This window comes from Geotrypetes seraphini, chromosome 2 (genome assembly GCF_902459505.1).
Source record: "Geotrypetes seraphini chromosome 2, aGeoSer1.1, whole genome shotgun sequence".
Classification (NCBI taxonomy): domain Eukaryota; kingdom Metazoa; phylum Chordata; class Amphibia; order Gymnophiona; family Dermophiidae; genus Geotrypetes; species Geotrypetes seraphini.
In genome coordinates this window covers 260,007,471-260,295,828 of record NC_047085.1, presented here as the reverse complement: position 1 = coordinate 260,295,828, position 288,358 = coordinate 260,007,471, and the positions used below count along the sequence as shown (strand labels likewise).

The 288,358-nt window shown below is 43.4% G+C and overlaps 1 protein-coding gene across 5 annotated transcripts; it reads right to left on the bottom strand.

The window, feature by feature from the left end:
* Positions 1-72,786: 72,786 nt before the first annotated feature.
* Positions 72,787-268,210, bottom strand: TAB1 (TGF-beta activated kinase 1 (MAP3K7) binding protein 1). Of its 5 annotated transcripts, XR_004537960.1 has the most exons (13): positions 268,057-268,210; positions 252,398-252,466; positions 240,054-240,190; positions 235,082-235,238; positions 215,888-215,974; positions 200,203-200,341; positions 184,673-184,786; positions 156,265-156,376; positions 120,294-120,438; positions 107,803-108,025; positions 107,452-107,605; positions 98,058-98,209; positions 73,532-73,645 (listed from the first exon to the last, which is right to left on the bottom strand). XR_004537960.1 is itself a non-coding variant. In XM_033929483.1 (12 exons), the coding sequence occupies exons 1-12, from the start codon at positions 268,174-268,176 to the stop codon at positions 73,435-73,437; spliced, it is 1,668 nt and encodes a 555-aa protein (XP_033785374.1). In that variant the 5' UTR covers positions 268,177-268,208; the 3' UTR covers positions 72,787-73,434. The 5 variants fall into 5 exon arrangements, 4 of the variants coding, with proteins under 4 accessions (XP_033785374.1, XP_033785376.1, XP_033785377.1 ...); XM_033929483.1 differs by lacking the exon at positions 98,058-98,209 and having other exon boundaries at positions 72,787-73,645; positions 268,057-268,208; XM_033929485.1 differs by lacking the exon at positions 98,058-98,209 and having other exon boundaries at positions 72,787-73,645; positions 235,082-235,235; positions 268,057-268,207.
* Between the last annotated feature and the right edge of the window lie 20,148 nt (positions 268,211-288,358).

Below are 288,358 nucleotides of genomic sequence, written 5' to 3'. Positions count from 1 at the left end.
TACAGATTAATATTAAGGAAAAGTATAATAACATTCTCTTTATGTATTTTGCTGGATTAAGCCAGATCGGGAACTATGTAGAATCGGACTCCGATAAAGCCAAACTTTTAAATGAATACTTCTGTTCAGTCTTCACATATAAAGAATTGGACTGAAAACAGTCTATTGTCTTTAAACCTGTGAGCCAAGAACACCGCAGACAAGCTGAAATAGCAAAAAAATGCTGGGTATAGAAGAAAAAAGAAGTATCAAATATGAATGAAAATATGTTGTGTGATTTATGAATGTTTGGGGCCCCGAATGCGTGTGAGAGAATGTGTTTGATTATGTATGTGAATGTATGTTTAAACATGAGAATTGGTTTTGAAAGTTGTAGTTTTATATATTTTAAACCCAAAGAAATCCTGAGAAGTAACACATCTGCAGTTTGACCTTTAAGCTAGGCAACTCTCTCTACTCTGTGACATTAGGGGGTGAGTAGCCCCTCCTTCTTCTGTTCTGACAGGGAACAAAGACTTTTCAGCACATGTTGATAGCAGAGATGCAGGCTAACTTAATCAGAAAGGGTTTAAAGCTGTGTGTATGGATTATCTTTTGTGAGTATATTCCAATATTTGTTTTTGTATTTTTATTTATAAAACATGTAAGCTTAGTATAAGAATATAATTTTTTCAGTATAAGAATGTAATTTTTAGGAATGCTTTTGTGACATGCCCCCATATGAAGGTATAGAAGCAAGACTTATATGGAATCAAATATTTTTGACCAGTTAGATGTTAGTGAAGGGATGTCATCATGTAAGGTATATATGAATGCATAAACTAGTATAGAGTTGAGTTCGTTGACAGAAACACCATATTTAAGTGTCTGTAAGATGAACTTCTGGTACAAATTACCTTCTGAAAGTTGAATACCGATAATGTTAATAAAAAATAACCGATTGGAAAAGATTTGTACCATTGTCATTATTCCCAGGCAACTAAAGGCAGGGTTTGGTAAGTTACCCTATTCACTAACCAGTATCTCTTTTAGCTGGCCTCTGTCTCATGCCTTCCCAAGCAGCACTCACACTTTACACAGCATTAGCTTTTTGACCATACAGGGTCAGTCTCACGGCATTTACTGCAAGATCTATGCAAACCCAAATGTTCAGGAACCTTATGTTCTATGCAGGCTGCACAGGGGAAGAGGCATGTTCATTCACCTTATCTACCTGCTGCCTACCTGCACATTTCTCTGAGATTCATCTCTGGGCCCAGACTGACACTCTGCTAAAAATGGAAATGACAAGCCATTTTTTTGGGGAGTGGGGGGTGGCACTTGCCTCCTCATGCCACTTATAACATTAGCTATGGATTTCTTTCTCAAGAAAGACCTCCAAACTCTGTTAGCATATTCTTGCATGCAAAGTACATGAAACATTTCAAAATGGAGAAGAAAGGAACATGCTTAATGTTGTTCCTATTGTATAATTCCAGTTATGAGAGATTATCTTTCAGCTCATGTGCACCATGTGAAAGCATTCCAAGCTGGGACTGCTATGCATTGTGCTCCTGCTCTGCATTGTGGCCAAGCAAGAGAGACAACAGAGGGGAAGAGATCTTTGTGCTCCTGTCTGCTTTGGATTCTGTTCAGTTGCACCAGCTGCACATACTATGAGATGGCCCTGTCCATGTTACCTATTTCTGACTGACAGATAGTTCCAGTGAGGCAAAAGGAGGGTCTTTCTTACCTTAGCAGATAATAACTGAACTTGAATGGATCCAATAGTTCAGTCAGCATCAGGGGAATGTCTTCCCAAATGGTTAGCCAAGTCATTAATTCAGACAGGAGCACAGCTGCCATTAAACCCACTAAGCCTAACCAGCAAATTTTGGCTAACAGGAGAATAAGATAAAGCGAGGTACTTAGAGCAGTGAAAACACAAAGGGGCTAATAATCGAAATGGGAATACATCTAAAAACCGGCCTAAATCGGCACTTAGACGATCAGTGAGACAGGTCGTCCAAGTGCCAATAATCAAACCAGGTTTTAGACGCATTTAAAAACAACCTAGGTCTTCACAGTGCTGTTGAACAACCAGAGCTAAAAGGGGCATGTCAGAAGGAGTGTCAAGGATGGGATTTGGGTAGGACATGGGCCTTCCTAGACTTAGTCGCACTGCATGTATAACCGAAAGTTTTACAACACTGCCTAGACAGAACCTGGACGTTGTGACTTAGGCCATCTAAAACCAGGTCTAAATCATAAGAAGGTATCCAAAGTGACCAGATAAGCACTGCAGACACAAAGTACAGACCCCCACACACTGCCTCAGTGATCACTGACCCCCCCAATAAAAATCATAATAACAACTTTATATATCTGCCTCCAGAACATCAGCACCTGGCAGCATGGCATAGGAAAGCCTAGTTGAGATGTACAGAGGTGGCTTAAGTTGTCTTGGGGGTGGGTTAGTGAACCATGAAGAGGATAACCCAGGCCCATAAGCCACTCTAATCACTGCATTCATGTGCACCCCCCAAAACCCCAAAACCCTTTTGTACTGTCATATAAGTGGCTCCTGCAACCATAAGGGCTATTGGGTTGGTAGATAGGTGGGTCTAGTAGATTCTGGGGGTGTTTTGGGGGCTCACCATAACCTATAAGGGAGCTGTAGTGAGAAGTTTATGTGGGACCCTTTTTGTGAAGTTCACAGCAGTGCCCTGTAAGGTACCCCCTACTCTGGTGCCATGTCTGTGTGGCCAGTCCATCACTTTTCTTGACCCTCCCACGTCCAAAAGGTATTTTTCTAGGCATTTGTGACTTGGATGAATTTTTGGCCGAAAATGGGGTATAAAGATGGGCGACTTAGCAGTCTGGGCAATCAGAAGGCTGGACATACAGTTGGACGATTTAAAAAAAATGTATGTTGGATTTTTCGAAAATGGACCTCTTCCCGTGTCCAACTTTGGGTGACTTGCGACTTAGGCCCAAAATGGACTTAGACGTTTCTTTTGATTATGCCCCTTAAGAGTGATTGCTCTTAGGAGACATATAAAATGATAGAGATTTGAGGATTTTTTCTTTAAAGTTCAAGGTACTTGGACACTGATGGTATTTATCCAAAGTCCTGATCCATGAGCTTTTGAGGTGGAGAGGAGTGTTCTTTTGAGTGTATCTTAGAGTCCAAGAAGCAGCTTGGGATCCTGAAGATTAGAGGGGTTTACCAAGAGTGATACCCATTTACATCTAAAGATTTTAATATGTTTTATCTTTCAGATTGTGATTAATGTTTGCTGTTTATTCCCCTCCAGCTGTTTTGCTTACGTTTTTACCCTATGTATACTTACATTCTGGGGGTCACTAATAAAGGTGGTGCAATTCTTGACCCCCCTCCCCAATTTATCATATAAATTTTGGCTATATTTATTGGGATTTATTTATCACCTTTTCATGAAGAGATTCACCCAAAGTGGTTTATAATACATTAAATTGTAATTAGGTACTCTTAAGTATCTTCCCTATCTGTTCTGGTAGGCTCATAATCTAACTGTGGTACCTGGGCCAATGGAGGGATTAAATGACTTGCCCAGGGTCACAAGGAGCAGGCTGGGATTAAACCTGCAACCTCAGGGTACTGAGGCAACAGCTCTAACAACCTTCCCCTGCACACCAATTCCATCAGCCCCTTTCTCTCCTTCCACCACCTTTCCATACCACCCTGCCCCCTTTCTCTTCCTCCACCACCCTTCCATACCATCCTTCTCACAACCCTTACATACCACCCTGCCCCCTTTCTCTCCCTCCACCACCCTTCCATGCTCCTTTCTCTCTCCCCCTCCAAACATTGCAGCTGCCGGCTCTGCCCGCTGAGCTCCTTTGCCCGAAAGCAGCATTAGAACAGCTGACAGCAACGGGTTAACACCCATCCCCCCGACATCACTTCTTCCGGAGCAAGTAAGTGACGTCGGAGGGGGATGGACTGGCAGAAGCAGTAATCGCGGGACTTTCCCGTAACAGATCCGGCCGCGTTGCCGTTGCTGCGGGGGGACCGTTGCCGTTGCTGTGTGTGTGTGGGGGGGGGGGGGGGCGCATTGCTGCTGCCGGGAGGGGGCCGTTGCTATTTAAATAAATGGCAAGTTGAGTCGTCCTTCTTCAGCGGGCCCCCCTATTGATTAATCCGGCCCTGCTAACAACTGGGCCACACCTCCCTTATATAGCCAAAATGCATGTGTTTAGAGAGGCAGGGATTTGAAAGCAAAGGGCTTAACCTGCATAACTTGCATAACTTAAAAAATGACATGAGTATGTCCTTTTGAACACTGATTTCCCCCTGTGGTTCTGAAGCCTCAGTTCAGAATTGTTGAGTGTTTCCCCTCTGTAACAGGCTAGGCAAACTCAATACAGTACCACTAACCTTTCAGTCTTACTAGAGTGGTCATGTGGGTCTCCTTCCTCTCTTCATGGCTGGCAGGACCAACCTCACAACCTACTACTGGCTTCTTTATTTCTTTGGTGGCTGGCAGAATGAACTGTGCCACCCTCTCTTCACCTTCCACAACTGCAAGCATTTGTAAACTCACAGACTGGTACATTTTTGCTGCTGATCTTATGATGCTCAAGAAAAGCAGTATGTTGATGGTGGCCTTAGAGTTCTGAAAGTTCCTGTGGTGTCTGAAATTTTTCCAGAGTACCAAAAAGTTCTAGCAATGTGAAACACTTTGATCTGTCAGAAAATCACCTTCGACGTTCGAAGAAATCAGTCTCAGGCCAGGATTAGGCACGTGCCATGCTGGAAACTGCCTCTGGTGCTAAATTTCCGTAGGTGCCAAAGTGGCCCTTCTGCAGCTGTGCCTCCATTCAGGCCTGCTGCCACACTGCTTATTATGTCATCTGTTTCTTGGGTTGTCATGGTAACAGGAAGTCAATGCACAAGGGAACAAGGAACCACAGGGCCTATCAGCATTATTTGAATAGTGTTTGACTGGTGCCCTTTGACAGAGCAAGTGCAGAGGGACACCCAAAGCTTCCTCCATTTGCCACAGAGGAACATTCAGGAGTCACTACTGCTGAACTCACCCCATGTACAGTAAGGTAATGGAGGTTGGGTTTGCTTGTCCATCACTGGCTAGACTATAGACCAGTAGGGGTAGGGAACTCCGGTCCTCGAGAGCCGTATTCCAGTCGGGTTTTCAGGATTTTACCAATGAATATGCATGAGATCTATTTGCATGCACTGCTTTCAATGCATATTCATTGGGGAAATCCTGAAAACCCAACTGGAATATGGCTCTCGAGGACCGGAGTTCCCTACCCCTGCTATAGACCATAAGTGGCCAGTGAGTCAGTTGTTTGGGGAGTGTACAGAGGGGTATAGGGTGGGATGGATGCAGAAAGTTAAGATCCTGGGGTGGTGAGCGGTTTGTTCCTTGGCCTAAGCCCATAAATATCTGACATTATGCAGAAATAAAGGTCACAGAGTTCCCTAATGCCCCCTTCCTCTTGCTGACAAACATGATGCCCTCCCCCCCCGAGTCCCTCCCCCCTAACATACCACTAGATGCACCCTCTGGTTCCCCTTCCCCCTGAGAACCACCTTCCTCTTTCCTCCCTCCCCTTGACCACCATAATCTTTGCCAATTAATATTTTGGCCCTTACCTTCCCCCCCCCCCTCCTGTACATTATTTCTGAGGGATTCTCCCCCAAAAGCCTACAACTGCCCTTATTTTAAATTCAGTTTTGAATTATCTTACAATGACTCAGAATAGTCAACAGCTGTCATTCCAATTCAAAACAGTTTACTCATGCAGAAGCAGAAAAAAATAGCTATGTAAAAAAAAACCAACTATATACAAGCGTAAATATTTCTTCAGAATTACAAATCCAGCAAAAATACAAAAACAGTAGAGAATATTCCCGGTATCCCTCTCAGTTGCTTCCAAGACTCCCTGGTACCTGTAAGTATCTGTAGTTTCATAATATCTTCACTCCCCTCTTCTTAGGAAGTTGCAGTAGAGAGGGTGGAACATGGTAGAAGGAAAACCACAGAGCTGACCTCTGTGAATTGCTGCCAGCCACAGGAAAATGTAAGCTACAAACTGCAGTTTGAAAGAGCAGGGAGGAAAGACCTACAGGAAGGAGAACCAGAAGGAAAGAAACAAGTGGACCTTTTTTTTTTTCACAGAAATAGCACACAACTGGCAAGCTTCAGAGTTCTAGTAAGTAGAAGCTGACTGAAACTGCTACAGAAACACATTCAGCCAAAGCCAAAACCAAACGGCAGCCAAAATTTACTACCTGGTTTCAGCCAAAACAGAAAATTAAAGATGGGGGGGATGGGGGTCATGTGATGCAGCCTGCCTGAGCAGACGTGTGAGAGAGGAGCTCAATTAAATCAGCATTTTTTTACCTGATTTTTCTGCTTCTCCCCCGGGATTTCTAATGGGCGCACCGGGGCCGGGTTTTGCCCTTGCCTGGAGCTGTTTTTGGAGTGCGCATTTGAGCCGGGTATGCCTACAAAACCGGCAAGAAGCTCCAGAGACAAGCAGCCCCTGACACCTCTCAAGATGGCAGCGGAGCCAGCAACTTTTACTATCCCTGCTGGGGATTGGATCCAGGCCATCACCAAATAGGTATTGGCAGCCCTGGTGGACCAGCTTTACAAAATGAAAAAAAAATTGACACCCACAATTGACAGATAGCTGAAGTGGAGCAGTGGCTGTCTAACCATGAGGACACGTGCTCCAGCCTGATAACACAGGTACATGAGTGCGACGGCAAACTGTGGAGCTTACTGACAAGCTGGAAGAATACGAGAATCACAGTCGGCGAAATAACCTCTGACTAGTGGGTTTGCCAGAAATAGTGACAGACGCTGACCTGTACCGATTCTTTAGCCAATGGTTGCTAGAAAAACTTGGCCAGGCCAATGCTACAGCATGCTTTGACTGTGAGAGGGCCCACTGCATTGGCGCTAAACCAATGGAACAGGGGGAGAGCACGCACGGCCATCGCACAATACACTAACTGGAGAGAGAAAGAACTTCTCCTCTGAGCTTTCCAGAAGGCGGGAACTTTTGGATTATGAGGTGAAGTAAATGGTGCTTAGTTTACCTCATTGGAATGACTACGAGACGGCATTGTATTTTCCAAAACAGACAATATTTTTATTGTTAGTATAAAGACTTACAAAATTACAGCAGCAAAGGCATAGCAGAAAGAAATATATTGTCAGTTCAGAATAGGCAATGGAAAGTAGAACTTATACCCATATGCCAAACAGGGGGCTAGCACACCCACTGGCATAAGCAAGTAAATCTCTCTGGCTCTACCTGTGATGCATGGATTGTTATATAGAGAAATTCTTCCTTTGTTCCAAAAAGCACATCCCTGAACTCTAGTCATGTACTTCCCTATTGGTACAAAAATGTATACCTAACTATTCCTCTCTACGCCTCTCTCACTTCTCCCCCCCCCCCACCCAAGGAGGGGGGCCCGAGCAGAAACAGAGAATTCTTCATGAACTTTCTTCCTCCAGCTCTGAGATCCTTATCACCTTGCAGATGCTAATTTGTGGTTTTACAACTCTGTACATCGAAGTTTAGTAAAAGGGGGAGATTGTTATGTTATATTATATTAGAAAATAATTTGAGAACTGTATTGCTCTTCAAGGTTTCAAGGTTTATTTAAATTTGATGGTTCGCTTAATATTTCTAAGCGAATTACATAAATATATAATTGGGATAAAACATTAAATTTAGATTAACATTAATACATTAGATAAGTAAACAGGGGAATATTAAACTGACAATACAGACATTAAGGACAAAACTGGAATACATTGGTAAAAACGTAAGGGAAAAAAGTTACAATATTTTATATCTTAAAAGAAGAAAAGAGAACGTAGGTAGGGGAGGGGTAAAACACTAGGGTTGGGTTAAAATACTGACGTTGTAAGTGATCTTGAAGAAGGAAAAATTTTAGAGGCTAAATGAAGCTTTAAAGAGGAATGTTTTTAAGTTGGTTTTGAATAGGTTAAGATCTTTAATGTTTCTAATATATAAAGGAAGGGTATTCCATATAAGTGGAGCCTTAACTGAGAAGATATCATGGCGTCTGGTCCCTATTATTTTTAAAGATGGGACCATTAATAATTCTTGAGCATTAGACCGGAGAGAACGATTTGAAGTAAGTGGAATTAGAAGACGATTAATAAATTGTGGTTCATTAGAAATAATTGTTTTAAATACAAGTAAGGCTATTTTGTAAGTTATTCTTTGATTGATAGGTAGCCAGTGTGAGTCTATAAGATAAGGCGTTACGTGATCGTATTTCTTTCCGTGATGAATTAATTTAATAGCAATGTTTTGTATTATTTGTAGTCGTCTTTGTTCCTTGCATGTAATATTTAATAATAGTGAGTTAATTTTTCAGAGCATATAGTCATCTCCTTCAGTAACATCAATGTCCTTTTTTATCCTAGATTGTGCATCAGGCCTGTATAATATCCACAGTGTAGATCAGTGTCTGACCTCCAACCCTATTATAGTGAGACTCTCTATATCAGGGGTGCCCAAAAGGTCGATCGTGATCAACCAATAGATCATAAAGGCAACATGAGTCAATCACGGAGCTCATCTCGGGCTCCGCAATAGACTCACATTGCCTTGGCGTTTTGTTCTCCCTGCTTTCCCGATGCCAGGCATGTACAAGCGCCGGGCCCACAGCCTTACCCCCGTCCCCCCCCCCCCCAAGTCAATTCTGACATCGGAGAGGAAGTTCCAGGCCAGCCAATCACTGCCTGGCTGGCCTGGAACTTCCTCTCCAATGTCAGAATTGACGTCAGGAGGGAAGGCTTGTGGACCCAGCGCTTGAACACGCCTGGCCTGGCATCAGGGAAGAATGGAAAAATCAGCGGCGGTGGCTTTGGGGAGGAGGAGGAGGGGAAGAGAGAAGTACGCCTTCCGTATTGCCCCCTCCAGGTATCCTCTCTTTCGGATACATTCTTGGAGCTCATTAGCTATTTTCTTAAATTCTTGAATGGTAGAACAAATCCTCCTCACTCTTAAGAATTGGCTGATGGGTAGTTAGTTAATATACCTTCAGTGCGAGATACTATTTGAGTATTTTTCTTTAATAAAACACCAAATACCCCTTTGGTTTACAGTTCTCCGCTGACGTAATGACGTCAGTGACGACGTTGCTTTACCAGAGGTTTATTTAAATGGGTTTTAAAAGTGCAGCGGCCATGTTAATACACACTGTGGTTGAGTGGAGTAGCGCTGAGCTCACCCTAAAGTAAATTAAAAGAATCCTGGGCAATAGAATGTAGATGATTCTAGGAGGTCAGGGAAATGTTTGGTGGGTCTTTAATCTAAGATAAATGGAAGAGGGAAATATGGTAAATGGGATTCTTATTTTTTTGTAGGGATGAATGGCCTTGAGAAAACTTTGTTGTGAAGCATGTTGGCTAAGTTATCCCATTAAGGAAGACCACATTTGAGATAAGTTATATTATTAACCAAAGCTAAACTATTTATTTATACATATTAAATTGAAGTATTATGAAATTATTATGATCCAGTGAGGATTTAACACTTAAAGCCTAGGACTATGAATTATAGGAGTCCGAGGTGGTGTTTCTGAAGATCAATTAAACTGCTAATGAACCTATTTATATGAGAGTCAAAGGTGAATCAAAAAGTGATTGTTCCACCAATTAAAGTAAATATTCAGAGCATAGATATTACAGAACAGAAGCTTCAGCCCCCAAGCTCCTCCATAACTATAATGAACCTTCCCCTTTCTATCCTGGATTTGTTTATGCAGGGTAAATGGCAATCTATTATGCATCAAGATTGCAACACCCCATTGCCTCCCACTAAAGGTAGAAGAATAGACTTCCCCCACCCAACCCCACCACAACTAGGTATGCTCAAGTTGAGATAGATGGGTCTCTTGTAAGTAAGCTACATTGGTGCCCAACTTCCTGAGATGGGCCAATATCCGTGATCGCTTAATGGGGGACTTAACCCCATCTACATTAAGCGTAGTCACTTTCAAGTCAGCCATACCCACAAGCCATCCAGAAATCAGCCCAGCACAGGAGAACAGAAAGGGCAGACGCCCTCAGGAAAAGCAAGCACAAGTCACCCATACTCCCCAAACGCATAGAGCCAAATACAGAGAACACTAAAGTACAGCACCGCAATTGGAGCTTCCCAGCTGAGCTCCGCTGCAGTGTGAGTGTGCTCGACCATCCCCAGTACCTCTGGAACCTCGGCCCACCCCTTCTCCCACCCCCTCCACATCACTCCCCTCATAGACAAACCCACACTCGCCATACACCCCACAGCCATGCCTCTAACCCCCCACCCTCCTCACCCCAAGGGAGACCCGGGGAACTACAGGCCGGTGAGCTTGACCTCGGTCCCGGGAAAGATGATGGAAGCACTGGTAAAGGACACAATTTGCGAGCACATAGAAAAAAATGGACAATTGAAGATGAACCAGCACGGCTTCTGCAAGGGTAGGTCATGCCTCACGAACTTGCTGTACTTCTTTGAGGGAATAAACAGCCAGATGGATAGAGGGGAAGCCATGGACATCATTTACCTCGACTTCCAAAAGGCCTTTGACAAGGTACCCCACGAACGGCTGCTTAAGAAGCTGTGGAATCATGGGGTACAAGGAGATGTCCACCGATGGATCAGACACTGGCTAGCAGGCAGAAAACAGAGGGTTGGAGTAAAAGGTCATTACTCAGACTGGCAATTTGTCACGAGCGGAGTTCCACAAGGATCAGTGTTGGGACCGCTCCTGTTCAATATATTTATCAATGACCTGGAGACGGGGACAAAATGTGAAGTCATTAAATTTGCAGATGACACCAAACTCTGCAGCAGGGTCAAAACCACGGAAGACTGTGAGGACCTGCAAAGGGACCTGACGAGGCTGGAAGAGTGGGCAAAAAAGTGGCAAATGAGTTTTAACATAGAGAAATGCAAGGTCATGCATGTAGGGAAAAAGAACCCGAGGTTCAGCTACAAAATGGGGGGAATATTGCTAGGGGTGAGCAACCTTGAAAGAGACCTGGGGGTGATGGTGGACACAACACTAAAACCATCAGCGCAGTGTGCGACAGCCTCAAAGAAAGCAAACAGAATGCTGGGCATCATCAAAAAGGGTATCACAACCAGGTCGAAGGAAGTCATCATGCCACTGTATCGTGCAATGGTGCGGCCGCACCTGGAGTACTGTGTCCAGTACTGGTCGCCGTACCTCAAGAAAGACATGGCAGTACTCGAGGGAGTCCAGAGAAGAGCAACTAAACTGATAAGAGGTATGGAAAACCTTTCATACGCTGATAGGTTAAAAATTCTGGGGCTTTTCTCCCTGGAGAAGAGGAGACTTAGAGGGGACATGATAGAAACCTTCAAAATCCTGAAGGGCATTGAGAAAGTGGATAAGGACAGATTCTTCAAACTGTGGGGAACCACAAGCACTAGGGGTCACTCGGAGAAATTGAAAGGGGACAGGTTTAGAACAAATGCTAGGAAGTACTTTTTTACCCAGAGGGTGGTAGACACATGGAATACTCTTCCAGAGGTTGTGATAGGCCAGAGCACAGTACAGGGGTTCAAGGAAGGTTTGGATAGGTTCCTAAAAGATAAAGGGATTGAGGGGTACAGATAGAACCAGAGGTAGGTTAGAAGAATGGTCAGGAACCACTTCACAGGTCATGGACCTGGTGGGCCGCCGCGGGAGCGGACCGCTGGGCGCGATGGACCTCTGGTCTGACCCAGTGGAGGCAACTTCTTATGTTCTTATGCCACCCCCAGCATAAAATCCCATAATCACTTCCCCAGGCCACCCAGAGAAGAACTCCCCCCCAACAAAAAGCACAAATCTGCAGTCCCCCCCAAAACACAGGAGCAGAAACAAAAACAGTAAAACTAAACAGTCACCCAGGCAAATCGGGCCAAACCCAAAGGTCCAGAAATACAGAAAACTCTCAAGTCCCAGGCAGGGCCACCCTCTTGGTCAGCTGCATACAAACCACATTGGCCCAGACAGACTCAAATCAGCAAGGTCCAGGACAGGAGGGTCCCATGTAGATCTCAGTGATCAAGGAGTCCAGGCAGAAAGAAAACAGCCAAAGTGTAGACCCCGGAAACCAAGCCCGACTCCAACAAAGAGTCCCTGTCAGGCCCACGCAGTCCTCCATAGGAAACAGCAGTCATCCATCAGGCTGCACAGGAACAGGTTGAGACAGCAGGTCAAGCAGGAAGCTGCTCCACAAATACCCGGAAGGCTGCATAGGAACAGGTTGAGACAGCAGGTCAAGCAGAAAGCTGCTCCACAAATACCCGGGCTTCCTTCACCATGGAAAGAATGACCACCTTGCCATCCTGCAACACACGCAGTTTCGCCGGGAACACCAGCGCAAAATGTTGTGCAGATCTGTACAGAATGGTGACATGAGCTTACGCTAGGTGGCTACTTGCATGGAGTAATCATTAAACACCAACACTTTGGAGCCCTCTGAGATGGATAACCTGGACATACAGATGGATAAACTGGACATACTGGCCTCACTTGTGTATGCTGGACACTACAGACATTTTTAACCTATATTTTCCCATAGCCTAAACCAGCTTTCCTTTCAGATGGAACAGCCTGTACCTTGCTGTCTATGAACACATGTATCCTTTGAAATGCTAACCCAGCTGGCCTTTGCTGCAAAGTTCCTGTCTCCATTCCCTGCTGGGAGGATATTTCTCCAAGGTTCTGCTGAGCTGTTATCAGTGCTGTATGACTTCACATACGCCAGGCATCCTGGAAAGCCATAAAACATTTATAATGAGCAAAGATCCCTGCAGGACGATGTGGGTGTATCGAGATGAGAGAACTTGATACCAAAACATTTGCTCCCTGTCTCTGAACTGAGTTACGGGAACCAAGCAGCTGGATTGTTGAAAGGTCACCTTTGTCAACTTTCAGCATACAAGGACGCCATCTTGAAGATGCACAGAATTGTAAAACCACTAATTAGCATCTGCAAGGTGATAAGGATCTCAGCGCTGGAGGAAGAAAGTTCATGAAGAATTCTTTGTTTCTGCAAGGGCTCCTCTCATGGGGGGAGGGGGGAAATGAGAGAGGCATGGACTGAGAGGAGGAATAGATAGGTATACATTTTTTTTGTACCAATAGGGAGTCACATGACCAGAATTCGGGGATGGGATTTTTGGAACAAAGGAAGGATTTCTCTGTATAAAAAAACATGTGCATCACAGATAGGGCCAGAGAGATTCACTTACTTATGCTACAGGGAACTGCTAGCCCCCTGCTAAGCATATGGGTGCAAGTTCTTCTCTCCATTGCATATTCTGAACTGACAATATATTTTTCTGCTATGCCTTTGCTGCTGTAATTCTGTAAGTTTTTATACTAACAATAAACAAATATTGTCTGTTTTTGGAACATACAATGCTGTCTTGTAGTCATTCCAATGAGGTAAACAAAGCAGCCTTTACTTCACGTTGTTCAATATATATGCCCCGAATTCGAGTCAAATGGAGTTTTTTTAATAAGCTTCAGAAGTTGGTATTATCATCATCTGCTTCCAATTTAATATTGGCAGGAGACTTTAATGCGGTTATGGATCCAATATTGGATAAAAAACCTAGTAAACTTATAAAATCTTTAGGTTTAGATAATTTGGTAAAATCTTGTGGATTAAAAGATATTTGGAGGATTCTCCAGTTTAATGATCGGGAATTTTCATTTTGCTCTCAGGTACATAAATCATTTTCAAGAATTGATTATATATTTGTATCAGATAATTTAGTTCACAAGATAACAAGGGCATCCATAGATCCGATTATTTTATCGGACCATGGAGGTGTTTGGATTGATTGTAGTCTAGGTGGACAAGAGAATAGACCTGTATGGAGATTCAATAATACATTGCTGGCAGACTCTAAATTTAAAGAAGAATTTCAGTTGAAAGTAATTGAATTTTTTCAAATTAATGATTCAGAAGGAATAAATACAGAAACATTGTGGGATGCCTAAGGCTACCATGAGAGGGCATATAATCTCATATTCTTCACATATTAAAAAACAATTAAATAAAGAATTTCTTATATTGGAACAAAATATTGCTAAATTGGAGGTACAATTGAAGTTAAATTGGGATCCAAATATTTTTCAGGCTCTTTTGAAATCCAAGTTTAGGTATAATGAAATTTCTTCTCAGTTGGCTAGGAAACAGTTGTTGTCTGTTAAGGCTTTGTATTATGGAAAATCAAATAAGGCGTGAAGATTACTGGCTAATTATTTTAAAGCAAAAAAGAGGAGAGTAAATATTACAGCAATTAAAGATGATAACATGGTATCTCATTTTCAAAATACCAATATAGTAAAACAGTTTTTGAAATTTTACACAAGCTTGTATTCTTCTGAGCATTATTTAACTAAAAAAGAAGAAGGGTTGGAGAATTTAAAGTTGATTGAGGGCCCTGAAATTCCCGAACATGTGAAAAGAAAATTAGAAGCTCCCATATCACAAAAAGAAATACAATCTGCATTGAAGTCCCTTAGAGTTGGATCCGCTCCAAGTGGTGATGGTTATACGGTTGAGTTTTATGCAGCATTTCAAAACATATTGTTACCCCATTTGTTCAATTTATATCAGGTTCAACTGAATAATGGTTGTATAAAAGGTACTATGGCGGAATCATTAACTATTGTTTTGCCGAAGCCAAATAAAGATCCTTTGTTGGTTGCTAATTACAGGCCAATTTCATTGATTAATGTAGATGGGAAAATATTAGCGAAATTATTAGCTTTACGCTTGGCCAAGGCTCTTCCATATATTATTGGTGTACACCAAACAGGGTTTGTTGCTCAAAGACATTCTTCAAATAATACTGGATTGGCCTTGCATATGTTAAATTTGGCAAAAAAAATGGATGATCCGGCCTTTTCTGTTTCTTTGGATGCAGAGAAGGCTTTTGATCGAGTAGAATGGTCTTTTATGTATCAAGCTATGGGATGGTTTGATATTGGTTCTGGATTTATACAAATGATTCAAACCTTGTATAGCTCCCCTTTTGCTAGACTATATATTAATAATAATTTTTCAGAGCGGTTTCGATTGGATAGGGGAGTGAGACAGGGATGTCCGTTATCTCCTTTGTTGTTTGATATTGTTTTGGAATCTTTATTGTTGGCTATTAAATAAGCAGAGGAGATTTGTGGTATTCCTTATGCAGGACGGGAATACAAAGTTTCTGCATATGCAGATGAAGTTTTGCTTCATTTGAGAAATCCAGAAACAATTATCCCATGCTTACTTGATCTAATTAATAAATTTGGGAAATTCTCTGGTTACAAAATAAACTGGAGTAAATCAGAAGTTCTTCCATTGAATGTACATTGTACGAAAGGATTATTTGATAAGTTTCCTTTTATTTGGAAAGATGATGGTATTAAATATTTAGGTATTTGGATTAAAAGTACTTGGGAAGAAACAATGAAAATAAATGAAAAATCATTATTATTAAAGATCACGAAGATGTGTGAGCAATGGAACCCTTTACATTTATCTTGGTGGGGGAGAGTTCATACGGTCAAAATGATGATTTTGCCGGTAATTTGTTACCAACTGGGTATGTTACCAATTTATTTTACAGGGTCCTTTTATAAAAAGTTAAATAATATATTGACAAAATTTATTTGGCTTGGGAAAAAAGCAAGTATTGCTTTAGTATCTCTACAAAAAACAATTGTGGAGGGAGGGGTAAATTTTCCCAATTTTTATAGGTATCATCAAGCCTATATAATGCGTCAAGGTGTGTATTGGATCCTTCCTGAGCTCATAGAACATTACCCAGATTGGCTATATCTTGAGTGGAAAATCCCATCTCCGATGAGACTGTCTCATTATTAAGTATTAAATTATCTTAGTACGCTAAGGATATTGTGATTTTATTGGACATATGGAAAACAATTAAATTTATTGATAAGTTAACAGATGTTCCCATAATAAAGTCTACTTTACAGTCCTTATGGCTAAACTTCAAGATGCAAATAGGCGGTGCTGGGATCGCTTGGAAGAATTGGATGCAGGCAAATATTCGGATATTAGATGATGTTTTGTCGAATGGAAATCTGCTTAGTTTTTCACAACTGCAACAGTCATTTGGACTTTTAAAATCTCAGCAATATAGGTGGTTGCAGTTGAAGCAGGCTATTCAGAGTGGGTTCCCTGAATGGAAAAATTTTAAAACTTATTTTAGCCTGCAAATCCTTTGCTACCAAACTGATTTAATAGGACATCAGGCTGCTCAGTGGTACAAATTGATTTCTGGATTAATAAATAAAAAGCCAAAAAATAGTCTTAGAGACATTTGGAGCTTCGAGATCAAACAGTATATTTCTGTGTCTCGTTGACCACGAATTTGGAATTGGAGATTAAGATGTACAGCGTCAGCATCTATGAGACAAACATGGTTATTTTTGTTACATAGAATTTTCTGGACCTCAGTTAGATTACATAAAATAGATAGTTCTAAGTCTAATAGATGCTGGCATTGTCATATTGGCATAGGGACTCTGGATCATCTGTTGTATTTTTGTCCATTTATATTAATATTTTGGAAATCCATATGGGGACAAATTAATCTAGTTTTAGATTCAAATATTCCATTAACATATGAGGCTATAATTTGTGGAACAATTTTACATGTTAAACCCACTTTAGATAAGCATAAAAGTCGTCTATTTTTAATTCTTACAGGTATAGCCATTCAATTGATTACAAGTAATTGGAAGAATCATGATAGAATAAATTATACTTTCTGGTGGGTGAATGTGTGTACTATATACAAATATGAACGAATTAATGCGGAGTGTAAGGGACTTAGTGGAATATTCAACAAAATTTGGTGCCCATTGACTATATTTGTACAAATATAATACTGTATTTTGTCTTACTTTTTCTTGGTTTATTTATCTTTACACATCCAGAGAGGGTGGGTGGTTGGGAGGAATTATTGATAATGAGATTTTAGGTAACTTGGTTTCATTTTATATTATTTACTTGGTTCTTATGTTATTACTATTTGCAAAATAATGTAATTATTGAAAGATAGTTCTGTTATCTATATAGATATTAGTGTTATGACTGAATGCAATAATATATTGTTCTTTTATTTATATAACATTGTTCTTGTTTAAAAATCAATAAAGAATTATAAAAAAAAAAATAGTAGATTGCTCTCATGATGCCATGACAGTTGGAAATCCAAAAGCAGTTAAAATCAGTTGCATCACCAATCAATAATATTAACCAAATAAAATTAATTAAGTAGCCCAAAACCACAAAAATCAACCATGTTTCTCCAAAATTCAAAATAAAATAACAAGTAGAGACTCCTAAGTCCATATATTCTTATTTTAGTGTTTCCTTCACAGCTGATAGGATCACCAACTCAGTCCATCTGTGTCTCTTGTTGAGAAAAAAACTCCATCAGCTTTTCAGGGTCTTCAAACTGAAAGATGGCAAATGGCTAGAGAACAGAATGCAGAGGGTAAGCATAAATGGGAAATTCTCGGACTTGGAGAAGGTGACTAGCGGAGTCCCCCAGGGCTCGGTTCTTGGGCCCATCTTGTTCAATATTTTTATAAATGACCTGGAAGAGGAAACAACATGCAATATCATCAAGTTTGCAGATGATACAAAACTATGTCGGGCGGTTGGCTCTCAAAGGGACTGCGAGGATCTTCAGAAGGATCTGAACCAGCTGGAAAAGTGGGCGATAAAGTGGCAGATGAATTTTAACATAGACAAATGCAAGGTGATGTATCTGGGAAAGAAAAACAAAGAACATGAATATAGGATATTGGGGGTGACATTAGCCAAATGCGAACAAGAAAGGGATTTGGGGGTACTGATAGACAGAACCCTAAAGCCATCGGCTCAATGTGCGGCGGCGGCGAAGAAAGCAAACAGGATGTTGGGCATGATTAAGAAGGGGATCACGAGTAGATCGGAGGATGTCATAATGCCACTTTACAGAGCAATGGTCAGACCACACTTAGAATACTGTGTCCAACACTGGTCTCCATACCTTAAGAAGGATATAACTCTGCTGGAGAGGGTGCAGAGGCGAGCCACGAAACTAGTCAAAGGTATGGAGAATTTGAGCTACAAAGAACACCTCAGAAAACTGGGACTGTTCACCCTCGAAAAGAGAAGACTGCGAGGGGATTTGATAGAGACTTTTAAAATATTAAAAGGATTTGACAAAATAGACCAGGAAGCAGCATTACTGACATTTTCAGATGTGACACAGAGACAAGAGGTCATAGCCTGAAACTGAGTGGCAGCAGGTTCGGGACAAATGTCAGGAGGTTCTGTTTCACACAGCGAGTGGTGGGCGCTTGGAATGCTCTCCCGGAGAAGGTTGTGGCGGAGACTACTGTTCTGGGTTTCAAGCGCAAGTTGGATGCACACCTTCTTGCAAATCATATCGAGGGATACAGGAAATCCAGGTCTCCTACAGGGAGTACCTAACTGGGCCTCCGTGTGTGCGTATCGCCGGACTAGATGGACCTAGGTCTGATCCGGTGAAGGCGTTTCTTATGTTCTTATGTTCTTATAAGTAACCCTTATTAACGCAGGATAATAAAGGCCATATTTTGCTCCAATCTGTTTTAATTGTTGTCTCATTTGTAAAAATTGTTTGCGCTGGTTCACTGTTGATCTTGCAAAATCCGAGACAAAATATTTTTTGGGAGTCTTTATAAGTCAGGTTTTTGGTCTCCTTTGCCACGCTTAAGATTTCCATGACCTGTTGAAAAAGTAATAGACGAAATATTAATGGTGTAGGTCCCGTCTGACTATTAGACATTCTTCCTTGGATTCTGTGTGCCCTTTCAATTTCTATTGGCACCTTAAAATTAAGGTGGAGTATCTTCGGTATGATTTCTTCCAGGAAGGCTACATTTCCCCCTCCCCATTCGCGGTTTCGGCAATCGCGATTTCACATATTCGTGATTTTGGGGGGAGGGGGAAAAAGAAAGTCTTCCCCCCGGCGTCCCGGCCTTACCTGGTGGTTTAGCGGGCTTTCGTGGCAGGAGCGATCTTCCTACATTCCTGTCCCGTGTAGATTGCCAATAGGAAATGGCTGTGGGGAGTTCCCATCGTAGTCTCGAGAGACTATGGGAACTCACGGCAGCTATTTCCTATTGGTGATCTTCACGGGGCAGGAGCATAGGAAGATCGCTCCTGCCCCGAAAGCCCGCTAGACCACCAGGTAAGGCTGGGATGCCGGGGGAAAGGCAGGAGGGAGGCGGGGGTGGGTCAGAGCCGGACCAGAAGATATTTGCGGTATTTCACCATTCGCGGTCCGGCTCTGCCCCTATCCCCCGCGAATCTGGAGGGAGAAGTGTATATTCTTTCCCTCCACTTCTTCTGATAACCCCAGGATCCTCACATTATTCCTCCTAGAGCGATTCTCAAATTCCTCCATCCGCCTTTCTATGTCCTGAATAACTTTGTGGTCTTTTTTACACTGTAGCTGCTCCATTTCCACTTTCTCCACTCGAGCTTCTTTCTGTCCCATTCTGGTGTTTAGAATCTCCAACTTTTGTGCCAAATTTGCAACTTCTTCCTTCACTGCTGCCAATTGATCTGTGTTATCTTTCATCACAGATCTGATATTTCTCAGCTCTTCAATTAGCTCTATCATATCAAGAGCATCCAGAGGCAAAGGAGCCTTGGAAGGTGTGGGTGGATCTGCTTTTGGTCTTTTAGCCTTCCTACCTGTACTGAAAGCTGCTTCAAACTTTCTACCTCTGAGGAAATAAATTTAAAAGCTGAAAATAGCCAAAAATATGCCTGGGACTGGGAGCTTCACAGCTACACGTCCATTCAGTTGTGGCTCCAAGTTCCGGAATCATTTTTCCTACCTTTTGTTGTCTGGTCATTTTTTAAATCATGTTGGTCCCAGGCTCTGGTTGTCTTCTGATCAGGCTCTCCTTCTTTCTTCTTTCTCTGTGCTAACTATCCATCTTCCATCTCTGTCCTTCCCTTCTGTTTCCCTTTCCTCCCCCGGAGGTCTGGCATCGTTCTTTTTTTTCATCTCCTTCCCCCCGCAGCTGCAGCAATGGACCCCACCATCCACAGATCCACCATCTCTCCTTTTCTCAACCAACCTTTCATCCAGCATCTCTCTTCTGTGTCCCTGTCCCTATTCTCCCCTCCAGTAGTGTCCCCATTGTGTCCCTTTTCCTATGCTCCCTCCATGCCCAGCATCTTATCTCTGTTTCATTTCTCTCCCCATATCCAGCTTCTTCTTTCTCTCTTCCTTACCTCCTGTATTCCCTTCCCCAGGGACAGGCTTTCTCCTACTATCTCTCCTGCCATCCTGCACCCTGCCCACCTACTTTGGAGAAGTATCTGTCCCTCTTGTACCCTTCCCCTTGTAGTCTTGCATTTCTTTCTCCCTCTCTCCATTAGTCCAGCACCTCTCCTCTGCTTTCCTCCCCCTCTTTTTGGTTTGGTCTCTCTCTTCCCTTCACTTCACCCCAGGTCTGGCATCTCCTCTCCCCTCTCTTACTCCTTCCTCCTCCTCCTCCCTCTGCACAGGCCTGTCTCCCCGCCGCAAAGGCACTTTTTCCTCCTCCTCCCTCTGCACAGGCCTGCCTCCCTGCTATGAAGGCCTTCCCTCTCACAGTGAAGGCCTGCCCCCCTCACGAAGGCCTGTTCCCCCCACAAGCTTGCATGTTCCCCCAGCTTCCCCGCTCTTACCTTAAGCTAATATGGCAGCCTGCAGTATCGCTGATGCTATAGTGGCACATTCTCTCTGCTATGGTCCCGCCCCTCTTCTGACATCAGGGTCAGGATTGTGGCAGAGGAAGCATGCTACTGAGGATGATGGCAGCTGCAGGGATCGCTATAGCACCAGCAATCCTGCAGGCCACCATATTAGCTTAAGGTAAGAGCAGGGAAGCTGGGGAACTTGTAGGCCTTACCGACTGACCCTCTCCCCTCAAGCAGGAGCGGCAGCGGATGGCCAGCAAGAGGCAGCACTTCTGCTCCTGCTTTAGGAAGGCACAGGGGAAGGGTTGGTCATCGAATTGGGAAGCCGATTTTTTAAAAAATTGAATCGATTTGAATAGATTGAATCGGTGAATCAATTCGAATCATGAATTGGGCAGCACTAGTCTTTAGTTTACCATAGAAAGGGAGAGTGTTGAGGAAGGTACTACAAAAGGAATGAGGAATTGATAAGAGAAGCAGGGAAAGGAAAGAGTAGACTCAGGCACTGATAGGTTGTGAGAGGAAAAAATGCTGAGGGAAGAGATATGGACTATGAAAGGGAGAACAGAGCAGAAGTGAATACAGGATGGGGAAAGGGGATGAGGTTGTGGATCCTTGTTCCCCTCTTTGCTCTTGGTAAAACTCTTGCATCTATTTCCCAGATCTCAACTGGGCTTCTTGAGCTGGATGCTTGTTCCTTGGCCATTGGAGCAATATTCTGTAGGCCAGTGTTCTTCAACTGCTGGTCCACAGACCAGTGCTGCTCTACAGAAATTTCCTGCCAGACCACAGGGTCGGCATGTGCATCAGGCCCAAGAGAATGTTCTTCAGCTGCCGGACCGCGGTGCAATCGATGCGGCGTTATCTTCAGGCCAGCTCCCTCTTCCTCAGTGCTGCAGTGCACAAAGCCACGGGCAGCAGTTTCTATGTGTGTCCTACATCTGATCTGGAATGTCAGAGGGAATGCAATGTCAGAGGGAAGGCTTCTGGATGAGGCTGCCCGCGCCTCTATGTACTGTGTCAGTGAGGAAGAGGGAGCCGGCCCGAGGATAACACCAGGGGTGGCATAAAATGGCCAGAAGTTAGGGCACAGCATGGAGGGAGGGCGACAAAAAGGTAGGAGGGAATGGTTTTATTTTTTAAATTAGTGATTGAATTGTGTCAATTTTGAGAATTTACATCTGCTGTCTGTATTTTGCATTGTTCAGGAAGAAATGCTTTTGTTTCTTTTTCTCTGGGGTTCTACTGCATGCAGGGTCTTGAATCTTAGGGTTTCGTTTGTATATATTAGTAGTTTTAGTTTTTGTTCCCATATTTGCATAGGGTTTAGCTATGTTCTGGTAGGAATGAATGTTGAGAAACATACAGTGTGCTTTGTGTATTTTAATTTTGTGGTTAACCATTATGTGTTGTTAATAAGATTATATTGTGTGTGTGTATATATGAAAAATGAATGGAAAAAATGGTATTACAATTAGTACTATTATGGGGGCAGGGTTTGGCCCACGATTTAGCCCAGTGTTCTTAAACTGCTGGTCCATGGAGTGGTGCCGGTCCACAAAATAATTCTTTTATTTCTGCCAGTCCTTAGGTGTCAAAAGGTTGAAGAACACTGCTGTAGGTAGCCCAGAACACAATGGCATGCTCCTATGACCTCGTTATACTACATTTGCATGGCAGAATCGGAGGCTGCTAGGAAGCTCGGAAAAGACCACAGTGAGCTTTAATTGGAACTAGTTTTATGACCATTGATAAGGTAAATTTTAAGAATCTGGCCCTAAATGGCTAAATTTGGCTTAGTATCAGGAAGCTAAAACGACTGGCAAATTTAAGTACTCATGATTTTATAAAAATTTCCCCCAAAACTATGAAGGTAGTCCAGTAAAAATAAATCACCTGAAGTTTGTTCATTTACCTTAATTTCACATAGTAAATGATGGCATTGGCCACCATGATCTACTGTGTCGGCTCAGGAAGAGTGTTAGTGTTGTAACTGCTGTACAGTGCAGGTTAATTTCCCTATGCTTGACTGCTTGTATCACTGGGTTTATTGAAGCTTCAAATGCAGATAACTTTTCCCCATGTTTGTTTTGTTGGGGTTGTAGCTGCCACACAGTACAGGTTACTTTCCCCACAGTGGCAGAAAAATTGAGATGGGTTTCCTTTAACACTCTGTCCTAGGATAGTGTGTGTGTGTGTGTGTGTTGGCGGGGGGTGAGGGAGGGGAAGACATTTACCAAAGCTGATATATTACAATTAGCAAAAATAAAATATAAACTTTTTTCCTACCTTAATTGTCTGAACATTGCTTTGGTCCTAGTCTCTCTCCTGCTTTTCTCAGCTCTCTCTAGGGACTCCTGTCCGTTTGACATTTCTTCTCTATGTCCACCATCTTTCTTTCCTATATGTCCCTATTCATCCTGTCAAGAATCTTTCCTCTTTGTCCCTCTTTTTTCCTCTGCCCATGTTCACGCTCTCTCCTATATGTCCCTAACTTACTCTATCCAGCATGGCCCTTTGTGTTCAATATTGCCCCTCAGCATCCCTTTGATCCTATCCCTCCACATGCCAAATTCTCTTTTCTCTCTTCCTTTCTTCCTGCCCACACATCCCTGACCACTCTACCCTCCCTGGTCTGGAATCGATTTTTCCCTCCCTCTGTTGGTTTAGCGTTTCACTCTCACTCTTCCCTCTACTCCCCCCAGTCCAGTATCTGCCCCCTCTCTTCCCCCTTCCTTTTGGTACAGATAACTCTCCCTTTGCTCCCCCCCCCAAGGTCCACTATCACTCCCTCTCTCTTCTCCCTCTTTTTGGTTCAGGTCTCTCTCCTTCTTTCTCCCCTTTGCTCCTCCCCATCCCCCCAAGGTCTACTATTCTCCACTTCTTTACCCCCTCTGCATTGCCCAGATCTTTTTCCATCTCTCTTCCCAAGTCCAACATCTCTACCTCTTCCCCACTAGGTCCAGCATCTTTCCATCCTCCCCATGCCCAGGTCTGCCATCTGTCTAGCTCCCTCCACTTGTCCTCCAAATGCTGTAGTGCAGGGCTGCCCAATTCCGGTTCTTGAGATCTACTGGCAGGCCAAGTTTTCAGGATATCCACAATGAATATGCATGAGAGAGATTTGCCTGCACTGCCTTCTTAGTATGCAAATCTCTCTCATGCATGTTCATTGTGGATATCCTGAAAACCTGGCCTGCCAGTAGATCTCGAGGACTGGAATTGGGCAGCCCTGCTGTAGTGCATCACCGGCAGAATCAGTGATGAAAACTGCCTCTCTCTGGATGACTTTTCTATGCATGTCCTGCCTCTCTGGTAGGACGTACAGAGGAAGGGCTCCACCGGCCAGAGAGAGGAGCCTAGCAGCCTCTGCTGGCAACACAACGCAGCATTTGGAGGACTAGCGGGGAGGGGGGAGTCCAGACAAATGTAGGTCCCGAGCATGAGGAGGAGGTTTGAGAAAAAGGAAAAATACAACTTCAGGTGGCCCCAATATTTTACTGGGCTCGCTCAATGGTAGCTAAGCCACTGGTTTCATCATGAATTTTTATGTAATTATCCTCAAAAGCCTAGTCAGTTCCTGGATTCAGGACTATACCAACTTAGTATAGAAATGAGGTATATATCATTCATCTACATACTGTCCCCTTTGGGTCTAGGATGATTCATCACAGCCAGTTCAGCATAGCCATTTCAACGCAATGAACTGGTTGCAATGAATCGTCTAGTTTCAGCATTTGGGGGGGTGGGACAATGCCCCCATTTACCACAAATTTTCAGAATTTGGGAAGTGATGCTCCCCACATCCCCCCAAAAATGCCAGTGTTCGGGGGGAGCAATGCCCCTCCCTCCATACTGCTTCCAAAATTATACCCTCCCGCTCTCCTCCCTGTTCGTAATCTGGCACCTCTGTGGTGGCTAGCGGGGAGCCCAGGCCCTGGGGGGAGAAGCTGCCGCATCGCCATGCTCGCCCTCTGGAAAGGAACAACACAGTGGATTTCTAAAAGATTTTTTAAAAAGTCTACCACGAATGGAGAACTCCAGCTATGCAACTACTTTGTCACTTCTAAGTAAACGGGAAATGTCCCAGTTGTGGGGTGATCCATCAACAGATTTGCACCCCAGAGCCCAGTGAGTGTTTACTTTTCCCAGGCCTCTCCCCTCTTCACTCATAAGGCACACTCTTATCCAAAGGAGTTTTCTTGAAACAATCAGAGACAGATAGAGGTGCTCTGACTCACTTTACTGATACTACATACAAAACAAACACTGCTTTGAGGTAAGGGTAATGGATTTTGATATCTACTTTGAGGTTCTGTTTTGAGGCTGTTCAGTATTGAACAAACACTGTAAACCACATTCTTCCCTTATCTGTGTCTGTGATTCATTTCAACAAATGTCAGTCTTTTTGGAAAGTAGGAGTTTCCTTGTTGCTAGACAAACCTATTCTCTTCTGTACAAAATTTCACTGTCTCTCCCTTCAGGGATTCTCTTCCACAAAGATTCTCTCAAAAGGGAATCTTTCCCCACAATCTCTTCTGTAGTTTAGCCCTTGATTGGTGCTTCTTCTCATTTGGCTTGTGAATCAAGCTCTTATGATAAACTCTTTGCTTTAGCATTCAGGTAGTGGGTGGGTAAAATAACAAGCCCCATAGGTTGAGCCTTAAACATGCATGCACACAGAGGAGATTTTAGATTTTGTCCATACATGCTTTAATAGCCTCAATCCACTGTGATACCATGGTTGTTGCGAGTGGAAAAGGCTTGTTTAATACAAGAATTCTTTTCACTTATTTAAAAGTTTATATCTTATCCTCTCTCTCCCTCCTGTCATTTTAGGACTCCCCAATCTCTTTTTATGTCTTCTGATGGATACCTCTTACTGTTTTACTCATTTTCCTGTGTACCAAGTCCTGTCTCTTTATGTCCTTAGCGAGGTCAGGCCTCCAAAACTAAACACAGAATCCAAGTAAGGCCTCGCCAATGTCCTGTACAAGGGCACTGTGACTGCTCGCCTTTCTGCTCAATATGCCTCTTATTAAGTGGTCTAGCTCTGTGCAGGTAGTAAAGCACATGGTAAGGGTTACTGCAGTAATTACCACGGTAATGGGGAGTGTTAAGGCCCGATTATGGCTGTACACACTCTGTCATTTGACAAGCAGATGCATCCGGGGACAATATCTAAGAGAAAACAGACACCTATTGTCTCTCAAACATGTCCACTTTATTGAATGTTCTATACCTCAATTTATATCATCTTACATGGGTAAGGGTCGTCAGCATATGACGTAAATGCAAACCATATCAGATCACATGCAACTTTAAAAGAAATAACAAAATCCTTTACTTATCTAAAGCCAAAGTCTAAAGGTGCTTTGGCTAACAAAGCCTTATCTAAATTTTCATACAAATACAGCTAAGAAAACAATTAGATTCACTTTACTACAGAATAAGAAAACACATCTCTCAAATATACAATGGCCTTGTAGTATATCAGCAGGAGAAGGCAAACAATCTGGATTTACAACTTCAAACACAACTTAAGGAAAACTACATAATAGAATAGCCTTATAATATTTGGCAAGAGAAGGCAAACAATATCTGGATTAAACATAGCATAAGGACACACATCTTTTCAAACATGGATGTCCTTGCATTATTACAGAGAAGGAAAAACAAACAGGGCCTGGGTTTCTTACTGCTCCAAAACACATTCTATGGAAAACTACAAGACGTGTCCCTTCAAATCCCCTCTTACGTCATGTAAATGACGTCATGAATGTACAGCATGAGCTTGGAGGGAGAGATATTCCAAATATGTCTCTCGAGGAGGAGTTTTAGGAGCTGTAATACGAATAACACAGCGCATGAGCAGTCGAAAACTTACATAAGAGACAAGAATGCAGATAATAATAGTGATTAAGACAATAAGAAGGTCTTTTACCCAGCCCTGCATCCAACTAAAATACTGGTCCCAAGGATGAGATAAACCAGAGTTATGTTTGAGCTCAGCAGAGAGGTCTGCTAATTTCTGAATGGCCATAGTAACTTTTCCTGTAGGACCTGTATTATCAGGAATAAATGTACAACACGATAAAGTACTGGGAAGAATTTTACAAACACCCCCCTTCTCAGCTAAAATCATATCTAGGGCCATACGATTTTGAAAAGCCATCTGAGAAGTGGGGCCTAACTGATCAGCAATACCTTGCAAGGCATCTCTAGAGTAATTCACAAAGCGTTGCTGATTATAATAAATGTAATTAATCCAATCAACATTCTTATTGATAGTAATAAGGGGAATAAGGGATTCAAACCCAGCCTTAACCTGGTCTCGGGCCTTGAATTCATCTGGGACCCCTCTTGGGACCCCTATAGCATCTATATATACATGCGGATCAAAACTACCAAGGAGATCACGTCTATGTCGAGACAGAGGAGAGGAAGAAAGTGAATAAGAGGAAGAGTGCCCTTCAGAAAGGATATGCAGAGGCATAATAACCTTAGCTAAAGCACACTGGCCTATCCACTGGCTGGGTAGCTTAACACGGAGCCTAAAGTCTCCACAGAGCCAGTAAATATCACCTAGAGTGAAAATCTGATGCTGTAACAATGGGGCATACCTATAATCCAAGACAGAACAATAACCTGGGGGAAAGTTGCCCACAAAACTTCCCTGTGTCAAATTAGAAACATGACATGTGTAATTACCCTTATAGATAGTAACGGCTATGTCAAGTGTTTTCTGTCCTGGCAGCAAAGGGTATTTAGAACGCCACAGCGCACAAAGGGGATCAGTAAAATTAGAGGAGATATTGGTAAATAACCCAAAAAAGCATGGTTGGATACCAGGAGGGAGGTCCAGAGGTACGGTTCCTAGATGGGGCCTAGCTTGAGCACATATGTAACAATTACTCTTATTATGTTGATCAGCAGTGAATTTCATCCATTCTAACCAAAGGTTACGTTCTGAAAACCCTACCTCAACAGCCATAGTATCTTCAAAAGTGGGATTGGCAATAGCCATCATGTCAGTAAGTTTATTGAATGTAGGGGCCAGTGGGTTAGTATTTTTGGGGCCCCCACAAAATGGCGGGAGAGGATGAGTGGAGGTAGATAGATCCCGTAAGAAAAACTGATGGGTCGGATAGCTAGACCCACCCTTAAACCATATGCCCATAACGTACATACCTTCATCAGTAGGTCTAGGGTTGTCAATAGTAAGAGAAAGCTTAATAATTTGTTCAGGAGCCCTTCTCCTATAACAGTTTCCAGTCTTACGAAGGGTCATACGAGTAAGCAGAGATTTACCATTTTGATCCACTTTTTTTAGAGCACTTTCTGGTCTATAAGCCCAGTCAGTGCCAGTATTCCACCCTACTGCTCCCCAGGATGCACACTTATCCCCCCAACGTAAGTCAGTAACACATATATATATATCTTTAGTTTTAGGAATCTCTGAGGACCAATGGCATAGCCTTGGGATATCAATTGATGAGCAGTCCATAATGTCACAATACTCAAAGGAGAAGGTGGCAACTTGCACACTACTGGAATTATACCAAAAGGTAGTATACTGTCTATCTTTCTGAATTCCAATTGAAGGACAGCCTTTGCGAGGGAGTAGTCCAGCTTGACGTCTCAGTCGCAAAGAGGCGCCGGGGGTGCTGTTTGCAGATGAGTACATTGTTGGAGTGTCATTTACAGATGGGTATGGGCAGAAAGTGTCGTGAACCCAGGACACATCATCCCTGTAGACACAGTTAGAAATGATCCATACAGGAAAGAAAACTAGCAGCAGCGCTGCCAGGAGGAGAAAAATAAAGTTGGTGGAATGCTGTGATGAGATCATCATGTTGTTCCTCTGAAGGGGGTGAAATCTGCGCAGAGACGGCTTGCTTCTGGGGTTTTAGGTTAACCCTCTTCAAGCGACTTGCGTGGATCCAAACAGGAGACTCCTCAGTGAGTACAGCGGTCCTGGTCACAGCGATCACAGTAGTGGGAGGGCCAAAGGGGAAATCCGTCTGCTTCCGATCCTTGAAAAGCTTCTGGATGATGACTTCATCACCAGGCTGGAAGGAATGGGTAGGAGTCTGTGGAGAGAAAGGAGAAGTGCAAGACACAGTTCTTTCAACATGCCCTAATGTTTCAATGAGCTTCCGAACATATTCTTCTTGTATCAAAGGAAGATCACTACTCTCAACTATGGAGGGTCTGTCTACCCATGGGGCGGGGAAAGGTCGTCCCATGAGAATCTCAAAGGGAGAGTAGCCAGTGGTGCAGTGAGGCTGCATCCTGATTTCAGCTAAAACAATAGGGAGGAATTTTTTCCAATTCACAAACGTGCCAGCTGTGGCTTTCCTGATTTTGTCTTTAATAGTCCTATTCATGCGTTCGACAATACCAGAACTCTGTGGGTGATATGGAAGATGAAATTTCCACTCAATACGGAGTGCGGTAGCTAAAGCTTTGCATACTCTGGCAGTGAAAGCAGGACCATTATCTGAATTGATGTGTATGGGACATCCCCACCTAGGGATGATTTCACGAAGTAAAATGTTCACTACAGTCTGAGCAGTTTCATTTGTAGTGGGAAAGACTTCAGGCCATCGGGAAAACATGTCAACAATAACAAGAGCATAATCCTGGCGGGTCCCAGTGGCATGAGGTATATGAGTAAAATCAATCTGTAAGTGTGAAAAAGGAGAAGTGGGGTAAGTAAGATGCTGGTGTGGTGCTTTATGGGGTATGTTGGGGTTAGCACGGAGACAAGTTAGACATCGAGCTATATATGTCTGTATCAGGGAGCGAAGATCAAGAATGAAAAAATCACTGGCAAGGAGCTGGAGTGTCGAGCGAGCACTACGATGACCAATGCCATGATATTGAGCAATGAATAAGGGAGAACTAGCGGCTGGTATACAGGGTTTCCCCTCTTTGCACCAAAGTCCGTCCGAAGGGCGGCTTTGGGCACCAGCAATTTGCCAGGCATCAAGTTCAGAGGGGGTAACAAAGGATTGAAGCTGGGAAAAAAGAGAAGAAGGGGGAAAAGCAGGAGGAGAAAGAAGAGGAAAGAGAACAGAAGAAGGAGGGGGGTCCAAAGCAGCTTGTTTAGCAATGCGGTCAGCCAGAGCATTACCTCTGGCAACTTCAGTCTGAAGGCCAGTGTGTGCACGACAATGAAGAATAGCAACTGCAGCAGGCAGGAGTAAAGCAGAGAGAAGATCCGAAACAAGGGAAGAATGAGAAATAGGCTTACCATCAGCGGCCACAAAGCCGCGACGCTGCCAGATAACACCATGGTCGTGTACAACACCAAAGGCATATTTAGAGTCAGTATAAATATTAACGCGTTTACCAGAGAAAAGGTGACAGGCGCGAGTAAGAGCAATGAGTTCAGCAGCCTGTGCCGATGGATAGGGGAGGGAAAAGGCCTCATGGATGATATCAGGGAGTTCAACCACAGCATATCCTGTGTGGAAGGTGTTGTCACTAGGACGTGAGCAAGAACCATCAACAAAAATGGAGGAAGCATCAGGGAGAGGAGTAGAGGACAAATCAGGGCGAGGGGAAGTGTCTTGATATATCAAGGAGACACAGGAATGATCAGGAGGAAGCGCATCCTGTTCACCCTTAAGACCCAAAAGACCATTTAAAAGTAGAGCAGGGCCATATGTCGGGGCAGAATATCTGATGGTGAGATTGGGATTAGAAAGGAGGATGACCTCATAACCACTAAGGCGCTGAGCTGACATATGCTGGGTATGAATATTGCGAAGGAGGGCTTGGACATCGTGAGAAGTATGAAGGGTAGTGGGGTGACCAAGGGTTAGAGGAGTAGCCATCTCTACCACCATAGCACATGCAGCTAGGGCCCTTAAACAGGCAGGCATGCCTTGAACTTGAACAGGGGTAACTTTAGAAAAAAAAAGCAACAGGGCGTAACTTACCGCCATGATCCTGAGCCAGGACGCCCGCCATAGTTTTACAATTGTCACGAGCAAAGAGATGAAACATTTGGTCATAATCAGGAAGACCCAAGCCGGGGCTAGAAACCAAAGCACATTTCAAATGTCCAAAAGCGTCCAACATTTCTTTAGTCCATCTGATAAGATCAGTCATTTCAGTACCTAGGGTCTGTCTCAAAATCTGGTCATAGAAGGAACAATCAGGGATCCATTGGCGGCAGTAACCAATCATACCAAGAAAAGTAAGCATGTCTTTTTGAGTAGCTGGGCGAGGCAAACTCAGAACAGCAGCAATGCGAGAAGTGCTAATTTTCCTCTGACCATGAGTCAGGACAAAACCCAGGTATTCCACTTCAGTTTTACACCATTGTAGTTTCTTTCGTGACACCTTGTGACCACACAGAGACAACCATTGTAAAAGGTGCAGACTATCAGCTTGACAGGTCTCCTGAGTTATGGAACACAAAAGAAGGTCATCCACATATTGAATGAGAATAGAACCATGGGGGGCAGTCCATGACTGTAAAGTAGCCCGCAGGACAATGGAGAAAACCACAGGGGAATCAACATATCCTTGAGGCATTCTACACCAGGTATACTGCTGTTGCTTAAAAGTGAATGCAAAAAGGGGCTGAGTGTCCTCATCAACAGGGACAGAAAAAAAAGCATTCTTCAAATCAATGACTGAAAAAACATGAGCTGCAGGTGGAATGGAGGAGAGTAGAGAAGGGACATCCGGGACAATGGGTGCAATGGGAATCACCAGAGCATTAACAGCCCTAAGGTCTTGAACAAAACGGGGGGTGCCATCAGCTTTGACAACAGGATTGATGGGCGTATTGTAGGAAGAGATGGTGGTTTTAATAATACCAGAGGAAAGAAATGAAGCAATTAGTGAAATCATGACTTTCTCCTTTTCTTGGGAGATTGGGTACTGCTTAATGAAAACAGGAATGAGTGATTTCAGAGAAGCACGATAGGGGGTACATGAAATAAAGCCTACATCAGTGTCAGTAGAAGCCCAGACCGGAGAGTCTGGGGGAAGGGGCAAAAGTGTGTCAGGGCAAGTAGAAAGGTAAAGGGTGGACGGAGGGCGAATGGGAATAACGGAGGAAAAGACATGCAAACCTCCTGTATCATCTGTAGTGAGCTGAATGAGAAGAGGAAAAAAAAGATCTCGACCAAGAAGGCTGACAGGGCAATGGGGAATAATAAGAAAGGAGTGCTGAAAAAGAGTAAAGCCTGTATCAGGATGAGCTACAGACAGGGGTGTGGTACGATAGGATTTAGTCAAAACCCCATTAATTCCCATAGAAGGTTCAGCATTCATGCGTGGGCCCCGATAGTAATCCTCACTGATGGTGCTACAAGTGGCACCCGAATCTACAAGAAAAGGCACTGGACTCCCTTGTACAATAAGAGATATCATAGGAGAATCCTTAGCAAAGGCAGAGACCAAAGTGAATGCTGGGGTGTAAACCTCCGGGCCCCTTCATTGGGGAGTAGGGGGGCTGTGCCAGGAGATAGGAAAACGAGGAGAAGTGGCAGATGGTCTCACAGTAGAGGGAGGGGTAGGCACCACCGGTGGGGCGGGCTGAACTGGTAATGCGGGGGGTCTGGGATGAGGGCATTGATTAAGCCAGTGACTAAGGTCCCCACAATTAAAACATCCAGTACTTCTGGATGGATTATTACCACCTCGACCGGAGACTGGAGCCCTCCCCCTGCGAAACCCGCGACCCCTTCTTCCACGAGTAGTAGTCAGGCGCGGTCCCCAGGTGGGTAGCTGGCCCTGATGCAGGATTTCCCGAGGTTTAGAGATCTCAAAACAACCTGCTGCCTCTTTTTCCATTAATTTATTTTGAAATTCAGCACGAGAACTAGTGGGCCATTCTGAAATCATTTGTTTGACCAGAATTTGCAAGGGAGAACGGAGGTTAGAAAGGAAAGTCTGAATAAGTAGGGAATCCATATTAGCATGAGAACTGAGACCCGCCTCTTGGGTCCAGGTTTCATTAAACCTCTTCCAGAAATCCACAACAGTTTCACCTGATTTCTGTTTGCAGGCTACTGCAATAGGAAGGGAAGATCGAGACTTAAAACACCGATCAAGCTCTGCCTGTAATTCATTCCACATAACAGCATTTCCTGCTTCAGTATTCAGTCTATAAGCAGTAGCTGTGACAGTAGCAGGCTCTAAAACACTAATACTAGGGACGTTAGACCAGTCCCAAGGGGAACTGTGTCCAACAATGCCATCTATAATAAGGCGCATATCTTCCTGCGTATAATTTCGACCCTTGCATGCTCGTTTTAAATAGTGAAAAGTCGCACTAGCAGAGACAAGAGGCTTGGGGCAGTGTTTAATGATCTTGTTAATGTCTTCTAACTCAATGGGTTTCTTCAAAAGAGTATCCCCCACTGTGAGAAAGGGCATCTGTTCTTGCATCAGCTCCTGTACTTCCGCAACCCTTTGAGTACCGCTACGAGTGTGGAGGGGTGAAAAAGAGATTATCGGCCCCCGAACAGTGGGGCTGGTCGTGGATACAGTGGGAAATGTAATGTCTTGGGACAAAGTGTCAGCAACCTGTCCTGATGCAACTGCACCGGACAGGACGGGAGGTGGAGGAGGAGGGGGAATAAGAGTACTACCGATAAGGAGGTCAATATCATCCTTAGATAAAGAGGGATAAAGTTTAAGAGGAGCACCGGGTGAAGGAATTTGTAAATGATAAGGAGGAGGGCTAGCAGCACAGATAGATTGTTCTGCAGCATGTAATTGAGCAGGGGAAAGAATGGACAGCTTGGATGTTTTATCTTTATCAGTAGCTGACCAATAAGGAGCATATGTAAGCCAATTAATGCCTCCCCTTCTCATATATTCTTTGTCCCAGTGCGGATCCCCTAAATAATATGGCCATGCCTCATGATCCCCCAAACACAATCCCTTTATCATATCCATATGAAACGTATCATTTGCCCCATCTCGGGGAAACGGACTCGAACTATGAAGTCCTTCAGTCCAGCCAGCCATATTATCTATCCAAGGATCAATAAGATAATATCCCGTGTCACATACACGGGCAACGTAAGCCTTACAGGTCTCAGCTTTCTTAGGGGGGGGGGGAACCTTACTACCGTTCTGACCCATTACAAAAACAATATAGCAATGCAGGAATCCCGCTTATCTTACCTTATAAGCGAGATACAGAACAGTAATATACAATATAGTCTTATACTCTATAAAATCTTATCTCTAAGCAATAGAAAAGAATAGCAATAGAAGAGAGAAAGCACATACAAAAAGTGTTAACCCCACAAATGACAGAGTGCGCAGGCAGCTCTATAAGTAATATAGTTCTTCCCAAAAGAACAATAGGAGTTTCTTTATTGTTATAAACTCCGCTATAGACTTCCCAAAAATCTATATTTAACAAATAAAGGGTGGGAACAGGGCACCTAATACCCGTGAGTATTAAAGAACAGAATTCAAAATTCAGAAATACTCACAAAATACCGGTGATATCAACGTCCCTCCCGGAGGAGCCCCCACTGTTAAGGCCCGATTATGGCTGTACACACTCTGTCATTTGACAAGCAGATGCATCCGGGGACAATATCTAAGAGAAAACAGACACCTATTGTCTCTCAAACATGTCCACTTTATTGAATGTTCTATACCTCAATTTATATCATCTTACATGGGTAAGGGTCGTCAGCATATGACGTAAATGCAAACCATATCAGATCACATGCAACTTTAAAAGAAATAACAAAATCCTTTACTTATCTAAAGCCAAAGTCTAAAGGTGCTTTGGCTAACAAAGCCTTATCTAAATTTTCATACAAATACAGCTAAGAAAACAATTAGATTCACTTTACTACAGAATAAGAAAACACATCTCTCAAATATACAATGGCCTTGTAGTATATCAGCAGGAGAAGGCAAACAATCTGGATTTACAACTTCAAACACAACTTAAGGAAAACTACATAATAGAATAGCCTTATAATATTTGGCAAGAGAAGGCAAACAATATCTGGATTAAACATAGCATAAGGACACACATCTTTTCAAACATGGATGTCCTTGCATTATTACAGAGAAGGAAAAACAAACAGGGCCTGGGTTTCTTACTGCTCCAAAACACATTCTATGGAAAACTACAAGACGTGTCCCTTCAGGGAGAATTTAGAAAAATGATCCAGGAATATCACTAATGGTAGACCATTCTGCGGTAGTATCATGAGAACAGGGACCAATGTCACAGTAGGAATAACAGGCTAGCCTCTCCGTCTCACCCCCTTGCGATTCTATCTTGACAGTCTCACAAGGCTGCTGCATGAAGTCTCAGCAGTCATTTTGAAGAAGCGGCAGCAGTGGGGATTGTTTTGGGGGTTCTGGCAGGAGGGAGTGGGCATCCCTCCTGCTGGGGGTTGTTTTGGGGGTTCTGGCAGGAAGGATTGGGTATCTCTCCTGCCGTGGACTAATTAGATAGGGCTTCCTATCACTTAAGGAGAAAAGACCTCAGTTCTTTCCGGGGATTCTTATCACTTGGAAAAACTCTATGACCACTATGCAGCGGTCATAGGAAAAACATCCTTGGTCCACAAAAACTCCGTTTTAATACTTTAAATTTCCCTGTCCATTTTTCAAAAACTTATTGCTTTTCTTTCAAGAGCACTTCATAACAGTTTGTTACAGTATATGGATCCTAGATTGGAAACGGATCAGCTTGTCTGTGTTGTACGATACTTGCAACAAGCAAGAGTTTTGGGGGAAAATTTTAAAAAAGCACTGGAATTGTTTATCTATCCACCCTTGCTTTAGAGAGATACAGATAACAACGGCGTTATCATGTCGACATCCATGCATGCGCAGAGGCCCTCCAGAAAGGGCCCTAAGCTTGTTAATTCTGAAATTACTATGCCGGTAGGAAGATGCTGAGAGTAAGAGAGAGGCACCATGAGAAGGAGAGGCGTCAGCTGACTCGCCTACATGATTTGCCTCTCAAGGCACACCTGGAATCTCCCTACAATACACTACTGTGCCGTGGCACACATTTTTTGATACGCTGCTCTAGGTAGTACCGTACTTTCCTCTCCTTCCAAGTTCCATGCCATTCAGTTTAGGGTTGTAATTATACTCCATGTAGGTTCCTCCCTATTCTCCATGCCTTTCTAGAAGCATAATATTCAGTAGTTATGCTACTGCAGTTTCAGGCTGAGCTGTTATTTCATGTAGGTTTCCCATTGGATTAACACATCAACCACACTGCTCTCCAGCTCAGAAATCCATTGCAGTTCAGCCCTTTCCCATAGGTGAGTCTGGCACCCTGTCTCATTCCCCTCCACCCTCTCGATAAAATCTGTGTGAGCCTGGTCTCCTTGCCTGGCTGAGCAAGAAAGCAAGGTCCTGAATTATAAAAGTATTGCAACTACCAAAGTCCAAGAAAAAAACAGCTTTACACTTCAGATTGTTGTGATTAAGGTTTTGGTTTTATGGCCATTTTGTTTTATAGTCTGGGCAGATTAGTTATTTTAATTGGTCCTTATCTACCTTTACTAACTAGTTATATTAGTTCATAGTTTCATAGTTTATTAAAATTTGATAAAACGCTTCTCCTGGAATACAAAGCATTGTACATTAAAAATTTAAATATAAATAGGGAACAAACAACAAATAATAAACATAGACCGTCCAAGACAGACATACTTGATTGGGTTGCAACATGAGAACTATAGGAAAAAAAGGGAGGAGCTACAATTTATTAAGAAAAAGCACATGAAAGGAAAGTACAGTAGGGAAGATGTGACAGGCTGAGTAATAATAATGTAAATGTTTATGAAAGATAAATCAATTGTAGGCATCTTTAAAAAGAAAGCATTTTAAAATACTTTTGAATTTATCCAAGTTTTGTTCAGCTCTGAGGTATAAGGGGAGAGAGTTCCAAATTGAGAAAGGTTAGGAACAGCCCATCCCACTTTTTAATAGACAAAACAAAAGCTGATAACTTAGGTATTCTTGTAATATTGGGCATGTTGGATCAAGCGTGCTATCTGTGTTCTTAATTTACTCTGAGCAGGGCAAGAACCCGAAGCCAACTGTAAAGAGAGAATAGATCTACACACTGCCCTCAAGTTCAAAAAAGCCAGGAAAATGAGATCAACCCTTTCAGTTGCTTTAGGGAGTTTTTACCATTCAATTAAGGGGGCTGGGAGGAAAGGGGGGTTACATCAACAAACAAATGCTTAGTGCAGTGGTCTTCGCTAATTTTTAAGGGAGGGGGCCAAAAGGGGTGAAGGAGAACTGACATCTGCATCCCTGACTGACCTTTACGTCGGACCACCGGACCAAAAACCCACCACACTTCAATGACGCACAAACCTACAAAGCTATTTTACCTATGTTAGACTATGTCCATACGGAAAATGATGTAATTTAAACCACCATAGACTATGGGCTCCTTTTATCAAGCCGCACTAGCGGTTTAACGCATGTAATAGCGTGCGTTAAACTGCCGGCCGCGCTAGCCGCTACCGCCTCCTCTTGAGCAGGCAGTAGTTTTTGGCTAGTGTGGGGGTTAGCGCTTGATGAAACATCGCACGCGTTAACCCCCACTAGCTCGGCTTGATAAAAGGAGCCATATGTCTTCTCGGAACATACTGCAATTTTTAAAACACCCTATGTCCACTGTCTATATCTCCACATCTGTAAGTCATGATTATACTGTAAAAGCTGAAATTTATACCTCTATGTACACCAAGTTTGGTTTTCACACCAAAGTTTGTCTTACTTATACTATGAATTTAATCTTGTAACCCGTTCTGGGCTCCTTTGGGAGGATGGGCTAAATAAATAAATAAATATGTTCCTACTTTGGGCCTTGACACCACTAATGCTTCTCAGCATTCATTCCTACCAGAATACCTGGCCTTGATCACACATGCATAACATAGATAAACCCTTAGCAAATACAAGGCCACAAACTAAAAGTCTTAATATACACAAACGAAACCCTAAGATGCCAGACTCTGCTCCAGTAACAACACCAGAGAAATAAAAACAAATACATTTCTTCCCAAAAAGTGCAAAATATAGACAGCAGATTTAAATTCTCAAAACTGACACATTTCAATCACTAAATTGAAAATAAAATAATTTTTCCTATCTTTCTTGTCTGGTAATTTTATTTTTCTAATCATCTTCTCAGTCTCTGGTTGCACTTCCTTCTGTCTGTGCTCTTAACTGTGTTTCCAGGGCCTTCTTATCCATTTGCTGTTTTTCTCTCTTTCTTCATTTTCTGCCCTACATTGATCTTTGTTATTAACTTTTAATATTCAACTTTCTTCAATTTTTCTGCTTCCTTCTCAAATATATCTACTTTTCCATGTCTTCTCATCTATCCACATGCACCATCTCCTCCCTGTCTCTGCCATTCGTCTCTCCTCCCTCTTTCTTCTTCCATATTCCCATCTTTTCTTGAACAACATTTTTCCATCTCTCTTCCCTTCTCTACCCTTCCCATCCCTGTGCAGCATCTCCTCCTTCTCTCTCCCCTTCTCATGGTCTGGCATCTTTCTCCCCTCCTTCCCTTCCCTCTTCCCCCTTTGTGGTCTGCAATCTCTCTCTCCTCCTTCCTTTGTCTAGCTTCTTTCTCTCCTCCTTTCTTAGTCTAGCTTCTCTCTCTCATTCCCTCCCCTCACAACTAATCTGACATCTCTCTCCTTTCCTTTTCCCTTCTTGTGGTCTGGTATCTCTCTCTTCCTCCCTTCCATAGTGTGGCTTCTCTCTCTCCTTCCCCCCCACCCTCCAGTAGTCTCCTTATCTCATGGTCTAGCTCTCTCATTTCTAAGTTCACTCCTTCCCTAGCCTCCTGTTCCCTGCTACCTTTCATCTACTTTCATTATATTTCTACCTCTGTACTCACTATCCTCCTCACTTTCATCTCTTTGCAATCCCTCCTCTTGACCTCTCCCACAAGATTCTACCATTTCCAGTATCTCTCATCCTTCCACTCTTGTTGCTCAGCATCTTGCCTTCCCTTCAAGGCTTAATATCTCTCTGTCTCTATCCCTCCACTATCTTCCTGACCCATCTCTCTTCCCTCCTGTCTCCTCCTCCCACAATAGCTCATCTCTCCTCCCATGGATCAGTATCTCTCCTCTTCCCCCTCTCCCATCCAACATTTCTCCTTCTCTTTCCTGCTCTTCTTCCCTACTCTGGCCCTTTATCCTCCCCTAGGTCCAACATTTCTCTCTCTTTCTTCTTTCCCTTTCATTGTCCATCATTTTTAACTCTCTCCTTCCCATCCCCAGAGTCAACATCTCTTTTGCTTCCTGACTGCGTTCCCATCCCTCCCAGCCACACATCCAATATCTCTTTTTTTCTCTTCCCTCCCTCCCTCCCATTATTCACCATCTATATCTCTCTCTCTCTCATCTCCCCCCTACAGTTTCTGGGCCCCTCATTTTTCCCTCCAGTCCCCTCCTCCACCTCCGGCAAAGCATTTTCCCTCCTCTCTCAACTAATTTAAAACAGCTACAGGCGACCCTATAGTTTAGCATCTCTTTCCCTTCTCTTCAGCATGGCCAATTTCCCTTCCCCCTTACTTTCCAGTCTATGACAAAATACATTTCCTGCAACAGCGTTGTTGAATGGCTGTCTGGCTCGACATTCTCTCTGTTGTGTTTTGACCCCCCCTCTGATGCCATTTCCTTTTTTCTGTCTGGGTGGAACATGGTAGAGAAAAAGCTTCTGAGCACAAATTCAGTGTTGCTGTTACAGAAAATGTTTGTTTTTTTTGTTCCCCAAGACCAAAAGGTAAGGGAGAAGGGAGAGAAATATTGGTCCATGCTGAGGAAAAGGTGGGAGATGCTAGGCCACCATGGAGCCCCTGGAACTGAGGAATCCAGAGCAGTTGCTCTGTTTGCCCCTCCTAACGTCAGCCCTGTCTATAAGAACAGGACAGTGAAAGTACAGTGCCTCAGGCTGTGTCCTTGTCCTCTGGTGCTGGGACTACTGCATTTTTAACTACACAGCACTATGGTGTCCTGTATAATCCAAAATACAGCACTAGCCCTGTGGTACTGTTCTGTCACTGCCTTCTTCTTACAGGCAAGCAGGACAGGAGTGTGAGGGAAGGGATCAAATGGAGACAGGATGAGCGAGATGAATGAATGAAGGAGGAGAGGAAGAAGTGAGGAGTAATTTCAACTATAGATAACTGTAACGCCCTTTATCAAGGTATAACCCAGAAAGAAATCCGTCGCCTACAACTATTGCAAAATACTGCTGTTAAACTAATCTATCATGCAAAAAAATTTGACCATGTCACTCCTCTCTTCCGCAAAGCACATTGGCTACCTATTACTCATCGTCTCGCCTATAAAATACTCCTCCTCACTTTTTTAAAAAATTCTTAATTCATTTTTAAAACTTACAAGTGTAATCAGAAATAACATTTAAACTTACAAACATCACTTGAATTTCTGTTACAATCATCTTAAATTAATGAAATTTATCCCCCCCACCCTTACCATATCATATGTAATCATGTATATCATATAATATATTCTTTTCTACTCATCCAAGCAATTAATGTAAGATCAGAAACCGTCCCACCCCCACCCTCTCAGTTACAATTATGTAAATAAGGGAAAAAGTGTTATTTACTCATTACAATAATCTGTTAATGGTCCCCAAACATCTTTTAATTTATTAAAATGTCCTTTCTGTATGGCTAATATTCTTTCCATCTTATATATATGGCATAAAGAATTCCACCAGAAATTAAAGTTTAATCTACTTCAGTTCTTCCAATTAAAAGTAATTTGTTGAATGGCAACTCCAGTCATAATTAGCAAGAGCTTATAATTTTTTGAGGATATTTGACTCTTTGCCCTCATTGACATGCCAAATAAAATAGTATCATATGACAGGGCCACTAGATTTTTCAATAAACTATTTGGCCCCATACTGATTTCCAAAAATCCAAAATAAATGGACAATAGAATAATAGATGATCTAAAGTCCCAGCTTCGAGATTGCAGTGCCAACATCTGTCAGACTTAGAGCTATCTAATTTATGTAAACGAACAGGGGTCCAAAATGTTCTATGTAACAGAAAAAAACAAGTTTGTCTCATAGATGCAGACATTGCACTTCTCATCCTCCAAGACCAAATTCATGGCCATTGAGACGCCGTAATTTGATACTAGATCTCAATGCTCCAAATGTCCCGAAGACCAGTTTTTCTTTTTTTATTTATAAATCCAGATATTAATTTGTACCACTGTGTGGCCTAGTGTCCCAGGAAGTCCACCTGAAAGCATAAGAACTCTAAACTATATTGATTAGTGAGATTTTTCCATTCAGGGAACCCCGCCTGAATAGCCTGCTTCAGTTGCAACCATCTATAACTGTGAATTATTAAGACCATATTTATGTTGCAACTGTGAAAACTCAAGCAGTTTACCATTAGAAATAACATCTTCTAATACACGTATTCCTGCAATCATCCAATGCTTCCAGATGACTTTATATCCGCCTATTTGAATCTTGGAGTTCAACCATATAGTTTGATTTGTTGATTTATTAATTGGAATAGGTGTTAGATTGCTCACATATTTTATTGTTTTCCATGTGTCTACAAGTAATCTATTTTCCTTATATACTCTAGGCATTTTGATACTAAGTACATGGCATAATCGCAGAGGACAAAAAGAAATCTAGTTTGAAACGTATTGTAAATTATGTTTAGTAGGAGGGTTTCATTCATACCACATAAAGAAATGTTAACATAACACAAATTGTGTATGAAATAATAGTTACATAAAAACGGAGAAAAACAAACCTCAATTGCAAGCAGCCGGGACTACACAAGTACCCTAAGCTGCTTGCATCATCACTGATTTGTAAAAAAACTCCGTACAAATATATATACTTTGCTTTCATTCATATGCAACCAAATTTATATTTTCAGCATTCAGTTAGCTTTATGTATATCAAAAGTGGTGAAAGAGAACCCAAACTATCTAAAATATTAACGAGGGCAACAGCTCAGCTTCAAAAATTCAAACGGTTCTAACAAACCATATCTCAGGAGACAAAATATGACATATTGGAAAATTTAAAATATGTAATATTCTTGAGTGGATATGGTTTTCTAGACACTCCAATTATGTTGCATCCACTCTGGAGTCTATATGGTTTATTTTATTTATTTTTTAGTATTTACATACCAAGCCTAAGTTGTCCCTGGAAGGCAAGATTACCAGACAGAAACTTACCTATTTTGGACATGTGATAAGGGTGAATTCACTAGAAAAGGATGTGCTACTCGGAATGGTTAATGGTAGAAAGAAGCAGGGGAAACCAAAGGCCCATTGGCTGGATACCATCAAGTCTTTGTAATTTCTTATGGATAAAAAAAAAAAAAAAATCTATCCACTTGTACCCGTTCTACACAACTCAAGATTTTGTAGACTTCAGTCATATCTCTCCTCGGCTGTCTCTTTTCCAAGCCTTAACCTTTTTAGTCCATCACCTTTATCTTGATCGCTCTTCTTTGAACCTTTTCTAGTTCTGCTATATCTTTCTTGAGATAGGGAAACCAGAATTGAACGCATTACTCAGAGAGGTCGCACCATGGAGCAATACAGAGGCATTACAACATTCTAACCCCCTCTTTTACAAATGCATAGCATGGGTTTTAGTGCCTGCATCAGAGCATTTACTGCCGCTGCCGGCCCTAAAACCCACGCTATGCATTTGTGAAAGAGGGGGTTAATCTTGTTTACAATACATTTTCTAATAATTTCTAGCATCTTGTTTGCTTTTTTGGCTGCTGCCGCACATTGGGCAGGTTTGTATATTGTCTACAATGCCAAACAGATCTTTTTCTTGAGTGCTGACCCCAAAGTGGACCCTAGCATCTGGTAACTATGACTTGGGTTCTTCTTCCCAATGTGCATCACTTTGCACTTGTCCACATTAAATTTCATCTGCTGACGTATCCCCAGGCAATCCTTCGGCAGAGGTTCCACCACATAACATTGGTGCAGCACTCTTTCTGTCCTCTTCCTCTCCTCCACCACTTCATCCATTGTTATCCCCAACTCCTAACTAAATGGGCCATGCCCGCCTGACCCGTCACCCCTGCCAAAAAACCCCAACCACCCGCTTCTTCACTATTTTCACTCCCCCAACCAGTCTTTCTAAAACACTGTACCCCAAGTCCAAACACTTGCCACCCATGCCACCCTTTCCTGCCATCCTGAAGATCTCACTACCAAAGCCCTGCACACGCTGACTCCAAAAACCATGCAATGTATTACCCAAAAGCAGACAATATTTTATTTAAACAAAGTATAAAAATGCAACAGCAAAAGCAGGAGACTGAGAGGGGACATGATCGAAACATTCAAGATACTGAAAGGAATAGACTTACTAGATAAAGACAGATTGTTCACCCTCTCCAAGGTAGGGAGAACGAGAGGGCACTCTCTGAAGTTAAAAGTAAGAAAGTTCTTCTTCACCCAGAGAGTGGTAGAAAATTGGAACGCTCTTCCGGAAAACACCCTCCAGGGATTCAAGACAAAGTTAGACAAGTTCCTGCTGAAGCAGAACATACGCAGTTAGGGCTGGTCTCAGTTAGGGCACTGGTCTTTGACCTAGGGGCTGCCGCGGGAGCGGACTGCTGGGCATGATTGACCACTGGTCTGACCTAGCAGCGGCAATTCTTATGTTCTTAAGAAAATATATTATCTCAATTGTAATACATTGGAGAGATCATTAGGAAAATCATACAGATAGATGCCAAGGCAAAAATATCTAGCAGTAAATACATCTCTAGTTAAACAAAGGCATGCATCGATTTTTATAACCTTCCCTTTTACTCTTATGCCAATCAAAACTTGTGTCGTCATATTGCAAATTTGCTCCTACCATATCCTATCATTTCCCAGTAACCATCATTCCATCCTACTCATATGCCGTCCTCTACCTTTTCTTTTCTCCTCACTTCAAATGCTTATTTTCTTCCTATATTCCTATATTTGATTAATTCTTAAAATTATTTTCTATTTAATTATTTTCTTTCCATTACTTTATTACTTTGATATGTACGCTTTGTTTTTAACAGTATGATATTGAGAGTTTTATGTATTCTTGTTAGAAGCTTTATATCTCATTTCCGCTATCTTTATTTTCCTATCTACTACTTGCTAATTTGTTTGTCCTTGGTACTTTAGTTAGATTGTGAGCCTTCGGGACAGTAAGGGAATTTCAAAGTACCCATTCTTTATTTATTTATCTTATTTTATTGTATCCTTTATTGTATATTTAATGTATATTTCTCTGTAAACTGCTTAGAACTTAACGGATTTAGCGGTATATAAGAAATAAATAACATAACATAACATAGCTGTGCTTATCTATAAATGACCAATCCGTACACAATTCCAGTTTTTTCTATAGTTCTGTCTTTTCCTTATTTGGCAAATTACAGTTGTTTTTTGTGTTAGTTGGTGTCAGGTAAAAAGTTCAGTACATTCCTAAGATCTGACACCTATATCTTTACATATAGGCTTGTTTTGCTTGTGCTTCTCTGTAATAGGAACCATATATTTTCTTGCTCACATGATTGTTTAATACAGTGATTCCCAACCCTGTCCTGGAGGAACACCAGGCCAATTGGGTTTTCAGGCTAGCCCTAATGAATATGCATGAGAGAGATTTGCATATGATGGAAGTGATAGGCATGCAAATTTGCTTCATGCATATTCATTAGGGCTAGCCTGAAAACCCGATTGGCCTGGTGTTCCTCCAGGACAGGGTTGGGAACCACTGGTTTAATAAATGAAACTTAAGCAGGTTGAAAATGAAATGCAGGGCAGGCCTGCATATCGAGTCTTGACATCAGTTAGTTAATAAGAGTTCCACTTCATGTGGGACAGAGGGCCCTTGGGGAACAGAGGGCCCTTCCTCAGTCTCCTCACCAAACCCCCCCCCCCATCCCAATGGAACTGGAGAAAAAGGGAGGAGAAAAAAAGAATGGGGTTCATTATCCCCAAGCCCCCTTGTTCTTTTGTCAAATACATTACCCCCCTCTTTACTGGATTTAAGCGGTTACCCAAGAGGCACTGAAAAAAAAGACTGTACATCGTAGCATGCAATCCCTGCAGAAGCAGACATATGTAACTAAGGAATAGGAACAAAGGAACCAAATATACTTTCATTAGATGCACCCTTTCCTGAAATGTCAGTTTCCACTACTTCCAGGCTTCTACCTTCTGCTGCCCTTCCTGGATTTTTGTCTCCCAATTTTCCATTTGATATGCCTCATCTCCACTGAAGACAACCCCCAGCACCCTCCCCCTTCCCTCTGGAGGCAAGAACCCACTCGTACTCTCCACTTCCCATGCCCAGATCCTCGAGTTTCAACAAATGACTCTTCTGATTAATGCACGTCCCTGTGGCTCCTGATTACTCCCCCAGTTTTTCCTCCATCCACCCAAACTCTCTTTGAAGACACAAACACAGAGATGTCATTGGCATATGCCACTACCCATGTGGGATCCCTTAGAGGATTAAGCCAAAGGAACCTGTCACTAGGAGTGGGATCCCTAGAATAGACTTGGGGGTGGGTCAGTAGAGCGGGCAGACCTGATAGGCTATGGCCCTTATCTGCCATCATCTTCTATGTTTCTACCCTGACCTTTGTGCCTTCCCCCATATCTATCCCTGTTAAAACCCCATCCTTCTCCAGCCGCTGCAGCAATGGATCGATGGCAAACACGTATAGCAACGGACATCCCTGACTCGTCCCTTTCCCAATGGAGAAACTCTCCCCCCTCCACCAAGGGAAAGGTTGCTGCCTCCCTATACAGAGTCTTCAACCCCTCTACAAACTGCACAGGAACCCCATACTTTGTAAGAACACCCTGTCAAAGGCTGTGGCTTGGTCCAAACTAACACCCCCCCCCCCCTGGATCCACAAACTCCTCTCAACTGCCTCTCCTACTGTTACTGCTGCTTTTATCACCACCCTCCCTTGCACACCACACATCTGTGCCGGTGCCAGTACTGCTGCCACCACCCCTCCCAATATTGCACACATCATCTTTGCAAAAATTTTCCTATCCATATTAAACAAAGAAATCGGCCTCCAGTTTCCCACCCTTGACCCTTCCTTCCCTGGCTTCGCAATCAAAATCAATACCACCTTCCTCATGGACCTCGGCAGGACAGGCTGACAGCTAAGCTCTGTAAACAGCCGCACCAAGAAAGGTATCATCTGCTCACAAATTGTCTTTAAAAACTTGGCTGTCAACCCATCTGGACCGGGCGATTTCCCTCTGGTCAGGCCAGCTATTGCCAGCCTTACCTCCTCCAACGTCCATAGGCCATTCAGCGCTTCTGCCTCCTCCTCTGTTAACCTTCCCCCACCCCCAGGGTCCCCTCTATATTTTCCTCCCACCCCTCCCTTCCCTATTGCCCAATTGCATAGAGCCTCCCCAAATGCTCTCCCATCCACCCTCAACATCCCTTCTTGTGACTCCTGCTCTATCTCCTCATTGTCCCACAAATTCCCCACCTTCTGCTGCCTGACCCTCTCTTTGCATGCCCTGAAAGGATCTAGCGAAATGAAATGCCTTTCCCACACTAAGGACCTATAACTATCATACTGTAGTGCTTCAACTTTTCCCTTGAGTACCTGAATCCCCTCTCCCTTTTCATCCTGTCACCCTCCAATTTAATTCTTTCCTCAGAGCTATCAGCCTCCCCTCCCTGTTTTGTGATGCCCTCCCACTTATTTTCTTGAAAAAACCTTCGATCCTACCCTTCACAACCTCCCACCATCTCCCCAATGACCCGTACGCACTCACAGTAGATAGCTGACAGTAGACAGAACTCCCCAAAAGACCTCCTGTACAGTCTCCTCATGGAGCCACGCATTATTGAGCCTCCACAGACCCCTCTCCATAACCAGGTTCTTCCCTTCCCCAGGGCAGGATTAACCAATAGGCCAAGTAGGCACGTGCCTAGGGCCCAAAATGGTCAGGGGGGCCTGATGAAGGAGGGCATCAACACTGTTTTTTCCAAACGGCGATGGGCCCCTCCAGCATCGATTGGTAACGCGGGCCCCCCTCGATCGGCAACGTGGGCCCCACCATGATCAGCAACGCGGCTCCCCATTGACGGAAAGTAAGACAAGCAAGCAATGTGGGTAAGAAAGGCAACAGGAACTGTAATTGTGCAAGCAGTGCTGCTTGCCCAAAGCTTCCTTGACGCAGCTTCCTGTTTCTGCCTGGGCGCAAGGTGGGGTGGGGCAGGGGGCCCAGTGTACTTGTGTGCCTAGGGGCCCTCGATGAATTAATCCTGCCCTGCCTCCCCCCACCTGTATGCTCACCAAAGCATGAACCATAAATTCAACATGCTGTACTTGGGGAGAGGCCTGACAGTCTTCCCTTCTTACGAAAAACCTGTCGATACAACTGTGGCATTTCCCCCTGCCATACATACCCCCCTGCTTCCCAAAAACTGTATAGAAATCAACCAGCCCTGCCTCCTCCCCCACCTGCTTCAAAAATAATTCATCATATCCTAAAGAAAATCCTGCCTCACCACTGCATTGAAGTTCCCCCACACCACCCTCCTAGCCTTGTATAAATATGGCCTTACTATGGAAATGAGAGTTTTACACTCTCACTTCCTCTGTGGACCATAGATATTCACCAATTGTAACTCCTCCCCTTCTACCCAATATCTGACCCCTTCCCCCCCCTAATTTTACCACACTACAAACTTCCACCACCCTGGAGTTAAACAGCATTGCCTCCCATATGCCTCCTGGGCCAACACCCAGTACGACGGCCCCCATTTCTAGTCCATTTTAGCTTTCCACAATAAATTTGGGTGGTCAACCCTTGTCTCTTGCAACATGATAACATCCAGTTTTTTTGGAAGCCAAGAACTCATAAACCAGAAACCAATTTCTCTCCATCCGGACACTAGCAACATTCAAAGTTGCAATATTCAAACCGGAACCCCCCATCATAACACTAATTTAGATTTCTTCCCCCCTTCTCTCCATTCCCCTCAACACCACACCTGGCGGGACCACCTCACCCTCCACCAGAATCAACTCTTCCCCAATTCCTTCCCTTATCTTCTTCCTTAATCACATCCCTCCCCCACCATCAAAATGTCCCCATCTACTTCCATACCCTCCCTACCACCCCTTCTCTGTATTTAGAAAAGCACCCTCTTTCCTAACCTGCAACCCCTCTAGAACTACCACTGGGTATTCCTGCTGCCCTCCCTCCCAGCCTTTTTTCCCCTTTCCTCTCCAGGGACACCCCACCTACCATCCTCTTCCTCCAGTGCCAATACACTAAACCTATTAGTATCCTCAACCCTATCCCCCCTTCTTTTCCTCTGGTGTTTCCTCGCCTTCTTACTACATACCATTTCCCATATTCCCTCATCTCCACCCCCACCCTCTCCCCCCCCCTCCCATCTCCCCCCTGTTTCCCACACCAGCCTCACCCTTTCCTGTATATCTTCCTGATCACTCTCCTGATCCCGTTCCTCCTCCTGGGCCCGCTCCTGAGGTTCCTCCCCTCCCCATCATCTTCCTCCCTCCCCCCATTATGTGCAGCCCTCGGATACTTGCTGAACGGGTGCTCCAGACATCTACACAAGTTGCAACGAATGAGGTCACACTCTTCCCCAATATGCCCCTTCCCTCCACATTTTACACACATCAGGGTAGGACATACCATACTTAGATTCCTAAATGATCCACATCGAAAACATACCCTGGGCTGCCCCTTGTAAAAACATTGGATGCGCTCTCTCCCAGTGTATGCCACCGGTGGAACATGCTGTATCACACTATCCACTTGATTTAGCTTCATGCTGGCCATCTATCCACCAGCCCAGACCCTACTCGGGTCCATGATCTTCACTAATTGAGTCCGAAGCACACCATACCGATTCAACCAGTATGTCAGTTCTGAACTTGGGATGGACTTATTCCTCATCAATACTGTTACTTGCACAAGGTCAGGTTTACTCACAGGTATGGCTTTAAATTCTAGCCACTGCTCCCTCCCCCTCACCCCCTCATATTTTTCCCAAAATAACTCCAAACCCCTCTGTCTCTGGAAACTGATGTCATATTCCGGAACCATTATCGGGTGGATACAGGCATACAGGTCCTCAGGAATGAAGCCCACCCCACCCCCTGCCCCAAACCCCAGCCACCACATCTGCAAAAGACATACCCCTTTTACCCCCTTGCTGAACACTATGCCCACCACCACCAAATCCCCCATCCCCCTCCCCCTCTTTCAAGTTTATTTAAAATTTCTTATACCGCCCAATCAACCTTCTAGGTGGTGTACAAAGTCATATAAACATACTTTGACTAAAATACATATTTAAGATGACAAAACAGCATTAAAAGTAACGATAATTTTAAAAAAAACCCACATTTAAAACAAAGACAAACGGGAACAAAAGGTAAAAGGGCAAGAACTACAATAATCAAGTTGAAAGGAACCATATAGGGAACAAAACAAAAGGAAGGGTAGCTAAATATAAAATCAAGCTATGTTGCCCTGAATAGGACATTTAGGTCTTGAAGGCATCAAGAAAGAGGAATGTTTCTAACTTCATTTTAAAATTATTAAGAATTGATTCTTCCCGTAAATAAGACAGAATATTATTCCAAAGAGAGGGAGTGCTAACCGAGAAGATTTCCCTCATTCACATCCTTAGGAACCTTCTGTTCTGCCTCAAATGCCACAAGTTCAAGTCTTTTAAATGAGTCACCACTTGCAGTTTCTGCTGTTGCTTCTGCTGCAGCACTGCTCCATGCTGTATAACTCCTTGTTGCTTCGCTGGTTTCTGCTCCGGACTCCACTCCATACTTTCCACCACAGTAGAGACTAGTGCCAAAGGTGCACAAATCTATGACCAATCTCCCTGGAAGACCTATAGCATCTGCCAATGGATCTGTTTTAGAATCTTTCCATCTTTGTGGATCATTTTCTGGCACCATATATACAAAAGATGGAATGTTACGTTAGAGATTCAAGTCATATGATCTTTTTTTCTTACACTTTCGAAGGAGATCTTAATGACATTATTTTTGTAACTTTAGACTGTACACATTGTATATTAACATACCACAGATTTCCGCTTTATCAATTATTGAGAAAACATTACATAATAGAGATTTTGATAGAAGGATACCAAACCATTTCACTCTAATACTAGCCACGATTGCACTTAGAGAACTATTTTGAATTTCAAAACCAATTTATCAACATCACTGGCACAACCATGAGTGCCACCATGGCCCCAGATGTAGCCAATTTATATGTAGCTGATTTTGAGGCCAGCCTCTTCATAAATACTGAAAATGAAGATTTAAATAAATATTAAATAAATGATTTATAAAAGTGTATGTTAAATATATAATTTATATAAATAATGAAAAGTGCTCAGTGTCATATCTCTTACATGCGAGCCACATAGAGATCATCAAGGGACCATCATTTCACTTTTCATTCCCTATTCACTAATTTGTTATATGTTATACAAAAGATGAATTTAGTTTTCCACTTTGGGAGTGGGATATACTCCCAGTTTTGCACTGCTGCACTGTTTTGCACCAATTTAGAAATTATCACAATATACCACCTGACAAGATTATCTGCAGAGCCACAGAAGCAGATTACTTCACAAGATAAGTGCAATATTTTTTCATCTTTTGTATCTATATATATAAAATCGGAGGTATGTATGTGTGTATGTGAGTATGTGCCACGATCACACAAAAACGGCTTGACCGATTTGAACGAAACTTGGTATGCAGATCCCTCACTACCTGGGATGATATGTTCTGGGGGTCTCGCGGCCCACCTGCATACGTGGGCGGAGCTACAAACATAAAATCAGATTTCACCCATTCATGTCAATGGAAAAAATGTAAAAAGCTGCCATTCTCACAGTAATTCAAAAACGGCTTGACCGATTTGAACGAAACTTGGTATACAGATCCCTCACTACCTGGGGTGATATGTTCTGGGGGTCTCGCGGCCCACCTGCTCACGTGGGCGGAGCTACAAACAGAAAATCAGATTTCACCCATTCATGTCAATGGAAAAAATGTAAAAAGCTGCCATTCTCACAGTAATTCACAAACGGCTTGACCGATTTGAACGAAACTTGGTATGCAGATACCTCACTACCTGGGGTGATATGTTCTGGGGGTCTCGCGGCCCACCTGCACACGTGGGCGGAGCTACAAACAGAAAATCAGATTTCACCCATTCATGTCAATGGAAAAAATGTAAAAAGCTGCCATTCTCACAGTAATTCAAAAACGGCTTGACCGATTTGAACGAACCTTGGTATGCAGATCCCTCACTACCTGGGGTGATATGTTCTGGGGGTCTCGCAGCCCACCTGCACACGTGGGCGGAGCTACAAACATAACATCAGAGTTCACCCATTCATGTCAATGGAAAAAATGTAAAAAGCTGCCATTCTCACAGTAATTCCAACTACCTGGGGTGATATGTTCTGGGGGTCTCGCGGCCCACCTGCACACGTGGGCGGAGCTACAAACAGAACATCAGATTTCACCCATTCATGTCAATGGAAAAAATGTAAAAAGCTGCCATTCTCACAGTAATTCCAACTACCTGGGGTGATATGTTCTGGGGGTCTCGCGGCCCACCTGCACACGTGGGCGGAGCTACAAACAGAACATCAGATTTCACCCATTCATGTCAATGGAAAAAATGTAAAAAGCTGCCATTCTCACAGTAATTCACAAACGGCTTGACCGATGTGAACGAAACTTGGTATGCAGATCCCTCACTACCTGGGGTGATATGTTCTGGGGGTCTCGCGGCCCACCTGCACATGTGGGCGGAGCTACAAACAGAACATCAGATTTCACCCATTCATGTCAATGGAAAAAATGTAAAAAGCTGCCATTCTCACAGTAATTCCAACTACCTGGGGTGATATGTTCTGGGGGTCTCGCGGCCCACCTGCACACGTGGGCGGAGCTACAAACAGAACATCAGATTTCACCCATTCATGTCAATGGAAAAAATGTAAAAAGCTGCCATTCTCACAGTAATTCACAAACGGCTTGACCGATGTGAACGAAACTTGGTATGCAGATCCCTCACTACCTGGGGTGATATGTTCTGGGGGTCTCGCGGCCCACCTGCACACGTGGGCGGAGCTACAAACAGAACATCAGATTTCACCCATTCATGTCAATGGAAAAAATGTAAAAAGCTGCCATTCTCACAGTAATTCACAAACGGCTTGACCGATGTTAACGAAACTTGGTATGCAGATCCCTCACTACCTGGGGTGATATGTTCTGGGGGTCTCGCGGCCCACCTGCACACGTGGGCGGAGCTTCAACCTGAACATCAGATTTCACCCATTCATGTCAATGGAAAAAATGTAAAAAGCTGCCATTCTCACAGTAATTCAAAAACGGCTTGACCGATTTGAACGAACCTTGGTATGCAGATCCCTCACTACCTGGGGTGATATGTTCTGGGGGTCTCGCAGCCCACCTGCACACGTGGGCGGAGCTACAAACATAACATCAGAGTTCACCCATTCATGTCAATGGAAAAAATGTAAAAAGCTGCCATTCTCACAGTAATTCCAACTACCTGGGGTGATATGTTCTGGGGGTCTCGCGGCCCACCTGCACATGTGGGCGGAGCTACAAACAGAACATCAGATTTCACCCATTCATGTCAATGGAAAAAATGTAAAAAGCTGCCATTCTCACAGTAATTCCAACTACCTGGGGTGATATGTTCTGGGGGTCTCACGGCCCACCTGCACACGTGGGCGGAGCTACAAACAGAACATCAGATTTCACCCATTCATGTCAATGGAAAAAAAGTAAAAAGCTGCCATTCTCACAGTAATTCAAAAACGGCTTGACCGATTTGAACGAAACTTGGTATGCAGATCCCTCACTACCTGGGGTGATATGTTCTGGGGGTCTCGCGGCCCACCTGCACACATGGGCGGAGCTACAAACAGAAAATCAGATTTCACCCATTCATGTCAATGGAAAAAATGTAAACAGCTGCCATTCTCATAGTACATCAAAAACGGCTTGACCGATTTGAACAAAACTTGGTATGCAGATCCCTCACTACCTGGTGTGATATGTTCTGGGGGTCTCTTGGCCCACAGCTCTATGTTGCTTGCTCAAGGGTGGGTTCACCCAACAATTTATATGTTCTTGCTCCTGGAGGTGAAACTAAAAATGTTGTTTATAATCACGTTTTGCGTTAGTTGTATTGTATTCATTTTGTCAAATATTTCACATTATAATTTGAATATTGTACTTTTTATTAAGCTGTAAAAAAATAATTTCATTCACCACTATAAAGTATCTTTATTTGAATCCATTTACTGTTTTATTGCTATAATTAAATACCCGTGCAACGCCGGGGCATCAGCTATATATATATAAAATCGGATGTATGTATGTATGTTCCAGCATAACTCCGAAACGCATGGACAGATTTCAACCAAACTTGGTATACATATCAATTGCTATCTGGGAAAAAAATACTGTGGGGGTGGGAAGGGGATGACATGTAAAGACTCATCGAAAAAGACAGATATTGCTTTGACCAATGGTGTGAAGCTTGGGGAATGATGTCACACAGTCAGAATGATGTCACAGTCAACAGTATATAAGGAAGTGCCGCTGTGGTGTGGTGTGGTTAAGCCGAAACTGAAAATTTGTGTGATGTTAATCCTCAAGTGAATGTTCCTGAAGGGAATTTATATCCGGGCAACGCCGGGTGATCAGCTAGTAACATATAACAAATTAGTGAATAGGGATTGAAAAGTGAAATGATGGTCCGTTGATGATCTTTATGTGGCTCACATGTAAGAGATATGACACTGAGCACTTTTCATTATTTATATAAATTATATATTTAACATACACTTTTATATATAACTAGTTTTTTAGCCCGTTACATTAACGGGTGCTAGAATAGATGTGTAGACTTAGGCATTTCTTTCTCTCTTTCTGTATATGTCTTTCTTTCTTTCTCCCTGCCCCCCTTTCTTTCTGTCTCTCCCCCCTGTCCAGCAGTAGCCCTTCTCCCTTCCTTTTACCTCACCTCTGTCCAGCAGCACCCCTTTCCTGCTCCCCCTGTCCAGCAGTAGCCCTTTTCTCTTCCGTTTACCTCCCCCTGTCCAGCAGTACATTAACGGGTGCTAGAATATATATGAGTGTGTCTGTCTTTATTTCTTTCTCTCTCTCTCCTTAGCCGCTTTCTTTCTTTGTCTTTCTTTTTCCTTGGCTGTCCATCACCACCCCTTGCCTGCTCCCCCGTCCATTCTCCCTTCCTTTTACCTCCCCTGTGTCCACCACCACCCCTTCGCTGCTCTCCTTATGCTGCAGCAGCCCTTCTCCCTTTGTTTTACCTCCCCCCTGTCCAGCAGCACCTCTTTCCTTCTCCACCTGTCCAACATTAGGCCTCCGTTCCTTTTTCTTCAGCCCCCCTGTCCATCAGCACCTCTTTCCTTCTCCCCCTGTCCAGCAGTAGGCGACCCTTCCTTTTTCTCCCCCCCTCCTTCTTATCCCTATGATACACTTACCTTGCTCTGCCCCTGATCAGAGGTTCCCGACAGCCGCCCAGTTGCACCCATTGGAAAAGTTCCCTCTGCCGCATCCCGCACCCCTCCTGACACGACTCCCGCTGTCTTTCTTTCTGTCTGTCTCTGTCCCTGGTCCCCTTTGTCTTTCTGTGTATCTCCCTGCCCCTGTGTCTTTCTTCTTTTCTTTCTAACTCCCTTCCTCCCTCTGTCTGTCTGTCGAAGCAGCATTCCCTCCCCCTCCATTTCCCACCCCCCACACCAGTTCCCTGTGCAGCAGCATTAGTGTTTCCTCTACCCCCCTTTCCCTTCCCGTGGTCCCGACTACAAAGCTGGTGATTCCAGCAGCGTGTGCAGCAGTCTTCACACGCTGCTTCGGGTCCTTCTACTGGCCTGATTTACTCTGGCACATCTCTGATGACATCATCAGAGACGCGGCAGAGCAAATTAGGGCAGTAGAAGGCCCCGAAGCAGCGTGTGAAGACTGCTGCACACGCTGCTTGAATCGCCGGGTAGGTAGTCGGACCCGCGGGAAGGGAAGGGGGGGCGGCAAAGGACTCGGGTGAGTTTAAGAGCCGGTGCGGAAAGTTGCTAGGCTCCTCGGTGGGGGGTGCTGAGCGGCGGCGGTGATCCCTCTCCTCCGAGACAACCCCCCCGCCTGCCTGCCTGACCGCTTGCTCGCCCGCCCGCCCGCTGGAGGAACAGAGATCGGCGGCTGGCTGCGGTCCCAACTTGTTGGAGAGCAGGGAAGGGTGCGCGTGAGGCCAGACCGTAAGCCGCGCATGCGCACTTCCCAGCTGCAGCTCACGCAAAACGGACGCACGCATAGGAAGTGCGCATGCGCGGCTTACCGTTTTATTATATTAGATTTATTTAATATTTATTTTCAGTATTTATGAAGAGGCTGGGAATTTTTGTTTTGGTTGTATAGAGCTACCAGCAATTCAGTAATTATAAACTCATTTTATTATTTTTTAGGCTGATTTTGAGGCAACATATCTAAAGGAACACATGTTCAAAGAAAATATCCGTATGCACAAACGCTACATAGATGATATATTCATTTTCTGGCATGGCGATCAATTACAATTAGATGTTTTCTTTGCGTGGTTAAACACCAGGGACCCTAATTTGACATTTCCAGATGAATTCCAGCTCAAAAGAGATTAATTTTTTGGATCTGCTCATTTGGAAGGACGATTATCATCTTATCACAAGCCTATAGCTCGAAATGCATATTTACATTATTCCAGTTAGCACAATCCTCTCAAAAAGAACTTAACTTTTTTGCAGTTTTTAAGACTTAAGAAAATCTGCACTTATAATTCAGATTTTGAGAACGCACATCGAATGGCAATGAGAATCATAGAACGTGGCTACCCAGCTGCCACCATCAAGGATAGATACAAAAAGGAACTTCTACTACCCACAGACTGCATAACTCCTGACATCGAGTGTACTTTATGATACACGCATCTCTCTACATTCAGAAAATTATCAGAGCGAATTGGAAGATCCTTGAAAGAAATCAATGCTTTAGAAACAAAAACCTAGTAATAGTCTATTCCAGGGACAAAAATTTAAAGGAGAAACTTATTCCCTCAAGGCTACCACTAACTGAACAATTGATATCATGCTCCACACATTCCAGCATTAACTTTGGACATACAAAGTGTGGCAAATGTTCAGTGTGGACACATTATCTTGAAATCAAAGAATTTATAAATCTTAGGAATAATTTTACACATACTCTATATCATTCCTCTGATTGCAACTTTTCTGGAGTCATTTATGCCATTCAGTGCCCATGCCATTTACTCTACGTAGGGAAAAAAAAAAAGAGATTGATGAGGACCTGGATAATAGAATATCATAGCAGCATTAGAAGAGGCATTATGTCCACACTTCTGGTTACACACTGGGAAATCAACAATCATACAATGATTTAAAAATTTTTGTTTACAGAATCATTAAACCCAACCCAAGAGGAGGAAATATCGATATTGTCTTATTGCAAACAGAACACATCATTCATGACTTGAATACTTTACATCTCTAAGGCCTCAATACCAAGGTTGACTACAGAGTATTCCTTGAAGATACTACATCTACATCACTTTTTTCATGGTTATCCCTATTTATGTTCCATCTCTAAGATATTTAAACTTGTATCCATATCCACCCTATTTGATAGAGTATAATAATGCATTATTTTATCTGTACAATTGTACATCTATATTTGTTTTTATGATGGGCATTATATCGTTTATGGTTTTACTATGGACAATTTATCTTTTGTGTAATACAGGTGCTTTTCTCTAGGTGTTTATCACACATAGCATATATTCTTCTGCTCCTATTTATGCTATTCTGTGTTTCATAACAAAGCCTTCACACATCTCTTTCTTTCTATAACCAGATATGTACACCATGTCCTCATTTTACCTCTGTTTTTTCTGTCCTGTATAATCCTCATCAATCACCCCCCTCCCCCCACATACACTTTTTTTGGTTTACATTCATATTTCCATTGAATGGCGCCAATATCTTTTTCTGTTTTCCTTTTTTTGCCTTTTCAATGCCATTTTCATATTTCCTGCTCTTCTTCTGGCTTTTTAGCTTAGTATCTCATAACAGTATGCCAGTAACTAAAATATGTCACACAGAGGCATCTGGTTTCATCTGTCTGGATTTTTAGTTTTCCTTATTTTCTATTATTTATAATCTGTGCTTGTCTCATGCTGCTACAGCACAAAATCTTGCAAGAATATACAGCAACAGAAATTAAATTATTTACAAATTTTGGATTTTTATTAATTATCGGAGTTTATGTGGGTAAGTGGGTAAGGGAAGAGGTATCTACATGCTGGTCTCAATAATTCAAATCCAAAAACTTCTTTCAAAAATTCTTAAAACAGCCTATAGAGATCCCCCCCCCCCTACTTCCATTAAAAAAACAACAGAACAGAAAGACATCTCATGACAATCAGACAAGAACACAGGTCAACGCCAGGAAGAGGTGTGATGTCAATGCAGTGCTTTCTCTGCTCTCTGGGGATTATGTAAGATTAAATGTCTTCCCAACCCCCAATCTGCTTCAGTGTATAGAATGAAAGATTTAAATTCTCCAAGTGCAGCTTAAACACAGAAAATTCCTTGGAAGGTTTTGGCCTGAAGCCAGTGGAAAAACATTTCAGGAAGTGGGCTCTGAACGGGAGGCTGAGATGTGTGCAGGGTAGTGGGGGAGGGTCACCTTTGGAGACAGCCAGCACAATCCCTTGTACAAATCAAACAGCAGGGAATCAGGCAGGAAGAAAGGACAGCTATTTCCTGGGAGGTAGTTCAAGGACACTTCTCACCTCAGAGAATTTAGAACAGACGATTTAAGTCAAAAAGATGGCATGGTTCAAATTCTGATGAATAGGGACAGAAATAAAGAGTAAGAATTGGTACAACAGCAAAAGCTGAGCCTCTGTCACTATCACAATGTAATAGCGTGAGTGTGTGCATGCTTCATGCAGGGGTTTTAGCTAGCAGACATTATAGATGAGATCATACTCCAGGTGCAGTGTATATAATTTGGACTTTCACTCCAGATTATATGTAGGTATATACATGTACTAGAAAATAAAATGTTCTTTAAAATGTTGCCAAAACTATTTGGTCTTTCAGTCCTTTCTGCCTGACCCCCTGCTCTTGATTTGTACAAGGGGTTGTACTAGCTCTCTCCAGAGATGACCCTCCTCCACTACCCTGCACACATTTCAGTTGCCCGTTCAGACTCAGAGCCAACTTCCAAGGGTGCTGAACTTAGGGAAATTCTTGTTGCTCCGCTGACTGACCTTTTCAATGCTTCTCTACAGTTGGTAGTGGTTCCGGAGGACTGTAGAAGGGCAGATGTGGTCCCTCTACACAAAAGTGGAAGTAAGGAATTACAGGCCAGTAAGTCTGACTTCTGTGGTAAGCAAATTAATGGAAATGCTTTTAAAACAGAGAATGGTGAAGTTTCTGGAATCTGGTGAATTACAGGACCAGAGACAACACGGATTGACTAGAAGTAGGCCTTTTCAGACAAATCTGATCAATTTCTTTGATTGGGTGACCAGAGAATTGGATAGAGGGAGTGCGCTAGATGTGTTGTATTTAGATTTTAGCAAAGCTTTTGACAGTGTATCACACATATGCCTAATAAATAGAGTGCTCTTGGGATGGGTCCCAAAATGATGGGCTGGGTCAGGCACTGGTTAAGCGGAAGATGACAGAAGGTAGTAGTCAATGGAGATCGCTCTAAGGAAAGGGATGTTACCAGTGGTGTGCCTCAAGGTTCTGTTCTTGGGCCTGTTCTTTTTAACATTTTTATAAGCAATATTGTAGGGTCATGAAATAGTTAACTGATGTTTAAAATATTGCTCTGGCCTACATAGCTGAAAAGAGTGTATAATCTATTGACTGCATCTGCCTAAAATGTATGTCCCTACCTTACCACATTGTAAGCTGAATAGATAAGAGTTTGAGCCATGATGTACCCTGCCCTTCTGTACATTTATTGTAAGAGTTAGATAAGTGTCCTGTTAGTGACCTGCTAGTGTGAGCTTAAAACCAATGAGTGTTAAGAAAAGTAACACGTGAAAAGCTTTTTCTAGAATTCAGTTGTATAGCCAGAAAAATGAATAAATATCTCTGTAACTTCCTGGTTTCGGCACTTCTGAGCCAGCTTGGAGCTCAGGGGTCCAGCATGCATGCTGTGAATAAAACTTGTACTTCTTCACGCCTCTGACTTTGTGTGTCCAAGTGACCTTTCATTTGGCGCCTGAACAGGGACTTGAAGGTCTCTTGACCACTGGTTACTCGATTGGTCACTTGTTTCTGGTCCTACGGCTGATATGTCTGCTTAGCCGGCTGCCTTCCTTTTGGGGGGTTGGCAGACCTCAGGACGTTGGACCGCTTCAACTGACTTATCTAGTCTCAGTTTAAAGTACAAGAATCTGTATCTGTATCTGTATCTGTACCTGGAGTGGCCACTATCTGGTAAGTGGGGATTGATCATCCCTATCCTGTCTCTCGTCTCCTGCCTAGTAAGCCACGTGATCTGTCGCTGAAAAGTTGTGGGAAAGGGATTCTAGGAACTGTTATTTTCTGGTTGAGTAACTGAACTGAAATCTGTTGTGTTTTGTGTGTTTGAGAGTGTCTGAGACGTCCTTGAGGACGAAGCGAGTGTGGACCTGTTAGTACTGCGTTTCCCTAGCCCGGAGACGGGCGGGGCCAGGAATACAGGGAAGTGTTTTTGTCCTCCATTGCACAATGGGGGGATGTCTGTCTACCTGTGGGGATCCCTTGATATGTTAGCTAATTTTAAAAAAAAGGAATTTGTCTTTGATTATACTTAACAAATCAACCCTTATTTGTCTGTGCCAGTTAGAATGGCCGATATTTGGTGTGGGCTGGCCCCCTCTGGCTCCCTGGAAGAGGACATAACCCGTCAAGTTTTTATGCATTCGTTTGCTGTCGGTTCCTCTTCCAGTCAGCCTATTTTGCATTCCAATTGGAAAATCCTTCACCGTCCTTGCTTCAGACCTTGCCAAATTCTTCCCTTCATCTGATTCCCAAGTCCTGCAGTATCCCGGGTTTTTTATGAGTTCTGTCTGTCCAAATGTATTAGTGAAGTTTAAACTGTCAGTTGTTCACAGCATGAGAGGAGAGTACTTTTCCTTTTGTGCTGATAAGGGCCATGAAGTGTTTAGCACTTCAAATGCGGTTTCTCCTGAAACAGATAAGTAGTTTTAGATTTAAAGTTTTTGGCTATGTTATAAAATGTTTATATATATTTAGAAATGTATGTAAACGAAAAATATGATTTCTGGAACTTATATTCCATGCTAAAAAGAAGTTCTTTGTCTAAATTTAGACGTTATTTGTCTAAATTTAAAAATTCTGAAAAGGACTACATCTGTAATTTGATCTCTTTGATCTTTATGCACTTCTCTCTCTCCTTTGTGAAATTCTGTAGGAAGGGGGAGTAAGTCTCTACTGAGACCCATGTTGATTGTAACAAAAAAAGAAAAAAATGAACAGTGTTTAAACTTGTGAGTACAGTAAAACCTTGGTTTGGGAGCATAATTTGTTCCAGAAGCATGCTTGTATTCCAGGGCACTAGTGTACAAAAATATACATACTTGTATTGTAAGCCCTTGCTCGTTTGGAACAGTTACTGCATTCCTGCAGCGTCATATAGAGAGGAACCATTGGCTCAGTTGTGAAAATGTGATGCTTCTATACTGTATGTACGTGTATTGCAAGACGTTGCTGGTATAGCAAGTTAAAATTTAATCATTGCTTGTCTTATAGAACACTTGCAAACCAAGTTATTTGCAATCCAAAGTTTTACTGTATATTCCAATCTTTGTTTTGTATTTCTGTATATAAAAAATGTAAGTTTAGGTATAACAATGTAATTTTTAGGAATGCTTTTGTATTGAAGTAAATATTTTTGCCAGTCAGCTGATAGTGAAGGGACTGCTGCTTTAGAGAGCGCTTGTGTCAGACTACCCTGCTTAGTGGGTGGATCCAGAACTGCATTTTACTTAATTTTTACAAGTCAGCTCTTTGGGATAGGAACCTGATATAGAATAGGGATTGAGAACAATTCTTATGTGTTAGTACACATCTTAAGTTCAATTATTTTGTACCTTCTCTAATCTTTTGTAAACCACATCGCTCTTCACGGTATTGCGGTATATAAACTGTTATTATTATTATTTATCTGAGTCTTTCAGATAGTGGGTCTGCCTTTTAAATTTTCCTGTGGCCATATTTACATTGATTTCAAGTATGCCTTCCTCGTGTCACCTACCTTGGCTTTCAAATCTCCAAGGGTACCAGGTCCCTTCCTACACCCGTGTCCAGGCTGTCTGTAGTCTCCCTGTCCCTGATAACTGCAAGGCTCTGAGCACCTTTCTCAGTATTGCAGGATACTGTCCCATCTGGATCCCTGATTTCTCTACTATTGCTCGTCCTCTGTATGATTCCACCAAAGGCGCTGACTCAGCCCCTTTTGTCTGGACCCAACTTCAGGAGCGGTCTTTTCGCTGCCTCCAAAAACTTCTGACTCAGGCCCCTGCCTTCTGGCCCTTCTGCCCAAGAAGCTGAGCTTTATGCCCTGCGCCACTCTGCCTCTCAGTCTTGCAATATATATATACTGACTCCAAATATGCTTTCTTTACCTTGCATTCCCATAGGGCCATCTGGAAATATTGAGGTTTCATTACAGCCTCCGGCCGCCTGATCCATCATGCTCCCCTCATTCTTGACCTTCTTGAGGCCGTACAACTACCCTCACGTGTTTCTGTTATGCACTGCCATGCTTACAGATGCGTGACGGACCTTGTCTCTCGTGGCAATGCCCTTGCCGACCGCACAGCCCGAGCTGCCAGTCTCTGCCCCCTCTTTCGGCTCCTCTGTATACAAACATTCCTTTTCTGGATTCCCTTACACCCCAGTACGCTTCTCAGGAACAGACTTGGGCATGCATTATTTTGGGCCAGTCTGTCCTGAAAGGGGGGTGGATACAAAATGCGCCAATTCAAGTGCCAATCCAGACCCACACACTGATACTTCAAACGCAAGCACAGCGGGTACCCTCATAGTTATTCCTCAACACCTGGCCCTCATGATTGTCAAAAGATGCCATGATCTGGCACACTCTGGAGAACCCGCTATGAAAATTGACTCTCAAGAGACATTTCTTTATCAATCACCTTGATCAGCTAGTCCGGAATATGGTCTGACAGTGTGTTGTCAGTTCTAGAATAAAATTCCCAATCAGATGACTGCCACCTCTTGGATACCAACCTATTGGAACATATCCGATGCAGGTTCTGTCTGTAGATTTTACCCACATGCCCATTTCCCGTTCCCTCAGTCACTTCCTAGTCTTCACAGACACCCTGACTAGATGGGTCAAAGCCTTCCTTACTTGCACTGAACGCGCCAGAGACGTAACCAAGCACCTCCTGAATAATTCCGTGCCTTGATCTCCTTGTTTTTATAGGCAGTGACAATGGCCCTGCTTTCATTGCCGATGTTGTCCAACAAATTGCTCAGGCCCTCCAAATTGATTAGAAATTATATGCTGCTTACAATCCTGAGAGCTCTGGTCAGGTCGAAAGAATAAACAGAACTCTTAAGACCCTTCTCACAAAATGAATTGAAGAAACTAATCTGTCCTGGCCTGTCCTGCTGCCTTCTGTTCTTTTTCAGATTAGATGCATCCCATCTAAGCCCCATTTGAGCTCATGTCTGGCCGGCCACCACCCATTGTGAACCCAGATCCTGGTTCCTTTGCTACTCTGGGATCAGATATCCTCCAGAGTCAGGTCCAGTCTTTAGCTAAAGCCCTTTAAGAGCTCCACAAATGGGTCCTGGAAAGGGCCCCACTATCGATAGCTACACAAGTCCATGGGTATGTCCCTGTAAATACAGTATGGCTAAAACTTGGAAGTCAGACCCCCTGAAACTTAGGTGGATAGGTCCTTTTACTGTAATAATTTCTTCTCTTACAGTTGTCAAAGGTGTCCGGACATGAAACTTGGTTCCACTACAATACGGATCTTCAGCTGAAGCTTTCTAAGACCTCAAAAGTTCTGAATATTTACCACTGTACTTAGCAGGTGTTCTGAATATAATTCTTTATAAGTGTTTGAGTTTAATTGACTGCCTTTGGTTCACCACTGCCTTTAGCAAGTGTCTTGAGTATAACTGTTTGAAGTTTTCTAAGTTGTGCCTGAAAGAAAAATGAGTTTCCTATGTTAGTATATATATATCTGATATTTGTGTTGCCCTTACTTATGTTTCTTTCTTCTGTATTTTGTACTTAACAAGTGCAGCCCCTTTGCCTGATGTTTGTTTGCATGAAGGAGTTAAGTACAGAAAGTGTCAAACATCAGAGAGTATTTTCTGTTTCCAACCTACTGGTGATGAAGTTTAAAAGTGGACGGAAATCTGCATTTATAATGTTGAGGGTCCACTTATCAACTAGACTCTTATTGTAGACCCCACTCGCCTGGTGTCTTTGTATTGTGATACATGTGTGCTATTTGATGTTTCTCAAGGTCATGGTACTACCCCTAATTCAGTTTTGTGTGGCTCCCTAGATTGACAGCGTTATTATACCAAATGTGCTAAGTATATAGGTCTGTATAACCTGATGCCTTTAAGAACTGCCCCTATGAGGAAACCTTCACTAATGGTGGAGCCTGTCCTTTATGAGAAAGAATACCCCGTCTGCCTCCCTTACTATAGGTCCTAGCTCCGGCCCCTTGTGTACTACAGGCTACTGTAATCCCATGGTTTTCACTATCACTGAAACTATCACTATCACTATCACTGAGGTACTCGGTTCCCAGATTTTGAAGCAGTTTGACCTCTGTTTGCCGGTTTCAGTGTCCCTCCCCGACGAAGGAAACGAAACTCGAGTCGGGGGGACGGGAAAGATATTTGAAATCATGGTTGTGGATTTTAACACTGCACGTTAACACTTTAATTTGATCACTGATGAGGTTTAACAAAGACAAGTTCATCTACACTAAGCCTCCCCATTCAGATAAGTACTATCTTAGTGTTATAAAAGGCTAAGAATATTGAGGGAGGGCGGGGACAGGTGGTTGCAATGATGGTCCCCTTGTTAAACCCATTATAGTGACTGCACTATTTATTGGGTAAAAGGTCTGAGCACATCACCTTATGATATATATTCATATTATCTTATTAGTTTTAAGAAATAATATATTTAGAAGATATAACTGTGATTAACTGGAGTGCATTATTAACGTGAAAAGTCACAGTATAAAACATAATATCTCCCCATTTATTTCACTATCACTGACCCATATAACTGGAATGCCAATGTCCAAGTCCAGAAGGCCAGAGACTGCATGGCATTGTATATTGATGGTAAAAGGTGAGACCCAGGTACTGATGTATATGTCTGAATTGTATCCCACTCATGTGCTCCTGTCTATCACTCTGTGGTGTTTCCCCAGTTTTATGAAATTATGAAAGTAGATACTAATATCCTGTAATCACTAGAAATCTGTTTATATAGTTTGCTGAAACTATAGGTCAGACTCTTAATGTTAGCAATTATTTTGTATGAGGAGGGACTGGTATGGGAGAACAGTGGCTATGGGAGGCAAAGCATCTGGACATGTTAAACCTGACTTCACAGACCCTCACTTTTACGTCAGGTCCACGACCTTCACGATGGGCCTTGTGAACCTCCATTGTTGCTTCCCACTGTCTTCAGCCCTTCAGACACTGCTTAATGGAACTTCCTATGAATGATGGTCAGCTCCTGATAGTTGATATTGGCTCTGTGATCCGTTTGCCTACTCTTGATTGCCTGCTAACTAGACTGGTACATGTGTGCTTTGCATGATCCGTCCCAGCTTCTTCCTATTACCGCTGGCCGATGGTGAACACCTGGGAGCCCCTGTATTCAACACCAGAGGTCGCCAAAAGCGGTCTACTTCCACCAATTCCCTTAAAATAGGTGAATGGGGTGATGACTGGCCTGCAGAACGAATCATTGCTGCTTATGAACCTGCCACATGGACCGAGGATGACATCTGGGGCTATCGGACCCCAATCTATATGCTGAACTGCATTATTTGTCTATAAGCTGTACTTGAACTGATAACCAATGAGACCTCCCGAGCTTTGAGTACCATTGGCAGAGAGAATGCTAAAATGTGCACTGCTATTTATCAGAATCGTCTAGCTTTGGACTATTTACTAGCTGCTGTGCCTGTGATAAATTCAACCTCTCCAACTGCTGCCTTGAACTTGAGTAAAATGATCGAGGACATTGTGGATCGTATCACCAAACTGGCTCATGTTCCTGACCAGACCTGGCGTGACCTTACTGCAGACTGGATCTCTGGTACCTTCAGCTCCTGGTTGCCCTCTGGTTCAGCACTGAATATCATCTTGCTGGTTGCTGCCCTGTCTTCTCTGCTCCTTTGCTGCCTGCCCTGTATGGTCCCCATAGCCATAAAGCTGCTCCACTGAACTATGGACTCTGCTGTCAAACGTTCCACTGCTGCATTGGCCCTTGCCCTCTCCCACTTACCTACTGGGAACTCCGACTTTCCTGACCCCTAACTTTATTTTGTCAGGCTTGGCTCCTTAGGTACGCCAGCCTGAAAGGGGGGAATGTAGGGTCATGAAATAGTTAACTGATGTTTAAAATATTGCTCTGGCCTACATAGCTGAAAAGAGTGTATAATCTATTGACTGCATCTGCCTAAAATGTATGTCCCTACCTTACCACATTGTAAGCTGAATAGATAAGAGTTTGAGCCATGATGTACCCTGCCCTTCTGTACATTTATTGTAAGAGTTAGATAAGTGTCCTGCTAGTGACCTGCTAGTGTGAGCTTAAAACCAATGAGTGTTAAGAAAAGTAACACGTGAAAAGCTTTTTCTAGAATTCAGTTGTATAGCCAGAAAAATGAATAAATATCTCTGTAACTTCCTGGTTTCGGCACTTCTGAGCCAGCTTGGAGCTCAGGGGTCCAGCATGCATGCTGTGAATAAAACTTGTACTTCTTCACGCCTCTGACTTTGTGTGTCCAAGTGACCTTTCAATATAGCTGAAGGACTGTCAGGTAAGATTTGCCTCTTTGCGGATGATACTAAAATCTGCAATAGACACCCAGGATGGTGTGAATGACATAATGGTATGCTAAGAAATGCAAGGTCCTGCATTTGGGCTGCAAAAACCTGAAGGAATGGTACAGTTTAGGGGGTGTAGAACTTTTGTGCATGACAGAACAGCGGAACTTGGGTGTGATTGCATGGGCTTGATCTTAAGGTGGCCAAACAGGTTGAAAAGGTGACAGCAAAAATTAAAAGGATACTAGGGTGCATAGGAAAAGATATGGCCATTAGGAAAAAGGAGGTATTGATGCCCCTGTATAAGACTCTGGTGAGACCTCATCTAGAATATTGTGTACAATTCTGGAGAAGGCACCTTCAAAAATATATAAAAAGGATGGAGTCGGTCCAGAGGAAGGCTACTAAAATGGTATGTGGTCTTCGTGATAAGTGCTCTCAAACTCAAACCCTTTGCAGGGCCACATTTTGGATTTGTAGGTACTTGGAGGGCTCAGAAAAAAATAGTTAATGTCTTATTAAAGAAATGACAATTTTGCATGAGGTGAAACTCTTTATAGTTTATAGATCTTTCCTTTTGGCTAAGTCTTAATAATAATATTGTCATTTATGGTTAAAAAGACATATGATTAAAAAAACTGTTTTATTTTACTTTTGTGATTATGATAAACATACCGAGGGCCTCAAAATAGTACCTAGCGGGCCGCATGTGGCCCCCGGGCCGCGTGTTTGAGACCACTGGTGTATGGGGACAGACTTAAAGATTTCAATCTGTATACTTTAGAGGAAAGGCAGCAGAGGGGAGATATGATAGAGACGTGTAAATACCTACGTGGCGTAAATGCGCATGAGTCGAGTCTCTTTCAATTGAGAGGAAGCTTTGGAATGAGAGGGCATAGGATGAAGTTAAGAGGTGATAGACTCCAGAATAATCATAGGAAATACTTTTTTACAGAAGGGTGGTAGATGCATGGAACAGTGTCCCAGAAGATGTGGTGGAGACAGAGACTATGTCTGAATTCTTCACAGAGAGGGGGTAGATACCTGGAATGCCCTCCCGAGGGAAGTGGTGGAGAGAAAAACGGTGATGGAATTCAAAAAAAGCGTAGGATAAAAATAGAAAATGAAGGATGTAAATTATTAGAAATTGAAGGATGTAAATTAAAGAACTAAGGCCGGTATTGGGCAGACCTCCATGCTCTGTGTTCCATATATGGTGATTCGGTGTAGGATGGGCTGTGGTGGGCATCAATGGAAACACTACTAATATGGAACATGAGGATGTTACTGGCCAGACTTTACAGTAGATATCCTGCAAAAAAACAGGATGGTTGAATAGGCTGGAGTGAGCTTGGACGGCAACTTCAGTATTTGGAACCTAAGATAATACTAGACCTTACAGTCTACGGCCCAGAAATATCAAAGAAGAGACAAGTTAATCTAATCATGTATTTTTTAATGGCTATAACTTATGGGCAGACTGGATGAACTGTTTAGGTCTTTATCTTCTGTCATTTACTATGTTACTAAGAAGGTGTGGAATCTCTCAAGAGAAAGAGATAATGGTTACTGTGGATGGACAGATTAGATCAGTGTTTTTCAACCGCTGTTCCGCGGCACACTAGTGTGCCGCGAGATGTTGCCTGGTGTGCCGTACTGTCGGGGCCGCCATCAGGGCAGTACCACCAGTCTAGGGAGAGGGGCGGTCCGCCCCACGTGGACAGGAGAGAGCTGGACGGGGGACCCGCGGAGTTCAATACATCTCGAGCCGCGAGGCTCGTCTTCTGTTCCTGCCTGCCCTGCAGCTAACATATAGCCGATCGCAAGCGTTCCCCGATGTCAGCGCTGACGTTGGAGGGAGGGCTTAAGCAAAGCCTGCCCTCCGACGTCAGCGCTGACGTCGGAGAATACTTCCGTTCGGCTATTTGTGCGCGGCAGGGCAGGCAGGAAGCAGAAGACAAGCCTCGCGGCTTGAGCTTCGTTTTGCTGAGAAAGTTGCAAAGATGGGCTGGGAGGCAAACACGGAACACAAAAGGGGGGAGGGAGTGCGTTTTGGACACAAGGCATGAACTTGGGAGAGAAGAAGGGAGGGAAAGAGATGCTGAGGTGGGGGAGGGAATGGGTTTTTGGACACAGAAGGCATGGACTTGGGAGAGAGGAAGGGAGGGAAAGAGATGCTGAGGTGGGGGAGGGAATGCGTTTTTGGACACAGAAGAAATGGACTTGGGAGAGAGGAAGGGAGGGAAAGAGATGCTGAGGTGGGGGAGGGAATGCGTTTTTGGACACAGAAGAAATGGACTTGGGAAAGAGATGCTGAGGTGGGGGAGGGAATGCGTTTTTGGACACAGAAGAAATGGACTTGGGAGAGAGGAAGGGAGGGAAAGAGATGCTGAGGTGGGGGAGGGAATGAGTGTTTGGACACAGAAGGCATGGACTTTGGAGAGAGGAAGGGAGGGAAAGAGATGGTTGTGTACACGGGGAATAGAAGAAAGGAGAACTTTTGGTCATAGGGAGGGAGTGAGGTACAGATAGTGGCATACCAGGGTGAGGGGGGGGGCGGTCTGCCCCACCCCGGGTTTACGTCCCAAGGGGGTGCACAGCTGGCCACCCTCCAGTGTTGTCCCTAGGCCGGCAAACTGCGGCTCTTTAGCCATTGAGTGACACCGCCGCCAACGGTGTTGATGGCGGTGGCAGCATTATAAAATACTTTCTTTGTGTTTATTTGATTCCTATTCAAGATAATTACTTTATATATAGTCAATATAGGCACAGAGTTAAATTTTTTAACATTTTCTAATGGTGGTGTGCCTCGTGATTTTTTTCATGAAACAAGTGTGCCTTTGCCCAAAAAAGGTTGAAAAACACTGGATTAGATGATCCATTTAGCCTTTATTTGCCATCAAGTTTCTATCCCTCCCCTCACCCCGTACTTCTGTGGATCTTCACTAGCATGAGCAACTTCTGCATATTGCTTGCACCAGACTGGTTCCTCTATGAATCACTTCTGAGTCATGGAGCCAGGAAGTGACATCAGAGGGAAATCCAACACTAGCATGAGGGGCATGCTGCATAAGTCACTCACGCTGGCGAAGATTGAGAGGTATAGGGGAGAGAGCGCGTGAGTGTGGAGTGGGGGCGCGCCACCTACCCTTACTACGCCACTGGATGGAGGACTGGCTGTAATGCAGAAAGAAATCAGAGGCACCAGCAGAATAGAAGCCAGTGCCTTGAGAAAAAGTGGTCAGAAGGAACTACTAGTGTGACCCTTCCACATAATACATTTAAAAATAAGAGTTTGACATGTTCTGTAGACCAGTGTTTCCTTAGTCGGTCCTGGATTACCCCCTTGCCTGTCAGGTTTTCACAATATCCAGAATGAATATGGATGAGATTGATTTGCATATGCTGCCTCCATTGTATGCAAATCTGTTCCATGCATATTCATTGTGGATACGAAACAAAGAGAAATCCAAGTCTGCAGTAGAAGTCAAACAGCAAAACCAAAAAAAAAGATCCTGGTTTCTAAACAATGTAAACCATTCTTTGGAAAACAACAGATGGGAAAGGGAAAGAGGATAGTATTTGATATTACTGTTTTCTATGGTTACAATCAAAGTAGTTTTACATATAATAAACAGGTACTTATTGTATACCTTGGGCAATGCAGGGTTAAGTGACTTGCCCAGAGTCACAAGGAGCTGCAGTGGGAACTGAATCTGGTTCTCACCACTGCACTAAGGAGTGCTGAATGTAGCATTATAAGGGAAAGCCAGAAGAATTGATACTGAGTCCCAAGAGACACAAAGGCTGATAGAGAGATTTAATGCTGCTATGTGAAACCTTCCTCACTTAGGGTCCTAGAGGATTGCTCCCAAAGACAAGAAATAGGAGAAAAGCTTTTATAACTGTAAACTGTTTTGGTTTAATGTTAATAATTGCTGTATATAAAATAAAATGATTGTAATTATAAAGTAGTGCTGCCCGATTTACAGAAAAGTTTTGATTTGATTTGGCCTATTGAATTGATTTTTCGATTCGATTCGATTCACTTTTCCCACCCAATAGGGTGTTTTTTTTTTTTTTTCAAAATGTCTTGGCGGGTTTATTTTGTAGACTCTTCACTCACCCCAGTCCCTTTTGCCCTCTCCAGCCCCATGCCGGACTTTCCCTCTCTCTGTTAGGTCCTAGCTCACACTTGCTGTCTAACACCAGCTCTGGGAGGACACACATTTCAAATCTGGTTCAAAACAAATGCAAGGAAGTTTTTTTTTCACCCAAAGGGTCGTGGACACTTGGAATGCGATACCGGAGGAAGTGATCAGGCAGAGTACGGTACAGGGATTCAAACAGGGATTGGACGGATTCCTGAGGGATAAAGGGATCGTGGGATACTGAGGGAGGAGCTGGGATGTAACACAAGTATAGAAAGCTAACCAGGTAATAAGTATAGAAACCCAACCAGGTCGTGCATGTGCAAGACTGGAGGGTTAGGACTTCGATGGGAAGATAGGACTTCAATGAGAAACCAAGGTGGCAAGGGAGCCCCTTCTGGTGATTCAGACAGGTCGTGACCTGTTTGGGCCGCCGCGGGAGCGGACTGCCGGGCAGGATGGACCTATGGTCTGACCCGGCGGAGGCACTGCTTATGTTCTTATGTTCTTAAAATAGAAAATAAAATCATTTTTTCTACCTTTTGTTGTCTGGTCGCTTTATTATTCAAATCATGTTGGTCCCAGGCTCTGGTTTCTGTTTGTCTTCTATTAATTCACTCACCAGGATCTCCTGCCCATTTGACATTTTCTTCTTTCTCTGTGCTCACCATACATCTTCCATCTCCATACCTTCCCTTCCATTGCCTTATCCAACATTTGTTTCTTTCCCACTGTCTACCATCTCTCTCTCCCTGCCTTGTGCCCTGGGTCAAACCTCTCTATTCCCCTCTATGCACCACTGCTCCCTGCTCTCTACCCTATGTCCAACATTTATCCTTCTCTCTTTTCCATGCATGTCTCCCTCCCCTCCACCATATGCAGGATATTGCCCTCTCACCCCTTTCTCTCTCTTTTTCTCCATCCTATCTCTACCAATTCTTCCTCTCTCCCCCCCATGTGCAGCAGCTTTCCATCCCTATCCCCCAATGAAGCAGCTTTTCACCTTCCCTCATCCCCCTGTGCGGCAGCCTTCCATTCCTCCTATTCCCTTGTGCAGCACCTCCCGAACCCCCCCCCCCCCCAATATCCCTTCAGCAGTACAGTGAACAGACTGCTTGTGGCCTGCTCGCCAAGGCTGCCCTCTGCCACATCAGTCACACGGCAGACGGAAGTCCTGGTGGGGCAGGCCAGGAGAATCCTGTCTACCCCACTGCTTCTGCCAAATCGGTCACTGCCACTGCTGTTGCTACTTTAGGATGCCTGGAGGTATGTCAGGACTCAATCAGTGGAGTCTGATTTTTTTTAGAAAGTGATTCGATTCAAATTGGTGAATCAAGCAGCAGTACTGTAAAGCAGACCCTAAAGCTCTTTTAGACTGTAATTGCTGTTTTGTATGAGAACCTGTGTGGGGTGCCCCTGAGGAGTCAGTGTACGATAAGGTAGGAAGTGCAGCCTTTATAATGTAACAAAAGAACAGAGTAGCACAAGCAGTGCTCTGAGTGTAGAGGAAAGAGCACGGACACACCCAGACAGGTGCAACTTGGGTTATATATCAGGGCATCAAGAAATAGAAGGCAGCATGCTGATTGCAGCATTTAAAAAGTTTAGAAACTTTTTTTTCTTAACTGTGAAAAATGAAAATACTAATATATTTTCTAATAATGTTAATTGTTGCAAGATGATGCAAAGGTGTGAACACATTAAAGAATGTAATACTTGCATATATTACATCAAATCAAGTGTGATAATCATCCGTGGAGATGATGTGGTATATAAACTTAAGGTTTAGTTTAGTTTAGTTTAGAACAAGGAAAGTACAAGAATTAAAGATACTAATGGAGGTTATAACACATGAATTCCAGCAGAGGGAATTTGTCTAACACTGTGTGCATATACAAGTAAGAAACATTTGCTGAATAAGGATAGGGAAGGGGGAAGTATTCCTGGAAACAAAATATTGTTATTGACTACAATGCCCTTAGGCAAGTTAACATGTAGAAAGACGAGTCAGCAGAACTAGCCATAAGGGCAATTGTTCAGATCATGAGCTTAAGTATGAGGAGGGGACAGTGCTCAAATAAGGGCCACTGTAAATATGATCAGAGGTCGAGAGAAAAAGGGGAATGGGAGAAAGTAAATAGGGGCGGAGAGACAGGAAGTAGGTGTGAAAGAATCTGATAGGTTGTGAACTGTCTTTGCTCTATCCAATGAGAGACAGGCAGGAGGGATTAATAAAGATAAGAACTAACTATATACTGTATGATCATGAAAACTTCTGTATGATCATGAAAACTACCAATTTTTTGTGCAGACTGGATACCCTTTTTGGCCAAAAAGCAAATAAACTAAATTGCATCACTTCACCCAAAGTTTCTGCAGAGTCTTTCTCTGCCATGGGCAGCGCTTTTCTCACATGAACTCTACAACAGAAAAAAATAATCTTGCCCTTTGCAACTTTTGCAAAAGGTAAGGAGTACATAAGTGAAGTTTAATCAGATGGTGTTCCTCTTTAATCAAACCTCTAGCTGCTGGTTTTGAACAAACTGTTCCTGAGACATTGTCATAAATTAAAGCCGTGAAATTAGTTTCACAACAAAAATATGCAGTTGAGTAGTAACTTCAGTGGCTTTGACAACATCCAAGCTCCTGTCAGACACATTAAAATGAACAGCACTGAAAACGAGAGAAGGCGAGTGTGTATGAGAGGGAACATTCTTTCACAAAGCATGTGCCAAATGAGGTAAACACATTTTGATTTCAGCAACACTACAAAGAAAACTAAAATACATTTGTAAACCAAAGTGATTTTCCAAAATAAAAACTAAACATTGATTTAACATTCTTTTTAATTTATACATTTGTGCTATTATGTTTTGGTTTTTTTTTTTAACATTTGCTTAATTGAAAAAGCGATTTAATTAATAAATGAACACATCCATTTTGCTGCAATTTTGATTTGCATAAATAAATAACGGACACAAAACAGAAGTTGTCTGTATCCTTGGTGAAGTGCAGCTCATGATCTTTTGGTGCCCTCAGACCAGCTTTCAAATGTCCCTGTCGCACACTGGCATTTTTCTTCCCCAATGGTTGGAAACTTCTCCTGCAGCTTCTTGCACTTTTCACTGTTGTCTCCACTCTCACTGTGCTGCTAAGAGAGACCCTTGCTCCCCATGATCCATATTCCAGAGTCGGTAAAACTCAGAGAAGTCCACATAGGGTTCCACGCGCCCATCCTCGTCAGGCTGGAGAGAGTGTGAAGGGCGAGACCGGAAGAGTCCACCATCGGAGCTGGAGCTGCTGCTTTGGGTGTGCGTGTTTGTAGACTGTAGTGTCACTGTGGGACTCTGACTGAAAGAAATAATAAATTATATAATCATATGAAAAGCCAATAAAGATGGAAGTTTAATCTGCAGAGTGGAATGGGTAAATGCAGACTGGTTGTTTTTGCTTTAAGAAGTGCAAAGACTGAGGGACAGGACATGAACTTACCAAAGAATACATATTTAAAACAAATTGGAGAAAATATTTTCACTAAGTACGTAATTCAGCTCTGGAATATGTTGCCAGAGGACAGTAAAAGCTGTTAATGTTATTTCTTTCTTTTCTTGATTTTTTTAGCCCATCCAACCAAAGGAGCTCAGAATGTGTTACATATCAGGTACTCAAGCTTTTTCCCTATCTATCCTGGTGAGCTCACAATGGAGCAATGGAGGATTAAGTGACTTACCGAGGGTCACAAGGAGCAGTATGGGGTTTGAACTAGAGAGTTGCGCGGGGACAGAAATCCCACCCGTCCCCGCCAAAATCCCACCCGTCCCCACCCGTCCCCGTGAGGAATCCCTCCGTCCCCACCCGTCCCCGCGAGGAATCCCCTCCGTCCCCACCCGTCCCCGTGAGGAATCCCCTCCGTCACCATCCTTCCCTATAAACTTCAGAAATAGTTATTTTATTTAATTATGCTACTGAATTAAAGGCTCTGGTAGAGACCCATTTACAAATAAGCAAAGAGACTTTATTAATTTGGAAATATTAATTGGGAAGAATACATACTTTGTAAATGGGTTTCTACCAGAACCTCTAATGTAAATATAAAATATAAATACTCAGCTGATGAGAGCCCACAAACTGTCAGCTGAGGACTTCCTTTGCAGTTGGCCTGAGGTCCCTTTTGCCAAGCTTGACAGGCAGCAGTAGCGTCCCTGAGTCACAGATGCTGGCACCTCAGTGGCTCATGGATGCTGCCAGCGACTGCTGCGCTTGGTGGAGGGGAGTTCTGATCATCTCTAGAGGAGGTCCTCTGCTGGCGGTGCTTGGGGATCCCCACCAGTCACAGCAAGGGCCAACAAGTACTTCAACACTGTAGAAATAAAACCAGAAATGCATTTCCTTTTCTTTTGAACACAAAACAAAGATATCTGCCATATACATTTCCCAAGGCAGATGACTCTATGCAATGTCACCTCAGTAACAAAATACAAAAATAGATAAATACACCCCCTCCCTTTTTACTAAACCATAATAGTAGGTTTTAGCACAGGGAGTTACGCTGAATGCCTCGCGCTGCTCTCAATGCTCATAGGCTCCCTGCGCTAAAAAACGATATTGCGGTTTAGTAAAAGGGAGCCATAGTGCAAAATATAGACAGCAGATATAAATTCTCAAAACAGACACATTTTGATCACTAAATTGAAAATAAAATCATTTTTCCTACCTTTGCTGTTTGGTGATTTCATGAGTCTCTGGTTGCACTTTCTTCTTCTGACTTGCATCCAATTTTTCTTCCTTTCTTTCAGCCTCCTGTATGTTTCCTCTCCTCCAGACCTCATTCTCTCCCCCAACTTTTTCTTTCTGTCTCCCTGTTTCCCCTTCTTTCTGTCTCTGTCTGCCCCCTTTCTTTCTTTCTCCGTGCCCTCCCCCAAGCCACTCGGTTTGCTGCCACCGCCATCGGGGAATAGCCCCCAAGCCACCGCTGTCCCAAGCTTTCCCTGCAGAAGCGTCGTGCTGACCAGCATTCCGCTCCCTGACGTCAATTCTGATGTAGGAGAGGAAGTTCCGGGCCAACAAGGCATTTCTCCTCATTCCATCCAGCCTGAGCCCCATCTCTCCTTGATCCAGCATTTCCCTTCTGTGTTTGCCAGAATTACCATTCCACCTATTTTCCAGCATCACCCTTCTTTGTGTCCATCTCACCTATATCCCTATCTCACCACTTTTTCAGAATCTTCATTTGTCTCTGTCCTTGTCTTTACCCCATGTTCACCATTTGCCCTTTCAATGTCTTTATCTCCCTCCCACCCACACACTTTTTCAGCATTACTTCTATGTCTCTATTTCACCTCCTCTTCATGTCCCCTCTGTATCTCTATCCTTATTCAGTAGGTCCTGCTTACCCTTTCTCTTCTTTGTGTCACTATCTACATTTTCAGCTTTCCCCCCTTTTCCTTTGTTACTGCACCCGGTAGCCAGAATCTTTCCACCCTCCCTCCACTCCGGCCCAGCCCAGATTGAAATATTTCCTTTTGTTTCCCTCCCCTCTCTCTTTCTCTCTCTCTTCTCCTCCCTCACCCACGAGTCCTGCATCTGGCCCTCTCCCTTCTACCTGCACCTGGCAACACCCCCCTGCTCTGCGGCTCTCTTAAGCAACTCGTCAGCAGCAGTGATCAAGACAAGCTGCCGACATCGAGGCCTTCCCTCTACGAGTCCCGCCTTTGTGGAAAAAGGAAGTTGAAACAAGCGGGACTTGCAGAGGGTAGGCCCCGACGTCAGAAGCTTGTGTCGATCGCTGCTGCTGAGTTGCCGAAGAGAGCCGCGGAGCAGGGGGTGTGGCTGGAAGCAGGCCGGAAGGGAGAGGGCTGCTGGAAGAGGTAGAAGTTCCGGAGTATGATACCGACCCGGGCCAGGATGATTTCTTTTTCAGGCTGCTGCTGCTGCTGCCGCTGCCACCCCCCACCCGAAATGACAAAAACAGCCTAATGCCCGCGTCGGGAATTAGCCATGCTGAGCAGTGAGCTCAGCACGTACACAGATGAAAGCCTTGCTTGCTGATTGGTCCGGCGGCACGGTGGGGCGGGGCCGCCGGACCAATCAGCAAGCAAGGCTTTCATCTGTGTACGTGCTGAGCTCACTGCTCAGCATGGCTATTTCCTGCCGCGACGCCGGACTTGTAAGCTGCATGCCTGCATCGCCAGAATTTAGGTAGGCTGATTTCATCCCCGTGGGAGTCCCGTGGGCCAGGGGGGGAACCCGCGGGATCCCCGCGATCCCCGTTCCCATGCAGACCTCTAGTTTGAACCCACAACCTCAGTCCATAAACTGTTAAAGGTAGAATCTAAAGGTAGACTTTGGATGAGCAGCATAGAATCTACAGTAGCTGCCTTTTGAGATTCTGCCTGCTATTTGTGATCTGGATTGGCCACTGATGATGGTTCTTTGGTCTGACTCAGTATAGCAGGGGTGCCCACAAATTTTAAGGCTTGTGAGCTACTTTTAAAATAACAAAGTCAAAATGATCTACCAACAATATAATTTTTATAAAACACAAATTATTCCTTACCATGACAGGAGTTGCAATGCAACTTATCACGAAAAATTGGAAGAATTGGGATAGGCTAAATTACAATTTCTGGTGGGAATCTTTATGCCAAGTTTATAAATTTGAACATACACATGCAACACAATTGGGACACTACAGTAATTTAAAAAAAATTTGGGACCCATTAACAAAATTTTGTTTGATTTGATCATTAGTATTACCCTTTAATTTCTCTATGAGTGTTGAACACATCCAGGAAGGGGGGGAGGGAAGGAGGTGGTAATATATACTTATTATTATATTTGAATGTAATGAGTGCTGTTTATTGAAATATTTGTTCATTATCTGTTGTACTTTATGTTGGCTTGAAAAGGAATAAAGAATATTAAAAAAACAAACACAAAGCACACTGTACGCAGAGAAAATGTTAATTATCATTTATATTCCGCGGGTTTTCAAAGAGGTCAAAGCAGATGACTTTATGCAATGTCACCTCAGTAACAACTATACAAAAATAGACAAATATATCCCCTCCCTATTTACTAAACCGCAATAGCGTTTTTTAGCGCAGGGAGCTGCGCTGAATGCCCTGCGCTGCTCTCAATGCTCATAGGCTTCTGCGCTAAAAACCGCTATTGCAGTTTAGTAAAAGGGGGCCATAGCGCAAAATATAGACAGCAAATATAAATTCTCAAAACGGACACATTTTGATCACTAAATTGAAAATAAAATAATTTTTCCTACCTTTGTTGTCTGCTGATTTCATGAATCTCTGGTTCCACTCTTTTCTTCTGACTGTTCATCCAATATTTCTTACCTTCTTTCAGCCTCCTGTATGCTTCCTCTCCTCCAGATCTCATTCCCTCCCCCAACTTTTTCTTCCTCTTTCCCTGGCCCCCTTTCTTTCTGTATTTCTGGCTTTCTCTCTCCATGCCCACTTTTTTTTCTCTCTCCATGTCCCTTTCTTTCTGTCTACCTGTTTTTCTCTCTCCATGCCCCCTTTCTGTCTGTCTCCCTGTCTTTCTTTCTTTCTTTCTTTCTCCATACCCTCCCCAAGCCACCGTCGCCGCCATTGGAGAACAGGCCACCGCCGAAAAGAGGACACTGAAGCGCCGGGCCAACCAACCTTCCCCACCCAACGTCAATTCTAATCTCCGAGAGGAAGTTCCGGGTCAGCCAGGCAGCGATTGGCAGCACGGAACTTCCTCTCCAATGTCAGAATTGGCGTCGGGTGAGGAAGGTTGGTTGACCTGGCGCTTCTGCGTCCTCTTTACAAGGTCGGGAAGCAGGTAGAACGGAAGGCAATGTGAGTCTATCATGGAGCCCGGGGGATGGGCTCCGTGATCGACTTGCGTTGCCTTCGCAATCTACTGGTAGATCGTGATCGACCTTTTGGGCACCCCTGCAGTATAGCAATAGTTCTGTCAACCTGAACATTTTTCTGCATGTGCTGTTCTCTACTGTGTAATGTGTAATCAGGCTAAAACAGAACTGATATCAATTTAGAAAACATTTTTAGCAATACTTTGGAGTCAGTTAGCAAGGTGTTAACACCCATATCGTACTGGTTCTCAATTACAGCCAAGAGGAGATCATCCTCAGCTCATAACCCTAATCTTCATCAAAATGTGAAGGTGAATCAACATGTAATTTGCTTAAAACATTTCTGAGACCAAGTACCTCTGCTGCAAAATGACCTACACAATAAGCAGTGATGGTTGCAAATACTACGGAGTCCATGACTGCAAGCTACAATGCCACATATTACTGGCTGAATTTTTAATAATAATAATAATAATAATAACTTTATTTTTCTATACCGCCATAGTCAGACGACTTCTAGGCGGTTTACATAGTAAGAAGGCTGGACATTCAGCGAATATTAAAGGTTTTAAAACAATACAAAACAAAACAATAGATCCACATACAATACGATACTATACAATACCGTGAGACTGAATAACAATACTATACATTAAGTCTAAATACAATACTATACATTAAGTCTAAATACAATATCGTACAAAGAGTCTAAATGCAATACAATAGTTTAGATGCGAAAGTTACGTATTAATTGATTGGAGATCTAAGGGTAATGAGTGTCTGAGGGATTTAGAACAACCATGAGTTGGAGTTCTGGGTTCGAGGAGATCAAGGTATGAGGGGTTTGTAGAGAGAGAGAAAATGCTCATGATCAGAAGAAAAAAATGATCATACATTTTTTTTTTTTTTTTTTACAAAGGTCTCCACTATAATCTGTGACTTTGTAATATTCCAAGCTTTTTATTTTTCCCACCTGTTATAGTATGTTGGAAAAAATTATTTATTTAATATAGCTTTGATGAGGGATAAGCAATTGTGGATAGGGATGATAGCCTTCTACATTTTCTTTAATTTTCTAGTTGTGTTCCTTTCCTATTAAATGATAATGGTTTCTCTTTCTTTTATGGGAAGATTAGGTACTTACATCAATAATCTTCTTTCTAGTAGACAGGTAGTCAATCTATTCTCACCAGAATTTGTGTAGAGAGCCTCATTAGAATTTTTTGCTCCACCTCTCGTCTCTCTGGCCTGTGCTCCAAGTCCTCAGTTTGTATCAAAGCAGATGGTCAGCCCTAGAGAGGAAAAAACAAGCAAAGAGTACTTGCCTCATAAGAGTACAGCAAACAGAAAAAAAAACATAGGCAAGGGAGATATCTTAAACAACCAAAGCAGGATATTGGTAAAAAAAAGTCCCAAGATGTTTTATTAAAATGTCATAACAAGGATCCAAGTTTCGGCATCGACAGATGCCTTCATCAGGGGGACATGGATGTTGGTCAACAAAGTATATAGAATGTTAGGTGAAGGAGCACTTGGAGCCTGGTGAGCAAGCCACAAAACTGAAGTGAAAAAACACTAAAGAGGAAACATAAGAGGGAGGGTACAAGGATACTCCCTGAGAGACATGTCTGTTCTGCTCATATCACAAAAATATATAACAATTGAAACTGAAAAAAAACCCTCCATGATCCCATTATAACACATAACCAGGTGAAAACAAATGAGTCACCTACTTCAATGCAACCTGCACTAACCGTTTTGAAGTAAAAGGAATACTCCCTGGATTCATTGCAATAGCAGTGGCATTCCCCATTCATGTCCTTAATGGATAAAGGGGAGAAATAAGATATCCAATCATCCTGGCATGTCTGAGGCAGAAAGCAAGCTAATGAACATCTAACAGGGTGGGCTTCAGAAATGATGTACCTGTCTACTAGAAAGATTATCAAGGTAAGTACCTAATCTTCTCTTCTAGTGCAACAGACACATCATTCCTGAACCCAAAATCTAGGGCGGGACAGATGAGCCTGCTGAAAGTATGGATGATCCAAAAGCGGAATCCAATCCAGATGCTACATCAACCCTGTAAAACTTTGTGAATGTATGGAGGGAGGACCAAGTGGCTGCTCTACAAATTTCTTCAGGAAACACTGTTCTTGATTCTGCCCCTGAGGAAGCCAACCTGTAGTAGAATACACTTTTCGAGGATACCGGCAGATGCTGCCCACTTCCGATATAGGCTGAAAAAAATGGCCATACGGATCCATCTGGAAATGGTCACCTTTGAAGCTGGGTAGCCCTTAAGGGCCAAATCTGCTGGCACAAAACTGTTAGGTGATTTGACAGGCGAAACTCATTTGTCATCTTCCAGATAATGTAGCAATTCTCTGCGAACATCTAGCAATCTCAGGACCTTGTCACTCTTATTGGACCCTGAGGGTGTGAAGGCAGGCAACCGTACTTCCTGACTGATGTGAAAGGACAAGACTACCTTAGGCAAGAAAGAAGGTACTGTACGCAGTATTACTCCTGACTCTGAAATTCTGAGAAAGGGTTCTCTCTATGATAATGTCTGGAGTTCAGACACATGCTGAGCTGAAGTGATCGCCATTGAAAATACCATTTTGACTGTGAGATCCATCACTGATGCTTGCTCTAGAAAAGGAATCTCAAAGTCCCTCCTTGAGGGCCATAATCCAGTCGGGTTTTCAGGATTTCCCCAATGAATATGCATGAGATCTATGTGCATGTACTGCTTTCAATGCATATTCATTAGGGAAATCCTGAAAACCCGACTGAATTGTGGCCCTCAAGGAGGGACTTTGAGATCCCTGCTCTAGAGGCTCATATGGAGCTCTGGTGAGCTTCCGCAGGACCAGGTTAACATTCCATGTAGGAAAAGGCTGCCCAACTGGCGGATGCAGGCGTAATGCTCCTTTTATGAATCTAGCCACATCTGGATGTGCAGCCAGAGCATATTTGTTAATCTTGGGTCAGAAACACAAAATACCCACTAACTGAACTATCAAGAAGCCAACTGCTAAGCCTTTTTCTAGCCTTTCTTGCAGGAATACTGGTATTACAGAGATTGGGGCCATGACTGGATCCGAGCTCCTCCGTGCACACCTGACCTGGTAACACTGTAGTGCCATAGAAATAATAAATTGTTGTTGCTGTTGTCTTTGCATAGGTGGCTAAGGTTGACTGTTTCTTGGATCTTAAAAGAGTGGCGATCACAAGGTCTGAATAGCCTTTATGTGTTAAGGCTGCACGCTTCAAGAGCCATGCCCTTAAGACCAAAGCAGTCTGGATCCTCTAGGGCAGGGGTGTCAAAGTCCCACCTCGAGGGCCGCAATCCAGTCGGGTTTTCAGGATTTCCCCAATGAATATGCATGAGATCTATTTGCATGTACTGCTCTCATTGTATGCTAATAGATCTCATGTATATTCATTGGGGAAATCCTGAAAACCCAACTGGATTGCAGCCCTCGAGGAGGGCCTTTGACACCCCTGCTCTAGGGCAATCGGGCCTTGCATGAGCAACCTCGGGAGACTTGGAAGTCTGAAGTAGAGAATGACACGGGGAAAAAATCTGTCCCCGTCACTGCACCGTCCCCGGCCCACCATCCTCTGCACCGCCCCGTCACCGCCGTTCTCGTCACCGCCACTGCCATCCCATTCACCGCCCCGTCCCCGTCTAGCACCCATCATCTTCCCTCCGCTCCCCCATAGTCTAGCATCTGTCTTCTTCCCTTCCAGCGTCTTCTCCCCACTCTGCCTTCCACATTTCCTTTCAGGGTCTGTTCCATTCCTTTCCACCACCACCCTTCCCTCCCTCCTTTACCATCTGTTCCTTTCTACCACCCTTCTTTCATATCTTCTATCAGTCCCTCCACCATCACTAGCAGTCTCTCTTCTCCATTACCATGAGCAAATAGAACTTCTGAAAATTGTATTGCTGAGGCATTATTTCTAGTACGCCTTTTTTTCCAGATGGATAATGACATCAATTTTATAATTCTTACTGTCTGCTCTGATTTCATTCACAATTTGGTTTGTGTTTTGTACCTGAGGATTCCATGAGGCATTTAACCTTTTCTTGTCTCTTCTGTGATTTCAAGTTGATTCCTTCAATAATGGAGTCTCAAGGCAGTAGCAGTTTTCTATTTTGGGCTCTTTTGACATTGTTTAAGGGATTTCTTGTACATTTGGTGCTGGTCTTCTTTGATGAGGTCACTTCAGAATCTATTTCCAAGGAAGAAAAACTTTTTCCCTTTCACCCCCTCCTTCCTTGTGTGAGCCGGAACACGCGGTCCCCGCAAGCAAGTAATTTTATATCATTTTCATTCTATTCATTCATAGAAATTAAAGTCTAGATAATGCCAGTCACATAACAAAACATGATTTTACAAAAATAATTCCCTGCACAGTCAAGCCTGCAAGGATTACTAGATGTCTTTCAGCATCTCCCCTCCCTCCCTCCCCCTTACCTTTGTGGCCAAGTCAAAATGATCTACCAACAATAAAATTTTAAAAACACAAAGCACGCTGTACGCAGAGAAAATGTTAATTATCATTTATATTCTGCAGGTTTTCAAAGAGGTCAAGGCAGATGACTTTATGCAATGTCACCTCAGTAACATTTGCGGCTTTCTCCTCCCTCTGCCGCATCACTGATGACGTCATCAGTGATGCGGCAGATGGAGGAGAAAGCCGACGCTACTGGAGGGAGGTTTGCTGCTTTTGCTGGGAGGGTCGGAAAGGTTCACTTGGGGGGGAGAGATAGGAGGGTCAGCGGGAGTTCGGCTGGGAGGGGAGAGAAGCGGTCTGCCTCGGTGCTCCAAGGCCTGGCGCCATTACCTTTTTCACCCCTCCCGCCCCCCCCTTGGTACGCTACTGCTCTCCAGCTCTCCTTAGTTTGCTGGTTTTCTTTTTCGGCGACCGACACGCTTTCAAAGAGCCGCGCATGCGCGGCTGCTCAAAGTTCAATCTTCTGCTCTGCTGCAACTTCCTGTTTCCGGTTGGGTCAGAGCAGAAGATTGAATACTGAGCAGCCGCGCGTGCGCGGCTCTTTTGAAAGCGTTCCGGTCGCCGAAAAAGAAAGCCGGCAAACTAAGGTGAGGTGGAGAGAGGAAGCTGGTTAAACGATCGAACCGGCGTGCGGGTGGGCAGGTGGGGGCTGCGGGGACCGCACAATCCTTTACGCCTCACTGCGGTGACAAGATCATTCACCGCTCCACGCGGCGGTGATGGCCTTGTCCCCGTCCCCGCAGAGGCTGCTAATTTTCATTCCCTGTTTTTGGCGGGTTACCCGCGGCTAAACACAGTAGCCGCGGGTAAACCGCCACCGTGTCATTCTCTAGTCTGAAGCCTTGCACTCTCTGTAGATGGACGTGTTCTGCATACTATGGACATCTCAGTCAGTCAGACTAGAACTACCAGCCCTGGGTGCGACATTATTCTCATTAGGACCCTGCCTATCATGGGCCAAGAAGGGAACACACATGGAGGTCTGCCATTGACCACGGCTGCTGCACCAGGGTACCCAAGCCTTTGCTTCCTGACTTACATCTTCAACTGAAGAATCAAGCCACCTTCTTGTTGGTTGCTGAAGTCATCAAATTGAATGTGGGGTGTCCCCGCCAGCTCACAATGCAGCTGAACGCCTCGTGAGACAGTGCCCATTCTCCAGGATCTAAAGTCTTCCAAATGAGAAAATCTGCTTGCACATTGTCCACTCCTGCTACATGTGTTGCCAAGAGTGTCCTGAGGTGAGTTTCTGCTCACTGAAACATTTGAGCTTCCAGGTGAAGAGAAGCACTCTTGGTGCCCCCTTGCAAATTGACATAGGCCACCACCATTGCACTGTGAGAAAACTCACACTGCTCTGCCCTGTAGTGCGCCTCCGAACATCTACAATGCAAGGTGGATGGCTATCAGCTTCAATCGGTTATTCGATCACTTTCTCTGGGAGGGGGACAAGCATCCATGAGCCAGACGCCCTTCACAGCGTGCTCCCCATCTGTAATGGCTGGTGTCCATAGTCAGAATCACTCATGTGGAGATGCAGAGTGGGACTCCTCTGGCTAGAGATTGCGGTTGCAGCATTTGCAATGCATCCCATTGTGGGCATTATTGGGATAGGACTGCATCCTGGAGAGGACATAGATGCGCCCTTACCCAGGGAACCACATCTATAGTCACTACCATTGACTCCAGCACCTGGAAATAATGCCAAGCTGTGGGGGCTAGACTATTCCAAATATCCACGATCTGAGGATCTCTGGCAGATAGACCATGTTCTTCTTTGTGTTGAACAGAATGACGAGATACTACAGACACTGCATCGGCTCTAGGTGACTTTTCCAAGAGTTGACAACCCAGCCCAGATTCTGCAGGAGCTGAATCACTCTTTGCACTGATGCCCTGCCCTCGGATTCAGATAGGGCTCTTATCAGACAATCGGCCAGATATGGATGCACCTGAATCCCCGCCTTGTGGAGGCATGCCGCTACTACCACCACCACCACCCTTGTTGAAGGTGCGAGGCGCCATGACTAACCCAAACAGCAAGGCCGTAAACTGGAAATGCTGCTCTAGAACATGGAAATGCAAGAATTTCCAGTGCTCTGGAAATATGGGAACATGAAGATAGGCCTCTTGTCAAATCCAATGAGGCAAGAAATTCCCCTCGCAATGATCAACTGCACTATCTCCATGGGGAAACGGAGTATCTTAAGGGCCACGCTGACCACCTTGAGGTCTAGAATTGGCCTCCAGTCTTCTAAGCCTCTTTTAGTCACTATGAAGTATATGGAGTATCTGCCTGAGCCCGATTCTTCATCCGGTATGGCTTCTATGGTCACTAGATCTAGTAGCCTCTGTACAGTGGCTCTGATTCTGACCGCTTTCTCTGGTTTTCCTGCTGAAGAATCCACAAAAAGGTCCTGAAGTAATCCCCACCCACTCTTCCCAATAAGCCATTAACCTCCCTCCAATTCTTGGAGGTCCAGCTCCTGTCTTGGCGTCATAACTTGGGAGCAGTTGTGGGGCAGGAACCTAAAGATTGGGGGTGTTTTAGGCAGTTACAGGCTTTTATTTCCAAATCAGGAAATCCAAGATGGCTATTATGACAGTGATTTTAGCACTAAAAACAGTCTGTGGGAGCTACACTAAGGGTCAAATTATAGGGGTAGGGGACCCTGGCTCTTATACCCCAGAACCCCCAAAAAACACTTTTACAGACATACTCCTTCCTCAGGGGTCCTATTAAAAAAATTAATTAAGGTAAGCAAGGTGTGACATGTGGTGGCTGTAGAGTGTGGGCCACCTGTGAATAGTGAACTGACAGTGAAAATGTTCAGTGGTGTAAGAGAGATTTGTGCAAAATGCCAAATGTTGTGAGGACCAAAATGATGTGCGAAAAAACTTAAGCAAAATATACATTTGGCATTTTGCACTAATATCTCTTACACCAGGAGTGCCCAAAGGTCGATCGCGATTGACCAGTAGATCACTAAGGCAACGCGAGTCGATCGCGTTGCCTTTGCGATCTTTTTTTCCCTGCTGCTTCCCCAAGCCAGGCCTGGCGTGTACAAGCGCCGGACTTACAAAACTTCACCTCCGACGTCGGAGAGGAAGTTCTGGACCAGCTAATCGCTGCCTGGCTGGCATGGAATTTCCTCCCCAACATTAGAATTGACTTCGGAAGTGAAGTCTTGTGGGCCCTGCACTTGTACGTACCAGGCATGGCTAGGGGAAGCAGCAGGGAGAAATCATGTTGTGGCTTGGGGATGGGGGTAGGGAAAGAATCGGGGAAGTAGAGAAATCTGAACGATGGCTTGGGGGGGACAGGGGGAGAGAGAAAGAAAGGCAGAAAGAAAGGAGGAGGCAGGAGGAGAGAGAAAGAAAGGCAGAAAGAAAGAAATATTGGCTTTACAGAAGAAGGAAGTGCAACCAGAGACTCATGAAATCACCAGACAAAAAGGTAGGAAAAATGATTTTATCAATTTAGTGATCAAAACGTGTCCGTTTTGAGAATTTATATCTGCTGTTTATATTTTGCACTATGGCCCTCTTTTACTAAACTGCAATAGCGGTTTTTAGCGCAGGGAGCCTATGAGCATCGAGAGCAGCGTAGAGCATTCAGCGCAGCTTCCTGCGCTAAAAAACGCTATCGCGGTTTAGTAAAAGGGAAGGGGGTATATTTGTCTATTTTTGTATAGTTGTTACTGAGGTGACATTGCATATTTTAAAGTCATCTGCCTTGACCTCTGATAAAACCCCCGAATACAAATGATAATTAACATTTTCTCTGCGTACAGTGTGCTTTGTGTTTTTAAAATTTTATTGTTGGTAGATCATTTTGACTTGGTCATTTTAAAAGTAGCTCGCAAGCCAAAAAAGTGTGGGCACCCCTGCCTTAAACCATTGGGCATTTTCACTTTCAGTTCAATCAAAAACACCCCAAATAGAAAGCCACCCACATTAGAAGCTCTAATGGTTTAGTAGTATAACTGGGGCACGAGGGATCCATGGTATTTTCTGCTGTCAAAATGGCTGATTCACTATAACATTGTGATTAAGGAATTGCACCTTTCAAACTGCCATCCCCTAAATTCCTCTCCTGATGATCATAGTAACATAGTAAATGAAGGCAGATAAAAACCCGAATAGTCCATCCAGTCTGCCCAACCCTACATGCTCCATAAAAATCAATCATTTAATTAAAATTGTCCTTTTTTATAGATATTTCTGGTTCAGAGACCCAGAACCCTGCCCGGTAGTGTGCTTAGGTTCTATCTACTGGAGTTTCCATCAAAGCTCACCCCAGCCCATCTTAACCATTTCAGCCATCAAAGTCCTCCCCAGTCCGTCCTCAACTGAATATCTGATACTAGACTGCACAGTACCAACCCTAGTTCCTTTGATATATCCATTATTTTCTGATTAGAGATCCTCTGTGTTCATCCTACGCTCGTTTGAACTCTGTCACCGTCTAGGGCTGCCAACTAATTACTGGTTTTCAGCTGGCCTAGCTATTTTTTTCAATGGCCAGGCAAGCTGCCATCAGATTCTTAAAGAGGCCTTCCTTTTTTTTACTGATGGTTTGGAGTTCCCAGATAGTGTCAGGCTCAGGCAGGAAAAGGATGGAGGTGCTGGACGTGGTAAGACTGTACTAATGTTTCAGGACCCATTGCAGTATTTATGGCCTTGCCTTTCAGGTAGAGTCCTTGTGGCAAGAGTTTTGTTCATTACAGCTGGCATGATAGACTTCTATTCTGATTTATTATCCATATGGTTCTCAGTAGTGATTCAAAGAGGATTATAATAAAAGAAAGTCTACAAGTTAGGCTAATTACATGCGTCACTAGAAATAGAGCAACATACATACAATTCCAATTGTGTCCAATAGAATGAGTTCTTACTAAAACCTATCCTGAATAGAAACAAACTCATTTAAGGAAAAGAAAAATGATTTTAATAATTTTGTAAATTCAAAGTGATGTTGAACTATTCTAACCTTAACTGGTAGACTATTCCAAATCTTTGTTCCTTGCTACGGAAAGGAATTATCTAATATGATTTTTTATTTTAAATTCTTAACAAGAATTAAATTTTGTAAAGAATGGTGGTATTACTAAGATTATGTATTAAATTTGCAATTTGTTCTAGGATCTGAGTGATTTTTTTTTTGTAGAGGTTTGTACTACTTCACAATATGCTTGATACAGAGAGTTTATCTGTCTATTGTATGTTAAAACGTACAGCGCTGCTTACGCCTTTCGGTGCTATAGAAATAATAAATAGTAGTAGTATTAGTAGTTTATGATGATGTTTTAGAGATGGCACTAGAATTACAAATATTTTTGTATGGCAAGTTCTTTGGGGAAGTGTTCCAATTCTTTTCCATCCATTGTTGAGGGAGAGGCCACAGAGTTCCGTGGATGTAGATTATATGTTTGGACTTATCACCATTTGGGGCAATACATGTGTATTAGGAGACTATGGCTCAATAATACAGTAGTTGAAGAATGTAACTTCTTATACTCTCCTTACTTGATGTGGCCTGCAGGCACGACACTTATTGTAGCATATTTTTTCTTTCAAAAAGTTGATAACCCTATTAGAGCACACAGGGCTAGATTCACTAAGGACACCGATTGTGTCCTGACCACTTTGCAACCTGATTTTCCTCCAACCCGATTCACTGACCTCGTGGCCAATTATCCTCCAATCCGATCTGATCATGCAAATGAGGGGAAACGGCATGTAAAGTAGGCAGGCAGCGATTCTCTAACAAAACACTGGAACACTGACTGGGCTGGCTGATCAAGAAACAAGCAACTTCTGGGGACCAATCGCTCATGTCATTTCCGACTGCATCTCCTGCTCTGTGCCCTGACTCGCCGCCCTGCTTAAGCACCCCCAATATTGAGCAAACATCTATGTCTAGGGAGAAGTGATTTCCTTTGGATTCAGCACCCGAATACTTTTGAAAAGTTGATTTCTATGGATGTTAGTGTTGATTTTCAGATCCTGATGAAAAAACAAATGCATACTACAGCTTGGCCATTCTGTCTTTCAGTCACCAGATAAAGCATGCATGCCCCTGAAACCACATTTATGGCTCTCTGCCCCGATCGCCGCCCTGCTTCTGCCCCGACTCACCTTGCCTTTAAAACCACGGGCTCATAAAAAAGTAAAAAAACAAAAGTTTTCTTTCCAGCTCTGCCAGGCATGGAAAGCTAGCGCATGCGCAGACCATCTACAGATGTTCTGCGCATGCGTCTGGATCGCTGGAGAGTGATCCATGCGGTTGGTTGGGGACGGGATTCCAGTCGCACTCATTTGTATGAGGGCGATTCGTTAATTAGCCCTCCGGCCATGGATCAGATCGGATTGCTCATGGATCAGATCCGATCCGTGGCCTTAGTGAATCTAGCCCATAATGAATAAAATATTAGCATCTCATACTTTCAGCCATCTCTAGCTAGGCAGTGGTTCTTTTTTGGATCCAAAACTTCTTTTAAAATCTGATGAAAGTTATGGGCCTCTTCCCCAGAAAAAAAGCATATGAACACATACAAACCTGGAGCCTGTTATCAAGTAGGAGCTCACACAGCATCAACAGTAGACCTTCTGCTTCTTCCAGCATGGTTTTCTTGTTACCAAGATTACCGTGTTATTTTCGGGGAATGTCTTATTTTTTTCATGTACAACAATCATCTCCCCCTTCTACTCTTTCACCCAATTCTTCCTCTTTCCATTCTCTCCCCGAACTCCATGTGCAGCATCTTTCCTCGCCTCTCACCCATCCCCTTGTGCAGCAGCTCCCGAGGGTTCCTAAAACAGCAGCAGCTTCTGAACGGGCGGCTTCGAAGCCTTCCCTGGCAGGGCTGGGCCTTCCCCTCTGCAGCGTCTTTCTATGCCTCCCTCCCATCCCTCTATGCAGCTGAAACCCACCGTGAGCCTGACATACCTTCAATCCAAAAGAATCCAAAATAGCAGCGGAGGCAGCACTCTGAACAGGCTACTTCGCTGCCTTTCCTGCCAGGGCCTTCCCTCTGCTGTGTGGCTTTCCTTTGCTGTATCACTGATGATGTCTGATGGCTCTCAATGTCCCTTAAGATCATCACATACAATCACACCCAAGTCCAGTTATTCTGTTGTGCATAAAAGTTCTTCACCCCCTAAACTGTACCGTTCCTTTGGGTTTTTGCAGCCCAAATGTATAACCTTGTATAATTTTAGCTGCCAAATTTCAGACCATTCTTTAAGCTTCGTTAGGTCTTTCTTCATGTTATTCACACTATCTAGGGTGTCTACTCTTTTGCAGATTTTGGCATCATCTGCAAAGAGGCAAATCTTACCTGGCAGCCCTTCAGTAATATCGCTTATAAAAATGTTAAAAAGAACAGGCTCAAGAACAAAACCTTGAGACACATCACTGGTAACATTCCTTTCCTCAAAGCGATTTCCATTAACCACTACTTTCTTTCGTCTTCCACTCAACCAGTTTTTGACCCAGCCTGTCACTTTGGGGCCCATCCCAAGGGCACTTGGTTTATTTATTAGGCGTCTGTATGGAACACTGTCAAAGGCTTTGCTAAAATGTAAATATACCACATCTAGCGCACACCCCTCTATCCATTTCTCTGGTCACCCAGTCAAAGAAATTGATCAGATTTGTCTGACAAGACATACCTCTAGTGAATCCATGTTGCCTCTGGTCCTGTAATCCACCAGATTCCAGAAACCACCATTCTCTGTTTTAAAAGCATTTCCATTAATTTGCTTACCACAGAAGTCAGACTTACTGGCTTGTAATTCCCTACTTCTTCCTTACTTCCACTTTTGTGTAGAGACCACATCTGCCCTTTTCCAGTCCTTTGGTACCACTCCCAACTCTAGAAAAGCATTGAAAAGGTCAGTCAGTGGAGCCACCAGAACTTCCCTAAGTTCCTTCAGCACCCTCAGATGTACACCATCCGGCCCTATCGTTTTGTCTACCTTTAATTTAGCTAGTTCCTCATGAACACAACCCTCTGAAAATTGATCAGGGTCTACCACTCCTCCATCACCACTATCCAGGAGGCAATCAACAGCGGCATTCACTTGTAGAGTGACTACAGGAGGAGCCACCCATCGATGCTGGCCCGAGCACCCAGAGTCCAAGGAAGACAGGTCTGTAAAGCATCTCTGTGCAGAACCCAGTGAGAGATCAATGCATGCTGGAGAGGACGCATGTGCCCAAGGAACCATGTATCCCATAGACCCCAGGACCTGAAGATAGTCCCAAGCCGAAGGAGCTGGTTATTTCAGAAAATAAGAAATCTAGCCACACAGATAGATGTGGCCTGCAGCCATATCAAAGAACGCACAGATTCCAGCAACTGCGTGGACATCAGAGTGCTCTTTCTGTAGTTCACAATCCAGCCCAGGTCCTCTAGCACCTGGATCATCTGATCCACTGTGTGCTGACCCTCGGTCAATGAGGGAGACTTGATCAGCCAGTCATCCAAGTAAGGGTGTACCTGCAGACTCATTTTCCATAAGTAAGCTGCCACAACAAGCCATCACCTTGGTGAAGGTATGAGGAGCTGAGAACTGGTAATGATTTTCCAACACATGAAACCGCAAGTATTTGTGGTGGGTCGGAAATATTGGAATGTGCAAGTAAGGTTCCGTGAGATCCAGAGAGGCAAGGAACTCTCCCGTGGCCACCACTGCAATGACCGATTACACTGTCTCCATGCAAAAGCATGGGACATTGAGAGCCGCATTCACGTACTTAAGATCCAGAATAAGTCTCCAATCTTCAGAGCCTTTCTTTGGCATAATAAAGTATATAGAGTATCTGCCTGAGCCTGAGAAGTCAGAGGCACCAGCTCTATAGCTTGAATATCAAGCAAGCGCTGAATTGTGGCCTGAACTTTGAGTGCTTTGTCTGGTAAACCTGCGGGAGAGTCCACAAACCAATATGACAAAGGCCAGGCAAATTTCAGCTTGTAGCCCGACTGAATAATGTCGAAGACCCACTAGTTGGATGAAATGTGAACCCAGGCAGGCAGAAATGCTGAGAGTCTGCCCCCCAATCTGAAGAAGGGCATTTCTTGGCCTGGAGTTTGTGTCTTTTTGGCAGATGGCGCTGAATGGGAGGCAGAGGGCTGGGATCACCTCTAGCCATCTTATTGTTGCCAGGAACCCTGGGAAAATCTCTGTGAAGTGGCACTCACATACGGGCAGGATTGCCAGGAGCCACAAAAATTAGAGCGACCAGAACCATAAGAGGTCCTGGGTCTGCTATCTGGCAGGATTTTAGGGCGATGGTCCACCAAAGAATTCATGAGGTCATTCAGGCTCTTGCCAAATAGTACCTGCCTCTTTAAAGGGAAGTCTAGCCAAAGTAGCCTTGGAAGTGGAATCACCAGCCCATTGTTTGATCCAGAGCATCCTGTGGGCAGAAATGGAGTATGCTGACACTTTTGCCAAAACCCGCATAAGATCATACAATGTGTCAGCAACATAAATTCTACTTTACGGAGAGGGTGGTGGATGCCTGGAATGCGCTCCTGAGAGAGGTGGTGAAGAGGAAAACGGTGACAGATTTCAAAGAAGCGTGGGATGAACATAGAGGATCTAGAATCAGAAAATAATAGTAAATATTGAACTAAGGCCAGTACTGGGTAGACTTGCATGGTCTGTGTCTGTATATGGCCGTTTGGGGGAGGATGGGCTAGGGAGGGCTTCAATGACTGGGAGGGTGTAGATGGGCTGGAGTGAGTTTTGATGGAGATTTTGGCAGTTGGAACCCAAGCACGGTACCGGGTAGAGGGTTTGGATTCTTGCCCAGAAATAGCTAAGAAGAAAAAATTAAAAAAATTTAAATTGAATCAGGTTGGGCAGACTGGATGGACCATTTGGGTCTTTATCTGCCGTCATCTACTATGTTACTAAAAACGTAAATTGGGAGGGGAAAGTGTAATATACCTGAGGCAGTAGAGGATTAAGTGACTTGCTCAGGGTCACAAGAAGCAGCACAGGGTTTGAATCCACAACCTCAGGGTGCCGAGGCTGTAGCTCTAACCACTGCGCCAAACTCGACGCTTAGAGAATCCGGGTCATAGTTTAGACAATTACAACACATATTACAACATATTATAATTCATAAGTCAGTATTAAATGATTATATATTAAATGGCATAATATACCATAAGCAAAATTGAAACTGACCTATAAAATCTATTACAAACCAATAGAATAACTTACAATACATTAAAAAAAAGCATTCCCTGCAGAATCCAATATGACTGAAAAATATGACTTGATGGTCAATGATTCACTCCAAAATGCTGTTGAAATAGAATGGACAATCATTTTTTGAAAAACTGGATAAGAGTGATCACTGTGAAGGTTATTAAACAACTGATTCCAAAGGCCAGGGCCGCCAGCATATGAAAAAGTCCTGGCTCTTTTTATGCAGTCATTTAGTATTAAGTCTAATCAATACTGCAGTGCTGTAAAATCTAAGAAGGAAGATGGCAAAGATGATATTTTAGTCAACAAAAGAATATCGGCATAAAAATGCAAACTCATCTCTGCATTCTGAAAAATAGTGGCTAATAGACTCAGAAAAATATTGAATAGAATGGGTAATAAAGCGGAATCTTGCGGGATATCAGTCTAGTGAGTAAGAAATAGACTTAGATATCTGTAGAAACCAGAAAAGAATGTTCAGTTAGAAATGATCTAAACCTATATAAGATTGTATCCCTAAGTCCTACCAACTGCAATCTTGTCCATAATAATTGATGACTAAATCAAAGGCTAAGGTTAGATCCTGGGATACTGCCAGAATTACTTGCCCTTATCTAAGTACTATAAATCTCACTTAAGAAAGCAAATGATAAAGTTTTAGTACTATGACCATTGCAAAAATCCAGTTGTCATGGGTGCAGTACATGACTGATTCAAAAAGGTCAAAATTTTTTGAAATAGGCTTATAATTAGAATGATCTAGCAAATCAAGAGGAGAGGCTTTAATTACCCATCAGCAGCACAATCATAAACCTTTAGTGCTTAAATTAAGCCTTTTGGATGGAAAAGGGTCCAACTCACAATAATTTGCATTCAGAGAAGAAGAAAAGAATTTAGATAAGGTCAAATATAACTGAAAAGACTTCCATTTGATGCTACTAACAAATACTGTATCTGGTCCTTCCCTTAAGGAGTCTCCTCCATGCATATCAGAAATTGAATTTATAAGTGAAGCTTTCAAGTTGTATGTTTTAGTAAAATGAGTATGGCATTGAATTAATGCCTTTTTAAATCAATGTGCCATTTAAAAATTCACAAGCTATCGAAAAAAAAATTTAAGCCAGATTTACAGCATTATAAATATCAGTGGGGCAGTCTTTGCTAATTTTACTTGGGCATTATAGAATCTCTGCAGTTGCCCACAACAAAGCCTTCATTCTGAGATGCAATGTTTCTGCCAGAGTTGCTTGGCTGGCCTTACTTGCCTTTTCAATAATTTAAAGTCATCATGATATGAAAGACTGTGTATACTATCTGCAGTGCAATTTTTCTACAATGGCACCTTTTTAAATATCTTTTCTAACTTAGTATTCCAAACACTGGCCTGAGTATGAACAAAATCTTCTGGAAGAGAGGTAAAACTGTTGGTGTATCTACATTAATGGCTAGTTTGACTAAAGGATGCACTAAAGTTAACTTCTGATTGGCCATGTTAAACTTGCCATGTGGTATATTGCTAGGAAATTCCTAAGGAGCTCATCCATCTGGCTAAGGCTTAGGATGAGTCCACTTTATAAAGCTGACATGTTGCAGCATAGTTCTGGATGGAGTGGGCTCTGGAGTGGTGGTGGGGACTGATTTGAAATCTGGAGTACCACCTCCAAGCTAGGAAATTGTTTTGTCCTCTTGTTCTGTTTGTAAAATCTAAGATGTTTTTCAATTTTGTTTTGTCAGTAGACTACGGGCAAGTTTCAGTACCGCACTACTCCCTATACAGATGATGTCACTGAAAGCTGTTGTTTCTCTGCCTCTATCTGTTGGTTGAAGAGTATAACATATGCATCTAGCATGACTCAAGAAAGGAAATTAGCAGGAAAGTCCAAATTTCAGAGTATAATTTCTTTCCAGCATCACTGTTGGATACAGTAAAAAGTGATTCGTGAACTGTTTTCTGAATCTTCTTCTTGATGTGTATGTATGTTGTCTGTGTTGACTATGTATGTGTCTTTGACCTGGAGAGGAGAGAGGTGGAGTGAATAAACAGATACCCAAACATACCACTGATCTGAAAATAATAAATGAAACAAAGTATGATAAAATATCAAAACATTAGATGTCAATGTATTATTAGAAATGATATATTTTACAATTACCACAGGGCATCACTATCCCAAGGCAACAGGTATTGCAGAGCTTCTCCACCACTGTACACATACTAATGACTAGCAAGCTACATGGTTCAGTCACTAGATCAGTGTCTCACAAACTTTTTCAAGCCCCCGGCATGTGCAGACATCGACACAATGACATCATCACGTGTTTATGTGACGTCATCATGTCAACATCTATGCATATGCAGAGGCCCTCCAGATGGAGCCCCGAGCTTGCTAACCCTGAAATTACGCCAGTGTGTGTGTGCGTGGTGGGGGGGCCTGAGAAGATGTGCCAGCTGACAGCACACCCAGAATCTTGCCATAGCAGACAGTTTGCAATACACAGCACTAGATGTTAAAATACATTTAAACCTAAGAAAGCCATATGGTTCAGTCACTAAGTTTCCAAGTAGGGTTTAGAACAAACAAAACGAAATATGCATCTGAATCACTAAGATCCAATCCAGCAGGGATAGCAGTGTGACAGCAGTGAAGGAAGGGTAGGAAAAGCATGGTAGGAAAAGCATGTGCATGTGTTATAGAATTATTTCCAATTCATCAAAAAGAATCTTTAACAGAGTCCAACTAAACCTGCCATCCACAAAACACCTCCACTACAAATGAGTTTTCCACTCTAAGCTAACCTACCTGGGGGTAAAAATCTGGAATGACCTACCAGAAGCTATCAGGAAAGAGACAAACTACACTACATTCAGAAAAAACCTTTTTGACAACTATCTATCTCAGTTTCTGTATAGCATCCCTTACGTCTAAGTCCCTCCTCTTATCTCTCCATGTCCTCTTCCCCGCCTTCTTTCCCCTAACTCTTTGATCTGTCACCTTGAGCCTGTATAGGTATGTGCGACTCACAAATGGAAGATTAGATTAGATCTTTGTGTGTGCATGCATGAGTATGTATGTTTTGTTTACGTGATTGGGTATATCTATTTTGTGCAAGTATGTGTGCACACAGGTACTAGCTCATTCAGTGCTATGTGTGCTTTAGCACCCCCAATATTGAGCAGACTTCTTCACTGCATCCAGGAAGAAGCAATTCGATATTCAGATTAGCACTCCCCCCATGTGTGTACAGTATACTTTTGCAAATTTGCGGTTCCGCATTCACAAATTCAGTAATTTGCAGGGGGGGGGGGGTTTGGAGGTCCCTTTAAAACATTCCTCCCTGCGCCTGTCTATTAGACGCTCATCTCCAGCTGCTCCGCCTTCCATGACGCAGGCTGCTATGGGGGTTCGCGCAGTTTACCAGCGAGTCCTGGTGGAAGGATTGGGTATTCTGCTGTAAAGAGGTTACTTGGGAAAGAAAGAACTTGGGGAGGCTTCAGACAGGAGGACATGGCAGGAGAGGGGGCTGGGACAAAACAGCTATTGCTGCTGTGACCTGAGGGAGCTGTTGAGTCTTTGTGCCGGTGAGAGGGCGGGGCCAGAGCAAGAGAGGAGGAGGAGGGGGAGTGCCGATTATAGTACTGTCCGATATTCATGGTTTTTCTACATTCGCGGTCACTCCAAGAACATAACCCCTGCAAATTTGGGGGGAGTACTGTATTAGCTTTCGATGTGTGGCCAAGAGAAGGGAGAGGCAGTTTGAAAGGAGCAATTCCTTGCTATGTTTCTGCTATACATACATTGTATTTCCTCCCCTTCTTCCTTTCCTTCTCACATGTAATGTTATATTTCTTATGTAATTATGTTTCTTATTACTACTTTATTATTTTCCTTTTAGATTTTACTAGTGTTTAAGCCCGTTACATTAATGGGTGCTAGAATATATGACTGTCTGTCTCTCTCCCTGCCCCTGTCTCTTTCTTCCTTTCTTTCTGTCTCTCTCCTTCCCGCTATCTATCTTTCTTTCTTTTTCTCTCTCCCTTCTTCTGTCTGTCTTTCTTTCTTTCTGTCTCTCTCCCTGGCTCCCTGTCTATCTGTCTCTCTCCCTGATCCCCTTTGTCTGTCTTTCTTGCTTTCTTTTTTTCTCTCTCCCTGCCTACTGTCTTTCTGTGTGTCTCTCTTTCATTCTCGTGTGCTGCCTGCCTGTCTTTCTGTCTCTCTCTGTGGCCTCTGCCTGCCTTTCTTCATCTCTCCGTGGCTCCCTTCTGTCTCCCCCAAAGCAAACCAAGTTTACTCCCTGCCCTCAGCACATCCCTCCCCCCAACGCAAAGCAAGTTTGCTCCCAGGCCCCCTTTCCCTCTCCCCCCACTTCCTTGTGCAGCAGCAGCATTTCCCTCCCACCCTTCCCTGTGCAGCAGCAGCAGCATTCCCTCCCACTCCACTTCCCTGTGCAGCAGCATTTTCCTCTCCCTCCCTGTGCAGCAGTAGCATTTCCCTCCCCCTCCACTTCCCTGTGCTGCAGCAGCAACGGTATTTCCCTCCCCCCACTTCCCTGTGAAGCAGAGCAGCAGCATTTGTCTTTATCATTTCTGACCGGTTCTCTTGCTGAAGTTATTTTTGAGTTCAAAGCCACCGCGGCTCCTCTCACGATCCGCGCCAGCATCGGAAGCCTTCTCTCTGACGTGACGTTAGAGAGGCTTGCGACGCAGGTGCAGCTTGTGAGAGGAGCCGCGGTGGCTTTGAACTCAAAAATAACTTTGGCAAGGGACTGAAGAATAACTTCAGTAAGGGAGCCGGCCAGACCGCGGTCCGCAGAATAGTACCTGGGGGGGCTGCGAGTTTGAGACCACTGTGTTAGACGGAGTGAGGGCGGGAGGGAAGAGTTGCCGCCACCTCCCTGCATCCATGCTTAAGGTGCCTCTGCATGTGCAGTAGAAGGAGCCAGCATCACAGAGGGAGGGCGATGGAGAAACCACCGCTGGCTCGCGCATGTGTGGCATGCGCGCTAAGGGTTTTATTATAGTAGATTGTACACCACCTAGATTTTCTTAGATAAGAAGTTTATCGAAACCTTAATAAACTTGAAACTTCAGTGTATCAGAAGGAAAAAGTATTTCTAATTTGACAATTTTCTTTCCTTTAGTCTTACCAGATCAGTGTGTTGTTTCCTTCTACCAGTGGATAAAACAAATGAAAATGTAGTTCCAAGCAATTCAACCCTTATGAGTATCATGTTGCCTGGAATGCTCAGTTTGTTGAATAGATAAACAATGGTGCTCGTATCTCATTGGGGAGTCCACCCTAAAAAGGTCAAGAAGAAAGGCATCACAGAATGCATAACCTATGCAACTGTTGAGGCAGATACCACACTAATATTTAGCATTTGGACAATCTTGTAGATTGTATTATGGACTTTTTAATGTACATTTATGCACATATTTTTTAAAATAGGTTGATATGTCTTTGAAGTCTGTTTTAATTATGTATGTTTGGTTTTAACAAGCTTTGGATAAAGGCGGGCTAAAAAATTTAATAAATGCTAATATGCAATAATTCCTTCAAGTCAGGAGGCATGGAACTCTATAGGTTAGGGATAGCTGAAAAGTAAGTGACAGCCTTTGAAACATAGCACAGAATATCCAATCAAACTTAATCCATCAGGGAGGGCTCTGAACTGGTCTGGTAGGACTAAAGGAAATAAAATGATCAGGTAAGGCATGATCAGGACAGTCCAGATAAGTGGGATGTAGCAAAATAGTGTCCCCAAATGAGTGTGGGACCAAAATGTGAGAACAATAAAGGAGGTGAAGTTCAGAAGTAACCAATAATTACTTCCAGCCTAAAAATGCCTAAGGATTAAAGAAAGGTCAAGGGTGAATGGTATCCTAACCTGAGAAAACCAAACAGAGCCAGAACATGAGGCCTGAGAGAACAGGTCTTAACAAAGACCAAGTAAATCCCATGAAGGGAGTCTACCAGCAACAAAGGAAGAGTACAAGAAATGGATTTGAGACCATGAAAAAGAAGCAATCATATCTGTATACACAAGATACAAAAAGAAAAGCTGAGAGAAGAGGCACACACCCAGGATAAGCCAACTATGAACAGAAAGAAAAATAAGTTCCAGCAACCACAGCTACCTCTGCAAAGAGCAAACTATAGTTAGCTAAAGCTTCTGCATTAGCAAGCAAACTGATCCAAAATCCATTGCTTATTTCTAGGATAAGCAGTATAAAATCTGTTTTACTCTTTTGGGATTTTGCCAGGTACTTGTGTCCTGGATTGGCCACTATTAGAAAAAGGATACTGGACCTGATGGACCTTTGTTCTGTTCCAGTATAGCAACCCTTATGTTCTTCTGAGGCTGCCAAAAGGTCCAAGCAACTGGACTGAACAGTGGTATGTGTGATGACATAAAAGAGGCCAGGAATCACGATAACCTCCTGAATTATATGGAAACCACCTGAAGCAGTTGCCCAGCAGCAGAGGCAGGAATAGGAGCTTCACTGTCTAAAAACAGATATGTTGAGAAACAGACTGGCCTGCGGCAATATCCCATAGGCGATAGTGGTAACCGAGAACCACTGTATGCAAAATGGAAGCCATATTGATCACTGCTGTTGACTATGGCAATTGTTGATGTCTGCAGAGATAGGAGCCAGATAGGAGGCCATTGCCAGTCCGGTGCATGCAGTAGTTGACGACCAACACACGGCTATAGGAGGAGATGCCATACAGCCATAGGTGAGACAGGTGGTACATACAGTATAAGAGACTACTGTATATGATTCATTCATGGATACTGCCTCTGAAAGCAGGCCCATAAATGCAGCAGCAAGATCATATATGCTGATACTGTCTCAGAACTTCTGTATCATCTCAATGCCTTCTGCACCTGAAGCCATAAATGGTGGCTCTGCTGTCATGGAAGCAGCTGCTAAACCCAAAATATACGTAGAGGAGACATCTGTGTTGTAGCTTCTCTAGGTACCATTCTGGTGAGAGAGTCAGCATCTCTCCTCCCTCCCACCTCTTCAAATCATCAGCATCTCTTACCTGCACTTGTGCCAGCCTCAGCTCTCCTGACATCACTTCCCTTTTGTTTCCTGTAAGTCATGTATTAGATATTCTTGACTAGTTACGCCATTTGGTTAATGTTGTTTTTTACTCTTTTTAATTGTTTGTTATTGGCGCTCTTTTGTTTTTATCTGTTTTCCTCATATTTTAATCTGTATCTCACTTAGAAGCTGGATAAGCAACATTATCAAATTTTAATAAAAACTTGAAACTTTACCCACCATATTTGGAGGCAGGGTAAGCCAATAGGGAATGCCCACAAGGCACTGGGAGCACAGCACATGTGCTCAGGAAGAGCCAATGACAGAAAACTACAAAATTATAGGGACTTGTAGTACATAATACAAAGTGTCTAATACAGTGGTATTCAACCCAGTCCTCAGGGACCACCAGGCCAGTCGGGTTTTCAGGATATCCACAATGAATATAGATGACAAATTTTGAAAACCTGACTGGCCAGGTGGTCCCTGATTACTGGGTTGAATACCACTAGTCTAATATACTCATATATAATATAAACTGTGTTCATACAAATGGGAATAGAACAATAATAATCTGATCAAGATATACGATCTTCCTAGAGACAGAGAAAATACTGAGCATTCCAACAGCATGATACCCTTAAGGGGTGAACTGCCTGGAACTACTTTTTTTCTGTCTCCATCTCTAGTAGCGGCAACAATTCACAATCCACTTGTATGGACTTGTCTCATATGGATGAAAAGGAAGCTGGAAATGCTTCTTCATACAGTTAATTTTTTGTAGACTTTATTTCTTTGGAAGTACCTAATCTGGTCTTGCAGAAAGTTCCAGTTGCCCATGTAATATGGGACATCTGGCCCATAATCATCATTTTTTTCAGAACTTTATTTTTGAAATTTTCACAACAGAACACAATCAAAGGCAATACAAAATGCAACAATCAAAACAGTAAGAGATACAGAGCTTCCCTTCCCCCCAATACCTCTCCTCCCATCCAAAACCCCTATAAGACCATTTCACAAAGCAAAACTAGGTAGAGTATTGCCTCCATTGGAGATATGGGTCCCAAATCTTACGATAAGCTAAGAGTGTATTATGCTTCAATGCAGTAAGGTGAGACATTAAATGTAAATAATCCAAACAAGAGTAAACCATTTGAAGTGGAGGCATCCTGGGAGTACGCCAACACTGTGCCAAAGCAAGTATGGCAGCTGTAACAGCATAGGCTGCCAATTTCTGTTCAGGAGGTGACTAACTAGAAACTCTCATATTAAGCAAATAACATTCTAGCAACAGGCAACAATACTTATGAAAGATCTGAATTAAAAAACAATCTACACGCTACCAATAAGTTTTCACTCCAGGACAGGTCCACCACATATGTAAAAAATCTCCCCGCTCCCCACAGTTTCGCCAACAACGATTGGAACCCACATGAAAAATGGAAAAAAAGACACTCAGGGTATAATACCACCTATAACACATTTTAAAATCATTTTCTATATAGTTAAGGGACAATGTTGATTTAAATAACCTCTTATATATATGATCTCAATGAGGTAGCCCTCTCCCCCCTGAAACATCCCTCTCCCTTTGTGCTTTGTAGGGATCTAGAGGTGATTCTTTTTTTAATAAAGCCCGGTAGACTCTAGAAACTCTCCCTCTCCCCACTCCTGCCCGAAAAGCCTGTTCAAGCCAAGTCTCCCTCAAAGATAACTCCCAAAAAGCCTACTGAGATAGGAAGATACGGAGGCGCGTATAGAGAAAAGAATCTCTATTCTTCAAGCCAAATTCCTCTTGTAATTCCTGAAAGGGACACATCTGCATACCTTCCCAAAGTTGACCCAAGGTCTGGAGGCCCGCAGGAATCCACTGACTGCGAATCACCCTCTCCCTACCTGGCAAGGCAGCTGGTAACGTCACAATTACCATTTGGGAGAAAAACATACGTTCCTGGAATATACGCCTGCGAAGGACATACCAATTCCGAAGAACCACCTGCAGAAAAGGATTAGATGTTTTTAACGCTGCGCGCAAACAGTCTCCTGGAACCCAAGGTAACATCCAAAGAGACACCTAGGGGCTAAAACGTTGTTCAATATGAATCCACGGGCGGTCTTCATAGGTAATCAACTTCACTATTTCCTGTAAGAGGGCAGCTTGATAATACAAATGAAAATTGGGAATCCCCATACCCCCTTCCAGCTTAGATCTATATAAAATATTCCAGCGAACCTGCAGTGGTTTCTTTCGCAAGATAAAGGCAAAAACCTTACAAGATAGAAGACGGAAAAAAACATCTGGCAAATCTATAGGAAGAGCCAGAAAAACATACAATAATTTAGGTAGTATCATAATTTTGACAGCCGAAATCTAGCCTATTCAACTAAGCTGCAAACCCTTCCAACGTTCCAACTCAAGAAATAAGACTCGCAAGTGCTCGGGGAAATTAAATTTGTATAATTGCTTATAATCTGCTACTAAGTTAACACCCAGGTAAGTGATAAAATTAGAAGCCCAAGCAAAAGGGAGAGCAGAACGCAGGCTATGGACCATACGATCCTCCAAAATAAGATTTAAGATCTCTGATTTAATCATGTTTACTTCGTGCACAACTGGACAACGTTCTGGAGGAAGAGCAAGCTATTCAGGAAGGACAGACTCCACCTCAGCAGAGACGGGATGAGGCTACTTGAAAGCAACATCAAGAGATAAGTTGAGAAGTTTTTAAACTAGGAAGAAGGGGAAATCCGACAGTCGACCAAGAGAGAGAGTCGATGGTTCGGGAACCGGTATACCTGGATGATACCGTGCAGGAAGATGGAGGGGAAGACTTACCAGATCACAGACAAGATGACCAAAAGGGACACAAGCGGGAAGGACACGCAAGAAGAGAACAGGTTGCAAACTCAAGTGTATGTACACAAACGCAAGGAGCCTTAGCAATAAGATGGGTAAATGGGAGGCACAAAAGGATAACGTTGACATCATCGGCATCACAGAAACATGGTGGACTGATGAAAATGTCTGGGACATGGTACTACCGGGATACAAACTATACCGCAGAGACAGAGTGACTCAAAAAGGAAAAGGCATTGCCATATACGTCAAAGAGGGAATTGAATCTACTGGAGAGAACATGCCACAACAGATAGATAAGTTAGAGTCTCTATGGGTCAAAATTCCGGGAACAAATGGAATGGAAACGAGGATAGGCATCTACTACCGACCCCCAGGGCAATCCGAAGAAATTGATGGAGAAATTACGGAAGAGATTAAATGCAACTGCAAAGGAGGCAACACATGGAGTTATCATGGGCAACTTCAACTATCCGGGGATAGAATGGAACCTAGGCACCTCCAGCTGTGCTAGAGAGACCAAGTTCCTGGAAACTGTAGATGATTGTTTCCTGGAACAACTTGTCAAGGGAAATACAAGAGGAAACGCAATTCTGAACCTAATTGTAAATGGACTGCGAGGACCGGCACAAGATGTAAAAGTAGAAGGGACGCTGTGAAACAGCAATCACAATACGATCCGCTTCAACCTGGAAACAGGGGTGAAACATCGGTCCAGAATGACGGCCATGGTGTTAAACTCCCGAAAAGGGAATTATGAAGGGATGAGATGCATGGTGGGGAAGAAGATTAAGAAGAGGATAAACACTGTAAAGACGCTAGAGCAAGCTTGGTCTCTTTTTAAGGATACGGTCACCAAGGCACAAAATCTATATCTACCGCATATCAACAAGGGATCAAAGAGAAAAAATAACCAGCATGGCTCACTGTACAAATAAAGGAAGCGATCAGAGACAAAAAAGCCTTGTTTAAGGAATGGAAAAGATAAAAAAACAGACGAAAACTGTAACAAGCACAAACAACATCAATGCAGATGCCATAAGGCGGTAAAAGGGGCCAAAAGAGACTACGAGGAAAAAATAGCCAAGGAGGTGAAAAACTTCAAGCTGTTCTTTTAATATATTAAAGGTAAAAGACCCGCGAAGGAAGTGGTGGGACCGTTGGATGACCAAGGAATAAAGGGAGTGCTAAAGAAGGACAAAGCAATCGCCAACAAAATGAACACATTTTTTGCGTCTGTTTTTACCGAAGAGTACAGATTTAGTTTAATGTACATGGAGAGATGAGAAAGAGAGAGGATGAATCTGGAAACTGTTGGCACAGTTGCTTAATGAAAACTACTATACTTAACACAATCAGTCCATACTTTAGGTTGCTTTTGAGCCTGGAAGTTTTTTCCTGCTTCTTTGAATGTCCATTGTCTAACTCAGTGGAAGCTAGTGCTGTTATCTGTATTATTAGCTACGTAGGGATTCCCCCCTCCCCCATTCTTGTTTTGCATCCACTTCCAAATCACATAGCCCAACCATTAAAATGATGATTATTGGGGGGGAAGTGACGTCACCGGGCTGCATGGACGGGTGACTACTCAGCTCTGTGTGCCTCGAGCCTAATTTGTATTGATTTCCCTTCCTAATTAGCGATCCCAACCCTGCAAACTGCAGATCTTCGAGCAGATTTCTTCTGGAGAGTGCCTGTGTTTTTATGGCACAATCGGTCCATCGGACGCTGAAGGATTTTGCCTTCAGCCCTTTGCAGACTGACGCAGCTAAGATGTCGCCAAAGGGTGAGGAGGAGCCTCCACCACCACTCGCGGTAGGGCCTGCACCACCACTCACTGAATAACCTGTGGGTGGAGATCTCTCTGACTTGCTGCCATCGGACCCGCTGGCTGAAGTGTGGTCCCTGTTCCGGGAAATTCGGAACGCAATGAAAGGGCTCCAGGGTGAATTTACAACACTGGCAGCAGATCTCCGTTCAGAACTGTCTGCAAGTGATCTTTAGTACCTCTGGTGTAAAGACCATCTATGAAATGGATTAAATATATCTAGTTGGTCACATCTTGTTCTTGTGCCTTCCCTTGTTTTAGATTTGCTCCTGGTAGCTAGGTTTATATTCAAGCCTTGGAGCTATGCAGCTTTCTGCTCTCCAAGGACATCCCAACCAGCCACATTCTCTCATTCTACAAAGTCACCTAAAGTTAAGCGCCAACTATGCACTTGATTATAGAATACCAGCACCTACACATGTGATCAAACCGTAGACTCAGTGGCATTCTACAACTTACATGCACAATTGCCTTAGCATGTAAATACAAGGCAGCAATCACAAGGGGAGCAGCATGGATAGAGCATGAGTATGTCTAACATTCACTTGCTTAACATACTGTATCCATGACATCCTGTTTGTCTGTTTAGATTGTAAGCTCTTTCGAGCAGGGACTGTCTTCTTTGTGACTCTGTACAGTGCTGTGTATGTCTGGAAGCGCCATAGAAATAATTAATGGTAGTAGTAATATGGTAAGTTATGCATTAAAAAGCCATATTTACACTTGACATAATAATAATAAACAGTTTATATACTGCAGGACCATGAAGTTCTATGCGGTTCACAATGATTAAAAATGCTACAAATTGAGTAGAACTGGCAGGTTAGAACTAGTGAATAGCGGTTCTAGAGATCAGTTATTGTGGGAAAGATTGTTCAAATCAACTGCCTAAGTACTTCAGGAACAGATATGTTTTTAGGTGTCTCCTGAATTCCCCATAAGTATTAGCAAGCATAAGTAATTTTTCCAGGTTTTTACCCCATAATGCTGCTTGATATGAGAGAAGATGTTGATGATGACTTTTGAATTTACATCCTCTAGCCGGTGGAGATACAAAGTTCAGGTGTGAGTTTCTCTTATGTCTGTTGGTTGGGAAGGAGGAAAGGTCAGTTATATATTTAGGGGCTAAACTGAACAGTACTTTAAAACAGAAACATTTGAACTTAAACTTCACACGTGCCTCCATCGGCAGCCAATGTAGGAGTCAGAAGGAAGGAGTCATATGGTCAAACTTCTTCAACCCAAAGATCACTTTGACTGTTGCATTTTGCACCAGTTGTAATTGCTGCATATTCTTTTGGGTAATTGCCAGATAGGCGAAATTACAGTAGTCAAATTGGCTCAGTATAAGGGATTGAACTAGAATTCTGAATGATGAAGCACCAAAATATGCTCTGATGGACCGAAACTTCCAGAGAGTAAAGAAACCCTTTCTAACCAAAGAGTCTACCTGGTCTTTCATGGTTAGGCCCTGATCCAGTATTACACCCTGGTCCAGTATTACACCCAAAACCTTCATAGTCGGTTGAATAGGGTAGCTAAGATTATTGATGCACAGTGATGTTTTTGTATCAAGCGGGTGAGATGAAGCTACAAAGAATTTTGTTTTTTCTGAGTTAAGCTTCAGTCTGAATTCAGTCATCCATTGTTCCATCAAGTCTAGTACTTCTGTTGCCATTGGAGTAACTTCAGAGAGAGAGGTAGCGAATGGGAAAATGATCGTAAAGTCGTCTGCGTAGCTAAATACTTTTATCCCCAGCTGGGTCAGCTGCGCACCTAATGATGACATGTAAATGTTGAAAAGCAATGGGGATAGTGGTGACCCCTGCAGAATGCCAGATGGATTACGCCAGGTGTTGGAGAGATTGTAGTTAAAACGTACTTGATATGTGCGGGACATAAGGAAACCTCGGAACCAGTCTAGCACCTCTTCTCTGATACCAATTGCATCTAAGCATCGTAACAATTTCCCATGGTCCACTAGATCAAAAGTAGAGCTCATGTCAAATTGCATAATCAGTGAATTAAGGCCTCTACTAAACAAGAAACGTAAATTATCTAAGATGGCCGCAATTACTGTCTCAGTGCTAAACATAGGTCTGAATCCGGATTGGGTTTCATATAAAAGAGAGAACTGGTCAAGATATTCCATCAGTTGGTTATGTACCAAGCCTTCCATGATTTTTACAAAAAATGGAATGGATGCTACTGATCTATAGTTGGTTACCAATGCTAATGAATCTCTACAATTTTTGGGAATTGGGGTTATTATAATGTGACCATTATTAGTAAGAAATTTTCAAATTTTTAACTTATCGGTCAAGTAATTTAATAAAGTTAGTTTAAATTCTAATGGAGCTGTTTTCATAATTTCTGGGGGACAGGAGTCCAAAATGCAGTATGATTTAGTGTACAATGTTGCCAACTTATGCTAGAATTGTGCACAAGTGCTCTTACAGAATAGGCTAATAGCTCATGTAATTTTGGCCTCTAAATTAAAACATTCAGTTATGGAATTGTCCCCATAGTCTTCTGAGGTCAGAATAAAATGGCCTCTATTGACTTTTTTTAATAATTCTGCACCTTGAATTTACAAATGAGTTTGATTAAAAGCAAGACACCAAGAGATGGCTTCATTCGTCTTGTGCTAGCTTTATGTTTATTCTTCACAAACTAACTCTATTCCTGATCCTTCGCTGTAACAGTAGAAGTTGTAGCTCTCCTGGGACTCTGAATACTGTCAGTTCAGTCACATTTCCAATAAAGAATATCACTATTAAAACACAGCAGTGCTTACTTGGTGAGGGTGGGTGTGACTTCATCTGCAGTGGAGCTACCGTGGCTTCCATTGACCATCTGACCCTGCGAAGGCATTACAAGGGAGAGGGTGACACTGGTTTTACTGGTGCTTTGTGTGGAGTATGGAACAGAGACTGGGTAAATGCGTCCTCCTGAAAACAGAACCAAAAAGATAAAACACATGAAGGCTGGGATACCATTAAATCAGAAAAAGTACTAGTGAAGACCAGTTGGTTCACACACACACATTCAGATGTGATAGCATGCCAAGGATGACATTAGCCAACAGCTTAAAGCCACACCTAGGCAAAATGTCAGCACACATTGGCTTGCCAATACAAACTCATACCGGAAGTAGGGGTTAGGTTGGGCTGGCTCATCTCTCCTAGTGGATACCCAAAATTCCTGATGAGCAGTGTCATATCCTCATGCTTAAGGCAGAACTGGGAGCGCTCCCCTCCACTAGCATATGTGTCCCGGTGGATCCGTTTCACGCGGTCTACAACAGCCTGAGCCACTGCATCCAGCGCCATCTGCTTTGCAAATTCTGTGGCAATCATGGCAGCAATCTCCTGAAGTGAAAAAGGAGAGAGGGACAGAGCCAAGATGTTATATGTCTGAAAGACTCCAGGGTTTCTGAATATTATAGAGCAATTGATCAGCTGGTAGAGATAACAGTTATGAAATTACCAATACCTAATTAAGAAATAATACATAAGGACAATGTTCATGCATGATTTGTATTCCTACAGCTTGGAATGAAATTTGTTCTGGATTATGTGTCATCTATGCAGGCACAGACCCAATAAATGCTTACACTCAAAGCGTAAAGATTTATGTTGTTTAATTGTATTTGATATGCAGTATAACATGCACAGATCAAGGCAGTTTACAATCAATTATACTAATTTTATCATATCATAAAATAAACTACACATTAATAAGCCAAAATAAAAGAGGAACTCCATTCTTAAAGGATAGTCTAATACAGTCACTCAAGATCAAACATGCTCTCCATTTATTCGTGGAGGGGCTTAACCAAGAACATAAGAACATAAGAATTGCTGCTGCTGGGTCAGACCAATGGTCCATCTTGCCCATCAGTCTGCTCACGCGGCAGCCCCAAGGTCAAGACCAGTGCTCCAAATGAGTCCAGTCTCACCAGTTTAACATGAACTTGTCCAACTTTGTCTTCAAACCCTGGAGGATGTTTTCCCCTATAACAGACTCCAGAAGAGCGTTCCAGTTTTCTACCACTGTCTGGGTGAAGAAGAATTTCCTTACATTTGTACGGAATCTATCCCCTTTCAACTTTAGAGAGTGTCCTCTCGTTCTCCCTACCTTGGAGAGGGTGAACAGTCTGTATTTCTCTACTAAGTCTATTCCCTTCAGTATTTTGAATGCTTCGATCATGTCCCCTCGCAGTCTCCTCTTTTCAAAGGAGAAGAGGCCCAGTTTCTATAATCTCTCGCTGTATGGCAACTTCTCCAGCTCCTTAACCATTTTAGTCGCTCTTCTCTGGACCCTTTCGAGTAGTAACCGTATCCTTCTTCATGTATGGCGACCAGTGCTGGACGCAGTACTCCAGGTGAGGGTGCACCATGGCCCGGTACAGTGGTATGATAACCTTCTCGAATCTGTTCATGATCCCCTTCTTGATTATTCCTAGCATTCTGTTCGCCCTTTTCGCCGCCGTAGCACATTGTGCAGATGGCTTCATGGACTTGTCGATCAGAACTCCCAAGTTCCTTTCCTGGGAGGTCTCTGCAAGTACCGTCCTGGACATCCTGTATTTGTGCATGAGATTTTTATTACCGACATGCATCACTTTACACTTATCCACGTTGAACCTCATTTGCCATGTCGATGCCCATTTCTCGAGTTTGATTATGTTGCAGATCTTTGCAATCCCCCTGTGTCTTCACTACTCTGAAAAACTTCGTATCGTCCGCAAATTTAATCACCTCGCTCGTCATACCAATATCCAGATCGCTTATAAAGATGTTGAAGAGCACAGGTCCAAGCACTGAGCTCTACGGCACCCCGCTAGTGACGCTCTTCCAGTCTGATAATTGTCCATTTACCCCCACTCTTTGTTTCCTATGCTTCAGTCAGTTTTTAATCCACGTGAGTATTTCACCCTCGATTCCATGGCATGCAATTTTCCGAAGTAGTTGTTCATGTGGAACTTTGTTGAACGCCTTCTGAAAATCCAGATGTATAATGTCAACTGGGTCGCCCTTGTCTATCTGCCTGTTTACTCCCTCGAAGAAGTGCAGTAAGTTCGTCAGGCAAGATCTGCCTTTACTGAAACCGTGCTGGCTGGTCCTCATCAGATCGTGTTCGTCAAGGTGATCAATGATGCGGTCCTTTACCAGCGCCTCTACCATCTCTCCCGGTACCGAGGTCAGACTCAACGGTCTGTTGTTTCCTTGATCTCCCCTCAAACCTTTTTTGAAGATCGGTGTAACATTCGCCACCTTCTAGTCTTCCGGAATCTTTCCCGATTTGATTGACAGATTGACTATTAGCTGAAGCAGTTCAGCTATAGTCCCTTTCAGTTCCTTGATGACCCTCAGATGGATGCCATCCAGTCATGGTGATATGTCGCTCTTACGCCTATCAATCTGCTTGCATATCTCTTCTAGACTGACCGTCAACCGTGTCAGTTTCCCATCTTCTTTTCCAGCATGTAGCCTGCTGTGTATATCCTCTTTGGCACATACAGATGCAAAAAATGTGTTCAGTTTGTCGGCGATTTCTTTGTCCTCCTTTAGCACTCCCTTTATTCCACGGTCATCCAATGGCCCCACTGCTTCCCTCGCGGGTCGTTTCCCCTTAATATATCGAAAGAACGGCTTGAAGTTTTTCACCTCCTTGGCTATTTTTTCCTCGTAATCTCTTTTGGCCCCTTTTACCGCCTTATGGCATTTGCGTTGATGTTGTTTGTGCTTATTCCAGTTTTCATCCATTTTTGACATTTTCCATTCCTTAAACGAAGTTTTCTTGTCTTTGTTCGCTTCCTTCACCTCTACAGTGAGCCATGCCGGTTCTTTGTTCTTTTTCCTCTTGGATCCTTTGTTGATACGCAGTATATATAGATTTTGTGCCTCAGTGACTGTGTCCTTAAAAAGGGACCAAGCTTGCGCTAGCGTTTTTACAGTGCTTATCCTCTTCTTAATCTTCTTCCCCCCCCAATGCGTCTCATCCCTTCGTAATTCCTTTTTCAGAAGTTCAACGCTGTGGCTGTTGTTTTGGACCTATGTTTCTCACCTGCATCTAGGTTGAAGTGGATCATATTGTGATCGCTGCTTCCCAGCATCCCTTCCACTTCTACATGTTGCGCCGGTCCTCGTAGTCCATTTAGAATTAAGTCCAGAATTGCATTTCCTCTTGTATTTTCCTTAACGAGTTGTTCCAAGAAGCAATCACCTACAGTATCCAGGAACTTGGTCTCCCTAGCGCAGCCGGAGGTGCCTAGGTTCCAGTCTATCCCTGAAGTCACCCATGATAACTATGTTGCCTCCCTTGCAGTTGCGCTTAATCTCGTCTTGTCATTTCCCCATCATTTTCTTCGGACTGCCCTGGGGGTCGGTAGTAGATGCCAATATTTGTTTCCAGTCCATTTGTTCCTGGAATTTTGATCCATAGAGACTCTAACTTATCCGTCAGTTGTGTTGTGTTCTCTCCAGTAGATTCAATTCCCTCTTTGACATATATGGCAATGCCCCCACCTTTTTGATCCACTCTGTCTCTGCGGTATAGTTTGTATCTTGGTAGCACAGTGTCCCAGACAGTTTCCTCAGTCCACCATCTTTCTGTAATGCCGATGATGTCAACATTATCTTTTTGTGCCATAGCTTCTAATTCACCCATTTTATTCCTTAGGCTCCTTGCGTTCATGTACATACACTTGAGTTTACGACCCGTTCCTTTCTTGCATTTCCTTCCCTCTTGTGTCCCTTTCAATCTGTCTTACTTGTGGTCTAGTGGGCCTTCCCCTATATCTTCCTGCACGGTATCTTCTGGTGAATCTTCCCCTCTATCTTCCTGCATGGTATCCTCCGGGAATACCGGTTCCCGAACCATCGACTCTCTCTCTCGGTCGACTGTCGGCTTTCCCCTTCTTCCTAGTTTAAAAACTTCTCAACTTCTCTCTTGATGTTGCTTGCAAGTAGCCTCATTTCATCTCTGCTGAGGTGGAGTCCATCCTTCCTGTATAGCTTGCTCTTCCCCCAGAACGCCATCCAGTTGTGCACGAAGTGAAATCCTTCTTCCTCACACCAGCGCCACATTCACGCGTTGATTGCTTGCAGCTCCATTTGTCTCTTCTCATCTGCCCTGTGTACCAGCAGGATCTCCAAGAATGCTATCCTCTGTGTTCTGGTCTTCAGCTTCCTTCCTAGCATCCGGAGCTGGTCCTTCAGTACTTCCCTCTTGTAGTTTCTGTTGCTCATATTGTTCATCCCCACATGGATCACCACCCTCATATCTTCTTCTTCCATACTGTGGATGATCCAGTTGATGCGGCTCATTATGTCTTCTACCTTGGCTCCCAGTAGGCAGGTCACCAGCCAATCCAGTCTTCCTCCCACTATGTGGCTGTCAACTTATCTGATGATGGAGTCCCCCACGACAATTGCTGTCCTCTCTAGCTTCTCCAGACGCAGGTCCTTGTCCCTGGTGTATGTCCATCTCTCCTGTCGCTGCTGTGTCACCCATTTCTTCGTGGTGGTTGTCTGTCAGATGGTCCACACTCTCTGTAGGTATCTTTCGGCAGTTCCACTGTTGCTGGTGATTTTCCATGGCCTCCTCTATGAACTTCTCCAGCTCTCTGACTTTTTCCTCGATGGTGTCCTCTGTCTTGATGTTCGTTGTGTCCTCGGTCTCGATGTTTGCTGTGTCTCTGTCTTCCTCCTCCATTGCTTGAAGTGCCTCCAGTTCCAGTATTCTACCCTCCAGGAGTCTGACTTGTTTCTTCAGGCTCTCCAGTTCTCCGCATCGAGCGCATACGTAAGACCGCCTCCCAGAGGGGAGGTAGTCATACATATGGTAGATAGTGCAGAAAACTGGATAGCTCAACATCTTGCTTCTGTCTGCTGCTTCCATTGCTGCCTGCTTGCTGGTCTGCTGTGGATGTTCTCTGTGTCTGCCTGGCTGTGTCCTCTGCGCATGCTGTGGTGTCCTTCTGCCCTCCTTTAGTGTCCCTTCTCAGTGAGCTTCGGTGCTCAATGTCGGGGGTGGGCGGAGCTAACTCACGCTGATTCCCCCCTGTAGTCTCCTGCTTCTTCTTCCCCTCGTGCGCTTTTCTGTTCTTGCTTTGCTTCCCTCTAACTTTCTCTCTCTCCTGCTGTTTCTTTCTCTTGCTTGCCTGCCCAAGCTGTAAGTTAACTTCGCTCGTTGGCTCCGCCCCTTTTAAGGAGGAGCTTCAGTAGTCCGTTTTGGGCCTAAGTCACAAGTTATCCAAAGTTGGTCATGGGAAAAGGTCCATTTTCAACAAAATACGTCCAACATATTTTTTTTCCAAAAATCGTATAACTGTACGTCCAGCCGTCTGATCATCAAGACCACTAAGTCATCCATCTTTATACCCCATTTTCGTCCATAAATTCATCCAAGTCACAAACGGATAGAAAAAGACCTTTTGGGCGCAGCAGACATGGCACCACCAGAGTAGTGGGGTACCTTACAGGGCACTGCTGCAAACTTCACAAAAAGGATCCCACATAAACATCTCACTACAGCTCCCTTATAGGTCATGGTGAGCCCCCAAAACACCCCCAGAATCTACTAGACCCACTTATCTACGACCCCAATAGCCCTTATGGCTGCAGGAGCCACTTATATGGCAGTACAAAAGAGTTACGGGGGGTGCACATTTATCACCATGAATGCAGTGATTAGAAGGCTTATGGGCCTAAGGCTTATGGGCCTGGGTCCTCCTCTCTATGGTTCACTAACCCACTCCCAAGACCAAAGTCATCTCTATGCAGCTCTACTAGGCTTTCCTATGTCAGGCTGCCAGGTGCTGATGTCCTGGAGCAGATATATAAAGTTGTTATTACGATTTTTAAGGGAGTGGGGGGGGGGGGAATCTGCAGTGCTTATCTGGTCACTTTGAACACCTTCTTATGACTTAGACCTGGTTTTAGATGGTCTAAGTTACAATGTCCAGGTTCCGTCTAGGCAGTGTTGTAAAACTTTCGGTTATACATGCAGTATGACTAAGTCTAGGATAGAATATCAAATATAAATAGCAAACTCCACTCAATAGGAGAAGTGCACTATACAGGAAAAGGCCTCAGAGATAGAGCCTACGTACAGTCATAGACTGGGAAATTCAGCTTAGCTTATCATCTCCTAGCTCCAATCATTGGCCTAAAAACCTGTTTTTTATTTTTATTTATACTTTAAGAACATAAGAACATAAGAAATGCCGCTGCTGGGTCAGACCAGTGGTCCATCATGCCCAGCAGTCCGCTCATGCGGTGGCCCCCAGGTCAAAGACCAGTGCTCTAAATGAGTCCAGCCTCACCTGCATACGTTCCAGTTTAGCAGGAACTTGTCCAACTTTGTCTTGAATCCCTGGAGGGTGTTTTCCCCCGATAACAGACTCTGGAAGAGCGTTTCAGTTTTCTATCACTCTGGGTGAAGAAGAACTTCCTTACATTTGTACGGAATCTATCCCCTTTAGTAATCCTATACTTATTACTTATTATTTAAAACATTTTTTTTTTATTTTTTAAGTTTTTTGATTTACCTAACAACACCATTTAAGGTTCAGTCTTAAAACAAGAAAAATCTTATATGTGTTCTAACACCATTGAAGGTTCACTCTTAAAACAAAAAAAGTCTTATATGTGTTCTATCATGCTGTATCAGTGCACTCATCCATGAAACTGAGAAAGTTGTTTTAAAGTTGAAATTTCAAAAAAGTGCCACTTATCTGAAGATGATAGTAGCTTGAAAACATGCCAGGGCAACAATAACTCAAGAGAGTGCCTCAAGAGAGTGCCGACGCGGCCAGCGTTTCGCAGGTCAATATTTTCATCCTCTACGTCAGGGCCAGTGTCATGGCATTATAGGCTTTTACTGACGATGTCGTTAGTAAAAGCCTATAATGCCATGACACTGGCCCTGACGCAGCAGACACTGGCCCTGACGCAGCAGATGAAAATACTGACCCACGAAACGCTGGCCGCGTCGGCACTCTCTTGAGGCACTCTCTTGAGTTATTGTTGCCCTGGCATGTTTTCAAGCTACTATCATCTTCAGATAAGTGGCGCTTTTTTGAAATTTCAACTTTAAAACAACTTTTCTCAGTTTCATGGATGAGTGCACTGAAACAGCATGATAGAACACATATAAGACTTTTTCTTGTTTTAAGACTGAACCTTAAATGGTGTTGTTAGGTAAATCCAAAAACTTAAAAATTCCTAAAAAAATGTTTTAAATAATAAGTAATAAGTATAGGATTACTAAAGTATAAATAAAAATAAAAAACAGGTTTTTAGGCCAATGATTGGAGCTAGGAGATGATAAGCTACGCTGAATTTCCCAGTCTATGACTGTGCGTAGGCTCCATCTCTGAGGCCTTTTCCTGTATAGTGCACTTCTCCTATTGAGTGGAGTTTGCTATTTATATTTGATATTGTATTCTATACCACTCGGGATTATATATATATAGTGTACATAAGTCTAGGATAGCCCACATCCCGCCCAAATCCCGCCCTCAACACTCCTCCTGACACGCCCCTTTTAGTTCTGGTCGTTCAGCAGCAATGTGAAGGCCTAGGTCATTTTTAAATATGTCTAAAACCCGGTTCAATTATTGGCACTTGGACGACTTGTCTTTTAGATCGTTCAAGTGCCGATTTAGGCTGGTTTTTAGACTTTTTATGTTTCGATCATGAGCCCCATAGTGTCTGGCCAATCGGAAGAAATCGACCGGGACCTGGAGACGGAACTGCGGCAGGTATGCAAGAATGGAATTGTGTTGGTGATGGGAGACTTCAACTACCCTGGGATAGACTGGAGTATCGGGCACTCAAGTTGCGAGAGAGAGACCAAATTCCTGGAAGCCACGAGGGACTGCTTCCTGGAACAGCTGGTCATGGAACCTACACGAGGAGAAGCTACTCTTGATCTAATCTTCAGTGGACTGGGGGGACCTGCAAAGGAAGTAGCGGTATTAGACCCACTGGGAAACAGCGATCACAACATGATCCAGTGCAGACTAGAACTGGGATCATCCAGGGTGAAAAGAACCACAACAACAGCGCTCAACTTCAGAAAAGGAAATTATGATGCAATGAGGAAAATGGTGGGGAAGAAACTCAACGGCAGCACAAGGAAGGTAGAGTCCGTAGAAAGCGCCTGGACCCTGCTCAAGCGTACGGTGCACGAAGCACAGAACCTGTACGTCCCCAGGTTCAGAAAAGAGTGCAAGAAAAATCGAATAAAGAACCCAGCATGGATAACGGCAGCTGTAAAAAAGGCGATCAGTAACAAGAACCCAATGTTCACTTACAAAATGGGGGGATCAATGCTAGGGGTCAGTAATCTGGAAAGAGACTTGGGAGTGATGGTAGACACGACATTGAAGGCGTCGGCACAATGCGCCACAGCCTCGAGGAAAGCAAACCAAATGTTAGGTATCATTAAGAAGGGTATCTCGACCAGAACGAAGGAAGTCATCCTGCCACTGTACCGGGCTATGGTGCGCCCGCATCTGGAATACTGTGTACAGTACTGGTCACCGTACCTCAAAAAGGACATGGCAATGCTTGAGGGAGTCCAGAGAAGAGCAACTAAACTGATTAAGGGTATGGAAAACCTTACATACACTGACAGACTGAAGAAGCTGGGGTTGTTCTCCCTGGAAAAGCGGAGACTCAGAGGAGATATGATAGAGACCTTCAAGATCCTGAGGGGCATCGAAAAGGTTGACAAAGACAGATTTTTCAATTTGAAAGAAACCACAAGAACAAGGGGTCACTCGATGAAATTGAAGGGGGACAGGTTTAAAACAAACGCAAGGAAGTACTTTTTCACACAGAGGGTGGTGGACACATGGAACACCCTTCCGGAGGCCGTGATAGGAAATAGCACAGTACAGGGTTTCAAGGAAGACCTGGATAGGTTCCTGGAAGACAAAGGGATTGAGGGGTACAGATAAGAGCAGTGGAAGGTTTAGAGATAACTGTAGAGGTAGGCAATAAATTTAGACAGGGACCGCTGACCAGGCAATATGCCTGATGGGCCGCCGCGTGAGCGGACCGCTGGGCTGGATGGACCTCTGGTCTGCCCCGGCGGAGGCGACTACTTATGTACTTATGTACTTATGTACTTATCTGTCCCTTTGGTTTTATACACCAAATTTAAAAGTCAAGTTTTGAAAATGATTGGGAGTTCAGAACTCCTAACACACACAAAAAAATTCCCTTACCTAGCAAAGGAAAAGGAAAACAAAAGTACATTTTTGACCAGTCTGTATCTAAATGTCATGAGCAGGGCACATAATGTAGACACGGAGAAGATTCATGTGGTCAAATCAAAAGCTAGGGTCCTGCCAGTCTCCCTCATCCCACCCTTTGCTGCTATCAGCATCAAAATCACTCTCTTCCCCCAATTCAGAACATCCATTGCATTTTCCCCCAACCCTCTCTTTTCTCAGCCTATCTACACCACACTCTTTTTCCCCATTTTTGTTCACATTCCTCTGATTTTTTTCCTTTCATCTCCTTGCTTTTTATCCCTCTGTACTTTTTACATTTTTCTCCCCCTGCACAGGCATATTTGATGTTTTATATTTGGGGGCTAGGACCTTAACAGCTCTCTGCCTACTCCACTCCTTACATCTCTTTAGTTTGCTGTGCTTCTCATTTCTACTTGGCCTAACCTTCTATTTCCCTCTGCTTCCTATCAAGTTCTAAAGCACGTTTCCCTAGCCAGTTCCCATTTCATGCAGGTTTAGCTCAACCATCCCTTCCCTGTTTCGCACATCTCTCTCCCCTACAGGTGAGACTTCCTTTCATTGATATATTTAATTAACTTAAATTTATGACTCCCCATTGACTACAGATATGGATCATTTCACTGATCTGCTTTGACTCCACGCACATTCCTGGTTCCCCATCCCCTTTTGCATTGCAGCACTTCTGCTGGTACTCACAGATTCCAGACCAATGACCACCCTTTATTTGCAGAGTCCACAAGGGATTATTTGCCTCATGCCCACCCTGTGCCTCGGAAGCTCAGCAAGAATCACAGTTTGAAACCAATGCTGAGTGAGAGAACATGTTCCAGCAGCCAGGACATAGGAGGATACAGTCATACTAAGCCACCATGTTCTGGGCTACCTGCAGAATATTGCTCCAGTGGACAAGGAACAAGCTTCCAGCTTAGAGAGCTGTTGAGACCTGGGAGGTGGCTACAGTGATTTATTAAAAGCAAAGAAGGGCGCAAAGATTCAGCAGTTAAGCAGGGGAAAGTCAGGGAGCCAAAACAAGAAACATACAGAGTTTGTGAGACAATAAGGTGCATTTTCAATATGATGTCTAAATCCAAATTTGGATGGTTTGGGAAAAATGTAAAAAAAAAATGCAGAAAAGAAAATGGCCATTTTTAAACCAGAAAAATGTCTTCCTTTTTGTTTCAAGAATGGCCATTTCCTTTATGTGTTTGTCTTCCGTGCATCTATCTTTTTAAACCATTAAAAATAAATAAATAAATAAAAGAAGTCCAAATGAAAATGCACAAAAAACAGCCTGCCATTGGGATGTAGTAGGAGTCAGTATTCTTAGCAGACTGGCCACACAGATGTCCCAGCAGCACAGCAGGGCATCCTAGGGAAACTACCATGAATTTCACATCCCCTTATATTGTAAGATGAGCCCTCCAAAATGCATCCCAAATCTACTGTACCCATCAGTCTACTGTCACAGACTTACATTACTGAATGCCTCAGCCAATCAGAGCCTTAGGCCCCTCCCCGCGCATCAGATGATGCATTGGGGCATGACCTAAGGCCGCACTCGTTGGCGGAGGAGGCATTGAGCAGGAGGGACTGAGAACCCCTCCTGCTCCCAACAATATTAAGGTACAGGGAGGGGGGTGGGCCTTGCCCGGTCATCCTGCCGGCTTCGAAGGAGGCCTGGAGCAGGAAGGAATGAGCACCCCTCTTGCTCCCAACGATTCTTAAAGATAGGGGGGAAGCGGGTGGGCCCGGCTCAGGTTGAGCTACAGACAGGCAGGCAGGCAGGGAGGGAGGGAGATAGACCAGGATGCAGTTTCACATGGCAGGAGGGAATTGCAACCCTCCTGCCTTTTGTGGGGCATCGGCGGGGCTGTGTTTGGGGGGGGGGGCATTTTGTAGGAGTTTGGGGGCGGATTGTTCTGATTCGGGCAGGTTGGACCTTTGCTTATCTCCCTTCTCTGCTCTCTCATAGCACCTCTACATCTCACCTATTCAGAGACACAAAGGAAAAACTGTATGTTCTCTCTCATTCACAAAAGCATAGAAGCAACTCTAAATTCAACTGTATACTCTGTATTTGTAAAAGCATAAATAGATAGATAAAATATACCTTTTTGCAACAACTTAGCTATCATTGTTATTAATTTTCCCTCTCACTGTTCCTCTTGTTCCTCACTGTTCCAGGACCTCTAGCACACCCACAAAAGGCTAGCCAAACATAAACACTAAAGATTACATATACCACCCCAAGAGATAGAGAGAGAGGGGGGGGGACTGCGCTGGGGAAGGAAGTTTAGAGGTGAGACTAGCAGGAGGCAGGGCATTGTGGGTGGGCCGGGTCAGGTGTCAAGTGTCCTATTTTTGATTTAACAAATATGGTAACCCAAGGTGGGACGAACCAATGGACAGCAACAGCTTGAAGAATTTGCAGAAGAAAGGAAAGCAGAAAAAAAGAGAAACTGGAACCAACTTGATGAAAAAATAAAATCTCAGACAACAAAGGTAAAAAAAAATGAATTTATTGACTGAAATACTTTGATGTTGGGGGCGGGATGTGGGTGGGGTCATGTGTCCTCTTTCTTCTCTTCACAAATTTGGAAATCATACCCCAGACCCTTATAGTAATATTTCCTAGCCAGCTCTCTGTTAACAGCTAGCCTACGCTCTCCTAGCTCCTCTGCCAGCAGCTCTCACACCACTCGCAGGTCCTCTGTTCCTTTCTATCACATTCTAATTAATTACCCTTCCCTATTGCTCAATAGGTTCAGCACTTTTCCCCTTCTTTATGACTAACCAAAGGCAGCAAGCCTGTCTGTCCTATCCTGCTGCTCTTCTCTGCTCCCTGTATTCACCTGCAGTCCATTGGTCAGATATTCTTTAACTGGCCAACAGGCTGCAGAGGGAGGCAGAAGCAGTAGTTGAGGAGACACAGCCTTTCTTCCTGCTTTCCCCTGCAGCTCTGTATCCTGAAGTTTTCAGCTCCGGTGCTAGTGTACTACTGGAAAGAATATGGGTGTGCCCCAATACCCACAAAGCTGGCACCTATGCACCAAATATATATTAGCTCAAGAACAGAAGTTATTTTCCTACAGCTACACAAATGACATGCACCTCTCTATATGGCTCCCCTCCAGAGGCTAGAAAAAGCTACCTTTCAAATGGTCAGGAGGTGCCACTAATGGAGTGTTGTCCAAGACTCAACCCTCTCCTGTCCTAGGGGGAAAGAGGGCTGCTTTAATAACACTCACAGGAGCCACAGCCAAACTACAAATGAAGAAATCAACTTGGTTTGTGTGCTCGGCTGCATCCAGTGCTAATACCTAGCAATTAGGTCCATCATCAAAACATTAAAGAATTCTTACTTGATTTGCCTGCCCAGGGCCATGGGCACACTCTAAAGCCTTGTACAGTCCTTCTGACATCAGTACCAAGAATCCAATCACCCCATCCAATGGCTGCACACCGTGGATCTCTGGCTCTGCTATGATTGGCTTAGATTTAGCAGCACTAATTGGGAATAAGCAGTTAAAAGAAGCTGGTTACCTATAGAGCCTTCATTAAAATGCTAGAATAAAAGCATCTTAGAAAAAGATACATCAATGACCAATGTCTTTCAACATCATATTAGGCAGGAAATCATTCAAAATTCATCTTTGAATCTCATGATGAAAATGGGCATTTCCCCCCCCCCAAATAAGCATAACATATTTCTGAAAAAAATGAAGAAGCTAGAAAACACTGGGAAAAAAAAATCAATAATTCCATTTTTTAAATTCCTATATACAATGCACAGATCCTTCAGCATAACTAGAAGATGATTAAATAAAGAAAAGTTAACACCAGATACTGGAATCTGAGCTTTTCTCCTACTGAATTTTAGAATGCATTGTTGCTTAATCACTTTCAAGAAAGATATTAGGTTCTTATCTTGCTAACATAATGGCCACTAGGAAAATGACCTTGAGGGTAAGATCCAACAGGGACACCTCTTGAATAGGAAAAGAGCCTGACTGAGGCCATGCAAAACCATATCAAGGTTCCATGACGGAAACGGCTGCTTTACCTGTGCTCTGAGCCCGAGTGCCCCCTTTAGGAATCTGGCTATGTCTGGATGAGAAGCCAGGGGAGCTTTACATCCACGGACTCTGAAGCATAAGAGGCCCGCCACTTAGACTCTGAGTGATGCTACTGCGAGGCCTTTGTCGAGACCCGCTTGGAGGAATGCTAGCACTACCACGATTGGAGCACTAAATGATTCTACATTCTCTTTCATGCACCAGTGTTGAAATATTTCCAATGCCTTAGCGTAAGCAAAGATTGATGTAGGATTCTTGGCTCTGAGGAGAGTAGCAATGACTACCTTAGAGTATCCTTTGCGCACTAACAACTGACACTCAAGAGCTATGCCATAAAACCAAAGCGATCCAGATCTTCTATGACCACTGGACCCCGAAACAGAAGATCAAGTTGTACCTGTGGTCTGAGACCCTGGACTCTCTGAAGATGCACTAGGTCCGTGTACCACTGCCTACATGGTCAATCCAGTACTATGAGGATCACTCTCCCTGGGTGGCTTGCTATTCTGTGAAATATTCGGCCTATCATGGGCTAAGGAGGAAACATGAAGAGCTTGTTCTCTGTCCACAGCTTCCAGGCTCAGATATTTGATTGAAGAACTGGACCTCCTTCTTGTTTCTTACTGTAGTCATCAGATTAAAAGTTGGCTGACCCCCATCGAAGAACGATGGACTGGAATGCTGCTGCAGGTAATGTCCATTCTCCCAGGTCTAAGGTCTGTCTACTGAGGTAATCGGACTGGACATTGTTGACTCCAACTACATGCACCGCAGAAATTGCTTGCAGGTGTAGCTCTAACCACTGCTGGCCAATCAGATCCCCAAGAGATTAAGCTGCCAGTTGCAAACTCAGGTCTGCATAGTGGGGAGCTCTGGTGCACTGATAGCCGTAAAAACCACCAGAAATAATAAAGAAATATATATAGAAAATCAGAAAGACACCTTCCAGCTGAAGGGGGTTGCAGAGCCCTCTGGAGGAGGAGGAATGAAAAACTTAGAATGGATTCCTTCTGCATGGCTTGCAAGCATGGGTAGAATAACATACTATCCAGAATGACAAAACAATTGCACTAGAAAACACTTTATAGACAGACAGTCAAGAAACACAGGGCCTACTAAATAAAACTTAGTGTGCAATGAATGGCATTTGACATACTTGCTAACTTATACTCTATCTGCAAAGAGGTATGGGTACAGAATAATAGATTAAGTTAGTGGTGCACCAGAAAATCTGTGGCTATCATATGGCTCATAAACAAATTACTCCAAAGACCAAAAACAAGGAAACAAACCCCCAAGGTAAAAATGCAATAGAAAAGAAGTGGAGAAGGAACTGTACACATCAACCAGAGATAAAGTCAAATTTATTTAATTCAAGCAAACTGTATAAAATACAAGTATTCTATGTTATCTTGAAATAGTGTATTAAAACCAATCTATCTTGCAGACCCGACATGATCCGTGTTTCAGCTTTAAAAGCCTGCTTCAGGGCTGCAATGAACATCCGATAGATGGTGATCAAGCAATATGAACAAATAATCATCTGATAACACAATGGATTAAGGATCTATATGTTAAAATGTGAGATCACTGTCTCTCGTGGGAGAAATATACAGTGTTTCACGGAGGAACTGCATAGCTATGCTCTCTCCCGTAATCAGGAACAAAATGTTATCATTCAAAAAGTTCTAAAAAGAAAAGCAAAAAATCAAAAAGAAAAGACAAAATGCAACCACTTATCTGAGAGGAAACATCCAATGCTTCGGTTGCAGCCCTTCTCGTCATATGTTTGACTATCATATGCAAATAAGTCATGGGGAATAATTCCGTCAGTTTTCACATCTTATGCACCAATTCCAGGCTGACAGAGTATTTAACAGCTGCTGCACTGCCCTTAACTGCAGCATAGTTCCAAATGATGTTGAAAAGGAACAGTGAACCTCACTGCCCCTAAAGACGCCTTCAGACCCAGCATTTAGCTACCACCGATATTATTCACTCACAACTGGAAGGCAGGTACTTCCTCTATAGTTCTCGTGCACAGTACCAATTAATACTCACAGATCAAAATGACCTTTTCTTTATCAATTGCAGGTTCCCAATCCTTTTCTTTTCTAAAATTTCAATTTTGACAAGGGCCTTGTTTTGCACTAGTATCCCGCTACATCAGGAGATAAATGTTTGAGAACAAGTTCTAAGCGAATTGGCTCCAAAATTTAAACCGAAGTAACAGCTCTCAACCAATCAAAATCAAATAAATTTTTAAAGAGCCTAAAGTCCTTTTCTTTCCATAAAAGGTTTGCCCTTCAATCTTCCCTTTCAAACCATATAGTTTACTTGCGTTGCTTTAAAAATCCATTGCTGCTCAATTCTTCTTTATATTGCCCCCTCTCATAAATCTAGGCTGAGCTATTACTGTACATCGAAGCTCTTCAAATTTATGTCCAAATTGGATATTGTTGAACCATAGGAGCTTCCTCTTTTTGTTTAGTAATACAATAATTATGTTCACTCATGTGAATCTTGAAGGGGCAAAAAGTTTGACTTATATAAGTTAACCCACAAGGGCACCTCACACAATAAATCACCCCCTCTGACTCACATGTAATGGTACAGTCAATGTTAAATGGTTGCGAGTTCGGAAAGTGTTGCGGGTTGGCAGGCCCTGATGTTCCAGTGGTCAGTGTGTTCAGGAGGTGTTGTGAGCCGGCTGGCCCTGATGTGCCGGTGGTCGGCGAGTTCGGGAGGTGTCATGGGCCAGGGCATTGACGCCTTGTGCGCCACTGGCCTCCTTTCCACTCCCTCCATGGCTTCTGCAAATTGAGATGAACAGCAAAAGGGACTGGGGAACTGAACTTCACAGGCCGAACAGGGGCCTTTCTCCCTCGCCATTAGCACATTTTGGAATAGCCGGCAGCTAGATGGCTATCAAATAACAGGTTTTTAAAAAGTGCTTTGAAGTTTTTAACTTTTAAATTAAAGGGTAACATTAATGCTTTTACTGGTGCCAGCGGTTACTGCTGCTGGCTACAGCCTCTGGAAATTGTATATCTTACCTGGCCTGACTTCCTTTCTGCTAATAGGGTTGGCACACAGTGGAAGTGTTTGGCTGCAGGGCCCTGTGCAAAATGCTGGAAGATGTGTATTTTAAATAGATTTCAGTTAGCAAAATGATGTAGAGGGGAGGGAAGACAGGGTGCAGAGCCTGGCAGGGAGTGAGGGGGGTTGGGTACAGAGCCTAGTATATATTAGTATACAATTTGGTTCAGAATGTTTTTTTCCTTGTTTTTCTACTCTAAATCTAGGGTGCGTCTTAAGGAGCGAAAAATATGGTATGTCCTGAGAGTTAGTGCTGTATTAAAGAGATTTACTTTGCTCCATAGATTCTGAGTAACTTAAATGCCACAAAGTATGTGGCAGTAGAGGTAATAACAAAATTTGAATACGTTCTTTTACATGACAAGCTGTAAAGTAAAGCATTCTATCCCTCTGCTCTGAACACATCCTAGAATGGGTACAAATTTATTGACACTAAATTTGTGTTGTATGAATTTGTGATGTATCGCATCACAGAGATGCTGGATAGGAAGTAGGAAGAAGAGATATTGGAACTAGTGGTGGAGGAAGTGAAAGATGCTGGACAGTCGGAGGGAGAAAGAGATATGTTGAATTGGGGGTAGAGGAGATTAAGGTAGTGAGAGAACTGTTGGATCTGCCAGTGAAAGGGAAGGAGGGAAAGATGGTGAAAAATAGAACAGCAAGGAAGAAAAAAAGAGGGACAGAAGGGGGTGAGGGAAGAAAGAAGATGAGGTATTAGACCACAGGGACAGGAAGGGAGGAAGAAAAAAGAGATACTGGACCACTGAGGGGAAGGAGAGATGCTGGATCATATGGGAGGGTAAGGACAGCATGGGCTTTGAAAGTATGCTGGATCACAGGGGGGGGGAGGGTGCATGCAAGAGAGATAGTGAATACAGAGGGTAGAAATGTAATCATAGGTAGTAGAAGAAAGATAAAAAGGAAACGGAGGCTGGGAAAAGTAAAAAAGGAGTAGAGTGAGAGAATATGAAATTTGAGTAAACAGAGGCACAGAACAGAAAGAAAAAGAGAAAGGAGCTAAAAGGGAAAGATCAATATGTCAGAAACAGGTATAGTGAGGGAATAAAACAAGCCAGGAAAAGAGATGAGAAATGATAAATGGACAGCAGCTGTCACTGGAAAGAGAATTAGTAGAAGACAGACAACAAAGCAAAAAAGCTACTTGGTTCAGAGTCTAGTGACCCACAGCACACCTGAGTGATTCACACACTGAAGAGCTGTGATAAATATAAAATTCTAAAAAGAATTATTGAGTTAACAACCTTTAAAGTAGCAGAGAAACTCACTCTAAAGTATTGTGAGTCCTAAGCATAAATGTGATCAAAAGTCACAAAAAAAATCATTGTAGTGAGAAGACAATGTTGTAAGATAGATCTATGAATTATTATTTTTTTTATTTATTACAATTTTTATATACCACCTACTTGTTTAGATTATTATACCCTACTCTTTTGGCAGGGTAGATGAAAATACTTTAAGAACCTGACCTGGATGCAGATTTTACTGACATCATCAAAATGTCATAAATCAGAATCCAGAGAATAGAGAAAACTCTTTGCTAGAAAGCAACACACTGAAAAGTACACAAACAAACAGAAGAATAACAGAAAATGAGACAGATCCACAGGGAGACCATGTCATCATATAAAATAAAGGCCAAATGTGAGGCTGCTGAAATTACTATAAATAACAATTAGCGGGGGATAGCCAATTTGGAACTGAATCCAAAATAAAAATGATACTAGCCTCAGAGCATTTATTCTTTCGTAAACCTCTAAATATATGTTTCTTTAGTCATGTGTTTGGATTGTATGAGCTGCATTTTATGTTTTGGAATAAGTGTTGAGGAACTACCTCATTTTTTTGGAAACTGGGTTGAACAGATATTATTTTGGAACAGTGACATAGGTACAGTTTGCCTGCTTTGTTTGGAGAGGGGGTATCAAGCTATGCAGAGCTCAGATTAGTAGCAGGCGTGGGACTTTCTCACCCTTCCCTCAAATGTGTATGTGATAGAGTGGGGCCGCTTGTCCAGGAGAAGAGTTGCACAAACAGACCACACTCTGGGCATTCAAGGGAAAAAACCTCTTAATTTCACAGTAGTGCAGAGCCTGTTTCTTCACAGGCTCCTCTAACTTTGTGCTCTTCAAAAGAAAACAGTAGGCTTTACCCCAGTATTTTCCCAAACACAAGTCCCGTTCTCCAAAGGGTGTGACATGCCCCAAACAGTCTTTATTCTATGTGAAGGAAACAGTTAGGCAACAGTTGGTCCCAGGTCTTAGCAGGCACTAGAACAAAGTTAGTTTTTTTTTAAAGCAGTAGAGTCTTACCTCTTACAAACTCTATCTGTGCCAGGCCCTTCAACCAGCTTATCTAGCTCCTAGGTTCCCTCTAGCACAGTGTTTCCCAACCCTGTCCTGGAGGACCACCAGCCAGTCGGGTTTTTGGGATAATCCTAATGAATATGCATAAGAGAGATTTGCATATAATGGAGGTGAAAGGCATGCAAATCTCCTCCATGCATATTCATTAGGGCTATCCTTAAAACCTGACTGGCTGGTGGTCCTCCAGGACAGGGTTGGGAACCACTGCTCTAGCACACCTCTCCTCCTGGGTCTGGCTCAGCCTTTTAAGTTCCCCTGAGTCACTTCCTGGTTTCCTACTTTTCTCCCCTCCCCCCTCCCTGGAAGAAACTCTATCTCATAGCTGCTGTGGTTGTGAGCCAATTTAGCCAGGAGGGGGAGTGCTGGGTTTTCCTGAGGTTTATTCTGAGTTCGAGCAGCAATGCCCAGCCGGGGAAGTGGCAGGGTTTCATACATTCTGTCACAGTGCACTTAGGCCCAGATTCTCAAAAATTTAACGCAGTTGTTAAAGTGATTTCCGACAGTTTAGCCTGCATGCTTTTTAGCAGCAGATTATCAAAACAGATTATCTCAGCCTTTAGCTAGTTTTCTAGCCATCTCCAACGTTTAAATATCTCCATGGAATTAATGTACAGGAGGTGAGTCTTTTTCAAATGAAGAAAAATTCCAGAATGAGAGGGTATAGGATGAAGTGAAGAGGTGATAAGGCTTAGGAGTAATCTAAGGAAATTTTTTTATAGAAAGGGTGGTAGATTTCTGGAATAGTCTCCTAGTATAGGTGGTGGAGGCATAGAGGGGCATTTTCGATAGGATGTCTGTTCAACTTTGGATGTTTCCCAAAAGATTTCCAAAAGTTGGGGTGGGGAAATATCCATTTTTGAAACTGCTAGACATCCCCAAAAATTTTTTTGAAAAATCCTGGCTGTCAGGACATCCAACTTTAAGACGCCTAACTTTTTTCATCATAAATGTCCAAGTTCAAAACGTCCAGTTCCAGACCTCTTGGAGATTGGGAGGGGGTAGCATAGTAATGGACTAGCCAAACAGACATGACAACAGAGCAGCAGGGCAGCTTACAAGGCATTGCTGTAAACTTCACATAAAGGGTGCCAGATGTACATCTCATCAAACCCCCTTATAATTTATGAAAGGCCCTCAAGAGCTCCCCACAAATCCTACTATACCTACCTGTCTACTACCCCAATAGCCCTTATGGCTGTAGGTGGTACCTATATGGCAGTATAGTAGGGTTTTGGTGGTCTCACATTTTCCACCATAAATGTAGTGGTTAGAGTGGCTTATGGGCTTGGGCCCTCCTCTCTATGGTTCACTAGTGCACCCACCAGGCTACTTAAGACACCTGTGTGTTGCTCTACTAGACTTTCCCATACCAAGTGCTGCTGTTCTAGAGACAGGAATGTACTGTTTTATTCAGATCTTTGTGGGGTGGAAGGAGGTCAGTGACCACTGGGAGAGTGCGTATATGGGAATTCATTACTTAATCCCTCCAGTGGTCATCTGGTCAGTTTGAGTTTTTGGTACTTAGATTCTTTTAAATAGGTCTAGCTCTGAACGTCTAAGTTCTGTCCTGGACATCATGGGAAATGTTTATCACCGCAAGTCGTCCAAATGCTAAGTATGCCCATAACACACCTCTAACACCCCCCCCCCCCCCCCACCTCTCTAACTTTGGAAGCACAGCAGCTAAGAAGCCTAGCAAGAGATCCAGAAAGTTAACTTCAAAAATTGGCACTTGGACATTTTGGAGATGATTTATGCCATTTTTTGGACATCTTAGTGTTTTGAAAATGCCCCTAAAAGACTGTCTGAATTCAAGAAAGCCTGGGATCTCTAGGGAGAGGAAGAGATAGTGGATGCTTTGGATGAATAGACTGGATGGGTCAGTTGGCCTTTATTTGCCATCATATTTCTAAGAATCACTCTTTTCAGTTACAGACAGAAAACACAAATTGTCACCTAGTAAAGAACAAGGTACTGCAAATTAGAAACAGATATACAGACAAATGGGAAACTCAGACTCTGAGCAGTGAAACACTGAACAAACAAATGTATTTTTACCATATAAGATGAAATGCAAGGAATTGAAGATGACATTTCATTTTCTAAAACATTTTGTACTTTTTGTATAATCATTTTACTACTTCTTATTGTTGGCTTTCTTCTAAGTCATTTTTCAGGATTTTATTTCCATTTTCTGTTTCCTTATTCCCTGTCTTCTTTCCTTCATCTCTACATCTGCCTCTGAAACTGATTTTTGTTTCATCTTTTTTTCTTCAGGTCTCTTTTCTACCCTTTGCATTACACTATAGCCAGATTTTATTCCTCTTTCATCCTCTTCATGCTCTACCTTCTATGCTTGCCTCTCTAGACCTCCCATTTTTACTTCTCTCATTCATTTGTCAGCCTCCTATTCCCTTGTCTTTGACCTACTTTCTAGTCTCCTATTTTAATAACTGCACTAAAAACGGTAAAGCATTTGACAGAGAGACTCGAGAAGGGTGCAAATTGGTTCCTGATTGCTGCCTGTAGTGTGCATTAATTGTGGTGCATTTCTATCTATTTTAATTAATCTTTTCTTTTTGCTTGTTATACTGTCCTACATGTACAATTGGAGTTCTTTTCTGTCTCCTGTTATTGTATTAATATGGTTAAGGGCAGGGACAGGTCCCCTGGAAAGACAGATTGAGATATTAATTCTATTTGTTTTTAGAGACATTTTAAAAAGATTGAATAAGTGTGTGTGTTATCTCTGGAACATTTCTTTTGATATTGGCGTCCCTTTCCTTTCTGTGGTTTGTTTTTAGTAATTATGTTTACCGCTTAGGTCCTTAATTTGTAAAGGCAGTAAATCAAATCAATAAATAATAATATTGTATTACTGGATACCACTCTGCTATTTGCTAGTTGTTTTTGAAGGGTGGTATATTAAAATTTAATAAAACATAGGCCATCTTTTGTATTATGGAGACCAGCTAACACTTCTCACCCAACCCCAAGGGGTTTAGGCACTTTGAGAGCTGGGGGATGGAATTATCAAACAGGCTCCTAGGATGTCATCATATACTGACCTACCCCTCATGCAGTTGCAACGCTTTCTCAATCCCATGGACGTCAAATCTGTTTTAAGTGTTCCTGCAGATTTCACTAACCTCTAAAGTTCTTCAGAAGACCATCAGGGACTAAGCTCTGCTGATTCTCATAGCACCTGGTTGATCAGACAGAGTTTGTATCCCATTCTTCTGGTCCTTCTAGATGCTTCCAAAATCTCATTAGGGAATCATCCATCTCTTCCAACAGAACAATCACCTGTTCCAACCCAATCTTCGCACCCTCCATTTCACAGCATGGGAATTGAACGGTCAATCCTTGTGGATGTCCCAGTTTCTTCATCAGTAAAACTGATGCTTCTTGAGCAAGGATGCCAGCTACAAGACAACCATGTCATCTAGAAGGATAAGTTTTGTCCATATGGGCATGTTAAGCAGCTCAAGATCCATTCAGCTGCCCTATTAATCATGTTTTTACTTTACTTGCTGTACTTCTCAGATTCAGGCCTTAGGAAAACCTCTGTACGCTTTCATTTTGCAGCCATCTCTGCATATCATCTTCTTGGAGGAAACACCAATTTGCCAAACCCGCTAGTATCTTGGTTTGTGAGAGGTTTCAACAATCTTCGACCCCACTTCAACTCTAACCTGGACCTCAACATTGTTTTGGACCAGTTGCTCATCAATCCTTGGGATCTGCTATACTTCAGTTCTTAACATAAGGACAATAAAATAAAATTGATGACTACTTTATTGGCCAGAAGCGTTAGCAAATTGCAAGAACTAGTCATCTGACCCATGTCTTCACTTTTTACCCGATAAAGTGCTTCTGCGTGCTCATCCACAGTTTTCTTTCACATCAATCAGTCCATTACGGTGCCATGATTCTTCAGCGGAGGAAACTCTACACACATTGGATTGCAGAAGAACGACACTTTCCTACCTAGATGGGACTAACACTATCCGTCCCTCCGGTCAACTTTTTGTTTCCTTCAGTACAGCTTTCAAGGGACTGCAATTTCTAAACCTACTATATCTTCCTGGATTGCCCATTGCATTTTCTTTTTGTTATGACAAAGCTTCCAGGTCTCCTCCTAATCACAGTGGAGCACATCAAGTATGAGTAACACCTTCATTAGTTGCAAATTTGAGAGCAGTCCCCATACAAGATATCTGCAAAGCAGCAACTTGGTCTTCAGTTCATACATTCACTTAGCATTCTCATTTAGACAAGAGCTCACCATAAGACGTTTAGTTTGAACAATCTGACCTTAGTACTTTAATGTTTTGGGGTTTGTTTTTTTTTTTTTTTTAAAAAGGAAGAATTGGTTTGCCTTCTCCCATTTTCTTCAAGCTAGTGACTCACCAACAAGTGGAGAAAGCAATGTTGCTTACCTATAACAGGTGTTCTCTGTAGACAGCAGAGGAATGGGATCAGATGATATGCGGGGACCAAGCTCGCGGAGATGGGGCGGAAATGGGGTTTTCTAATTTTAGTTCTAGTAGTTTGCCGGTCCACAAAATAATTCTTTTATTTCTGCCGGTCCACGGGTGTAAAAAGGTTGAAAAATACTGCACTAGAGCCTTACCTACTAAGGGTTTGCTCTGGAACAGGTGACTTGGCTCCCGCTGCGAGACTGAGTAGAGAAGGCTCACTCTCGCTGGGACAGGAGACCTCGCTCTCACCTGCACCGGATGTCCCACCTCCCTATCCGGCTGAGGCAAGTGCCCTGGAAGTGGAAGGAAGAGGAGCCGAGAGTGCACCCGATCCAACCATGGAGAAAGGATTCACGGCAGATGAGCTTCTGCCGATGCAGACCAGCATTGGGTAGTTTTCCCCTGTCAGAGAGGACACTTTAGCTGTAATCTTTAGCTCCAGAAATTGGATATTGCTACGATGAAGACAACTGAAGAGGTAAAGGCTCTTGGAGCCAAATTGGAAAATATAACTAAAACTTTTGAACAGTCAAATAGCGAAACTATAAATTTAATTGGAAAACTACAAAGTGAGGTCTAATCAATACAAGCTTACAAAACAGCTGCAATAAACGATAGCGAATTGTTACATCAGAAAACAGAGAATATTGAAAACTACAATCGTAGGCTGAATGTGAGAATTCTGAACTTCCCTAAGTCTCCAGGGATTTCTCCTTATGAAATGTTTAAAAAATATGCGTTAGAAGTTTTGAAATATTCCTCAGAATTTATTCCCCCATTAAACAAGATTTATTATCTCCCATTGTCCGCAAAAAAGTCCCAGGAGGTTATGGAAGGGAAAATATGCAATCTTCACAAATAGATATTAAAAATATATCCACTATCCTAGAGGAATCCATTTCTGATTCAACATTTAGAACAATGTTATTGATAACCTTCATATTTCAACAAGACTTGGACTCATTAATGAAGTTATACTTTTAAGTTTTCTAAAAATTTGTTTTATGGCAAGAGAATATGGGCATACTTAGATGTAACAAAGGTAACCCAGGAAAGAAGGAAATAGTTTCTCTCTCTAAGATAAGAATTAATATCCCTGGGAGCATCTTTCCTATTAGCTTATCCTTGTAAGTGTATTGTGAAATATGCCCAAATTAAGTACATATTTTTTTCTTCCTAACCATTTAAAATCCTTTCTGGAGCTGAAAGTTGACACAGTGAATTATAAGAAAGCAAACTTGTTATAGCCTTTCCTTTAATAATTTGCCTTATTGTTTAAGGAATTTACTTCTTATATATTCTGGCCTTAAACTCCCCTCTGTTATGTTGTGGTCTAAGGAAGGATATACAATTATTCCTTTTCATTTTTGTTTAAAATGATAAATTGGTACATTTTATTTTTGCTGTATTTCTTTCACAAGAAGTTTTATTTTCTTGTACTCGTTGTTTAAAATTATAAATAAATTTTTTTTTAAAAATCTAACTTACCAATTCGTTGGCCCCCTTGCTAGAGACCCATTTGGGCTTTCCCTCTGCCACTGGAGTCCTTCCATCTAATGTAACTTCCGATTTTGCGAAACCGGAACTTACATCAAAAGCAAGGACTCCAGTGGCAGAGGGAAAGCCCGAACAGACCTCTGTGTTCAGATTGTCAGCAGCAAGGCTCTCTCCTTCCCAGCCAGAAGTATTTCTCCTTTCTTCCCTGGCCAGGCAAAAGCGTCGGCAGTGAATGCGATTCACTACCCTGACGCTACTCCAGGCATCTTCTCTTCATTTGGCCGCCTAAGCGGAAACAGGAAGTTTTCACTGAGGGCGGCCGCAGTGGAGAGAAGACGCAAGGAGTGGCGGCAGGAGTGGATTACTAAATCACTACCGCCATGGCAACATGTTATAAAGGTAGATGGAGGAGGGGGGAGAGGGAAGATGGACTTGGGGGAGTTGGTGGACTGGAGGAGAGATGGGGAGAAGACAGATGGAAGAGATGAACTTGGTGGAGGGGAACATGGATGGTGGAGGGGGGAGAAGGACTTGGGGGAGATCATGAAGAGGGGAGATGGGGGGAGGGATAGAAGAAATAATGGATCTAAAAACAGGAGGGAGAGATGGTGGACAATGGGATTTAGGGAGGGAAGGAACAGAAAGGGAGAGAAGTTGGACACAAAGGATGGTGTAGGGGGGACAGAGATACTAGATAGGAGGGTAGTTAGAAAGATAAAGGGAGAGATGCTGGATGAAAGGGTAACTGAGAAAAGGAGAGATGTTGGATCGGAGAAAGAAGAAAACGACAAATGGACATGAGACCCTGGCAAACGAGTTATCAGAAGACGTTTGTCGCAGAGCCTGGGACCAACATGATTTGAATGATGACTAGACAACAAAAGGTAGAAAAAATAATTTTATTTTCTGCTTTGTGATTACAATGTGTCAGATTTGAAATTTGTATCCTGCCAGAGCTGGTATTAAAGCGCAAACTTGAGCTAGGATTTAACAGAGAGATGAAAAGTCTTGTTTGTTTATACACCACAGCGCCAGTGTGGGTAGGAGAGGACAAAGGGGGTGAAGAGGCTATAAAATAAACTCCACCAGGATGTTTGGAAAAAAAACCACCCAATTGGTCAGGAAAATCGAATCGAATAATCTATTCAATAGGCTGAATTGAATCAAAATATTTTTTTCTGACTCAGGCAGCAGTAACTAAGAATACCTTTATATCAATGCTGAACAAAATACACACCACCTTCAACAATGAGAAAATTGGCCAGAAGTCTTCTTTGATCTACTGGCGGCAACTGACATAGTTGATCATTCATTGTTGCTTTCTTGTATACTACCAGCCTTACACCCAAGTACTTCATGACAAGGTGTTGCTCAGAACCCACTCGCATTTTCTGCCTAAGGTGGTATCCAAATTTCACCTCAATCAATCCATCATTTTGCCTGCATTCTTTCCTCCACTTCACTCTTCTGACATGGAGAGCAATCTGCATTTGTTGGACTGTAAATGAGCCTTAACGATATACCTTGACTGCACCAGCTGACCAGACAGACCATCTCAATTTTTCCTATCTCTTGTGGGTGTGACTCCCACAAAACCAGTCACTAAAGGAACTTTGTCCAGATGGATTTCCAGTCTGATCCGATTCTGCTACTCATCTCAACCTTCAGCTTCTGATGGGTCTTCTTGATTTGGCTTAGTACATCTTCCAGATTCATGGAGATTTCTTTCAGTTCCTCCGCATCATCACCCTTGAAAACCATTTCCGGTTCAGGTAGATCTCTTACATCAGGGGTGCCCAAAAGGTTGATCGCAAAGGCAACGCGAATTGATCGCGGAGCCCATCCCGGGCTCTGCAATAGACTCGCATTGCCTTTGCGTTCTCCCTGTTCCCTGACACCACAACAGGCCAGCAACGACTACAGAAGCGCCGGGCGAGCCAGCTCCCCCCCCCCCCCCACAACGTCAATTCTGACATCAGAGAGGAAGTTCTGGGCCAGCCAATCACTGCCGGAACTTCCTCTCCAATGTCAGAATTGACATTGATTGAAGGCTGCTGGCCTGTTGCGGCACTGGGAAACAGGGAGAACTCGGTGGCAACGGCAGCGGTGGTTTGGGGGGCCTGTTCCCAGATGTTGACAGTGGCTTGGGGAGACAGAAAGACAGGGAGGCAGAATGGGGAGACAGACAGATAGGGAGGCAGAAAGAATGAAAGGGGGGCATGGAGACAGAAGGAATGGAAGGGGGGCATGGAAACAAAGAAAGGGGGGCATGGAGACAGAAAGAAAGGGGGGCATGGAGACAGAAAGAAAGAAAGGGTAGGGGGCAGGGAAAGAGGAAGAAAAAGGGAGGGAATGGAGTGTGTTGGGTGGCAGGGGGCAGGCAGGGAGAGAGGAAGAAAAAATTGGACTCATGGAAGGACAGAGATGTTGGTTGGAGACGAAGCATGCAGGACTCAGAAAGGAAGGAAGAAATATTGGATGCACAGTCAGAAGAAGAAAGTGCAACCAGAGACTCATGAAATCACCAGACAATAAAGGTAGGAAAAATGATTTTATTTGAAATTTAGTGATCAAAATGTGTCCATTTTGAAAATTTATATCTGCTGTCAATATTTTGCATTATGGCCCCTTTTTACTAAACCGCAATAGCGGATTTTAGCGCAGGGAGCCTATGAGCGTCAAGAGCAGCAAGGGGCATTTAACGGAGCTCCCTGAGCTAAAAACTGCTATTGTGGTTTAGTAAAAAGGGAGGGGGTATATTTGTCTATTTTTGTATAGTTGTTACTGAGGTGACATTGCATATTTTATAATCATATGCCTTGACCTCTTTGAACCCCCACCCCCCAAATATAAATGATAATTAACATTTTCTCTGCGTAGAGTGTGCTTTGTGTTTTTTAAATTTTTATTGTTGGTAGATCATTTTGACTTGGTCATTTTAAAAGTAGCTTGCAAGCCAAAAAAGTGTGGGTACCCCTGGCTTATATCTTCTTCCGTAAAGACCGAATCAAAGAATTCATTCAGTCTCTCCGCTATGGCCTTATCTTCCTTGAGCACCCCTTTTGCTCCTTGATCATCCAGCGGTCCCACAGATTCCATCACAGGTTTTCTGCTTCTAATGTACCTAAAAAATTGTTATGAGGTTTTGCCACTTTGGCAAGTTTCTCTTCATATTCTCTCTTAGCTTTCTTTATCAATGCTTTGCATCTAACTTGCCAGTGCTTGTGTCTCTTCTTATTTTCTTCATTCAGATCCTTTTATCATTCTTTAACAGATTTTTTTTTTTACTCTAATAACCTCTTTCACTTCACCTTATAAACATGCCGGCTCTTGTTTCCACCTTTGTTAATACATGGAATACATCTGGTATGAGCTTCCACGATAGTATTTTTAAATAACATCCATGCCTGATTTACAGTCCTACCCTTTGCAACTGATCCATTACTTGTAACACCCTTCTGTTGACAAGATTTCACAAGCAACATTCCCCAGGTAGTTCTTCCAATAATCAGCCCTTTAAAATCACAAGGACTGAAGATGCCCTGGAAGGGAAGAAAGACAGGGTTTGTGTCACAGCTCAACACTGACACCTACTGCCTTGCTGCAGAATCTGGGCTCCTTCCAATTATTCCGAAAGCATCTGGAAACTTGGCTATACTCAAAAATGTAAATTTCACTACCCTCCTTATAATCTCTAATTCTTAGTATGTTTTTCCTTCTTTATATTAAAAAGTTTCTGTAAACCGTGCCGAGCTCTATCTTTATGGAGAGGATGGGATATATAGACTTAAGGTTTAGTTCAGTTTACTGATTAGACTGGGAAAAGCTCAGAGCAGTTGTCAATAAAGTTTCACAGCACCACCTCCAAAAGGAGGCCAGATCCAACCGAAAAGGAACTCCCCTCCCTTCACCCCCCCCCAAACAAACACAGGATGAAACTGTTGAGCCATAACAATCAAACCTCACAACGACTTAACCCACTGGGACTCAAGGGAACCTTACAGAGGAATTTATTTCACCTGTTATGAAAAATAAAATTCTGTGATAGGCTGTGAAAGCACAGGAGTCTGAATCCTGAATCTTAAAGACATGAGATATCACTATTAAAATTTTTGCTCCCATTGCAATTTAATATTTATGGATTTACTTTGAAATTTAGAAATGTTTTATTGGCACATTGTAATGGTGATGAAAAAGTGCTGGATTAAAACTACTACAGGACAGATAATTTACAGGCAGTAGCAATGATGAATGCTCCAAAATTTACATCCCCCCTCCCACTCCATCTTATACGGAGCCGCTTTAATGAGAGAAGTAGTCAGATTCCAGGCCTGAATAATCTTTGGCATCTGCTAATAATGGTATCAGTAAATGCCAAATTTCACTTGTGGTCTTCAGCAATATGGACAGAGTTCACTAGCTCACTTCAGATATGTCACAGACTAACCCTGCAGAAGATAATGACAATCTGTCGTTGTGAAACAGTTGAATTTGAAATTGTGAGTCACAGGTGAACCTTGTAGACTGTCAATGCAGTTTGAACAAGTTATTGAATATTGGTGCAGGTTTCAAGTTTATTTATAATTTTTTGTTCCACCCATCAGACGGGCTATTTGGATGTTTTATAATCTAAAATAATAATACAAGGACACTAACAACCAAGATAGAGGGAAGAAGGAGAGAACTACAATTCTTAAGATAGGATGGGGAGGAAACATATGAGATTGCAGGTTATGCCTGCTAGGGACTCATAGCCAGCACTCGCAGAGACAATGATTGACAGATCAGTAGAAAACACCCTCGAAGATAAACATCTTTAAAATGAAATAGGAAACAGTTTTCTGACATCCCGACAAAAAGAGATTAGGTTCTTACCTCGCTAATATTTTTTTCAAGTTGATAGGTGTGTCACACTCTGGATGGGTAATCTCCCTGTGCTCGCGAGCCATGCAGAAGGAATCCACTCCAGCTTCTGAATCCCTCCTTCACCAGAGAGCTCTGCTGCCCCTTCTGTTGTGCGCTTCAGAGGTCCACATTGTGCATCAAGCCAGATTATATCATAAATATTTTATTTCTGCCTCTACAGCCTCCTGAGGCAGGCTATAGAGGCCGAAACACATGCGTGTAGAGACATCGAACAAGACCTTATGATTTGTTGAATAAAATTGCACATCAATCAAATTTTAAGCATATCTTATATTAAGTTCTAATAAAATTTATATTTAATTTATGCTCAAATCTGTTTTTATTAATAGTGAAGACAAAAAAAAAAGAACCAAGTATGTAGATTTGGCAGCCTGAAAGGAATAAAAAGAATTCAAATACAGCACCCCACGGGTTTAAAATTATGATAACACTTACTTATGCTGGAGCGAACTTTCCTATGACTCCGTCGGCTTTCGCAACGCTGCCAATTGTAATCAGCTGACCATCTCGACAACTGCAAAATATGAAACGATCTGTACAAGCACCCTAAGAGGCTATCCAAGCCTCTATTTCATTTTAACATGATAGGTGGCCTTTTTAAACCCGTGGGCTGCTGTTTTGGAATTCTTTTTATCCCTTTCAGGCTGCCAAATCTATATATAGACGCCATTGGTATCAGGGATGAGGTGCTGAACTGGTTCCGTGGTTTCCTTAGATCCCGCACTTATCAGGTACGTTTTAATTATGAGCTTTCAGACATCTGGAGCAATCCATCCGGTGTGCCACAAGGGTCTCCACTATCTCCATTGCTCTTTAACGTCTATATGTCCTCACTGGGCACACAGCTAACCCAGCTGGGGATAAAACTATTTAGTTATGCAGATGACTTTACGATTATCATCCCATTCGCTAATTCTGTCTCTGAAACTATTCCCAAAGCTTCAGAAGCCATAAACGTGATGGAGCACTGGATGACAAACTTTAGGCTCAAACTTAATTCAGAAAAGACAACTTTCTTTGTTGCTTCGCCACATCCGCTTGACACCAAATCACCACTATGTATCAATAAACTTAGTTACCCTATCCAGCCCACTATAAAGATACTAGGAGTAACTTTGGATCAATGCCTAACCATGAAAGACCAGGTAGACTCCTTAATCAGAAAGGGATTCTTTACTCTCTGGAAGCTCAGATCCATTAAAGCTTATTTCGATACATCGGCATTCAGAACCCTAGTCCAATCCCTCATACTAAGTCTACTTGACTACTGTAACATCGCCTATTTAGCAATTTCCCAAAAGAATATGCAACGTTTACAATTGATGCAAAATGCAGCAGTCAGACTGATCTTTGGGCTAAAGAAATTTGACCACGTGACACCCTACTACCGGCAGCTGCATTGGCTGCCAATGGAGGCACGCGTAAAGTTTAAATTTGCCTGCTTCTGCTTCAAAGCACTACATGGACTTGTCCCTAAATACATAACTGACCTTTTCTTCTTCTCAGCCAACAGACACAAGAGAAGCTCACATTCCAATTTCGTTTCCCCCCCCAGTGAGAGATTGTAAATTGAAAAAACATCATGAACACCTTCTCTCACACCAAGCAGCATCATGGAATAAAGACCTAGAACAATTGCTTTCACCCACTACTTATGAGGAATTTAGGAAACGTCTAAAAACACACTTGTTCCTAAAGCATCTAGACAACTGATCCTCTCTTTTCTCTCCCCTCTATAGCGATTAACTTATCCTATTGATCACTCTCTCCTCAACAATGAATTTCCTGTCCTATTAATTCTCTTTCTTCCTCCCCTCTTAAAGTCAATCAATTTGTTACCTTTGCTTAATCTTCTGTAAACCGCATAGAACTTCACGGTATTGCGGTATATAAAAGCTGTTGTTATTATTATTATACTTGAAAAATGAATTATAATAAATATTGGAATAATGGTTTAAATATTGTGGGAGGTAATTAATGATAGTATTCTTTTGCCACGCTATTTGTTAATTTGGTGCGATTTTATTTTTATTTGTACTTATCAGTTCACACTTCTCCCGAGGAAGCCGTTTTTGGTGAAACTCAGGTCTGAGTAAGGGAGCAACTAAATTTTAACATTCAGGAAGCACCATGTCACAGCAATGAAAAAAGAAAAAAATAGTTCCTGCTGGGCCAGGCCTTTTGAGTTGAGATAAGTAGTCTTAAACACTATTCGATTTTTGTAGTATTAACAGCTACTACATAGTAACAACTGATAGGAGATTGAAAATATTGAGAGAATAAACTCCAGGGACTGGGAAGAAAAGTGATATGATGGTCCCGATCTTGTTTTCCTAGTGGCTCGAGCTTGCAGGAAACATTCAGACACTTTTCACAATATAAATTAAACATAAAATTTATTAGAACTTAATATAAGATATGCTTTAAATTTGATTGATATATATTAACTTGAGCATATCAGACAATGTTTGATCTCCTTAATATATATTTCCAGTTGAATAAAATTGCACATCAACATTTTCTCCACTTTGTTGGTTTGTATTGTGGAGTTTTTCTCCTGGTCTTTTTTTGCTGATATTATAACAAACATGTTAAACATTGCCACTGAACAATCAAAACATCAAAATAATCATACCAAACAAACATTTATGGAGCTCAAATATTACCTCAATGTGTTATAGCAATAGATTTTTCTTCATATCCTTAAGGTCTGACTGACATCCAAATTTCAGTTTGAAGTCCAACTTTCTGATTGAGACAGTAGGCAGGAGATAACTGACAGGGTGGGACTCTAGAACTACACACCTATCTACTAGAAAAGATATTAGCAAGGTAAGAACCTAATCTCTTTATTTCTAGTATAATAGCTATGTCATTCTGGATGGACGGGACATACAAAAGCAGTCCCAGAAATCTAGGGAGGGACCACTGTGCTGGCGCATAACACTGAGGAACCAAAGGTGGAGTCCTCCCTTGCTGCTACATCCATTCTGTAAAATTTGGAAAATGTATGTACAGTGGACCAGATCACTGCCCTACAAATATCCTTGAGGGAGACCACACAAGCTTCTGCCCACAAAGAAGCCATGCTTCAAGTTGAATGCACCCTTACGGAGACTGGTGACTGTTTTGCCACAGGCAACAGCAGTAGCAAATTGCCTGGACTGGATGGTATACATCCCAGAGTGCTGATAGAATTGAAAATGAACTTGCAGAGCTATTGTTAGTAATTTGTAATTTTTCATTAAAATCCAGCATAGTATTGGAAAACTGGAGGATGGCCAACGTGACGCCAATTTTTAAAAAGGGTTCAAGAGGTGATTTGGGAAATTATAAACCAGTAAAGTCTGATATTGGTGCTGGGCAAAATGGTAAAGACTATTATAAAGAACAAAATGACAGAATATATATATAAGCATGGATTAATGAGAGAAAGCCAACATGGTTTTAGTCAAGGGAAATCTTGCCTCACCAATCTACTGCATTTCTTTGAAGGGGTAAATGAACATGTGGACAAAGGTGAGCCAGTTGATATTGCATATTTGGATTTTCACAGCACTTGAGCACCTTAGTTTCACTCTTCACTATAGTGATAGAGAGATTTTATTCTGTTTTTTATTATTCTTAATTTGCTTTACTATTTAGCTGACTGTTTGTCCTGCTCCTTGATGCGCTCCTTTGTGCGCGGCCTTGGTGCACTTCCACAATTAGATCTCTACCCATTAAACTTTTCTACTTCCTGCTTATTTTAAATCTCCTTCGTCTACTTCCAAGTCAAGATCCTATGGAGGATTCATTGCATCGGATACCAGCTTTCTGGGGTTATAGACCAACTAAAAGGGGTGAGTCCTCAACGTCTCGACTTCCTCAATACCTTGAAATTCCAATAGCTAACCCAATTGCTACCTATTCCAACAGTACAAATATAGGTTTGATAAATATAAGATCAATTAAAAGTAAATTTCACATTATCAAAGACACAATACAACAATATAATTTAGATATCCTTTGTTTAACAGAAACATGGCTAACTACGGGAGAGGAAGCTTATCTCTCTTACGCTTGTCCATTAGGATTCTCATACATTTACAATCATCGTGTAGGAAAGAAAGGAGGAGGCCTAGCAGTATTATTTAACCACGCTTCACTACTTAAGGTAGACCAATCCCCAACAGGTGCTTTGATTGAATTTATACATTTTAAAATAAATACTTCCCCACAAACTGATTTATTACTTTTATATACTCCCCCCCCAATCGGAAGAAAGACTTTTGACTCATTACAGTCGCTATTATTTGATTTTAACTCTCTAGCTACAAACACGATAATATTAGGAGATTTCAACATTCATATGGATAATATAGATAATTATTTCACAATTGAATTCTCCGAACTAATCTCTAACTTAAATCTTTCTACTTTAATCAAAGATTCTACACACACTGCAGGGCATACTTTAGATATTATTCTTACCTCTACTTACCACAAAGATACTTTTACAAAACCTACCATAACCTCGGTCCCTTGGTCAGACCATTATTTAATAACCACAAATTACAATCTTCAACCTAATAAGAATATTGCCACTTCAAAAATGATTTCATATCGAGATTATAACAAAATAGAAACTTTATCGATTGCCGCATCCTTTAATATTAAAATTGAAGAGTTCAGCCTTCTTCCAATAAATGAACAAATCAAATCCTGGCACAACACAACAGAACAACTAATAGAAACATTAGCCCCAATATGCAAGAAAACTATCAACAACAAAAAAATGAAAAATCCCTGGTTTACTGATGAACTTTTATTAATCAAGAAACAACTTAAATCTCAAGAATGGAAATGGAGACATACTAAATCTAGACAACATTTAATCAAATATAAACAACAGATGCATTACTATAAAAATAAAATAAATGTGGCCAAAACAACATACTATTCAAACAAAATACCAAGTGCAAAAAACTCATCTGTTCTCTATAGTATCTTAAAACATCTCACAGTGCCTAAAATTATTGAAGACCCATCTTTACAAACTAGACCTAGTGCACAAAATCTTGCGGATCACTTTGTTAATAAAATAAATAAAATTAGAGATAGCATTAACCCAAATACTAATTTTTGCCAAGATGAAATACAAATACAAACAATACCCACTTCAAAATGTGCCAACTTCATTATTCCCACTTTTGAAGATCTTAAAACTCTTCTACGAAGTATTAACGCAAAGGGTACAGACATCTATACTATCTCCCCATTTCTATTAAAACGACATTTTTCCTTCTTTGGCCCTTTTATCCAGAGTATGATAGTATCTAGTTTAATTACAGGATATATACCAAAAGAATGGAAAGAAGCTACTATTCGACCAATAATAAAAAATCCAAAAGATACAACCTTAATCGAATCGAATTACCGACCAATAGCCAATCTTCCATTCCTTGTCAAATTAATAGAAAAAGTAGTTTTTTATCAGGTAACTAACTTTGTAGAAAAAACTCACACACTACGTCCAAATCAGACTGGCTTTAGACCAAATCACTCAACTGAACACTCTATGATAGTACTTACAACTAATATACAATACCATTTAGATCATCATAAGTCAGTTCTTTTGCTTTCACTTGATTTATCCACAGCTTTTGACACCATAGACCATCATCTACTCATTAAAAGACTGTCTTCAATTGACATCTCTGGCCAAGTGCTAAATTGGTTTAAAGCATACTTTCAAGATCGCTCAGCCAAAGTTATTTTCAATAATTCAACATCTAATAACTTCACTAATTCCTTTGGAATTCCACAAGGTTCAATCCTTTCTCCGCTTCTATTTAATATTTTTTTGGCACCTCTACTAACTCTTAGTCAATCCATTGGATTTTCCGCGTTTGCATACACAGACGATATCCAATTACTTTACCCCCTAAATCTAGCAGATCCAAAAGAGATAATATCTATTAATAATAAGCTAACACAAATAAGCCAATGGCTTAAGGGCAACATGTTGGCGTTGAATGCAACAAAATCATCAGTGATGCTCTTCCCATGGAAAAGAGAATTAAAAGAACAATTTTCATTTCAGATACTACTAAACAATATCCCCCTCCAACAAGTGAATACAACAAAAATATTGGGAGTAACCCTGGATCAAGAATTCAGTTATCATAACCAAATTAGTTCAGTAGTTAAAAATTGTTTCAGCAAGTTACGTCTCATCAGATCATTAACTAAAGTTCTTAAACTGGAAGCTCTCAACATTCTTATTCATTCACTAATCATTTCTAGGCTAGATTATTGTAACACTTTATACCATGATATAGCCAATAAAGAAATAAGAAGATTACAGATAATACAAAATACAGCAATAAAAATTATTACAAATTCAAAAAAGTATGATCACGTCACACCACTCTTACAAGCTGCACACTGGTTACCTGTTACACACAGAATAACGTTTAAAATCATATTACTAACATTTAAAATTCAACAATTGCACGAGCCGATATTCTTGGATCGACTCTTAATACCTTATTCTCCATTCAGGACACTCAGATCAACACAACAAAACTTACTAACTATTCCTTCTTTGAAAATAATTGGGACCAGAAGAGCAACCATTTTTTCAGTACTAGCTCCCCAACAGTGGAATAATTTTCCAACTTACTTACGCGGCAAACCATCATTAGACAAATTTAAGCGTGCCTTAAAAGGATTTCTTTATAAAGATGCATTCAATATGTAGATAGAACATTCAAGTAAACACAATATCTTGACCCCAATGAACTAAACGAATAGGTCATAAAATTGAAACTGTAAGCGCTTTTTAAAACCTTTTTTCCTTTAAAAAAGGCTGTTAATATATAGACTGTTCAATTAATCTAAACAATATCCTCATTTTCTGACTGAATTTATTACAAATGATTAAAGCATCTTCAATCAATTCATTCTATACTTTTTCTTAAATAATCCCATCCTTTGTGTTCAAACCTTAAATGTTTCTTTTTTTTTGTATAAATTGTAGTTCTTCCCATTACCCATTTGTACCAGTTTGTACTAATTTGTAATAGAACAAAATGATTTGTATGTAATGTCTTATCTTATTTTATTTTGTCCACCCTGCTCTCTTTTTATGTATTGGAAACATGTAATACGCATTGAAATATATGATATTGCGTAAAAATCAAAATCTATTAAACTTGAAACTTGACAAACTACCTCATGAAAGACTTCTGAGGAAATTAGAAAGTCATGGAATAAGGAGGTAATGATGTCTTATTATGGATTAAGAACTAGTTGAAAGACAGAAAATAAAGATTAAGTTTAAATAGTCAAAATTCTCAATGAAGAAGGATAAATAGAAAAATGAAAACATGAAATTCAAACAACATATATCACAATCTCAATAAATGTCACCGAATTAAATAGGCATACGTGACTATCCGTTAATCGCTCTTATTCTAAACAAAGGAAAAAGCCTCAGGGCACAGTCTGGGACACATTTGTTCTCACAAACCGCTGTTGTACCTCCTCATTGGTATAAAAAAACCTTTGTTATATATTTTTTAATTCAAGTGCAAATAACTTATTTATATAAACATTTTTATGAATTTTAACTTAGTTTAAAAAAATGATGCAATCGTGAATCCTCAAAAACTCTTCAGTGCTTAATATATATTGATGTTCAGATATGCATAAAGTTCCAGTACTGATGGGGCCAGTGTTTTGCATCAAAGCTGCTTCAGGGCAATCACGGGATTTGTATCGGCGTCTGAATCAAATGCCGCCAGGGAGTCCACAAACCAGCCCGTTAAAGGCTGGGCGAATTTGCGCTTGTAACCGCTCTGAATGATCTCCAGCACCCAACGGTTTGACAAGATTTGTGCCCAGGCCTCTGCATACTCCAAGAGCCATCCCCCTATCTCCAAGGGAATGGCTCCAGACTAGAGGTCTGCACGGGAACGGGGATCGTGGGAATCCCACGGGTCCCGCAGGAATCCCCCCTAACCCACGTGACTTCCACGGGGACCCCCCTCTGGCCCATGGGACTCCCACAGGGACCCCCTTCTAGCCACGGGACTCCCACGGGGATGGAAGGCTTAGTAAAAGAGGGGGTTTATAAGTTAATTACTTGAACAGAAAACAAAAAAAGAGTTCCACCACAGAGATTCCACAAGGAAAACAGCAAAAGAAATTGTGGAATTGATGATCCTGTCAGAAGTAATTGCTGCTTTTTATGGGGACAGGCGGGGATGGAGGTAATTATTTGTGGGGATGGGTGGGAATGGAGAAGATCCTGACGGGGACGGGTGGGGACAGAGAGGATGCTGGCGGGGATGGGTGGGATTTCTGTCCCCGCGCAACTCTCTACTCCAGACCTGGTATCATTGTGATTTTTTTTAGAGGTTGAAGCGGGACGAGAACTGAAGGCTTGGCTCTGCCTGGGAACCGAGAATCTCTGTCTGGATCCCTGGAAGGATCTCTGAGAGGAGGCTCCTCCTGAGTACTGATAAAAGCACCTGGAGCCATGAAATTTAGACCACCCAAGAGTCTCTACAGCTTCATGGTCTGCTGTCAGGTAGAGATTTTGACCGAGAATCCGCCATGCTGGCCATGAGATCGTCCAGTCCCTTTCCAAACAATATTTGTCCCTAGAAAGGAAGTCTGCTGAGGGTAGCCTTGGAGGTGGAATCTCCCGCCCATTGCCTGATCCAGAGCATTCTGCAAGCTGAGATAGAATATGCTGAGACTTGTTCATGACTCTGATGATGTCATAGAGAGAATTGGCCATGTAATCCACTCCTGCTAATAGGAGCTAGGGCAAAGGCTCACCCTCCACCAGCTCAAACTCCCCACAACTTTGTATGACAGGCAGGCGTCACAAAGGAAGCTGCTGCAGCTGCTTTGATTCCCAAGGCTAGCACTTCAAATTGTCTTTATAAGAATCACATCAAGTCCGTGATCTTGCATATCCTTTAATGCCACGACTCCCTTACTTGGTAGGGACGTGTGTTTGGTTAACTGTGCTACCAAGGAATCTACACTGGCCTGAGAGAACATCTGCTGATACTCCTGTGCCATCGGACACAGCCGATTGTCTTGGCTACCTTCAGGAGTATCTCAATGCTGTGTCTAAAATGCTCATATCAGGATGCCAGGTAAACAAAGAAGACTGGGCTCTCACACTGCTCAGTATAGAGCAGGGAGCAGAGTCCACAATAAGCTCTAACAGAGCTGAGGCTATGAAAAGCAGACGGACCGTGGGGGGTGAACCCTTGATCGAGGCACACTTGCACCTGCCTGTGACCCTGCATTTCCCAGCAGGGAGGGCTTGCTCTGTGACGGTAAAGGTATACAGATAGACCCTTCATCCTCAGTCTCCATTGGAACCCACTAGATCCTGGACAGCCTCTGATACTGAGGCAGACATGCCCTGAAAGTCAAAGCCTCCTCGTGCAACCTCTTGGTGAGCTCCCAGACTTCCTCTAGGAATCTCATCCATCCAGATAAGCTCTCCATATCAGATTGACAAATTCCAGAGAAAATGTCATATTAGGCAGCATGGAGTCTCCTTTAGATGACTCCAGCTTGTGCCTCTTGGGCTCAGTGGCCTCCAAGCTCCAGCGCTTAGGAGACTAAAATTACGGGACCCTGTAAGGGATTTACTCCCAACTGATAGACCACCAATTGTTTCTCAGTCCAAAAGCAAATGGGAGGCTAAGCCAACCATTCCTCCCCCCTTTCATGTGAGGCATGACACAAGAGCGCTTTTGGGCACCCATCCAGCACAAACCTGGCATGAATTAAGGGTAAAGGAGCCCAAAGACTCCATCCCTGTCAGTTCTGAGGTAAAATGAGGTGATTTGAAAGTTCTGGAGAACTTTAAAAAAAGGGGAAATCTATGATGGCCACCACAGCAGCATTTTGGCACAAAAAACAGTTCCAAAACGCCTTAATTAAAACTAAAACCCAGCAACAATGATTTTGTAGGTTAGGAGCCGTAAGGGAAGGGGCAGAAACTTGAAAAAAGGCTTTTAAAGAGTCTTCCCCGATTTTCCACATAGCCTTATGCTGACCTGTGCTGGATATGTGCTGCAGGCTGCCTCAACTCCTAAATTAGTTGAATCAGGGAGAAGACATCACTGCTTCAACTAGACTCCTCCTCCAATGCTGAATCCTCAGGCTGCCAGTTGGATTGAAGTTTGACTGAGCTTCTAACCCCCACAGACTCGCACACATGAAAGGGGAGAGGAAAAATGCAGCCGACATTCTGCAGAGCACTGCTGAGCTTCTTATGGATGCCTGACAGCCTGCTGTCAAGTCCCTGTGACCCAGTAGGCAAGCAAAGCTACTAGTTTCTGCAGGCTGGCTAACAGGTACCACAGAGGGATTGGCCTGCCAGCTGCAAACCTCTGTCTGATTCGCCTCCACACAGGCAGAGCTTTACTCTCAATGGTGATGAGCTCTGAGCATGGAAAAGTACAAAAACCATGAAAAAGACTGAAAAAAAAAATAAAGAAATATACATAACAGATCAGAAAGACTCCTTCTGACACATGCGCAGAAGGAAAACTGAGAGGGGTAGCAGAGCCCTCTGGTAAAGGAGGAGGGATTCAAAAGCTGGAATAGATTCCTTCCGCATGGCTTGAGAGCATGGGGAGATTACCTGTCCATTTAGAATGATATACCTATTGCACTAGAAAAAAAAGCAATATTAGTGACTTACTGTAGATCAGGGGTAGGGAACTCCGGTCCTCGAGAGCTGTATTCCAGTCAGGTTTTCAGGATTTCCCCAATGAATATGCATTGAAAGCAGTGCATGCAAATAGATCTCATGCATATTCATTGGGGAAATCCTGAAAACCTGACTGGAATACGGCTCTCAAGGACCGGAGTTCCCTACCCCTGCTGTAGATCCTGGATCGGTGGTATAGAATGCTGTTACTTGAGTTTTTGTCAGGTACTTGTGACTTGGACTGGCCTCTGTGAAGACAGGATACTGGGTTAGATGGACCATTGCTCTGACCCAGTAAGTCTATTCTTATGTTCTTTCTTAAATAACCTACATGTGTAGTAAGCAAATGATCACTTTCTCTGACCAGTCAGGCCAGATATGGAGTCCTTTTTAAAATTTAATAAGCCAAGAAAGAGTACATTTAATTGAGAAAGCAAGACTCTGGGAAGAGGTAGAAAATCCTGCCACTAATACTGTAATTGCATTAAAGAATGATTCCAGCAGGCACTTCTCCCTTGTGGTATGCACAAGGGATGTAAGAATGAATGTGTAGGCAGGAACAAGTCGCTAATGAAATCCCAGGATGACAGAGGAGAACTATTGCTCAGTTTTATTAAGTGAAAACTGCACCCGTAGGGAGTGGTGCTGACATTCCTATGGCAATTACAGTCCCATTGTAATAACAGGGCCTCAGAAAATGAAGGAATTGGTGAAGGAACACACTTCACATATGCAGCTTTATTTGTGAATCTGCCATTTAGTGACTGATAACTGACATCAAGAACTACAAAGTTGTAGGAAATAGCAAATCACGCTAATTGATAAAGGTTACTCTTATCTTCTAACACTCTAGAAATTCCTACATGGTCAATGGTGTGACTTCACTGTACTGCTGTGATGGTAAATCTGAATTCAGTCTTCTGCTGTAAAATCTGTGGAATGCCCTGTTTCCTGGTAACTGCCATGGATGAGAAGAGGAAACTGGAGTGTCAACAGTGGGTGTGATGGCTGAGTATACCTCTCGCCCTGCTTCCCTGTCAGTGTGATCCTAGCTTCTTCTGAGCATAGTGGCAGTGCTGTACGTCCCAAAGCTTGAACCACAAAGTACAAAGTGTAACACCAGCCCTTGGCAGTAAAAGAGGAAGTGACAGCCTGAGGTGCCTCACTTGCCAGTGCATGTATCTCTTCTTATTGTCTTCATTCAGATCCTTTTACCATTCTTTAAATGTTTTTTTTTTTTTGCTCTAATAGCCTTTCACTTCACCTTTAAACCATGCCAGCTCCTACAGACAAGCCAAACACGATAGATGTACGAGTCAGGAGAAAGGCAAAGGGGAAGATTCTCAAAACTAAAATGTGTCTTTAACGTGCTTGCTAAACCAATTCCAGCCAGTTTAGCGTGCATCTAATTTAGCAGTGGATTATCAAAACGGCTTACCGTGGTCTTTTCTGAGCTTCCTAGCAATCTCTGATACTGCCATGCAAATGTAGTACAACGAGGTCATTAGTATTAAAATGGTCACTCTAAGAAGGGTATAGATAGAGGATTACTATACAGGTCCTGGACCTGATGGGCCGCCGTGTGAGCAGACTGCTGGGCGTGATGGACCTCTGGTCTGACCTAGCAGAGGCACTGTTTATGTTCTTAAGAGATTCTCTATCATTGCCAAGTGATTCCCTAACCTCCCTGTGCCACATTTGCAGCCAAAATTTGCCAACAGTTCTGAGCTGTCATAGCCTTACTTTCTGATTAGTGACTGATTGGCTCAGGCACTGACAGGAAAGTAAGATTTGACAGCACAGACCAAACCCCAAATCAAACATTGGCAGGAGAGATGCCCAACACTATTACCCACCTGTCCCCCACCTCGCAGGAGAGATGCCCACTCCCTCCCGCCGCACAATCCTGACCCTCTGACCCGCAGAAGGAGAAATGCCCATTTCCTACCGCCGTTGCCCAGCCCTCCCAACTTCCCCCATGCCCTCAACAACCCCCCCACTTCCCTACCTTATTCACAAAGTCTGGCCAGAAGAATGTCTACCCGCTCTAGCTGGCAGGCCTCCCTCTTACAAAATGGTGGGCTTTCCCCTTCCCAGTGCATCTTGAGATGTGCTGGGAAGGGGCTTAAGGCTTTGATTGGCTCATGTACTTAAGACCCCACTGAGGGTCCTATCTACTAAGGATTTTTCCAATATACACAAAATGGGAGAAAACGTCTACTAAATAGATCCCTCAGAATGCTATTCTCTTGTGCAGAACTACCTACTGTGCCTGATTACAATTTACCTTGAGTCTGGAATTGAAAATAATGAATAATTAACTCTAAAACACAAATATAAATGCCACAGAAGGGCAATGTCTGGAGCTATAAGGAGCAGCACTCAAATGATGAACCTTAAGAAAACTATCCAATCCTGTGAGTCAGCCTCTTGTTCTAGGGAGGATGTAGGAGAAATTAAAAGACTAAAAGACAAATCATAGCATTCTCTTGAAATTTAAAAAGGAATACTTCTGCTATTCATGGAGGGTGGCAAATTTGCTTTATAGGAATACAAATTTGTCCATTTATGCATACAACAGGCAAAGATGAACTCCCTCATACATGCCTCCAAGACCATCAGTGTCAATCTATCAGCTGTTTTCTTTGTGGCATGCAATGGATTGAGATCATCAGGTCTTTTCATAAAGGTCATGTATCAAACCATGGTTGTTACCTTCTGATTCGATTAGAGATCTCAACAAACCTAGAAATAACCTAGAGGTAAAAAAACCTAGAAATAAAACCTAGAAGTAAAAAAACCTAGAAGTTAACCTAGAAGTAAACCTAGAAGTAAAAAAAACTTGATATTATCCTACCCCAGCCCACTCACCCATCCCAATGCTTTTTCAGATCAGCTTATAAGTACAGTGGTGCCTCGCATAACGAACGCCTCGCACAACGAACGCTGCACACAACGAACTTCATGTCTTGATTCACACAACGAACTTCGTTTCACACAACGAACTTCACACAACGAACTTCGTTTCACACAACGAACTTCGTTTCACACAACGAAGTCGCCCGAGCTGCCGATGTATTGCATCCTTCCGCGCAGGCACTGCAGGCAGTCGTTAGTCACTGCGCTTAACTGCCCTCTCTCACTGTATACAGTCGTCCTTTTAAGATAAACTCAATATTTTTTATATATCATGGCTTCTAAAAAAAGCAGGAAGGTGATTTCTGTTGAAATGAAACGGGAAATAATTAGGAGTGAATGTGGGGTAAAACAGTGTGACCTCGTCAAAGAGTTTGGCCTCAGCAAGACCACCATTTTCACCATTTTGACAAATTTATCTTTTTTTATGTCATCTTAGCATATTTTATGCTGCAGAACGAATTATTTTTTTTAACATGTATTGTTATGGGAAAACGCGTTTCACATAACGAACTTTTCGCATAACAAACTTGCTCCTGGAACGAATTAAGTTTGTTGTGTGAGGCACCACTGTATCACATTTACTGTATATGTAAGTATGCACTGCTTAGCCTTTCCAATATGGCATTCCTCAGGGAATCCTTATACCATATTTCTTGTTCCCTCTTACAAACAGTTTGAGCAGAGCAGCAACTTTCAGCTTCTCCTATGCTGCTCTTTTAATATGTGAGCTAGATACCACTGAAAATGTGATACTTGACTCAGTCCAACTTCTACGGACTCCGAGGTCGCCCCAACAAGAGTGGTGTTGAGAATTTGAGAATCAAAGCCACATCTCCTGCTGGCTGCATAAGGTACAAACCAAATGGGCATCAGGTTTGTTCAGGGATATTTTGGGACTGAATATACAAAGAAGTGGAGATAGCATGACTCAAAGCTCCAAACAGGCAAAGTGCCAGAAAGAGAAGCCTCTCCCCATGGGGAAAGAATTCAAGTTCCACACAGCTTCTCGCATGAAACAAGCAATATTTTTTTTATTGTGCTGTACTAAGAAAAACAAAGCATTCCTAGCTAATGGAAGCCACAAGGTAAGCATGGGGATAAAGTTTCCATCAAGATACACAGGATGTATTCTCATGCAAGATATTTAGCACTGTAAATGCTACATCCCGGCTAATCAATTTTTCAACCCAAAATGGTGGTGTGTAAAGGAGGAACAGACAAAAGAAAAAAATCCTGGAGATTACACCCTGTAGCTAGCAGTAGGGATATATTCTTAACACTGTGGACAGCATAACTGGATAGGTATTATCTGTTATCATTGCCTATGCAACCGGCAGAGTGGAGTTACTGAACTGGCAAGTCCAGGGTTTATTAAAAATGAAAAATAGAACATACAATTATAAATATCACTGGTTCAATAAAAGTGGCAAATATGGCTCACAATAGTAACTGGCACTGGTCTTTAAAAGGCAGCAGATAATTCCAGAAGTGTGCCAATATGGCTGAAGAGATTAACTCCAAAGTAGCACCATCCACTGACAAATGGTATGACAGTGTGATGGGCTTCAATTGATGAGTTGGAGCAAAGGACCCTAGAATTCGCAGTCAGGAAGCCACTCAGCACCAAGCTGAAGAAACCCGATCTCGCAGCAGCCACCTCCAACCGAGTTATCAACAGGGCAAGAGCGCAGAAAGCTTGCTCCTGCCCGCTGCACCTCTGGACCACCAGGGATCAGCAGAGGAGGTACGAGGATAGGGCAGGGAGGAGGGCCAGGGTGCAGAGCCTGGGAGGGAAGGGGGCTGGGTGCAGTGCTTTGCAGGGGAGGGAGAGAAGGGGGCTGGCTGCAGTGCCTGACAGGGAGGGGCCTGGGTGCAGAGCCTGGCAGGGAGGGGGATGGGTGCAGAGCTGAGCCTGGCACTTGAATATTAAGCCTCCCGACATATTCGAGTCAACCATTTTCCTCCTTTTGGGGGGGGGGAAATGGGGGTCTTGACTTACATTTGAGTATATACGGTAATCACAATTAAAATGTTTAATCTTCCTTCAGCCCTAGTAAAGATACATTCATGTTTATATCTACATATAATGTACAGCAGATTATAAAGCTTTAGGAGGAGTCTCTGTTTGGTTATTGACTGCAAAAGTTAATAATAATGGCACGGTCCGGGTCCAAAATACTAAAACCTCCTTAAAAAGAGAATTGTAACACTGGTCAACAAAAAAAAAGTTTTTCTTTGCTACTGAGAACTTAGAAGTGTTCTTAGTTAATTTATGACGCTGATTTCAGATTTGTAATTGAAATTCTGCTAGAACATCAGGTTTCTGAGATACATGTTACTGATTTTTTAGGCAGTTTGTCATATCAGCACAATACTGTGAGTATGAACTGTGTCCCACCAAACTTGTGTTAAGGAGTTCACTCTGAAAACAAACACGAAGACAATAAGGAGACATGTTGCAGCATATATTTACGCCTCTCTTAACTCATACAAAAGTGATGTCAGCATATTCAGAAATGTTTGAGACTCTTGCTTTTACCCTTGTACTTTACATTTGTCTCTCTTTGCAAGAACCAATAGTCTCCCATCATACTGGGATTGAGCCTTCCCTGACATCTGCTTTCCATCATCTTAAGATCTTGATGAAATCTTTCCCCATGCTCATTGCTGACATCACCTAGATTGGGTGGGAAGAAGTCAAGGTGAGAGTGTAAGAAGCAGTGTTCCCGCTAAGCTGCGCTGGCGTGCGCTGGCGCACAAAATATTACATCGCAGCGCACAAGTTTCACGTCACAGCGCACACTCGAGCGGAGGTGAGAGGAAGCGGCGGCGGTCTGCCCTGATCGCCTAAGATGCAGCAGCGGCGGCTCCTTTCATGATCCCCGTAAATTACGGGGATGCCGCCGCTGCTGCATCTTAGGCGATCAGGGCAGACCGCCGCCGCTTCCTCTCACCTCCGCTCGAGTGTGCGCTGTGACGTGAAACTTGTGCGCTGCGATGTAATATTTTGTGCGCCAGCGCACGCCAGCGCAGCTTAGCGGGAACACTGGTAAGAAGAGCATTTTAAATTACATTCTGGCACCCATTAGCTGATATGCTGTCAGAATGTTCTCCAAAAGCTCAGCATAATTCTCTGATCTGTGATTACCAAGAAATTTCTGAACAACCAGGACGAATGCTTCCCATGCTGCTGATTCAGCTGGGTTCGTGTTCTGTTTGAACGCATCATTAAGGATCAGTTCACAGATTTCGGATCCAACAAAAACACCTTCTTTGATTTTGGCTTCATTTTTCTTGAAACCATTACGTACTTCTTAGGTGCTGAAACGCATTACCATTTCTGTCCATCACCTTGACAAAAGTGTTCAGCAGATCCAGTTTTATGTGAAGTGCTGGAAGATAGATTTTCTCATAATATACTAACAGCAGGTGCTTCACATTGTATCTGCCAGGTACGGATTCATCTTGGTTTGGCCATGGTTTCTGCCTGTAGTGGTTGGCATCATCATGACTGTTCCAAAGACACAAGAAGCACATGTATTTGGTGTACACCAGTTGCAGACCCAGAAGGAGAGACACAACTTTGAGATCCCCACAGAGGTTCCACTTGTGATCTGCATTGCATGTGAGTTTTAAAAGTGTCTCCATCGACTCGTATGTTTCTTTCAACCCAACTGCATGAGCAACAGGAACAGATGGCTTCTGGTTTCCATTGTGTAACAGTACCGCTTTAAGGCTTGCTTTGCTTGAATCAATGAATAATTTCCATCTGTCAGAAATATGTTCATATCCCAGTTCACACACGAGATCATTAATATCAGTACAGAAACAAATGTTTCCTTCCATTTGGTAATAGGAAGCCAGGATGGTGTGACGAACACGGAAAAAAAGATATTTTGGTGTCCTGCCTTAAAAGATTCCATTGCTTCGGCCTTGAACCCAACAACTCTGCTTTCTGTTTTGACAGTGACAAGTCTCTAACCAGATCATTAAGATCTTGAGTTAGCAGGTGAGGTTGGTCTTCATCCACTTCAGGTTCATACAACTACTCCACAGCAGCAGAGGCAGATTCTTCATCTGAACGTTCGGCACATTGTGCTGCAGATGTGGAGGGAGGAATTGGAACTGGATTCTCCGAGTCATGAGGAACAGGTTTTTAATTGCTGACAGGCAATCAGGATACACAATTTTTGATTTATTCCTCTTTGTGAATCCAGCAATTTTTGTCATGCAAAAATAACAGTCTGAGTGATGATTTGTTGGTTCACGCCACACTGTTTCCCATTCAGCCACTGTGTTAAATCCAGAAAAGTAGAAAGTGCAGCACACGAAGTGCCCACACTTTATTTTGGTTGCCAACTTTACAGCCAAAATAATGCTTGTATGCACTTTGAAGTCTGCTGGACAGATTCTTTCACAGATCTTGTGCAGTAAATTGTCCGCAGACATAACAGAAATCATCAAAATGGTGAACACAACTTCGTCTGTTCATAATTATAATATCTTAGACAAAAGCAAACAAAATATAAAAATTCACAGGTAGAAAAAGCAGCACAATTACTTTTTAGTATAAATTTTCAAATTATTGGTATATGTGATCGATGAGCTGTCCTAAAATACAATATTGTGTTACAGAAACAGCAAAATACCAACGCTTTCATGGTAGCGTTATTGACAAAAATGATATAAACACAAACTGATGCATAACTTAAAAACAGGATGTGATATACGAAAACTGTTTTCAGATTTAGAGTTAGCATGTGGCCCTTGTTAATATACAGGTGACAGAACTCCAGTAGCAAAATGCTTACTGACCTGTGATAATCTCTCCTTACTTGAAATGTGTGCCAGCATTCAGCCCCAATGCTTCAGTGCACCCAAGATATACTGACTAACAATGCTGCACTGGTTCTTTAATGCAGATTGGACTCAGTATCTTGAAAAACAGAGCTGTTCTCACTAGCTTATAACAGGACAGTAAAACAACGTGCTGTAAGAAGAGGCTGAGAAACAGATAACACTGTGCTCTGAAACTTCACTCATTTTCTGCGCTCGCCACTGCCCTTCTGTGAATAAAGCTGGCCTTTGCAACCAGTGCTCAAATTTGGTTTCCATTACTTCCTCCAAATTATGTTAAAGGCACATGGATATAACACATTTAGCATCCATGAGAGGGAAAGAATAAAGACAAGACATATGATTTCCTCTCTGACCTCAGCAGCTCTACATCGCTGAAGCTGTACTTGACTTTGTAGTCCCCAATTCGTCTCGTACTCTCCTGGCCACCAATCACACCCACTTGCTTGATTTTTCCGGTGTCCAAACCTGTATCGAGGAGAAAGAAAAGGAAATGGGGCATTAGGAAACAAGTATGTTTGCGTCATTAAGACTTAATGTAAAGGATGCTTGTGACCTTTGTTGCTAAAGGGAATTTTAAGAGGTTTATAACAATAAATTGCATAAAGCACTTTTGCAGCTTCCTTCGGTTTCTTTTAAGTGCCATTTTCCTTTAGTATCACTTGTTCTATTCACTGGTAGAAAGCATATGTCAGATCTCATCACATCATGTACGAGTGCACAAATATTTTAGGTTCACACATTGATTACAGCTCTTACAATGGTTTATGTGCTTCAGAATGGTATTTATATGCAGATTTCTTCAAGTTTTGGCTTCAGCAAGACTCTTTCATTACCATGCTATTTGAGAAAATCTCCCCCTACCCCTTCCCAAAAGAGTCAAGACACCAAAGCTTGACTAAATATCATAGAAAATGCATATGTTATCTATATTTAGATGCTGACAATGGCAATCTGAACTGCTCCTGCTCCGAAGAGCAACACCCCCCCTACAACTGTACCACTACTGTTCTTACTCACCAAACACCCCCCCCCCACACACACACCATAATTGTATGCAAAAAGCCATCCCCAAACTACAGCAGATATGCTCAAACCTGATCCTAGAGGGGCTGGTTTTCTGAGTGTTCAAGTAAATGCAAATAAAGCTGAGGAATATTCATTGTGGATCTCAACAAAACCAGGTCTATCTGAAGCCAAGAACCAAAGTTGTTCACCTATGCATTAAACATTTGTAGTCCAGAATTCTATTTTCAGTGCATCTATTTAGTTTCAATAGAAAATTCAGTCAAGAGGTGACTTTTGACTTATATCAAGCTGGCTTAATGACATGTACAGTTCTCACTAGGGTTTCCAGGTCTCATAGTACCAACTGGTATCTTTGGCTGTATACTTATGGATCATAACTTGTAGGGTAGGGCTTGTTCACCTTCACTCTTTACTCGAACAATGTCCCTTTAAAATCATTATGTGGCATTCCCAGATAAGTTATAGACTCAAACCCGGTGCCCAAGGGCAGTGTCTTACAAACTTTGTCAAACATAGTGGCCATGTCTCGAGGCATCCAGAAGTGCACAGACGCTGATGATCACGTCGACATCCATGCATGCGCGAAGGACCTCCACACGGGCTCCAAGCCGCCACTGGGGGATGCCGGAGGGAAAGACAAGCAGAGAGGAGAGGCGCTGGCTGATTGCCTACAGAACGTGCCTCTCGCCGCAAGAACACATCCTGTAGGCAGTCAGCTGGCGCCGGCGCCTCGCTTTCTTCCCAGCGTCTCACAGTGCACCTAAAATCTCAGGAGGCACACTAGTATGCTGCGGCACCCAGTTTATAATACTCTGCCCAAGGAGATGCCGCATGGGATTCCATTTTCAAAATGGCTACAATATTTTTTAACTGCAAAATCCAAACATAAGTCTGTTTCTGATTCTTCTATCCCAGGAAGCCAATGTAAATAGTGAGAAAACCCCAACTTGTTTATTTTGAGTTCTCTGAATAGTGCGATATATAAAGCTTCATACTTTTTAATCAGCCTGCATTAAATTTCATCACTCCAGGCTCAAACCCATCTTTCAAGGAAAAAATATGCAGGGGTGATCCCCTTGTTACACCCAGCTGTTAAGCAGGGATCCTTACAAGTTACTTATATTTGTGGGCTAGAAGCCGGGACCAAACATCTCTGGCAGGCTGCAGAAAGCTCTCTTTTCACTCTCTTCTGAATAATGCCAGACCACACAAGCGGTTATGAACTGAACTCCAACTTTATTCCTTCCCGCCAAATGGGTTAAACAACAAATTATGCACAGAGTCCATTTCAGTAGGTAATAAATGTTGTAAATACCATATTTTTTGCTCCATAAGATGCACTTTTTCCACCCCCAAAAAGGGGGTGGAAAGTAAGTGTGTCTTATGAAGCGAAGATACAAATTTAAGCCTGCTGCTGCCGCCGCTGTATATTTTAACTCCTTCTCCCTGCCGCCGCATATTTTTAAGCTACCACTCCTGCCGCTGCATATTTTAAACCCCTCTGCCGCCGCATACTTTAACCCCCCCTGCTGCCCCCACCGCATATTTTTAACCCCGGCCCCGCTGCCGCATATTTAAGAAAAAACACCACTGCTACAACTTTAATCCCACCTGCTCGCCCGCCCACCGTCATACCTGGTAGTCTAGCGAATTTCCCAGCCAGAAGCGCAGAGAGATCAGGAGCAAGTCCTCCGCGCTCCTGCCTGGGCTTGCGCCGATCTCCGAATGGCTGCAGTTAGCTCTCGCGTGACTCGCGAGAACTGACTGAAGCCATTCAGAGATCGGCGCAGGTCCAGGCAGGAGCGCGGAGGACTTGCTCCTGATCTCTCTGCGCTTCTGGCTGGGAAATTTGCTAGATCACCAGGTACTATGGCGGGCGGTTGGGATTAAAGTTGTAGCAGTGGTGGGGTTTTTCTTTAAAATATGCGACGCTTCTGGCCTGTGCACCGCTGGCTGGGAAAGATGGGAGGAAATAAAAAAGGTACCGAGGAGGGATGATTAAAGGTATGGGGGGGATGACTAAAAAAGGTACTTGGGGGGTACGTGGGGGATTATTTATGGTACTGGGGAGGCATGTGGTATAGGGGGATGATTTAAGGTACTGGGGATATGGGGGATGATTTAAGGTACTGGGGGGCATGTGGTTGTTTGGGGGGATGATTTAAGGTACTGGGGGCACATGGGGGTATGATTTAAGGTACATAGGGGGTATGGGGGATGATTTAAGGTACTGGGGGTGTGTGGGGCCCGACTGCCTGCTTGCCACTAGGTCTGCCTACCTGCCACTAGGCCACTAGCCCTGCCTGTCACTAGGCCACTAGGCTTGCCTGCCTGTCACTAGGCCTGCCTACTCTGTGCCCTGCCCCGGCCTACCACTAGACCACCAGAGGGGGAGAACAGGATGCAGAGCCTGGCAGGGAGAATTTGGTTCAGAATGTTTTTTTTTTTCAGGTGCTTCTTATGGAGCGAAAAATACAGTATCTCCTAATTGTAAGATCTCCCATATAGGTAGGATCCTGATCTTATGGTGGAAATAGCCCATAAGATATTCTCCCGCTCAAGGCAGGAGCTTAAGAAACCTCTGATGATGTCACTCATATATTAATATGAATCCACCAGTCAGAGAGATCCAAGCCCTGCCTGGGATCTCTTGCACTGCACATCTCTAGAAGCTGCTGGAAACCCATGGGTTTCCAACTGCCTTTTTACAAGATGTTTACTGTTCATAACAGCACATATCATAAACCTGCACTAACAGGCAGCAACTCTAATTCAGAGCTGCTGGTATCCAGTCCACATTACATAAGAACATAAGACTAGCCTTACTGGGTCAGACCAAAAGTCCATCAAGCCCAGTAGCCTGTTCTCACAGTGGCCAATCCAGGTCACTAGTATCTGGCCAAAATCCAAAGAATAGCAACATTCCATGCTACCAATCCAGGCCAAGCAGTGGCTTCCACCATGTCTTTCTTAATAACAGACTTTTCCTCCAGGAAACCACCTTTAACACATAGGCTGCTCCAAAATACAGACTGCTAATGTTCTTTGCCTAGGCTGGGGAAATTCATGCACCAAATCTCACATTCCCTGGTGCATGAAATTACCCCCAGGCTACAAATATAATTGTTGAAGCAGAAAATTATTCCTCCTCATACACTGAGGAACTCACAAAAGACTTCAACCACAAGGTTCTATATCAAATAGGCTTCAGAGGGGCAATCAGACACTGAATAAAATTGAAGAGGCAAAAAGTTCCTAAAAAAAGCTGAAGAAAATACAACTTTCTGTTTTGGAATATAAATATGGGGACCCATTCAGCTCATAATTGCCTCTGTATATGCACCACATGCTGATGCTTTATAAGCCAAGATTAGTTACCAGCCTCATAAGTTGATTCAGTCTTTTTTTTGGCATGCAAAATCTAATAGCAGCTGCTGCTCTTTGAGGGGTTCGTCAGAGCCATCATCCTTTTTTAGTTAGTATTCAAGCACATGGCATATTCTGGAGATCCTTGTGGCAGTCTTGAGCAACCTGCACCCTGATGTACTGTGTGCGCTCAGTAGAACTCTAGCATGTACATTTATATTCGCACTGGGAGCATTTAACCAATCAGTTAAATAAAACTCACTAGTTACAGAGCAAAAGAAATCAGCAGAGCTACAGTATGCTGTGAGGAGCTGTTCTCAGGCACTATCTACAGTATTAGCCGTCATTTAAGTCCTGCTCAGTACAGATGGAAAGATAGGGATGGAATAAGTGCCACCCCCTGTAATTCCTCACAGAAAAGATTACTCCTGGTATTTATTCAATTTGTTCTGATTGACAGGTGACCATCTGGTTAAGCTTTTAATTAAAAAAAAATCAGTATACAACTGCGCTTAGCATGACCTAAAAGAGCCTTCACTTAAGGAAATCTGAAAGCAATCTAGAGGGATAAAAATAAGTATCAATACTAGGCAATACCTTAATTGGAAAGATCACAGGCTGCAAGTTGGTAAAAACCATCCACATGTACATAAGGAAAAATTCTGTAGCACTCAAAAACAGTAATAGACACACTATTTCAGCTGGATGCGGAACAACATATGCTTTGATACGCCTAGCTTTGGTTAGGTTTTGCAACACAGTGAGTGTGCCAGACTGTCCTATGCTGTTCGATTTTGGACTGTTTACTTTCTTGCCAAATGAACTGCCTCATGGCATGACAGGTTAGGGATGGATCTTTTTGCCACTGCTGGTAACCTTTTGAGCGGTGAGTGAGTGCCCACTGTTGAGTGGTTCCATGGGAGCCCATATTGTATTTTTATTTTTTTTGCTTCTTCATAAGCATGGCACTTGTTGGGAAGGTATATTGGTGCATAGATGGCTTGTACTTTTTACCAAAAGAGTGTGTGAGTGAGAGAGTGAGAGAGTGAGTGAGAGAGTGTGTGTGTGAGTGAGTGAGTGAGAGAGTGTGTGTGTGTGTGAGTGAGTGTGTGTGTGTGTAATATATAAATGCATAAAAAGTGGATGGCAGTGCCTGCACACTCTCCACTCCACTGTTTTTTCTGCCAGCAGCTAGCTTACCAGGGAATAAATATACCTTGGGAACCATTGAATTAGCACATTTGAGAAGGCCCCTCCTAAACATGTGGGTCCTAGGTATGTGCCTATGCCATAATCATATCCTAATTCATAATTTGTACGCAAACTGGTCCTGCTTCGGTTTTCTGGGAACAGACCTCTAACCATTGCTCATTGGGATGCCTACTAACATCACAAGTTCTGGAAGAAAATGTGGCTTGAAGCTTCCAGCTACAGGCTGTTGCTGTAGAGAATGACACGGGGACAAATTTTTCCCATCCCCCCAGGACCTCAATTTCCCCGTCCTGTCCCCGTCCCATTCCTATAAGCTCTGCCTTAACCATACAAGCCTCGAACACTTATGATTTTAAAATGTTTTAGACTTGTGCAGATGAAGACAGAGCTTGCAGGAATGGGGCAGGGACAGGAAAATAACTCATGGGACGGGAAAATGAGTTCCCGTGGGGATGGGGAAAAATTTGTCCCCGTGTCATTCTCTAATTTGGCCTTTATCTGCCATCATGCTTCTAAGAAGATGAAGATTCCTGGGCCACTAATATAAAGAGTTCATTATACAAGGCAGTGGGCTCATATGGCTAGAGAACTAAATTTTATAAACTTTTGAAAGCCAATATCATTATACCTCTCAGTGATGTTTGACAGGATTGTGGTGATCGATGAATGCTGATATCTCTTAGGTTGGTGCAGATAACATTTTTTTCCATACTTGAGAAAGATCCTTCTTTGCCAACATCATATCAACCTATTTCTTTGCTTTGTTATGAATCAAAATTATTAGCTACGGTGTTACTGAATAGGCTGACTCACTCCTTATAACAAAATCCCAGGTGGGTTTTGCACGTAATTGCCACGCTGTCAAAAATATCAAGCAGATTTCGGCAACATTAGAAGTTATTCACTTGGGTGAAGAACAATCTTTACTTATTAGTTTTGATGCTGAAAAAGCATTTGATAGAATGAACTGGGAATTTTTTGAGGCCATAGATTTTCACAATTTAGTTAAGATATCCACCTATAAATAATTAGAAGCTCAAAGTCTTCAAGAAAATTCTCTGGAATATAGATGGCTTAAAATAAATAAAAGCCTGGTTCTAACTAAGCTTGTACTAAAAGGAGAAGGAAAACAGCCTGGCCAAAATGAAAAATAAAATCCAGCCAATAAACCCCCCAACAAAACACATGTTGCGTGTGGAGGACTATCAGAGGTGCATTCAATATTACTCATTCATTTTAAGAACTAGCATCAATTCCTAGAAGCAGCAAAAGTGACAAGGAATAAAAATGAATGAAATAATAAGGGCCATATTCTATATATCAGTGTATCGCAAACTGTGTGCCGCATGAGATTTCAGGTGTGCCGCCAGCACTGGCTGACTGCCTATAGGACATGCCTCTCACAGAGAGAAACATCCTGTTGGCCAGTCAGCTACCACCAGCGCCTCTCCTCCTCCTCCCTGGCATCTCTCTTCTTCTCCACACCTCTTCTTTTTCTGTACCCTCCCACTGGCGGCTCAAGGCATGCATGTGATGTCATTGTATCAACGTCCATGCCCTCGAGCCATGGTTTGCAAAGCTTGCGAGACACTGCTATATATGATGCCTAAAATATCGAATTGAAGAGGATGGTGCTTAATGTGATTCTATAAAATGCCTACAAATTAGGCAGTTTATAGAATCCTTTTAAAGATGTTCTACATGTTTTTCAGACCGGTGTTATTGTCGACTTTTAAAAACTTTTCCAATGTAGTGAGCAAAAGCACAACAGACAAAAATTCAATGGCAGACGATATGATGCATGACCTACTTCTACTGGAGCGCTGGTCTAGGTCCTGGCAACTCAGTTTCAATGCCAAAAAATGCAAAGTCATGCACCTGGGAAGCCAAAATCCATGCAAGATTTACACCCTAAATGGCGAGATCCTGACAAGAACTGAAGCAGAAAGAGACTTAGGGTGATTGTCAGGGAAGACATGAAGTCTGCAAATCAAGTGGAGCAAGCTTCATCCAAAGCAAGGCAAATCATAGGTTGCATACGCAGGAGTTTCGTCAGCCGTAAACCTGAAGTCATTATGCCACTGAATAGATCCATGGTGAGACCGCACCTGGAGTACTGTGTGCAATTCTGGAGGCTGCATTACCGCAAGGATGTGCTGTGACTGGAATCGGTCCAGAGAATGGCCACCAGGATGGTCTCGAGACTCAAGGAGCTCCCATACGAGGAGCGGTTAGGGAAGTTGCAGCTCTACTCACTCGAGAAACGTAGAGAGAGGGGAGATATGATCGAGACATTCAAGTATCTCACGGGCCGTATCGAGGTGGAAGAAGATATCTTCTTTTTCAAGGGTCCTGCGGCAACAAGGGGGCATCCGTGGAAAATCAGGGGCGGGAAACTCCACGGTGACACTAGGAAGTTCTTCTTCACTGAAAGGGTGGTTGATCGCTGGAATAGTCTTCCACTTCAGGTTATTGAGGCCAGCAGCATGCCAGATTTTAAGGCCAGATGGGATAGACATGTGGGATCTATCCGCAAAGATAGATAGGGAGGGTCATTGGATTGGGCAGACTTGATGGGCCGTGGCCCTTATCTGCCGTCTATTTCTATGTTTCTAATGTCCTACCTCCCCTTTTTTTTCCTCTTTTCTATTTGAATAATGTAGTTCTTCCCCTATTTCCCTTATGTCTCTGTTTCTCTCTTTGTTTTGATTAGTATTTCATGATTTATAACCTTTAGCATAAACCTCTGAATTCTAATTGTTAATCTTCCCTAATGCCTTTGTACATTATAATGTGATTATATTTCTTTCATGTACACTTCATACCTTGCGAATGTTTTATTTATGCACAATGAGATTTTCTTCTGTTATCACTGTTCCAAATATTTGTGTACTTTATTAAAAACCAATAAAATTATTTTGAACAAAAAAAACCTGTGATTTTGTTTGTTTTGTTTTTACATTTTATGTAGTTCCCTTTGTTTTAATTATGTAAACTGCCTTGAAGTTTCAAGTTCAAGTTTATTTAACTCTTGATGGATCGCCTATTACAAATTTTCTAAGCGATGTACATAATATAATAAAACAACTTTAAACATGATAACATAAAAATCCAATAATAACTAACATGAAGAGAAGGAAAGGCGGTGTAGTTACAATAAGGGCATGGAAAAAAGGAAAAAACAAAAGGTAGGGTAAAAATTTACAGAGCACTTTTGTGAATATTAATTAAAACAGGATGGATAGTTTAGAATTATTAAAGCCTGATTGGGCGGGATACCAAACTTTTAATAAACTTGAATCATGCACATGACTAACATTTAAACACAATGATTTATGCCAATTAAAAACAGGCCTAAATACCTGTGCGGATCAGGCATATTCTATAATGGTGACCTAACTTTTAAAACGCCCACAATCCATCTATGCTCCTCCCCTGGCCACGCTCCCTTTTGAGATCTGCAAACTAGAATTTATGTGCATCACTTTATAAAATATGCTTAGAAAGTTGTGCACGTAAATTCTAATTAATGTCAATTACTTGTTAATTGCCAATTATCGGTGTTGATTGGCTTGTTAAACGTGCACAAATTGGCAATGCACACAGAATTGCACATGCTACTTTGGTTGCAGTATACAGATCTGGCCCTAAGTCAATAATGTTTCTATAAGGGGTCCCTTTACTACAGTGTGTTTGTTTTAGGTTTAATGTGATGAAATTAACATTGCATCAAAAAGAGGCATTCCCACTATTTTTATACTGCAAGCTGTATGTTAACATTCAGATTAACACATGGTAACTGCTTCTCTTGAAATTCTATTTACAAACAGATTCTGAACCCATAGTCTGACTGGCAGAGAAGTCTTAGCTATGGAGAGGACCATGAAGCATAAGGCATAAACAGGAACATCAGAAATTATCAGGCAGTGCAATTCAGCATACCATTCCTATCTATTGGAAAATTTATTATCAAGGTAAGAACCTAATCTCTGTTTCCAGTGCAATAAGAATAGTATGCAGAACCTTAGGGACATACCTAAGCAGTCCTCAAAGTACCAGGTGGGAAAGATAAGCCTGCTTTCAGTACTGAGGATCCAAAAGCGGAACCCTCGTGTGCTGCCATATCATTACATTACATTACATTAGAGATTTCTATTCCGCCTGTGCCTTGCGGTTCTAAGCGGATTACAAAATTGGGTGAAAACTGGACATTTCCAGGGAATTTACATATCAGATATATAACATATACATATCAAGTTTACATATCAATAGCAATACATACAAATTAGGAAGATTATTACATAACGTTGAGGGAAGGAATATTCTGGTTACAGATGGAGGTTGCTTACATAGCGTTAAGGGAAGCAATATTCTGATCCCGGATGGAGGTTGTATTTTTAGGTTTCTGAATATGATTTTGGGGAAGGTTTGAAGAATTTGGCTAGGAGATACTATAGGGGTGGTGTTTATGAAGGGGTATGTGTGGGCGTGTAGGTTAGAATGATGGAAGGTGTTTTTTGAATAGAAGAGTTTTGATTTCTTTTCGGAAAACTTTGATGTCTGTTGTTTTGGTCAGCAGTTTGGAGACAGTTGGGTCAATTTTCGCAGCCTGTGTCGCTAGAAGGTTGTCGTAAAGTTTCTTGCGTCGAGTACCATTGAGAGGTGGGTGTATGAATAGGCTTTGAGTTTTCCTTGTTCTGTGTGTGAGGTTGCGGTATAGACGGTTGTTAAGGTAACTTGGTGCATCTCCATGGGTTACTTTGAATAGTAGACAGTAGAATTTGAATTGTGATCTTGCTTTTATCGGAAGCCAGTGAGAGTCTAAGTATGCATTAGTGATGTGGTCAAATTTGCTAAGAGAGTAGATGAGTCTGAGGCTGTGTTCTGAACGGCCTGAAGTTGTTTTATCATGTTGTTTGGGCATGATAAGTAGAGGCTGTTGCAGTAGTCTATAATGCTAAGCACCAGGGATTGGACAATGATTCTGTATTGATCTTTGTTGAAGAATTTTCTGATTTTTCTTAGGTTTCGCATGGTGAAGAAAGCTTTTTGGATGATTTTGTGGATTTGTGTCTGCATGGTGCAGCGTCTGTCTAGTTGTATTCCCAGAATTTTGAGGGTGCTCTATCACCCTATAGAATTTAGTGAAAGTGTGGAAGGAAGACCATGTCACAGATCTACTATCACCTTCAGAGGTATCACCCTCAATTCCGCCAAAGAGGAGGCTTCTCCTTTGGTTGAATGTACTTTCAATAACAGCGGCAGTTGTTTGCTGCAGACAATGTAAGTAGAGGAGATCGCTGTCTGAATCCACCAGGAAATGGTGGCCTTGGAGGCTGGTCTGCTTTTGATTCTTTGGTTAGGACAAAGATGGTCTGATAGACAAAACTCATTAGTCACTTCCAGGTAACACAAGACAGCTCTGCGAACATCCAGCAGCTTTAAAGCCTTGTCTTTTTTCTTAGAATCCCTGCTGGTTGACATAGGCCACTACTGTGGCACTGTGAGGATACTCTAACAGTTCTGCCTTCTAGCACTGACTGTAGGTTTCACAGAGCCAGGCTCTCAGTTCTAGCCTGTTTATCAATCACTTCTGATGGTATGGTGTCCATTTCCCTTGAACCAAGTGACCACTGCAGTCTGCCCCCGAGCCAAATAGGCTGGCATTTGTTGTCAGTGTGACCCAGGAATCAACCTGAAGTGGAATCCCTTTTGCTAGAGACTCTGAGCAATGAGTAAGAAAGGGTTCCCATATGCACTCCCATTTAGCCAGGGTCTTGTTACGCTGTACCATGATTTTTTCCATATCAGCTATGAACTAAAGTTTTGTAATACATTTATAAGCAGGCGAAACAGTCTCCAATTTCCAGGCAGCAACCAGAGTGAGGTGTGCTGCATTAAGGCAGTATTTGGATAAAAGATGTTTTCTTAAGCATGCTCCCAGAACCAATCTATTAACCAAGTAGATCCATGAGTCCCACGGCATCTCAAGTCCCAAACAAGATTGCAGCTTACATTGCACTGTCTTCCAATAATCATACACCTTGAGACAGGTCTGCCAAATGTGTCCTATAGTTCCTCTCTCAACATATTTCTCCAACAGCAGGGGTTTAAAAAAGGTTTGGATAATTTCCTAAAAGAGACGTCCTTAGGCCATTATTGAGATGGCTTGGGGAAATCCACTGCTTATTCCTAGGATAAGCAGCATAAAATCTGTTTTATTATTTGGGATCTAGATAGGTGCTAATAGCCAATCTGTCAATCAAAACGAGAAAGATTCCAGAGGACTGGAAGGTGGCGAATGTTACGCCGATCTTCAAAAAAGGTTCGAGGGGAGATCCAGGAAACTACAGACCAGTGAGTCTGACCTCGGTACCGGGAAAGATGGTAGAGGCGCTGATAAAGGACATCATTGATCACCTTGACAGACACGGTCTGATGAGGACCAGCCAGCACGGTTTCAGCAAAGGCAGATCTTGTCTGACAAACTTGCTGCACTTCTTCGTGGGAGTGAACAGGCAGATAGACAAGGATGACCCGGTCGACATTGTATATCTGGACTTTCAGAAGGCAAGGTTCCACATGAACGACTACTTCGGAAAATTGTGAATCATGGAATCGAGGGTGAAATACTCACGTGGATTAAAAACTGGCTGGAGCATAGGAAACAGAGAGTGGGGGTAAATAGATATCTGCCTTGACCTTTTTGGGAAAACCCCCCCCAAATATAAATGATTAACATTTTCTGTGCATACAACATGCTTTGTTTTTTTAATTTTTGTGGTTACCATTATGTATTAATAAGATTATATTGTGTGTATATGTAAAATGGATGGAAGAAATTACAATTAGTACTATTATTATGGGGGTGGAGTCTGTGCAGGTCTGGAGTGGAACTTGGGTGGGGGTATTCAGTTGATATTTGTTAGAGTTAGGGGGTACTTGGCTTGAAGAAGATGAGAAACACTGCTTTAAGGAATATCACCTCCATTTAAATTTATTTAGCTACACTATAATTACCTTTATTTAGCTACACTATAGTACCTTGCACGCTTCCATTTTCTGTAATAATGGAGGATCCTTTTCGGATTTATTAATTCTGTGTGAAGTTGTAAAAGTCATTTTTATTTTGCATGATTTGTCACGTTTCAGGATAAAGATTTGGAAGAGACAGCAATTTTACTTGCAGGGCTTACAGATTTTTTATTTCTTCCTTTGAAAGCAGATCTCTCAATTTCCACTCATCAGTAAGCTCTTAAACACATACCAGAAAGTAAATGGATGACTTCATATTTCTTTCAATGCTGTCCAAGGTAGGCTATCTTCTCTAGCACAAAGCTTTTTAGCTACACTGTCAAACTACTGCAAGACAACTGGTCAATATGCCATATTTTCTCTATTTACAAAACCAATCTAACAAACTAATAATAATAATAATAACTTTATTCTTATATACCGCCAACAATCTTGCGACTTCTAGGCGGTTTACAATGAAGAGAAACTGAGCGAATTACAGAGTATAGCATTGAACATCTAGTGATAGTAACAGGAGAGTTACAGGGTCTGTGTATTACACGGTTTCACAATGAGTAGCATTAGACAGTCGACGATATTCAGAGCATAAGTAGGAGAAGAGAAAGGAGATTGCGCTTTGAGTTACAAAGGTGCAAGACTGCGAAGGTGAAAAAGATAACATAAGATGTTGATGAGAAACTACCAACACAAACATGACAAGCATTCTAATCCATGGCAAATGTTTGATATTCTGTCTGGGATTATTGTCTGACTTGCGCTGATTCAAACTTGACGCAGAGTCTGGAAATCTAAATTCAGCTCCAGCACTCCTCCCCCCCCTCCCCCATGCAAACACCCTTAAACAAGTCACATGCTCTAACTGGTTTTAAAACAGAAGAATCTTTGAGGTGCAATTCATGCAATTACACAATCTACCTTGTAAAAATTATTAAAAAGCTACGGCTAGGGTTACAGACTAGCTCCACAAAGATCTCTGCAGGCTTGGCCAAACAGGCTCCCGAGGAATTAACCTGCAAACCCAAGTCTGATTCTCCACGCAGGTAGAATTCTCCCCCGAACTGGGGGGCTCTGGTGCACCGATAGCCACAAAAACTGCAAAAAATACTAAACATAGCAACACAGTAGATGACGGCAGATAAAGACCCGAATGGTCCATCCAATCTGCCCAACCTGATTCAATCTAAAAATCTATTGGGAGGGGGTTCTTCTTCTTCTTCTTAGCTATTTCTGGGCAAGAATCCAAAGCTCTGCCCGGTATTGTTTTTAGGTTCCAACTATTGAAGTCTCTGTCAAAGCTCACTCCAGTCCATCTACAAAACCCCAGCCCATCCTCCACCAAACGGCCATATACAGACACAGATCATGCAAGTCTGCTCAGTACTGGTCTTAGTTCTTCAATATTTACTATTATTTTCTGATTCTAGATCCTCTGTTCCTCCCACGCTTGTTTGAACTCCGTCACCATTTTCATCTCTACCACCTCTCTTGAGAGCGCATTCCAGGCATCCACTACCCTCTCCGTAAAGAAAAATTTCCTTACATTGCTCTTGAGTCTAGCACCACTCAACCTCAAATTATGTCCTCTAGTTTTACCATTTTCCTTTCTCTGGAAAATTTTGTTCTAATACTTTTAAAGTATTTGAACGTCTGAATCATATCTCCCCTGTGTCTCCTTTCCTCTAAGGCAGGGGTGCCCACATTTTTTTGGCTTGCGAGCTACTTTTAAAATAACCAAGTCAAAATAATCTACCAACAATAAAAATACTAAACATATACCCCTTCTTTTACTACGGTGCGCTAGCCAATTTAGCTAAGTGCTAATGCGCCCATTTTATTCTAAGGATGCGTTAGCATTTAGCGCGCACTAAATCAGCTAGTGCGCCTTAGTAAAAGACCCCCATATTTATTTATATATATACCGAGTGCACCTCTTCTATCCTCCAGACCTTGTTCCATTCCCCAACCAACATCTCTCTCTGTCCTTCCAGGAGTCCAGCTTTCTTCCTCTCTCTTCCACCCCTATTGGCAACATGTCTCCCTCCTCTGTTCTGATCTTGAATCTCTCTGTTCTTCCTTAGGATCTCTTCCCCTCTGTCTCTTCTGTCTGTACCTCCCATAGTCCAACATCTGCCCACCTCTCTTCTGCCTCCCCTTTGTTTCAGGTTTCTCCCTCTCTCTATATTCCTTCTGCTAACATTTTGAGTCCTCCCACCTTTGGTCCAGGTCTTTATCTCTCTCACTCTCTTTGTCTTCCCCCTCCCCAGGGCCTGGCATCTCTCTCCTCAGTTCAGAGTGTTTCCCCTCTCTAACCCCTCTAGTAGTCCAGGATAATAGTCCTTGTATTTAAAACTACTGTATAGTCTTTGTATTGTACAAATGCACTACACTGTGAATGTTTGCTTGTAGACCGTTCTGAGCTACTGGGAGGACGGGATAAAAATCTAAATAAATAAATATGCCTTATCTGCCTTGTCTTCCCCCTCCCTTTTGGTTCAAGGCTGCTTTCCCACCCTCCTCAAGGTCCTTATGTCCCTCCCCCCTCCCCCGATCCAGCATCTCTAGGGGCATTCCCCCCTCCCACTGGGGTCCTCATGACAGGCAGAGCCTTCCCTCCACTGCTTCCCTACACACAGTGACTGTCAGGTCAGTTCTCACCTCCATTCTTCCCTCTGGGCCTACCACAGTTGAAAGTTAATTAGGGCAGCCTGCAGAGCGAACATAGCAGGCTGCCGTCGGCTTCTGTAGCACGTTCCCTCTGCCGCGGTCCCACACCTCCTCTGATGTCGGGGCGGGACCGCGGCAAACAGAACGTGCTACAGAGTGATGGCAGCTTGATACGATCACTCTGCAAGCTGCCGTAATTACAGTACAGTACTTTTAAAAGATGAGAAAAACACTGGCTCTGCAATCTACCGGCAATGCTTTTGCGATCGACCGGTAGATCGTGATCGACGTTTTGGACACCCCTGCTCTAAGGTATACATATTCAGGGCTTCCAGTCTCTCCTCATACGTCTTTTGGTGCATTCCTCCTATCATTTTCGTCACCCTCCTCTGGACCACTTCAAGCCTTGTGTCCTTCACCAGATATGGTTTCTAAAACTGAACACAATACTCCAAGTGGGGCCTCACCAACGACCTGTACAGGGGCATCAACACCTTTGTTCTTCTACTGGTTATGCCTCTCTTTATACAGCCCAGCATCCTTCTGGCAGCAGCCACTGTCTTGTCGCACTGTTTTATTTGTGCATATCAGCCTCTCCCCTCCCAGCATATATGGCTCCTTCCGATTATTAATCCCCAAATGCATTACTTTGCATTTCTTTGCATTGAATTTTAGTTGCCAGATATTAGACCATTCCTCTAACTTTTGTAGATAATTTTTCATGTTTTCCACTCCCTCCTCAATGTCTACTCTGTTACAAATCTTGGTATCATCAGCAAAAAGGCAAACTTTTCCTTCTAACCCTTCAGCAATGTCACTCACAAACATATTGAACAGAATAGGCCCCAGCAACGAACCCTGAGGGACTCCACTACTCACCTTTCCTTCCTCCGAGCGACTTCCATTAACCACCACCCTCTGGTGTCAACCAGTTTCTAATCCAGTTCACCACTTTGGGTCCTAACTTCAGCCCTTCAAATTTGTTCAAGAGCCTCCTATGAGGAACCGTGTCAAAGGCTTTGCTGAAATCTAAGTAAATTACATCTAGCATATGTCCTCGATCCAATCAAAAAATTCAATCAGGTTCGTTTGACAAGATTTACCTTTAGTAAAGCCATGTTGCCTCGGATCCTATATCTCATTAGATTCCAGGAAGTTCATTATCCTTTCTTTCAGCAATACTTCCATTATTTTTCCAACAACCGAAGTGAGGCTTACCGGCCTGTAGTTTCCTGCTTCATCTCTGTGACCACTTTTGTGAATAGGGACCACATCCTTTCTTCTCCAATCTCCAGGAACCATAAGAACATAAGCAATGCCTCTGCTGGGTCAGACATGAGGTCCATCGTGCCCAGCAGTCCGCTCAAGTGGCGGCCCAACAGGTCCAGGACCTGTGCAGTAATCCTCTATTTATACCCTTCTATCCTCTTTTCCAGGAGGAAATTGTCCAATCCTTTCTTAAACCCCAGTACCGTACTCTGCCCTCTGGAAGCGCTTTCCAGGTGTCCAACACACTGGGGGTAAAGAACTTCCTAGCATTTATTTTGAACCTGTCCCCTTTTAACTTTTCCGAATGCCCTCTTGTTCTTTTATTTTTCGAAAGTTTGAAGAATCTGTCCCTCATGATCTTATAAGTCTCTATCATATCTCGTCTAAGTCTCCTCTTCTCCAGGGAAAAGAGACCAAGTTTCTCCAATCTCTCAGCGTATGAAAGGTTTTCCATCCTTTTTATCAGACGTGTCACTCTCCTCTGAACCCTCTCGAGTAACGCCATGTCCTTCTTTAGGTATGGCGACCAATATTGAACGCAGTATTCTAGATGCGGGCACACCATCGCCCGATACAGCGGCAGGATAACTTCTTTCGTCCTAGTTGTAATACCCTTCTTGATTATACCTAGCATTCTATTCGCTCTCTTAGCGGCCACTGCACATTGTGCCGTCGGCTTCATTGTCATGTCCACCATTACCCCCAAGTCCCTTTCTTGGGTACTCTCATTCAATAACATCCCTCCCATCGTATAGTTGTACCTCAGGTTTCTGCTTCCCACATGGAATACTTTACATTTCTCAACGTTGAACTTCATCTGCCTATTCCCCTAGTTTGTTCAAGTCCCTTTGCAATTCTTCGCAGTCCTCTTTAGTCCGTGCTCCACTAAATAGTTTGGTGTCGTCCGCAAATTTTATTATCTTACACTTTGTCCCTGTTTCTAGATCATTTATAAATATATTAAATAGCAGCGGCCCGAGCATCAAGCCCTGCAGATCACCACTTGTGACCCTTCTCCAGTCCGAGTAGTGGCCCTTCATCCCTATCCTCTGTTTCCTACCCGCCAACCAGTTTCTGGTCCATATATGTACGTCTCCGTCCACCCCATGGTTCCTCAGTTTCTGGAGTAGATGCTCGTGAGGCACCTTGTCAAAGGCTTTTTGGAAATCAAGCTATATGATGGCTATGGGGTCTCCTTTGTCCATCCGTTTGTTAATTCCTTCAAAGAAGTGAAATAAATTAGTTAGGCACGATCTCCCCCTGCAGAAACCATGTTGGCTTGTTTTCAGAAGTTTGTTTCTTTCCAAATGTTCATCGATGTATTCTTTTATCAGTGCTTCCGCCATATTCCCCGGAACCGAGGTCAGACTCACCGGTCTGTAGTTTCCCGGGTCACCTCTTGATCCCTTTTTAAAGATGGGCGTGACATTGGCTAACTTTCAATCCTCCGGGATCACGCCTGTTTTCAGGGATAGGTTGCAAATTTGCTGCAGTAGTTCCGCTATCTCTTCCTTTAATTCTTTCAGAACCCTTGGATGGATTCCGTCCGGACCCGTGGATTTGTCAGTTTTTAGTTTTCTATCTGCCTGCGCACATCTTCAAGGCTCACTTCCATGGATGTTAATTTTTCTGCTAGATTTTCATTGAAGAATTGCTCAGGTTCCGGTATATTGGTTGTGTCTTCCTTCGTAAATACAGACGAAAAGAACATGTTAAGTCTTTCCGCGATTTCTTTCTCCTCCTTTACTACTCCCTTCCTGTCTCCGTCGTCCAGCGGTCCCACCTCCTCCCTAGCCGGCTGTTTCCCTTTAACATATCTGAAGAACGGTTTGAAATTTTGTGCCTCCCTGGCTAGCCTCTCTTCATACTCTCTTTTGGCTTTTCGAACCACACGGTGACATTCTTTTTGATACTTCCTGTGCTCTTTCCAGTTCTCCTCAGTTTTGTCCTTTTTCCATTTCCTGAATGAATTTTTCTTATTGCCTATCGCTTCCTTCACTATTTTAGTGATCCATATCGGGTCTTTTGTTCGACTCTTTTTGCACCCCTTTCTGAATCTGGGGATGTACAGATTTTGCGCCTTACTCACCGTGTCCTTGAAAAAAGACCAGGCATGTTCTACCGTATGCCATTTCTTGGAAGTGTTCCTAAGTTTCTTCCTTACCATTTCCCTCATTGCTTCGTAGTTTCCTTTCCTGAAGTTGAAAGTTGTCGCTATGGTTCTCTTTCCTTTCGGTATTCCTACTTCAAACTTGAACTTGATCATATTATGATCGCTGTTTCCCAATGGTCCCACTACTTCCACTTCCTTAGCAGGTCCTGTTAACCCATTTAGGATTAGATCCAGAGTGGCATTTCCTCTCGTCGGTTCTCTAACAAGCTGCTCCATGAAGCAATCTTGTGGTAGCCTCCAGGAATTATGTCTCCCTAGCGCATCTTGAGCTTCCAAGACTCCAGTCTATCCCGGGGTAGTTGAAGTCTCCCATAATAACCGTGTAACCGCTTTTGCATTCTCGCTTCATCTCGGCTTTCAATTTTTTATCGATATCTCCGGTTTGCCCGGGTGGATGATAGTATAGGCCCATCTTTATTTCATGTCCTTTCCTACCCGGTATTTTAACCCATAGCGATTCCAGCTTGTTGGTCGTCTCCGCTGTATCCATTCTTGTCGATTGTATGCTTTCCTTTATGTATAGGGCTATTCCACCTCCTTTCTGTCCTGAACTGTCTTGGCGATAGAGCTTGTACCCCAGCAGTGCTGTATCCCATTTGTTTTCCTCATTCCACCATGTTTCAGAGATTCCAATGATGTCTACGTCCTCTGCATTAGCCACGGCTTCTAGTTCCCCCATTTTGTTTCTTAGGCTCCCTGCATTAGTATATATGCAATTTAGATCCTGGCATTTTGTTGTCTTCATTTCCTTTCCCTGTGCTTTGGTCTTTAGTGTCTTCTCTTTTGCTACAATCTTTCTAACCTCCTCTTCTGGGTTAGTTGAGTCCTATAGTCCCTTATTTCTTCCCAGCCTTATTTCCCCTTAGTATCTTCACGGGATACCTTCTTCCGAATTGTCAACACTAGGTCGACTGTCGGCTTTCCCCTTCCTCCTAGTTTAAAGCCTGTTCTATTCCTCTCTTGACGTTGTTTGCTAGAAGTCTTGTTCCCGCCACGCTCAGGTGCAGTCCATCTTTCCTGTAGAGCTTGCTCTTGCCCCAAAACGTTGTCCAGTTCCTCACGAAGTGGAATCCTTCTTCCTCACACCATTTCCTTATCCACGCATTTATTGATTGTAGTTCCTCCTGCCTTTTCACATCTGCCCTTGGTACCGGTAGGATCTCTGAGAATGCTATCTTCTGGGTCCTCATCTTCAGCTTCCTTCCCAGAATCCTGAATTATTCTATCAGTGTGCTTCTTCTGTAGTCTCTCCTGTTAACATCATTTGTCCCGATATGGATCATTACTGCGGTCTCTTCCGTCTCTGCTCCTTCCAGGATCTTCCCAATTTTGTCCACGATGTCCTTGGTTCTCGCTCCTGGGAGGCGGGTCACCAGTCGATCCTATCTTCCTCCTGCTACGTGGCTGTCCACATGCCTCAGGATTGAGTCTCCCACTAGGATCGCTGACTTTCCGTTCTTCAATTTTCGCTTCGGTCTCAGGTCGATGTCCTCGGTGTGCTTCGCTCTCTCTTCTTTTGGGCATCGACTAGCCAATTCCTCCCCCTCGTGCGGTATTCCTCTGTGGGTGTCTTCTTTGAGTCATCTGTTTCTTGTTCTCCCTTCCATGTTGGTGTTGTTGCAACTTCATCTTTCATCTGGAGTTCATTCTCTTCCACCCTCCTCCTGTATGCTTCCTCAATGAATTCCTCAAGTTCCCCGACTTCCTTCTCGATGTGTTTCTCAACTCATGAAGTCTTCAATTGTCCTGATAGGGTCCTCCATGGTATAAAGTCCTTCTAGCTCCTGTATCTTGTCCTCAAGTCGCTTGACTTCCTTCTTCAAGCTTTTCAGCTCCTGATACCGACTGCATACATATGACTATCTCCCCGAGGGGAGGTAGTCATACATATGACAGTCTGTGCAGAACATTGGAAAGCTCATCTTCTGGTTTCCCTCTGCTTCCATCTTCGTTCCTACCTTAAGATAATAGTTTAAGATTACGTGTTCCTTCTGTGCCTGCTTCTTGTCTTGCTGCCTTCTTCTTGTGTGTGCTGCCTACGCTCTACCTTACCTTACTTTTGCCTGTGTGTTTATTCCTTCTGCGCCTGCTTCCTTCTGATCCTGCTTCTTGTCTTACTGCCCTCTTCTTATGTGTGCTGCCTATGCTCCACTTTTCCTTTCTTTTTGCTTATGTGTGGTTGTTCCTTCTGTGCCTGCTTTTTGCCTTGCTGCCTTGTGTGTGCTCTTCCTTACCTTACTGCTGCTTGTGTGTGTTTGTTCCTTCTGCGCCTGCTTCTTCCTTACTTTCTGTGCTTTCCGCTTCCTTACCTTTCAGTCCTTCCCTGTGCTCTTGGGTGTAGTGACTTGGCCCTTCGCAAAGGCGCTCTCGCTAAAGCGAGCGCCTTTGCCGCTCGGCTACGCGCTGTTGGCTCCTCCCTTTTTATGGGGGAGTTCGGTTGCTGACTCTTCCGACGTGGTGGGGGTGGGCGGAGCTTACTCTTGCCCTGCCCCTAGCCTCCTGCTCTTCTGTCTCCCTCCTCTGCTCATTTTTACTTTAAAACTACTTTTCTCCCTGCTCCTCTCTACTCCTCTTGCTTTTCTCCTTGCTCCTCTTGCCTGATGCCACTCCCGTCTCCAGAGATTTGTTGAACAAGTCTTTAATAGGACCCACCAGAACCTCTCTGAGCTCCCTCAGTATCCTGGGATGGATCCTGTCCAGTCCCATCACTTTGTCTACCTTCAGTTTTTCAAGTTGTTCATAAACACTTTCCTCCGTAAACGAAGCAGAATCTACTCCATTTTCCCATGTAACTTTTCCAGACAACCTCGGTTCTTCTCTAGGATTTTCTTCCGTGAACACAGAGCAGAAGTATTTGTTTAGCACGTTTGCTTTTTCCTCAACATTCTCCACATATCGGTTCCTAGCATCTTTTAGTTTAGCAATTCCATTTTTCATCTTCCTCCTTTCACTGATATATCTGAAAAAAATTTTGTCACCCTTTCTTACATTTTTAGCCATTTGCTCTTCCGCCAGACGTATCTCTCTCTTGGCTTCTTCAGTTTCAGCCGGTAGTTCTTTCTGCACTCCTCTTTTTGTTTTTTTTTTAATATTTCAGGAATGCCAATTCTTTTGCCTTTATTTTCTCCGCCACGAATATGAAGAATCATGTCGGTTTCCTTTTTCTCTTGTTTTTATTTATTTTCTTCACATAAAGTTCCGTAGCCATTTTTATTGCTCCTTTCAGCTTAGGCCAGTATTCTTTAACCGCCAGTCTGTAGAAATTCATGCTGTTCCATGCAGGGCCGGTGACATCGGTATACAAAAATTTCCTGCCAGTCTGTGCAGAGCCAGCGAGATCAGGGGAGACCCAATTCAGTACTTGCCTGCAGCATCGCAGTGATTCACTTAGGCAGCCTTGGGGCTTTTGCCGAGTTGTGGCCCGCCTCTGATGATGCAACTTTCTCTTTCCTCAGAGGCGGCGTGACCCATCAAAGGACCCAAGGCTGCCTAAGTGAATTGCTGCACTGCAGCAGCAAGTACTGAGAGCTGCCGGGAGGGGAGTGGAGGGAAGGGGAGGAAGCCACTGTTGGAGCTGAGAAGCTGCTGGATAAGGGAAAATAAAGGGAGAGCTGCTGCTGGACCTGGAAGGAGGGAGAAGGAGAGATGCTGCTGGGAGGGGAGGAGGGGAAGAGAAGAAGGTTACTATTGGACAGGGAAGGAGGAAAAAAGGAAGGAAACAGCAGGGAGATTAGAGGAGGGGTAGGAGTCAGGGTGGAATGGAGAGATCAGATGAGGGAAAGGGGAGAGACTGAGAAATGAGAAAGTAGAGAGAGATTGATGCTGGGAAGGGGGTCAGCAGAGAAATAAGGAGAGAGGGAAAAGATGCTAGATCCGGTGTAGGAGAGATAGAAATGAAGATAGCAGTGAAGCTGGAATGAATCATGTAAAAAGGAGAGATGAGGTGCAGGCTGGATGGAAAAGGGAGAGGGGCATAGAAAGAAGACAGATACCATATGGAAGGAGGAGAGGGCAGTGGATGGAAGGGGCAAATGCTGGATTGAAGAGACAGAGGGCAGATGCTAGAAGGAAGAGAGAGAAAAGAAGATGAAAGCAGAAACCAGAGACAACAAAAGGTAGAAAAAATAATTTTATTTCTATTTTGTGATTAGAATATATCATATTTAAAATATGTATCCTGCTAGAGCTGGTGTTAGACATAACTGGGGACTGCCTTGTTATGTCTAACACCTGCTAGAGCTGGTGTTAGACATAACATGGCAGTGCTTCTTTAGCTTCCAGCTGGCTTAGGGCTCTCTCTGACCAGGGGGTAGTTGCCCTAGTTGCACTCCCCTAACACTATTCCCATTATGTGTGACTGCGGTATTCTGTTAGCATGATATTTCTGTGTAGCATTCTGTATTAATTTGGCTTATTCAGTTTTCTTGATAATAGAGGAGATATATGTGAAGGGGAGGGAAGACAGAGGTTTTGTTGATCCTTGCTCTGTATTATTTGCTCTATATTATTTGTATTTATAAAATGACAATTGTACAGAACATTCTCTACCTCCCCTGCCCAGCAACAATTATAAAACAACTACAAACAATCCAAAACACAGCACTTAGACTTATCTATTTATTGAGGAAACATGACCACATCACAGAAGCATACCTCAACTCACACTGGCTTCCAATTCCAGCAAGAATACTATTCAAATTCTACTGTCTACTATTTAAAACCATAAATGGTGACAGCCCAACCTACCTGAACAACTGTCTCATCCAAACTACATCAGCTAGACATAGGAAAACCCACACTCCATTCACGTACCCTCCAATCAAAGAAGTCAAACGGAAAAAACTATATGATGGCCTCCTAGCCACACAAGCAGCAAAACTTGACGACCAAATCTCCAATCTACTAATTATGACCCCAGACTACAAAACATTCAGAAAAGAAATACTCTACTCTTCAAGAAATTCCTGCAAACGACTTAATACCACTAGCTCCTTATCCCAATTCCCAAAATCACTCCCTAATACCTTCCCGATTCCCCAAAGCAACCTCATCTACTCCTTATCTCCGCTAGAAATTAGCAGATACCTTCTTCATGTAATACCTTTCTTGTAATTCTTTGGTAATCCACCTTGAACCGCAAGGCAATGGCGGAATAGAAATCTCTAATTTTATACTTTAATAAAATATGTTCAATATAAAATCATAACTATTTGAGGCTTGTGCGGATGGGATCAGATGGTTTGCGGGGACCAAGCTCACAGGAACAGGACGGAGATGGGATTTTATATTTCAGATTAGTAGTTTGCTGGTCCACAAAATAATTATTTTATTTCCGCCGGTCCATAGGTGTAAAAAGGTTGAAGAACACTGGCTTAGACCACTGTTTTTCCACTTCTCTTATGTCTTCCCATCCTAACAGCTCTTTCTTCAGGTACTCTCCCATTTTATTAAAGTTTGTACGTTTGAAATCTAGGACTTTTAGTATTGTGTGGCCGTCTTCCACTTTAGCTGTTATATCAAACCAAACCGTTTGATGATCGCTACTTCCAAGGTGAGCACCCACTCGTACATTAGATATACTCTTCCCATTTGTGAGGACCAGATCCAGTATCACTTTTCCCCTCATGGGTTCCATCACCATTTGTCTGAACAGAGCCTCTTGAAAGGTATCCACAATCTTCCTTTCCGATTCCGCAGCTGGAACTTTCCAGTCCGCATCCGGCAGGTTGAAATCTCTCAACAGCAGCACTTCCTCTTTCTTTCCAAACTTTTGGATATCCACAATCATATCTTTATCAATTTGCTGTGATTGAGTTGGAGGTCTGTAGACTACACCCACATAGACAGACGTTCCATCTTCTCTTTTCAGAGCGATCCATATTGCTTCTTTCTCTCCCCAGGTCTCTTGCATTTCCGTCACTTGGATATCGATCTTTACATAGACAGCTACTCCTCCACCTTTTTGACCATCTCTGTCCTTTCTAACAAGATTATAACCCGGTATGTTTGCATCCCATCCATGGGATTCACTGAACAATGTCTCTGTGATATTAACATTATCCAGGTCTGCCTCTAACATCAGGGCTTGCAGATCATGAACTTTGTTGCTTAGACTGCAAGCATTTGTGGTCATTGCTTTCCAGCTATTTTTCAGCAGTAATCTCCTTTTTTGTATAGTTTTTTGTTTTGTTTTACTTCCTGTTGCAATGCTAAGAAGTGAGTTTCTAATATTGTTTGTGTTGCAATCTTTACTACCATCACATCTTTGCAGGGGGTGGTCTTTATTATTGTCCACACAAAGCAAAATGGATGATGAACATCAACTGTGGACCCGTTCATTCGTCCATTTTGAAATAAACAAGATCGTTTTTACAGTTCATTCTTGGGAGTGTTCACTGTCCAATCCCACTTTGCTTTGTGTGCTCTTGGACCCATGGGTTTTTGTCTAGTTGGACTTTTGGTATTTCTCTATAATTGTCCTTCATACATACACGCCACTCCCACATTTTAGTTTAAATGCCTAGAAACATATTGTCTAAAGCACAGTTCTTCAACCGCCGGTCCGCAGGAAATTTTTGCCAGTCCGCGCAGGACCGGCAAGATTGACTCCCTTCAATTTCCTGCCGGTCCATGCAGGGCCGGCAAGATCAACAGCTGAAGTCTGCGCTGGGCCAGAGAGATCTTGGGGAGCCTTCGACAGTGGCTTTCTCCCCTCTCTGCAGCTCTCCTTTACTTCCCAGCGCAGCGATTCACGCAAGGCAGCCTCAGGGCTTTTGCTGAGTCGCGGCTGCCTCTGATGATGCAACTTCCTCTTTCCTCAGAGGTGGCGCGACCCAACAAAGGACCCGAGGCTGCCTTCCTGAATCGCTGCGCTGAGAAGTAAGGAGAGCTGCTGGGAGGGGAGAAAGCTACTATTGGAGTATGAGAAGCTGCTGAGCAAGGGGAAACAGGGACAGCTGCTACTGGAGAGGGAGAAGGAAAGATGCTGCTAGGAGGGGAGGAGGGAAAGGAATCTGGGAAGCTGCTGGGTAAGGGAAAAAAGGGACAGCTGCTACTGGACCTGGAGGGAAGGAGAAGGAGAGATGCTGCTGGGAGGGGAGGAGGGAAAGGAGTCTGGGAAGCTGCTGGGCAAGGGAAAAAAGGGGACAGCTGCTACTGGAGAGGGAGAAGGAGAGATGCTGCTGGGAGGGGAGGAGGGAAAGGAGTCTGGGAAGCTGCTGGGCAAGGGAAAAAAAGGGACAGCTGCTACTGGAGAGGGAGAAGGAGAGTTGCTGCTGGGAGGGGAGGAGGGAAAGGAGTCTGGGAAGCTGATGGGCAAGGGAAAAAAAGGGACAGCTGCTACTGGAGAGGGAGAAGGAGAGATGCTGCTGGGAGGGGAGGAAGGGAAGAGAGTTACTGCTGGACAGGAGGAGGAGGGAAGGGAGAATGAAACAAGGAAGGAAACTGCTGGCAGAGAGATTAGAGGAGGGGAAGGGGAGACACAGGCATGAGAAAGTAGAGAGATTGATGAGAGGAAGGGGTCAGCAGAAAAAATAAGCAGAGAGGGACAACGATGATAGATCTGGTGTAGGAGAGATAAAAATGAAGAGAGCAGTGCAGCTGGAATGAATCATGTAAAAAGGAGAGAGGGGGCACAAACTGGATGGCAAGGGGAGAGGGGCATAGAAAGAAGACAGACACCATATGGAAGGGGGAGAGGACAGACAGTGGATGGAAGGGGCAGATGCTGGATTGAAGAGACAGAGAGGGCAGACGCTGGAAGGAAGAGAGTGAAAAGAAGATTGAAAGCAGAAACCAGAGCCGACAAAAGGTAGAAAAAAATAATTTTATTTCTATTTTGTGATTAGAATATATCAGATTTGAAATATATATCCTGCTAGAGCTGGTGTTAGACATAACTGGGGACTTCAAAACCCAGGCAGTGCTTCTTTAGCTTCCAGCTGGCTTAGGGCGCTCTCTGACCAGGGGGCAGTTGCCCTAGTTGCACTCCCCTAAAACTATTCCTGTCATGTGTGACTGCAGTATTCTGTTAGCATGATATTTCTGTGTAGCATTCTGTAATAATTTGGCTTGTTCAGTTTTCTTGATAGTAGAGGGGATATATGTGAAGGGGAGGGGAGACAGGGGTTTTGTTGATCCTTGCTCTGAATTATTTGTATTTATAAAATGACAATTGTACAGAATATTGTTTCTTTTTATACTTTAATAAAATACATTCAATATAAAATCATAACTGAGGCTTGTGTGGATGGGATCAGATGATTTGTGGGGACCGAGCTCGCGGAGATGGGGCGGAAATGGGGTTTTTAAATTTTAGTCCTAGTAGTTTGCCGGTCCACAAAATAATTCTTTTTTTTCTGCCGGTCCATGGGTGTAAAAAGGTTGAAGAACACTGGTCTAAAGAAATATGATTCTTTATATGCCTATTCAGGCTATTCATCCTATTAACACAATTTATTATTTACCATAACGATTAATAAATGGAGGACTGGATTCAAGTAGAAATCAAGTTCAATACCAGGAACAAGCTCAAGAGGAACATAATCTGTTGGAAGATATTTTTAATGTGTGTAGAGATTTCACTTACAGATGTGGCAAAAAGAGCAACTTTGATTGTTTCATTCGTTTTTGAGCAAGATTTAAATGAATAATAAAATTATATTTTTGTAACTCTCGAAAGTTGTTTTGTGGACAAAAAATGTGGATATATCCAGATGTAGTGAAAGTGACATAAGATGGAAGAAAAGAATTTCTTTCAATGAGAGAAGTGAAGACACTGGGGGGGGGTCCTCTTTTTTGTTAGCATATCCCTGTAAATGTATAGTGCATTATCTTGGTAATAAGTATGTATTCTTTGTTCCAGATCAATTGAGATCTTTTCTAGACCTTACAAATCTTTCTGGGAAAATGAAAAATAGTTAATTGTTTATTTGGATCATGCAGTCAAGCAAGCAGCATTTGCTTTTTATGATTTTTTTCCTTTATCTTTCTCCTAGTTATTGGACCTCTCCTCTAAATTTTATGGTCTAAGGAAGATTTAATTAATTTTTGTAATTTTTTTTTTTGAAGAATAACGCTGTTTTTCTGTAACAAGTGTTATTACTTGTAATAATTTTCTAATAAATAAAGCAAAAAATAATAATAAAGAAATATACAGAGCAGATCAGAAACACTTTCCAGTTCGAAAGCAGAAGGAAAAATAAGAGGGCAGCTGAGCCCTCGGTAGAAGAAGGAGTTGAAAACCTAGATTCTTTCTGCAAGGCTTGCAAGCATGAGGAGAATACCCTACTGTCCAGAGTGACATACCTATTGCACTAGAAATTCAGTTATTGAAACAAAGGGCTGTGTGTATGGTTCAGATTATGACATGATATGCTAAAACTTCACAAAGTTTCAGCAACAATTTGTGATAGACTCCTCTTGAAGGCAGCATGATATTCACTAAATCAAGCTGAGTTTCATGCAACATTTTGCAATACTTCATAAAATACTGATTTTATTTTGCTACATGATGGGTATATATACTACACTACATTACACATTCCATCAAAATAAAGTCGGTATCTGACATCACCCATGATACAAGATATGTTCTTTTCATTCCTCTCACTACTATTCTACCTCACTCTGACCTACCGCTAGACCACCTTTTCACCTGACTCATGTCACTAGAAGACAGGGGTGGGCAATCTTTCGGCTGCAACATATGTGATATTGGAACAGGCACAGACTTCCATAAACCTTCTGTGATAAATAAGCAAAAAAACTAAACTAAAAATGAGAGAAACAAACTTCTAGTGTGGCTATTCTGAAAATATTTGCAAAATACAGAATTCAATAGCACTAAAACTCTAAATTAGTTATGTTTTCTGTGTATACTTCTCACGGGCTGCATTTAGCCAGAAGACCCACAGACTGCCCACTCCTAGAATAAGATAATAGATTGAGAGACAGCTAGTTATCTCACATGCCCTCTTCCACCTATGGAAAAAAAAATAGCAAAAGGTGGTACTTACCAAGCTGGGATAGTCGGAACAGCTCATCCTCATTCTCTGTTGTGTGATCTACATTCAGCTGAGTGACCTGCAGTCCGTCTACTGTTGACTTGCAGAGTAGTGCACGGTTTGTACCTGAGAAGACAGTATACATGGAGAGCCAGGTTACATACATATGTAAAAGTATCTTAAGTAGGGTCACCTCTTAGGGTTTTCACATGTGGAAAGCATCCAGAAATGTCAAACCTAAAGGGTATGGCCATGAAGGGCAGAGGAAAAACCAACATTCTGTCTAATTCTTTGACCTCAGTTTTAAAATTGTAAATAGACTGTGTTTATATTAGGGTACTAATCTGTAACACTTTACTGTTTGTTTGTTTTTTCCAAATCTTTATTCATTTTAAAAACCAACAACAAGTACAACATATTATCAAACAATTTACAAAAAAAGCAGCACTTAATTCCATCAATTGATACATATCCCTTCCTCCACCCACCCTTCCTTTCATACAGTATAAAGACAATCAAGAGTAATGCAAATGACTAAGATAAGCAAATTACAATAAAAAAATAAATTAAGTACATATCCCCCCCCCCCCTGCCTTCCTGGATGTGTATAATCAACAGCAAAACTAATAATCAATCTTTACAAAATTTTGTCACTTTACTGTTTATGATCTGATGATTTTGTAAATTTCCTTTGGGCTTAAGTTAACCATAAATGTCTGGAAGCGATGAGTCAGGGTTGCAGCAGCTACAAAGCCCGAGCTGATATCTGCCCCGTCTGGACTTTTGCCGTTGTGATTATTTAAAATATGCTGAGGCAACAGAGTTGCTTTAGGAAATTGGACTTCTATCAGACTTATTTGATTTTTTTTTCCAGTTTATGAATTATTTTACATTTTATTCCATTGTTTTTACCCCTATTCTTTTTATTAATTGAATTTTCCTGAATTCTATTGTTTAACAGTTCCTCCCTTCTATTCCTTTTTACATATTCCTTTAATTCATTTAGATATCATTTACATAGATGATGTTCCTATCTGTAAAGTTAGGAAATATTCTACATGCTTCCCTCCTCTCCACTCCCTCCATAGTCCTCCCTACCCTCTTCTAACCCCTTCCTCTGTAATGTCGCTTAGAGCTTGTATAGGTATGTGTGACGCACAAATGGAAGAAATAAAATAATAAATAAATAGAATATCAAACTAGAATAAATTAAAATTTGTCCATTATCTTCTTGCTAAGAATTGAAAAAGATAGCCACTAATCTTATTACATTCTAAACAGTCCATCCAATTGCAACTGCAATTCAAAAATGCTATCAGGTCAGTAACCACTCACCAATTCCCACCTGAACATTTCCTCCCTCCTCCCTAGACAGTTCCCCCTGCCCCCCCCCTCCAACCGTATTACCTTTAAAAAAAAAACCCCTCATGCTCTGTTCCTTACTGCTCTGGACATGACTGCGCTGTGTGCAGCCCCCAAGTGTTAGGGGGAGACTCAGAGTATGTTCAGTCCTCTAGTGTTATGGTAAGGTTTTTTGCGGAATGGTTGTAGTTTGGGGTTTTTTAGTCTATCATGAGTGAATGGGAACTGTCTGGAAGGAAGTGACCTAGGTAGTAATTTTCCAGATGGCAATTGGTAGGTAGTAACTGTCTAGTGAAAATTGTCCAGGTAGTTAATGACTTAGAACCTCAAAAATAATATACTATCTTACCATAAAAACTATATAACCTGTATGTCTGGACAGTTTGCTTGTTTGATGCTCTTAATATACAGCTGTAGATACCTACAGGCATAATAATGTTAACGGAGAAAAGAAAGCAGTGGAAGAGTGATGCAGAATGAAAAGAAATTGGCCTCACAAGGCTCCCTGAATATCCAAGGCTTTCAGTTAAACTTTGGTTTTTGTCTGTTTTACTTACTTGAAATGCCCCATTTACACTGTTTTAGTACTGAATCCCCCTGCAACAGCCAGTTTTTATCTCTTCAGCTGGTAACTGAGGGAGAGAAACATTCCTTCCTGTGCATGTGTACATACATGTTATCTTGGCCAGGTTCTCTGTACATGCATATGTTCTGATTAGTTGTCCAGGCCAGGCCCAGACCTGTTGAGCTAGGCACCGCAAAAGTATAATTGTAGCCATACACTGGTAATTTTTTAAGAGGAGATTTTTCTAGGAGCTCTTTTTTTCCTTCGTTTCTTGTCTCCATTCTTCCATCTGTGCACAGCAGGGGTTTAACTGCAAGGCTCCAGTCTAGACCCTTCATGCCCCCTCCTCATGTATGGACTACAATGAAGATCATTTACCTGTAACTAGAAGCAACGTACATGGTCGTCTTTGGTAGCTTTTGCTGAGTTGCTGGCAAATTGCCTTGCTTGATGGGTTCTCATGTGGTAGGGCCTCTGTATGTGTAAAGGCAATACAGAGAGTATGTAGCTATATACACTCTGGCATCATGTGTAATTTATGCACATTGTTATCTAAAAATACAAAAGAACCCACAAGGTACAATACCAGCAGGAATCTCTGCTGTTTTAAATCAGAAGTGAGGTACCTTCCAGATGACAATGTGCAGATCAGGTGGCTATTTTCTGGGTAGCAATGTGTAGATTTGGCAGCTGTGAATGTAACAACTGTGTAGAATAGGTTAGAAAAATCCTAGGAAAACTGTATGCACATTTGATACTTGAACAACGCGTATCCGCTGGGGTGCCCCTGTTGCATCGGCCCTGGGTGCCTGAGAGGATTCGGCCCGAGCGAGTCTTATCATCAGTAGACACAGCCCTGCGGGTCTGGAATATGACCCGGAGAAGTTTGTTGCTGGATAGGCGCCATTCTTGGTATACACTGCTGCGCCATAATGTGGCCTTTGAGCCTGGTCGGGGAGAGGGTGTGTTTGCTCGGTGGGAGTCTCATGGATTGGTGTGTGTGGGTCAACTGTGGGATCCACTCTTGGGCAGTATTAGGTCCTTCGCTGAGCTTCAGGGCCGTTATGATCTTCTGGCTCGGGATTTGTTTCCCTACTTACAGGCTGTTCACTACTTGCAGGCCTCGGGGGCCCTACGGGACTTACGGGCGGGTAAGACCCCCTTTGAGTTGTTGTTGGGCCCGACTCTCCGGAAGGGCGCTTTATCTGCTATGTGACAGCCACATTTAAGTTCAGATGGGGTACAAAATGGCAGGATAAGAAGGGAAGCACCATCCCTAAGCGATCCCTTTAGGCAGTTCATGGATCTCAATAGCTAAAATCATACAGGAGATCCTAAGGCCAGTTCCGAGTTCAATGCAGGAGTTACCCCTTAATGGACTAAAGCTGCAATACAATCTCTTCACCTGGGGAAGCAGGAGGCAGAGCATGAAGCAGTCAGAAAATTAAGATGGGTTTTCCTGACTGCTTCTGCCATACAGATAGGAAGCTGAAACTGACTTGAGAAAAAATTTGAAACTGTCTAAGGTCTTAATCTCAGAACTGGAAAGAAGATACACACCCTAGAAGAGGCATAAGTTCTCTCTAGAGAAAAAAAAAATTATCAACTGCAATTGAGGCACTTGAGCAAAGAGATAAACAGACTGCAAACTTAGAAGTTCAGGTTCGTACTCAAAGAGAATTAATACGATTTATCTGATTGTTATGTAGTGAATCAATATACAAAATCCAACAAGCAGGGCAAGATATTATGTTAGACCTCCAAAGCACTTGATTATGCAAGAAGCATTTGTCAAGAGCAAGCAATGAGAATTGAAGCCTGTATGTTAGTTAAAGAAATGTAGACAACAGAAAAGACACTGATAGATCTGACCGAACATACTGTAGTACAAGCAGATAGTACAAATTTAACAATTATTTCAACATAATAAAAAGTGAAACATGCTTAGACAGCATACACTGTGCTGAAAATGAAGGCACACAAGTCAAAGAATTGTTTTCTGTAGTAAAGCACATCTCCACAGATGGAAAAAAATTACAATGGTCCTCCATAATCTGAAGGCCCACCAGCTACACAAACAGATTGAAAGCCACACCAACCCAAGGACGGGGCTCTGTTTGCTTTACAGAGGCAGGCATTGAGACAGAAGCATCATCTGCAGAGAAAATGTGCCTATGGTATGTGAATTACAAGATCACGACATGCTAACTTCATTAGAATTGAAAGTTGCACAAACAGGGGGGGAAATCTGACATGAGGCAGCCTCCCACATAAGCAGTCAGTTCAATTCCCCATAACAGTAAAACAGTGCAGAAAGGAAAACAGGATTCCAGTAGATCTGGATGCTAGCTTATACATATAGAACCCCCCCCCCAAAGAGGGAGTTAAGACTCGTGTTTCATTAGCTCCAGAAAATGTAGATAGTGGCAACCTCTCATCTGTGAGTATCAGGCATCAACCCACAGAAAGCTTAGTGTGAGAAAGTGGGGAGAAATGAGACCCAGCACATTTGAGAGACACACTTTTAAGCATATCAGAAGCTTCAATGTCAGATGTCACTCTCATTCTGGGACTGCTGGAAGATAGAGGTATATCCCTGCGTCCAGTTACATAAACACAAGCTGGGAAAACATTTATGAGGGTTGAGGGCTTTGCAGATACTTATCAACTCTACTGCAAGATTAATCACTGGCTACTAGTGCTACCCGATTCAGGGAAAAATTTCTCGATTTGATTCGATTCAGCCTATTGAATTGGATTTTCGATTCGATTTTCCTGCCCAATTGGGTGTTTGTTTTTTTTCAAACATCCTGGTGGGTTTATTTTATAGCCTCTTCACCCCCTTTGCCTTCTCCTAACCACACTGGCGTTGTGGTGTAAACAGAATAAACAAACAAAAAAGACTTTTCCTCTCTCTGTCAAATCCTAGCTCACATTTGCGGTCTAACACCAGCTCTGGCAGGATACACGTTTCAAATCTGACATATTGTAATCACAAAATGGAAAATAAAATTAGTTTTTCTACCTTTTGTTGTCTGGTTATTATTCAAATCTTGTTGGTCCCAGGCTCTGGTTGTCTTCTGATAAACTTGCTTGCCAAAGTCTCCTTCTTTCTTCTTTCTCCGTGCTAACCATCCATCTGCCATCTCTGTCCTCCCCTTCCGTTTCCCTTCCCTCCCCGGAGGTCTGGCATCTTTTCTTTTTTTCGTCTCCATCCACAGATCCACCTTTTCTCAACTACTCTTTCATCCAGCATCTCTTCCTCCTTCCCCACCACCCCAGGGTCCACCATCTCGCCCTTTCTTTTCCCAACTACCCTACTATCCAGTATCTCTATCCCCCCTCCACACCATCCCTTGTGTCCAACTTCTCTCCCTTTCTGTTCCTTCCCTTCCTCCCTAAATCTCATTGTCCATCATCTCTCTCCCTCTCCTCTATTTTTAGGCCCATTATTTCTTCCCCCCCAAAGTCTAGCATAGCACGTCTTTTTGAACCCACCCTTCCCTCCCTCCCTCCATGTACTTCTACACCAGGGCCCCCCTCCCCTGAAGGTCTGTCCCCCCTGAAGGCATGCACCTCCCCCTGAAGGCCTGTCTCCTCATCCCTGAAGGCCTGTCCCCCCCCTTGAAGGCCTATGCCACCGTCCCTGGCCTGTCCCCGCCTTGAAGGCCTTTCCCCCCCTTGAAGGCTTGTCCCCCCCTTGAAGGCTTGTCCCCCCTCCCTTAAAGGCATGTCCCCTCTGAAGGCCTATGCCACCATCCCTGGCCTGTCCCCCCTTTGAAAGTCTGCTCCCCCCTTGAAGGCTTGTCCCCCCTTAAAGGCCTGTTCCCCCCTTAAAGGCCTGTTCCCCCCTTACAGTCCTGTCCCCCCCTTAAAGGTTTGTCCCCCACCTTGAAGGCCTGTTCCCCCCTTGAAGGCCTGAAACACCCAAGGCCTGTCCCACCCCCACTCCGAAGGACTGCGCCCCCCTACCCCTCCGGGGAAGGCCTCCATGTTCCCCCTGGCCTCCCCGCACTGTTTACCTTCTAGCTGAAGCCTGCACAGAAGATCACGGTTATAGCGTCTTTGCAAACTGCTTTGAGCTGTTTCCTCTGCTGCGGTCCCGCCCCTCCTCTGATGTCAGATGCAGGATCGCGGTGGAGGAAACAGCTAAAAGCAATTTTCAAAGATGCTAAAACCGCGATCTTCTATGCAGGCTGCAACTAGAAGGTAAACGGTGCAGGGAGGCCAGGGGGAAGCCGGACGCCAGGGTGGGAAACCGGGGGAGCCGGACAGCAGCACTTCCCAACTGACCCTCCCTCCTCGCTCTCTAAAGCTGGTGCAGCAGCGGCCGGCCAGCAAGAGCAGCGCTGCCGCTCCTGCTTTAGGGGGCGACGGGGGGAGGGTCCGAATCGGGAAGCCGAGTTTTTTTAATTTTAAATCGATTCGAATCAATTCACCCGAAGTGAATCGGTGAACCGATTAGAATCGTGAATCAGACAGCACTACTGGCTACTCATACAACAAAGAGTGCAGTTTAAGATTCTTGCGATTATCCATCAGACATTGTTATCATTCTTCTTCAAAGATTATACAGGAATTCTTTGAAATTTATAAACCGAGAAGAGAGCTTAGATCTGTAAATGGGATGAAATTAAGTTTGGAGGGTAGCAGGAGAAATTAGGCTCTTACCTAATCTTTCTGTTAGTTTGTAGACCAGTATAGTTCCTTACGGATAAGTATTATAACTCACTGCTGCCAGCAGGTAGAGACTGAGATCAAACTTGTATATCAGCACAGCTTCCCCTCTACTAATCCAGTCTGCCAAATAGCCAAGCAGAACCTACGAAATTCTTAACTGAAAAATAGTAAAACACACTCCAAACAAGAGTGTAAAAACAACAAACATTTGTAAACAACTGTTGGAACATGTATAAAACTGAATCCTGGAGATAAAACATCCCCACAGTCCACCAACTTAGCCATAGCCGCTGTTCTTAATTCTCCCTGGCCCTAGAAAAATACTAGAACCAGCAGAAAAATTCAAAATCTGCACATGAGCAAAAAACCGCAATCACCGCACAAAGACAGATAGGGTAGGGAATTATACCGGTCTACAAGCTAACAGAAAGAAAATTAGCAGGTAAGAATCTAATTTCTCCTTCTGTATCACTTGATAGACTGGTATAGTTCCTTAAGGATGGGACGTACCAAAGCAGTACCATCAAGGGTGGGAACTCTGAAGGGTCAACACCAGGACACGTTCATCGAACACTGCGTCCCGATGCGCTTGAACATCTACACAGTAGTATCGGACAAAGGAATGCAGAGAAGACCAGACTACAGCCTTGCAGATATCCACAAGAGGCACTAGAGAAGACTCAGCCCAAGAAGCTGCCTGACCCCAAGTGGAATGAGACTTGAGAAATTCCATAACAGGCTCTTCTTCAGAAGATAAGAGGAAGCAATAGTCTCCTTGATCCAGCACACAATAGTAGCCTTAGAAGCGCCATCCCCCCTACTAGGACCTGCTAGAAGGACAAAGAGATGGTCTGATTTCCTGATCTCCTAGGTCCTCTGCACATAAGAGCGAAGGACCCGACTGACATCCAATTTGCCCAGCTGTCGTTGCTCAGAAGTACCCTCCCGACTACCCAACACCGGGAGGACTACAGATTGATTGACATGAAAAGGAGAAACTACTTTTGGCAGAAAACTCCAAGAAAGGAGCCCTACAAGAGAAAAACTGCAGCTCAGAAACACATCTAGCTGAAGTAATGGCCACCAAGAAGACCGCTTTAAGAGTAAGGTCCTTCAAAGAACAGTCGCCCAATGGTTCAAAAGGAGGGCACACTAGAATTGACAGAACCAGATTGAGATCCCAAGAAGGAACAGAGGGCCGCACGGGAGGCCTCAGCAACTTGGCCGCCCGCAAGAAGCGAATCACATCAAGAATGGCAGTCAAATGCTGACCTTTCACTAACCCCCGAAAGGCTGACAAGGCTGCAAGCTGAACCCGGAGAGAAGACTAAACCAGTCCCCTATCCAGGCCATCCTGCAAGAACTCTAAGATATTTGGCAGGGAAGCGCAAAAAGAAACCACACCACGCGCATCACACCATTCCTCAAATAAGCCAAACGCCAAACTCTCCTATAAGCCCACAAGGTGGAAAGCCTCCGGGACCCCAAGAGAGTTGAGATCACTTTATCTAAATATCCCTCCTTACCTAGGCGACCCCTTTTAAAAGCCAAGCCGTAAGACAAAAGGGACCCGGATCGAACATTGGAATGGTACTCTGAGTTAGAAGGTCATCCAAAAGAGGCTGAGGAAGAAGATCCGCCACCAGATCCACGTACCACGGTCATCAAGGCCAATCCGAAGCCACCAGAACCACGAGGCCCGGATGGCGAATGATGCGGAGAAGAACTCTGCCCACTAATGGCCATTGAGGGAACACATACAACAGCCCCCTCCGTTGGACATGGTTGAACCAGAGCACTGAGGCCCTCAGCCTGACATCTCTGTAATGACTGAAGAAGTGGAGTGTTTTGGCGACACTTGTGGCCAGTCCATGAGGAGCTGACCCCAAGACTGCACTATCAATTGAAAGGCCACCTGGCTTAGACACCACTCTCCAGGATCTAGCACATGATGACTTAGGAAGTCCGCTTGAACATTCTCCACACTGGCTATGTGGGATGCTGATATTTCTGGAAGGTGCAACTCCGCCCAGACCATGAGCAGAGTCGCCTCCTATGCCACCAAAGTGCTCCTGGTGGTGCCCCCCTGATGATTGACATAGGCCACCGCCATGGCATTGTCCGCCAGAACCCTGACCATCAAGACATTGATCGACCAAGACACCTCCTCCGAGGACCAGGTGCCCTGAGCTGAGGGACCTAGACACTCAGCTCTCCAACTGAGAAGATTGGCATCTGTGAGCAGCACCGTCCACTGCGGCTGGTCCATACTCGCCCCTTGAACAAGATGGGGGGTCTGGAGCCACCAATGAAGACTGCCCCGAGCTAAGCCCGGAAGTGGAACAGGGTGATCCAGACTGTGCTTCTGAGGCGACCACCTCCGAAGAAGAGCATACTGAAGAGGACGCATGTGGGTACGTGACCATCTCATGACATCGAGGGAGACCGCCATCGATCCCAAGACATGGAGGAAATCCTGCGCCCAAGGACACCGGGACACCATACGCAGGCGAATCTGAGATTGTAATTTACTTACCCGGGCCTCCGGAAGGAAGACCTTCCCCAAGGAGGTGTCAAACAGGACCCTAGATATTCCAGGCGCTGAGATGGAGACAACCGGCTCTTGGTAAGGTTGACTACCCATCCCAGCGACTGCAGAAACTCCACCACTTGAGCCGTAACCCAAGTGTTCTCCTGGAACGACTTGGCCCGAATCAACCAGTCGTCCAGGTAGGGATGAACAAGAGTGCCCTCTTTTCGCAACGCCGATGCAACAACCACCATCACCTTGGTGAATGTCCGTGGAGCCATGGCCAGATCAAAGGGAAGCACACAGAACTAATAATGTTGCCCCAAGATCGCAAAGCACAGGAAGCGATGATGGGCGGTTCGAATGGGAATGTGCAAGTAGGCCTCGGTCAGATCTAGAGAGGTCAGAAACTCCCCCAGATGAACCGCCAGAATCACAGACTGCAGAGTTTCCAAGCGGAAGGAAGGCACATGAAGAGCCCTGTTGACCCCCTTCAAATCCAGGATGGGTCAAAAGGTCCCTTCTTTCTTTGGCACCACAAAGTAAATCGAGTACCAACCTGTGCCCCACTGGAACCACTGTGTGGAGGTCTGGCAAAATCTTTGAACGGTCTGGTGAAAGGCCTGCTGCTTCCATGCTACCTGCGAGGGAGAAGCAAGAAAACGGTCTGGCAAGGAACGGGCAAACTCCAGAGCATAGCCGTCCTGAATCACTTCAAGAACCCACTGATCAGACGTGATGTCTGCCCACTGTGGATAAAAGTTTCGCAGCCGTGCACCCACCGGAACCAAGACGGGCACCAGCAAGGAATCATTGGGCATGATGGGTGGCCGGGGACCCGGCGGGGGCGCTACTTGCATCCTGGTGGGCCCCACAAAAGGACTGCATGCGCTGGAAGAATCTGCCTATAGAGAGTCAGAAGATGAAAAAAAGGCAGCCTCTCTACAAGAGCGGAAGCGGTGGAAATCGCGCCCACGTCCACAAGCAGCGCCACTGCGAGCCAGAAATCTAGGCCTATCTTCAGGCAAACAAGGCACTTTGGAATCAGTGAGAGTCTGGACCAACCTGTCCAGATCCTCACTGAAAAAGAAAGATCCTTTAAAAGGAAACTTTGTCAACTTAACTTTGAACGCCGAATCCACCGACCAAGCGCGAAGCCACAAGGTATGGCGTACTGCTACTCCAAAGGCAAAGACATGGCAGAAGCTCGCAAGAGGTCATACATGGCATCCGAGAGATAAGAAGCACCCAATTCAATTTTGGCAACTTCTTGCTTTAGCAAGTTCCAATTCACCTCTTTACTGTCAAGAACATGCTGGGCCCAACGAAAACACGCCCGAGCCACTAGCCCACCACACATCACCGCCTGGACCGACAGAGCTGTCATATCAAAACTCTGTTTAAGGAGGGACTCCAACTTACACTCCTCTGGGTCCTTCAAGGCCGCACTGCCCTCAACAAGTGACTTCAAAGTGTCCCTATCCCCTTCAGGAATGGGATACAGGTGGGCCATAGAGCGCGTAAAAGGAAAAGGGGCTTTCAGCACCTGCCACTATGCGAACATAATATCCCGAATAACCTGATGCATAGAAAAAGAGCTTGAAGCACAGCAGATCCCGTTAAGCAAGGGGTCCAATGTACGCGGGGGCTCCGACACAGTGTCCTCAAAGTGCAAAACCAAGGAGACCTACAGAATTAACTCATGAAACTCTTCCCACTGAAAAATGAGCACCACAGATGCATCTTCGCCAGCTGGGGGGTGCTCGAACCCCTCACTGGAGGAATCTGGCCCCCCAAGAGGATTCTGGAATTCTCCCCAAGGGTCCAGGTCCTCATTAAGCAAATCTTGCTCCTCTGGGTAAACATCCTCATCCCAAGAGACCCTAGGGCATTTGGATGAGAGAGGAGTAGAGGGGGGCAAAACCGCCGCTGTGTGGGGCTGCACTGGGGAAGACGTTGAGGGAACCCCCCTTCCCGAGACCCCTGGAGTTTCTGCATGTGGGAAGCAGAAACCCAAGGTACAACTATACGATGGGAGGGATGTTATTGAATAAGAGTACCCAAGAAAGGGACTTGGGGGTAATGGTGGACATGACAATGAAGCCGACGGCATAGTGCGCAGCGGCCGCTAAGAAAGCAAATAGAATGCTAGGTATAATCAAGAAGGGTATTACAACCAGGACAAAAGAAGTTATCCTGTCGTTGTATCGGGCGATGGTGCGCCTGCATCTGGAATACTGCATCCAATATTGGTCGCCGTACCTTAAGAAGGATATGGCGTTACTCGAGAGGGTTCAGAGGAGAGCGACACGTCTGATAAAAGGGATGGAAAACCTTTCATACGCTGAGAGATTGGAGAAACTGGGTCTCTTTTCCCTGGAGAAGAGGAGACTTAGAGGGGATATGATAGAGACTTATAAGATCATGAAGGGCATAGAGAGAGTAGAGAGGGACAGATTCTTCAAACTTTCTAAAAATAAAAGAACAAGAGGGCACTCGGAAAAGTTGAAAGGGGACAGATTCAAAACGAATGCTAGGAAGTTCTTCTTTACCCAACGAGTGGTGGACAACTGGAATGCGCTTCCAGAGGGTGTAATAGGGCAGAGTACAGTACTGGGGTTTAAGAAAGGATTGGACAATTTCCTGCTGGAAAAGGGGATAGAAGGGTATAAATAGAGGATTATTGCACAGGTCCTGGACCTGTTGGGCCGCCGCGTGAGCGGACTTCTGGGCATGATGGACCTCAGGTCTGACCCAGGAGAGGCATTGCTTATGTTCTTATGTTCTTATGAGTGGACACGGAACCTCCTGCCGCCAGCACATAAGATTTATAAAGTGCCAACAAAAATTCAGGGACAAAGACCCCCGGCGGCCCCAAGGGACTCCCTGTCCCAGCAGGGACCTTGCCATACCTTGCCCCTGTATTTCCAGAACAGGGGGAAGGTTACCTGAGGTAACAGATATGAAGAATGAGGTTCCTGCCGAAATTGGACCCGAGACAGCCAAAATTGGAGCTCCTGCGGACTGGAGCATCTGAAAAGCCTGGGACTTTTCTGATGCTGAGGCCGAGGAACTGACCGACGCGAAAAAGGAAATGTCCTGTGCGTTGGTGCTGGTGCCCGAAGATCGGCCTCCTCTTCTTGCTGGGCCTTGAGCATGCGCAGATGCTCAAGGCCCAGCAAGAAAAGGAGGCCGATCTTCGGGCACCAGCGCACAGGACATGCCGGTGCCAGTGCCGAGGCCGAGATGACAGTAAGAAGCGGGTTTGGGTGGATCTGGGGGACTTCAGATTGCGGCGGGGGGGTGCCGAATCACGGCGGGGGGGGGGGGGGGTGCCAGATCGCGGGAGGGGAGGTCTCGGATACCATCTTTTGGGAAGCTGCCAAGGCATTTCTACAGGGGCGGATCATCGCATATACGGTAAAGCAGCACCGACAACGTGATGCGGCATTGGTGTCTCTCACTCGGCAATTGCGTCTGTGTAGTATTGTCCTACATGCACACCCTCGGAGGTTAATCGCGTGGAATACTTGAACCTGCGTAAACAAATAGACGCATTCTTCACCGAGCGCGCTATGTCTCATATTGACGTTTATAAGTTTCGGATGTACCAGTGGGGTAATAAGGCGGGTAAATTATTGGCTAATTTGGGTGAGGCCGTTTCGAAGGCCACTCGCATTTCTCATATTCGGAAGAGTAATCATCATGTTCATACTAAGGAGACGGAGATACAGGACCAATTTGTTCGCTTTTACCAGGATCTTTATGGGCCGGGCCATTATGATCTGGAAGCACGTGATTCTTTCTTTCGAGATCTTGCCCTACCTTAGGTGTCAGAACAACAGTTACATATGTTAAATGCACCCATCTCGTGTGACGAGATTCATATCGCAGTGGAGAAGCTGAAGTTGGCGAAGGCCCCTGGACCGGATGGGATGGGGCCTGAGTTTTATAAAATTCTGAAACCTCAGATAGGACCAGCCCTGGTGGCCCTGTACGCAGACATGCAGAGCACTGGCCGCGTTTTCCCTGCACAGAATCACGCTCATGTGGTGGTCCTACCGAAACCGGGGAAGGAGTTAGTGGGATCTTATAGTCCTATCTCTTTATTGAACCAAGATATGAAGCTTCTTACAGTGATTCTGGCGAGTAGGCTAGCCCAGGTGATTCCCTCCCTGGTCCATGCTGATTAGATCGGCTTCGTACTGGGACATTTTGCATCCTCCAATATCCTACAAGTGTTGGTGGCCCTTCGAGAGGGTAGGGGCCGAATAGGTGACAATCTTCTGGCTAGCCTGGACACGGAAAAGGCCTTATCTTTTTTGGTGGGTAACAAGGACTGCAAAATTACTTTCTTTGAGGATGATATGTTGTTGTTTGTGAGCAGGGCCCAGGAATCAATCCCCTGCTTGACTACCCTTATTGGGACATTCGGTGCGTTCTCGGGTCTATGTATCAACTTCAGCAAATCGGAGGCCTTACCTGTCTCCTCCCCATATGTCTCGTGCTCTGATCCAGCTTTCCCATTCCGTTGGGCTAGTGGGGAACTTAAATATTTGGGAATTTTCCTTAGTGCGGATTGGCTTATTGTTTATCGCCGTAACATCTCTGCTCGGCTGAAAACTTTGCAGGATTATTGTGCTCGCTGGGGAGATTTGCCTCTCTCTTTGTCTGGTAGAATTGCCCTGGCTTTGCTCCCTAAGCTCCTCTATTCTCTACAGATGATCCCTCTTTGGCTTATCTCCTTTACGCAGGGCACTGCAATGGGGCGACATCAGATTGGCAGGGGTCGGGGTAACTGGGCTTTTCAGATGATCAGACACAGCCCTGACTTCCCCCCAGGTGTGGGGCCACCGGGGGTGTTGAGGCGCGGTTCGGCTCTCGTCTTTGTATGGGTCACGTGTCCTAGGTTAGCTCTGACCCTTTTGTTTTCTCTTCCTTCGACACCCTTCACATCATCTGGGTCTTGCCTCACATGCCCTTTTTTGCAGCATTTTTACCTGGCCAACCTTTGCCGTCACCCGGGGGGGGGCAGCTCTTTTTTACGGGTGGATTAAATCTTCATGTCCCTCCCATCTGCTCTCAACTCTTTATCCTTCTGGTACCGGACTGCGAGGGCAGAGCGGGAGGACATCCTGTTGCCTAGGCTGGCTTCTAAGTGGTCTGAGGAGAAGGGGGAGGTTGTTCCCCCGGGGAGCTTCGGACATGTTTCTCTAACGTCACCGCTGGAGTACGCAATGCACATTTGCAGGTACTCCAGTTTAAACTGCTTCATCGTACCTACTTTACCCGGCTCAGGGGGTTGCAGGCTGGCTTATGGGATTTGGCGAATTGCACGAAATGTGAGCGCGCATTTGGGACTCTATTGCACATGCTTATTGAATGCCCGATATTGAGTGTTTATTGGAATGCTTATTGGGTGTTTATTGGATTTCCTTGTCCAGATCCTGGGGGTGCCAGTCCAGTGGTCTTATTGTATTTTGGTTCTGGGTCATGAGGTGGAATTTTTGGATCAGGGCTTTACTGCTGTCCAGTGGCGATTTGTCTATGTTGCCCTTCTTGTAGCTAAACGGGGTGTACTCCAAAAGTAGATAGATGCAGAACCCCCGGAGTTGGTGGGATGGAAGCAGGCACTTCGGGAAGTGGCCCGTTGGGAGTTGCAGGGTCTGGAAGGGCAGAGGGAGGGGCCTAATCGCCTGTGTAGGTCTCTTTGGGAACAAGTCACTGCTGCTTCTGCTGCTCCTCTGTGAGGCTGCTTTGATAACCTTTTTTCTTATTTCCTTCTCTTTCATTTCTCTCTTTTTCTTCTTTCTTTCTCACGTCGCTGAGGGGGGAGGTGGGGGGGTAGGTTCCATCTTGCTTGGCTGTGGGGGTTTTCTTCTTAAGGGGAAAAAAAGGGGAGTAAACTGACAGACTGTGTGGCTTTCTGCAGGTTTTCCTTGGCTGCTCTGTGTGTCCCAGGCCCTGCTGGGCACTGGCTGGTTTACTGCACGGGGGAGGGGGGCTTGCCTATATTCTGATTGACTAGTATTATTGTTATTGGTCCCACCACCCTTTTCCCAACCTGTGAGTTGGACTATGTGCTGTATTTGCTCTGTTTTTTGGATACTGCTTGGTTATATTGGATTTATACGTCTGTTTGCTTCTCAATAAAAAACATTTCAAAACAAAAAAAAAATTAGTGTTATTGCATATATGACTCACAAAGAACACTTCTATTATGAGGTAAACCTTTTATGAAGTTTGTCTTTTGTTTTGTTTTCAAATGAAAAATTGTATGCAATCACATTAAACTCTGACATCGTAGTCCTTTATTAACCTAACTGAAGTGCCTTAATTTTGTCTTGACAGTTTAACCATCTTACTGTTCTGATGAAATAGGAAGAGGCACAGAAGCCTACCTACCCACATTGGCAATGTACAGTCTGTCATTCAGAATGAGGGCAACGATAGCCATAGCACCACCTGAGACTTCCCGCTCAATAGCATTCAGTCGCTCCAGGATTTTCAAATACTGAGAAGACAGCTGGTGGTGTGGCACACCCTAAAACAAGTAGGAACAAAAATTATGATGGTGTAATGGGATCAGGTACTATTTTATAGTAGTGAAGCTACACTTACAGGGAGTCTGTAGCGAGTCTGAACAGCAGGGCTGTTTCTCTACATGAATAAGAACATAAGATGTACCAAGAGTGGCCAATCCACATCACAATTACCCAGCAGGATTCCATGAAGTACATCCAATTCTCATTGGTTACACCCAATGGAAAGGGATTGTGTACCGCTTTTTTGTAGTTTTATAACCACACTCAGCGGTTTACATATAGCAGCGGCTTTCCCAAGTCTACAAGGCTAAAGTAAAGATACTTACCTGTAGTGGGTGTTCTCTGAGAACAGCAGGCATATATTCACATGTGGGTGACGTCATCCATAGAACCTGGCATGGACACTACCAAATGCACTGTTACTTTAAAATTTTTAAGGCAGTGCCCGTACTGTGTATGTGCCAGGGCCTTCCCACCCAATGCTGGCTTGCAGGACCATCAGTTCAGTAATAAAGCTAAGAAGTCAACTAGGGGAGATGGGTGGGTTGCTGTCATCAGAAAACACCCACTACAGGTAAGCATCTTTGCTTTCTCCAAGGACAAGAAGGCATAATATTCTCACAAGTGGGACTCCCAAGCTGCTTGAATCATGAGTCTAGAAAAGGAATATGGATATATAAAACATGAGTCTGGCGAAACCCAAGAGGATTGGAGAGAAAGTTGTTCTAAGCAGTAGTGAGAGGTAAAGATATTGATTAAGGACCAAGTAGCCACTTTGCAGATGTTCTCAACTGATGCTAGTGGGCCGCGGACCGGGGGTTGGGGACTCCTGGAGTAGAGCATACCATGTTAAAATCCCAAGTGGAGGATTGTGGTAAAATTCTTTCATGAACCTGGATACTAAAGGATTAACAGACAGCAGTTTCTTGCCTAAGGGTGAGTGAAACACACTGATAGCACAGAGATGTACAAACCAAATTGGTTTTTAGACTTAGAATTAGAGAGGTAAAGAAAGTAGTACAGGATGAAAGTGGACATGTGATAGGCTCAATAGCTTGCAGAGCTCAATGACAGCAGAGACTGCAGTTGAAAGGCAGAAAGCATTTACTTACTGATCTGTGTTAGTAGTTTTGGGAATAGTTGCAACTGGCACAGTTCCTGGGTCGAGAGCTCCAGGAGTGGTGGTATGAGGATCATGGTGCCGCAATCCTGGCAGTTTGAGTAGAGTCCTTCCAATAAAAGGTAACGGAGGAAATGAATAGAGGAATCTGTTTCCCCAATATACGAGGAAGGCATTAGGCTCCAGGCGATTGGATATAGCGTCTAGAGCAGAAGAGTGGAAGTTTGTGGTTGAGGGAGGGGGTGGAATCAAGGAGATCTATATCTGGAGTCCCCTATTTGAAGAAAATCTGACGCAAGAAGGTTGTGCTGAGAGATCATTCCTGATGTTGAAGGAGTCTGCTTGCACATTCTGCTTCCCCACTAGATAAACTACCCTGAGAAGAATATTATGAGCAGTCACCCAAGTCCAAATCTGGATTGCTTCCATGCAAAGGGAATGAGAGCTCATGCTTCCTTGTTTGTTTAGAAAGAACACAGCAACTTAAAATGTCTATTCAAACAAGGACTACTTGTTGGAGGCATCAGTCTTGGAATGTGTTGAGAGTGTTGCCTATTGCTCATAGTTTCTATGTTTCTATGTTTGTGGTGAAACCATACTCCATGAGTGTGGAAGCCATTCAGATGAGCACCCTATCCTATCATCGAAGCGTCTTTGACTAGGAGTTTCTGAGGGCGAGAGGGAAGACCTCAAGGTTGTGAGGAACCATCCAACATTGGAGAAAGTGGTGAAGGTCCGAGGTGACGAATTAGAGCAGACAAATGTCCCACAGCTTCAGACCATTGGGTCGAGAGGGTCCATTGTGGGATCCTGCAAACAGAGTGATGTGTACTGCGGACACCATGTGTCCCAAAAGGCACAGCATCTGCATGGAAGTGTGGAGACTGACATAGGTGAATCAGATTTCTACTGCAGCAGAGGGTCAACAAAGCTCAACCTTGAGTAGCATCTAAGAGATCTCCTATGAATGCTAGCATCTGAGATGGGTATAGATGTTGCTCTTGGTAGTTTACAGCAAACCTTAGGAGTTCCAGTAGATGAACTGTTCAGTTGATGGCATTCTGATCTAGTAGTGATGATGAAATCTTGATCAACCAGTCATCTAAGTAGGGAAATAAGTGAAACTTCTATAAGTGAAGGGCTGCTGCTACTACCACCAGGCATTACATGAACACACAAGGGGCCAAAGCCAGTCCGAAGGGTAGGACTTTGTACTGGAAGTGTCGAGATCCAATACAAAAGCGAAGATACTTTCTATAAGCAGGTAGGATGGATATGTGAGTATAGGCTTCACTGAGATCCAGAAAGCTAAGCCAATTGTTCTGTCCTAATAGAGGTAGATGGATTCTCAGAGAGATCATGTGGAACTTCTCCTTCAACAAGAATTTGTTGAGTCCTTGGAGGTTTAGTATTGGTCGAAGGCCTTCAGCCTTTTTTGGTATCAGGAAATACTTTGAATAGAACCCCCGCAGCCCCTCTTCTGCAGAGGAACAGGTTCTACTGTGTTTAGTTGAAGAAGGGTCAAGCGTTCTTGGTGAAGAAAGGTCTTCTGGAAGAAGTTGAAAGGAGACTCTCTTGGAGTATGGTTTGGAGGTTTTCTTAGTAAGTGTACGGCATAGTCCTGAGCTACAACTTGACATATTCACTGGTCTGATATGATAAGAGTCCTTCACTGGTAAAAATAGATTATCCTGCCCCCTTAGGAAGATTGTGAAGTAGGAGAATGTTCGCAATGCTCTCCAGAAAGGAGTCAAAAGGATGGCTGCTGTTTGGCCCGAGACTGAGATTGTAATTTCTGTGATCTCTGTTGCCTTGCATGGGGTCTCTGAGCAGCAGATCTAGAAGAGGAGGAAAAAGTGACATTCACTGTTATAATAAGAGCATATGGATAAGGTAGAATATCTTCTGGATGATGAAGATTGAGAGGTCTGTGGTTTAGATAAAGTTCTCATAGTATCTGTGTGTTTTTTAAAATCTTATCTGCAGCTTCCTCATTTTTTCTCCAAACAGATAATCTCTCTTGCAAGGTACACTGGAAAGGCATTCTTCAGTTGAAGTTTCCAGATCCGAAACTCAAAGCCAAGCCAATCTCCACATTGCAATGGATACTGCAGATGTTCAGGAAGAAACATCAAAGGCATCAAAAGTTGCTGTAGCCATGAGTTTTCTAGTAATAAAAAAGTTTTTAGATAATTATTGAATTTTTTAAAATTGTCTGGGGGAAGGAATCCCTCAATTCAGACAATTGCTTTAGCACAGATTTAAAATAAATGGACATGTAAAACTAATAGTTCTTAACTCTGTTAAGGAGCACAGACGACTGGTATAAGCGCTTGCCAAAAGAAAGAGTCTAATGTTCTGGCTTCTCTGTCTACAGGAGTAGAAGCATAAGATTTTGAGCTGTGTGAAAGCTTAAGGGCAGATTCCACAACTAGTGTATGGTGTTGAAGTTGTGTTGTGTCTATTTTTCTAGGAGCTACTTGGACTGAAAAGGAAGTCTCCCAGTTTTTAAACATATTTTTTATGACTTTGTGTAAAGGTACCTTAATGCACACATTTGGTGGTGCTTCAAAATCAAGGAGTTCAAAAAGTTCAGAAAAAGCTTTACTCTCTGGTGAAGACATGTGTCACTGAGGAGGCATTGAAGGATCCAGAAGGTATACCGTATGACTCTTTTGCTGAATATTCTGGAAACTCTTTACCTGAGTGAATGGCGATATCTGAGTCAGACTCCTCAAAGTACTCCTTAATAGGTGAATCATGGAGTGTGCATCAATGTGCGCCAAGGTCCAAGTGATTTTTCCTAGGCAGGAGATAATTCCTCCACCAATGACTATGCATGCGCAAAGTAAGCCCGTGCCAACTTCGATGCTTGACATTGACCAAGAGTGCATGATCTCATCTTTGATCGATGCTCTGATGTATTCTTGGGTTGGACTGAGGAACACATGGAAGCTTTAATATCTAAAGATTGCAACTGCAGTAGCCCCGAAAGCATAACCTGGATCTCCTCCTGTAGAGAGTCAGTGATGGCACTGAAAGAAACATTGGCATGGAAGCAGTCTAAATGTACTGGTTAGTATGGCAAGGAAGACCTCGATGTCAAGGCGTGCATATGAGGAGACATCATCTGGATGGGAAGAGAATGGTCATCTGGGTGTCGATGCTTACTGTGCATCAATGAAGTCAATGCTTAGGAGGATGCAGCAATATGTCTAGAAGGAGAAGAATGTTTGTGCTTCTTAGCTTTCTTGTGTGCAACATCCTTCCATACTCCAGACATTGATGAAGATAATGTAGACTCCCAGTGCTGCAAGGAGCCCGACACTCCCGATGTGGTGTTGATGCTGGGTTATAGGAGGTTGAGAGTCAAGATCCGAGTACCCTGCCATGCTTGATCTTGATGCAGACACTAATGTGATACCAAAAAGGGTTTTTGAAGTTTCTGAGCTTTGAGTGTTAGAGACAAAGGATACAGTTAATGTCCCATGCAGGTCAGAGCCTGAAATGATCCGATATCAAGAACATGTCTTAAAGGTGCTCAGAACTGTCTGATATTGAGGGGAAACAGCCAATGCGAAGTCAAAGGGCTCAGTGGCCAAGGGAACTCGAGTATAAAGCATGACAAAAATGATCAATGTCCCCGGGAAGAAAAAAGGGCTCGAGACCAAAAATAAGAATAGCTGACAAAATTAAACCAAAGTTGGTACAAAATATACAGGAATACTAAAAACAAAAAATTATGACAAAAGCACAAAAAATAAAGACAGTAGGCAAAAAATGTCAAAAGTTTGACACACTGAAGAGAACACTGACGACAGCGTCTCAACTCCAAGGAAAGCACAAAGAATTAATGGTCCTGCAAGCCGATGTTGGGTGAGAAGGCACTGGCATGCATGTGGTATGGGCACTGCCTTAAAAAATTTTAAGTGACAGTGCACTTGGTAGTGTCCAAAACAGGTTCCATGGATGATGTCACCCACATGTGAAAATATTATGCCAGTTTGTCCTTGGAGAATGAAGATATATGGGCTGTTTTAAAAGTCACGATTATGTTTAGCTTTTACATCTGGCTGTTGTCAATTATTGGTTTAGTTTAATTTTTTTCTGCCTAATTACCTAAGCAGATCCCAAAAGACACAAATATAACACAAAAATTAATATAAAACTGGAAAAAAACCAATCAAATAACTATCCAACCAACAGAAAACATACAAACCTGTACTGCTCCATTGTTCTCTCTATTTTGAACATCAAATAGATTGTAAAAATCTATGCCTCTGTATTTGCAACCCTCTTTCAGAAGGGCTCACTAAATAGATGTGTTTAACACTTTTTAAACTTTGCCAGTTTCGTTCATTATCTATTATTCCAAAATACTGGACTGTTATGTTTTTAATTTCATGGTAAAATGCTTTGACCTCTATGGATATCACATAAAGGGGAATATACAATTAGACAAATAAAAACAGCAAGAATATTATTTTTCCAGAAAAACAACAAACTCCAGTAAGAACTGCACCATAGAAGTAACACATCCTTTCATTTACCCAATAACTGGTTGGTGCAGTTCTTTCTTCACCACAAGCAGACAAAGGGCTTTGAACATGATCAACCAGATGTCCTAGCACCAGAACACAGTGGGTGATATTTAGGCTTCGTTTAGAGACCAGCAGGCGTTATAGTCACAGCTCCCTGGGGAAGATGGCATTTGGGATTATTTTACCAGTTATTGTATATTATTTCATATAATTGTTTTAACACCATATATGATTGCTGTTTGCGTTATATTTTAATGATCACATTTATGAGGTTTGAAACTCTTGATGACTATTTGCATAAGGTGATTCATGAGGATTAAAATGGATAAATGGAGGAAGATAAGGAATGTGTCCCACTCATTGTTCAACACTGACAGCTATTGATCATCTCAGGAGTACATATGTATTAGGTTCTAAAGGGCACTACATCCCATGCATCTCAGGATAGTAGAAACAATGGCTGAACCATGCAAAAGAAGGAACAAATCGCAGACTCACTAATTCGCGGTATACTCCAACCACCTCTTCCTGTACTAAAGTCAGGCTACACCAGTGGTCTCAAACTCATGGCCCGCCAGGTACTATTTTGAAGCCCTCATTATGTTACCATTGTTCTGGAAAGTTGTCTGCCTCACTGCTGTAACCTCACACAGGGCCGCCATCAGAAATTTCTGGGCCCCTTACTGAGCAATCCTATTGGGCCCCCCACACACCCCTTCCTCCCCCCGACCTCCCCTTCTTCCATGGGCCAAATACACACATACTTTTCTCTGTCGCCGCACTCTTTGACCAAAAGATTTGTAAGCCTGCAACCACGTCAAGGTAGACTCTGTCAGCAGGGCCCCTAACCTAACCTAAACTAATCTATACCTATCTATTCTAAACTAACATATGTCTAATGCTGAACTAATAACAAACTAACAAACATCTGCATAATAAATAACTAATAAATAATAGTGCTAGTAGCTATAATTCACTTTTGAATGTAAAATCTTAGTTAAGGATTTCTTTTGACCTTTGTAGGCCAGAAGTAGATCACAATTGCACAATATTTTTTGTAACAAGTATTAAATGTGTTTTTATAAATACTGTAAGCTTAATAAATATATCAGAAAAAACTACACATCTGAAAAAAAAATGGATATTGCTATTCTATTGAGTAGCAGCGTAGCCTACTTCTCTCTCTCTCTCTAATCCTACCATATAACTGCTCTCTTCAATAATTAAGAGTCATTTGGTTACATCTTTCGGTCAGAAGAGTAAAACAATTAGTGCCTTTATGGATCGCAAATCAACATATGCAACTAGGAAGTTGAACATCTACTCTACAACATTTTCAGTAGAATATGGTAAAGTGCAAGTAAAAAAAATAAATATAAATATTTTTTTACAACTATCTTACGGAGGATGGGTATTTAATGGGACCAAAAATCGATACTGGCGAAATTTTGAAAATTTTTGCCCCTCTTTTGACAAAAAAAAAGTCGAGATAACAATGAATAAATTTTGTTTTACTATGTTAATTTGCTTTTAAAAAAGTTATTATATAGTTTGTTTTTCGAATATTAGTGATAGAAAAATATTTAATCACTCACATTTTAACTTAAAAAAATTTTCAACAAAATAATCAAAATATGACTTCCTTTTTTAAGGTTTGATACTTGTGCCAGAATATTTTTACTAAATTTAAGAAGTATTTGCCCTCTTTCAAATGGTATAGAAGTTAAAAAAAGGGACAGGCGTTAATGAAGTCATTAGGTTCAATCTAGCCATTTATTTCTGCATGAATTTAAACAACAACAAAAAAAGATAAATATAGCTCATCCAGTCATACAAGAAATGGCTCTACAGCAGGGGTGCCCACACTTTTTGGGCTTGCGAGCTACTTTTAAAATGACCAAGTCAAAATGATCTACCAATAATAAAATTTTTTTAAAAAACCACAAAGCACACTGTATGCAGAGAAAATGTTAATTATCATTTATATTCTGCAGGTTTTCAAAGAGGTCAACTCAGACGATTCTATGCAATGTCACCTCAGGAACAACTATACAAAAATAGACAAATATACCCCCTCCCTTTTTACTAAATCGCAATAGCGGTTTTTAGAGCAGGGAGATGCATTGAATGCCCTGTGCTGCTCTCGATGCTCATAGGCTCCCTGCGCTAAAAACCGCTATTGCAGATATAAATTCTCTAAACAGATACATTTTGATCACTAAACTGAAAATAAAATAATTTTTCCTACCTTTTTGTCTGGTGATTTCATGAGTCTCTGTTTGCACTTCCTTCTTCTGACTATAAATCCAATATTTTTTTCTTTCTGCCCCTCCCCTTTTCTTTCTGTCTCTTTTTCTTTCTCTCTCCCCCTGCCCCCCCAAGCCATCGCGCCAATTTCTCCTCTTCCCCGATTCTTTCCCTACCCCCTAAGCCACCATGCCGATTTCTCCCTGCTTCCACGAGCCAGGCCAGGAATGTACAAGTGCCAGACTCACAAGACTTCACCTCTGATGTCATTTCTAACGACGGAGAGGAAGTTCCAGGCCAGCCAGGCAGTAATTGGCTGGCTCAGAACTTCCTCTCTGATGTCAGAATTGACGACAGAAGTGAAGTCTTGTGAGTCCAGCGCTTCTACGCGCCTGGCCTGGCTCAGGGAGGCAGGAAGAAAAAGATTACCAAGGCAACGCGATCGACTCACATTGCCTTTGCGATCTACTGGTCGATCGCGCTCGACCATTTGGGCACCCCTGCTGTTATGGTATCCTATCCTGACCTGAGGAAAGGGGTTTAGTCCCCAAAAAACTGCCTTATTTCCATTTCCTATTTATAAACTTTAATCAATAGATACAATACTACTTGATTCTACGTAAAGCAACAAAACAAATTTTTCTACCTTTTGTCGTTTTTGCTTTAATCATCTTGTCTTCACTCTTCTTTCTAGCCAGCATCTGTCCGCTCTGTCTTCCATACAGCATCAGCCCCTTCCATCCACTGTCCGCCCTCTCCCCATTCCATATGGTATCTTCCCTCTTTTTATGCTCCTTCAATAAACTGTCTATCCTGTGCCCCTTCTCTTCTCCTTTGTACATGATTGATTTCAGCTCTGCCACCTCTCCATTTTTCTCTCTCTGTCACCACCCTGTCCCCTATGCTCTGGCATCTCTCTCTTCTCCTTTCTTTCCTTCGCACCCCACAGTCTGGTATCTTCCCTTCCCTGATTCTCTAGCATCTCACTCCTTTCCTTTTCTTCCATCTCTCCCTCCCCCTCCATGCTCTGACATCTCCTCCTTCCTTTCCTTTCCTTCCCTGATTCTCTAGCATCTCACTCCTTTCCTTTTCTTCCATCTCTCCCTCCCCCTCCATGCTCTGACATCTCCTCCTTTTCCCTTGGTCTGGCATACTTTCCTCCTTCCCTCCATGCCCTGGCATCTCTTCCTCCCTCTCTTCCCTCCAATCTCTGGCATCTCGTTTCATTCCCTCCCTCATCTTCTTTCTCCCTCCAGTTGGGTGCAGTAAGTCTCTCCCCCTCTGCTCCCTTTCCTCCTTCTGTCACCCATGACTTGGCGTCATGAACTTCTTCAGGCAGCAGCATTCACCTTCTTCTCTGTCGGGTCCTGCCTTCATGGAAACAGAAGTAGGCAGGACCCGGCAGAGAGGAAGGCCTGAAGCCTGCAACAGCAGTGAATTGTAAATGCTGATGCTAGCCGAAGAAGTTCATGATGCCAGGTCGAACACCTGGGGCAGACTGCTACTCTCCCCCCCCACGACCCTCCTATCTCTCCCTCCCTCCCATCACGAGACTCTAAACAGCACTGCTCTACTCTACACGGGCTGCTTCAGGGCTTTCTCCTGCCGTGATTCCCTCTGGCACGTCACTGATGAGGGAAGGAGGGAGAGATAGGAGGGTCGGATCGGGTTGGGGGTCGCCCGGGATGATGATGAGGCTGCTGCTGCTGCCAGCGAATCCAGCAAGGGTAAGGCCCCAAAGCACAGCACTGGCAGGCCCCCCCTGACTATTTCGGGCCCTAGGCCTGTGCCTACTGGGCCTATCCTTTAATCTGGCCCTGCTTCCTCCCATATGCCCTGACATCTCTCTCTTCCACTCCATGGTATGGTATCTCCTTTCCCTCCCTCCCATGGTCTTTGCATCTCTTTCCTTCTTTTCCTGATCTTCCTTCTCCCTCCTTCCCTCTCTCTCCCTAATTGGGTGCAGCAGTATTTCTCTTCCCCTCCCCCCACTGGGTACAGCAGTATCATCAGCATTTCTCTTTCCCCCCTCCCAATTGGGTACAGCAGAAGCAGCATTTCTCTTCCCCCTCCCCCCTAATTGGGTGCAGCAGCATTACTCCTCCCATTCCCCCCCCCCCCGTCTCACACACCTGGCAGATTTGCTACAGACAAAGGCAAGTTGCAAGTTTCCCTTGGTCGCTGACCTATCTCCCAAAGGGCAGCGACAGAGGGAAGTTTACAACTTGCTGCTCTTGCTTACTTCGGGCCTTTCTCGTTGCCGGGTCCTGCCTTCACGGAAACAGAAAGTAGGCAGGACCCGGCAGCGAGAAAGGCCCGAAGTAAGCAAGAGTAAGTAAGCTTCCCTCCGTGGCTGGCCTATCTCCCGCATGCTCCGGGGCTCTAATGGTCCGTGCCGGCTTCTCTTCTCTACCCCCCCCCCCCCGATGTAACTTCCGGTTTCGGAGGGAAGCCGGGTTCGAGTCGCTTGCTGGGGGGGTTTTTTGTTTAAAGTCCGGCGGGTTTTTCGGCGGCTCTTCAAGCTGCGCATTAATCAGTGGCGGCAGCAGGATTCGGCAGATGACAGCCGGGCGGGCATCTAAATTTGCTGGGCATTGCGCCCGGCTGAAAAGCGCTGGGGAGAACACTGGGGAGCCCGGGCCCCCTGTCAGCTCCGGGCCCCTGAATGCAGGACTGGTAGTACTGCCCTGATGGTGGCCCTGACCTCACACAAGCGCTTTCCTGTGTCTGTACGCAATTGTGAGGTGGAGTGGAGAGGACAATCGCGTACAGATGCAGGAAAGCTCTTGCGTGAGGTTACAGCAGTGAGGCGGGCAACGTTCCAGAACGTAAGGTAACCATTGGAGGCAGTGCAGCTTGTGTGTATGTACATAATCTCGTGAACTCTCGCGAAATTCGGCACTTCTCCTGATAAGAACATAAGAACATAAGCAGTGCCTCCGCCGGGTCAGACCATAGGTCCATCCTGCCCAGCAGTCCGCTCCCGCGGCGGCCCAAACAGGTCACGACCTGTCCAAATCACCAGAAGGGGCCCCCATGCCACCTTGGTTTCCTATTGCGTCCTATCTTCCCATCAAAGTCCTAGCCCTCCGGTCTTGCACATGCACGACCTGGTCGGGTTTCTATACTTATTTTCTGGTTAGCTTTCTCAGTATCCCACGATCCCTTTATCCCTCAGGAATCCGTCCAGTCTCTGTTTGAATCCTTGTACCGTACTCTGCCCAATCACGTCCTCCGGTAGCGCATTCCAAGTGTCCACGACCCTTTGGGTGAAAAAAAACTTCCTTGCATTCGTTTTGAACCTATCTCCCTTCAGTTTCTCCGAATGCCCCCTCGTACCTGTTGTCCCCTTCAGCCTGAAGAATCTGTCCCTATCCACCCTCTCTATGCCCCTCATGATCTTGAAGGTCTCTATCATATCACCCCTGAGCCTCCTTTTTTCCAGAGAGAAGAGCCCCAGCCTATCCAACCTCTCGGCATATGGGCAGTGTTCCAGCCCTCTTACCAGTTTCGTTGCTCTCCTTTGGACTCTCTCAAGTACCGCCATGTCCTTCTTGAGGTACGGCGACCAATATTGAACGCAATATTCCAGATGCGGACGCACCATCGCTCGATACAGTGGCAAGATGACTTCCCTCGTCCTGGTTGTTATGCCCCTTTTTATGATGCCCAGCATCCTGTTGGCTTTTTTTGAGGCCGCTGCGCACTGTGCAGATGGCTTCAGTGATGCATCCACCAGCACTCCCAAGTCTCTCTCAAGACTGCTTTCTCCCAACAATGCCCCCCCCAATTTGTAGTTGAACAACGGGTTTTTTTTCCCTATATGCATGACCTTGCATTTTTCCACGTTAAAGCGCATTTGCCATTTGTTCGCCCAGTCTTCCAGCTTGTTTAGGTCCCTTTGCAGGTCCTCACACTCCTCCCTGGAGCTAACCCTGCCGCACAGTTTGGTATCGTCTGCAAATTTTATGACCTCGCACTTTGCCTCCTTTTCCAGATCATTGATAAATATGTTGAAGAGTAACGGCCCCAGCACCGATCCCTGCGGCACACCGCTCGTGACTCCCCGCCAGTCAGAATATTGGCCCTTCACTCCGACCCTCTGCAGTCTACCCGACAACCAGTGCTCTATCCATCGGTGCACATCCCCTCCCACCCCGTGGTTCCACAGCTTCCTAAGCAGCCTTTCATGTGGCACCTTGTCGAAAGCCTTTTGAAAATCGAGGTAAATGATGTCGATGGGTTCCCCATTGTCCACCCGACTGCTTATTCCCTCAAAGAAGTACAGAAGGTTCGTTAAGCATGACCTTCCCTTACAGAATCCGTGCTGGCTTGTTCTCAGTAGGCCATTTCTCTCAATGTGCTCGCAAATGCCGTCCTTTATCATAGCTTCCACCATCTTCCCTATAATTGAAGTCAGGCTCACCGGCCTGTAGTTCCCGGGGTCACCCCTCGATCCCTTTTTGAAGATAGGTGTGACATTCGCCAATTTCCAGTCCTCCGGTACCTCTCCAGTTTTCAAGGATAGGTTACAAACATGCTGGATTGTGCCCACTATTTCTTGTCTTAGCTCCTTCAGAACCCTCGGGTGGATCCCGTCTGGACCCGGTGATTTGCCGCATTTTAACCTATCTGTTTGAGGACATCCTCCTTACTTACCTCTATATGCTCCAATTTCTCAGCCTGTTCCCCACTCATGAGCTCCTCTGAGTCCGGTATATTAGATGTGTCTTCTCTCGTGAAAACCGACGAGAAGAACGTGTTCAGCCTCTCAGCTACCTCTTTAATCACTCCCCTCCTATCCCCATCGTCCAACGGCCCCACCTCCTCTCTCGCTGGTCGTTTCCCCTTTACGTAACTGAAGAATGCCTTGAAGTTTTTCGCCTCCCTGGCCAGCCCCTCTTCGTATTTCCCTTTTGCTTTTCTAACCTCTCGGTGGCATTCTTTTTGGCATTTCCTGTGCGCCTGGTGATTTTCCTCCGTTGGATCCTTTTTCCATCTCCGGAAGGATACTTTTTTGTCGTTTATTGCCCTCTTTACTTCTGCTGAGATCCAAATCGGGTCCTTTGACCGCTTGTTCTTGCAGCCTTTCCTGAAACTGGGGACGTACTTTTTTTGTGCTTCCTGCAGGGTGTCCCTGAATAGGGTCCAGGCGCTTTCCACAGTCTCCATCCTAAAGATGTTTCTGAGCTTCCTCCCCACCATTTCCCTCATAGCAACATAGTTCCCCTTCTTGAAGTTGAGCGCAGTTGTTGCGGTCCTCCTTACTATGGGTGTCCCCCTTTCTAAAGTGAATCTGATCGCATTGTGGTCACTGTTGCCTAGTGGTCCTCCCACTTCTACCCCTCTTGCAGGCCCTCCTAATCCGTTCAGGATGAGGTCAAGAGTAGCACTCCCCCGCGTCGGTTCCCTGATCAGTTGCTCCATAAAGCAGTCCCTCACAGCTTCTACAAATCCTGTTTCCCTAGTGCAGTTGGAGTGACCCGTACTCCAGTCTATCCCCGGGTAGTTGAAGTCCCCCATCACTGTTACACTTCCAGTCCTGCACTCCTGTCTCAGTTCAGCTTCCAAGTCGTGTCCGACTCCTTCCGGTGCACCAGGTGGGCGATAATACAGCCCCAGTTTTATGTCTGCACCCTTGTTTCCCGGCAATTTGACCCATAGCGATTCCAGCCCTTCTGCCTTTGTTGCCATATCCATCCCGACCGAGTAGATAGAGTCTTTTATATATAGTGCTATGCCTCCCCCCTTCTTGTGGGTCCTGTCTCTCCTGTAGAGCTTGTACCCCGGTAGCGCCACATCCCATTGATTCTGCTCTGTCCACCATGTTTCTGTAATTCCAATTATATCTAGGTCTTCCCCCTTGGCCACGACCTCTAGTTCACCCATCTTGGCCATGAGGCTTCTTGCATTTGCGTATAAGCACCGCAGGTCCCGTTGTTTTTTCTCCACCTCTGCATTCACCTGGGCCGCCTCTCCTGTTCCCTGTACTTCTGCTTTGCCCTCAGCCTTTACCCTCGTAGCTTTCAGCTTCCCCACATTTCCGCCACCCCACTTCCCCGCTTTTCCTCTGGGTTTTCTTGCCCCCTCCTGGGCCCCTGCCTCTGTTCGATCCCCCTCGCCTTGTGTAGCCCCTATGATACCCTCAGCTTTCGCCCTCGCGCCACCCAGTCCCCCTGTGTCTCCCTGCCCTTTAGTCTCTTCCCAGCAAGCTCCCTTTACCTGTTGTTTCCCTCGCTGTCTGATCATAAGATCCACTGGTCTCTCTACTTCCTCCGTGCAGTCAGCCCGTTCAGCATCTGTTCTGGATACTGTTGTCCGAAGCGTCAACATCAGATCAGCTGTCGGCTTTCCCCCTCTCCTCAGTTTAAAGCCCTCTCGATCTCCTTCTTCACATTGGCAGCCAGTAGTCTAGTTCCCTCTGTGCTCAGGTGCAGGCCGTCCCGCCGGTAGAGCTTACTCTTTCCCCAGAAGGACGTCCAGTTCCTCACAAAGTGGAAGCCCTCCTCCTGGCACCATCTCCTCAACCATGCATTCACAGCCTGGATGTCTGCCTGCCTCTTTGCATCTGCTCTCGGTACAGGCAGGATCTCTGAGAACGCTATCCTCCGGGTACTCCGCTTCAGTTTTCGTCCCAGGACCCTGAACTGGTCAGTCAGCGTGGCCATGCTGAAGTTCCTCCGGCTCACATCATTTGTTCCGACGTGGATTATCGTGACTGCTTGATGTAAGATGGTGGTTGTGTCCGGTGCTGGAGGAGATGAGAGCTGAAGGCGGTTGCGGACGCAACCACCGGACACTTAACGCAAAAGTTTTCCAGGCATAAGTCGGATATTGATTCTCCCCTCTACAAAAAAGCTTAGAGGACTACACAAAAAATCTTGTCTCTTGCAGTTGATACTTTAGATTAGAATCTAAATCACAATTTTGCATGAGGTAAAACTCTTTATAGTTTATAAATCTTTCCTTAATTGCTTCTGATAATTTCAGTTATGCAAAGCTGAAAGCAGTGCAATATGCAGAAAGTGAAAAACTATGTAAACTTCACTTTCTGCATGTTGCACTGTTTTCAGTTGTGTATAGCTGAAATTATCAGAAGCAATTAAAGAAAGATTTAAAAACTATAATGAGTTTTACCTCATGCAAAGTTGTTATTTCTTTAATAAGATATTAACTATTTTTTCTGCGGCCCTCCAAGTACCTACAAATCCAAAATATGACCCTGCAAAGGGTTTGAGTTTGAGACCGTTGGGCTATACCAATCAGGAGCTGCATGTCAAAGCAGCTCCTGATTGGTGTAGCCTGACTTTAGTAACAGGAAGAGGTGGTCGGAGCATACCTTGAGTGATTTTTTGCACCCGCCGGCACTCCAGCTGCCCTCTCCTGCCTTTTTGACAGGTGCAAAACTGCATTCGTGGTTTTTCAAAATTCACGGGTGTTCCTGGAATGGAAGCCCTATAAATTTTGGGGGAGTACTGTAGAGGCAAAACATCAAGTAGTTACAGCTGACTGTTCAAGGCACCATAGCACAGTTCATGCTAGTTTTGATTATGCTTGAAACCCACAAGAGCCAAGAGGAATCTGGCCAAAAAAAGGTGATTTTGTGTGTGTGTTTGTGAGCAAGTGGAAAGCTTTACCTCAGGCAGCTGAGACTGCAGACTAGCCTTTTCTGCTAAAGCGTCATCAATGGACTCAAGAAAACTCCGCTCCACCACATCGAAGGCCTTTAAGGGAGAAGCAAAGATTTATTTATTTATATTTCTTCTATACCACTTCTGTTCAAAGTGGTTTACATTCAGGTACTCTAAGTATTTCTCCCTATCTGTCCCAGCAGGCTCACAATCCAACTACAGTACCTGGAGCAATGGAGGATTAAGTGACTTGCCAGTGTCTCCTCCTATAATACCATTCTCTCCTCTGCTCTAGATACCCTCACTTATTCCACCCCACATTCTGTAAGGCCTCCCCAACCCCAGACCTGGCTGACCTCTAAAATCTACTTACGTTCCTGTGCCAGGTCCACTGAACGTCTCTGGCTCAAATCCCACACTCATGTTGACTTCACACAGTTCAAATTCCTCCTGACCTCCTTCCAGTCTGCTCTTTCACTTGCCAAACAGGATACTACACCCATTTGACTAAACCTCTCAGCTCCAAATCTCACCATCTCTTTGTCAAACTGAACTCTCTACTCAAAGCGCCCCCACATCTAACCCCTCCATCCCTTTCCCTCCAAACTACGGCTGAGCACTTCTATGAAAAGGTTCACAAGATCAACCTTGAGCTCTCAACCAAGCCACCTCTAGCTCCCTTTACTCCAGCCCACTCTGTCAACCCTCCTTCAGCCCCTGCCGCCTTTTCTGAAATTACTAAAGAGGAAACTGCACATTTTCTTTCCTTCTTTAAACTCTCAATCTGCTACTCTGATCCGATTCCCACCCTTCTACTCAGCATGCTCTCTTCTACTATCACCTCTTCATTCTGTCACATCCTCAATCTATCACTTTCCACTGCAACTGTCCATGATGCCCTCAAATATGCTGTAGTTGCACTACTCCTCAAAAAACTCTTCACTGGATCCTACCTGCCCTTCCAACTATCACCTCATCTACCTCACCTTTTTATTCAAGCTATTTGAATGTGCTGTTCACTACTGTTGCCTTGACTTTCTGTCATCCCTAGCTATTCTCGACTCTCTCCAATCAGGCTTTCACCCCCTGCTCTCTACAGAAACTACCCTTGCTAAAGTCTCTAATGAACTGTTCCTTGCCAGATCCACTGCCTTTGACACTGTAGACTACCACTTTCTCCTTGATACCCTGTCTTCACTTGGATTTCAAGGCTCTATTCTTTCCTGGATCTCTTCTTATCTCTCACATTGCACCTTTGGTGTATGCAGTGGTGGATCCTCCTCTACTGCTATCCCACTATCATTCGGGGTACCCCAAGGCTCTGTTCTGGGACCTCTTCTTTTCTCCATCTATACTCATCCCCTTGGTGCTCTGATCGCTTCCGATGATTTTCAATGTCATCTCTACACTGACTATTCCCAGATCTACCTCTCGACACCAGAAACTCTATATGAATCCAGGCCCAAATCTCAGTCTTCCTGTCCGATGTCCCGCTGCCACTTAAAACTGAACATGACCAAGACTGAGCTACTAATCCTTCCCCCCCAAACCTACGTCTCCCCTCCCTTCACTCTCTTTCTCAGTGGGTTAACACTCATCCTCCCTGTTGCGCCAGCTCGAAACCTTGGGGTCATCTTTGACTCCTCTTCTCTTTCTCTGCACAAATCTAACAGACCGACAAAACCTGTTTCTTTCTCTACATCATCTCCAAAATCCCACCCTTCCTCTTTGAGAACACTACCAAAACCCTTATTTATACCCTTATCACCTCTCGCAACTTGCTTCTCATAAAGCAAGTAAGCATCTCTTCCCCCTTAAATCCATTCAAACTTCTGCTACACAACTTATATTCCGCCAGTTGCCATACCCACATCACCCCTCTCAAGTCACTTCAATAGCTCCCTATCCATTTCCACATACAATTCAAACTCCTCCTACTGACTTACAAGTGCATTCACTCTACAGCTCCTCTATATCTTTCCTCTATTATCTCTCCCTATACTCCTCACTGGGAACTCCGTTCATCGGGTAAATCTCTCTTATCTGTACTTATCTGTACACTTCTCCTTTACTGCCAACTTCTAACTACGTTACTTCTCCCTTGCTGCACCATACAACTGGAACAGACTGCTCAAGTCAATACGTCAAGCTCTGTACCTGGCATTATTCAAATACAGACTAAAAGCCAATATTTTCAAGACTGTGTTTAACTCCTAACCCCCACTCACTATAAAGTAAGCTGCCTGAGAAACTCCCTAAACCCCTACTTGTCCTATTTGTCTAGATTGTAAGCTCTACTGGGCAGGGACTGTCTCTTGAATGTTTTAATGTACAGTGCTGTGTACATCTAGCAGCGCTATAGAATTGATAAGTACAGTAATAGTAGTAGTAGTGTCACAAGAAGTGGTGTGTGGCTTGAACCTACAACCTTAGGGTGCTGAGGCAGGGGTTCTAACCACTAGGCCATTCCTCCATGTTTCAAATAAACATGTGCCAGCATGGTACTCCCACTAGAAGAAATATCCATTCTTCACCCAGGTTAGCAAACATCTCAACAGTTAAAAAGCACAGTTACTTACCGTAACAGGTGTTATGCAGGGACAGTAGGCAGCTATTCTCACATGAGGGTGACGTCATCCACAGAACCCGGATAGCCTCGCAAGCAGACTTGCTTGAAGAAACTCAGAAGTTTCGAGTCTGCCGCACCGTGCATGCGCAAATGCCTTCTCGCCCAGCACAAGGCGTGTCTACTCAGTTCAGATAGCTAGCAGAGAAGCCAACCAGGGGAGGTGGGTGGGTTGTGAGAATAGCTGCCTGCTGTCCCTGGATAACACCTGTTACGGTAAGTAGCTATGCTTTATCCCAGGACAAGCAGGCAGCCTATTGTCACATATGGGTGACCTCCAAGCTAACCAGAATAGGATGGTGGGAGTGTTGGCAACTTAGGAGGACAAATTTTGTAATACTCTCTGGCCAAAATGGCCATCCTGTCTGGAGAAAACATCCAGACAATAATGAGAGGTGAAAGTATGAACCGAAGACCAGGTGGCAGCCTTGCAAATTTCCTCAATAGGAGTGGATCTGAGGAAAGCTACTGAAGCCGCCATGGCTATGACTTTGTGGGCTGTGATTTGACTCTATAGATGCAGTTCAGCCTGAGTATAGCAGAAAGAGATACAAGCAGCCATCCAGTTGGGGATGGGTGGCTTAGAAATCGGATGTCCCAACTTGGTCGGATCGAAGGAGACAAAAAGTTGAGGAGCAGATCTGTGTGGTTTGGTGCATTCTAAGTAGAAGGTCAAAGCATGCTTACAGTCCAGGGTATGAAGAGCTGATTCTCCAGGATGAGAATGAGGCCTTGGAAAAAACACTGAAAGTACAATGGATTGGTTGAGATGAAATTCTGAAACCACTTTAGGTAAGAATTTAAGATGAGTATGGAGAACCACCTTGTCATGATGGAAAACTGTGAAAGGTGGATCAGCAACTAAACCTTGCAGCTCACTGACTCTTCGAGCAGATGTGAGGGCAATGAGAAACACCACTTTCCAAGTGAGGTATTTCAGATGAGCCATATCCATTGGTTCAAAAGGAGGCTTCATCAATTGAGTAAGAACAACATTGAGATCCCAAACCACTGGAGGCGGTTTGAGAGGAGGTTTGACATTGAAAAGTCCTTTCATAAATCTGGAAACCACAGGATGAGCATAAAGGGGTTTTTCCCTTTGATAGGCTGATGGAAAGCAGCAATTGCACTAAGATGGATTTGAATGGATGTAGACTTGAGGCTAGAGGTAAATAAGTGCAGAAGATAATCCAAGAGAAGGAGGCATTTCGGGGCTCCTTGTCATGAGAGATGCACCATGTAGAAAATCTAGTCCATTTTTGGTGGTAGCATTGTCTAGTGGCAAGCTTTCTGGAAGCCTCTAAAATGTCCTGAACAGGTTGAGAAAACTGAAGAGGAGTTATGTTGAGAGGTACCAAGCTGTCAGGTGTAGAGACTACAGGTTGGGATGAAAAAGAGATCCTTGACGCTGTGTAAGCAAAGATGGAAAAACTGGTAGAAGGTATGGCTCCCTGCTGCTGAGTTGAAGTAGAAGGGAGAACCAGGGTTGCCTGGGCCACCGAAGAGCTACTAGAACCATGGTGGCATGATCTTTCTTGAGCTTGACAAGAGTCTTGAGAATGAGAGGGAATGGAGGGAACACATACAGGAAGAGATTCGTCCATTCCAGAAGGAAAGCATCTGCCTTGAGGCGATAAGGAGAGTATATCCTGGAGCAGAACTGAGGCAGTTTGTGGTTGTGGGGAGACACAAAGAGATCTATGTGAGGAGTTCCCCACTGAGAAAAAATGTGATGTAGAGGCGAGGAATTGAGTGTCCATTCATGAGGTTGCAGAAGATGACTCAATTTGTCTGCCAGACAGTTTTTCTCTCCTTGAATGTAGACTGCTTTCAGGAAGGTGTTCTGATGGATCGCCCAGTCCCACATCCTTTCAGATTCCTGACAAAGAGGGAGAGATCCCGTTCCTCCCTGCTTGTTGACATAGTACATGGCAACTTGATTGTCAGTCCGAATAAGGACTACCTGGTCATGAAGAAGATGCTGAAAAACTTTGAGAGCATTGAAGATCGCTCCGAGTTCCAACAGATTGATGTGATACTGACGATCCGTGCTGGACTAGTGGCCTTGAGTACGGAGACTGTCGAGATGAGCCCCCCCCCCCCCCAAGTGTAGGTCGAGGAATCTGTCATGAGGACCTTCTGATGAGGGGGTATCTGGAACAGTAAGCCTCTAGAGAGATTGGAAGAGAGCATCAACCAGTGGAGAGACTGTCTCAACGAAGGAGTGGCTGTAATGTGCTGAGAGAGTGGGTCGCAAGCCTGCGCCCACTGAGATGCCAGGGTCCACTGAGGAATTCTGAGGTGAAGTCTGGAAAAAGGAGACACAGTGAACGGTCGAGGCCATGTGACCGAGTAGTATCATCATGTTTCTCGCTGAGGGTGAAGAAAGGGAAGAGACTTTGCGGCAAAGCTGAAGAAGAGCATCCAGACGCTGCTGAGGAAGGAATGGTCTGAGTTGGATAGTGTCCAGAACAGCTCCGATGAACTGTAGGTTCTGAGAGGGCTGAAGATGGGATTTGGAAAAGTTGATTTCGAATCTCAAGCTTTGTAGGAACCGCGTAGTCCGTTGGGTCGCTACAATAACCTCTGAGATGTTGATTCTTTGATGAGCCAGTTGTCCAGGTAGGGGAACAACCTGAAGGCCATGGTTCCGCAGAGCTACTGCCACCACCACTATGCACTTGGTGAACACTCTTGGAGATGATGCCAGGCCAAAGGGTAGCATTCTGTACTGAAAATGCAGATTCCCCACCCGAAATCTGAGGTACTAATGGAAGGCTGGATGACTGGGGATGTGTGAGTGCACACCTCCTTGAGATCTAGAGAACATAACCAATTGTTCTGATCTAGAAGGGGATAAAGGGATGCCAGGGACAGGAATTTTTCTTTGACCAAAAATTTGTTGAGAGCCCTGAGATCCAGTATGGGCCGCAGATCGCCCGTCTTCTTCGAAACTAGGAAGTAACAGGAGTAAAAACCCCTGCTCTGCTGTCCCAAAGGAACTTCCTCGATGGCACGTAAATGAAGCAGAGCTTGAGCTTCCTGAAGAAGAAGGGCGGTCTGGGAAGGATTGGAGGGAGCTCTGGTGGAATCTGAGTGAAATGAAGAGAGTATCCTTCCTTGATTACAGGCAGTATCCTGAGGTCGGATGTAATGGTCTCCCATCGATGGTAAAAATAATGGAGACAACCTTCTATGGGAAGAGGAGAGGCAGAACGATGGAGGTTATGCTCTGTTTGAGACAGTCAAAAAGGCTGAGAAGCCTTAGGTGTAGCAGAAGGCTGAGGTGTCTGTTGCTTCTGCTGCTGTTGTGGTTTCTTGGGAGGTGCTCGAGTGTAAGGAGCTGCCCTTGGAGGATAGCGCCTGATAGGATGGAAGAGGTCGAGAAGGCTTGGAAGGAGCTGGCTTAGGCTTCAGATGGAAACAAAAGATTTCTCATGCTCAGACAACTTCTTGGTGGCGGCCTCTATCGATTCATCAAAGAGGTCATTGCTTTCACAAGGAATATTAGCCAGATGATCCTGAATGTTGGGATTCATATCAATGGTGCGAAGCCAGGCAGCGCATCGCTACTGAGAAAGCAGTGACCCTCAAGGAAAGTTCAAAGGCATCATAAGATGACTGAAGAAGGTGTAACCTGAGTTGTGCTAAAGTAGCAATGAATTGTTGGAACTCTAAAAGCCTGTGTTGACCAAGGTCTTTAGAGAAGCCAGGGAGTATATCAATAAAATACTTGAAATAAGTAGTAAAGATAAAACTATAATTTAAAACCATGGAGGCAATCATCGAATTTTGATAAAGACGATGGCCAAACTTATCCATGGTCCTGCCCTTTCTGCCAGGAGGTACGGTAGCACAGACCCTGGAAGGATGACTCCTCTTCAAAGAAGATTCCACAAGAAGGGACTGATGAGATAGTTGGGATTTCTCAAAGCCCTTGCAATGTACAGTTCTATACCTCGATTCCATGCCTGGAACAGCAGGAATTGGCATAAGGAGTCTCCAGGTTTCGTTTGAAAGTTTGAGAATGAAGCCTGTTAAGAAGGAGTTTGAGAGACTCCGCAGGAGGCTGAGGCATACTCATTTCCTCTAAATACTCCTTAGAGTACTTAGAACCAGAGTCCAATTTAAGATCCAGGTACTCAGCCATCTGACGGAAGAAAGAGGAAAAGGAAAATTGATCCACAAGAGGATAGCCTCAAGAGGGACTCTATGACCTCGAAGCGCCTCAAGTAGAAAACGAAAGCGAAGCCTCCCTGGAGTATTGATATCCCAGCGAATAAGCAGACTGGGACGAGGCACTGGGAGAAGCGGAGCCCTCAGGTTCTGCTATTGGTGTCCTGGATAGAGGAGTTGGAGGCCTCGAAGAGCTAGAAGGCCTGGATGAGGAAGGCTTCTCTCTGGAGGAAGACCGGCGCCTCAATGAATGACTCGATGAGGGTGCTGCCTGGGAGCAGGTCTCGTGCGAGGTCAAGGAAACTTCACCCTATGCCTCGAAACGGGCAATGTCTTATGTGAGGATATAGGGCTGGAAGCTGTAGATCGAAGTCCCATAGACTCTGTGGTCTGGATCGAGGTATCTCGAAGCACTCCCAAAATACTCGGCTCCTTGTATGGAGTGTGAGGATTCCAGACGAGACACTCGCAAAGACTCCTTACATAGACTTCCTCTCCTTCAGACTGCTGGTCCAATCCCTAATCTTAAGCACCCTAGATTACTGCAACATCATATATTTGGGCTCCTACAAGAAAACCATTAAACTTCTTACTCATTCAAAACACCGCCGTCTGCCTCATCTAAGGCCTCAAAAAGTCAGACCATATTAGCCCTTACTACAGAAAACTTCACTGGTTACCAATAGAAGCGAGAGTCATCTTCAAATTCGCCTGCCTCTGCTTCAAAACTTTAACCAGCTCGTCCCCGATATACCTGTCACACCACTTTGCATTTCCTGGTACCAATCGCACACGCAATGCCTATCTGTTTACCTACCCATCTCCAAAGAGATGCACCTATAAAAGATTCCTTAACAAAACTCTCTCATTTCAAGCTGGCAGATGGACTGATTGCCTGACTACCCTCATCTAATCTGCTCCATCCTACTCATCCTTCAGAAAATCTCTCAAATCTTACCTCTTTGATAAATTTCTTTAGTGTCTGCTCTCAACTGCATTGTACATTCTCTTACATTGTATCCTCACTGTACATGTACAGTCTCTTCAAGTTTCAAGTTTATTAGGATTTTATATACCGCCTATCAAGGTTATCTAAGCGGTTTTTACAATCAGGTACTCAAGCATTTTCCCTCTCTGTCCCGGTGGGCTCACAATCTATCTAACGTACCTGGGGCTATTGAGGATTAAGTGACTTGCCCAGGGTCACAAGGAGCAGCGCGGGGTTTGAACCCACAACCCCAGGGTGCTGAGGCTGTAGATCCAACCACTGCGCCACACACTCCTCTTGCATTGTTAACTGCTCTCAACTGCACTGTACTTTCTCATGCATTGTATCTTCGCTGTATACGTACAGTCTCTTACATTGTAAACTGCCCACAACTGCATAGTACATTCTCTTGCATTGTATCTTCGCTGTACATTCTCTTGCATTGTATCTTCACTGTATATGTACAGTCTCTTGCATTGTAAACCGCTCTGAAAAGTTATCATTATTATTATTATTAGATTCAGCTCGAGGCACAGGCAAGAACTCGACCTCTTGTGAGACTGCTGAGTGCCCAGGCTGGACTGCAGGAAGCAGAGTCAAGGCAGGACTATATTTGGTCAGTAACTGAACAAATTCCCGCTCTAAAATGGTCTGGATGGTAGAATGCAATTGTGGATCAGAGTCTGAAAATGGACCACTTGCTGAGGCTAAAGGCTCCGAGGCCGAAGAGGAAGAATGCTTCGACTTGGAGGAATGATGTTTAGGTAGCTTGAGGACCACCGCTGGAACTGTCTGCTGAGGTATCTGACTTGAAGGAAGCTCAGGAGAAGACTTGGCAGATTTACTCAAGGTTCAGGACAATCCAAACAAGGAAGGTCTGATGAGAGTCGAGGTCGAAGTCATGGAGGCAGGAGGACACCCCGTAGCAGGCCTGAGCAAATCAGAGGTCAAGGTTGAGGGTATAGTCGAGGTTTCCATACCTAAAATCTTCTCCACTTGAACTCAACGACATTCGAGGGCTCGAGTTTGAAGTGTAGCACAGCGAACACATGACTCCAAGCAATGGTCATGCCCCAGACACTGAAGGCACCAGCGGTGTGGGTAAGTGAGGGAGATCGCACGCTGGCACTGGCTACACTTCTTGAAGCCCGTGACCGGTGAGAGAGAATAAAGCATGGAGGCTCTGGTCCCTGTAAGTCCTGACATTAGCAAGACAGGTGAAGTGAGATACATCCCAAGATAAGTCCTGGCATTGGACAGGTGAAGGGGGATGGGAAAGAAGACAAAGATCACTTTTCTCTTTACAGAAAAATCTGCTCTCGGCCCCTGCAACTGACATCTACCTTATCTATCTCTGCAGATGATAGAAACAGTAGATTAACTATGGAAAGATATTTCACCATTAACTGAAGAGCATGCAAAGATGGAGAAATACGCTGTTTTATGAGTTCAATTAGCTACTGTAGAGGTAAAACTAGAGAAAAAGCAACAGGTCCTGAGGCTGTGGGCTAGCTGTGGTTTTACACCAAGGCCCACCCAGCCAGATACCATGAAGAGATAAACAGACCGTGGTCAGAAGACAGAATTCTCAGAAGAGAGAATTCACAAGAAATATCATCTAATAGAAAGTATCGGAGATGTTTAAAGTTGGGAGGGGGGCTTGTGCTCGGAAATACTAATATGGTGGGGAAACAGGCATTTCGGGGAAAAGGTAGGCTTTACGGAGAACAGAGCAGACATGTAACATGACGTAGGTAAGAATAGCCAATAAGGATGTATCATGTGATGTAAACCAACGTGGTGTTGGCCACTAAGAAATGTATAAAAACCAGGCCTTTAGGAAGGAAAGGTCAGAACAGACATCAGAGGACCTCTGGGCCTGGAGGTCATCACCTTCTGTTACACTTTATACTATATGATCTATTCTTGTAAGCTGTTATTGATTGACAAAATAAATATATACTTTTTGAAGCCAGTATATAGGGTTCGAGGTATCATTACCAAAGTAGGCCTGACAGCGGCCTACATCAGTGGTGAACCCCGACGTTGAAATAAAGGGAACATGCCCCTTTTAGAGACCTCACTGGATTGAAGGCCTATACTCTGCTTGTCGGATTGCCTCTCCATTACTTTTGGCCAAAAGTGTGTTTCTGGGTTGCCTGCTTGTACTTATGCAGTGTCTCTACCTAAACTTCCTTATTTTCTTGCAGATTTGCTGTGTTATTTTACTTCCCCTTTTATGCGGTTTTTTCTTTCTTTTTCTAGTTTAAAGCCAGCAATGGAATGTGGTCTGCCTTAAACACTGCTTTCTCTTTTTTTTTACTAATCCTGTTTGTTTGTCGTTACACAGGCCCTGTGGCGTCAGCTTTGGACTATCCCGGACCCTGGTGCAGGATTTCATGTCTATTCGCCTGGGACCGGGCTACCATCCCTAGCTGTCCTACGGGTCCTGTATAGACTGGCAGGTTGGATAGTCAGTCTATGGTCCAAAATTTATGGTTTATAATTGATAGTTTATGAGTCCGAATATACAGATATGTGTATATATGGTTTTGACTGGTGGGTGGTAGCCGGTCCATAGTTTAGGAATTGTTTAAGAATTAGGATAGGTGTATATATAGTTAGGCTGGTGGGTGGTAGCCAGTCCATAATTTAGGAATTGTTTAAGAATTAGGATATATGTAAATATGTTTCTGACTGGTGGGTGGTAGCCAGTCCATAGCTTAGGAATAGTTTAGGAATTAGGATATATATATGTTTATGACTGGTGGGTGGTAGTCAGTCCATAGGTTAGGATAGGAGTCAGAATAGGATAGGAGTCAGAATGGTTGGCGGGTTGTGTAGTCAGCCTCTAGTTTAGGGCGTAGTTAATGTATACATACGTAGGTAATTAATAGTTGATCAATTACTGGCGGGTCGGGTAGCCGGTGTTTAGGTATAGTCTCAGCGCAGCTGTGTTGTCACCCACTAACACTTCCGTTATATGCCTTCTTTTTACTTTCCTTAATTTTTCTTTTTGGGTACAGACACTGATTCGTTTGCTGGTTAAATTCTTTCCTTTATTTCTTGTGGTCTTGGGCCACGCCTGATGTTTCCTCTGCTAGATCAATCTATCACTGTTATGGTGTGACTGTTGAACCAGCTTTGACTGGTGGTTATGCTGTTTCTGTGGTCTCTGGCCACACCTGAGTTATTGCTACGAAGGTACCTGCTCTTCTGTGATCACATTGCATCATTTTGTAAGTATTCTTATTAGTTTTATTTTTAAACTCATTAGTTTGTACACTTTGTAGTTGGATATATTGTTTATTTCTCCCATGTTGCCGCTTTTTATGCTAGCGTCTCAGTCCTCCTGTTTGTATTGCTCTCTGCCACTGTTCACTGCCCCTTTGCTCTCCGCAGCATATACTCTTAACCCTAGTCCTATCTTTCCACCTTCCGTTGCACACCAAGTGCAATGGCAAGCAGATCGCACTCTTACAACACATACTGGTCGTTACTCCCCTGTCCCGTGGGCCACTATCTCTCAGGCATTAGATGATATCTGTGAAACTATTCAACAGCAATGCACCCCGTTCCCCACCTTCCCCCACTTTCCAGGAAACTGTGCTTAAGTAGTGTTTTTGTCTCGGAGCCCGCTATGTCTGATTTCGCCCCCTGCTCTATATGACCTTAGGAATCCCCTTGTCTTATACTTCTCTGGCTGCCAGTGCTAGCCAGAGTTATTTGTCTTGTGCCCCTGGCCCTAGCTTCTCTTTCTCTTGTCTGTTCCCGTTGGATCTTCTGTTAAGCGGTTGCTTAGACAATCCTGTTCCTCCTTTTGCCCCCATATTTCCTACCATTGTTGAGCCGAAAGTATACACCTCTTCTCTGTATTGTGCTTTGTGTTACCTAGCCCCTTATGATGTAGTATTATCATGTGTGGCCACTATTTTGTATGGGTTTTGGCATGTTAGTTCTGTTTTTATGGGTTTATTTCTTTGCTACTAACAAGAGGGGTCTTCTAGCCTTGGCATAGCTCTGAGTCTGTGTTTTACTGTAATATTTTCAGCTTGTCATGCTGTCTACAGGCTTCCTTTATTCTTCCGTTTATGCTAGCTGTCGCTTGTGTACTGACCTGTGTAACATATGGCGCTTTGTGAGACAGCGAAAGCATTGCTCTCGTGGGTTTTTTGTTTCCTGTTCTTTTGTGGTCACGACCGAGAAAAAAAAAAAAAAAAATTGGGGGAGGTGAGGGGGATGAGAGTGAATGAGACTGAGAGAGGAAGTATATATTTTAACTGCGTTTCAATGTTACCATAAGCTTTCATTAAACAATTATTTATTTCATATAAGTTTGCTGGATTATAAAGGAGTGTTTTTGAGACAGAGAAGAACGCAATTACAGAAATGATTTGGATCACTATTGTTTTTATATATAAATACAAAACAGTATTGGAAAGAAGGGAGAGAGACAAATATCGAAAGTCAATAGATATATAGAGATAGTGTACGTAGATAAGAAGGATTCGTGACAGGTGATTATGTTTAACCAAATAACTGACAGGCATTTAAGTATAACTGACAATGTAAAAATAAACGCACCCTTTGTCTTTCTAGGTCTGGGATTTTTATTATGGGCGTTTCCCATCACCTCACTTTTTCCCATTACTAACGATCATTTTGTTTTCTAGAGTTAGGAAAAACTACAGTGCACTTGAATTATACAAGAGGGGGGACTCCCTTAATACTTGCTAGCAATTAATGTCTGTCTATTTTTCAGCGTTACAGTCTTTTATGTTACTATGAGTCATTATCTGTTGTATTGTGCCCTGTGTTAATGTCAGTGTTTATGGAAATACGAGTGGATTTCTATTTATGAGCGCTCACTATAATTACCAATATAATGAAAGAAGATTTAACTTGAAATTATCAGTTGCTATTTTCTCTTTGTTTTTTCATTATTCATGTCTCTACAATAGCTGGAACATATTGCATAGGGTTCTTATGATCCGCTTCTATCCCAAATGGTAATATTAATTAATGTTGTGCTAACACACCGAAGCGAAAGTAACTTCTGCTTTCTTCATGTACTGTACTGTTAACCCATTGCACGGTTAACAGCAATATAAAAGGGAAACTATTGTTCCTTTACTTATCATAACAGTTTCGGAAAAAAAAAAACCAAACTTCTAGCAGTCTTTCTCTCTCTGCCTTTTCTTGGAACTTGTAAAAGAAATGTTACTTCTTCTTTTTCTTACATATTCTCTGATACACACAGAAATACTTTTTGGTTTAACACAATGCAATTAGCGTTTGGCTTTAAAAATAAAAAAAAAAATAAAAATGGTTCTACCTGTTGTTTAAGAACTTTTCTAATAAGTTGGTGAAGGAAATATCCAGTCCTATTGATTGGAATTCAAAATACTGTAGTTTAGGTCTTTTTGCTGACTGACATTCAGAATATTAGTGAAAGAAACAAAATTGAACCCATGATTTAATAGAATCCCATGGGAAGGACATTTCTCCCATAAATCCTATTTTATTTTAATTTTTAGGGTTTATCCTCTTTATTTTAGTATGTTTCAATATAACCTAGGTGTTAATATGTTTAAGGCTATATCTTAGCCATCCTTTTGCTTGGGTTTGACTCTTTGCTAATTCATATTTATGTTTAGCATATTACTCCTGTCCTTTGAACATCATATGCCATTGTAACTATAACTCCCTTAGGCTGACAAATATAATTCAGCCAATACATATATTAGACCTTAGCCTATCTGAATTAAAGCAGATAAGTTTTTGTTTTCTTTTGTCATCTTTTAACGCTGTATTTATCCTGTTAGTAATATTGCTCAGGTATTGTTGGAAACAAGTTAAATGATATATACAGTACAGATATTTTTGCCTTATTAATTATGGATCACTACACAAAGACAATTGCCTATCAGAGGAAGCTGTATGCTACATGAGAATCCGTGTTTACATCCTTTTAATGTCTATTAAGGACTTATTTGCATAATTATGGACTAATGCTATTTGAAATATCATCACTGGAAGAAAGATTTTCGGCCGTATGAAACCCCGATGACGGATGAGCCCCAACGGAAGGATCTTGCTACCAGAGAAGAAACTGGATAAATGCCGAGACTTACCAGCGAAGACTTCCTGACTGTTGCTACCAAAGACGGGATGACCTTTATGACCTTGAACTTTTACAGCTTTAATTATGGACTTATTAATTTGCACTTTAACTCTTTTATGGACTCATGCAGTATTAGTACATATATATATTTTCATGTGTTCATAGTTATTTCTAACAGCCCTATTGCAAGTTCATGTGCTTTTCTTGATTGTGACTTTATGCATTTTCATCCTGTTTTGACTCCCACAATAGCTCCCTAGTTATTTTCCCCTCCAGTTGGATTCTTTCCATTCCCTTTCTTGCTGCTAAGCTGAGGAGAACTGCAGTGAAGAAGAAGTGATGAGCCCAGCTGAAGGATGATGACGTAAGATTTGATGTGGTTACCTGGACTTTCACCCCTGGCGTCTGGACCCAGCCGAGTCTGCACCGATCCCAGCTGTTTTGGAAGAGCATGGAAATAATCTAACTTGTTAATTTATCCCGCCATCCCTTTTGGATGTAGTATGCTCATAACAGGATGAAGCCATAAAGAGAGTATATATTAAAATGTATCAGGTTAAATTATGAACCCCTGCAGATGCCTGGTTGCCCGAACTATCCCAAATGTTGAAATAGAGTCCCCTACACAGACCCATACACAACATTTTTGATAATCTTGAATTGGCTGATTTTTAATGTACCTCCCTATGAAACACCAGCAGCTGATTTCCCCTCCCACGAGTCACCACCTATCCCCACTACATCAGTAATTTATGCTGATGTTTTTATCACAGCCCGGCAGGTATAAATTTTAATGCAGCACTCGACTGCTTACATGATTTCTGCTTTGCACAAATATCTGAATTATTAACAACTTAGCTTATTATTATATGCAATAAGTACACTACGACATGTTATACTGCTCTGTCCTCGATAGCATAGCAAGGGTGGGTACTTGTCTCTTTCCTTTTCCATGGGTAGTTCCTAGCACATAGCCCCGGCCCATAATATACAGTTTCTGATACAAACTAACTCCTCACCGAATGAACAGGGGTCAAAGCCACCTGGAGGGGCTTTGAAGAGGGGATGAGAGAGAATAAAGCATGGAGGCTCTGGTCCCTGTAAGTCCTGACATTAGCAAGACAGGTGAAGTGAGATACATCCCAAGATAAGTCCTGGCATTGGACAGGTGAAGGGGGATGGGAAAGAAGACAAAGATCACTTTTCTCTTTACAGAAAAATCTGCTCTCGGCCCCTGCAACTGACATCTACCTTATCTATCTCTGCAGATGATAGAAACAGTAGATTAACTATGGAAAGATATTTCACCATTAACTGAAGAGCATGCAAAGATGGAGAAATACGCTGTTTTATGAGTTCAATTAGCTACTGTAGAGGTAAAACTAGAGAAAAAGCAACAGGTCCTGAGGCTGTGGGCTAGCTGTGGTTTTACACCAAGGCCCACCCAGCCAGATACCATGAAGAGATAAACAGACCGTGGTCAGAAGACAGAATTCTCAGAAGAGAGAATTCACAAGAAATATCATCTAATAGAAAGTATCGGAGATGTTTAAAGTTGGGAGGGGGGCTTGTGCTCGGAAATACTAATATGGTGGGGAAACAGGCATTTCGGGGAAAAGGTAGGCTTTACGGAGAACAGAGCAGACATGTAACATGACGTAGGTAAGAATAGCCAATAAGGATGTATCATGTGATGTAAACCAACGTGGTGTTGGCCACTAAGAAATGTATAAAAACCAGGCCTTTAGGAAGGAAAGGTCAGAACAGACATCAGAGGACCTCTGGGCCTGGAGGTCATCACCTTCTGTTACACTTTATACTATATGATCTATTCTTGTAAGCTGTTATTGATTGACAAAATAAATATATACTTTTTGAAGCCAGTATATAGGGTTCGAGGTATCATTACCAAAGTAGGCCTGACAGCGGCCTACATCACCGGCCAGGACATAGAAGGAAAGATAGCCACCGCAAAGTCGAAGCCCGCAGGCTGAGGGCATGCGACAGGCCCCGCCAGTCAGTCGACGAAAAAAATTCAAGGTTGCTTTTTTTTTTTTACAAAACCAAAAGAAAAACTTGTGACACGGTAATAAACAAATAAAACACGAGCCGCGGTGAGAGAAGACACGAAGCAAACTAAGTTCAGTGCAGAGCGTCAAAGACGGACTTCTCGGCTCCACGTAAAACTGAGAGCTGAGGAGACGCTGGGCTGGAAGACATTCGCGCATGCGCGGTGCGGCAGACTTGAAATTTCTGAGTTTCTTCAAGCAAGTCTGCTTGCGAGGCTGTCCGCATCTGGGCTCCGTGGATGACGATACCCACGTGAGAATAGGCTGCCTGCTTGTCCTGGGATAATGATTTTACATGTGAATAAAGTGAACAAATAGCAGTAAAGCACAGTCACTTACTGTAACAGGTGTTATCCAGGGACAACAGGCAGATATTCTCACATGTGGGTGCCCCGGTACGGACAGCTTTAAAAGTACATTGCCACTTTAAATTTTTAGAAACTTCACGACTGCCTGCACCACGCATGCGTGAGTGCCTTCCCACCCGACGTAGACTTGCAGTACTTCAGTTCCGTAAGCAAGCTAAGAAGCCAACCAGGGAAGATGGGTGAACTGTGAGAATATCTTCTTGCTTTCTCTGGATAACGCTTGTTACAGTAAGTAACTGTGCTTTATCCCAGGACAAGCAGGCAGCATATTCCCACATGTGGGACTCCCTAGCTTACTAGAATAGGATGGAGGGAGTGTTGGCCATTAAGAAAAAAAAATTTGCAAAGCCACTCAAGCTGCCATAGCTCAGACTTTGTGTGCTGTAACACCCCCCCCCCCAAGTTGCAGCCCAGTTTGAGCATAACAGAAGGCGATACAAGCCGCCAACCATGTTGAAATAGTTCTCTTGGATACAGGTTGTCCTAACTTGGTAGGATCAAATGAGACAAACAGTTGAGGAGATATCTTATATGGCTGAGTTCGCTGTAAGTAATAAGCCAAAGTTCGTTTGCATTCCAAAGTATGAAGAGTCGTTTAGCCAGGATGAGAATGAGTTTTGGGAAAGAACACTGGAACTGAGGTACCGCGAGCCTATGTCGGGCAGGAAAGCACTCGTGCATGCGCGGTGCGGGCAATCAAGAACTTTCTAAAAAAGTTAAAGTGGTGATGCTTTCTTAAAGCTGTCCGTACCGGGGCTCCATGGATGACATCACCCACATGTGGGAATATGCTGCCTGCTTATTCTGGGATAAAGGGGAGGCACTATGGTAATGTGGCCACATATAATCCCTCATATCCTTCCTGCTGTTACAGAAAATGCTTAACTGGCTGTGAAATGATAGCCAGATGAGGACTAGGAGCTGCCTTTTAGACGCACATTGACACTATGGCAATGTAGTGGATTTAACTCTGAACAATGTCAATGTTCCTGCTGATTGTTTTATTTATACATACCAGAAAAAGCAAGACATACAGCTCTGTACATTATGAAATGATCTCCCGTGGAGATTCCAATCTATGAATCACATTTTCATACATGCAGAAAGCAGCATAAGGCTTCCAAAATGATAGTAATTTTTCATTACAGTAGCTTGGCTCCTAATGTTTCTCTAGGGCCTGCATTTTCCTTCTACTTTAAAAGGGGAAAGAGGTAAAGGGGTGGTGGGGGAGGGAAAGATACATGGTTAGGTTGAAACAAATTTTGATTAAGAAAATAACCGTGGAAGGTGCAACTCAGTCAGGCTATTCTTATGTTCTTAAGGTGGTGGGCAAACTTTTAGAATTAACAAGTTTTAAAAAGTACCTACTCTCTCAGCTATTCCCTGCATTCACCTCCCTATTCAATAAGATTTCTTATATAGATTTAATTTTTGTTGATTTAACCAACTTAATCTTTGGTCAAAGCTAAAGTCGTCCCATCCCTCCAGAGAGATCTGCAGAATTTTAAAACGATTATTAAAGAGACACCCCTTTTGTCAAATTAAGTATGGAGCCTGATGTTTAATTGTTAAGATGTACTTGGAGCGCTGGCGCTAAATTGATTTTATTGTTGGTAATCTATATATGTATTGTTATGTTTGTTGTGATGAGTATGTATGTATGTATTGTGACCCGCTTTGGGAAAGGCAGGATTCAAATAAATAAACCATAAATCATATTAACTTATTTTGCTATTTACAAGATTACTTCTGCTTGCTCTCATATAATCCCTCTTACCCTCCCTACTGTTGCAGAAAATGCTTGGGGACTGGTAACTGCTTTTCAGGGTCACATTCCATTAATTATTTTTTTAAATCAGTTCCTACGATACTTCTGTTCTTACAGCTTTCTTCAATGAAGTGTTGCTTCTTCCTCAATTAATCATAGCTATGACTGCTTTAGATTTTCACAGCATGGCTTTGGCACCTTAACTCAGAACCTCTCATTTTTTCATTGCGTGTCATCTGTCTGTCTGTCTTGACTAGACTATAAGCTTCAATGGGTAGAGACTGTTTATTATATGTGTCTGTATATTGCCAATCAAATAGTAATGTCTACTGAAGTGATGCCCAGTAAATTTACAATTAGAGACTAAAAGGGTTGTCAAACAGAGCTGAAACTGGTATAATTCAATTGCTACCTAGTGTAACGCAGATGCTAGACTATCAACCATGTTCAGGCCTGTAATGCAGAAACTGTACTATCATCTATGTTATGACTGCAACGGAGATGTTGCATTACCAAATATGCTATGTCTGTAAAGACTATATTAAAACAAAACAGAAGACTGCAGACCTTGTACACGATGAAGGCAGACTTTATTTATAACAAGTAAATCATTAATTAAAAACCTCTTTGATACCTTTTTCTTTTTACCTAATAGGACCCCTGATGAAGATTGTACGAAACACGGACCGTGTTGGGGCCCTTGCCTAGAAAGAGGTTTTTAATTAATGATTTACTTGTTATAAATAAAGTCTGCCTTCATCGTGTACAAGGGCTGCAGTCTTCTGTTTTGTTTGCTTTGGATTGTTTTTTACTGCAGACAGTTGGACCTCTGACTCCTATTTTTGGTTGTAAAGACTATATTACCACTTAAGTTATGTCTGTCATGTCCTAACCTATATTGTGAATGTACTCTTGTAACCCATTCTGGGCTCCTTTGGGAGGACTGACTAAATAAATGAACAAATAAATAATCTTGTTTCACACAATATAAACTCAAAGCATGCTAAACATAGTGAAAACCTTGTGTAATAGAGGAAAGAGGAGGAGATGTGTCACCAGGATCCCCATCTCCCTACCCTACCTGCAATAGGATTCTGCGGACATCAGCGTCACAATGCTCCAGATTCAGCTGCCCCAGCAGCAGCTCAGCAGAGAGTCTCTGCCCCACAAAGTTGGTGGCACGGATCCCATCATAGCCATTAAAGACACCATACAGGAATACATTGTTTTCACTCCTGCTAGACATAGACAATCACAAGATTAATTTATTTTTACAGAACATATGAGGAATGAACGTGAACATGTATCTAAAGTACTTAGCATGCAAACGATAATTTAATATCTGTTTATGTACTAACAAGGATGTGTTTTATCAAAGACAGATGTATTGCTCAAGGTAGCAAAGGACAAAGGCTATGAAGCAAACACTGAATTTTGTGTAAATGTCTGCAAACTGAATAAATGAAAAGGAAGCAAAAGGGATGTATGCATAAGATTAGTTCTATGGAAATGGACCATAAAAGCTAAAACAAGGCAGCAGAATAAGCACACACTCAGAAAGCAGCAGAGACATGACTATATCCCTCCCATTCATTTCTACTGATATACTTCTTTCAACTCCCAGTCAGTGCAGACATCACTCAATCATGGTAAATGAGCACAAAGCTCCCCAATTTATGTCAAAACACACATGCAGAACTGCTCATCTCTAAGAAAGTTTTGGGCCTGTGCCTAACATGCATGTAAACTATGGCATGGGGACCATCTACCATGGTAAATTGTGGTTCCGCAGTAAGTCCACAAAAACGAGAAAATCCACAGCTGGTTTACCGCAAGAATGGGGAACAAGACCTTTCACTGCCCGGTGGGAGCAGTAAAAGTCTTGCTCTTGCACTAAAAAAAATTGCACCTGGGGTGGACTCGGCATCTCCTCCCCAGCTACTCTCGCACCTATTTTACCTTCAGGAGTCAGCCATGCCATAAAGAAGACAGAAGGAAACCAAAACCAGAGACTGAGACCAATGTGATTTGAAAAATAAAATTAACAGAACAAAAGGTAGAAAAAAATTTTTCTATTTTCTGTTTTGTGATTAGAATATATCAGAATTGAAATATGTATCCTGCTAGAACTGGTTTTAGACATAGCTGGGGACCACAAAGCCCAGGCTGTGCTTCTTTAGCTTCCAACTAGCTTAGGGCTCTCTCTGACCAGGGGGCAGTTGCCCTAGTTGCACTCCCCTAACACTATTCCTGTCATGTGTGACTGAAGTATTCTGTTAGCTTGATTTTTGTATGTAGCATTCTGTAGTAATTTGGCTTGTTCAGTTTTTTCGATAGTGAAGGGGATATTTGCGAAGGGGAGGAGAGACAGGGGTTTTGTTGATACTTGCTCTGTATTTGTGTTTATAAAATGACAATTGTACAGAATATTGTTTCTTTTTATACTATAATAAAATAAGTTTAATATAAAATCATAACTATTCGAGACTTGCGCGGATGGGATCAGTCAGTTTACAGGGATGGAGACAGGGCAGGGACCAAGCTTATGGGGATGGGGCAGTGACGGGGACAAATATTTTCCCCGCATCATTCTCTTGGAGTAGTCTGAAAGCTGCTATATACTGTTTTACAAGACTTCTAAGTAGACTGTATCTTCTTCCTGTGGTTAATCTTGCCCTGTCAGCCCATCATGTCAACCCCTTATATCCTCAGTCTCTCTTTTCTGAATCTTTCCATCTCTCAGTTTTAAATAAAGCATTTACATCTTCTACACCAGTATCATTCAAACTTTCATTTTTAGCTCCAGCACACTAAATGAAGTAAATGTTTTTCACGGCACAATATAATTGAAATTATAAAATTGCAAAACCAACAAAAAATTAAATTTGAGTGGTATTTATTTAAAGTTCTTTAAGCTATGTATGGGTATTTGTAACAAAGGTGAATCTAAAGTAGATAGAATAGAATTGCTAATCAATGAAATGGATGTGCTTGTTTTTGAGTACAAAGTAACTCAAAACGCAGCTCAATAGTCGACAAGCAAACATGCATTTCATCATCCACCATCTGAAGTCGTTCTCTTTTTTTCAATTTAATTTCTGTCAGAGCTGAAAATCCAAGTTTGCACAGATAAGATACAAACGGTAACAAAGTATTGCTTGCTTTGCTGCTCAAGTTAGGATAACTACTGTATAAAAACAAAATTACTTGCTATTAGTTTTCAAGGACAATCACGTCAAAGAATGATGCTTGTCTGGATGGCTGTATCCTTACACGCACAGACGCTCATAACATTGACAGATTCTTGTGTATGCGACATACATGTCATCTATTCTAGTGTATACTTAAGAAGGGAATTTAAAATAAAGTAAAATTCTGGAATTTCTCGTAGCACACCCGGAATCTCTTCAGGGCACACAGTTTGAGAGATACTGTTCTACACTGTGCATTTTATGGTTTACACGTAAAAATACTGCCACCTTTTCAAAACAGTATTAAAGTATTACAAGGGCTTACAATTAGTTTCTGCATCCAGTTTAAGAAATACTTACCCTCATGGAACAGTTCCAAATTACTTAAAAGATCTGGGTTTCCTAGTGACCTTACCCAACCTCTTGAAAGGTTGAACCACAGGGGTCAATTGAGACTGATCCATCAAAAAGGCCAGATGCATGAGGTAAATGAATCCAGGGGAAAAGCTTCCCTTCCTTAAGCTAGGGAAGAACCCCTGGCTCCTGCAAGCCTGCCGTTTCAGTATTTCTGAAGCCCCCTCTTGAACTATGTCCAAGAAAACACAAGCAAGCCCTGCTAAATGGCAGGAATTTCCGTACTGCCCTGAATAGAAGAGACTTCCTAATAAGCTAAAATGCCACCACTTACATTGGACAGCCTCCTCCCTTCATAGAAGGCATGTCCCACAAAAGCTCCACATGAATAATGAAACTGCCTTAAGCAAAGAAAGCACTTTGCGAGCTCAACCACAGCCTCCATGTCACACTGCAGCAGACACTGCACAACCTTGAGGCAGAAGCCATTCCCAGTGTTGATGCTGGATCCCCCACACCACTCCTGGCACTCCAAGTGATCAAGCCATATAACCAGCCAACTTGGCACTGCTCCCAAATGCTGCATTCACTTTGCTCCTTATCTCACCTCAAAAATCCACACTGCATTGCGATTGCTCCCCTCCCCTCCTGAACACTGACCCTTTAAAGGCATAGCACCTCTACATTCCTGCCCTTGCCCAGTGAAAATCAACTCCTCCTCATCCTCCATGATTAATCCTTTTTTGAAAAAACTTGGCAGACCCCAAAATTACTCATCAGTGTTATGTTAGAAATAAAAGCCTAAATGAACCGAATTAAACATAAAATTAGACATTTTTGAACCAAAAGAATATCAAGCTTAGTGTGAGGTGGAGGAAGAGAAAGAAGCCAATAAAAATTGGCTCAGGATAGCAAAAGGTGAAAACATTCAATGTTTTTCACTGTCATTGACAGAGAAGCCCTAAAAAAATTATTTATATATATATACACACACACACACAAAATACCAAAAAAATGTTTCATTGCTCCTAAACGCACAGAATGTACGTACTATGTCTTGCATGTGCCAATGTGGCTAGATTATGTTATAGTTCACCATCACCCTCTAGTGTTTAATATTAGCCACTGCAATCTTTCTTCAAAAGGATGAGCTTAAAAATGTTTCTTTTGCAGTCACTCGGTGCCAGGTGCACCCCCATTCTCTATCCTCCCCACCCTGAAAAAAGGCAGGAGGGATGCCCACTCCCTCCTGCCACCAGAGGTCTCCCGCCGTCCCCCCCAATACCTTCTCAGAGACACTGGAGCAGGACGGAAGCGCAGTCCAACCTGCTCTTAGGCTCACTGCTCCAGAATAGCAGGGCTTTCCCTCCCTGGTGCATCATGGCCCATCATGCCTAAGGCCCTGATTGGCTCAGACGCTTAAGGCCCCTCCCAAGGGGTGTCTGGGCCTGCTTTGGAAAGAATCAAGACTGCAACAGAAGAGGAGGCTTTGGTTAATACGGGAACCTTATGTAACAGTTACCATCCAAATCATGTAATATAGTGTTCAATGATTTAGACTTATATACTTTACTCTCAGTCTTTAGTCTGTCTTGGGAGGGTTACAGATTATTGGTGGGAAGGATTTCAATGTAATGGGAAGTTAGAAGACTAAAGACTTCTTATGGGTGTTGATATTTTGGTAAAGGTATGTTATGGGGTGGAGGAATTTTTCCGCAGTATAACAACTCTCTTGTAAATTTCACTGTTAATTCTGTGATGTTATTTTGATTACCATACCATATCAACTCTGGTATCCTGCGAATGTCAGCTAGGAATCATTGCAGCTTACACAATATTAGAATTGCTACAGAGACATAGATATTACAAAGAAATTTTATGGAAGATATCATGCAAGGGACTGGATCAATGCACTGATTCATTTAATACAAAGATTTTTCGTAGAAAGAATCAGAGAAACTGCAGAAAATGCATGAGTTTCTGTAACAGAAAGGAAGAGGAGGAGCCAAAGAAGAAGAAAGGGAAAAAAGAAGTCTTGAGGATAGCAGCACTCTAACATTTAGGGCTCCTTTTACAAAGCCGCGTTAGCAGTTTAATGTGCGTAATGGCGTGCGCTAATTTGCCGGCTGCGCTAGCCGCTACCGCCTCCTCTTGAGCAGGTGGTAGTTTTTCGGCTAGCGCAGGGGTTAGCACGCACTAAAAATGTGTGTGCGATAAAGCTTCTAATGAGGCTTCGTAAAAGGAGCCCTTAGTTTCAATAAGTGTACAGATCACTGGATGTCAGCCTCCTCTGCCTATACATCACATGTTCATTCCACTATGGGCACTGCAGAAATATAAACTGATTAGAATGGCTTGGAGACAGCAGAAATGTTGAGCAGGTTTTGGTGAAGGGACATTTTTTAATCCTGCTATTAGCTGAAGAGGATTATATATTCCGCTGGAGAAAAGTCAAGATTCGCACTATACAAACTAGCGAGACTGCCAAGCATGGGAAATGGCCCTCACCTGAATTTCAGCCAGTTATCTTCCCAGGGATGTTCCTCCTTTCCTTTGCCATCAGTGGTGTACATACAGTTTGGAGCCGTGCCCACTCCTGAGAGCTGACAAAGAGGAAGGTCATCAGTCCAGCTCGGCTGCTGCTCCTTGGCATTCAGTTAAGAGAAGGAATAAACATATTAAGCAGATAAGAATATAAAAACACAAATGGAAAAGGCAGCAGACATGCACAATGTTCATCATTAAGGGGAAAGGGATTGGGATTTATATACCGCCTTTTTGTAATTATATAACTGCACTCAAAGCGGTTTACATATATACAGGTACTTATTTGTACCTGGGACAATGGAGGATTAAGTGACTTGCCCTGGGTCACAAGGACCAGCCCTAGGATTTAATCTAATAACCTCTGAGTGCAGAAAATACACCCATACTAAGTGGATAAATACCTGTACAATCCAAGCTACAGCTTTCTCTACAAATAAAAGCGCAAACCACACAAGAGAATTCATTAAAGACAATGCCAATAGACTCCATGCACCCCATAAATAAATGTTTTCCTCAGATCATGCACACCTGAAAGAATCTCTGTCCTTTAATTATCTTAAACTTCTCATATTAATACTATTTTTCTCCAGCACCTTCCTCTGTCATTCATAAAGCAACAGGGAGGAGGAGGGGAGGAGCAAAACAAACTGATTAGATAAACTGCTTTCACTTGGAGTACAGTATGATTAAGCAACTTCCCTTTCTCCCCAAAAGCAATCTGGCATTTGGACTATGATGACCTGCAAACCTGGACACAGCCAAATGTGTCAGACATTTAGTCAAAGACACTTAAAATTGAAATGAAGGGTGTTGATGGTGGGATATTTTAACCTGCTAGATGTGGACTGGATCTTCACTAGAAGTCAAAAGCTTCCCCTCCACAAGTATGCCATCAGCAGTGTGATGCACCCAACTAATCAGATGGAGCAGCAATTAATTACCTTTTTGTTTCATGTTATCACCATGGCTTGGGATTCTCACCCCCACTCTCTTTCACTCATAACTCTACCACCCTCAGGGCTAGCGATTGTAAAAAAGCGAGTCATTCTCCCCCAAAAAAAAAAAAAAGCTCATGCAAATGAGGTTGGCGGAAAGTAGCAAAGACTCGCTAAATTTGCATGTGCCCATAGGAGGGGGCCTTACACAACCTGGGCCAATCAGAGCCTCAGGATGCACCGGGGTGGGGAAGGCCTGCCATTTTGAAGAGGGAGTAGGCATTCCTCTGGCCAGCCATCTGAAAATAAAGGGGGGGGGGTCATCAGAGACACGGGGAGAGGGTCGCGTGGTTGCGGGAGAGCATGGGTAACTCTCCCGCTGCTGAGGGGAGCTGGCAGGGTGTTGGTCGGGTGGGGTGTTGGTTGGCCAGGAGAGATTGGGCATATCTCCTGCTGTGGGGGGGGTTAGTTGGGCGGGAGAGATTGGACATCTCTCGCACTGCCGAGGGGAGCTGGGGGGTGTTGGTTGGTGGCAGGAGACATTGGGCATTTCTCCCACTGCTGGACAGGAGAGACAGCATTCTCCTGCTGCACAGTCAAAACACACACAAGATGAACTTTTAACACTGCTGTCACTGTACTGGCACCTCCAGACCAGTCGCTGATTTTTGTCGCCAAAAGCCAACGCCGCTCTTGGAGAATGGCTCGGCGATTTTCAAGACTCCACCGGAGTGCTCATGTCAATGTTGAAGAGCCCATTTGCATAGCAGTGTTGGAGACTGCTAGAAAACTCGCTAAAGACTGAGATAATCATTTTTGATAATCTGCCACTAAAATGCATGCAGGCTAAACCGTTGGAAACCAGGCAACTGCATTATATTTTTGAGAGTCTTTACTCACTCTCGCTCCATCTGACACATTCCTCCTACTTCTACTCTAGCAGTCCCCTCCTTCACCAGGTAACCAGTCATCTCTTGCCTTCACACTACTAGTGGGCTTGGTGCATCTCATTATCTACCCCCCCCCCTCATTTTGCTATCAGTTGCTGAAGAAAGAGCAGTGTTGCTACAGTTTGCACTGTTTGGCTCAGCTTTCAGCAACTTTTAAGCCATGTGATGCACAAGCCTCCAGCTGTCTTGTCTCAAGTCTCATGAAACTCCTGCATCATCAGATGGCTCAAATTTACTGAGTTAAGCCATACAGTATGGACTGCAGAAACTCAGTAACATAGTAACATAGTAACATAGTAGATGACGGCAGATAAAGACCCGAATGGTCCATCCAGTCTGCCCAACCTGATTCAATTTAAAAATTTTTTTTTTTTTTTTTCTTCTTAGCTATTTCTGGGCGAGAATCCAAAGCTTTACCCGGTACTGTGCTTGGGTTCCAACTGCCGAAATCTCTGTTAAGACTTACTCCAGCCCATCTACACCCTCCCAGCCATTGAAGCCCTCCCCTGCCCATCCTCCTCCAAACGGCCATACACAGACACAGACCGTACAAGTCTGCCCAGTAACTGGCCTAGTTCAATCTTTAATATTATTTTCTGATTCTAAATCTTCTGTGTTCATCCCACGCTTCTTTGAACTCAGTCACAGTTTTACTCTCCACCACCTCTCTCGGGAGCGCATTCCAGGCATCCACCACCCTCTCCGTAAAGTAGAATTTCCTAACATTGCCCCTGAATCTACCACCCCTCAACCTCAAATTATGTCCTCTGGTTTTACCATTTTCCTTTCTCTGGAAAAGATTTTGTTCTACGTTAATACCCTTTAAGTATTTGAACGTCTGAATCATATCTCCCCTGTCTCTCCTTTCCTCTAGGGTATACATATTCAGGGCTTCCAGTCTCTCCTCATATGTCTTCTGGTGCAAGCCTCCTATCATTTTCGTCGCCCTCCTCTGGACCGCCTCAAGTCTTCTTACGTCTTTCGCCAGATACGGTCTCCAAAACTGAAGACAATACTCCAAGTGGGGCCTCACCAATGACCTGTACAGGGGCATCAACACCTTCTTTCTTCTACTGACTACGCCTCTCTTTATACAGCCCAGAATCCTTCTGGCAGCAGCCACTGCCTTGTCACACTGTTTTTTCGCCTTTAGATCTTCGGACACTATCACAGTAGTTTCTCTAGTGACAATCAATGGAGGGGAAAAAATGAATGAAGAAAACCAATATAAAGGTGGGAATAATATCACAGTATCTGCAGAAAATATTGTAAGAGCAATTCTCAAATGTTGAAAATAATATTATAATCCAAAACAAGATCCAACACAGTTCATGTTACAGAAAAAGAGCCCAAACGTATCATTCAGTTTTTACATATACATACTTTCCCTTTGCTTTAAGGGTTTTGTCTTTTTGTAATTTGCACCAAATCAAACTGAATGGTAGCAGAATATAAATGCTCGAATTGAATTGATAACAGTGCCTTCCTCAGGAATCCTGTTTGTATCACACTCACTCACTTGTAAAGTACCCATGGCCATGTCTGTTTTATCATTCCTTCTGTGAGTAATTCCCTAATCCCTAATTGTCCTGTTTGCCTGTTTTAATTAGATTGTAAGCTCTATTGAACAGGGATCGTCTCTTACATGTTGATGTACAGCACGGCATACGTCTAGCAGCACTACAGAAATAAGTAGTATTACGATCTGAACACACACATTTGAGACAAACAGTACATATCGACGCTTATCACAGCATGTTAGTTTCTCAATATCGATAAATGTCGATATGTACTGTTTGTCTCAAACAGGAGTCCCATTTGTAACACAATCTGAACACACATAAGGAAGGCACTCTTTTGCCTAAACACAGACCATGTTCAATCCTGGTCTGGATTAAAATATTTTTCACATTTAAGAATTGCTTTTATAACAAAAACTTCATCATCTTGTCCTGATACTGTGGTGGTATTGTTCCATTTGTTTCTTTAAAAAAAAAAACCCCAACAACATTGGGGACCCGAAATCTCAGGCAGCCTGGTCAATATCTAGGTACCACAGTAACTTGGCACCCACAGTCTGTCAATCCCTATGTGCAAGTGTCTGCATGATTTTATACATCAGAGCTGCATTTCAATTAAAAATTTTATTTAAATCTGTTTTATTAATAATTCAATGAAAGATCACAAAACAAGAAATATAAGCAAATATAAGCATAGAACAGACAAAAATGGACTTGGATCTTCGGCTGTAAAAGCGATCTGCCTTTTTGTTCACTGTTGAGGCCATGAGGTCCATCCACAGGCAACCCTACCACCAAACAATGCAGTTTTCCGTTTTTCCTGGGATACTGGTGGAGGCGGGATCTAGCTGTATGAGGAAGAAGATATCGTCTGCTATGTTAGGTGTTCATCCATTTCGAAGCTGCTGTTACCTAGAGAGCTCATGAAGAGGACTGATCAAGGGGTAGAAAGGCCTGAGATGTCCATCCCTATCGATTTTAAGCAAAATCAAGTGGGGGGGGGGGGGTGAAGAAAATAGAGGCTTTAAAAATTTTTTGAGAAATCCAAGATAGTCACTATGGAAGCGATTCTGTCTCAAAAACTGCCTGGAGGCAAAAATTGAAAAACAAAAAAATGTGTAGCGGTGAGGACTCAGAAACCTCCAAAATCACAAAATTCAGACCCCTCTGATTTTCCCCATAGGCCTTACTTACTGTGCCATGTGGAGCCTGTCTGTGTCAGCTCAGAGCCTACAGCTGGGAAGCTGGAGAAGACTGTGCCTCAAATTCTACACAGAAAGTGTGATCTTCTGGTTGTCAGTCTGGCTGGACACAGAGCCAGAGCAACAAAAAAGGAAGGAGGGGTCCAACCTTGTCTGCAGAAAAAAACCAACCAGGAACAAACAAAAACCAACTGCAGATGTGTACAAGATGCAGGCAGAATTTATTGTGACAAATATAAATTTATAAAAACCTTTTTACCAAACAAGGGACACAGAGCCAAACAGCCTGTGCTCAAGCTCCTGATAAATCAGGGATGCGAGCAAGCTACTGAGGGATGAACCACGAGCCTCAAAAATATTAAAGTAGGCTAGCTAGACAGGTGTCCTTGAGGGCTGTCCAGCTGTCCAGCTATTCCGTCATATGAGTCTGCATCTTCTCATCAAGTAGGAACTTTTGGGCATGAAAGCCTTGAACTTCAGATGTGAAAAACCCTCTAAAATAATTTTAAATACAGCAGGGCTGATCAGAAAGACACCTTCTCAACTTGCATGCAAAAGGGAAAACTTGAGGCAGAGTCAAAAAATGTGCAACATCCTTCTGCAGCAACTTGCGGGTTCAGGGATAAAACCCTACCGTTCAGGACTACTAGATACATTGCACTAGAATTTATTTTTATTATTGTCTGTGGGATGGCAGCCGAACACTCTATCCTTCCTAACATGTCTATTTAATCTCAATATTTCTTGATCCCTTATTTCTCGTTTCCTAGAGGCATAAACTATAATCTCCAGCTATATTCTCCCCTCAAAGCACAGCTAGGCTTAATTCTATAAAGGATGCTTAGTGGTTGATTGTCAACCACACGAACCGGCACCCACAAGTTTGGAAAACATGGAAACTTTCACTGTTTCCCAATAGTTGTTAGTTGATCTGCATGGCCAGCATAATGAAATTTTAAAGTCTTCTCATTTGTTAAGTATGTAATCCCTAAATCGTTGGTCCTAATAACAGGAATTGGAAATCTCCTTTTGTAAAGGAACCCAGTCCATCCTAAGCCACTGCATGGCATAATCAGAAACTCCATAAGGGCCAATGTGAGTAGTTTTAAGTTTTCAAGTTTATTTAAATTCTTTGATTTACTCACATACTCCAAATCCAATGCGATTTACATAAGTTAAGCATTAGGTTAAAATAAAAACACACAAACATAACAATTAATACTAATTATAATAATACATTTAGGGAAATCAGGACTGACAACAGTTGGCTTAAATACAATTCTAAAAATAAGGAAGGTCTCATGACATAAAAGGTCGGTGAACAAAAACCTGCTTAATTTTACTAGATCGTCTTCCTAGTCTATTGTAACTTAGAATAAATCCATTAAAAAGCATCCTTAAATAACCAACTCTTTAGGAGACTTTTAAACTTGCTCAGTAATTTTCCTCTCTTATATTAAGTGGAAGTGAGTTCCAAATTTGAGGGGCTGTAACAGAAAAGATCATATCTCTCCTAGAATATATAATTTTTAATGAAGGAACTACCAGTAAAGATTTATCTTCCAATCTTAAAGATTTTATGGGGGCATACGGTATTAGATATCTTTCTAAGAATGTAGGGGCTTTGTTTATAAGTATTTTATGTGTAAGTAATGCTATTTTGTACGTGATTCTGTAGTTTACTGGTAACCAATGTTTTTCCTTTAGAAGTGGTGTTACATGATCAAATTTTTTCTTTTTCGTAATTATTTTTATTGCAGTGTTTTGCAGAATTTGTAATCTGCATATTTCTTTTTGATATGACTAATGAGTGTATTAATATATTTAATGATGATTCATCAAGGAAAGCAGATAATGATCTGATCAGTCTTAACCTATAGAAGTAGGTTCTTACAAGTGCACTGATTGGCTCTAGAAATCAACAAACAGTCAATTCTAGATTGTGTATTATGAGCTTGAGACAAATGAGTATAATCTTTTTCTGAAAGATGGAACACAAGATCAAGAAAATTACAGAATAGGGATATGCCCTTAGTATAGTTAACAGACTCAAGTGGTTTAGGATTAGATCTAATGTTGGATCATGGGCTAAATTAAAGTCACCACTCACTATCAGAGGATCTGTTACATATACCAGTAAGGTATCCAGCAGCTTTCTGAAAAATTTAGCACTATAATTGTACATAAAACTAAAGGTTGTCTATCAAGAATACTTTTCGCTATAACAAAACATCCCTCGGGGTCATGAATGACAGAATGAATTTGCTTACAAATGGCCTTTACTAAATAATATCAATACTCCAGCCTTACGTTGACACGCCAGAGATTCTATCAAGTTACCCACCCACCACTTCTAAAATTTAGCATGCTCTACAGATGACAAACGGATCTCTTATAGTAAATCAATGCCTGTTTTTTGCCTATGTAACAACTGTAAAGTATTTTGTATCTTTATCAGAGATGCAACTCCATCAACATTCCAAGAACATATCTTAAGAGGATGCATTTTTCCAATAAAATTTGTACACAAAAAAGTTAAGACACTGATGGACTGAAGTAATATAAAGAGGCTGTCCTATCCTACAGTCTACTAAGCATAATACAAAACATATATCCTCTCTCTCCCCTCACATTCAAGCTGTAGAAAGAAAACGAAACAAACTAAGAGCGGCAGATGATCGCAAATATCGGCTACATTCAAACCATAACCTACTTAAACCACATAACCCCCATTGACATCCTCTCACCCAACCCTCTCAATCCCTTAACAACAATAGCATCCTCATACGGGACTCAGGTCACTAGTGTGTTCCACCTCCCAACACAAGCTTTTAAAGAAAAGCTCTTATCAAGTAACAGTGTTTGTACAGCTTCAGCTTAAAACTGCAGCGATACGTGAAAAGAGTAAGTCAACTTGTTGAAAAGAACAACTCCTCACTTCATACAAAAGGAGAACATCTGATAATGGACTACTTCCAAGAGAAGAAATATAATTTTCAAGTAAATGGGGTAAACAAAAATAGCAGTGCATCTGTATCAAATATAATCAAATGCCACATTAACTTTGTATATAACGATACACTGCTGGATTCCAATATGGAAATAGAAAGCCAAGGATAGCAATCTGGAGAAATCAAATAGGAGGCATGCTAATAGCAGGCCTCAATCTGGTGCATGAAGATGGTATGTGGTGTAATAATTGTTCATCTCCCAATCAGGTGATAACAAGCAGGCACAGCATATTATTATAACGGCCATGAGCAAAATGGCAGGGCTGCACTCAGTCCAATGCTAAAGATGAATAGGTCTGTGTCCACTGGAATCTACCAAAATAGTAAAGAAGCCTTAATTATGTTAATGAATAAGAAGTATAAGATGTTTCAGCCCTAGGTCAAGTCATACTACAGAGAGTGAAACATTCCTTTTTCTTTTCCTCTGGATGTGCATGTAACCAGGACCAAGCTCTGCTCATGTGTACATATCTGAATGGCCATCCTGGTCAGGTCCAGCCTCACCTGGGCTGCGCAGAGTAGAGGTATAACTGCACTATGCACTAATATTTTAGAAAGGAAACTTCTTTGGAGCATTTTTTTACCTTGATAGTCCATCTCTGTGCACTATGAAGACATACTCGCACTTCTCTGCAGGACAGACCCTTCACTGCTCTCTCCCCATGCATGGAAGGTTAGAGATTGCCATGAATATCTTCTATTTATAACCAGAAGCTGTGTGAGCTAATTATTCTGTTTGCACCATATTAAAGGTATCTATATTTCCTTGGTGAATGTGTGTGTTATTTAAGCACAATTGTCATTCAAAAATACAAAAAAAACCTCACAAGGTACAATTTAGTTAAGATGCCAAAAGCAACCCGTTTTCTCCAACTGCATTGTGTATATTCTGCTTTGATTTAAAGGTGTGTACATCATCCTAAACTAGTGCAGTATACAACAAATTATGGAAGGTTGCATATCTTAGAAATTACAGATGTTATGGGCCAGGGAACTAACAGTACTGCAGGCCTTTACCTAGGTCAGGGGTAGGCAATTCCAGTCCTTGAGAGCCGGAGCCAGCTCAGGTTTTCAGGATATCCACAATGAATATGTACAAGATGGATTTGCATGCACTGTCTCCTTGAGATGCAAATATATCTCATGCATATTTATTGGTTTACCACTTATTAAAGCTTTCAGTTCCGGTTTGGCCTTGGGTGGAGAGAGATCGTGGTTTGGAATGCTCCCAACGGTGTGAGGCTTACATACATGGTATAATGAATGAGAAGAATACAGAATCTAATTGAAGCTGGGAACTATTCAGCCCCTGACGACGACGACGGGCGAAACACAGTCTTGTGTTGGGCACAGTGGTTCAATTGTGAAGAGCATTGTTGGAGTAACAATTTAATGAATAAATAACCGAGGATAAAGAACAGTTTGTAAAGTATTTGAAGACATTAAAACTCAGTATATGGACAATGATGAAAGTTTGACATGGACTTTTATTGGAGGGGAAGGGTTCACATTTATTTATTAGATATATTTATTAGAAATATTTATGTGATTAATTATGTGCTAGTGAGGTTCATAGAAATTTGTGATAGGTGTGGGTGAAATTACACTTGAGAAATAAATTTTAACTGGTTAAATGTGTTGCAATTGTTAAGATGCTCTCTATGTTTTATAAAATGATGCATATTTATTGTGGATATCCTGAAAACCTGACCTGGCTCCGGCTCTCGAGGACCGGAATTGCCTACTCCTGACCTAGGTCAACAAACATTGCTACCTGGGCTGAACAGGACAAAGGATGCTGCAGGAAGCAAGCATTTATACATATACAGAGATATATACTAAGACATCAGAACTGCCGCACTGGGACATACCAGAAGTCCATCAAGCCCAGTATCCTGTTTCTAACAGTGGCCAACCCAGGTAACAAGTACCTGGCAAGATTTCAAGAGTAAAACAGATTTTATGCTGCTTATCCTAGAAATAAGCAGTGGTTTTCCCCAAATCCATCTTAATAATAGCTTATAGACTTCTGTTTTAGGAAATTATCCAAACCTTTTTTACACACTGCTAAGCGTGTAGATTTTTTTGGGACTGAGATTGTTCTAACCTTTGCTTTTATGTTTGCTGTATTGCTTCTGAAAAATTATAAAAAATTAAAATTAAACACTGCTAAGCTAACTGCTTTCACCACACTCTGGCAACAAATTCCAAAGTTTAATTACATTGAGTGAAGAAATATTTTCTCTAGTTTGTTTTAAATCTACTACTTAGTAGCCTCATTACATGGCCTCTAGTCCTAGCATTTTTGGAATGAGTAAACAATTCATATCTACCTGTTCCACCCCACTCAATATTTTACAGAATTTTATCATATCTCCTCTAAACTGTCTCTTCTTTAGGCTGAAGAGCCCTAGGCGCTTTAGCCTCTCCTCATTGGGAAGTCATCCCATCCTTTTTATCATGTTTGTTACTCTTCTTTGTACCTTTTCTAATTCCACTACAGTACTCCCCCGATATTCGCAGGGGTTCCATTTCAGGAACCCCAACGAATCTTGAAAAACCGTGAATACGGTTTTCAGCGGGGGAGACAGGAGAGGGCAGCCGGAGCACCGGCGAGTGAAGGAAATCACTCGCGGTATGCTCCGAATGCCTCTTCCTGCATTAAAGTTGGGCCTCACCAATCAGAAGCTGCTTTGACACGCAGCTCCTGATTGGCGAGACCCGACTTTAGTGCAGGAAGAGGCGGCCGGAGCATACCGCGAGTGATTTCCTTCACTCGCCAGCGCTCCGGCTGCTCTCTCCTGCCGCCCTCTCTTCCCAATCATTCGCGGTCGGAAAATACCACGAATGACTGGGACCACGAATCACTGACTGCGAATGACGGGGGAGCACTGTATATCTTTTTTGAGATGCGGTGACAAGAATTGCACATAGTATTCTAAATGCAGTGGCGCAATACAAAGTCATTACACTTCCCCTCCGTATTCACGGTGGTTAGGAGCAGAGCTGGTCTGCGAATATTAAAAAACCGCGAATAATATTCGGGCCGGTTCTGCCCCTCTTTCCCCGGCTATTTTATGCCCTGAAAGCCCCCCCCCCCCCCTTTTAAGCCTTACCTGGTGGTCTAGCGGGTTTTCAGGCAGGAACGATCTTCCCACGCTCCTGCCCCATGCAGATCGCTCACAGGAAATGGCTGCCTTGAGCGCCCGTAGACTCTCGAGCCATTTCCTGTGAGCGATCTGCACGGGGCAGGAGTGTGGGAAGATCGCTCCTGCCCTGAAAATCCGCTAGACCACCAGGTAAGGCTTAAGGAGGAGCTAACAGGGCTTAAAATAGCCCGAAAAAAGAAAAAAGGAATTTTAGGTTTAAAATCGCGAATAAGTGAATCCGTAGATACGGAAACTGCGAATATGGAGGGGGAAGTGTATAACATTCTCATCTTTGTTTTCCATTCCTTTCCTGAAAACGCCTAATATTCTATTTGCTTTCTTAGCTGCCGCTGCACACTGAGCTGAGGGTTTCAATGTATCCTCAATGATGAAGCCTAGATCCTTTTCCTAGGCGGTAACTCCTAATGTGGAACCCTACATTACGTAGCCATAGCTCAGGTTCTTTTTTTCCCTATGTGCATCACTTTGCACCTGCTCACATTAAATGCCATCTACAGTCCTTATTGTATAGGATTTCCTTGCAGAAGTTCCAGAGAATACAGAAGAATGTACTATCTCTTCCTTATCACTCCCTTGTGAGACTGTTGCAATAGTGCTGCTTTCATGACAGGAATACCCTCATTCCTATGCAAGAGTATACTGAAGATGATCTAAATCTCTCACATGTACTGCAAATAATCACTTCAACACTTGTATTATTACAAACAGACCCTCCTCTGATGGTCAATATAGGCCATGCATTATTGTTGAACCTGTCCCCTTTGTGTAAAATCTGCCTGCATTCTACCCAGCAGTCAGCTTTCAGATAGAGAATGATGCCGGGAACTCATTTTCCCATCCCGGCGAGTTCTTTTCTTGTTCCTGCCCCATTCCTGCAAACTCTGTCCTCATGTGCACAAGCCTCAAACACTTTAAAATCATAAGTGTTGGAGGCTTGTGCAGTTAAGGCAGAGCTTACAGGAATGGGCAGGGACAGTGACAGCAACAAAACTCGTGGGGACGGACAAGGAAATTGAGTTCCTGCAGGGAAGGGGACAAATTTGTTCCTGTGTCATTCTCTACTTTCAGATACTTGGGTCATATTATTTTATGCACAATGATTTGAATAGTATTTGATTTGCTGTATATTTTAATTTTTTTTTCCTTCTGTAGCTATTATTGGAGTGGAGCAGCAGCCTAATGGTTAGTGCAATGGTATGGGAAACAAGGGAACTGGGTTTAATTCCCATTACAGCACTTTATGACTCTGGGCAAGTCACTTAACCCTCCATTGCCCAGGTACAAAATAGGTACTTGTACATAATGTGTAAACTGCTTTGATTATAACCACAGAAAGGCGGTCTATCAAACCTCATCCCCTTTCTTATGCTATTTTCTTTATACTGTATATTGCCATGCTGCTTCTGGTGAGAGGCAGTTAATTAAGTTTAATAAAAGTATAAAATACACTATATCATTAAGATGTACTTAGAAATTATTTTAATCAGGTTGATGGCAATCAAAATAACTGGGAATACTTCTTTATCTTTGTCAGATTTTCTTGGTCTCCCATTATATTTGCTGGCATTCAAGGATCTTCTGTTGGGCTGAAAAGAAAAACAAACAAACAATCTATAGTAACAACAGATTGAAAAAAAAAAAAAAAAGAAGAAGTTAGAAAGAATTACACAGGTCAAGAACATCTGTCTGTCTGTCTGAAGGCAAAATAATTGTCCAAAAAATGGAATGGAATGCGATAACACATCATAAAACTCAGTAAAATATCAAATTAAAAAAGGACAAAATTGGACTAGACGTTCTAGAGAATTTTGCCGCCCCTGTCAAAAACAATGACCCAATGTATTTCTATAGAAGCAGGAGTCTCAGCTTCTGTAGGATAGAAAATTTAACGAATTGGCCTAAAACTTATGGGAAAAACCAATAAAAAGATACATTGAGTCCCAAAATGAGCCAAATCACATTGGGAGTCGATAAATGTCATCTTCCCCATAGCAAAGAAAAGGCATAAAAAAGTGTTACGCCTCATCCAGTGAAAATTAAACTCCGTATTGCTGCTGTACCACAAAAATACTGAGATCACTAACTCCAGAAGATCTATAGAGTATAAAAACATTTTGGTCACAGGAAATTTTCACATTACAACCAAAAAAAGCTTGGTATATGTAAACCAGACAAGGTGTTAAAAGCACAAGAAGCAGAATTACTAATAGAATTGTCAATAAAGAGAATATTCTCAAGTACCCAAATAAGCAATCAGAGATCAAGAAAATGTGGTAGAAAGATAAGATGTCCCAATTGTATTGGGTGCCAACAGCCTGATTAAAAAGAATTTCCAACAGCATTATCAGTAAATTTGAGAAAATGAGATGGTGCAAATGAGATGTACCATGAAAACCCTGACTTAGGATTGAGTTTCATTCCTGTCATGTAAGTACAAAACAAACCATTTAGAATTAATAACCCCAGAAGCAACCAAGGAAGTATCTACAAGGTACATAGACATGGTGATCTGGAGTTGGAACTTCAAGACCAAGCAATGGCGTAATAAGAGGGGGGGGGGAAGAGGTGGTCCACCTCAGGTGCAGACCATGTAGGAGTGCTCCCAGGCCATATTGCAGCAGCCTTCACAACTCGCTGCTCTGGCCCGATGCCAGCCAGAGTAGCAAGTTGTGAAGGCTGCCGCTGCCAACGATGAAAAGCAATTTTTCAGTGAGGGCGTGTGACAGAGAGAGAGAAAAAGAAAGAGGTATCCATTGGGGGGAGGGGAGAAAGAAGACCAGGGAAGGGAGAGATGCCCAACCATGGGGATGGAAGGAAGGGGGGAAGGGGAAAAAAGGATTGGAGATGCCAGACCATGAAGGAAGCGATAGAAGGAGAGGAGATTCCAGGGCATTGTGAGGGGAGGGAAAGGACAGAGACAGATGCTAGATCAGGGGTGCCCAACTTTGGCCCTTGCCAGGCAGATTTTCAGGATTTCCCAAATGAATATGCATGAGATCAATATGCATACAATGGAAGCAATGCAGGCAAATAGATCTCATGCAAATTCACTGGGGAAATCCTGAAAACCCATATGGATTACGGCCCTCGAGGGCCAGAGTTGGACACCCCTGTGATAGACGGTGGGGTAGGGTAGAGAATGGGGTGAAGCTGAAATTAATCATTTATAAAGGAGAGAAGGGGCACAGGATAAATGGACGGGGCAGATGCTGGATGGAAATAAGAGTGAAGAAAAGATGAGGAAGCAGAAATCAGAGATGACAAAATGTAGAAAAGATTTTTTTTTGTTGCTTTAACAACCCTGGTTCCCAACCCTGTCCTGGGGGACCCCCCAGCCAGTCAGGTTTTCAAGATAACCCTAATGAATATGCATATAACTTACATAAATAGAAAGAGCTTTACTTTAATATAAATAAATTACTATTGCCACTATCCCAAATAAAGTGATATTATAAATCCCGCTGACTTTTTTATAGTGGTAAACCAGCAACATTAGGGATTATGGCTTCCACTGGTTGGGAATCTAAATCAGGACTGTCACAGGAGAGAAATAATGCTTTAATGAGAGGGAATAGATTATCTGGATTCACTGATCATCAAATTCATAATGAATTGGATTGGCAAAGGATAGAAAAATTAAATAAATATTTAATTTGGACCGAATTACATTCAGCTACACTCCTTGAGTACTGCAATTTGATGAGGGTCCCGCGGGGACTCAGAATTAATAAGGAACCCCGGTTTCTTGATTAAATTGATTATGTACAACGTTGGAAACAAGTATTAACACGCTGTTCTTTAGATTTAAAGTTATTAACAACAGACGTATTGAATGAACAAATTAATGAAGCGCATGATGAATTAAAAGGAAATTAGAACAGATGAACATCACTGATGAATTGGAACAATTTGATTCACAATTAATAGCATATAATTTGAATATGGATAAATACAAGAGTGATTTAAAGAAACAGAAGATTCAAAAATTGAAACAGAAGATTCAAAAATTTAAACAGAATGAATTTGATTATACTAAGGGTTACATATACACGTGGATGAGGAAAATTATAAATCTCGTAGGACTCCACATAGTGGAAAACCAGTAACATATTAATTCATCAAGCGCATCTTCAACAGAAGAGCTACAAAGTAGTGATAGTTCCAACAGTAATGAACCAGGTAGTAAATTAGCCGCGGGTACAACCCATACAGGGAGGAATACAAGGAGTCAAAACGCAGCATCAAGCCATGAGCTGATTAATTTATCATCTAGGAATTTGTCTGAATCTGAAATGTCTGTTCTCCAATATGTCCAAAAAGCACAGTTACTTACCGTAACAGGTGTTATCCAGGGACAGCAGGCATATATTCTCACATGTGGGTGACGTCATCTACGGAGCCCCGATGCGGAAGCATTTTCAAGCAAACTTGATTAAAGATTTAAGTTTGCTCTGCTGCTCCACGCATGAGTGCCTTCCTGCTCCACTAGGGGGTGCATCCCCTCGTGGTCTCCAGTTCACTTAATTAGCAAAGAAGCCAACCTCGGGGAGGTGGGCTGGTTGTGAGAATATATGCCTGCTGTCCCTGGATAACACCTGTTACGGTAAGTAACTGTGCTTTATCCCAGGACAAGCAGGCATGATATTCTCACATGTGGGTGACCTCCAAGCTGACTGAAAAGGGATGGAGGGAAGTTGGCAATTTAAGCAAATAGATTTCGTAAAACCGATTGGCCGAACCGGCCATCGCTCCTGGACAGTGAGTCCAGACAGTAGTGGGAGGTGAAGGTATGAACCGAAGACCACGTGGCAGCCTTGCAGATTTCCTCAATAGGTGTGGACCTGAGGAACGCTACAGAGGCTGCCATCGCTCGGACCTTGTGTCCTGTTACTCGACCATGCAGCGTGAGACCAGCCTGAGCGTAGCAGAAGGAGATGCAGTCGGCCAACCAGTTGGACAAGGTGCGCTTGGAGACTGGGTGCCCTAACCGGTTTGAGTCGAAGGACAAAAACAATTGTGGGACTTTCCGGTGTGACTGAGTACGTTGGAGGTAGAAGGCCAACGCTCTCTTACAGTCAAGAGTATGGAGCGCCACCTCTCCGGGGTGAGAGTGGGGCTTGGGAAAAAACACAGGTAAGACAATGGACTGATTGAGGTGAAAATCAGACACTACTTTAGGCAAGAACTTTGGATGGGTGCGGAGTACCACCTTGTCGTGATGGAATACCGTGAAGGGTGGGTCCGCTACCAGAGCCTGTAACTCACTAACCCGCTGAGCGGAAGTGAGCGCAAGCAGGAAAATTACCTTCCAAGTGAGGAATTTTGGATGGCATTTGTCTAAGGGCTCAAATGGAGGTTTCATTAGTTGAGTCAGAACCACGTTGAGGTCCCAAACCACCAGAGGGGTTGGTGGGCATTCAGAAGACCCTTCATGAAGCGAGAGACTAAGGGATGGAGCGAGAGGGCTTTCCCTTCCAGGGGCTGATGAAAGGCCGCAATCGCACTGAGGTGTACTCGAATGGAGTTGGTCTTTAGGCCGGAATGAGATAATTGAAGTAAATAGTCAAGGACCAGAGGGACGGGGACCGACACCGGGTCCTGGCTGTGGGAGGAGCACCAGGTTGAGAATCTGGTCCACTTTTGGGAGTAGCAGGTTCTCGTCGAGGTCTTTCTAGAGGCCTCCAATATCTCCTTGACTGATTGAGACACGAGGAGAGCAGTCAGGGGGAGAGAAACCAAGCATTCAGATGAAGAGATTGAAGATTGGGATGTAACAGCGAACCCTGACCCTGTGATAGTAGAGAGGGAAACAGAGGCAGAGGCAGTGGATCTCTGACACTGAGTTGAAGTAGAAGGGAAAACCAAGGCTGGCGTGGCCAGCGAGGAGCAATAAGGATCAGGGTGGTCTGTACTGTTTTCAGGTGGACAAGCGTCCGCAGTATCAGAGGAAACGGCGGGAACGCGTATAGGAACCTTCCCTCTCAGTCGAGGAGGAAGGCGTCGGCCTCGAACTGGTCCGGGGAGTAGCAGAAGAGAGGCAGCTTGTGGTTGTGGGGGGATGCGAATAGATCTATTTGAGGTGTCCCCCACTTTTCGAACACCTGTCGTAGGATCTGAGAGTGCAGTGACCACTCGTGTGGCTGGAGGAGGCGGCTGAGTCTGTCCGCCAGACAGTTTTGTTCTCCTTGTATGTACACCGCTCGAAGGAAGGTGTTGTTGGAGATTGCCCATTTCCAGTGGCGCAGGGCTTCCCGGCAAAGGGACCAAGACCCTGTTCCCCCTTGTTTGTTTACGTAGTACATTGCTACCTGGTTGTCGGTTCGGATGAGAACCACTCGGTCGTGGAGCAGATGTTGAAAAGCTACAGCTGCGAGATAGATGGCCCGAAGCTCTAGCACGTTGATGTGGCAGCGACGGTCTTCTGCTGACCACATCCCTTGAGTGCGTAGGCCGTCCAGATGGGCTCCCCAAGCGTACTCCGACGAGTCCGTGGTGAGTATCTTGCTGTGGGGTGGGGTGAGGAAGAGCAAACCTTTAGAAAGATTTGAAGAGTCGGCCCACCAGCGGAGTGATCGTTGCAAAGAAGGCGTCACTGTCACGGGGCGGTCGATCGGGTCCCGGTCTTGATGCCATTGAGAGGCCAGGGTCCATTGAGGAATTCTCAGATGGAGGCGGGCGAAGGGTGTGACGTGGACGGTGGAGGCCATGTGGCCCAGAAGAGTCATCATCTGCCGAGCTGATACCGAGGTCAGCAGGGAAAACCTTCGACTCAGGCGTACTAACGCCTCTAGATGCGGAGGGGGGAGGAAGGAACGGAGGCGAACCGTGTCCAGCGTGGCCCCGATGAACTGTAGGGACTGGGAGGGGCGTAGTTGGGATTTTGGGAAGTTTATCTCGAACCCCAGACTTTGTAGGTAGGTAATAGTCTGTTGGGTCGCTGAGATAACCGCTTCCCTGGACGGGGCTTTGGCTTTGATCAGCCAGTCGTCCAGGTAGGGGAATATCTGGAGGCCCTGGGAGCGTAAGGTTGCTGCGACCACCACGAGGCACTTGGTGAAGACCCGAGGTGACGATGCTAGGCCGAAGGGAAGGACACGGTATTGTAGGTGCCAGTCCCCTACCTGAAAACGCAAGAACTTGCAGTGAGCGGGGTGCACTGGGACATGTGTGTACGCCTCCTTCAGATCGAGGGAGCAGAGCCAGTCGCCCTCGTCGATCAGGGGGTAGAGGGTCAGTAGGGAAAGCATCCGAAATTTTTCTCGTATCAGAAATTTGTTGAGGCGTCTCAAGTCTAGTATTGGGCGTAAGCCTCCCGTTTTTTTCGGTACCAGGAACTAACGGGAGTAGAAGCCCTTCCCCCGTTGGTCGGGGAGAACCTCCTCCACTGCTCTCAGGCGAAGCAGGTCTCGAGCTTCGGAGAGGAGTAGGGGTAGCTGCGTCCGGTTGGGAGGGCAATTCCTTGGGGGGTTTTCCGGAGGAATGGTCCGAAAGTTGAGAAAGTATCCTGATGAGATCACGCCAAGGACCCATGCGTCCGACGTGACTTGTTCCCAGCGAGGGTAAAAGGCTTTGAGGCGACCCCCGATGGGAAGGAGGCCTGGGACTATGGCGGAGGGGGCCCGCCCCCTTCCGCGTATCCTGTCAAAAGGACGGGGATGGTTTGGTAGTCGCAGGCGGTTGGGACTTGGGCATGGCCCGATGGTGGGCTTGCGGATGCCTGGGTGGAGGCCGCGAGAAGGCAGGAGTGGATTTTTGTGGGTAGCGGCGCGGAGGGGCCCTATACGGCCTGGACGCGGGCGGTTTGGGCTTTTGTCGGACGAGGGAGGCAAACGAGCGTTCGTGTTCGGAGAGGCGTTTTGTAGCCGCCTCGATAGTGTCATCGAACAGTTCTTTTCCCACGCAGGGGAGGTTAGCCAACCGGTCCTGTAAGTTGGGGTCCATGTCGACCAGGCGTAGCCAAGCTAGTTGGCACATGGCGATAGCAAACGCTGCCTCTCTGGAGGAGAGTTCGAAGCCATCGTAGGCCGCGTGGAATAGATGGAGGCGTAGATTGGAGAGGGATTCCAAAAGCAGGCTAAAGGCTCCTTGGCGGGAGGCCGGTAGGTCAGTCTCAAAGGCTCTCAGTAGTCCAATGAGGTGTTTGAGGTAGGATGTGAAGGTGAAAGTGTAGCTTTGCACCCTAGAGGCCATCATCGCATTTTGATATAGTCTTCTGCCGAACTTGTCTAGGGTCCGCCGCTGAGACCCGGGAGGGGTGAGCCTTTTTTAAGGAGGATTCTACTAACAGCGACTGGTGGGAGAGCTGTGGTTGTTCAAATCCCGGAAAGGGTACTGTACGGTACTTGGCCTCCATTTTGGAGGGCACGGCTGTGACCATATAGGGGGTCTCCAGATTCCTGAAGAGAGCCTGTTGGAGTATCGGGTTAGGCGGTAAGCGAAGGGACTCTCTGGTTAGTGATGGCATATCCAGTTCCGCTAGGTACTCTTTAGAGTATCTGGAGTCGGACTGGAGGTCTAAATTCAAAGCGTGGCCCATGTCCTGGACAAAGCATGAGAAGGATGGTCGGGATGTTCCCGAGGCCCCGTGGGGGGTCGGTGAACGAGACCTCCGTCGGGTGGAGAAGGAAGGGGAGGCTTCCCTCGAGTAGCGAGGTTCCTGTTCCGATCCAAGCTCCGAGACTGGGGAAGTACTGTGAAAGTGTTCCGGGGTCGTGGATCTCCGACGTCTCGAGGAGCCCCTCGGAGACGATGCCGGGGTTCGGGGTACCGATCGATGTCGAATCGGTGACCTCGACCCGGACTCCCTTGGTGAAAGCCCGAAACCTCGGATCGGAGCCCCGGACCGAGGGGGAGTTCGGAGGATACGTGGGTTGGAGAGTGATAACTCTGCCACCTTCAGCGGTCCCGTACGAGGTATAGGTGAACGGCCTCGTAGAGTGGGGGCGGTTCGAGGTTTCTGTTGGTTTAGCCTGACGTTTTGCCCTGTGGCGGTCTGTGGAGGGAGAGCGCCTCGGGTGCCTCGGCGAGGAGTCCGAGGAGGATGAGATGCGGCGAAGTTTGCGCACTTTCCCACGAGGTGGCTCGATGCGAGGCTCAGGCTGGCCTGGCACATGCGGGGTCGAGGTCGAGGCAGAGGCCGGTTGTAGATGGGCCATTGCAGCGGACAGCTCCGACGAGATCATTGCTCGGAGTAAGTCCTGGAAGACAAGCACGGACAGCATCGAAGGCATGTCCCCTGCCTCGGTGCACTCCACCGGGGGCGACCTCGTATCAGAGTATTCCCGTGTGGTGGAGGCACGGCCCGAAGGCTTGGAGGGCTTCGTCGGGGCTGTAAGCATGGGACTTCCGCCATGCGTCGCCGGTGTCCCCGAGGTTGGTTTCTTCGCTGGTACAGAACCTGAAGAGGGAAGAGGGGACTTACCCGGAGCCGAGGCTTTCTATTGTCCCGAGGATTTCGGAGTCGAGTCTCGAGGCGATGCCGAGGTATTCGGGGCCGAGGTCAAGGCCGGGGCCGACCTCGAGGCCGAGGTAGAAGGTTGGTCTGGGGCGAAAAGATCCGCCAGCGGGCTTTCCTTCAACGGAGGGCCCGGTTCTGGAAAGTAGCGCACTGGGGACAGGGGTCGGTTGGATAAGCGGCCCCCAGGCAGAGGATGCACCGGCGATGCGGGTCTGTGATGGAAAGAAGCCGCTCGCACCGGGTGCACTTTTTAAAGCCGGTCAAAGGCCGGGACATAGAATCGAAAGTGGCCGCGGCTCGAGTAGCCACGCGGCCACGGGGACCCGGAAGCCTCCGGGTCGGTCAAACGAAGCAGGAATCAAGTTGAAGAAGAAAAAATTTCGCGCACAGTGACTTAAACGATGAAAAACAAAAAAAATCGCGGTGCTAGAAGGCAGTTGGGGCAAAGCCTGAAAAAACACGACTTCTAGGCTCAGCGGAAAATTTTGAACTGGAGACCACGAGGGGTTGCACCCCCTAGTGGAGCAGGAAGGCACGCATGCGTGGAGCAGCAGAGCAAACTTAAATCTTCAATCAAGTTTGCTTGAAAATGCTTCCGCATCGGGGCTCCGTAGATGACGTCACCCACATGTGAGAATATCATGCCTGCTTGTCCTGGGATAATAGTAGTTAGATGAAATTCAAATACAATAGGGTAAATGCATTTATACATACACTCAGATATGTGTAATCCGACCAAGAGCCGTGGCTCCTATAGCCGAACCCACCGTCCCATCACTGTGTATGACTATAATGCTAGTGATATTGGGGTGCTTCTTAAATAATAAAGTATTTTTAAGTGGCAATAAAAGGGAAAACAATTCCTACTTAACTTAAAAGGGTGTTGGTAGGTCCCCTTTTAAGTTAAGTAGGAATTGCTTTTCCATTTATTGCAAAATACTTTTATTATTTAAGAAGCACCCCAATATCACTAGCATTATAGTCATACACAGTGATGGGACGGTGGGTTCGGCTATAGGAGCCACGGCTCTTGGTCGGATTACACATATCTGAGTGTATGTATAAATGCATTTACCCTATTGTATTTGAATTTCATCTAACTTCTATTTTGGACATTTACTCTGAGAAGTCTTGGTTCTAGTGTTATATTGTTATCGAGTTTGACATCTCAGCCCTGCATTTTTTCAGTGTTTTCCTCACCACCTACTATTTTTGACTTGTTCTCCAATATGGCCTTTCTTTTGTCCCATATTCCCCTTATGACGCTTTTTTCCACGAGAGTTAATCTATATCGATTTTTCAGAAAGTTGCGTTTAAGATATACTTTTCTCAACATAATCAGGAGCAAGTAGTAGATGATAATAGCAGGCAGGAAAAGATAACATTTATACAGAAATATAAATCCAAATCTTATTGGATGCCCCCGGGACATATTGATCCTGTAATTGAAACTTTTCAACAATTGGTGCTACAAGGACTAGATCAGATTGAGGAGGGACGAATGAATGTTTATCAAAATTTATCTAAAAAACAGGTTAAAGCTCTTTGTGGTTTAGTGTTCTTAAACCTTTTTACACCTATGGACCGGCGGGGGAAAAAATTATTTTGTGGACCAGCAAACTACTAGGACTGAAATTTAACAACCCCATTTCTGCCCCATCTCCGCGAGCTCGGTCCTCGCAAACCATCTGATCCCATCCGCACAAGCCTCAGTTATGATTTTATATTTAATGTATTTTATTAAAGTATAGAAAGAAATACTATTCTGTACAATTGTCATTTTATAAATACAAATAATACAGAGCAAGGATCAACAAAACCCCTGTCTCCCCTCCCCTTCACATATATCCCTTCTACTATCAAGAAAACAGAGTAGGGTTAAAGCTCTCAATGAAGAAGGTTATATTTTATGTTTAATGACACTTTATGTACTGCTTTCCAATAATGATAATCAAAGTAGTTTATAAGTTAATCAGAGAAATTAGGAAAGAACTACAAATCAGGGGATGGAACTCCTCTCAAATGAGGAAAGACTAGAAAGGTTAGGGCTCTTCACCTTGGAAAAGAGATGGCTGAGGGGAGATATGATTGAAGTCTACAAAATCCTGAGTGGAGTGGAACGAGTACAAATGAATTGATATTTTATTCCATTCAAAATTCCAAAGACTAGGGGACACTCAATGAAGTTACAGGGAAATACTTTTAAAACCAATAGGAGGAATTTTTTTTCACTCAGAGAACAGTTAAGCTCTGGAACACAATGCCAGAGGTTGTGGTAAGAGTGATTTAAGTAGGTGGTTTTAAAGTGGTTTCCTGGAGGAAAATCCATAATCTATTATTGAGATAGACATGGGGGAAGCCACTGCTTGCCCTGGATCGGTAGAATAGAATGTTGCTTCTATTGTATTTTTGCCAAGTACAGTGGAACCTTGGTTTACGAGCATAATTCGTTCCAGAAGCATGCTCGTAAACCAAATTGCTCGTATATCAAAGCAAGTTTCCCCATAGGAAGTAAGGGAAACTGTTTTGATTGGTTCCACCTCCTCCCCCCCGAGGCTACAGGCGCTGCTCCATTCTCCCCCCCCTTGAGGAATCCGACGCTGTTCCAAACCCCTCCCCGCGATCCGGCATCCTCCCCTCACTTGCGTTGCCCCCCCTCCACCGCGATCCTACTCACCCCCCCCCCGAGCACGTCAATGACACTTCCTTTACCCGACTTGGCACCAGTGCCGGTGCCTGAAGATCCTCCCTCTTCTGGCACGGCCTGGGCTGGGCGGTGCGTCGGAGATCCTCCCTCTTCTGGTCTGGTCTGGGCTGGCTTTGAGCATGCTCAAAGCCTTCTGGTCTCGCTCTCTCCGAGATTGAGAGCGAGACCAGAAGGCTTTGAGCATGCGCAAATGCTCAAAGCCAGTCCAGCCCAGCCCAGAGCAGAAGAGGGAGGATCTCCGACGCACCGCCCAGCCCAGGCCGCACCAGAAGAGGGAGGATCTTCGGGCACCGGCACTGATGCCAAGACAGGGTAAAGTTAGTGTCGTTGACGTGCTCGGGGGGGGAAGTAGGATCGCGGTGGAGGGGGGGCAATGCGAGCAGGGGGGATGCCGGATCGCGGGGGGGGGGGGGGGCGCTCGTACAGCGAGGCAAGCTCGGTTTACGAGGCACCAAGTTTGCAAATGTTTTGCTCATCTTGAAAAAAAATCTCAAACCAGTGCACTCGTACTAGTGTCCTGGATTGGCCACCATAAAAGCGGGCTGCTGGGCTAGATGGACTATTGGTCTGATCCAGTAAGGCTATTATGTTCTTACTGATAGAACAGGAAGTGGAAGAAAAACCCCACAAAGACAGATCACAACCAAGACTCAATCTTCCTATCCTGAGGGTCCTTCAGAGTAATTCCTCCCTCTATCGGCAGAGTAGTTTTTCTAGTGACCGTCGCCACCAAGGCGTCCACTTTTGGAAGTTTAAATTTATCCTGCTCCTCAAGAGCCATAGGATACAAGCAACACATAGCCCTTGCCACCTTGAGGTCTGACTCCAGCGTAGTCCATTGCTCAGAAATCAACTCCAGCATGGCCTCATGCATAGGAAAGGTCTTAGGCAGCCGCCTAATGCCTGCCATAAGAGGAGTGGGCACCACCGCCCCCCTCCCCCCCCTCCGCCCCCGTATCCGGCATGGAAATGTGCAGTCCATAGCTTTTGAAATAAAGGCCGTTAGTTCCTCCCTATGGAACAGGCACAATGCCGAGGGATCATCCCCTCCAGCCTCCTCCACATCCATGTCCTGCACCCCGGCTTCCCCCCCACCAGGACCGAAAAGAGGTAGAGGGATCTCCGGGTAGGCAAAGTCCTCAGCCTCGGGCACTCTACATCTCTTAGCCCCTTTATGACCAAACAATGGTTGTAAAACTGCCCCCTGGGCTAGGCCTCCCTCAGAGAACCCTCCCCCTCCATCTATATCAACTAGTGTGCCCCAAGGCTCTGACTTAGGACCTCTCCTTTTTTCAATCTATACCCACTCCTTTGATGCACTGATCTCCTCCCATGGTTTTCAGTATCACCTCTATGCCGATGACTCCTAGATTTACCTCTCCACAGATATCTCTACAGGAATCCAGGCCTGAGTCTCAGCCTGCCAGTCTGAAATTGCCTCCTGGATGTCTCACTGCCAACTAAAAAATAATATGATTAAGACTGAGCTCCTTTCCACCTAAACCCTCCTCTCATTCTCTATTTCTTCTCCTCCCTGTATTTCAGCTCACAAACTCAAGGTCTTCTTTGACTCTATTCTCTCCTTCGCTGATCAGATCCAACAAACTGCTAAAGACTGTCGCTTCTTCCTCTATAACAGGGTGCCCACACTTTTTGGGCTTGCGAGCTACTTTTAAAATGACCAAGTCAAAATGATCTACCAACAATAAAATTTTAAAAAACCAAAGCACACTGTACGCAGAGAAAATGTTAATTATCATTTATATTCTGGGGTTTTTTCAAAGAGGTCAAGGTAGATGACTTTATGCAATGTCACCTCAGTAACAACTATACAAAAATAAACAAATATACCCCCTCCCTTTTTACTAAACCAGGATAGGGGTTTTTAGCGCAGGGAGCTGCGCTGAATGCCCCGCGCTGCTCTCGAATGTTCATAGGCTACCTGCGCTAAAAAACGCTATTGCGGTTTAGTAAAAGGGGGCCATAGTGCAAAATATAGAGAGCAGATATAAATTCTCAAAACGGACACATTTTGATCACTAAATTGCAAATAAAATCATTTTTCCTACCTTTGTTGTCTGGTGATTTCATGAGTCTCTGGTTGCACTTTCTTCTTCTGACTGTGCATCCAATATTTCTTCCCTTCTTTCAGCCTCCTGCTTTCTCTCTTCCTGACCTCATTCCCTCCCCCAACTTTTTCTTCCTCTCTCCCTGCCCCCTCCCCTTTCTTTCTTTCTCCCTGCCCCCTTCTTTCTTTCTGTCTTTCTCCATGCCCCCTTTCTTTCTGTCTCCCTGTCCCCCCTTTCTTTCTTTCTTTCTGTTTCCCTTCTTTCTTTCTGTCTCCCTGCCCCCTTTCTTTCTGTCTTTCTCTCTCCATGCCCCCTTTCTTTCTGTCTCCCTGTCCCCCCTTTCTTTCTTTCTGTTTCCCTTCTTTTTGTCTCCCTGCCTGCACCCTTTCTTTCTCTCTGCCCTCCCCCAAGCCACCACCATCGGGGAACAGGCCCCCAAGCTGCCCGCCACTGAGCTGTGAGCTGTCCCTGCTTCCCCACGCGGTAAACAGAAGCACCGGGCCAACCAGCCTTCCACCCAACATCAATTCTGACGTTGGAGAGGAAGTTCCGGGCCAGCCAGGCAGCGATTGGGTGGGCCGGAACGTCCCCTCCGATGTCAGAATTGACGTCAGGGGGTGGGGGGGTGGGAGCTGGTCAGCCCGGCGCTTCTGTTTACTGCGTTGGGAAAGCAAATGTCCATGGAGAAGCAGGTAGAATGCGAAGGCAACGCAAATCTATCACAGAGCCCGGGATGGGCTCCGCGATCGACTTGCATTGCCTTCAGTATCTACTGGTAGATCGCGATCGACCTTTTGGGCACCCCTGCTCTATAATATTACCAAAATCCAACCTCTCCTCTACGAGCACACTACCAAAACCCATATCCATACTCTCATCAGCTCTTGCTTAGACAACTGCAACTAGCTTCTCTCAGATCTTCTGCACAACCATCTCTCTCCTCTTCAATCTATTCAAAATTCTGCTGCATGACATATTTCACCAGACCCACCATACTCACTTACATTACCCCTCTATTCAAGTCACTTCATTGGCTCCCCATCTACTTCCAAATACAGTTCAAACTTCTTTTACTGACTTACAAGTACATTCACTCTGCAGCTCCTCAAATCTCTCCTCATTTATCTCCCCTTGTGCTTCCCCCATGAACACTATTCATCAGGCAAGTTCCTCCTACCCTGCTCCTCCACTGCCAACTCCAGACTCCATCTCTTCTATCTTGTTGCACCATATGCCTGGAACAGAGCGTGTGGTGCAGTGGTTAAAGAAACAACCTCAGCACCCTGAGGTTGTGGGTTCAAATCCCATGCTGATCCTTGTGACCCTGGGCAAGTCATTCAATCCCCCATTATCCCAGGTACATTAGATAGAATATGAGCCTACCAGGACAGAAAGGAAAAAATGCTTGAATACTTGAATGTAAACCACTTAGGCTAAGAAGTATATAAATGCTATAAATAATGTGTGTGAAGTTCCATCTCTAGCAGTATTCAAATCCAAGCTAAAAGCCCACTTTTTTGAGGATGATTTCAACTCTTAACTTTCACTCACTGTAAGATACCTATGTCCATCTTATCATTCTATGTGCATCTTATCATTCTATGTGCAAGAAACTCCCCAACCCCTATCTGTCCAATTTGTTCTGTCTGTCCTAATTAAATTGTAAGCTCTTCTGAGTAGGGAAAGTCTAATACATGTTAAAATGTACAGTGTTGTTTATGTCTTTCAGCGCTATAGAAATGATAAATAGTAGGAGGAGGGAGTCTGAAAAACAGCATCAGAAGACAAGACTAGTGCACGAGGAGGGTATCTGAAAAGGAAAATAAGAAGAAAGATTGACACCGTAAGAGCAAAAGGGATTTCAAAAGAACACTACAGGACTGGCTCCTGTACAGACTGAGGAGGCTCAGAAAAGAGTACTGGAAGAAAGGTTGAGGCAGAAATGGAGAGAGAAGATCCAGAAAACCAAGGCAGTAAGATAAGTTATGCAGGCCAAGAAGTCAAGAGAACAAATACAGGAGAAAGATCCAAAGATTGAGTAATTGGTGGAAGAGCCCCTAACCTATGTGAAAATAGATTCATATGCTGGAATCCAGGAAAGGTAAAAATATTATTCAAGTTGAACTTGACCCATAAAGTAGAGGGCAAATAAATGAGACCATAACATGTATAAATTGCATACAATATTATGCAACAAAATTATTACCGTGCAAATACTTTTGGCAAGAATTCAGAGAAAAAAAGAAAAGGAGAAATAACTCTCACTCTTGGAAAATATGCATTGAAGGAAAAATTAAAATTACTGTGTGCAGAGGTGTCCCTATTATACTGGTATCTTAAAGGATTACACTCATCAAAGATGAGAAACATTCAGAACATCAAGCATGCTGTATTAACAGATAATGACCTTAAAAATTCATATGCTCCAATAATAACCTGAAAGTAACAGCAGAGGCAAAAATACTATTGGGATCTGACGATAGATCAAAGTAAATACTCCCGGGTGGGGGGAATCTTTTGCTCTTTGCAACGTTCTTTTTGGCACAATGGCCAGCGTTACTAGTGCATTAGAGAGGGGACGTTACAAGTCAGAACTCCAGATTTAAAGGAATAAAGTTCATTCCTATTAGGATACTGTAAATGCATAACAAAGCATTCAGAGACACTAACCCGGACAGAACCTCAATCAGGGGATGCGGAAGGGACTCGGTCCTCTACTGAGTGTGAACAGACCGGTACGGGGTGGGGGAGTGTGCACGTAGTCCACACAGAGATACCAAAACAGACGCATTTTGACCATCTTCAAACACACATTTCAGGGACCGCAGTCCGGGTCCCGTACCGTCCCCCCCCCCCCCCCCCGTAATCTGCCTTGCCCTCCCCATCTGCGGTTCGGCGCCTCTCCCTCAATCCCCAAGGTTCAAACTCCCTCCCCCAGCCTACCTTTAAACTCATGCCGGAGATCTCCCGCCACCGTCCCGCCGATTCCCCCCGGCCACATTCAGCCCTGTCGGAAACAGGAAACACGTCAGAGAGGGCGGGGTGCTGGGAAAGGGAGGGCATTGCGGCAGGAGCGCGTAGGGTTGTCTCATTCTGGGGCGCAGGGGACGTTGGAAGGAGGAGGATATTGGACTGTGGGCTTGAGGAAGAGCGGGATATACCAAACGGGGAAGGGGAGGTCGGTGGTGAATGAGCTACTACCGTATGTCAGGGCTACCATATTTGTGAAGATAAAATAAGAGAGGACACACATGACTCCGCCCCAGTCTGCCCTTCACTCATTTCCTTGGTCCACCTTTCTCTTTCTGTCTCTCTCCTTTTATTACAAACCCCCCCCCTCCTGCGAGTGCTTCTTTCTTTCTCTGTCTCTCTTGTTTTAAGTTCAATTTATGTGGAAAAAAATAAACATATAACAGTGAGGGATGTTATCTTAGTCATAATCTGTCTCTCTAACCCCTGCGGGTGCTTCTCTCTCTCCTTCCAACACTCCCCCACCTCCACTTCTGCGGGTGCATTTTTCTTTCTTTCTCCTTCTCCCCTGTGGGTGCTTCTCTCTTTCTTTCCTTTCAACTCCCTCCTGTCCTGCTGGTGCTTTTCATTTCTATTTTCCCAATCCCTCTCCTCGCCCACCGGTGCTTCACTCTCCAACAGCCCTTGCAGGTGCTTGTAAATACTGCAAAAAAAAAAAACAAACCAAACAAACAAAAAAAACCTTTGGGTCCTGACTCGTTTCGCCACTGATGTCTGTCTCTACCCCTAAAACTTCAACTTGCAGATTTAGGGGGAGAGATAAACAGACCACAGTACTCTTAAAATAGTCACTACAGGTCTTCTAAAGCAACAGTCGCACAAGGCATCAGGACCCAAAGTTTTTTTTTGAAGTCTTCACAAGCATCAGGTAAGTTTTTGATTCATTGAGCCTTGCTACAATATAAAACCTATGCAATGAATAAAGACTGAAGCCAACCTCCCTCGCTACACCACTGGATGTGCACATGTTCTGATGGCATGCCAGCAGCCTCTGTTATCTCATTTAGGGTCAATTGGCGATCTTCCATCATGATTCAGTGAACTTCATCAACCATTTTGTTGGTTGCTGCTGTTTTTGGATGTCTAGAGCATGCTGCATCAACAATGCTTGTCCGATCACATTTAACTCAGCAGCCCACATATTTACTGTTGAAAATGAAGGCGGACACATCACCAAACATTACATCTAACTCAGAGTTAATTTCAGTAGGCGATTGTCCCATCAAATCAAGGAATTTTATCACACCGCAATACTCAATTTTGTCCATTTTTTTATAGCTGGAAATCCACATGAACAGGAAGTAAAAATCTATAACCTGCCAACTTCAAGGGGGCTAAACTAGAACACATACACGAAACAGCACAATACATGAACCACCTTTCATTGTATACCAAAAACCATGCTCAGTTAGTGTACTTGTCAGACCAAACATTGGGACTAGCCCAAATGTACTGTACTGTAGGCCTAGAATAGGTCATAGGCCTGTCAAGTTGGCATTGCTTTTGTTTTATTATTTGCTGACAAATCTTTAGTCTCTTTTAATACTTTAATTTTATTTTGAGAGATTGCCTCCGGTACCACAATTAGAGAAAACAAACATAAGAACATAAGAATAGCCTTACTGGATCAGACCAATGGTCCATCAAGCCCAGTAGCCCGTTCTCACTGTGGCCAATCCAGGTCATTAGTACCTGGCCAAAACCCAAGGTGTAGCAATATTCCATGCTACCGATACAAGGCAAGCAGTGGTTTCCCCCATGTCTTTCTCAATAACAGACTATGGACTTTTCCTCCAGGAACTTGTCCAAACTTTTCTTAAAACCAGCTACGCTAACAGCTCTTACTACATCCTCTGGCAACGCGTTTCAGAACTTAACTATTCTCCTAGTGAAAACAAATTTCCTCCTATTGTTTTTTAAAGTTTTTCCGTATAACTTCGTGTACCTGTTCTACTCCACTCAGGATTTTGTAGACTTCAATCCTATCTCCTTTCAGCTGTCTCTTTTCCAAGCTGAAGAGCCCTAACCATTTTAGTCTTTCCTCATACGAGAGGAGTTCCATCCCCTTTACCATCTTGGTCGCTCTTCTTTGAACCTTTTCTAGCGCCACTATATCTCTCTTGAGATAAGGAGACCAGAATTAAACTCAGTACTCCAATGAGGTTGCACCATGGAGCAATACAGGGGTATTATGACATTCTTAGTCTTGTTAACCATCCCATTTTTAATAATTCCCAGCATCCTGTTTGCTTTTTTGGCCGCCGCCACTCATTGGGCGGAAGGTTTCATCATATTGTCTACAATGATACCCAGATCCTTTTCTTGGGTACTAACCCCCAAGGTGGACCCTAGCATCCAGTAACTGTGATTCAGGTTATTCTTCCCCCTTTGCATTTTTCCACATTAAATTTCATCTGTCACTTGGATGCCCAGTCTTCCAATTTCCTAAGGTTCGCCTGCAATTTTTCACTATCTGCATGCGTTTTAACAACTTTGAACAGTTTAGTATCACCTGCAAATTTAATCACCTCAGTCATCGTTCCAATTTCCAGATCATTTATAAACAAGTTAAATAGCATTGGTCCCAGTACAGACCCCTGCAGCACTTCACTGTTTACTCTTCTCCATTGAGAAAAAAAAACATTTAACTCTACCCTCTGTTTTCTATCTGATAACCAATTCCTTATCCAGAACTGAACTTTGCCACCTATCCCATGACTCTAATTTTCTCAGGAGCCTCTTATGAGGAACTTTATCAAAAGCTTTCTAAAAATCTAGATACACTATATCAACCGGCTCACCTTTATCCACATGTTTATTCACACCTTCAAAGAAGTCAAGCAAATTTGTGAGGCAAGATCTCCCTCGGCTGAACCCATGCTGACTCCATCTCATTAAATCATATTTGTCTACTTGTTCCACAATTTTATTTTTTATAATCGTTTCTAACATTTTGCCCAGCACCGAAATGAGGCTTACTGGTCTATAATTTCCCAGATCTTCCCTGGAGCCCTTTTTAAAAATCGGCATAACATTGGCTACTCTGCAATCTTCAGGTACTACAGACAATTTTAGCGACAGGTTGCAGATCACTAACAGCAGATCACCAATTTCATGTCTGAGTTCTTTTAGTACCCTGGGAGGTATACCATGCATCCTGGCAATTTATCACCTTTTAACTTGTCGATTTGGCTCAGTACATTTTCCAGATTCACCGAGATTTCTTTCAGTTCCTCCGCATCATCACCCTTGAAAACCATTTCCAGTTCAGGTAGATCTCTTACATCTTCTTCCGTAAAGAGGAGATCCAAAAGAAAAGGTAACAAACTGGGACTTAAATTGCCTATATACAAATGCTAGGAGCCTAAGGACTAAAATGGGGGAGCTAGAAGTTATAGCCGGAAATAAGGACATAGACATAATAGGAATCACAGAGACATGGTGGACAGAGGACAACAAATGGGATGTGGCCCTTCCAGGGTATAAACTCTACAGGAAGGACAGAGCACACAAAAAGGGGGGAGGAATAGCACTGTATATAAAGGACTCCATTCCTTCATCAAGAACAGAAACAACAACAAGGGCAGACAGTCTGGAGTCACTATGGGTGAAGTTAACAGGAGGGGTAGGAGCTGACATCAAATTGGGATTGTACTATCGCCCACCAGGACAGTCAGAAGCAAACGACCTGGAACTGGAGGCCGAACTGAGGCAGGTGTGCAAAAGTGGAAGGGTGGTAGTTATGGGGGATTTCAACTATCCGGGAATAGACTGGGACATTGGGCACTCAAACTGCACGAGAGAAACTAAATTCCTAGAGGCGATAAGGGACTGTTTCATGGAGCAGCTGGTCGCAGAACCAACGCGAGGGGATGCCACTCTAGACCTAATCCTCAACGGGCTAGAAGGACCCGCAAAGGAAGTGGTGGTAATAGCACCATTAGGGAACAGTGATCACAACATGATCCAGTACAAATTAAACATGGGAACATCAAAGGTGAAAAGAACCAAAACGACAGCACTCAACTTCAGAAAGGGAAACTACAAGGACATGAGGAAAATGGTAGGAAAAAAGCTCAGCAGCAACTCAGGGAAGGTGAAGACCGTAAAGGAAGCCTGGACACTGCTTAAAGGCATAGTGCTCGAGGCACAAGACCTGTGCGTCCCAAGGTTTAGGAAAGGGTGCAAAAAGAAAAATCGAACTAGAAACCCAGCATGGTTAACATCTGCGGTTAAAAAGGCGATAAGCGACAAGAAATCATCCTTCAAGAAATGGAAAAAGGATCCAACAAAGGAAAACCAGGAAGAGCACAAAAGACACCAGAAAGAATGTCATAGAGAGGTCAGGAAGGCAAAGAGAGAATATGAGGAAAGACTAGCAGGAGAAGCAAGAAACTTCAAACCCTTCTTCAGGTATGTGAAAGGGAAACAACCAGCCAGAGAGGAAGTGGGACCACTGGACGACGGAGACAGGAAAGGAGCGATAAAGGAGGAAAAAGAGATAGCTGAAAGGTTAAACAAATTCTTCTCGTCGGTCTTCACCAGAGAGGACACATCCAATATCCCAGAACCCGAGGTGATTATAAACGGAGAACACAACGAAAGGCTGGTACAACTAGAGGTAAGCATAGAGGATGTCCACAGACAGATAGACAGACTAAAGAGCGACAAATCACCAGGCCCGGACGGCATCCACCCAAGGGTACTAAAAGAACTGAAAAACGAAATAGCAGAGACACTTCGCCAAATATGTAACCTCTCCCTAAAAACTGGGGAGATCCCAGAGGACTGGAAAATAGCAAATGTCACGCCCATCTTTAAGAAGGGATCAAGGGGTGACCCGGGAAACTACAGGCCTGTGAGCTTGACCTCGGTTCCTGGAAAGATGATGGAAGCAATGGTAAAGGACACAATCTGCGAACACATAGAAAACAATGGACAACTGAAGGCGAGCCAGCATGGCTTCTGCAAGGGAAGGTCGTGCCTCACGAACTTGCTGTACTTCTTTGAGGGAATAAACAGTCAGATGGATAAGGGTGAATCCATAGACATCATTTACCTTGACTTCCAAAAAGCCTTCGACAAGGTACCTCACGAACGGCTACTTAAAAAACTGTGGAACCACGGGGTGCAAGGGGATATCTACCGATGGATCAAACACTGGCTAGCGGGCAGGAAACAGAGGGTTGGAGTCAAGGGCCAATACTCAGATTGGCAATGGGTCACGAGCTGAGTTCCGCAGGGGTCGGTGCTGGGACCTCTACTATTCAATATATTTATTAACGATCTGGAGACGGGGACAAAATGTGAGGTTATCAAATTTGCTGATGACACCAAACTCTGCAGCAGGGTTAGAAACACGGAAGACTGCGAAGACCTACAAAGGGACCTAACGAGACTGGAAGACTGGGCAAAAAAGTGGCAAATGAGTTTTAACGTAGAGAAATGCAAGGTCATGCATGTAGGGAAAAAGAACCCGATGTTCAACTACAAAATGGGGGGAACACTGCTAGGGGTGAGTAACCTGGAAAGGGACCTGGGGGTGATGGTCGACTCATCACTGAAACCATCGGTGCAATGTGCGACAGCCTCAAAGAAAGCAAACAGAATGCTGGGCATCATCAAAAAGGGTATCACGACCCGGACGAAGGAAGTCATCATGCCGCTGTATCGCGCAATGGTGCGCCCGCACCTGGAGTACTGTGTTCAATACTGGTCGCCGTACCTCAAGAAGGACATGGCGGTACTCGAGGGAGTGCAGAGGAGGGCGACTAAGCTGATAAAAGGTATGGAAAATTTTCCATACGCTGACAGGTTAAAAATGCTGGGGATGTTCTCCCTGGAGAAGAGGAGACTTAGAGGGGACATGATAGAAACCTTCAAAATCCTTAGGGGCATAGAGAGAGTAAATAAGGACAGATTCTTCAAACTAAGAGGAGCCACAAGCACTAGGGGTCACTCGGAGAAATTGAAAGGGGACAGGTTTAGAACAAATGCTAGAAAATTCTTTTTTACACAGAGGGTGGTAGACACATGGAACGCGCTTCCGGAGGAAGTGATAGGCCAGAACTCTGTACAAGGATTCAAGAAGGGTTTGGATAGGTTCCTGGAGGATAAGGGGATAGAGGGGTACAGATAGAACTTGAGGTAGGTTATAGAAGTGGTCAGAAACCACTTCACAGGTCGCAGACCTGATGGGCCGCCGCGGGAGCGGACCGCTGGGCGAGATGGACCTCGGTCTGACCCAGTGGAGGCAACTTCTTATGTTCTTATGTTCTTAAAGACCAAAGTAAAGAATTCATTCAGTCTTTCTGCTATGGCCTTATCTTCCCTGAGCACCCCTTTCACTCCTTGGTCATCCAACGGTCCCCCAGATTCCCTCACAGGTTTTCTGCTTCTGATGTACCTAAAAAAATTGGTATGAGTTTTTGCCTCTTTTGCAAGTTTCTCTTCATATTCTTTCTTAGCCGTGTTTATCAATGCTTTGCATCTAACTTGCCAGTGCTTGTGTTTCTCCTTATTTTCTTCATTCGGATACTTTTTCTATTCTTTAAAGGATGTTTTTTGGCTCTAATATCCTCTTTCACTTCACCTTTTAACCACGCTGTCTCTCATTTCCTCTTCTTTCCACCTTTGCTGATACGTGGAATACATCTGGTTTGGGCTTCCACGACGGTATTTTTAAATAACATCCACACCTGGTTTACAGTCCTAACCTTTGCAACTGATCCTTTTAGCTTCTTTTTAACCATTTTCCTCATTTTGTCATAGTCACACTTTTGAAAATTAAACGCCCCTACAGTAGATTTCTTTTGCGACGTTACTCCCGGTATCAGCTCAAATTCGATCATGTTTCTCAGCGTACCCAACACAGTTAACTCCCGTACAAGTCTTGCATTCCACTAAGGACCAAATCTAAAATAGCACCCCCTCTTGTCGGTTCCTGGACCTGTTGCTCCAAGAAGCAGTCATTTATGACAACTAGGAATTTTACCTCCCTAGCACTCCCCGATGTAACATTTAACCGGTCAATGTTGGGGTAATTGAAATCACCAATTATTATAGTGTTGCCCATTTCTCCAGCTTTCCTAATCTCTGAAAACATTTCTTCATCTGTCTGCTCATTTTGTCCTGGGGGACAGTAGTATAAATTATGCCCTATTGGGAACCATAGGAGGGACCTACCTAGGCACTACCAGGTCTACCCACTGCACTCATACAAAGACCTACTCATTCACTTAACACACAAAAACCAAGAAAAAAAAGGAAAAAAAGTGGAGAAAAAGTCTCAGTTCATCTTCATATGGCAAAAAACTCCACTTATAAACAACCATTAAGCAAGGTCCAAAATGTATCAGTTCACTCAGCAGTGAGAAACACTATAGTAGCCCTCTTAGGAACCACCTCAAAAAAACTCTAGCACGCCAAATTACAAAACTTAAAAAAATGGGAGTAAAGCAAGCAGCACATATATGAGTCTCAAACACAGTCAATGGTGAGCATTCTATGTGTGTGAATGTGAGCAGTTGGAGCACTTGGAGAGCCTCTACAGTTGCTGGTGGAGTAGGCTGGAATCATTCCCCTGACGCAGCTCAGCAAAACGGAGGTTTCCCCGTCGGGAAAGAGTGGCTGCGGGGCCAGGCAGGCTTGCACTTTTTGGATGCATGGAAGACAACCTGGACACCGTCTGCAGCTAAGTGTTTGTTTGTTTTTTCCTGCTTACCATTGACTGTGTTTGAGACTCATATATGTGCTGCTTGCTTTACTCCCATTTTTTTTGAAGTTTTGTAATTTGGCGTGCTAGATAGAGTTTTTTTTATGTGGTTCCTACGAGGGCTACTATAGTGTTTCTCACTGATACATTTTGGACCTTGCTTAATGGTTGTTTATAAGTGGAGTTTTTTGCCATATGAAGATGAACTGAGGCTTTTTCTCCACTTTTTTTCCTTTTTTTTTCTTGGTTTTTGTGTGTTAAGTGAATGAGTAGGTCTTTGTATGAGTGCAGTGGGTAGACCTGGTAGTGTCTAAGTAGGTCCCTCCTATGGTTTCCAATAGGGCATAATTTATTAGTAAAATTAGGAGTTTTGTATGTCCTTCCTGAGATTTTTTTTGGACGGTAGTATAACCCAACCTTTATATTCCTTCCCTTCACACATCGAATTTCTATCCATAAGGATTCCACACTGCTATCAGAATGTTTTTTTAATTTGATTCAATTCTCTCTTTAACATATAGCGCAACCCCCTCCAATTTGATCCACTCTATCCTTGCGATATAATTTGTACCCAGGTGACACAGTGTCCCATTGATTGTCCTCCTTCCACCAGGTCTCCGAGATGCCTATTATATCTATCTCATCATTCAGTGCTATGTACTCTAACTCTCTTATTTTATATTTTAGTCTTCTATCATTTTCCTACAGACACTTCAAATTGTGTTTTTTCCTTGTAACTACAGGCTGCTGAGAAGACAGAGAAAATTTGAGTCATTTACTCTGCCTTCCTCTTAAACCCTCCTGGCTTTCTTTCACCATTATCGGAACCTCTCTACTAGGACTCCCTAAATATCCTGTTTCCATAGTATCCTCCAAGGACACCTCACACTGACCCATCCGCTCCCGGGCAACTATCGGCTTTCCCCATCTCAGTTAAAAGCTGCTCCATCTTCTTTTTAAACGTTAGTTAAGGTGGAGTCCGTCCTTTCAGAACAAGCTCCCTCTTTCCCAGAAGGTTGCCCAGTTCCTAACAAATCTAAAACCCTCATCCCTGCACCATCATCTCAACCATGCATTGAGACTTTGGAGCTCTACCTGCCTCTTGGATCCTACGCAAAGAACTGGGAGCATTTCTGAAAATACAACCCTGGAGGATCTGGTTTTCAGCTTTCTACCTAAAAGCCTAAATTTGGCTTCCACAACCTCCCTCCCATGCCATTGGTACCTACATATACCAGGACAGCTATCTCTTCCCCAGCACTATCTAAAATCCTATGTGACGTGTGAAGTCCGCCACCTTCACACCAGGCAGGGAAGTGACCAGGCAATCCTCACACCCACCAGCCACCCAACTATCTACATGCCTAATAATTGAATCACCATCTACATCCGCTGTCCTAACTTTTCTGTCCTGGGCAGAAGCCCCTGGAGACACATCCTTGGTGCGAGAGGATATTGCATCCCCTGGTGGGCAGGTCCTAGCTAAAGTATTATTTCCTACTTCACCAGGGTGATGCTCTCCTTTTAGGAGACCTCTCTCCTCCAAGGCAGCATAGGGGTTACCAGACTGGAGGTGGGACTTCTCTACAACATCCCTGTAGGTCTCCTCCATATACTTCTCTGTCTCCCTCAGCTCCTGTGTGCATTTATTGCTTTCTTAACTTCTTATGGCTTAGTTATTTTATTAATGTTAGCCTATGGCACTATTTCAAAAATTCTAATGAAGGGCTATAATATAGACTAGATTTGAAAACATTAGAAATAATCCAACATTTGAATTCATTAACCCATTATCATATCTGCTCATTGATCCTCAGCTGGGCCACCAAGCACTCAAATACTTTTCATAGTGCTTGGCTTCATGCTCCAAATCGTCAGCGGATCATTTGTATTATAACTTATTTTTGCTTTATATGTATACTTTAAATAAATAACAGACGCTGAAGTTCTGTAGGATGAGCGTAGCGTCAGCAGTTGGAGCCAGGGTGTGTTTAAATTCACAGAGTAAGAGGAATGGTGCCATTCTTCACCAGACTTTATGGTCGGTTTGAATGGTTAAAATTAGGCAGGTAAGAAATGGAGGTTTGAGATGTTTTATAGAATGTTATAGAATTGTAGTAAAATGATATGTATATACTGATGACTAGCTGCAACTTACAGAGATAAAGCTTTTCTCTTTTTTAGGGAGTGGTAGCCTTGAAAATACCTTAGAGTTCTATGGGTGAGGTGATTCTACCCACGCATGAAGCGTCATAATACAGCTAAGTACTTTTTAGTACATATTTATTTAAAGTATACATATAAAGCAAAAATAAGTTATAATACAAATGATCCACTGAAGATTTGGAGCATAAAGCCAAGCACTATGAAAAGTATTTGAGTGTTGGTGGCCCGGCTGAGGATCAATGAGACAGATATGATAATGGGTTAATGAAGAGCAATACAAATGTTGGATTATTTCTAATGTTTTCAAATCTAGTCTATATTATAGCCCTTCATTAGAATTTTTGAAATAGTGCCATAGGCACTAATATTTTCAAATTTAGTTATTTTATTATGCATATAGTGGTTTCCTCTAGTGATAATGCTTTGTATTTATTTTACATTCCATTGCTCTCACTTCTAGGTTTCTATGCCTGATACTTTTTTGTTCAGGGAACCTTTTCTAAGGGCTAGATTCATTAAGCAAACCGATCGTCTACCAATCGGTTTGCGACCCCTTTGCGACCAAATTTCCCTCCTGCACTAATCACTAACCTCTTCTTCGATCCGATTCAAATCCATGCATGTAAATGAGGAAAAACGCATTCAAATTGGACAGTGACGCAATTCATCAACCAAAAATTTAAAACCGACTGGGTTGGCCGATCAACCCAAGAAGCAACTGCTGGAGACCAGTCGAAAACATCTTTCTGACTCTCCAGCTCCATAGAAGCCCTGCTCTCTTCCCTGATCTGTCTCCTGCCTGATCACCACCCTGCTCTGCCCTGACCTGTCTCCTGCCTGCTCGCCCCGAATGCCGCCCTACTCTGCCCCGATCTGTCTCCTTCCTGCACTACGAGCCTGTGGTTTTAACCCACAGGTTTAAAGAAGGTTAAAACCACGGGCTCACTGGGCTACAAAAGTAAACTAAACTTTTTTTAAAAAGTCACAGCCAGCCCGTGGTTATAAACGCCTCCCACGCCAATGCCCCACAAATGACTCCCTCCCTGTAGCTAAGCTAGCCCAGCTGGCTGGCTGTCTGGCCCGGGCCACCCTCTCCCTGCACCTTTTATACTCCTTGGGAGCAGGAGGGGTGATCAGACCCTCCTTCTCCAGGCCTCCTCCGATGCTGGCCAGGCCGGGCCAGGCCCACCCCACCCCCGTACCTTTAAACTTGGGAGCAGGAGGGGTGGTCAGTCCCTCCTACTCCAGGCCTCCTCCGACGCAAGTGCGGCCTTAGGCCACACCATGGTGCATCATGTGATGCACAGGGCGGGGCCTAAGGCCCTGATTGGCTGAGGCACCAAGGGCTCCTCCCGTGGGAGGGACCTGAGGCGCCTCAGCCAATTAAGGCCTTAGGCCCTGCCCTGTGCATCACATAATGTGCTGGGGCATGGCCTAAGGCCGCTATTGCGCAGCGGCCGGCGAGGGGTGTAGGAGCAGGAGGACTTTGCGCTTCTTCCTGCTCCCAAAGATGAAGCCTAGGAGCAGGAGGGACCAGGCACCCCTTCCTGCTCCTGAAGAGGAGCCTTGCCCTAAGGAGCAGGAGGGACCGGGCACCCCCTCCTGCTCCCAACAATTTAAAAGTTAGGCGGGGTGGGTGGGCCGGGCTGGGCCCAACCTGGGGCGGGCCGGTCGTGGTTAATTCAGGGGGGTGTCGCTCCGACTCTTCTGCTCTCTGACGCCGTTGCCCCATAGTGCAGGCCCGCTATTAAAACCATGGGCTCGCACTGCAGGGAACGGCGGCAGAGAGCAGGCAGGAGAGATCGGGGCCTGGGGGGATGTGGGGGGTGTCAGGCAGTGCCGGTGTGTCGGGCCAGTGTGTGGGTCTAGTGTAAGCTCTCCTGCCTGCCCTGCTATGCCCCGATCTTTCTTCCCTGCTTACTGGACTCTCCTGCTCTCTGCCACCGTTCCCCGCAGTGCATTCCTGCTTTAAAACTATGGGCTTGCACTGCAGAGAACGGCGACAGAGAGCAGGAGAGTCCGGGAGCAGGCTAGAGAGATCTGGGCAGAGCAGGGCAGGCAGGAGAGATTGGGCCTGCTTCTCCTGTCACTACTGTCAGGGTGTGCACATGAGCGGGGATCGCTCTGGCTATGGATAAGGGTGTGTGTTAACGATCGTCCCCATTTGCATGCAGGCCTTTACTGAATTGGTCGGCCGGCATGCAATGGAAACGGATCGCACATGGTTTGGAGGTTTAGTGAATCTAGCCCTTAGTTTGGTAATATTGGGGTTTTCTTAGTTTAGGGAAGTGTTGGAATTCTGAAGCATGTGAGAAAATGCAGAGACAAAGGATAATAGGGGAAGGTAGAGAGTTGTGAAGAAAGTGAGAAACAAAGGAAGGGGGCAGATCTTTGAAGGAGGTAAGAGAGGATGGAAATAAGTTTAAAGGAAAAATGGGAACCTGAATAAAGGAAGGAATAAGAAAGGGACTGGAGCTGGAAAGGGGATGCATGACAGGGAAGGGTGAGAGGCAGAGAAAATAAGCTAGGGAAGTAATGAACACAGAATGTGGAAATTGACAATTTGAAAGTGAGTGAAATACTGGAAATAGGAGATGGGGAAGAATAAGACACAGGTATGAATGGAAGAACTAGGGAGGTACGTGCAAGTAGTAAAAAGCTGGTAAATAATGAATGACAGATTGAAGATTCAGGAGAGTAGAAAAAATCCTAAGAACATAAGAATAGCTTACTAGGTCAGACCAGTGGTCCATCTAGCCCATTCTCATGGTGGCCAATACAGGTCACTAGTACCTGACCAAAAGAAAACCCAGAGTAGCAACATTCCATGCTACTGATCCAGGGCAAGCAGTGGCTTCCCATGTCTTTCTCAATAACAGACTATGGACTTTTCCTCCAGGAACTTGTCCAAACCTTTCTTAAAACCAGCTACACTAACAGCTCTTACTACATCCTCTGGCAATGCATTCCAGAGCTTAACTTTTTTGAGTGAAAAAATATTTCCTCCTATTGGTTTTAAAACTATTTCCCTGTAAGTTCATCACGGGTTCCCTAGTCTTTGTAATTTTTGAAGGAGTGAAAAATCGATCCACATGTACCCGTTCTACTCCTCAGGATTTTGTAGAACTCAGCCGTCTTTTTTCCAACCTGAAAAGCCCTAAACTTTTTAGTCTTTCCTCATACAAAAGGAGTTCCTTTCAATATTTTTTCTTTTTGGTTTGGTTGTTGTATCATTATGTAATTTTGGAGACTATTGTTAAAACTTTATGTCTATCTTTTATTGATTTCATGTTTGTGAAAATGTAAATTTAAAAACATTTCTCTCCCTCCTAGCTCAAGGAGGGCAACTCAGGAAAAGGATAGCAAAAGCGAAAATGTTTCTGTAATACTAGTGTGGTGCCTTGGCATACTATAAGGAGGTATAGAGAGATTAATTCTCTCCTCACTCTCTTTCAGGTAACTGTATTTAAGCTAATGTAAAGATTAATCTATGATTACCAGAAAACTATAAACCTAGCATCCTTTCCTTGGTCACAGAATGAAAAAAAACAGATCACTCAAAGCAGGCTTTTTTTTCTTCCTGCTTGTAATTAACTTTATTGAAACATGATGCCATCAGTTAAACCACCGTCACTTTAGTTTTATTTTGGGAATCACACCACATACATTACATAGTATGACACAGCAGCAAACAATGACCACAGTTTTGTTAACAGATTGGGAACACTTTTGGGAGCTTGCGGATGGGAGAAAGGGAAAAGGGGAAAACCATATAGTCACTGAGGATTCTGGGTAGCACAGGTTATCTTTTCATACATACACTGTATACATGTGTAAATATAATGTACAACATCTATCTATATATATATATACAATATTATGTATAAATACTATACAGGCAGCAACACCTTAGAAGGGTGCTGAGAACCTACTTTTTACAAACTGATAGGCCCAGGAGCATCTGTGGATTCACAGAACTATGCATGAAGGCCCAGATGCCTACATATAGAACACTTACACACAGGAAACAGGAATGTATATAATGGTAGATACAGTAGTGGCATAGTTGTTTTTTTTCCTGTCACATATCAAAAGTAAGGCTATTACCCAGAGGCAAAGTGTACAGGGCATGGTTAAAAGCAATTTCCAAGACATGGCCTTAGGACTGCCCCCTCACCCAAATAAGCTAATCTAGACCATTGATTATCCTTGATTAGAGCAAGATGATACCACTAAAATCTCTCCAATAGCCCAACATATTGCTTACATCACAGTAGATAATGGTCACTCGCTTCAGTCACTTACAATGCCTTGTAAAAGTATTCGGAAGCTGATGTCTAAAAAGTACAACATAAAATGCATACTGATCTGATCTACACCATATAAGCTACACTTTCAACCTGAAAGAGCAACATTAAAAATATTCAGCAATTAAAAATAAGAAACCAAAATGTCTTGAATGTGTTAACTCTTCACATCCTTTTATCACAGCAAACCCGAGTTATCCCTGGCTCCAAGATTTGCTTTGCCAAGTCATTCATTTAAAAAAGGCAGTAGTTGAGCTGAATTAAATACACCTGGATGAAAAATCAAGCTTTTTCTGTTGTATGAAGTGAAGTGAACCTAAAGCATCCATTCACAGAGCTGCTGAAAGAACACCAGAAGAAAGTTATTGAAAGTTATAATCAGGGCCATTTTAAGAGACAAGTCAATGAGCCATAGAACAAGGGTACTGAAGCTTGCCTCACTAGTTTGCCCTTCACAATTCAGTAGGCATATTCTCTCTCTCTTGCCACTGCTGCTGGCACAGCCATTCTTTTTAAATATAAGAGCCAACACTTCCTTCAGTGCTGTTGGTGGTACAGTTACTGATGGGAGCAAAGCAGTACAGTAGCAAATAAAGATGCTTCTGCTGCTGTTTGTGGGAGGGAGGGAAGAGCAGTCTGAAAGAGGACATGGTAAGGAATGGATGCTGATGGGGGAAGGGGAGAACTGACTGGAAAGGGGTTTATGGCAAGTAACAGATGTGGGGGCTGGGGTGGTGAATAGATAAATAAATAAATCTGAAGGGATGGTGTTCCACTACCAATTTGTTAGTTGAAGCTCTCAGTGTAGGAATTGGGCCTATAATGCGTGCCCCTCTTGTTCTGATATTGTTTTATTACTCACCTTATAATCATCAAATCTCCTAATTTGAGGACTTTAAAAAATGAAAAAAAAGAGAGGTCATTTTAGAGTTTTGTTCCCAGTTTTCCTTAATAAGTGTATTAATTATACCCGTTCAAAAATATCACTCCAAAACAAAAGCACCACACAAGCCAAGAAAGCTAGCTTATTACTTAAGCGAAGGAAAAGCCTCAGACAAACGGAGTGGTGTACCCACACTCTTCCCACCCAAGCATCATAGGCAAAAAACTTTCGCACAAGTTTAAAGATAGCAGGAGGGAGCAGAGCTGGACGTGGTTATAAGCCCCACAACAGTGCTTTAGAAGTTTTGGTTGAAAGCAGCAGTTAGGATCTGCGTACTGTAAGTAGTTGAATGAGCTTTTGCTTTTTTTCAACTTTCAGCAGGTGAGCTTTTTCATTTACCTTTTGGGTTTGTGTTATGTGTTATAGGATAGCCTGGATTTGGCGCTAAGGCCCTGAAGCAGTGGTTACCGGCCACAAAACGATTGTCGGCCTGACCTGTTTGTGTTCAGTGGTTTTTACCATTAATCATTCTTGGCTATTCTTTTGCTCCCACCTGCTAACTTTAAACTTGTGTGAAAGTTTTTTGCCTATGATGCTTGGGTGGAAGAGTGTGGGTACACCTCTCCGTTTGTCTGAGGCTTTTCTTTCGCTTAAGTAATAATCTAGCTTTCTTGGCTTGTGTGGTGCTTTTGTTTTGGAGTGATATTTTTGAATTTTTGTATTATACTTCCCTCCATTTCTCCCTGTTTTTTGTGGTTAATTATACCTGTTACATTTTTTCTCAATTTCCATACAAGCATAATTTGCTTGATTTAATGTTGTCAAAATTGCATAAAAAATAAATTATTCTAAATACAGTAAAACCTTGGATTGTGAGTAACTTGGTGCGAGTGTTTTGCAAGACGAGCAAAATATTTTATAAAATTTTAACTTGATCAACAAGCATTGTCTTGCAATATGAGCATGTCGACATGTGCCACGTACAAGTACATACAACATACGCGCATTGCTGAACACAGCAAACATCACAACTGAGCACAATATAAGCGTGACACAAGCACGCACAACATCACTGAGTGCATCTAAACGCAGCACAAGCATCGCAACTTGAGAACAATAAAAGCACGACAGAAGCACGCACAACAGTACAGTATTTTGTATTAAAGTTTTTGGGTTGTGGAACAAATCGTCATTATTTCCTATGGGGAAATTAACTTTTATTTACGAGTGCCTTGGATTACAAGCATGCTTCCGGAATTAATTATGCTTGCAAACCAAGGTTTTACTGTACTTGGATGCTACTGAAATACTTTCTAGTACTGAAAAGCCTCATTACATCAATTAAAGATAATGGAAAAAAGGGGCCAGATGCATAACCTGGGGGGGAGGGGGAGGAGAGGGTGATTGGGAAGGGATTGGAAAATCAAATGGGAGAAGGGGTGCATATGTGGGGGAGATGAGCTATTTGATAGAGTAATTCATAGCCTAAAAAAACCAAGGACATCTTTGTGGTTTGGTTAAGTGGAATAAAGGGAAGGGAGGAATAAAGGGAAGGGAGGAAAGACATAAATGGAGGTGGGAAAAGATAAGAAAAAAAAAAAAGTTAAATTTTGGGTCACCACTGAGACATTCATATTGTTGTAGTAATAAAATTTTTGGAATATGCTGGAGATGTTTTGAAATGTCTTGAAGTTTAATTAAGGAAATAAAACCATAAAATAGGCTTCTACATTGACCTCTAGGAGTGCATGCATTCTCCTGCACAAATTTATATCTGCTCTGAATGCATAAACCTATGCATGTACAACATACATTTCCTAACAAACACATATGCAATGCAATTCCATCCCAGTTCTGTCCAAAGCATGCCCTCAGAAATGCCAATGCCCAGACTGCATAAAGTAGGCACACTCTTGTGGTATGCCTAGTTTTTATGCATGTATATCAAAATACAATTTTATACGAGCCTGTGGAAATAGCTTTGTAAAATATCACCTTATTATTATGTACATAAAAGCAAAACAAAGTTTAAGGTATGATGTCCAATTATATGTTTTTACGGCATCATTCTGGGCAATCTGTTGTTAGAATAAATATAATTGTGGAAATGATTGACTTGGGGGGGAATAGGGGTTCTAAATGTTATTTGAGGAGGATGCGATGCTGGGGAGTCACCTCAGGCACCTAATATCCTTGCATTGGCCCTGACAGTGGAAATGCTATGTGGTAAGTGTTGCAAAAACAAAGCATACTACTCCCACAATAAAGTATGGTGGTAGCACTGTGTTATACAGCAAAGGGGGCCAGGAATGCTCATTAAAATAATCCAGAAGAAAATAGATGGTACAAAATACAGGAAGATCTTGGAGGAATACCAATTCCAGTCTGCCATCAACCTAGAATTGGAGAGAATCTTCATCTTTCAGCAGGACAATAATCTTGAGCAGAAAATCAATAATGGAGTGGCTCAGCAAGAAGAAAGTGAATGTGTGAGAAGCCCAGTCAAAGCCAAGACCTGAATTCAATAAAAAAAAAATCTTTGGGCAAGACTTGAAGACTGCAGTCCACAGATGATCCCCAAACTTCCTGAAAAAGCTTAATCTATTCTGCTAAGATGAATGGCCTAAACCAGGGGTGTCCAATGTCGGTCCTCGAGGGCTGCAGTCCAGTCGGATTTTCAGGATTTCCCCAATGAATATACATGAGGTCTATTTGCATGCACTGCTTTCATTGTATGCTAATAGATCTCATGCATATTCATTGGGGAAATCCTGAAAACCCGACTGGATTGTGGCCCTCGAGGACCGACATTGGACACCCCTGGCCTAAACAGTACTATCCAGCTGTGTAAAGTTGGTTAACAAATATCCTAAATTACTTTGGTCTGTTATTGCTGCAAAAGGCATTCTAACAAGTATTTGAGGCAAGGGGTATAAATACTTATCCAATCAAAAACTATTATTCATTGCTGTTAAATATAATTGTTCTGTTTAACTGATGTGTATAACCCACACCAGATTCCTAATTGGATACATTTAAATTGTAGGGTTTTCTTTTGTTTTCTATTTTTAAAAGCAGTAGAATACAAAATGTACAAGGCTGTAATGACTTCAACATAGCCACTGTACCAGCCATACTGATGTTGGGATGGGAAACAAAGCTTTAGGTTGAGCCACTGAAAAGACTGTAAGAGATATAGCACTGTCACTGAAGATTGTTTCTAGTGGCATAGATATGGAAATACCCTTTCTGAGCCAAGGTCCTATGCAATGTTCCCTCTAATTTTTCATAGGCTGTGTGCGCAAAAAATTTCATCTGTGCGCATTTTAAAGAAAAACTAAATTTGTGTACGCTATAAAAATGATTGCCAGAGGGCCCGGAGTTCAGTTATGGGCATGACTTTGAGTTTAGTCTGAATTAACAAAAACACAATGTAATTTTAGTTACACTTTATGTAACATAAAGTCTCATTTCAATAAACATAAATTATGTTTCATTGAAATGTTTCATTGAGTGCTACCTATAAATAAGGTATCATTGTACTTTATACTTAAAATTTAGAAAATAACAGCAATTTAGTTTTCAAAGTTTTTCCCTGCGATCTTTCATATTTATCCAGTCCAAATAAATTCTGTCAAGATCTGTTGAGCCTCCATCTTGAAGGTGACTCTTAACACACATCAGCATTTCCAAATGCTCTAAATGTAAACGATTCCTTTGTTTAGTCTTCAAATTGTTCATTAGACTAAAACCACGCTCACAATCTGAACTAGATGCTAAGAATGTGGCACCAATGTCAATCAATTTTGCTAAATCTGCAAATTGATCATTCTGAAATGCAAATTTCGTCCTATCTGGAAAGCTGTTTATCAGATTACTTTTGATTTTTTCTGCAACAAGGAATTTAAAGTCATTGTATTGCTGAATAATAACACTTTCCTCCAGAAGAAATTGTTTATACTTTAAACAAAGAGATCTGATATGTCCATTTCCGAAGTCAAAGTCGTATTGTGATATTGTTGTACAGTCAAAAGCAGACCATTCCTCAACTTCATTTTCAGGAAATCTTTCACCCAGATGAAGGATAGGATGTTGATGAAGGTTAATATGGAATTAATATCCACTGAAACTTTTTCTCCAGACCTCATCCTGTTGTCAAGAAGATTGTTGACTTTATCACTCCACTTAACCTTGTCAACTAAGTATTGCATTCGAAGTTTGTTCAATTTACCCTGTGCAAGATGATAAGCTTCCAATGGTGTCAAACCATGTTTTTGAAATGCCATGGTTAAGGAAGCCAGTTCTGATAAGACATCATTCAAAACTTCAAGTGTAATATGAAATTGTTCACTGTTCAGCTTCTTATAGCAGTACTTTGCAATAGGATCATTATCTTTGTCTTCTTCACAATATTTTAACAGGGGATCATAATTTCGAATAATTGCATTAAATGCAAAGTGTCTAGATAACCAGCGAACTTCATTCAGAGGTCAGAAAGCAATTTATTCACATTCAGATGCATCTGCTATTTCTTGAAATTTGCATCGTTTAGTAGAAGACCGACAGAACACCGTGTACACAGTTCTCATTACAGTTTCTACTTCTTTCATCAATTTTACTTCTTTCCATGAATCAGAAAGTCCCAAATCTTCCCGATGTGCAACACAATGTTGCTGCACTAAATGTGGAATGTCTTTTCTCAGCTGGGCTACAACACCATCTATTTTGCCCAACATAACAGAGGCACCATCAGAGGTGAACATAACCATTTTATTCAGGTCAAGTTCATGTTTCCTATAGAATTCCCTAATTGCTGTTACTATTGATGTAACATCTCATGCTTCCAACTGTAGCATCCCACCAAATGATGTCCTATACTCATTTGAATTGACTGGCCGATACTTAAAGTAGAATATTAAGTACTTGTTGACAGAAATGTCTGTGCTTTCATCAACAGTTAAAGTATGATACGTTGCTAATTTAATGTCTGCCATACGATCATCTTGCACGATGCCATTGATAATTCCAAGAAATTCAAACGCATAGTTTTTGCTTCTTCAGCTATCAGTTACACTAACATACTTCGCCATGTGCTCATTGATATCTTGAACAGAGAGCATTGAGATATTCATCTTAATGACCAGC

Excerpts from the sequence above, each read along its gene's own strand:
- TAB1 (XM_033929483.1), bottom strand. The coding sequence starts at position 268,176 with ATGCCCTCCCTTTCCCAGCACCCCGCCCTCTCTGACGTGTTTCCTGTT. Across the intron at positions 252,467-268,056 it reads TCTCCGGCATGAGTTTAAAG|CCCAACAGAAGATCCTTGAA; the intron begins GTAGGCTGGGGG and ends TTTTCTTTTCAG. Across the intron at positions 200,342-215,887 it reads TGCAGTCTCAGCTGCCTGAG|GGTGTGCCACACCACCAGCT; the intron begins GTAAAGCTTTCC and ends TACTTGTTTTAG.